Source organism: Leucopleurus acutus, assembly GCF_964270905.1.
Source record: "Leucopleurus acutus genome assembly, chromosome: 3".
In the NCBI taxonomy this organism is placed as follows: domain Eukaryota; kingdom Metazoa; phylum Chordata; class Mammalia; order Artiodactyla; family Delphinidae; genus Leucopleurus; species Leucopleurus acutus.
Window position 1 is genome coordinate 142972527 of NC_139145.1, and position 288358 is coordinate 143260884.

Here is a 288358-nt window from a genome sequence, read left to right on the forward strand (position 1 = left end):
GAAACCCTCTTGCACTGTTGGTGGGAATGTAAATTGATACAACCACTATGGAGAACACTATGGAGATTCCTTAAAAAAGTAAAAATAGAATTACCATAAGACCCAGCAATCCCACTACTGGGCATATACACTGAGAAAACCGTAATTCAAAAAGAGTCATGTACCACAATGTTCGTTGCAGCAGTATTTACAATAACCAGGACATGGAAGCAACCTAAGTGTCCATCGGCAGATGAATGGATAAAGAAGATGTGGCACATATATACAGAGGGCTATTACTCAGCCATAAAAAGAAACGAAATTGAGTTATTTGTAGTGTGGTGGATGGACCTAGAGTCTGTCATTCAGAGTGAAGTAAGTCAGAAAGAGAAAAACAAATACTGTATGCTAACACATATATATGGAATCTACCAAAAAAAGAAAAATGGTTCTGAATAACCTAGGGGCAGGACAGGAATAAAGACACAGACGTAGAGAATGGACTTGAGGACATGGGGAGGGTGAAGGGTAAGCTGGGACGAAGTGAAAGAGTGGTATGGACATATATACACTACCAAATGTAAAAAAGATAGCTAGTGGGAAGCAGGCACATAGCACAGGGAGATCAGCTCGGTGCTTTGTGACCACTTAGAGGGGTGGGATAGGGAGGGTGGGAGGGAGACACAAGAGGGAGGAGATATGGGGATATATGTATATGTATAGCTGATTCACTTTGTTATAAAGCAGAAACTAACACACCATTGTTAAGCAATTATACTCCAATAAAGATGTTAAAAAAAAAAGATTTGGCTATTTTTGGTTATTGCATTTCCATACAAATTTTAGGATATTCTTTGTCAAGCTTTGCAGAAAAATACTGTCGGGAATTTGATTAACATGACAATGAACCTATAAATCCAATTAAAATAATTGATATTTCTGAATTTTGTGTAAGTCTATCCATAAGAATAACAGATCTGTTTATTTGATGTTTGTCATTGTTTTCTAGTTTTCTGATTAGAGATCTAGGAAGGAAGGATTTAAAGCAGACTTCCCTCTGATTACTAGTTGCTCTATTCTTATAAACATAATAACTAGACCTCCAGACAAATAGAATAATGGCAATTGCTAGGAGAAGAGTCCTTATCTATGGAATGATTAGAGCAGGATATCGCTGGTTTAGGATTGCTTCTTATAAACAAACCTACAGTTTATGGATTTATGATGCATGGCTCCGGCTCCTTGGAGAATGTCACCTAACCTACAAATCTCCCCTGGTTATAAAATGAGATGTTTCATGACTTAAAATGTCCCCATGTATGAAGTGACCTATAAATCTCATTAGAGATACCTATTATTTAAGAGTAGAGAACTCCTGTCTGATGCGGGAAGTAAGAACTTAGGGAACCACATAGAATATTTCAGACCTTTTCCAGCTTTGCTGGCGCCTCTTATTTATTTATTTGTTTATTTATTTATTTGGTTGAGTTGGGTCTCTGTCGCTGCACAGTGGCCTTCTCTAGTTGCAGCGAGCGGGGGCAGCTCTTCATTGAGGTGCGCAGGCTTCTCACTGCGGTGGTTTCTCTTGTTGTGGGGCACAGGCTTTATGCTCGTGGGCTTCAGTAGTTGTGGCTTGTGGGCTGTAGAGCGCAGGCTCAGTAGTTGTGGCACACGGGCTTAATTGCTCCGTGGCATGTGGGATCTTCCTGGTCCAGGGCTTGAACCCATGTCCCCTTCATTGGCAGGTGCATTCTTAACCGCTGCACCACCAGGGAAGCCCATGCTAGTGCCTCTTGATTGCTTGTGTGCTTGATATTACTAGTAAAGCCTAATAAGGGCAAAAGTTATGATCTGTATGAGTTTGGTTTGACAAGCACATATTAAGTCAAGGTTTTATACATATTTTGTTAGATATATTACTTGGGACATGGTAATTTTATGTAATTTTAATACAAATTTTAAATTATTTTCTAACTGTTGCTGGCATATAGAATTATAGTTGGTTTATTTTGTATCTATCAGCCTTCAAAGTTTTGATTATTAATTCTGATGATCTACTGTAATATTTTTTGGATTTTCTACATATACAACCATGTTATCTTCAGATTTTGATAGTTTTATTTATTTTCCCTTATTTATGCTTTTTATTAATATATGTATTTTTTCCACTAATTATGAACTCCAGTACATTATTATGAACTCCCCAATTTTAGAAGGAAAGCATTTAAGTATTTCATCACTAATTATGATGTTAGCTATAGGTTATTTTGCAATACTCTGTACCAGATTAGTAAAGTTCTCTATTTCTTGTTTGCTAATAGTTTAATTTTTTTTAATCATGAATGCATGTGAAATTTTATCAAATTTTTTTTCTGCAACTAGTGGGATGGTTTTCCTTCTTTAATCCATTACTGATAGTTGGATATTGATATAAAAATTAGATTGATTATTTAAAAAATCTTTTTCATTGCAGTATAACTCCATCCAGAAAAGAATAACATTAGAAGAAGTAGAAGACCAGTAAAGTTCCAGAAATGTGTTCTATTATTATTATTACTATTATTAGTGCCACTATAACTTAGTAAAACAGATCTTACAAATTTTGAAGGGAAGCTGGGAAAGAAATAGAGGTAGCAGAATAGAACCTTCTTATGTTCTGCTGTTTCTTTCTCCACTCTCAGCAGCCTCTAGTTGACTGTAAAGAACATTTCTTGTTTTTAGTCTGAAAATTCTAAGGTACAAGTAACCCTTTAGTCATGGTAATAACCTTAGTTAACCTCTCATAAGGTGAGGGGAGCAAGTTTTAAAATAGATACTGTACCAAATGGTCCCTAAGGGTCAAAGATTTCCACAGAGAAGTTAAATAATTATGAGAGAGTGTGTGGGTGTGGCAACTGCTGAGTTCTGTACTATATGACTTCATTTTGGAAGATTTTTACTGCTTGCATTAAAGGCATGGCAGCTCCAGGACTGAGGTTATTAACTGCCCACAATTATGGATGTGGAAATGAAAGATTGGAAAGGTTAAGGGACTGGTAGCAGTTGCACATATGATCTGTGTGGTGGGGTCATCGCTGGAGCTCATGACTCTGATCCACTGCATACTGTGACAGAGTGCAACCCAAAATAGGAAGCCCTGAAGTCCACAAGATAGGGGATTTCCTACTAGATGTCTTCATTTAGATAAGCATAATGGAAACACATCCTGTAAGAACTCTAGGAGAAGGGCAGAATTTTTTAAGGGTCTCGTATTTCCATTCCCTTTAGAATGGCATCAGTCAAGCTCTAACTAGCAGTGTGGGATGCTTTGTTTGTTTCCGAGTGTGTCTAGACAATCACATGATCATCGTCCTGACAAGTTTCCTCAGTCTACCCTTGAATGGTGATTAAATTTCTCTCGTTTTGGCTTCTTCTCTGGTTGGGGAATAAAGACCCTCCCAGAGATACTGAGATTCTCAGCCATCAGTAAACCATTTGACCCTTTCACCTATGCCCTCTTATGTTAGAAAAAAGTCTTAGGCAACTTCTGAGGTTGGTCCTCTGTTCTTTGTCTCTGTATTTGCCCATAGCCATTCCTGGTAGTTGTGACTGTCTGTTGAGTCAGTAGGGTATCCTACAAGGAGAACTGGAGAGCGTTCATGCCATCAGTGCTTGTGTCACCTGAAGGCCCAGGTTCTCTGTGCCTCATCTCTGGGAATCTTTTCTCCCAGTCAAGATTTTGGGTGTAAGGGGGAGAAGAGGTGGGGCTAAAGTGCAGAAAAACTGATGCTCTCCTCTGTTATGGACTGAATTATGTCTCTCCCCAAATCTTGTGTTGAAGCTCTAACCCCCAGTACCTCAGCATGTGACTGTATTTGGAGATGGGGCTTCTAAAGAGATGAATGAGGCCATTCGTGTGAGACCTAATCCAATCTGACTGGTACCCTTATAAGAAGAGGAAATTTGGACACAGGGAGACACCGGTCGGGGGTGCATGCACAGAGAAAAGGCCATGTGAGGTCATAGCAAGAAGGCAAGCCAAGGAGAGAGAACCCAGAAGAATCTAAACCTGCTAACACCTTAATCTTGGACTTCCAGCCTCCAGAATTGTGAGGAAATACATTTCTATTGTTTAAACCACCCAGATTGTGGCATTTTGTTATGACAGTGTTAGTGAATAAACACACCCTCTGATCTCATTCCCTGTGTATCTCCATTAGTTCATAAATTTCTCCCTTCTTCCACCCCTCCCTTTCTTCCTGACTTTGTCCTTCTATCCCTTCCTTCCAGCTGTGTTTGGAAAGCACCTACTTTGTGCACACCCTATCCTAGGAATTAGCGCGGTGCCTGTTCATTCTTGATGCCTGCCACATTGCTAGAGGTTACATTGCCACCGTGTCCCACTATGTGCTGTGGCCAGATTCACTGTGGGAAATATTGATGTTGGCTGTTGCTTCTTCTTTTTGTGAAATCTCTGGTCTTGTCTCTTATCTGCTGGAGAGGTGATGTGTTCTTTTATTTCTTCCTGCCTGTGGCAGAGGGCAAAATCTACCCTGAGTATATTAATGGAAGATATACTTAAAATGAAGACTCCAGTGTCACAGAACTTCTCTTTCCCACTATTGGGATTTTACTCCTGCCTCCTTTCTCAGATGTGCAACTGGAAAAAGCTAGTCCCACATCTTTCCAGGTCCAAAGAAACCACCTATTTCTTAGCAAGAAGGCAAGCCAACTGTAAACCACCTATTTCTTTCTTTTTTAAAAATATTTATTGAAGTAAAGTTGATTTATAATGTTGGGTTAATTTCTGCTGTACAGTAAAGTGATTCAGTTTTACATGTATATATTCTTTTTCATATTATTTTCCATTATGGTTTATCATAGGATATTGAATATAGTTCCCTGTGCTAAATCGTAGGACCTTGTTGTTTATCCATCCTATATATAATAGTTTGCTTCTAAGCCACCTATTTCTTCTTTTTTTTTTTAAGAGCAGCATCTAAACTTTATTGAACTTTGTAACCCATTATCATGCACAGTACTATTACAAAGTGGAAACTCAATTTCCTATCAATGAATTGGCATGGCATAGAAGCTAGTGTGTCCTGTGAAGATTTCAGTGTAAGCCACCTATTTCTAAGAGACCTGGGGGAGGTTGAGAGGTGGAGGGAAAATAACCATCACCCTGTCGTCACTGCTCAATGGACAACTTCCAGCACCTGCCCACAACCTCCAAGTCAGCCAGTTTTCTGGGCATCTGAAAAATATCCCATTCCTTTGATCATCACCAGCAACCCAGGCCACCCTCTCAGTCTTGCAAGGGCCATTCATTCATGACCTCCTGCAGCTCTCTTGGAATCCTAGTGCAGTTAGAGAAGCCACCAAGCCCTCAGTTGGTTCTGGGCTGATGGATGAATGGTTGTTACAAAATACTATCTAAATGCTTACTTAACCTCTCTTTCTTTCCACTAGGAGTTTAAGTTAGCATCAGGTGTACTTAGCATGAATTTTATAAATTAACTTCAGGAATTCATAGCCCTCAGAACTGTGTGCAACAGTGCATGTGAAGGCCCATTTTTTCCCCAGAAGATTCAGATTCTCAAATGGGTTCAGAGATTACCACAACACCATGAATTGTTGATTTTTAATACTTACATAGATTTGACTGAAGCAGGTAACTCTGTTCTTCTGCTAAAGTCATGTGTGATCCAGCGTCTACCTCACAAAGCTGACCTTGATAGAACACATGTGGAGCTGCCACATTTGAGTTTGGTATTTTGGTATTACCACATATGTTTCAAATCATCAATAGAACAAAGACTCTAAATATTGCTTTTGGTATGTGTTATTTTTAAATGGTTCCCATGGATCATCAAATGATCCTTTGATGAATCTCAGTTTTATCAAAAAAAAAAAAAAAAAAAAAAAAAGACAGTGTTTTCTTACCAGTGTCCTTTGATATGACTCCAGGCCTGTTATACCAAGATGAAGAGTTTGTCTGAAAGACTCATTCTGGGTGAGGCTGACTCATTTTTTATAAGGATTTTTAGGGTATTTTCCAATTTTCAAGTTTCTGTTTGGTTTTTCTATCATTCTCTGCTTATATAGCAACTGACTGATTAGATTTTATAGGAATTAAAAAAAAAGATGCATATTTGTTAATTTCTTATTTTTTCATATGTATTATCAACAACAGAATTCAAATTATTTTAGAACCAAACCAAACTTTGACTGCACAGCCCTGTAAGTTACTTTATTTTCCCATAATGGTTCTGAGCACTTTCAGCTTGTTTAAGTAAAGCTAACCATAGTAAATTAGGTGTAATAAGTGGCATTGAGAAAATCCCAGATGGTAGTTAGGACTTTGGGTAGCATTCATCAAAAAAGATTCTTTAAACTTCGTTGGGAATAGCTTCAGATGGAACACCAGGTTATTTAACCAAACTTTGGATCAGAGCTATTAGCATCATTTCTGGATCTATGATAACTTTTTTTTTTGGTTTGATTCCAAGGGTAAATGATTACATTAACATGGCTATAATAAATTATGTGATGAATGTAAAAGAGATCAGAATATAATTTCAACTTCAGTCATCCCTCAAATTCAGTCTTTTTCAAGAAATATGTCTTGCTCTCCTTTACTTTTATAAAAGAGGAGGAAATTGGGATGGATAAGGCAAATAGAGTAGGGAATTTAGTGTGTTGGTGTTCAGTGGGTTTTCTTAGTAAGTCCTTATTCTTTCCCAATCTACAAGTATCCATTAGTTGAGGCATTGAGCAGTCTCTTAAGGGAGGGGACACAGATGGAATTGTTAAAGGGATGACCTTTCCTCTTGCCCTAATCTAGAACTAATCTCCTCTCCAGAGAGTGTGTTAAAATAAGCGACCCCAGAGAGTGTGCCTAGTCAACTACTCTCTGTTTAGTCCTGTAAGAAGGGAAAAAGTTATCCGAATGGAGCCTCTTCTTTCTCTGTGATTATGAATGGGAAGTGGATAAGGAAGAGAGGTGGGGAGAAGGGCTGTGGAGGAAACACGCTGCTTCATTCCTCTGGTCTGACCAAGAACAGCAGAGCTGCAGGTTTGAGGCATGTCACCCAGTCCCTTTAGCTCTGCCAACCACCCCTTCCATAAAAGTATCATTAGGCTTTCCTGTTTCTTCACTTAAATAGTTGAATCCAGCTATGCTCACACCATCTCTGGTTTTCTCTATGCCCGCCTAGCCCTCATCTCTATCTATTTCTAGGGTTTTCTTTTCCAGCCCTTAATTCTGACTCCAAATTCTTACCAGTTTCCCCTCTTCAGTGTCCTGGGTTTTCCCTTGCAGCATTGATCACTTACTGGGAAAGTCTTGTATAAGACTTTGGGGGACATTTGGGAGTTGGTCAGCAAGAATGCCAACAGAGTGAGGTTATGTCAGTGTTCTCCTTGCTTTCTGATGACAGGTGAAAGCCACCCCACGAAGTGTGAGGCATTAATACAGACCAAATACAGACCACATAGCACAACAGCAGCCATACAGCTGGCCTGGCTCTATGAACAGAGCCTGAATTGGGCCCATTATTTGGCTTTTAAAATGACTTGATCTGTGTTCAGAAAGCCTTCTATCTTAACAAAAGAAAAAAGAGATTATAAGTTTCCATCTTGTGCCTATATGGATTTTATTTTTTAATGTTGAAATAAGACTCCCTGAAAGTTTCCATGGAAAGACTGTCTTGTTTGAATGCTTGTTTGATTCTTAGTACTGTGAAAAAACTGAGAAGACATCAATTTTAGATATTTGAATACTTATCAAAGGTGGCAGATCTAAGGTAGGAATAAATAGTTGCTAACTTGGCACAATTTAGGAGGAATTGACAAAATTGTGTATGTTCATCAAAAGCCACTGAACATAATAACTTGGGCCTCAGGGTTTTAGATGCTGAGGAAGGTGTAGAGGCTGAAAGATGGGGCAGCTCCAGGCCAAACTCACTTTATGTTTTTTTTTAAAAGCTGTCTGATGCTGGAAGAAAATGGCTCTTTCTCTGAAGGGTCCAAAATGATGGTAGGGCTTAGATGACTCACTTCAAAGTTGCAACAATCAGTTTCCACATGGTTTATCTTACTTCCTGGAAGGGTTATATTATTATAGAAGAAAGTAGGTGAGGACTTAGAGGTGTATGCTACAAACCCAATCAAGGAAGGAAACAAAGATGCTTACTCTTCGTTTCACAGTTTTGAAATCTGAATCCACATCAAAAGGGCTGAAAAGAAAAAAATTAATCAAGACAGATAAGCATATCGTACAGCAGAGGTGCCAGCAGAACCAGAAAATGAGGAGCAATTTTAAGTGTTATTTTGGCAGGAGAAGAAATCGCTTCAGTGAGAGTCAAACAGAAGAGCCTAGTTCTGGTATTAGGTAGACTGGAAGTGAAACTTGACTCTCTCTCTCCTAACTGTGTGCATTTGGGCAGGTTGCTTAACCTCTGTGTCTGTTTCATTCTCTGTAAAACTGGGGTCACCATCAACCTTTTAGAGATGGGTATGAAGGGAAACAATGTGTGAAAAGGAGACATCCCTCTTTCTCAGTAAAGACTTGTTAGTAGTATCATTAGCAGTAAAACTCTGTCCTTAGGTGGACTCATCAAATTGGTGAAATAATTAAAAATTCTTCCCAAATATTCTAGGTTAGCAAGACACTAACTCTCAGGATTGGCTTTGCTAATTGCAGTTTGTTCTCCTTGCCTCTTGCCACTGGAAGAGGTGAGCCAGCAGCAATTTTTGCCAGTGTCCAGTGTTCAGGCACAGAGAATTCCTGGTAAGGGCCCAGGGCCTAAAAATTTCTAGGAAGGTCTGGAAGACATTTTGCCGTCTTGCCAGGATCCCTTGGGCATAGGATTCTCTCCCCCTTTACATGCATTCATGAAGTCCAAAATATGACCTAATTTCCGACACATAGGAAATTCTGTCTTGTGACTTGTTTAATTTGAAGCAGCAGAATTCTGAAGAACTGTGTTTTGGTCCATGCACTATTCAGTATGGGTGAGTCACATGTGCCAATGCAATGACAATACATGACTTTCCATTTGTATCTGTAGTGACTTCCTGTGCATTGGAAGGTTTTAGGAACCAGAATATTTAAGTGGCACTTTCTGAAGTTCCTTGTATCTTAGGCATAAATTAGATTGTGGCTTCCTATACCCCTAAAGCAATTTACCGTACTCAAAAATAATTTGTGCCAAGTGTTACTGACTCATTGCAAATAGGACATATGATTTGCACAATGAGATTTTACTGCCTGGCTCATGTGATTTTAACATGTGGAGTAAGTTTTCCAAGACTAGGGGATTTGGCAAATATGAGGGGGTGAAGTTTTCATTTTAGGTACCCCTTCTCCAAGGATGAGGGAAATGGTTGGTACTGACAGATGCTTTGTCACTATGTGGACATCACACTTCCAGAGCGCTTCTTACTCAGCCTAAAGCATTGCATTTGATTAGTTGTACTTTTAGCTTTTTCAGCTTGTAATTTCCCTTTGACCAAATCATTACTGACCTCAAGAGGAGTTGAATTTCCTCAGTTTCATGTGGAACAAAGAAGCATGCCAATGAAGAGGCAGGACATAGAGATCTTTTTTACTAATTTAAATTTCAATCTGTTGGCACCAGGGTCTCATCTACAATCCAAGACACCCCTGCCTTCCTGGATGAATGTGCATAGGACAGGGAAGCTTCTCCCCTTACTCCTTTCTCGCTTCGTTCCCTTCTTTGTTCTATGGTGGGCTGAAATTGTAGCTGCCACAAAAGATATGTTCATGTCCTAATCCCCAGAACTTTTGTATATGACCTTATTTTGGAAAAGGGTCCTTGCAGATGTAATTAACTTAAGCGTCTTGAGAGGAGGAACTTGGATTATCTTGGGTTATTCAGGTGAACCCAAAATACAATCACAAGTATCCTTAGAAGAGAAGAGGCAGTGAGGGGAAGACACACAGAGAAAAGAAGGAGGCAATGTGGCCACAAGGCAGAGACTGGAGTGATGTAGCCATAAACCAATGATTGCCAAGAGCCACCAGAAGCTCGAAGAGGCAAGGAGGAGTTCTTCCCGAGAGCCTTTGGAGGGAGCGTGGCCCTGCTGATGCCTTGATTTCAGTCTTCTGGCTTCCAGAACTGTGCGAGAATAAATATGTCATTTTGAGCCACGTACTTTGTGGTAATTTGTTTTACTGGCCACAAGATACTGCTGCATATAGCTTCCTTTTTACTTTCTCTTTTGCCCTATTTTAATTCCTCTATCCTTTCGTGCACTTGCCCACTTATGCCTTCCATCAAAATAACCTGTCTCTCTGTGTGACTCTCTGTCTCTCTCCCTCTCATTGTCACATTACTGCCAAGACAAATCATGTACTGATAATTCTTCTTCTTATTATTATTTTTACTATCTCTCCAAATGGCTTTCTTCTTCTTTTTAACATCTTTATTGGGGTTTAATTGCTTTACAATGGTGTGTTAATTTCTGCTTTATAACAAAGTGAATCAACTATACATATACATATATCCCCATATCTCCTCCCTCTTGCCTCTCCCTCCCACCCTCCCTATCCCACCCCTCTAAGTGGTCACAAAGCACCAAGATGATCTCCCTGTGCTATGCAGCTGCTTCCCACTAGCTATCTCTTTTACATTTGGTAGTGTATATATGTCCATGCCACTCTCTCACTTCATCCCAGCTTACCCTTCCCCCTCCCCGTGTCCTCAAGTCCATTCTCTACGTCTGTGTCTTTATTCCTGTCCTGCCCCTAGGTTCTTCAGAACCATTTTTTTTTTTTTAGATTCCATATATATGTGTTAGCATATGGTATTTGTTTTTCTCTTTCTGACTTGCTTCACTCTGTATGACAGACTCTAGGTCCATCCACCTCACTACAAATAACTCAATTTCATTTCTTTTAATGGCTGAGTAATATTCCATTGTATATATGTGCCACATCTTCTTTATGCATTCATCTGTCGATGGACACTTAGGTTGCTTCCACGTCCTGGCTATTGTAAATAGAGCTGCAATGAGTATTTTGGTACATGACACTTATTGAATTATGGTTTTCTCAGGGTATATGCCCAGTAGTGGGATTGCTGGGTCGTATGGTAGTTCTATTTGTAGTTTTTTAAGGAACCTCCATAGTGTTCTCCATAGTGGCTGTATCAATTTACATTCCCACCAACAGTGCAAGAAGATACCTTTTTCTCCACACCCTCTCGAGCATTTATTGTTTGTAGATTTTTTGATGATGGCCATTCTGACTGGTATCAGATGATATCTCATTGTAGTTTTGATTTGCATTTCTCTAATGATTAATGATGCTGAGCATCCTTTCATGTGTTAGTTGGCAATCTGTATATCTTCTGTGGAGAAATGTCTATTTAGGTCTTCTGCCCATTTTTGGATTGGGTTGTTTGTTTTTTTGATACTGAGCTGCATGAGCTCCTTTTAAATTTTGGAGATTAACCCTTTGTCAGTTGCTTCATTTGCAAATATTTTCTCCTATTCTGAGCATTGTCTTTTCATATTGTTTATGGTTTCCATTGCTGTGCAAAAGCTATGAAGTTTCATTGGGTCCCATTTGTTTATTTTTATTTCCCCTTTCTCTAGAAGGTGGGTCAAAAAGGATCTTGCTATGATTTATGTCATAGAGTGTTCTGCCTGTTTTCCTCTTAAGAGTTTTATAGTGTCTGGCCTTACATTAAGGTCTTTAATCCATTTTGAGTTTATTTTTGTGTATGGTGTTAGGGAGTGTTCTAATTTCATTCTTTTACATGTAGCTGTCCAGTTTTCCCAGCATCAATTATTGAAGAGGCTGTCTTCTCTCCATTGTTTCTTTTTGCCTCCTTTATCAAAGATAACGTGATCATATGGGCATGGGTTTATCTCTGGGCTTTCTATCCTGTTCCATTGATCTATATTTCTGTTTTTGTGCCCTTACCATACTGTCTTGATTACTGTAGCTTTGTAGTGTAGGCTGAAGTCAGGGAGCCTGATTCTTCCAGCTCCGTTTTTCGTTCTCAAGATTGCTTTGGCTATTCGGGGTCATTTGTGTTTCCATACAAATTGTGAAATTTTTTGTTGTAGTTCTCTGAAAAATGCCAGTGGTAGTTTGATAAGGATTGCATTTAATCTGTAGACTGCTTTGGGTAGTATAGTCATTTTCACAGTGTTGTTTCTTCCAGTCCAAGAACATGGTATATCTCTCCATCTATTTGTATCATCTTTAATTTCTTTCATCAGTGTCTTATAGTTTTCTGCCTACAGGTCTTTTGTCTCCTTAGGTAGGTCTTTTGTCTCCTTAGGTAGGTTTATTCCTAGGTATTTTATTCTTTTTGGTAAATGGGAGGGTTTCCTTAATTTCTCTTTCAGATTCTTCATCATTAGTGTTAAGGAATTCAAGAGATTTCTGTGCATTAATTTTGTATCCTGCTACTTTACCAAATTCATTGATTAGCTCTAGTAGTTTTCTGGTTGCATCTTTAGGATTCTCTATGTATAGTTTCATGTCATCTGCAAACAGTGACAGGTTTACTTCTTCTTTTCTGATTTGGATTCCTTGTATTTCTTTTTCTTCTCTGATTGCTGTGGCTAAAACTTCCAAAACTGTGTTGAATAATAGTGGTGAGAGTGGGCAACCTTTTCTTGTTCCTGATCTTAGATGAAATGGTTTCAGTTTTTCACAATTGAGAGCAATGTTGGCTGTGGATTTGTCACGTATGGCCTTTATTATGTTGAGGTAAGTTCCTTCTATGCCTACTTTCTGGAGGGTTTTTATCGTAAATCGGTGTAGAATTTTGTTGAAACTTTTTCTGTATCTATTGAGATGATCATATGGTTTACTCCTTCAGTTTGTTAATATGATTTATCACATTGATGGATTTGCATGTGTTGAAGAATTCTTGCATTTCTGGTATAAACCCCACTTGATCATGGTGTATGATCCTTTTAATGTGCTGTTGGATTCTGTTTGCTAATATTTTGTTGAGAATTTTGACATCTATGTTCATCAGTGATAGTGGCCTGTAGTTTTCTTTCTTTGTGACATCTTTGTCTGGTTTTGGTATAAGGGTGATGGTGGCCTCGTAGAATGAGTTTGGGAGTGTTCTTCCCTCTGCTGTATTTTGGAAGAGTTTGAGAAGGATAGGTGTTACCTCTTCTCTAAATGCTTGATAGAATTCGCCTGTGAAGCCATCTGGTCCTGTATGTTTGTTTGTTGGAAGATTTTTAATCACAGTCTCAATTTCAGTGCTTGTGATTGGTCCATTTATATTTTCTGTTTCTTCCTGGTTCAGTCTTAGAACTTTGTGCTTTTCTAAGAATTGGTCCATTTCTTCCAGGTTGTCCATTTAAGTGACTTATAGTTGCTTTTAGTAATCTCTCATGATCGTTTGTAATTCTGCAGTGTCAGTTGTTACTTCTCCTTTTTCATTTCTAATTCTATTGATTTGAGTCTTCTCTCTGTTTTTCTTGATGAGTCTGGCTAATGGTTTATCAATTTTGTTTATCTTCTCAAATAACCAGCTTTTAGTTTTATTGATCTTCGCTATTGTTTCCTTCATTTCTTTCTCAATTATTTCTGATCTGATCTTTATGATTTCTTTTCTTCTGCTAACTTTGGGGTTTTTTTGTTCTTATTTCTCTAATTGCTTTAGGTGTAAGGTTAGGTTTTTTATTTGAGTTGTTTCTTATTTCTTGAGGTAGGATTGTATTACTATTAACTTCCCTCTGAGAACTGCTTTTTCTGCATCCCAAAGGTTTTGGGTCATTGTGTTTTCTTGTCATTTGTTTCTAGGTATTTTTTGATGTCCTCTTTGATTTCTTCAGTGATCTCTTAGTTAGTAGTGTATTGTTTAGCCTCCATGTATTTGTATTTTTTATAGATTTTTTGCTGTAACTGTTATCTAGTCTTAAAGCATTGTGGTTGAAAAAGATACTTGATATGATTTCCATTTTCTTAAATTTACCAAGGCTTGATTGGTCACCCAAGATATGATCTATTCTGGAGAATGTTCCATGAGCACTTGAGAAGAAAGTGTATTCTTTTGTTTTTGGATGGAATTTCCTATAACTATCAATTAAGTCCATCTTGTTTAATGTATCATTTAAAACTAGTGTTTCCTTATTTATTTTCATTTTGGATGATCTGTCCATTGGTGAAAGTGGGGTGTTAAAGTCCCGTACTATGACTGTGTTACTGTTGATTTCCCCTTTCATGGCTGTTAGCATTTGCCTTATGTATTGAGGTGCTTCTGTGTTGGGTGCATAAATATTTACAATTTTATATCTTCTTCTTGGATTGGTCCCTTGATCATTATGTAGTGTCCTTCTTTGTCTTTTGTAATAGTGTTAATTTTAAAGACTATTTTGTCTGATATGAGAATTGCTCCTTCAGCTATCTTTTGATTTCCATTTGCATGGAATATCTTTTTCCATCCCCTCACTCTCAGTCTGTATGTGTCCCTAGGTCTGAAGTGGGTCTCTTGTAGACAGCATATATATGGGTCTTGTTTTTGTATCCATTCAGCTAGTCTACATCTTTTGTTTGGAGCATTTAATCCATTTACATTTAAGGTAGTTATCGATATGCATGTCCCTATTACCATTTTCTTAATTGTTTTGGGTTTGTTATTGTACATCTTTTCCTTCTCTTGTGTTTCCTGACTAGAGAAGTTTCTTTAGCATTTCTTGTAAAGCTGGTTTGGTGGTGCTGCATTCTCTTGGCTTTTGCTTGTCTGTAAAGGTTTTAATTTCTCTGTAGAATCTGAATGAGATCCTTGCTGGGTAGAGTAATATTGGTTGTAGGTTTTTCCCTTTCATCACTTTAAATATGTCCTGCCAGTCCCTTCTGGCTTGCAGAGTTTCTGCTGAAAGATGAGCTGTTAACCTTATGGGGATTCCCTTGTATGTTATTTGTTTTTTTTCCCTCGCTGCTTTTAATATTTTTTCTTTGTATTTAATTTTTGTTAGTTTGATTAATATGTGTCTTGGCATGGTTTTCCTTGGATTTATCCTGTATGGGACTCTCTGTGTTTCCTGGACCTATTTCGTACCCCATATTAGTGAAGTTTTAAGCTATAATCTCTTCAAATATTTTCTCAGTCCCTTTCTTTTTCTCTTCTTCTGGGACCCCCATAATTCGAATGTTGGTGCCTTTACTGTTGTCCCAGAAATCTCTGAGACTGTCCTCAATTCTTTTCATTCTTTTTTCTTTATTCTGCTCTGCAGTAGTTATTTCCACTATTTTATCTTTCAGGTCACTTCTCCGTTCTTCTGCCTCAGTTTTTCTGCTATTGATTCCTTCTAGAGAATTTTTATGTCATTTATTTTTTGTTTGCTCTTTAGTTCTTGTACGTCCTTGTTAAACATTTCTTGTATTTTCTCCGTTGTATTTCCAAGATTTTGGATCATCTTTACTCTCATTACTCTTAATTTTTTTTCAGGCACAGTGCCTATTTCCTCTTCATTTGTTTGGTCTGGTGTGTTTTTACCTTGCTCCTTCATCTGCTGTGTATTTCTCTATCTTCTTATTTTGCTTAACTTACTGTGTTTGGGATCTCCTTGTCACAGCCTGCAGGGTCATAGTTCCCATTGTTTTTTGTGTCTGCCCCCAGTGGTGAAGGTTGGTTCAGTGGGTTGTGTAGGCTTCGTGGTGGAGGGGACTCGTGCTTGTGTTCTGGTGGATAAGGCTGGATATTGTCTTTCTGGTGGGCAGGACTGCGTCCGGTGGTTTGTCTGTGACCTTATTATGATTTTAGGCAGCCTCTCTGCTAATGGGTGGGGTTGTGTTTCTCTCTTGCTAGTTGTTTGGCATAGGGTGTCCAGTAGTGTAGCTTGCTGGTCCTTTAGTGGAGCTAGGTCTTAGTGCTGAGAAACAGATCTCTGGGATAGCTTTTGCCATTTGATATTACATGGAGCCAGGAGGTCTCTGGTGGACCAGTGTCCTAAACTCGGGTCTCCCACCTCAGAGGCACAGGGCTGATACCCGGCCAGAGCATGAAGACCCTGTCATCCACACAGGTCAGAAGAAAAGGGAGAAAAGAAGAAAGAAAGAAAAACATAAAATATAGTTATTAAAATAAAAAAAATTTTTAATAAAAAATTAAAAAGTAATAAAAAAAGGGAAGGAAAGAAAGAAGAGACAATCGAACCAAAAAAGAAATGTACCAGTGATTATAAGCGCTAAACACTATACTAAAAAAAAACAAAACAAAAAAACGGGACAGACAGAACCCTAGGACAAATGGAAATAGCAAAGCTATACAGACGAAATCACACAAAGAAGCATACACATACACACTCACAGAAAGAGAAAAATGAAAGAAATATATATATATATATGTGTATATATATATATAAAGGAAGAGAGCAACCAAATCAATAAACAAATCTACCAATGATAATAAGCTCTAAATACTAAACTAAGACAAACATAACAGAAAGAAATTTCATGCAGAAAGAAAACCCCAAGTGTACAGTTGCTTCCATCCAAAGTCCACCGCCTCAATTTTGGGATGATTTGTTGTCTATTCAGGTATTCCACAGATGCAGGTACATCAAGTTGATTGTGGAGATTTAATCCGCTGCTCCTGAGTCTGCTGGGAGAGATTTCCCTTTCTCTTCTTTGTTTGCACAGCTTCCGGGGTTCAGCTTTGGATTTGGACCTGCCTCTGCTTGTAGGTCGCCTGAGGGTGTCTGTTCCCACTCAGACAGGACGGGGTTAAAGGAGAAGCTGCTTCAGGGGTTCTGGCTCACTCAGGCCGGGGGGAGGGAGGGGTACGGATGCGGGGCGAGCCTGCAGCAGCAGAGGCCGGCATGAGGTTGCACCAGCCTGAGGCACGCCGTGTGTTCCCCTGGGAGGGGAGGTGGGGATAGTGACCTGTGCTTGCACACAGGCTTCTTGGTGGCGGCAGCAACAGCCTTAGCGTCTCTGGTGTCCGCGCTGATAGCCGTGGTTCGCACCCATCTCTGGAGCTTGTTTAGGCGCTGCTCTGAATCCTCTCTCCTCGCGTACCCCAAAACAGTGGTCTCTTGCCTCTTAGGCAGTTCCAGGCTTTTTCCCGGACTCCCTCCCGGCTAGCTGTGGTGCACTAGCCCCGTTCAGGCTGTGTTCGCGCAGCCACAACCCCAGTCTTCTCGGTGGGATCCGACCGAAGCCCGAGCCTCAGCTCCCAGCCCCGCCCACCCCGGCGGGTGAGCAGACAAGCGTCTCGGGCTAGTGAGTGCTGGTCGGCACCGATCCTCTGTGTGGGAATCTCTTCACTTTGCCCTCCGCACCCCTGTTGCTGTGCGTTCCTCCGCGGCTCTGAACCTCCCCCCTCGGCCACCCGCAGTCTCCGCCCGCGAAAGGGCTTCTAGTGTGTGGAAACCTTTCCTCCTTCACAGCTCCCTCTCAGAGGTACAGGTCCTACTCTTTTTTCTCTGTTTCTTATTTTTTATTTTGCCCTACCCAGGTACGTGGGGAATTTCTTGTCTTTTGGGAGGTCTGAGGTCTTCTGCCAGTGTTCAGTAGGTGTTCTGTAGGAGTTGTTCCACGTGTAGATGTATTTCTGATGTATTTGTGGGGAGGAAGGTGATCTCCACATCTTACTCCTTTGCCATCTTGAAGGTCTCTCCTGGTAATTATTACATAAGTTTATGATTAGACTTTTGCAAGTCATTTTGACTGTTAAGCCAAACTAGCCATGTTTTAAAGTTTGATGGACATACAAATCATTGGGGAATTTTGTTAAAAATGTGGATTCTTGAACTCTACCCTAATCTATGCATATTTTTTTGGTCTGGAATGGGACCTAGGAACCTACTTTTTAAACAAGCCACTGAGAGATTCTTACACAGATTGGCATTGATCCACACTTTGGAAAACATTGAAGTACGGCAGGATTCCCTTATTCTGCTATCACAAACTGATGTCGATTTGTGTTATGGAGTTGTGAGTCCAGAAGCCCGTTAAAATCCAGTAAGTAATGTCTATGCCCAGGCCACTGTGAAAATGTAGGTAACATCAAAAGGATTTAGTTAGATTTACATTTAACAATGCACGATGGGCAACACAAGGATACTTGTTTCCTTAACACTGAATTAAAAGCTGAGAGGGGCCCACATACCATTTTCCAGCATGTCCCTTGTTGCCAGTGCCTGGGAGAGAATACTGAACAGAACTGATTGGGCCAGGTTTTGGTTCTGCCTCAGGGTCGTGCCACTCAGGGGAGAAATGTCTTTGTCAGGTTTGCTTCATGTCAGGGCACTTCTCACCAACCATTTTTTTTGTGAACTCTAAACACAGTCCAAAGAAAAGATTGCCTGTGGAATTCTGAATGAATGAATGAATCTGGCTAGAAGCAAACACAGCACAACCTTTTCAACCTTCCTACTCAGACATGGCAGTTTTCTTGAGGCCACTTGGTTTGCAAGTTGTTGTCTTAGGCCACCCAGCCAGGAGGGTGTCCAGCTTTCACTCCGTGACTGGCTGTAAACTCTACTACATCCGAGGCAAAGTGGATGGTGAAGGTGGTTGTAAGTTTGTGTATAGAGCAGGGCATCATCTGCCCCTTACAGCTGTGATGAGGAGGGTAGAGTCTTTTTTTTTTTAATCTTTTTTTTGATAATTGGAATAAGTATTCTGTCATGAATAGGAAATGCTGATTAAGTAAACCTCCTATAAGGACCCCATCCTTGTGAGCCTCCAGCACATACTCCCATTATCTCCTTCCTGCCTCTTCACAGCACTCCTCAGACCTTTGACCTGTCCTTTCATCATTCTGTATGCACTGCTGAAGCTGCTACTTTGGGCCAGGGTTTATGCCTTTCACAGCAACAGAGTAAGTACACAGCACCTTTTTATAAATTGATTTAGAATCTTGATTGCTTTTTGTTTGTTTTTATTTTGTTTTGTTTTGTTTTTTGCTGTACGCGGGCCTCTCACTGTTGTGGCCTCTCCCGTTGCGGAGCACAGGCTCCGGACGTGCAGGCTCAGCGGCCATGGCTCACGGGCCCAGCAGCTCTGCGGCATGTGGGATCTTCCCGGACCGGGGCACGAACCTGTGTCCCCTGCATCGGCAGGCGGACTCTCAACCACTGTGCCACCAGGGAAGCCCTAAAAGTTGTACTTTTAAGTGTGGTGTTTTCTACCTGCTGCTGAGAAGTGGTTCTCAAACCTTGGCTGAAGGGTTTATTATTCAGAGATTGCTGGGTCCCATTCCCAGAGTTTCTGCTTCTGATTCTGTTAGAATTTTCAATTTTAACAAGTTCACCTGCTATTGCTGACCCAGGGACCACCCTTGGTGAACCACTGCTCTAGAGAATGTGACCCTTTTTCTTTGTTCCCTATTATATGATAAAAAGTCGACATTTTATATTTTTTGAGAGATTAAATGGTGTCTTTGTTTGCAAGCCAAGTACCAAACTTCACAAGTGGTTAGTAAGCCAAGCAAATGCGATAACCACTTCTATAAGTGTTATGATGCCTGAAAAGCAGTCATCCACGATGGAGTGCTCAGCTGTAAACTATGATTCATTTGAAAGTCGGTAGGTGGCCTATGTGTCCCACTTAGCTTTGGAACTCATGCTTTTTGACCTACAACCTATTTCCTACGGGCAATCTTTTAATCCCTTGTTATTTGTCCTGATCGTGTTTTTCCTTGTTTGACTCCCATCCTCAGAGAGTTGTCTTCAGTATCCCATGCCAAAGAAATCTCATGGCTTTGGGAAAAATTAAAGATGCCCCCCCCCCCCCACTGCCCACTACCTGTTTTAAAGCACGTTAGTATAATGGGTGCTGTGTACCTTTGTTTTAGTTCCATGGCCTTTGAGGCTCTTCAGGTTAACATTACCTGCTTTTTCCTAGTCTTAAGAGATTAAGAGAACTTTTGACATTTGAAAGCCCTCACTCTTTGAAAGAGAAAAAGTATTTTAAGCTGGGAAAACGTAATTTCACTTAGATAAGTGGAGTATAATCGGATGAAATTATATGTTCTGGTTAATCTATTGTGGGAGCTTCACACAGCTCTCATAACTTCGGGACTAATATTTTGAAGTCCTTGTTCCTTACTTAACTTCACTGGGCAAACTTAATCCCCTGGATGAGCCTGTATCCTTGACTTTAACAGTGTCTGCATAATAGATCAGATATTGTGAGGTTTCTTCTTTTCCCTGAGCTCCTCTTGACCTTAATGCCCTTGCCACTTATTGTTCAATGTCTGACTCTAGTTTCTTTGCATATGGGAGGCTTGCTGGCCCAGCTGTCTGCACACAGTAGGCTTCATAAAGATAAGTTTGTGAATTTTCAGTTGTTCTTTTTTCCCCTATCGTGAGACTAAAACAATCAAATCGTGAGACTAAAACAAATCAAAGAAAATGAAACAAATGGCAGAGAAAGACTAATATAGTAATTAACAAGTGGAAAAGAAGCAAGACTCTTTAAAAAAGACAATTTGTTTGGAATGATGTGAAAACAGCCACTCAAGAAACTACTACCCATATACTCAGAAGTAATAAAACCATTCCTGGCCTGTTTTTCATTGAAAAGATGAAAGAGATTGCGAAAGAAAATTTAAAAAACCAAAACAAAAAACCGTGTACAAGTAACTGCTACAGGACAAAGTTCTTGGCATTCTAAGTTCAGAAGAAATACACCAGAGAAATGTTTTAAACAATTGGAGTCTCCTCTCCTTGCTGTCTCTCAAATCCTTTATACCCCAAGATAATGCTAATAGAGATTTCAGAGTGGTAGTGCAGGCTTTTTGTTTTCTTTCTTTCTTTCTTTCTTTCTTTCTTTCTTTCTTTCTTTCTTTCTTTCTTTCTTTCTTTCTTTCTTTCTTTCTTTCTTTCTTTCTTCCTTCCTTCCTTCCTTTTCTTTCTCTTTCTTTCTTTCTTTCTTTTTTTAATAATTTGTAATTAGGGAGATTTCTTCGTTTAGTACAATCTGTCCAGCCAATAACTTACATGTGCCAAAAGTAGCATGGCATCCTTGGGCCTTGTAATAAGGAGTAGTAATTAGAACTGGATGAATCCCATTTAACGCAGTGGCCTGATGTCAGGCCCACATCTTTGTTCAAATTCAGAGAAAAGTTAAATGAGTACAAAAAGAACTTCTCTTGAAACATTTGCTCCCTGGACTTGACATTTTGGTATTTTGGTTCTTTTGATGTTTAACAACAAAGTAAGTAACAATGGGAGCCTTTCTGAGAACACCACATGTACATGGTAAGTTATAAAACAGGAGCTGCCAAATGTCCAGCAGTCTCCAAGTTAGGCTCTTGGACTACATTCCAACATCTATGACCTTGGTCTGTTAACTGGGATCTGAACTGGTGAAGGTTCATTTCATCAAATGTGAAGGCTGTTTTCACATTTAGCAGTGGTTGGACAGTTGGCTAACAGAAAGATTTAAACTTTGTGTACATTTGTGTGTGTATCTGTTAAAAGTTGAAAGTTAAAAATAACAATTACAAATGACAATGTGTTTGAGAAAGTCTTTAGTGTAAAATACCGGTAGAATAAAAAAAAAAAGAAGATAAAATGCCAGACCTAAAAGTGACCTTAGAGTTCTGCCCACTCCCCCGTCTCCCCCTGCCACCGGCCACTCATTATAAGGTAAAAAAAAAATGATGTCAAGAAAGGGGAAATGATTTGTTTAAGATCCTACAGCTTTCCGCCACTTCCTGTTTAGATCCACAATGGGATTTCAATGACTTTCGCTCACTGCTGTACCATTGCCAGCACTTTTTAAAAATGAGGGAGTAAAGAGGGCTGAGAATCAGACTGAAGAGTACAAATGAAGACCATTAGCTGCTGCAGAAAGAGCTCCATTTATCAGGAGGAGCCCAAATGACAGTGGCAAGAATGTTCTTCAGCTGGTTGCTGTCCAGCCCCATCCCACCCTTCCCATCTGGACTACAGAGATAATTCGTGCTCTGTCCAGGAAGGCAGTGCTCTTTGACCTCATCCTCATGCTTGTTGCTTGTTCTCATTTACCAAGATATCTGACGCTTTTCTTTTTTCCTCCCAAGAGTCAGAAATGTTCACTCCCATTTAGATTTTTTTTTGTGGTTGACCATTGCACATCGGAGACTAGATAGCAAAATGCTTTCATAAGGGTCAAAATGTAAAGTTGAACCTACCTCACGATACAGGGAGAGATTCTGTCTGCTTTTCCAGTGACAGTGAACCAAGAGTCAGATGGAGGGAGGAGTCATGAAAACCAATGCACATAAAAAAAATTGTAAAAGACATCAGAAAAGCTGTCTGAACCTATGGCTTCTTTCAGTATTTTTCTCTGCCTCTGAGGCCTTTGACAATTTTTTTCCTCATCAAATGTAAGAAAATAAGGATACTTCCAGAACAGAGAACAAAATATCTTTTCTACAACATTAGATTAAGCAGGCTGACTGAGGATCAAAGCAATTCTTAATGGGACATGGATTGATGATAAAGCTTCCTAGTGATGTTTGGGATTCTTGAGTGAAGAAGTTCTTTTTGGCTCCAAAAAACTGAACTGAATTTCCACTTGAATTTGAACTAAGGTCAAGATAACCCAGTATCATCCTGGAATAAATGAGTTTACTTCTTCAAGCAGCTTTTGTCTGAAAAGCTTTGAATAGATTAATAATAGATAGTATATAATTAGTAAATAGATATTTTAGGAATCCTAAAAGATTTAGGGGACAAGAAGTTTCCTGAAAGAGGAAATTTAGGAAATTAATGGAATCAAGTATCTTCACTTATAAAGAACTATACTACTATTCAGTGGTAGAAAGAAAAGAACAATGCAGAAGAAACACTCAAATTTGGAAAATTTTAGTATGATGGCAAAAGATGGATTAAATTAATCTTATTAAAGGAAATGGGAGAAACTGCAGTAAATGAGAATAAATTATTTTTCTAGGATTGCAGTGCAGAGACTACAACAAGCATCTGGAAATATCTTCCAGTAAGAGTTCATGGAAAATCTGTATGCAAAGCAATTGAAGTTATAATAGAAACTCTCATTTACTTGGCACTTGCTGTGGACCGAGTTCCAGGTTAGGATTTTACAAATGATATCTAATAATGTAATCCTTATGACAATCTAGTGAATCAGATGTTTTTACTCTTATTTTCCAGATAAAGGAAAGGGAGGCTTAGAAATGTTAAGTAACATGTCTGAAGCCTTAGAGCTAAAAGGTGAACTAGAATTTTTTTTTTAACATTTTTATTGGAGTATAATTGCTTTACAATGGTGTGTTAGTTGCTGTTGTATAACAAAGTGAAGCGGCTATACAACATATACATATATCCCCATGTCCCCTCCCTCCTGCGTCTCCCTCCCACCCTCCCTATCCCACCCCTCCAGTTGGTCACAAAGCACCGAGCTGATCTCCCTGTGCTATGCAGCCGCCTCCCACTAGCTATCTATTTTACTAGAATTTTAACCTATATCTATCTAACTCCACATCTTTTATTTTAGTCACTGGATTGCTTTTTCTGCATCCATTGTTTCCTTTAACTGTCTCTTAGGAAAGTTCAATCCAAACATCTTTCAGGAATCTCTGTACATCTTGGAAATTAAGCCAGTTCTCCTGACTTAGTTTGTATTCAGTTCAGTCTGATGGTTATAAAGCGAAACACTGTAATTCTGAAATTAGACTGATTTAAAATAAATTTAAATTAGATGACATTTTACATATTGTATGTGAAAATATACATAGCTTACCATTTAAAAAATACTATCCATCTGAATTTTAGCATTTTATAGTATAAGCATATTTATATATTACTCTTTTTAAAGACATGTTGTGCTTTTCATCTCGATTTAGTGTTTACTACCATAAGCACATTTATATTAGATTAGCATTCCACTGGGTTCAAATATTTGCTTTTTTTTTGCTTTCAGTGAATACCTGTTAGTCAGATAAAAATCTGTTTTTGACATTTGCTATTTAACAAGCCCATTATTTGGCACTTAATAGCTTAAAAGTGACCAGTTCAAGAACTGACTGTGACTTGGGTAGTTCTTCTGAACAAATGAGGTTATTTTATGCCCTGTAACTGGCTCAAATCGAAGCTTATGTTTTATTTACAAGATAGCAGTTGACACCAGTCATTTGATAAATGTCAGTCTGATGAGAAAACTGTTGCTACCTGAAAAATATAAGCCAAAAATCAAAGAGAAGCACTGCCTTTTATATGTCCCATGAGGATACAGCTTGAGCAAAAGGGCTCTCATTTGGCTCTGATGCTGTGGTTCATGGTTCACTTCTAAAACTGAGACGGTCCTAACCAACTGCCCATTCTTTACAAAATCTTTTACAAGTTTGCAAACTCACTGACTACTTAAGCACATTGGTAAGTGGAGAATCACACAAGTATATCACAGCGGAGTAAATTTTAGAAAGATGGGTGATGATTTTGGGGGTACAGAGTAAAGGGTGACTGAGTCTCCTGGTGGTACTGGGGAAAGGATTACAAACAAGGTGGTATTTCTCTGGGTTTTAAGGCTTTCATGAAACACACCAGAAGAGCAAGGCGACCATGCTATTGAGAAATGTGAATTGACAGCTACTTATTTTAGTTTTCTAGTGAGAATTAACCTTTATTTGTTCTTTAAACACAGAGAACATTTTCATCCGTTTTTTTCCCAGTTATCCCCACTGAATGTAGGTTGGGCATCCCCAGGCCTTGGCCCTTAGGCCTCTGTCATTATATAGACATCCCAAGGCCCTGGGAATCAAGTGAAGCCCAGGTAGTGTGGACAGTCTGCCAGGGGCAACATTTCCTCTTTGCATGTCCTCATTTCAGGAGAAAAAAAGGGGTATGCTGGTGGACTGGCCTCAGAACTCAGCATCATTCAAGTGAAAATGATATTAAATCCACTGACAACAGTTTAGTTCTCTGCTAGGTCGCTGACCATTCCTTGGGTCATTTCTTATTCCAAAACAGGCCACCTGCCTAGAAAAAAAATCAAGTTGTGCTAAACTGTAATTCACCTCCTTAGTCTTCTGAGTCTCAATGAGTTTTCAGAGATCAGAGCAAAGAAGCTAGAATGTGGGCACTAGATTACCACATTTGCTTGGCTTGGCGTTGAAGCCAGGTGATGACTATATGCCTGTACTCACCACCTCTTGCCAGGAAGATCTTGTTGACACGCACTATACTCATCTCGTACATTCACAGGGCACACTAAATTCTGGACTGTCATTAGAAAGAGAGATCACGCTTATCTCACTAGCCATGAACTTCAATTTTTGAGGAATTGAAAGAAGGATTAAATAACTCGGGGGCATCAGGCAGTTGTTGGTAGCCTATGTGATAAACTTGCAATTCAACATTTTCTAAGAGGGAGAAACATTTTACTGTTGGGCCAACTTTTCCCAGTGGAACCACTGGAAGAAATTTTGGAAGCAATTGAGATTAACCTAATAATTGTAGTTCTTCACCTTGTTTCTACTGTGATATAGGTTCTTTTTTTTTTTTTTTTTACGTCTTATTTGGAGTATAATTGCTTTATAATGGTATGTTAGTTTCTGCTTTATAACAAAGTGAATCAGTTATACGTATACATATATTCCCATATCTCCTCCCTCTTGCATCTCCCTCCCTCCCACCCTCCCTATCCCACTCATCCAGGTGGTCACAAAGCACCGAGCTGATCTCCCTGTGCTACGCGGCTGCTTCCCACTAGCTATCCATTTTACGTTTGAGAGTGTATATATGTACATGCCCCTCTCTCACTTTGTCACAGCTTACCCTTCCCCCTCCCCATATCCTCAAGTCCATTCTCTAGTAGGTCTGTGTCTTTATTCCCATCTTACCCCTAGGTTCTTCGTGACATTTTTTTTCTTAAATTCCATATATATGTGTTAGCATACGGTATTTGTCTTTCTCTTTCTGACTTACTTCACTCTGTATGACAGACTCTAGGTCCACCTCACTACAAATAGCTCAATTTCGTTTCTTTTTATATGAGTAATATATATGAGTAAATGAGTAATATTCCATTGTATATATGTGCCGCATCATGAGTAAATGAGTAATATTCCATTGTATATATGTGCCACATCTTCTTTACCCATTCGTCCGATGATGGACACTTAGGTTGTTTCCATGTCCTGGCTATTGTAAATAGAACTGCAGTGAACATTTTGGTACATGACTCTTTTTGAATTATTATGGTTTTCTCAGGGTATATGCGCAGTAGTGGGATTGCTGGGTCATATCGTAGTTCTATTTGTAGTTTTTTAAGTAACCTCCATACTGTTCCCCATAGTGGCTGTACCAATTCACATTCCCAGCAGCAGTGCAAGAGTGTTCCCTTTTCTCCACACCCTCTCCAGCATTTACTGTTTCTAGATTTTTTGATGATGGCCATTCTGACCGGTGTGAAATGATATCTCATTGTAGTTTTGATTTGTATTTCTCTAATGATTAATGATGTTGAGCATTCTTTCATGTGTTTGTTGACGGTCTGTATATCTTCTTTGGAGAAATGTCTATTTAGGTCTTCTGCCCATTTTTGGATTGGGTTGTTTTTTTTTTTCGCTGTGTTATTGAGCTGCATGAGCTGCTTATAAATTTTGCAGATTAATCCTTTGTCAGTCGCTTCATTAGCAAATATTTTCTCCCATTCTGAGGATTCTCTTTTGGTCTGGTTTATGGTTTCCTTTGCTGTGCAAAAGCTTTGAAGTTTCATTAGGTTCCATTTGTTTATTTTTGTTTTTATTTCCATTTCTCTAGGAGGTGGGTCAAAAAGGATCTTGCTGTGATTTATGTCATAGAGTGTTCTGCCTATGTTTTCCTTAAGAGTTTGATAGTTTCTGGCCTTATATTTAGGTCTTTAATCCATTTTGAGCTTATTTTTGTGTATGGTGTTAGGGAGTGTTCTAATCTCATACTTTTACATGTACCTGTCCAGTTTTCCCAGCACCACTTATTGAAGAGGCTGTCCTTTCTCCACTGTACATTCCTGCCTCCTTTATCAAAGATAAGGTGACCATATGTGCGTGGGTTTATCTCTGGGCTTTCTATCCTGTTCCATTGATCTATCTTTCTGTTTTTGTGCCAGTACCATACTGTCTTGATTACTGTAGCTTTGTAGTGTAGGCTGAAGTCAGGGAGCCTGATTCCTCCAGCTCCGTTTTTTGTTCTCAAGATTGCTTTGGCTATTCAGGGTCTTTTGTGTTTCCATACAAATTGTGAAATTTTTTGTTGTACTTCTGTGAAAAATGCCAGTGGTAGTTTGATAGGGATTGCATTGAATCGGTAGATTGCTTTGGGTAGTATAGTCATTTTCACAATGTTGATTCTTCCAATCCAAGAACATGGTATATCTCTCCATCTGTTGGTATCATCTTTAATTTCTTTCATCAGTGTCTTACAATTTTCTGCATACAGGTCTTTTGTCTCCCTACATAGGTTTATTCCTAGATATTTTATTCTTTTTGTTGCAGTGGTAACTGGGAGTGTTTTCTTGATTTCACTTTCAGATTTTTCATCATTAATGTATAGGAATGCCAGAGATTTCTGTGCATTAATTTTGTATCCTGCTACTTTACCAAATTCATTGATTAACTCTAGTAGTTTTCTGGTAGCATCTTTAGGATTTTCTATGTTTAGTATCATGTCATCTGCAATCAGTGACAGGTTTACTTCTTCTTTTGCAATTTGGATTCCTTTTATTTCCTTTTCTTCTCTGATTGCTGTGGCTAAAACTTCCAAAGCTATGTTGAGTAAGAGAGGTGAGAGTTGGCAACCTTGTCTTGTTCCTGATTTTAGTGGAAATACTTTCAGTTTCTCACCATTGAGGACAATGTTGGCTGTGGGTTTGTCATATATGGCCTTTATTATGTTGAGGAAAGTTCCCTCTATGCCTACTTTCTGCAGGGTTTTTATCGTAAATGGGTGTTGAATTTTGTCGAAAGCTTTCTCTGCATCTCTTGAGATGATCATGTGGTTTTTCTCCTTCAGTTTGTTAATATGGTATATCACGTTGATTGGCTTGCATATATTGAAGAATCCTTGCATTCCTGGAATAAACCCCACTTGATCATGGTATATGATCCATTTAATGTGCTGTTGGATTCTGTTTGCTAGTATTTTGTTGACAATTTTTGCATCTATGTTCATGAGTGATATTGGCCTGTAGTTTTCTTTCTTTGTGACATTCTTGTCTGGTTTTGGTATGAGGGTGATGGTGGCTTCGTAGAATGAGTTTGGGAGTGTTCCTCTCTCTGCTATATTTTGGAAGAGTCTGAGAAGGATAGGTGATAGCTCTTCTCTAAATGTTTGATAGAATTCGCCTGTGAAGCCATCTGGTCCTGGGCTTTTGCTTGTTGGAAGATTTTTAATCACATTTTCAATTTCAGTGCTTGTGATTAGTCTGTTCATATTTTCTATTTCTACCTGATTCAGTCTTGGCAGGTTGTGCATTTCTAAGAATTTGTCCATTTCTTCCAGGTTGTCCATTTTATTGGCATAGAGTTGCTTGTAGTAATGTCTCATGATCTTTTGTATTTCTGCACTGCCAGTTGTTACTTCTCCTTTTTCATTTCTAATTCTATTGATTTGAGTCTTCTCCCTTTTTTCCTTGATGAGTCTGGCTAATGGTTTATCAATTTTGTTTATCTTCTCAAAGAACCAGCTTTTATTTTTATTGATCTTTGCTATCGTATCCTTCATTTCTTTTTCATTTATTTCTGATCTGATCTTTATGATTTCTTTCCTTCTGCTAACCTTGCTTTTTTTTTTGTTCTTCTTTCTCTAATTGCTTTAGATGCAAGGTTAGGTTGTTTATTCGAGATGTTTCCTGTTTCTTAAGGTAGGATTGTATTGCTATAAACTTCCCTCTTAGAACTGCTTTTGCTGCATCCCATAGGTTTTGGGTCATTGTGTCTCCATTGTCATTTGTTTCTAGGTATTTTTTGATTTCCTCTTTGATTTCTTCAGTGATCACTTTGTTATTAAGTAGTGTATTGTTTAGCCTCCATATGTTTGTGTTTTTTACAGATCTTTTCCTGTAATTGATATCTAGTCTCATAGCGTTGTGGTCAGAAAAGATACTTGATACAATTTCAGTTTTCTTAAATTTACCAAGGCTTGATTTGTGACCCACGATATGATCTATCCTGGAGAATGTTCCATGAGCACTTGAGAAAAATGTGTATTCTGTTGTTTTTGGATGGAATGTTGTATATATATCAATTAAGTCCATCATGTTTAATGTATCATTTAAAGCTTGTGCTTCCTTATTTATTTTCATTTTGTATGATCTGTCCATTGGTGAAAGTGGGGTATTAAAGTCCCCTACTATGAATGTGTTATTGTCGATTTCCCCTTTTATGGCTGTTAGTATTTGCCTTATGTATTGAGGTGCTCCTATGTTGGGTGCATAAATATTTACAATTGTTGTATCTTCTTCTTGGATCAATCCCTTGATCATTATGTAGTGTCCTTCTTTGTCTCTTCTAATAGTGTTTATTTTAAAGTCTATTTTTTCTAATATGAGAATTGCTACTCCAGCTTTCTTTTGGTTTCCATTTTCATGGAGTATCTTTTTCCATCCCCTTACTTTCAGTCTGTATGTGTCTCTAGGTCTGAAGTAGGTCTCTTGTAGACAGCGTATATATGGGTCTTGTTTTTGTATCCATTCAGCCAGTCTGTGTCTTTTGATGGGAGCGTTTAATCCATTTACATTTAAGGTAATTATCAATATGTATGTTCCTATGACCATTTTCTTAATTGTTTTGGGTTTTTTTATTGTAGGTCTTTTCCTTCTCTTGTGTTTCTTGCCTAGAGAAGATCCTTTAGCATTTGTTGTAAAGCTGGTTTGGTGGTGCTGAACTCTCTCAGCTTTTGCTTGTCTGTAAAGGTTTTAATTTCTCCATCAAATCTGAATGAGATCCTTGCTGGGTAGAGTAGTCTTGGCTGCAGGTTTTTCTCCTTCATCACTTTCAGTATGTCCTGCCACTCCCTTCTGGCTTGTAGGGTTTCTGCTGAAAGATCAGCTGTTAACCTTATGGGGATTCCCTTGTGTGTTATTTGTTGTTTTTCCCTTGCTGCTTTTAATATGCTTTCTTTGTATTTAATTTTTGACAGTTTGATTAATATGTGTCTTGGCGTATTTCTCCTTGTATTTATCCTGTATGGGACTCTCTGTGCCTCCTGGACTTGATTAACTATTTCCTTTCCCATATTAGGGAAGTTTTTAACTATAATCTCTTCAAATATTTTCTCAGTCCCTTTCTTTTTCTCTTCTTCTTCTGGAGCCCATATAATTTGAATACTGGTACGTTTAATGTTCCCAGAGGTTCTGAGCCTGTCCTCAGTTCTTTTCATTCTTTTTTCTTTATTTTGCTCTGCAGTATTTATTTTGTTTTGCAGTAGTTATTTCCTCTATTTTATCCTCCAGGTCACTTATCCGTTCTGCCTCAGTTCTTCTGCTATGGATCCCTTCTATAGTATTTTTAATTTCATTTATTGTGTTGTTCATCATTGCTTGTTTCATCTGTAGTTCTTCTAGGTCCTTGTTAAATGTTTCTTGCATTTTTTCTATTCTATTTCCAAGATTCTGGATCATATTTACTATCATTATTCTGAATTCTTTTCAGGTAGACTGCCTACTTCCTCTTCATTTGTTTGGTCTGATGGGTTTTTACCTTGCTCATTCAGCTGCTGTGTGTTTTTCTGTCTTCTCATTTTGCTTAACTTACTGTGTTTGGGGTCTCCTTTTTTTAGGCTGCAGGTTCGTAGTTCCCATTGTTTTTGGTGTCCGTCCCCAGTGGCTAAAGTTGGTTAAGTGGGTTGTGTGGGCTTCCTGGTGGAGGGGACTAGTGTCTGTGTTCTGGTGGATAAGGCTGGATCTTGTCTTTCTGGTGGGCAGGTCCACGTCTTTTAGTGTGTTTTGGGGTGTCTGTGGACTTATTATGATTTTAGGCAGCCTCTCTCCTAATGGGTGGGGTTGTGTTTGTGATATAGGTTCTTACATGTGAAGTACTCTCATGTGTAAATGTAGATTTGGAAGTTGAAATGCTGCTTAGATAAAAGATTTTGGATCATGCACAAATCTACTCCTTTTTCAAAGCTCATTTTCCGTACAGCTCTGTATCTCAGTATCCCAGGCGAGGAGAACTGAATGTAAAAGAGTAAAGATTTTGTTCTTTGTCCCTCTAGGGTTTCTGGCAAATCTAAAGGTCTAGGACACATATCCAATGATATGAGTAGAGGGGACAGGGTGGGGAGTGAGTCAGTGTCAGTGTGTGTTTTCTGCTTGCCGTGAAAATTCTTGAGAAACTAAAATGTGAGATGGAGAGTATATTGTGGTGTACTTAATGGGTGTAGCAATGTATGAGGTATAGCAGGATAAAAAAGTGGAAAACCGCTGCTAAATGGGTTAGCTTGAAAAGCTCAATTAAGAATGTATTAATGTATTAAAGAGAGTCTTTTCTCACTGGGTCTGTGACAGTCTGGTCTTGTCTATGTAAACTGTTAATGGGTCATATGTAGTCTCTGGTGCTAGCATGTGGAGAAAAACTTTAATTTTAGGACTTTATGAAGAAAAGAAGGGATATTGGAATTATACATAAAAACAGCCTAGAATTTCAGTATTTTTGTTTTTTTGTTTCTACCAAATATAAATGCAGTTTTCTGAGGATCAGAATCTCAAAATGTATGGTCTTTTGAGGAGTTCTGCTGTATCATCTATAATTTTTAAGATATTTTAAATGATACAATTAGCAACGTTTTTCATAGTCCTTTTTAATCAGAGTATAGTTGACTTACAATGTTTTGTTAGTTTCAGGTGTACAGCAAAGGGATTCAGTTATACACACATATATATGTATGTATCTATTCTTTTTCAGATTCTTTTCCTTTATAGGTTATTAAAAAATATTGAGTACATCATTTTTTAATTTGTTTTGTTTTCAGCCACTCTGAAGACAAGCTAATTTTTCTCTTTCAGCATATATGCATGTTTACAAAAGGCCTTAACTAGTATAATATAAATACTAAGAGAATTGGAGTTGAGAGTCATGGAACTTGGGTTTTAGTCATGAATAAATTTATCCAATAATTATTGAGCACCTACTGCATTCTACATTGTTGAAACAAGCATGGATCAGACCAGTCTCTGTCTTCTAAGGAAGTATAACTTTGTATGAGGTGGGTCAGTGTGTCAGGAGAAGAAGCTGTAATCCACAAGGGAAGCGTCGTGAGAGAGGCAGGCACATCATCTTATAAAGCTGCAGATGAGGAGGGTTCAGCTGGCTTGGCTTAGTGTTTTTATGTCACTTTTACATCTATATATTGTTCTCGAACATTTTAAGGCATTTTCATACACAATCACATTTCTTATACTTTTACCAGTAATTAGCCTCATGATATTGATAAAGCTTCTCTGAGCTTTAATCTTCTGTAAGTAAAAGTGAAGGAATTTCTCAACCTTTATAATCTCCTCTAATTCTAATACTTTAAGTAGAAGTAGATAAAATGAAATTAGTTACTCTGCGCCATATCTTGCAAGAGTGCTCATACCCAACCCCAGAAATCTAAAGTTAATAAGCTCCAAAATAAAAAGTAATGTTGAGAAGGCCCAGAATGTGTGTTGCTTCATGGGCCACTGTGTTTTTCTTTATGCATGTCTGCACTTTCAAGCGTGGGCACTGAGATGAGTTCTTAGTTATACATTAGCTATTTTTGAATGAGATCAGTGAGGATGTTCCCTTAGTAATTAGGGATTAAAGCTTTTTGGTGCCTGTGTCGGGAATGAAGCCAGATTTTCTGGTCTTTTGGGCATCATTATCCATCTGTTTCCCATCATTCTTCCATGAGAGGGATAGTCCTTCTTTTCACAGTTCACAATTCCAAATTACCAATTCCAAATTATTTATTTACACCAGAAAACAGTTATATTATATACTTTGTTGGGAGAGTTTTTCTGGTGCCAGAAACTCTACCAAACTTACATTAATATGACATTTCAATAGCTGTTTTACTCAGACCATCATTTTCTTTGCTTCCGTCTTTCCCTTGTAAGTGTATGGCAAAATCCTAACCTGGATGAACCAAACTATGACTTTCTGTCTATGCCTGAGAGAACCTTTACTCTCCTCAAGACTGAACCCCATCACTTCCCATTCACTCTCCACTTTCAGCAGATGTCCTTTCTTCTTCACAGTGAAACAGAAAATAGTAGATGAGAAAGCTCTTGCTTCTTGTTACCAAACCAACAAACACACTTCCATCCATCTCCAACTCTTTCTTCTCTTTGGTTATATTCGAGTGCTTTCTCCACTTCTACCTCCTATCTAAGGTTTCTCCTTTCAATTTTGTTTGTTTCCCTTTGTCTTCCTAAGAAACTTATCCTTTTGATTTTACTGCACTTTCTTGAGTATTAACACTTTGTCCCTCAACGGTGTACTTACTGGCAGCAATTAATTATTTGCAGGTCCATTCACCTCTTAAAAAAACACATTTCGTCCATCTCATTCAACGTACTCTCCTAACTGTCATCCTTACTTCCCCTTCATTTCCCAGCCTCTCTCTCAGTGGAGTTGGATCTACCTGCAGTTTTCTATTTCCTCAACTCACTCACTCCTTAACCTATTCCAATCTGACTCTTGCTAAGTTCAGTAGTCACCTTCATGCTGCCAATTGCAATGGATAGTTTGTTATTTTTTTTTGAATTTTATTTTATTTTATTTTTATACAGCAGGTCTTTATTAGTTATCAGTTTTACACATATTAGTGTATATATGTCAATCCCAACGCCCAATTCATACCCCCCCACCCCCCCTGCCGCTTCCCCCCTTGGTGTCCATATGTTTGTTCTCTACGTCTGTGTCTCAATTTCTGCCTTGCAAACCAGTTCATCTGTACCATTTTTCTAGGTTCCACATATAAGCATTAATGTACGACATTTGTTTTTCTCTTTCTGACTTACTTCACTCTGTATGACAGTCTCAACAAATGACACAATTTTGTTCCTTTCTATAGCTGAGTAATATTCCATTGTATATATGTACCACATCTTCTTTATCCATTCGTCTGTCGATGGGCATTTAGGTTGTTTCCATGACCTGGCTATTGTAAATAGTGCTGCAGTGAACATTGGGGTGCATGTGTCTTTTAGAATTATGGTTTTCTATGGGTATATGCTCCGTAGTGGGATTGCTGGATCACGTGGTAATTCTATTTTTAGTTTTTTTTTTTTGCGGTACGCGGGCCTCTCACTGTTGTGGCCCCTCCCACTGCGGAGCACAGGCTCTGGACGCGCAGGGTCAGTGGCCGTGGCTCACGGGCCCAGCCACTCCGCAGCATGTGGGATCTTCCCGGACCGGGGCACGAACTCGTGTCTCCTGCATCGGCAGGCAGACTCTCAACCACTACACCACCAGGGAAGCCCTCTATTTTTAGTTTTTTAAGGAACCTCCATACTGTTCTCCATAGTGGCTGTATCAATTTACATTCCCACCAACAGTGCAAGAGGGTTCCCTTTTCTCCACACCCTCTCCAGCATTTGTTGTTTGTAGATTTTCTGCTGACGCCCATTATAATTGGTGTGAGGTGGTACCTCATTGTAGTTTTGATTTGCATTTCTCTAATTAGTGATGTTGAGCAGCTTTCCATGTGCTTCATGGCCATCTGTATGTCTTCTTTGGAGAAATGTCTATTCAGGTCTTCTGCCCATTTTTGGATTGGGTTGTTTGTTTCTTTAATATTGAGCTGCATGAGCTGCTTGTATATTTTGGAGATTAATCCTTAGTCCGTTGATTCATTTGCAAATATTTTCTCCCATTCTGAGGGTTGTGTTTTCGTCTTGTGTATGGTTTCCTTTGCTGTGCAAAAGCTTTAAGTTTCATTAGGTCCTATTTATTTATTTTTGTTTTTATTTCCATTACTCTAGGAGGAGGATCAAAAAAGATCTTGCTGTGATTTATGTCAAAGAGTGTTCTTCCTATGTTTCCCTCTAAGAGTTTTATAGTGTCTGGTCTTACATTTAGGTCTCTAATCCATTTTGAATTTATTTTTATGTATGGTGTTAGGGAGTGTTCTAAATTCATTCTTTTACGTGTAGCTGTCCAGTTTTCCCAGCACCGCTTATTGAAGAGGCTGTCTTTTCTCCATTGTATATTCTTTCCTCCTTTATCAAAGATAAGGTCACCATATGTGTGTTGGTTTATCTCTAAGCTTTCTATCCTGTTCCATTGATCTATATTTCTGTTTTTGTGCCATTACCATACTGTCTTGATTACTGTAGCTTTGTAGTATAGTCTGAAGTCAGGGAGTCTGATTCCTCCAGCTCCGTTATTTTTCCTCAAGACTGCTTTGGCTATTCAGGGTCTTTTGTGTCTCCATACAAATTTTAAGATTTTTTTGTTCTAATTCTATACAAAATACCATTGGTAATTTGATTGGGATTGCATTGAATCTGTAGATTGCTTTCGGTAGTATAGTACTTTTCACAATATTGATTCTTCCAATCCAAAACATGGTATATCTCTCCATCTGTTTGTATCATCTTTAATTTCTTTCATCAGTGTCTTATACTTTTCTGCATACAGGTCTTTTGTCTCCCTAGGTAGGTTTATTCCTAGGTATTTATTCTTTTTGTTGCAATGGTAAATGGGAAGGTTTCCTTAATTTCTCTTTCAGATTTTTCATCATTAGTGTCTAGGAATGCAAGATATTTCTATGCATTAATTTTGTATCCTGCAACATTACCAAATTCATTGATTAGCTCTAGTAGTTTTCTGGTGGCATCTTTAGGATTCTCTGTGTATAGTATCACGTCATCTGCAAACAGTGACAGTTTTACTTCATCTTTTCTAATTTGTATTCCTTTTATTTCTTTTTCTTTGATTGCTATGGGCAGGGCTTCCAAAACTATGTTGAATAATAGTGGTGAGAGTGGATATCCTTGTCTTGTTCCTGATCTTAGGGGAAATGGTTTCAGTTTTTCACCATTGCGAATGATGTTTGCTGTGGGTTTGTCGTATATTGCCTTTATTATGTTGAGGAAGGTTCCCTCTATGCCCACTTTGTGGAGAGTTTTTATCATAAATGGGTGTTGAATTTTGTCAAAAGCTTTTTCTGCATCTATTGTGATGGTCATATGGTTTTTATTTTTCAGTTTGTTAATATGGTGTATGACATTGATTTGCGTATATTGAAGAATCCTTGCATCCCTGGGCTAAATCCCACTTGATCATGGTATATGATCCTTTTAATGTGTTGTTGGATTGTGTTTGCTATTATTTTGTTGAGGATTTTTGCATCTGTATTCATCAGTGATATTGGTCTGTAATTTCCTTTTTTTGTAGTATCTTTGTCTGGTTTTGGTATCAGGGTGATGGTGGCCTCATAGAATGAGTTTCGGAGTGTTCCTTCCTCCTCAATTTTTTGGAAGAGTTTGAGAAGGATGGGTGTTAGCTCTTCTCTAAATTTTTGATAGAATTCACCTGTGAAGCCATCTGATCCTGGACTTTTTTTTGTTGGAAGATTTTTAATCACAGTTTCAATTTCATTTCTTGTGATTGGTGTGTTCATATTTTCTATTTCTTCCTGGTTCAGTCTCGGAAGGTTATACCTTTCTAAGAATTTGTCCATTTCTTCCAGGTTATCCATTTTATTGACTTAGAGTTGCTTGTAGTAGTCTCTTGGGATACTTTGTATTTCTGTGGTGTCTGTTGTAACTTCTCCGTCTTCATTTCTAATTTTATTGATTTGAGTCCTCTCCCTCTTTTTCTTGATGGGTGGCTAATGGTTTATCAATTTTGTTTATCTTCTCAAAGAACCAGCTTTTAATTTTATTGATCTTTGCTATTGTTTTCTTTGTTTCTGTTTCATTTATTTCTGTGCTGCTCTTTATGATTTCTTTCCTTCTACTAACTTTGGGTTTTGTTTGTTCTTTTTCTTCTTCCTTTAGGTGTAAGGTTATATTTTTTATTTGAGATTTTTCTTGTTTCTTGAGGTAGGCTTGTATAGCTATAAATTTCCCTCTTAAAACTGCTGTTGCTGCATCCCATAGGTTTTGGGTCGTCATGTTTTCATTGTCATTTGTCTCTAGGTATTTTTTGATTTCGTCTTTGATTTCTTCAGTGATCTCTTGGTAACGTATTGTTACGTATTTAGTAACGTATTGTTTAGCCTCCAAGTGTTTGTGCTTTTTACGTTTTTTTCCCTGTAATTCATTTCTATCTCATAGCTTTGTGGTCAGAGAAGATGGTTGATATGATTTCAATTTTCTTACATTTACTGAGGCTTGATTTGTGACCCAAGATGTGATCTATCCTGGAGAATGTTCTGTGTGCACTAGAGAAAAAAGTGTAATCTGCTGTTTTTGGGTGGAATGTCCTATAAATATCAATTAAATCTATCTGGTATATTGTGTCATTTAAAGCTTCTGTTTCCTTATTTATTTTCATTTTGGATGATCTGTCCATTGGTGTAAGTGAGGTGTTAAAGTCCCCCACTATTATTGTGTTACTGTTGATTTCCTCTTTTATAGCTGTTAGCAGTTTCCTTATGTATTGAGGTGCTCCTATGTCCTATGTATTGAGGTGCTCCCCCACTATTATTGTGTTACTGTTGATTTCCTCTTTTATAGCTGTTAGCAGTTTCCTTATGTATTGAGGTGCTCCTATGTTGGGTGCATATATATTTAGAATTCTTATATCTTCTTCATGGATTGATCTCTTGATCATTATGTAGTGTCCTTCCTTGTCTCTTGTAACATTCTTTATTTTAAAGTCTATTTTATCTGATACAAGTATTGCTACTCCAGCAGCTTTGTTTTGATTTACAGTTGCATAGAATATCTTTTTCCATCCCTTCACTTTCAGTCTGTATGTGTCCCTAGGTGTGAAGTGGGTCTCTTGTGGACAGCATATATTTAGGTCTTGTTTTTGTATCCATTCAGCAAGCCTGTGTCTTTTGGTTGGAGCAATTAGTCCATTCACTTTTAAGGTAATTATCGCTAAGTATGATCCTATGACCATTTTCTTAACTGTTTTGGGTTTGTTTTTGTGGGTCCTTTTCTTCTCTCGTGTTTCCCACTTAGAGAAGTTCCTTTAGCATTTGTTGCAGAGCTGGTTTGGTGGTGCTGAATTCTCTTAGCTTTTGCTTCTCTGTAAAGCTTTTGATTTCTCTGTCGAATCTGAATGAGATCCTTACCTGGTAGAATAATCTTGGTTGTAGGTTCTTCCGTTTCATCACTTTAAATATATCATGCCACTCCCTTCTGGCTTGTAGAGTTTCTGCTGAGAAATCAGCTGTTAACCTTATGGGCGTTCCCTTGTGTGTTATTTGTCATCTTTCCCTTGCTGCTTTCCATAATTTTTCTTTGTCTTTAATTTTTGCCTTTTTGATTACTGTGTGTCTCGGTATGTTTCTCCTTGGGTTTTTCCTGTATGGGAGTCTCTGCGCTTCCTGGACTTGGGTGTTTTTTTTCTTTCCCATGTTAGGGAAGTTTTTGAGTGTAATCTCTTCACGTATTTTCTGTGGTCCTTTCTCTCTCTCTTCTCTTTCTCGAACCCCTGAAATGAGAATGTTGTTGCATTTAATGTTGTCCCAGAGGTCTCTTAGGATGTCATCATTTCTTTTCATTCTTTTTTCTTTATTCTGTTCCGCAGCAGTGAATTCCACCTTTCTGTCTTCCAGGTCACTTATGCGTTCTTCGGCCTCAGTTATTCTGCTATTGATTCCTTCTAGTGTATTTTTCATTTCAGTTATTGTATTGTTCATCTCTGTTTGTTTGTTCTTTAATTCTTCTAGGTCTTTTTTAAACATTTCTTGCATCTTCTCGATCTTTGCCTCCATTCTTTTTCCGAGGTCTTGGATCATCTTCACTATCCTTATTCTGAAGTCTTTTTCTGGAAGGTTTCCTATCTCCACTTCATTTAGTTGTTTTTCTGCAGTTTTATCTTGTTCCTTCATCTGGTACATAGCTCTCTGCCTTTTCATCTTGTCTGTCTTTCTGTTAATGCAGTTTTTGTTTCACAGGCTGCAGGATTGTAGTTCTTCTTGCTTCTGCTCAGTTTTAATTAGTTTTAAACGCTTAAGCATCATCCAACATTATTGACTACTCCTCATTTATTGAAATTAACTTTTCCTTGGTAATGGAAGTAATATATCCTGGTTTTCCCACCTCCCTCTTCGGCATTTCATCTCACATCTCATTAGGGACTTTTTCACCTCATGTTAACCATTAATTTTGGAATTCCTCAAATCTCATTTGTAGGCCTTTTTCCTTCTTATTCTACACACTTTTCTTAAGAAATCTTACCCTCATCGATGGCTTCGTTGACCATGCATCTATATACTGATGACTCCCAGATTTGTTTTTCTAGGCCAGACCCATTTTCTAACCATCCATACATTTAGGCATCTCTCAAATCTAAGGGTTAACTTGTCACTCTCCCCTATCCCCCAGCATAAATCCAATGTATTTACCTAGTTTATTTACAAATAGATATTAATTCTATAATAGCTCTGTCAAAGTCTATTTATCTCATCGGAACCTTGGTTCAAGTTGCCATTTCCCTGCCTGGACAACTCTAATTATTGTCTCACTGTTGTCACTAAATATATATTTAACAGGATGTGCAATGGGACTTCTCTAATTGTTTTGGAAGTTTTGCCAAAACTCCAAAGTGGAGAAAATTAGATGAAAGGTACTCCTTAATTCTGATGTGCTCCTGGTTATCTCTGTAATTTGTTAGACAATCCACTTCATGATATCATCCAGCTTACATAAGAGAATTCTGGAATTTACGAAGGAGATTCAGAGATGAAGAAAGTATTTCTAGAACCCAGATACTCTCAGCATAAGGATATTATTCTTAGTTTTTGGAGTTTGTAATTTCTCAGTTTATTCAATCTGGCAGTGATATAACAGATTATTAAAAAACATTATGGCTATTTTAGAGCTAATTTTATTTGCTTACCTCTCTCCTAAGACTCTTGCCATTCCCTCTGACTGTAGGCTTTATCTTCCACTTGGAGTAAAGGTTTTACTGCTTTTCTAGCTTCTGAATTTTTAGATATAGTTTTATAGAGATTGGCATACCTTTAGAGGCAAAATTCTGTAGCCTCTCTTTACCTTGCAGTTCTCACACCTTACAAAAATGATGTGAAGTATTCACCATTAACCATAATATGTATGTGAGGTCATGAAGGCAGCCAGTGAGGAGAAATTCCTCTTGAGATTTCAGTTCCTCTATTCATGATCTATCTTTCGTACTTTGACCATAAGAAGTGCCTACTCAGTTTGTTTTCCAGTAAACTATAATTTCCCAGAATTATCCAACAATTATACAGTTTTAAAAGTCATGTGGAAATGCATCTCTTGTCTGCTTAATTGTATTCTTGTTGTGGTTACTGATTGTTTGACAACATCAGAACATTCTTCTATCATCCGTCTTCCCAGCACAGCCTCTGCAGAGAAGCTACATTCTTAGTTCCATAAAACTCACCTAGATAAAAGGGGAAAATTAGATACACTGGGCAAGGACAAGAATATTGGAAATTAATGCTGATTCTTTCAAATATACTGATCTTTTTGATCTTCTCTACTAAGCCAAATGGCATTTGTTATATAAGTTTTTCAAAAAGTACAAGTATCAAAGACATCTGCAGATGTGGGAGGTTGTAAATGACTGTACGTGTAATTTTTTCCAACCATAGATGGTTCATAAATTGTAATAAAATACAGCATACAGTGTATCTTCATGAAATACATCACATTTATGAGGGTCTCTTTGATGAATTGGACCATACAGAGTGCATTGCAAGAGACAATGGAGAGTACATGGCGAGTGTCCTTGTGGCTACATAAAAGTTTTGTTTGAAGCCACGAAAATTAAAACAATAATTATTTTTGTTTTCCATGATACAGGATGGCTTTAAGTCTCAGAACATGGTTGGGGAAGACAGGAGAATGTACTAGCACATTTCACAGCAACAAGTGTTGCCTGAATAAGATGCATCAAATCACACTTATTTAATTTTAAAGTAACTCAGAGATGTCAGTATAAAAGATAGCATATTTATAATTTCAACAACTGATTTGTTTTGAGCTGTCTCATTATTTAAAAGTTCCAACAAATCAGAATACTGGATTTTTAAGACAATGAAAATCACTCTATCAGTTAGGTTTTGTTCCTCTTGAAGAAAGACCTATATAGATAATGTATTTTAATACTTAAAATAGCATTTATGTCCTTGTTTTTTGTAACTCCAAAGAGTTTATACTTCAAACACAATCTTTATAAACTATGTAGCTCATGACAGGTGCACAGTTAGCTATTAACCAGAGATTTCAGGCAACATAATCAATCAGAATAATAATTCCTATCTAAAAGGGGAGAAGGGCTTCCCTGGTGGCGCAGTGGTTGAGAGTCCGCCTGCCGATGCAGGGGACACGGGTTCGTGCCTCAGTCCGGGAACATCCCACATGCCGCGGAACGGCTAGGCCCGTGAGCCATGGCCTCTGAGCCTGCGCGTCCGGAGCTTGTGCTCCGCAATGGGAGAGGCCACAACAGTGAGAGGCCCGCATACCACACACACACACACACAAAATAAAATGAAATAAAATAAAAGGGGAGGAAAAATCCTTTTATCAGTTGTCAAATAAATTTAGAGTGGGCAATATGCTTATTAACCTGAATTATTTGGATAATTGGGGACTTTAAAATTGATTTGTAGTACTTTAGTGAAAATGGCAGTTTAAAGACTTTTGAAAATTCTTTCCTCCAAAAGGCAATGAGAAAACTGGCAAAAATTGTCAGAATCAAAATTTTCGGAACTCTGGAAATTAATAAAAGGCAATCCGAGTACATTTATTCAAGAAGCGTGGCTGAATCTCAGTAAGAACAGAGCACTCTGTGATTTTTAACTTATCATAATCCCACCTTCTAATCTCCAGCTCTGTGGTAGACTTGAAAACCATCACTGTGTAATCACAGTGAAATCAGCAGCCTGACAGCAACTGGAAGGGGTATAAATGGGTAGTAGCTCCTTCAAGAACTAGTTTCCAGAGCATTGCCATTTTTTTTCCTATTTGGTTGTTCACCAGGAGATCCTGCCTGCAAAACTGTCATTATTTGAGCTCAGTCAGAGATCACCAGTGCAAAAAAGCCTCTTCTCTGAGGGTACTTGTCAAAAACACAGGAAATTTCTTAATTGCACAGCTGCCTGATGTAGTGGGTAACTATTGGGGCAAACAGTATATCAGCCATAAAGCTGTAAAGGAAAATTGAGGAAATAAGATTTCCACAGGGGCTTTGAAAAGTGTTAACATATTCCTGGGAGTCTATAATGCCATGTACATGCATAGAGATGCGAGTATGCTCAGAAAAGACCCAAGAAGGCCCTAGGTTTTCACTTCTGGTTCTTTTTGAGTCTCTGTGCAAGCAGGAAGTGAAGGCCAAGACAGAGTTTTCAAGTGCTGGGCTAATTGTGGTAAAGTATTACTGGAGCTTAGTGAGAATTGGAGCCATAAAGAAGGGGTCACCCAGGAGGAACTTTAACATCCCATTAGCCAAACCTAGCTGGAAGCCAGGTGGTTTGGGAACCCAGGATGTGTCCAAATCTAAGACAACAGTACCCATAGAGGTAGGTCTAGCTCTTGCCATAATGCATTTGTCAATTAAGAGGAAATGCTGACAAAACTTCTTTTGGAAGATTGTCAGACTCCGGGGGAAAATAATCAAAGCCCTCAGAGAAACAAAATGATCCCAGGTTGTCATAGACTGGACGGCAGCAAGGGGATTGGCTGCAAATGGACACAAAGTTTTTGGGATAACGGAAATATTTTATATCTTGATTGTAGTGTTGGTTAAATAATTGTATATTTGTCAAAACTCTTTCAACTGTACACTTAAAGCTGGTAAACTTTTTGTATGGAAATATGCTTCAATAACCTAGACTTAAAAAAAAGAAAAACAAATGCCTGCTAAATAATAAGACAAACAACACAACTAATAATGGGCAAGAAAATAAAAAAGACAATTTATAGGAGAGAGAACTTTAATGGCTCTCCCTTACCCACAAAAATAAGAAAGTATTCAAACCCTAGAATAGTCAGTAATATTTAACTTTATACAATATTGGGTAACACTTCATATCCTATTGACAAAAATTTTGAATATGTGTTGTATAAAATGTGGAAAAGTTAAGACTTCAGGGTAGGAATGTAATTTGGAAAAATACTCTTAGAAAACAATATAAGAGGATCTTGAAAATGATATATGTCCATTCCATATGACCCAGCAATTCCATTTCTAGGCATATACTATGAAAAATTTTGTATCTCTATAATAGGAAATCTGAATAAGGAGCTTATACCAGCCTTGCAGTTTTTCTACTTGCACTTTTCTGAATCTGTAAAAGATCTTCATATGGTTGGCTCTCCTTTTCATCAGTGTTAGTAGAAACATTGCTTCTACTGTGAGGCCTTCCCTAACTATCCAATGTAAATTAGAACTTTTTCCTACCTAGCAGGAGAGCAATGACCTTTTGTACCTCCTTTTGTAAATAGGACCTCTAACAGAGCCTGGCATATTAGACACTCAAATATTTAATGAGTGATAATATTGCTTGTTAAAGCAAAATACTGGAGACAAATTAAATGTACATCAATATTAGATGCCATTATATCAGATATAAAAATAACTAGAAATTAAAGAGTATGCACTAGGTAAAAAACATAGTGCTAAGTGAAATAAATCAAATTGTCAATGTCAAATTGTATGGTTAGTATTAAACCATTTAATGTAAATTTAAAAGCAGCATCCTCTAGACATTGCTACTCAAAATATGTTCTGAGAATCATTGTGGGTGTGTGGACTGTTCCTTATGGCCCATTATGAGAAATCAGGAATGAGTTCATAAATTTTATGGCTATTTGATATTGCCACAACATCCAAGTATGCATTCAGTGGATTTGTCTCATTTAACAATTAAGATATAGACTAGTTTAGTGTAGTTGAACTCACTAGTGGATTGCTTGTGGCTCAAGCTACGTATCACAAACCTATGGTAGCATCAGACATGGTCTGCAACAGATTGTGGAAAACACAAAAGTATAAACTGGAACACTTTACTCTTCATTATTTTATATATATTCATTATATTCAATATTCATTTTATATATTCAATAGATATACATGGCTTTCAGACAATATATTGTTATGCCTATGTATGAGAAGTATGAACACTGGAAAAATACAGACACTAAGTTCATGCAGTGATTGTAGGTATGTGCAGGATTGGTAGAAGGAGACTAGGAAATGAAAATAAATGAGGTTTTATGTTTATCTAGTATGCTTTAATCTACTTATTAAAAGAAAGATAAGGCAAATGTGACAAGCAGTTATTAATTCTGGGTGTAGGGTATTTGTTTTTTTATATTATGATTTACACTTTTATGCATTTTTCTCAAAATAAAACTAATAAATAAGAAAGGAATTCTTCCAAATTAGAACAGGAAGTCAACTGGCTCCAAGAAGAATGTCCTTAACAAGAGGAATGGAGTGGATTCTAGTAATGGAAAAATCAACTAAAGAGCTGGGAGGCATTAATGAAACGGTGAAATAACATCTGCTTCTTATCTCACAAAAGGGAGAACAAGCCAGTTGGTTTCCAAGGGGAAATAAAAAGCTCCATGAGAAGTACATGGTTCAGATTTCAAGAAAATGATCATATGGTTTTACAGATCAAAAGCAGTGTAAGGAAAGAGCCATAGTTTTCCTAGTATATTAGGAAGATCTTTACATGGCACAAAGATTGTGACATTTAAAACAAAGAGAAGAAAAGGTATCCCAAAGCTTGCTGGGTTCTGTAGTAAATATTTACACAGTCATGATAATGGAAATACTATTTATTGTTTTTCAATGTTTAGAGTTCTATAAAACAAATATGGATGATTTAAATATGGTGACAAAATAGGTAATTTGGAGCAATCTTTCTATTGAGGACAATGGGAAAATCTGGTCAAAATACATTTAAAAGTGTACGTAAAGTAACTGAAATGCTAACAAGGTATGAGAATTACCAGGCCAGTATTTGGGAGCGAATAAAGGATCTGCACATAAGGATATTTTTCTCCTGGGTATAGTCGCTGATTCTGTGGTGGACAAACATGAGGCCCAGCAGCATTTTTGACAGTGAGGTTAATAAGGGATACACTGGCGTCCAGATTTCCCAGGTGGGATTTGTAAACCCTGATGAGTTCAATTACACTGGGTTGAGATCCCAAATGTTGTTGCATTAAAGGGGTAAGGGGGAACAAGTGAGTCTTGCAAACATAGACAAGTAAACCATTGGGATAGAATAGAAAGCTTAGAAACAGACCAGTGTACATAAGGACATTCGATTTATGGCAAAGTCACAAAGGATCAGTCTTAACAAGTGATAATGAGAAAATTGGATATCCATAAGGGAAAAAAAGCAGATCAGTCTGATTCTTACCTCATACCATACATAAAAATAAATTCTAGATGGATGAATTTTAAATCTGAACATGAAAGGTAAAGCAATAAAATTCTATAATATAGTATAAGATACCATTTTCATGAATTTGTAGTAGGAAAATAAGTAAAATACAAAGCACTGTCCTTAATGGACAAGACTGTTAAACTTGTCTACATTAGAAACAAGAACTGCTGTCAATCAAGAGACATCAAATTGAAACATCAAGATAAAGAATTAGAGAAAATATTTACAACACATATAACTGACAAAACATCATATCTAATACATATACATGTTTTCATTTGGATTTACCCTGAAGTGGACCCTGACAAGAGGATTTGAGTATACATAGTTTACATGTGAGCTAATCCTAAGAAGCACTTGTAGGACCTGAGGAAATGAGACAGGGAAGGGGAGAGGGGCACTACAGCACATTAATGAGCAGATTTTTGCAATTTTGCTCTATTACCATCCCCATTCTTTTGTCTGAGTCCTTGAGCTTGCAAAGTAGGAAGACTGAGTGGGGTTGCAGTGTCAGCAACTCTTATACTTCAGAATTCTCCCAGTCCATCTATGTATAAAGCAAGTGCAAATAAAACATGAGATAAAGATCAAGAAGAAATAAAAGACAAAAACAGCGAAAAACAAATAGTTCAATTTTGGAAATCAATTTTAGTGGGTAAAGGTATCTTGGTTGCTTGGTAGAGGCAAAAGCTCTGAAAGGTGATGTGTAATCCATTTCCTTAAATTCACTTTTAATTATTAACCACAAAAATACCTTAGAACTACTAAGAATAACATTACTGTTGGGCATCAAGCAATTTTAATGCCTGCCTCCAGATTTCAGGGAAAAGTTTCTTCTGGACATTACCCTTATTATAAACTATTTTGCTGTGAATGTTATAACTTGCTACAATATTGATGGTCCAAGACCATCAGCTGGGAATTCTTGTTTATTGTCACCCTAGACATATTTTCTGCCATCTCGAAAGTTCCTAACAGGAGTTTTCATTACATGAAGTCAAGTAGAGTATCATGAAAAATGGTAGATATTAAACACTGATAGTTAAAACACAGTGCATTAGAGAGCCATAAATCAGCAGGAATAGTAGTAGACATAAATAGGGAGATTTTCTTTCTAATGCACTATTATAAACATGCAGTCAAATGGCATGGGAGGCTACTGAGTGTATTCATTTCCTTTTGTAGCAGTTACAATCTTCCATCCTTGTGTGAAGCTATAAGGACACAGGGCTGATGCAGAGAATGCTGCTCTGAGTATCTCATGATCTGTGGTGTGACTCAAGCCCAGAGGCTAATGTAAGTTTAGCTCATAGGCACAACCAGACCCCCATTAACATTTGCAAAAAGGACTGTCTTGTGAATTATGCAGTGATTTCCAGCCTGTTAAAAGAACTTCATAAAAGAAATTCTTGGAAAAGTATCAGTTTGATGTGCCATTGTTTAAATGCCCTAGGGAACTGAATGCTCTACAGACATCACTGCTGGAAAAAGTGTTGTGAATGACTTTGAAGTGAGTCGTGTGTGTATCATTAGCCAATTAGCAGAAACTACTTCTTATGTTGCTGGGCACAGTGAATCTTAGTTAAAGAACAGTGAGTGTACTGCAAAGATTAGCTGTTCCAAAATAAATTTCCCAAGGGGCCTGTGAGCCCCAGCTGGAGTGACATGACAGTCTCACTTTATTGTGAAATAATATCCTATTAATTAAGAACTGAAGCAAAAATTGGTGTACTGTCATCCAACCGTCTCCAAGCTAAACATATTGAATAAATCAGTAGCCTAGCTTGTCCAAAATGCAACGCTTGTTTTTTTAAAATATTTTACTTTTAAAACATTGTGAGGAATTCAAGGCACATTTCATGAGCAGAATGCAGTGGGACAAACGTCAGAAGGTCTGGTTCTCAGAGCCATGTCTAGCCACAAGCTGACTGGGTGACTCTGGCAAACTGTTTTTCTCTGATAAGTTTATCTTCCAGTAGGAGTTCTGTGGCACCATATAAGTTTTAAGATCCCATCCAGTTCTCAAATTCTATTAAAATGTATGGTATGAAATTGCAATATTTGACTGATTTTGCCTTCAGAAATCCTATATCATGTGGTTCAACCTGAATTATTATAATATTGAGAGGATTTATGGATGCCTGTAAAAATCTCCTTTGAGACTTTTTGACATGGAAGATTGAATATCCTAATTTATGACTACAAGTAATGTAACCAAGCAAGAAGCATTGTGTGCCCCTGGCATGTAAAGCAAAGTAAGGGTTTACTGCAGGGTACCAAGCAAGTGAGTGGGAGACAAGCCTGGTCTTTGAGTTAGGGGTTTTCAAAAGGGGATGAACAAAGAGGCTGGGATTAATCATCGTCATGTGACATTTCTTAATCATAGTTTCAGGAGTCAGAATGTCTATGGTTCATGGTGGTCTATGACTTGGAGGTCTGTGAGATCATCTTGCCCTGGAGAAACAACCTGAGTTTGTCCTTTAACAATGTTATCGACAACAGCAATTTTAGTCATCTGACTCTGGTTGACTGGCGTTCAGTTAGCATAGGATTGGGGTCAGAGGGGACAAGAAAGGTAATAAAGTTTTTCATAGAGAGGTTAATCATAAACTCAGCAGGGGAACTCAATCTTAGGGGCACTCGGCTTCAATCCCCCCTTATGTTTTAATTTTCCCCAAATCTTAGAAAGAAAGGGGCGACGACTGCTCTGGTTACTTCCTGCTGAAACACAGTATAGTTCTGCCTCAATTTGTTGAATGGAAATTCTGTACACCAAGCCACAACTATTCCCACGTTCCATGTTTTGGATCCGAATCTTACATGATTAAGATCTTAGTCCCTTGGTACACCATTTTGATGCAACAGCTTAAAGCACATTTTATAATCAGGTACCCAATTAGAAGTAGGAGGAAGAGTGACAGCCTGCACTTTAATAAACCTTGGAAAATAAATCTTATTCTCTGGGGAATCCAGAAGAGTATTCCTGAAAACTAGCCTGGACCTGGCACTTCTGTGTAGACTTACAGCCAGGTAGCCAGCTGCCTAATTCTATGTAAGTAGGTTTTAACTTCTGATGTGTTTTTTTTTTAAGATTTTTTTTTTGATATGGACCATTTTTAAAGTCTTTATTGAATTTGGTACAATATTGCTTCCGTTTTATGTTTGTTTTTTTTTTTTTTTTGCCACGAGGCACCTGGGACCCCAGCTCCCTGCACCCCTGCACTAGAAGGCAAAGTCTAAACAACTGGTCCACCAGAGAACTCCTCTGATTTGTTATTAATATATACATTACAGGAGCTATTGGCCACAACATATATGTCTCCTTTCTCTGCTGGAATCTAGTAAAAAGCAATTTTAGTGTCTAGTACTAGTCTTGCTGAAAAATATAATGCCTTCTGCTGGGAGGGTGTGGCTTAAACTATCTTGCTTATTACTACTCCTAAAGTAGGAAAAAAATTTGATAGTTACAAGAGGAGACCTTGAGACCAAAATGTTGCAGTTGGAAGCTACTAGCAGCTATTGTTTTGAAAATGGCTGGGGGTGTCCTTGATTCTGATACAATTCAGAAAATTCAGGTACTCAGTAATACAGGAACACATCTGAAGCCACATCTACAATGGCCACCCAGCTCTATTTTGGATGCCTGAATCACAGTTTCTCTATTTTGATTTTTAAAATGCATTCTTTTTCCTAATGGTTAAAGCAGACGTACCATGCATGTTTGATAGGCCACAAAACAGGTTGTTCTGGTTAGCATAAAGTTTAAGTCAGGTCATGTATAAGCCAGAATGACTTTCCCATAGCTCAAAATGTGAGAATTTCTTCTATCATTTCCCCTTTGTTTGCAAATCTTTCAAAAGAAAGCATTGATGATCAAAATACTTATCCTTTAATGTCAGAGTGCTTGCCATGGATTCATGTCCCTTGGTGCTAGGCCTCCTTTTTGTTTGTTTGTTTATTTGTTTATTTGCCTAGTTATCCATGTTGGAGGAAAACTAATCAGACATAGTGAACAAGCTCAGAGGTATGCTAATGGGGAAACATTTTATAGGCTATACAATCATTTTATAGGCTATACAATTTATCAGTTATACTGAATTGTCACACAAACATTGTGCATGTGCTTTTAGCAGTAGACTTAAAGCAAGCAGTGATACATGAGTAGTTATTCTCTGACAACTACACTAGAGAATTTTCTTCTCATCTTGAACATTGGGGGCAACAGTATGTTTAGGAGCAAAACAATAACTTTCAATTTTGATCGGGAGGTAAACATTTGGTAAACAATCTGTTGAATTAGTAGGATGATTCTTTCAGGCCTGGTCTGGATTCTTGGATCAGTTGTCTACCACCACTGCTGTCATCTTTTTCTCATCCTGGTGTGGGTGTTGTTTGAGGTCAGTAGTCCTTTCTGTAGACCAGTCCAGTGCAGAGGCCCTTCTTAAGTGGGAAGTATGAATTCAAGAGTCAATTTCCTTCAGTTTTATTGAACACAAGCTAGTTAAGAGTACCTGATTAGGGTCCTTACATCTAGGTTAAAGACAGAGTCCTTTAAATGATGTCATTTGCAGTACACATGATCACCTAGTTGTGGGTCATGGGGGCATCTGATCTTCATCCAAAGATAGATGAGTTTCAGAAGCAAATTTAGTATGTCCTTTTATGAATTTTTAAAAAATATTTTAGTTATTTGGTTTTTAAAAACTTATTTAATTTATTTTTATTTTTGGCTGCACGTGTGTTTCTCTAGTTGCAGCTAGTGGGTGCTACTCTTTGGTGCGGTGCATGGGCTTCTCATTGCTGTGGCTTCTCTTGTTGTGGAGCACGGGCTCTAGGCGCATGGGCTTCAGTAGTTGTGGCACATGGGTTCAGCAGTTGCATCTTGCGGGCCCTGGCACGGGCCCAGCTGCACCATGGCATGTGGGTTCTTCCCAGACCAGGGCTCGAACCTGCGTCCCCTGCACTGGCAGGCAGACTCTTAACCACTGCACCACCAGGGAAGCCCAAGAATGTCCTTTTATTAATTTAATTAAACGTTAAAATAATGCAACATAGCAATAAGGAGCATTCTAGGATGTAGGTAATAAGGACAAGACCTCAGTAGATACAAAACCTCAAAACAATTGGCACTAAAACATCCACTGAAACAATCTTTTTTTCTCTCTAAAATTATCCTCATTCCTACCAAATATAGCCAAATTAAGACTAATTTGTTTGCAAAATAAGTCTGGTTTCATTAAGCTTGGCATGATATTATATACATAAGTAAAATTGATCATATAGGCTCTTTTACTTATTTTATTTTATTTTATATTTTTAAGATTTTTTTTTGATGTGGACCATCTTAAACGTCTTTACTGAATTTATTACAATATTGCTTCTGTTTTATGTTTTGGTTTTTTGGCCACGAGGCATGTGGGATCTTAGCTCCCTGACCAGGGATTGAACCCCTACCCCCTGCATTGGAAGGTGAAGTCTTAACCACTGGACTGCCAGGGAAGTCCCCCAGGCTCTTTTAAGTTACCTGTGCTGAAACTTTTTATAGGGAATCTCCGATTGAAAGTCTTCTCCAGGCTAGGAAACACATGTCAAGGACTGGCCATCAGATTCTGCTTGCAATATTCATAGATTTGGGTGAATTCCTCTCTTCTCAAGATCCCCAAAATATCTTGAGATTCCTACACCAGTCAGGAGGTGGCCTTGCTTATTTACCTGATAATGTTGTTGGCAGCCTAAGAGTTTCCAATTTCTGGAGGGATCAGGTAGAGAGAAAATAAAAATGTTTCAATTCTGCTTACAAAGGTATAATTTACTAAATTGTAGTATTATAAATGGCCTAAGGGAAAAGGTTTCCTTATATCTGGAAAACACAGATTAAAAGCCAGCAATATTTCAGAAAAGAAAATATAAAAATTATAACTGTATTTATCTGTTCACTCAGTCTTATATAATTAATCCTTGATCTTAATCTTTTGTTAGCAGTTTATGAAGCCATCAGGCTTTAATTTCTTACCCAGTTCAGTGGTATGATCTGAAAGTTATCAGAAACCTGTACTCATCAAAAAGTTCTTCCTATGAATCTTCTGGAAGATGAAGCATTTTTGCAAAAGCATCACAGTGAAACAATAATTGTCTATGAATGAAAAATGACTTAAAGGCACAGTTAAAAACCTGATTACAATGCACTTGACAAAAAAACATGGTTACTGCTGTGGCATACAATATTTTAAGATAATAACTAGAATCATGACTGATAAATTTTACTGGTACATACCAGATTTTTAAAAACTTCATATAATTTCTAGAACATTTATATTAATAACATTTACTCATATAGTATAACCTAAGAAAGTTTATCACCAGTCATTTGACAATGCTTCCCATGTAATTTATCATACCAAACCATCTTAATTAGTTTAATATTTCTTTGAGATGCTTCAGAGGTCATTTGAAGCATCCCAAAGTTAGCCAGAGGTCAAAAGAACTTCACCTAGAATTTGGTCCTTGGGAAGCTTGTCAAAAATATCAAAAAGGCTTTAAAACACTTGGTCAGATAGGATTATAGGTCCCTGTGAAACAGTACTTATTCACTTAACCAAAGTGACAATAAAAGATTTCAAGGGCAAATACAACAAGAAAATTACAACAGATCACTTAAAAGGCAAGGTAACTCATAATTTCTTATCAAAGGCAGCTCAACATTCCAAGAAAACTTTGTTCTCTTAACCAAGAGAAAACAAAATTCAGGTTTTGCATCTCTTTACCTTTAATATTAAAATTCATTCACTCAATTAAATTTATTTTAATTTTAGTCATTCTTGCCCAGACATAAAATTTCTTTCTGAAGATAATTTTTCCTCACAAACCTACAACTTTCTATATCCATATTAATTTATTCTTTTTTTTTCATTTAGAAATAAATAGCTTTAGAAAAAATTACTGACTTTTGCCTTAAGAAAATGCATTTCCATTCATTATACCTTCTTTTCTTGCACACAAAGATGATTTTTCATTAATTTTCAGTTTTAATTACATACATTAATTAAATTCTCAACTTTTAAAAACTTTAATTTCTAGTTAAAACTGAGTAAGCAATTATGAACTTTTACATTAGTATTCTGTAGATTGGCAAACTTATAAATACTATTTGTAGTTCCTAATAACACTTTTTTTAATAGAAAATTTCTGTGTGACACCAAACATATTTATTAATAGTTCTAAATATCTTTAGTTTCTCTGTAAAAGGAAGCTTATGTTCGGTAATTAATGTTCCAGTGTCTTATTTCATTGGAAATGACCTAGGTATTCCATCATTTAATTTAATGTAGCAAAACTCTAAAGTTTCAAGTTACCAAAATCTGGAAAGACTATTTTAAAGTAGACATTTCTAAAACATAATTATTCCTAAAAGGTTTACCTAAAAGCTCTTATCTGCTTTACATTTAATTTACTTACAAAAATTTCATTATATCAAATTATTTTTATACTTACTTTTATTGCACCTGAGTTTAGAAGTCAAATAAGATCTTATATCTGTTGAAAATTTGTCAGCAAGAAAAATAACTTTGGAGAGCTGGCATTCAACAGCCTACCTCCCAGAGTTACCATCATGATTAGGATTATGCGCTAAACTTTCCTGAACTCAATTTGAAAAGCCATAAGAAACAACAAGAGGTTCAAAATCTTATAATTAAAAACTATGATTTCATTCATTTATCTTTATTTTGTAGGATTATTAAGAAAAATAAGTGACGTAGGTAGACTTTATGTTTATTTATTCAACAAACAGTGAGTGTCTGATGTGAAGCAAACACTTTTTCAGATTTTGGGGATCACAGTGGTGAATGAGGGATTACGTTTCTAATCTTCTTGGTGCTTATATGCCAGGGCCTGGAGCTAGATGATGATCATGTGAACACGTAGATAAGCAAGACCACTATAGCCTGTATAAGCCTGTATAAGAAGGAAATGAAGAGAGAGGACCTAGCAAAGGCCATTTAGGATTGGATGGACAAGATAAGAGAGGCCTCATTGAGGAGGAGAAATTTAAGCTGGGGCCTGAGGGAGGGTGATCAGTCATCCATTGAGGAGCTAAAAGATATTCTTTTGAAGCAGAGAGAATGATGAGAAGGAGAGAACTTGGATCATTCAAGGAATAAAGAAATTCAGTGTGGCTGGAGTACCAAGAGTAGGGAGAAGAGAGAAATGTGTGCATTGAGATATGTTTTCAAGGTAAGACTGGTAGGGCTAGGTGAGAAGGACGAGGGAATAATTGAGACTCACTCCGGATGGTACCTGTCTATCACCAAGTAGAAGTCTGTAGCTAATGGACAATTATCAGTACCTGAATCCAGTACCTTGCCTCCCCATTCTCTCTACTCATCTCTGCCAGAACTCAGCTGTACTTTCTCCTTGTGGGTTGCAATATTTTCTCCCCTGGTAAAGCAGGAAATGATTTTATTTTTCTCTATGGACGTTCTCTAAGAAAAAGTTTAACTTATAAAACGGGAGATGTGGGTGCCACTTGGAAACAAGCCCTCTTTCTTAAAACATTACTACAAAAATACTTATTTACCATATGCTAATAAAAAAAATCCAGGCTACCATAGCCACGCAGGTACTTGGGTAACTTTACCCAAAGCATATTCCTTTACATTAATTTACCCAATAATTAATTCTTCATTGCTCTTAGGGCCTAGCTCCTTTGGCTTGATACTAGTAAATAGTCAAATCGTATAACTAGCATTCTTTAGTTCCATCCTTACCAAGCCACCTTCAGAGTATTATTTGGTCTCCCATTTGGAATGGCTTAGAAAAAGAATATGCTGGCTGGAGGAGTATAATGCCTTGTCCCCTGAGTAGTTTCCTTCATAAAAGAATGTACTGAATTTAGTCATCTGTCGTGAGCTGGTTAATGAGAGTCTGTCCCTGAGAGATGGACCTGTTTCTATCTGCTCACAAAACATTTCTGTGTCTAGGAGGCTGATGGCTAAAATGACAATGTCACAATGCTAATGAAGGTCTTTAGAAGACAATCAAATAACATAATCATTTACAATACACAAATATTTCTATTTAGTAATTCTGTTAAGTTGCAAGTAGGGTATATATGTAAAAAAAATATGTATATACACACATACACATACATACAGACATATACACAGTCAATCCTCATTACTCATGTATTTCACATTTGCAAATTCACCTACTCACTAAAATTTATCTGTAGTCCCAAACCAATACTTGGGGCAATTTTTCAGTCATTCACCAAGATGTGCAAAGTGACAAAAAATTTGAATTGCACACATTTCCAATTGGGGTTAAACAAAGCAATGCTTTGCCTTCTTGTTTCAGCTCTCATATTGCAAACAAGTATCCTTCCATGATCTAGTTAGTGCATGATTTGCATTTCTGTGCAAAGAAGAATGTATATATATATATATATATATTTTTTTTTTTAAGGGGTGAGATGTTCCCCATTAGTGGAAGCGAAGCACATATTCCCACAAAATCAAAAGCCACTGGGAGAGCCAAGCCCTGCGGTAGACTTAGCATAAGTCATAGCCAGGATCCTATTTTCAGGTGTACGTGTTATTTTATTTTTTAGATTCTTACATTGTTTGGCTTTCTGCTTTATTCCTCTCATCCTTTGCTTCCCTCACTGATCTAGCCAAATGTGTCTGCATGCTCTACCTCACATACCATACGTTTTTTTTTTTGGCTGCTGTGTTTGGCTCATGTTATGCTCTGTACTTAAAATGCTTTGCTCCCTTAACATGCACAAACCTGAATTATTTTCTCTAATTCCCACTCTCCTGCCTCCAGAGATGTAATCTCTCACTTCCTTAAATACTTAACTACAGTCTGTTCTTCTCTGTGGCACTAATGTGCTGTACATTTGATTTTGATGATTTGGTTACTTGTCCCACTCATTTTTGTATTTTCTACCTTGCCTGACCCAATGCCTCGAGCGTATTCAACTTATGTCTATAGAATAAAAGTGTTTAGTCCAGTGGCTTTCAATTTTAAGTCACAAGCCTCTAAAAATCTGATTAAACTTGTCAGCAAAAAGAGCAACTTAAAAGTTCTCCTGGGCTTTCCTGGTGGCGCAGTGGTTGAGAGTCTGCCTGCCGATGCAGGGGACGCGGGTTCGTGCCCCGGTCCGGGAAGATTCCCCATGCCGCGGAGCGGCTAGGCCCGTGAGCCAGGGCCGCTGAGCCTGCGCGTCCGGAGCCTGTGCCCCACAACGGGAGAAGCCACAACAGTGAGAGGCCCGCGTACCACAAAAAAAAAAAAATTAAAAAAAGTTCTACTACATTTCCAGATGTTTGCAGTTTTCTCTCCTATCACTGCAACCTTCCTAAGTCCATACTCTTTGTTAAAAAAATGATTTACTCCAAAGTCCTCAGAATGACTATGAAATGTTCATGCCCACAGAAGTCAAGTAACTTGTCCTAGGCTAATGGAAAAGACAGGACTGGAGCTGAAGTTTAATGATTTCCAGGCTAGAGGTCTCTTTCAATGCAGATGCCTTGATTTGGACCATACGAATGTACTCCTGTTGTCTCCAAATGGGGAGACAGGCACCTCAAGGAAACGGCATTCATTCTCAGCACAGACTAATGTGTGGATAAATATTTCTGATATCAACAGGGAAGTAAATACTCATAGAGCCAGATGGAAAACAATGGACAGAGAAGCAGAAAATTGGTTAAAAGCCCAAACTCACCATTTACCATTTATGGGTCTCTAGCTCAGCCAAGTGTTCTGGGAAATCAAGAGGCTAATGACCGCAGGGGATCTACATGTGTTTCTGGTTCTACATGTTTTACATTAGGAGGCCCAGAATCAAACACTAGTATAACTGGTTTTATCCTATAGAAGGAACTCGGGTAAAGTCTCAACATCTTGGAGTACAGACTCTTGAATGCTTTTTGTATCTCAATTACTGACTCATTTTTACTTTCTTTGTAGGAGCCTCTCAAACTTTTAAACCTGATTTTTCTGTAGAAGTATGATAAAGATCAGTTCTCTGGAAACATTCATATTGCAAGATGCCCTGAGACTTTATTTCTAATCCTTATTTTAAGGATTATAGAAAGCTAGACTTTGCTTTGCTGTTCTTAAGTCAGTAGCAAGATTGAATTCAGTATTCTGCCTTAACTAGTATATCAGGTGACCCTTGATTCCCATCATCACCAATTCTAAGACAGACCACACTTGCTTCCCTTTCCAGGCTTTTATCTGAAGATGTGGCATCTTTTCTGTATGTACTCTAAGTAGCATTCCAAAAAGGCACTAACCTCAGCTTTTATGGAAATAGGATGTTTTCTGTAATAGCCTTTGTCTTAGCTTTAACTGTGTGTGTATTTTATACATCTTTATTGGAGTAGAATTGCTTCACAATGCTGTATTAGTTTCTGTTGTACAACAAAATGAATCAGCCATATGCATACATATATCCCCATATCCCCTCCCCCTTGAGCCTCCCTCCCACGCTCCCTATCCCAGCCCTGTAGGTCGTCGCAAAGCATGGAGCTGATCTCCCTGTGCTATGCTGCTGTTTCCCACTAGCTAGCTATTTTACATTTAGTAGTGTATCTATATAGATGCTACTCTCACCTTACCCCAGCTTTCCCCTCTGCCTCCATGTCGTCAAGTCCATTCTCTATGTCTGCGTCTTTATTCCTTAGCTTTAACTGTATGTATTTTTATAAAAATATTGACTTAAATTCATATATTCATTTATGTTAGTTGTAGCTGAGGGCTTTGATCAGATTAGGCAGATTTTCTCTAATTGGTTAGAGAGACTGGAATTTAAGGACGTCTTCAACTTCTATATTCCTTTCTTTTTTTATTAGAAGATCTTTTTGGTAAAAAAAAAATTGCATTGACTAGTGCTCTGTGATATAGAAATTCAGATATTTGAGTGTTCTATGTGACCCAATTTTAATTGTAAAAAATAAAACATTGGATATATTTTATTGCCTTTTTTCTTATCCACTGACTTATTTTAACTTCTTCATACAAAAATCTCCCCCTCTGATTGAAAATGTGCAAAATTTTAATTTTCATAAGATTGAGAAAAAGTAGATTTATTTCTTATATTCTTTAGATTTATATGTAGCTATAGGTAAATGAACTAGTTTCACTATATCATGTTAAAGTTGGTCCATCTTAAGGAAAAGATTGATTTGATGCTTAATAATAAAAAAATTTGGGGGGGAAGTAATAGGGGAGGAGAAATAGACATCATATCTAGAAGGGAGAAGTTTCAAAAAATTTGTGGCCATCTTTAATCTGCCACATATGGTAAAATAGATGTTAAAATGTGGTAAGAATGCAGAAGAAAACTAAAAGCAGACACACAAACTATTAAAACCTTCCATCAATGCAGAATACTGAGTAATTAGAAAAATAGGATATCCACATTTTCAATAATGATAAGAAGCTAAAACTGATCAAACAAACAAAATGCTGGCTGAAAGTAGCCAAGTGGTATGAATTCTTAGCAGAGTTCACTGAGGTGAAAGATCTTGGCAAGGCCAACAACCCAGCATCTCTTGTTTAAGTATATGTGTGGGGATATATTATTGTATTAGTCATGTATTGTTGCATAATAAATTGCCCCTGATGAAAATTATCATCTTGCCATTTTTGTGAGTCAGGAATCTGGGAGCTGCTTAGCTGGGTGATACTGGCTTAAGCTCTCTCAAGAAGTTGCAGTTATACTGTCAGCAGGACTGTGGTTTCATATGAAAGAATGCCTGGGGGAGAATCCAACAATATTATTCATGCCGTTGTTGGCAGGAGGCTTCAGTTTCTTGGTACATGAGGCTCACCATAGGACTACTTAAGACATAGCTCTTCCCCCAGAGTAAGCGATTCAAGAGTGGAGAGTGCACACGCAAATGAAAAGCTGAAGTGTTTTATAACCTGACATCAGAGGTGACATGCCATCACTTCTCTCAAATGCTGCTGCTCACAGAGACTGTCCCTGGTACAATAAAGACAGGGACTAAAAACAGTGCAAATACCAGGAGGCAGGAATCACTGGGGCCATCTTGCAGGCTGGCTACAAGCCAGGAGCCAAAGATAATGCCTTTGCTTTTGGTCTTACTGTTGCATCTAAAGGCCTGTGCTCTCTGCAAGAAATAAGCTTTACTGGTTTATCTTAAACTAAAAGAGGTAGTCCTTTTTGAGAAGACACATGGACTCTTAAGATAAACAGTCTGCTCACTGGCTATACAAGTTCTTTGTCACGTGCCCAATTCATGGCCATGGGTTAACTGAAATTCACATATGCCCAGTGCAGTATTTTTTTTTTTTCACTTTTGTAAAAGGTGTGAGGTAGGAGACAAGGCCTAACTTTACTTTACAAATGAGTAAACTAAGGATGGGCTTCAGAAAAAATGTATTGATTTGCTGAAATTACAAGATTTATAGTGGGAGTCCTGGTCTTCTGACCCCCACTGCATCTCACTGTCATTTAAGTAGTTTTTTTTTTTTTTTTTGCGATACGTGGGCCCCTCACTGCTGTAGCCTCTCCTGCTGTGGGGCACAGGCTCCGGACGCGCAGGCTCAGCGGCCATGGCTCACGGGCCCAGCCGCTCCGCGGCATGTGGGATCTTCCCGGACCGGGGCACGAACCCGTGTCCCCTGCATCGGCAGGTGGAGCCTCAACCACTGCGCCACCAGGGAAGCCCTAAGTAGTTTTTAGTTTGACTTTTTCCCCTAATTTTGTTCCTGGTATCTTTCTGGGTTAAAACATCTTGGTTCTGTCCAGGGCTTTGGGAAACTTACGTTCTTAGCAGTTGTTCTAAAGGCAGAGATGAATAATTGCTTGCCAAATATTAGAGGCACATATATTGTGTTCAAACCACACTTTGTTGATCAGGTATTGCCGTAATAATGCTGGATAATAAACCAATTAAAAAAACAGTGCCTGATAGCAATAGTGTTCTTTCTTATGCTCAATAATCTGTGGGTCAGCTGGAGTTCTGCTCATCTAGACTTGATTCAGCTAGGTAGCTCTGCTTTAGGCTGCAGGTTGGATGGATTTACTTCAGGCTGTAGGTTGGGTTCAGTTCTGTTCTTCATGTGTTTTTTTCTAGAGCCCAGATTGGTTGAAAACAGTGGCTGTCTAGGTTATACTCTACGCATGGCTGGTCACTGCCAAGTCGTGCAAATATGGGTGAGGGCTCTGCTGACATCAGAACCAACATTCCACTGACCAGAGCAGGTCCTATGGCTAAGCCTAACACCACTGGGGCAGGGAAGTGTACTCTAACTAGAGTGAAAGGAGAGGCAGAGTGAATTTTTTTGTTGTTGTTGTTGGGAACATTCCCTTTATTGCTTGGTTGTGTATTTTGAGAAAGCAAATCCACTGGCACTTGCGAAGGCTTAGAACATAAACCAACGTTAGAAGTAACAGAAACACATAGCTAAAAGTTTTACTTTAATCACAAATTCACAACTAGAGATTTCATTTGCGTATCTTAGAAAGCTAAAAAGACATGTTAAATTTTTTAACCAATCAGCAAAAACATGTGCCACACAGATTTTTAATGTTCATAATTTAGAATTTATCACATAAATATATTATTTATAAATATATTCTTTATTTGTAAAATTATTATTATTAAAACATTTCTTTCCAACACAGTTGAAATTCTCATGTGTGTTTTAAGGAAAAAAACCCTACCCTATTTTAAAATGTATTACTAAACTTCAATGTGTGAATAAACCAGTGCCACCAAACTGAAAACGAAAAAAAAAAAGAAAAGAAACATACTGCTGTGTTGGATATGCAGTTGTTACTACAAATAACACCACATGTCCTACACGGTGATCATATACATGCTCTTATTTCTTCTCAGTCATTATCAGAACCATTTGGAGGTAGGAAAACCAATGCATCATTGAAAATATGCCCAAATGCCCTAAGACGGTATACCCCGTACATCATTACATGCATCTGATTAGGCGTCAGTCCATTAAAAGTAACAGCCATATCTGAACAACATCCTTCTACTACCTGGTTGGGGTGATTAGTCATTGCCTCTTTAATAAAAAGCCCAACAGACTTGGTGTTAAATACATCTTTTCCTTCAGCATCTTCTGCATTTTCTGCAAATACTCCAGCGTATTTCAGGCAGACTGCTAGCTGCTTATCTTCAGATATCTTCCAAATCATCCCTTCCTGTTCAGGACACTTTTCAGGAATACTGAGAAGGCTGTTAAGTCTTTTCATTGATTCTACACTTAAGACAATTCCTCCTTCCATACTCACATACTCGAGGTCTCCAGATTTTATAGTGTGGCCTAGATAGAAAGGTTGTGATGGATCCTTTTTTAACAAAAAGTACTTTAAGTTTTCAATAATAGCAAACGTAGTGGGGCGTGCAAGGAAGAACCAGTTGTATTGGTCTCTATATTTATCAAAGGCGTATTTGTAAGCTTTTCTCATCATTAACCACATGTCATTTGTTTCCATGTTAATTGACTCAAACACTTTAACATTTTCAGAACTGAAGAACTCTGCTTTGTCACAGTGTTTGGTCCAAGTCTCCTTCACTGCAGCCCAGAGACTCACATCTTTGGGTTTGACAAGGATGATACAGTATACTCGAAAGCTCTTACTGAGCTCCATGCGTTCATCCTCTGAAATTTTCAAGATATCTTCTTTATTAGGAGCTTGTAGGTGATGATGCTCATGGTGGTGCATTCTATTTCCATGACCAATCCTAATGTGTCCTAGCATAGTGATCAAGGCACAGAAAATGCTTCCAAGCATTACACCCTTCAAAAATGAACTGCTTTCAGAAAGCATTTTTCCCGCGTCTAGAGCGGCTCAGGGGCGGTAAAGCGCAGCCGCGCTCGGCTATCCTCTCACGTTCGCGCGCCACTCGGATACGTTCCTGGTCGGGCTGCTCTACATGCAGGCGGTTTCTTCTCGTTGGTTTCGCTAAAGGTGGTGAGGGCCCGGAAGTAGACGCCACAACGGCGCGGGCAGCGGGGCGGGGCAAAGGAGCCCTAGGCCAGGCGGAGCCGCCCGCCCGCGCCGACGTCGGAAGGGCCCGCGCGCACGCAGCCGGCAGAGTGAATTTTTATTGAATGATAATTTAATAATTCAATATTTGCTTAGTAGTTTACCCAACTGAATGGACAGAAGACCAAAATTAGAATTTTATATTCCTCCTTGAGAAAATTGTTCTCTTTCTACATGTAATATTTTTTCTTTGTTTAAAAAAATTGTATTTATTTTTGAAATTAAAAATGAAAAGCTTTCAAATTAATGTATCTTTTATAATTATTAATACAGTTTGTTGTGAAATTTGTTGCCATATAGAAATTGAAGAAAGGTGTGACTGACTGAAGTTATCTGTCAATACATACTTTGACTTTTGAGTCTGTGGACCCTCAAGTCTCCCTCCTCTCCAAATGGGGGCTCTTTGATTTGAGTCAAAGACCAAATAGATGGCAAGGAATGTCAGTGGGCTACTAGACAGGTGGGGTTAAATGAAGAAAATTTATAAACAGAAATGGCTCAAGAAAGAACTCTGGCTTTCCAAAGAAAATATATATCTAATAAAAGGGGTAAAACATAAAAGTCATCCCAAGTCACAACTCTAGAGGCAACTACTCAAACTTTTCTTGATGTGGTTTTTGTCATTCCTCTGCATACAGAGACATATAAATGTGTGATTATGTATGTTGTTTTATCTCTCAGTTATAGGATTAGGTAGCATGTTATGGAAATACTTTCTTTTTTAAACATCTTTATTGGAGTATAATTGCTTTACAATGGTGTGTTAGTTTCTGCTTTATAACAAAGTGAATCAGCTATACATATACATATATGTATCTTTATCAAAGATAAGGTGACCATATCTACATGTAATATTGATTTGATAAGTCACAAGGCAAGTTCCTGACTGAAGACTAAAACATTGCACAATTATTCCAACAGTTTTTGTTTGATCCTTTTCCTACCACCTCACTTCAAAACAGGGACTCTGAGCAGACATGATGAGGCAGTTTAAGTAGGAGCTCAATCCTGAAACCAGTGGTCTCTGAGAACCATCATTATGCATACATGGAACTTCCACAGGCTGCCTAACACTGGTTTAGGTGCTGCAACGTTTATATAATTTAGGCTGGGAGTCATTACTTCTTTTGGGGAGTTTACAGCCTTCTCAGAGCAGATAAAGATGCTATTTAATAATACAGATTAAATATAAGTAGAAAATAATAGAATGTAGAACTGGAAGGAATTTAAACTGCTACCCTCACTTCAAAGATCAGAAATCTGAGGTCCAGAAAGATTAAATAATTTTTTGAAAGATAGAAGAAGTTGGTGACATATTTAAGTCTAGAATCCAGAATTTTTTGTACTCACGGTCAAAAGTTGAAAAGAGTACTCACAAGAATCAGGATTTATTGAAGGGGAGGCAGTTCCACAGTTATTTTTCCAAGTGGAATTAACTTTAGAGCAGCTGAGGCAAGCTGTTAGAAGATTTCAGGTAGTGTGAAGGTGGAAGGAATACCGTCTGAACGTTGAGACATATTAGAAGAACTCACAGAGCCAGTAGCTAAATGAGGATATTATTAGTTTGTAGTCATACTTTTGTCTGAAGGCTGAACTTGGTCCCTGGGATACAGCTTAAAGAAAGAACATCATTTATCACAACGACAGAAAGAAATTGAGATTTTTCAGTATTTTGTTATAGAAAGCAGACATGTTGCCCTGGCCATATGACATTTTTGGTTTATAGGATGTTTGTGATTAGCCTGGGGTGCTATTACTTTCTTTATGATATTGCCAACACATAGGTCCTTCTTTCTTCCCTGTTTCCACTAACTGTAGGCCCCATGCGAGGGACTAGAGAAAAAAATTCAGCGTAACTTCGCTCTAAGAAAGATACTGAGCTACCCTAATTCAGCTGGGTAGGACTTCATTCTGGGTAACTCCAATCCAAGCAGAAGCTTACAAATAAAATAAGCACTGATGTCCACAAGATGGAAAATCAAAAGCAATAAACATGCTCCACACACTTCTGGGGCCTCTGTAGTATCAGCCATATATCATGGTAAGTAATTGATTCAATCTTGTAATTGACCAGTCATAATCTGCTTTTTAAAAAGCACCAGTTCTTCAGATCACATTTATATTGCTCCATTTTTCTAAAGAGAGAAACTGTGGGATTCATGAATGTGTGTGTAAGTTCATCATAAATTTAAAAATTTTTCTTAACATTTTCCCTGATGATCTGTTTAAATTAGAAGTCACAGATTTAGTTTTCTCCTTCATTCATCTGAGGTAAGAATTCTTACACTTATGTATTGGAGTCAGAGAGGTTGTGCATTAGATTAAAATGATCTTAAGAAGCATTTACCCTATCATATATGTCTGGTTGCTTTTGTTGTTTATATCCTGAATTGGTGACTTGCTTATAATTAGAATTGTTAGATATTTTATATATGATTTTAAAATATATTTTGTGAACATTATCTGATTACGAGCTGATAAGTCTTGTGATATATTTGTATGGCATACAGAAACTGATGTGTATATATATCAGACTCAGTGAATGGCCCCTCACTTAATTGCTTCAGCAAAACTGAGAGTTTAATCAAAGTTTAACTTGGTAAATCAACAAAGACTTCCAAAAAGATCTAGATTTTAAATAATTTCCCAGAATACGAGAGGGATGTGGAATTGTGAGAATAGAAAGAATTAGGATGAGAGCCTCAAGTAAAATACACACATACACACATACACACATACACACACACACACACACACGAAACAAAACAAAACAAAACAAAACAAAACAAAACAAAACGCAAGGAAATAGAGTTACTAGGATTTTCAACAAAAGAATTATTTGACTGACAACAACAGTAAAGTTCCCATTCTCCAATTTTATGCTGTCTTTAACTATCTTAATAATAGCATCTAAATGTAGTGTTAGTTAAACTGAAATAAACACAAAGTTGTTTGGGAACACGTGAGTATAAACTGCAGGATGATTCATTTATATTTACAGATGGGACTTCATTCACCACAGCAGGACTCCAGGCTTTACCATAAATGTCTGGATGTTTTATAGTTCTTGGCTCTTCTAATTAAAAAAAGGAGTTTTGCTTGCAGCAAGGGATGGGCACTGTCTACATGCCACTTTGAAAAAATGCTAACTCAATCATCATTGATAATTTACTCCACTAAAGGAGACATGTCTTGGCCTGTAGTAAGATAAGCACCAGGTGAGTTTGCAGAATTAAAACACTGAGAGGGAAGTTAACCTGGCATTTCTTATCCTGAAACGGTTGATTTAGGACTCTAAAGGTTAAGTTAAAGGTCACTTGAATTTAAATATCTTAACACAAAAGTCAACCTAAAAGGCAATACATACCCAAAGAAATCTAGGAAAATTATTGCACTGTCCCATTTAAGACCTAATGTTAGTAAATGAAATTCCAAAAGTCACATAGTTCAGACAACAGCATGGTGTTTACCACTGGAATGAACATAACCAGAGAACCTCAGAGCCACAAAATGCATCGGGGAGTCTGTTGAGAGCTAATAACATTTACTGTAAGTTCTTTAAAGCTAGTACCAATTGATCAGCTTCTCCTTATCTGTCACGGAATATAAATAAGAAGGATTGTCCTAGGGACTTCACTCTCATTTTCTGAAAGCACAAAAGGGAACTAATCAGAAGTGATACTGTTCTTCAAACAGAGGTGAAGAGGAGAATTTGGCTTCCATGCCATCCCAGTGCTGCAGACCTTGCCTTAGCCCCATTCTCTGCTTCCTGGGTCAGATTTCTGGAAAGGGTAGGGGGCCATGAGCTGCTCAAGCTCACTGGCCACCCTGTGGACAAAAGAGATCTGTTCGGTGGGAAGGACGGGGAGAACCAATGCCCAGACCTGCCTCAGAATTGAATGGTCCACTCTGTAGGAACTGGGATTTTTTTCCCCCAAACTCTATGATAGTACTATATGATACAACTTTTTGCCATGCTGGAAGAAATGTTCTATAATCTGCGCTGTTCAGTAGGGTAGTCACTAATCACATGTGGCTATTGAACACTTGAAATGTGTGACTGAGGAACTGAATTTTTAATTATATTTAATTTTAATTAACTAAAATCTTAAATGTGCATATTTGACTAATGGTTACCATATTGAAACACAGAGAATTTTCATAACATCTTGACATCCATATAACCCTGACCAAAACTTATTGAACACTATGTAGGCTGAAACATCATGCTTTATATTAAAAACACTAGTGATATAACAAGATTTGTAAAATGATTTGGACCTGATATAAAAAGAGTATTTCTCTGGGGAGCAAAGCCTTAGCAAATAAAGTCATCTCCAAGAACAGATCTCAAACATTAGTTCATTAATTTAATATTTACTGAGAGATCATTAAGCAGGACGCAGTGGGTTATGTGTTAGGAGTACAAAGATGAGATACTTTGTGCTCTTAATAAGCTCACAGACTAGTGGGAGAAAGAGACAAATGAGATATTTAAAGTATAATATGATAAGTACTAAGATGGAGGAATGAACTGTAGCTAGGGCATCATCACTGACTTTCATGAGCTAGGCTATTCAAATCATCCTTTGTTTAATTGTTAACATTTCCAGCATATGGTACTATTATAATGTGGGGTGTTAGGTACTGTGAGAGATGAATTAGGAAATCTCTGCCTTAAGACTTTTACCTATTTGGCTTCCCCAAAATATAGATTGATTCTGAAAACAGCAGTATACGGTTCTTTTGTTTCCTAGTTCTAAGTAAAACTAGTGTTGGTTATTGGGTTCTTTGTGATTGAGATACATTCTTTCTTTATTTTTTTAAATAAATTAATTTTATTTATTTATCTTTGTCTGCATTGGGTCTTCATTGCTGCTCGCGGGCTTTCTCTAGTTGCAGTGAGCGGGGTCTACTCTTCGTTGTGGTGTGTGGACTTCTCGTTGCGGTGGCTTCTCTTGTTGCTAAGCACAGGCTCTAGGCTTGCAGGCTTCAGCAGTTGTGGCAGGTGGGCTCAGTAGTTGTGCTCACGGGCTCTAGATTGCAGGCTCAGTAGTTGTGGCACACAGGCTTAGTTGCTCTGCCGCATGTGGGATCTTCCCAGACCAGGGATTGAACCCGTGTCCCCTGCATTGGCAGGCGGATTCTTAACCACTGTGCCACCAGGGAAGTCCTGGGATACATTCTTAAAAAACAGTTTGCTGCTGCTCCAGATCAAAGTTTGGTTGGCTTGTCACCTACTGAGTGAGCCCTGTTATTAGGTCTTATGTACTATTCCCTCACCTATTTACGAAGTGTCCAGCAGGAGGACGGGAGTGACAATGTGTAAGACAGGATGAGCACTGTGTAGCTGGTGCTTTGGTGGCCCAAGACCTATCTCCTCGCTTACCTCTGCAAGGATGGGCCACCTGTGCAGGATGACAGTCTAACCTCAGGGACCAGTCTACTCTTCTACCCACAGCCCTCTCTGAAGCTGTGGAGCACATGAGAGCGTGTTTGTGTCCTTAGGAGCTACTCTTCAAAAACAGCAGACAGAAATCAGTGTCTAAATGCCTTAGTGCCAATCCTCAGATGGACATTTCTGAGAAATATTGTGTTCACTTCTCCAAGGTCCTGGAACATTTTCTGAAACAAAATCAAAACCTAAAACAAGAATAGAAACAAAAAACCCCTGGACTACCTAAAACACAAACAAACAAAAAGCCAAACAAAAACAGAGAGGACTCCCATTGCTTATAGCAGTAGCCTTGACAACACATCCTTACCTTGGTTTTTCTTCCTTCCATCTCTCTCTCTTCATGATTCCTCAGCCCTACTTTTTTCCTTTTTGAGATCACCTCACAAATAAACTATCTGTACTCAAGTGTTTTTCTGTGAGTTGAGTAGGTTGGTAGTTTTAAGTCCTGGTTAGCAATTAAGTTTCTGTGTGTGTGTGTGTGTGTGTGTGTGTGTGTGTATATGTAAGCTATGCTTAGAATGACTTGTTAAAAATATATGAGTTGTGAATCTCAAAATATATCCTGAATTTTTTCATTTCTCAGTGTTCTAGAATGTTTATTGTTTTTCTCCAAGTCCATCACATTTTGTGAAGAGCAAAATCCCCCTCATTGTATATGCCTTCTATCTGCATTGATAGCATTGGCAGCCTTATTAGGCTCTTGTCTTTGGAAATCAAAGAAAAAGTCAGTTAAATGTGATTCATCATGACTTTATCCATTCGTAAGAAGACCAGACCAGAGAGGAAAACAGCAAAAACTCACCTCTGTGGCCCCCTTTATCCTTGCATAAAACATTTTCATGCTTTCATTTTGAAAGACATAATGTTTCTCTCTCTCATGCTCTCTGTCTCTCTCACCCTCTTTTTCTTTCTTTCTTTTGAGACTATTGTTTTGGCATTTTGGTATTGCTGCTGCTTTTTAGCAATTATACACTTGATCTTAGCCAAAAGGCCGAGAAGCGATTCAGCAATTATAATAGTCTCTTTTCATTTAAAATTTTTAGTGACCCTCACATCAATAGATGACCATGTTTCCACTTACTGATAGCAACCTGCATGCCATGTTTCAGAAACTCTGGCATGGCCTCACTTTGTTTTCCCTCCATTAGTGTTCCATTTGCTTTTCAACAGGTAAGCGTATTAAGTCAGACTGATGTGAGTCTATCCTTCTGGGGATGATGACAAGTCTGCTTCTTTTTTCTGCCTCTTATGTTCAGTAGCTCAAGAGTTTATTTACTTCTACTAAACTTGTAATTTGAATTTCAAAATAATAAATTTTTCTTGGTCAATTATCAAGAGTTATTACTGAGATAAAAATGATGAGGGTAGCAATAAAGTCAGAACGAGCTTTATTCCAGCAATCCACAAATGCATAAAATATGTGTACATGTCAAACAGCAAATAATCCACACACCTGTATTTCCTTTTCAAAAGCCATAGTTGACTGAAATGCTTCATATATGGCCATTTGTAAATTGCCTTTTAACCAGTTCTTTTAATCATGGCTAATGTTTTTCCCAGTGAAAACTGAAGAATCCATTTTATGTCTTACTTTCCCCATTCTTTTATGCATTTTAATTTGCAAAAATCCTGTAGCTTAAAAAAAATAAGCATAGTGAAAAACTGCATTTAAGGAAGTGGCATACCAGTTTTATAACGATGCAGATACGATCTAAGTATTAAGTCCTGATCTTGATATTAATTTCAGAGAATAAAATGATGTGTAGGACAAACTAAATGACAGCTTAATGAAATTCAGCAAGTGCTCTTTTTTAGTAAAACTTTCTGAGATGGAATCAGTGAAAAGAAAGAAGAAATAAGTGTCTATATTCATTTATTGGAAACCTTGTTTTTCAGGTTATACAGATAACACGGTATAAAAATTTTTTCAAGTTCCTGAAATCCCATCAGCAGGGATAATAACTTTTAAGTCTTTTATTTACACAAAATTAGGATATTTAATATTTTTATGTGCTATAATTTTTGCTTAACGTTAAATAGAGCATAAACTTTTTCATGCTATTATTTCTATCATATAGTACTTAAAATATTATATTCTTTAAAAATAATAATCTTTTAAAGTATGCTACTATTATTTCTATTACATGGTCTTTAAAAACATCACTTTTAATATCTGCATAGTGCTCCATGGTATGCTTCTGTCATATTTCCTTCTGTAATTCCCTAAATAAATATTCAGATGACTTCTGCCTTCTTTCCTGCCTTCCATTTTTTTCTTTATTATTAATTCCATTCCACTACATACATAATATTAATTGTGATACCTTTTTACATAAATGCTTGACTACATCTCAAATTACATCATTAGGAAAGATTTCTAGTAGCGGCCTTCAGGAAACAAAGTGCTGAACTTCTTATGGTAGTTTATACACAGTGTGAAATAACTCTCCAGAAATTCCTTGCCGCCAGAAACCTATTAGAGTGCTCACACCACTGTACCTTCACCAGTATTTCATTATAATCTTTATCATTGCCAACTTGGTAGGGTACTCCCTTAATCATTGGGTAATTTGCATCTCTTTGATTCCTAATGAGGTTTTTAATACTTTTCATGTTTCTTGTGTATTCAAATTTCTGTTTCTGTGATTTTTTATTTATCCTTTCATTATCTGTGAGATTCTTACTGTACCTCCTATTATTTCAAGGCTCTACTACAGTTCTAAGGGAATTGGTAAAACATTTTAACCATGTGTCATAATTTCTCATTGTGACTTTAGTTTTTTATTCCTTATTGCTATAAGTGATATTTTATGATATAGCCCTTTTAACACCTAGCATGTTTTGATACTCCTTAATTGAGAAGTCAGCAATTTTTTAATTCTTGTAAAAGAATTACAACGGACTAGACTTACTAACTGTAGAAGCGTTAAATAGTATAGGCAACTATACAGAGTGGAGGTAAGGCTAATTCCAAGTCTTCTAAATCACCTTTGCTCATTTATTGTAGTAGATTCTAAGAAATTTTTAAAGCAGATCCTGCAGTTCCTGAAAGAAAAGTATGATGTCATGGATGAGTAGGTCAAGCAAATACTACTTTAGTATAGAGACTGACTCATCAATGCCAAATGTGTGAAAAGATAATCATTAATTTTTTTCTTTTAGTCAAGCTGTTTGGAGTGCTTTGGATAAAAAGACTATTAGGAACTACTCTCCATGGTTTTGAGGATCGATTTGCATTGTATCTGTTATATTAGTTATCAGATGCTGTGTAAAACATTACCCCAAACTTAGCAGCTTGAAATAAAAACATTATCTCAGAGCTTCATGGGGCAGGAATCTTAACGTGGTGTATGTAGCTGGTTGCTCCAAGGCCTCTCACGTGCTTGCAGTCAGCAGCTGGCCAAGCCTAGGGTCATTTCAAAGTTTACTTGAGGGAGATTCTTCTTCCAAAATCACTCACATAGACTTCTTCATAGACAGGCTTCATGAAATGGCTGCTGCTTCCTCCAGGAGAGACAAAGAGCACCGATATAGAAGCTGTGGTCTTTTATAACCTAATTATGGAAATTCCCATCAGATGAGCTGTATTCTGCTTCTTAGTAGCTAATCAGTCATTCCAGCTAAACTCAAAAGTATGAAGAGGAGGCGGTGGGAATTATTGTGGGAGGTGATCTGAGTGTTTGCTTGCCTTATCTTATTGCACTCCATCTACAGACGGATTCACACACACACACAAATAATTAAGAATCACATGGTTTATACTTGATAAGTATCTCATAAAATTTGATAAGTTGTTTTGATGTTGTTTGTGTAGATTTGGGCCATTTAGATCTAATCACGTTATATCAGATTACATTTGGCCTTGCTAAATAGACAACATTTCTTGAGATACTTGGTAACTTTTCTGACCAAACACGGCCTAGAAACAATTCCAGATCTCTTAGACTTCAAATTTATTGTCTCCTTTCCTGTTAGGGAGTGCTTGAATAACCTGGTTTGGTGTTTGTAATAAAATGTTCCATAGAAAGTCATGAGCTATAACGTGTTTATTTTTGTGAAAATAATAGCTACTTAGGCAAATTCAAGATGTATGTTCTTTTCCTAGCCTCTTTATTAAAAACAAGTGTCAAAAGAGCTGGCTTGGGGGTTGGTGAAGGAGGAGGGTGGGGGAGACTTGTTAATATACCTCGTGCAGCAGGGAGGCAGATGTTTTTCTGGGAGGTGGTGGGGCTGCTCCCAGGAACACAGGGAAACAAGGTAAATCCACATCACTTTGAGAAATGGCTAATGGCTTTATTACCTAGTTTGATTGGAGCTTACAGGCAGACTGGCAGGAATGCACAGAAGTCTTTTGAGAGTTTAGGCAGTTTGAGAAACTCTAAATGGGAATTGTTTGCAGACTTCTAACAGGATTAGAGATGGTGTGTGATAGGCTGAATAATGGTCCACAGAAGATATTCATGCCCTAATCATGTGGAACCTGTGAATATGTTACTTTACATGGCAAAAGGGACTTTGCAGATTTAACGAGTTACAGACATAAAAATAGAGGATTATTTTGGAATTTTTGAGGTGAGTCCAATCTTAAACAAATCATTAAATACCTAGAACTTTCTATTGTGGAGTCAGAAAAGAGATGTGACAGAAAGGGAAATCAGAGAGCTTCCAAGCATGAGAAGGATTTGGTGTGCTCTTGCTGGTTTTGAGATGTAGGGCCCACATGGAAGGACTGGAGAGAGGCCTCCAAGAGCTGAGGGTAGCCCCCAGCTGACAGCCAGCAAGGAAATAGGGCCTCAGTCCTACAACTGAAAAGATCTGGATTCTACCAACAACCTTTGTGGGTTTGGAAGCAGATTCTTCGGATTCTTCCCCAGAACCCCCCGTAAAGGACATTGCCCTGTTGACATATTGCTTTTAGCCTGGTGAGGCCTGTGCTATACTTCCACACAGATCTGTGAGACAATAAATGGATGCTGTTATAAGCTACTCAATTTGTGGTAGTTTGTTATGGCAACAATAGAAAATTAATACAGAGTGAGAGAGGCAAATCTCCTGAGGTTTTAAAGAGTAGTGAGGAGTAAAGCAAGGCACCTGGTTAAAAGTGGTAGAGGTGGAATTCCCCTTAGGGTAGCAGTGTTTGAGGGAACTAGGGAATCTAAGGTGTCCGCAAGGTAGACCTCCCTAAGGATTTCAGCACACACAGCAAAGAACATAAGACATACCCAGAGAAGGAACTAACTCATCCACCAGGTAGTGCAAGGCCAATTTTCTGAAATGAGAAGACTGCTCAATGGAGCCTAGTTTATAGTAGCCTCTGGCCTTCTCATTGATCTGGGACAGTTTCAGCCCACCCCAGCCCTCAGGCCCCTATAAGGGTACTGAGAACAGCTGGGAAGGGATGAGATGAAGAAAGGGTTGACATTTAGACAATAAAAGAGGGTAGGAATAGAAGACAATAAACTGAACAAGAATAAACTTCATCAGTTAACACCCACAAAAGCAGGGTCATAGCATGAAAATAGACTCATCACAGGGGTATAAATCATGAGACAAGCAAAAGACATTCAATGAAATAAAGTAAAATCAAAAACCTCCACCCTCTATTAAAGCAGCAGGTGCTTCAACTTAGTGATGTAATGAACATATTCCTTAGCAAGTTAAGAATTATTCTCTGTCAATGTCCCTTGTGTTTAGTGGTACATCAGCAAAGAGATTTTGTCCATAAGATTCAGATTAGGCTGTCATTTGTTTCTAATATGTGGCAGGGAAGCCTGGAATTTCTACTGCAGTGGTCTACAGTGTGTAGAGTGATGAAGACAAATGTCTCAACACTGCTTCTACCTGACACGTTTCTCCTGAAAACTTGGCTGGTTGTCTTATAGACATTGTGGCTCTTGGAACAATCATATTGCCTCAGTGGGCTGCTAAGATGCTCAGAGCCAAAATATCACTATCAATGAGGCTTGAGTTGTGTTGATTTCTTCATGTATTTATTTCTATTTTGTTGTATTTTGAGCATTTGGCCACCAATTTCAGATTCCTTTTTAGAATGAAACAAAGAAAAAAAGAGTAAAGGAGAAACAGAAAAGAATGAAAACAAATACAAGCATTTGTGTCCCTGAACAAGTGGCTGGGCACAGCCTTAATCTGTATACATGTCTGCTTCTTTAGATGCAACAGGAAAAATTCTGAGTGAATTAATTCCCGGTTGCACAGCCATTTGTAAATGTTCAGCATCAATGGCTGGTTTGGAAATTTCAGCTGTGGTATTTCTGCTCTTTTGGATGACTGGATTCTTGTTTGCTCATCTGGTGAAAGTCTTGCTTGACAAACCAACTGCCCATATGGGCTTCTTTCCCACGTTCTCCTGTGTTTGGAAAATGCTCTAAGTTCTGTAGCAGATCAGCCACACTAGGCACTCCACAAATACTCATGTGTCGAGATGGAGCTCTTTCTTTTTTGAAATCAACACAATTAACATATGGTAACACTAGTGAAAATAGCAACAAGTATCCTTTTATGGCTTTTTATAGCCTATGACATACTTTCAAATACATTATTTTGTTGTATTCAAACAGACTTAGAGCAATATTTGTTTAACAATTTATAAATCTTGATCAAAGCCAATGGAATTTCCAAGCAAATGTGTTTGTATGTCTTAGAAACCCCAAATTCCAGTTTTTTCTCATTTTCCTTTCCTTTTACATTTTCCTACCTTTTATACTTTTTTATTCCCTCACTGATTTATTTATTCATTGAGTCACTTATTCATTTACTTCTTCTTTCAACTTTTTGATGAAAAAAGGTTATTGAAATTCGAGGGGCAATGCTTTTCTACCTCTTTCCCTTTCTGCTTCATGGATTCTTCAGAAGATTGGTGCAGAAATCTATTCTCTGTTTTCTCCTCTTTGTCGTGGAAGCATGGCCTGGGCTTCTGGCCTGTCACAGGCCAAGGACTGAGTCTAAAAAGGGCCTTGGTAGACACAAGAGGCTTCATGAACAAATTCATTCTTTCTTGCTATTTATCTTAGTCATCTCCCTCTAATTCTGTGGATTTGCATCAGAACACCTTTCCCCAAAATAAGCGGGTGAAATTGAACTCTTCTTTAATTTGGGAGGGAAGAGCAAGGAGAAAGCAGGACGTTTCCATGACGTCGCCTACTGAACTCTACCAACACTTACTAGAAAACTCTGCTTTTAGAAGTTTAGGCGTTTATCTAGTGATTTATGAGGTAGAATAATATCTCCAGATACTAACTGATATCCCCTTCCCGTAGCTCCTTGTGTCTTGTGACTCTTCTTCATACCCAGAAAACTATGACATTCTATACCTATGCCTCAGGGAATAAATTACATAGCAGAAAGCAGAGAACATAGATGGGTTTAAATATGGCTTTTAAGAAAACCCCCTGAGTTCAAGATGTAAGACAAGTGTTAGAGAAGAATATGTGATTGGCACCCAGAGCGGAGAAATTTTTTCTGACTAGGAAAGAGAAGAAAATTGAAGTTAGAGAGTAAGCTAGACAATGATGGGTCACTGAAAGGAGACCCTATGAACTTTCTGCCTTGTGTTGAATACAGGGTTGGACAAAACATCTAGGAAACACACAAAACAAAAATCTCACTAGATTCAGGATGGCCTGCAAGAAAGCTATTTGTATCTTGCTTACTAAGTAAAGTCAGAGGGCTGGTAAGACTCGTTGAGGTTTTTATACCCAGAATGGCATAGAAACATTTGAGTTCGATAGTTTACAGAATGTTTAGGCATACAAACCTGAGGAAACTTCACAGAATTTACCCGTGCTCTGCTGGTTCAGGGAACAACGAGGTGTTTTCAGTATGCCTGAGAGAGTTTCAACATACCTGAGATAGAATCAGATCCGGAGAGGCCTTGGGATGGAATAAGGAGGATGCTACTGACTGTATAGACCAGCAGTCCCCAACCTTTTTGGCACCAGGGACCGGTTTTGTGGAAGACAATTTTTCCATGGACGGCGGGGGGGGGGGCGACGGTGAGGGGTGGTTCAGGCAGTAATGCCAGCGATGGGGGAGCAGCAGATGAAGCTTCGCTCGCTCGCCGCTCACCTTCTGCTGTGCGGCCCGGTTCCTAACAGGCCGTGTCCCACTACTGGGCCATGGCCCGGGAGGTTGGGGACCCCTGGTATAGACCAATGACCAAAGGAGCCGCTGCATGTTTGGGTATCTGGTGATGAGTAGGGATCAGATTTCCACCCCCATTCCCATCTTCTAAGTGCAAATCAGCCCTTTCAGCTTGGTGCAACTCCAGGGAAAAGATGGAACTGACTTGAATGAGATGACCCAGAATTGACAAGATTAAGTTTCTACCACAGAGTGGAATATGAACATGAAAAAAAAAAAAGATGTTACATTTCTTGTATCCTGAGTTTGTGGGTTTACTGTCAAAGTCATCTCTTGTGTTGAGAAAAAGCCATTTAAAGCTGTGACATCAGAACTTCTCACTAAAGATGGTTGAATGAGTACAGGAGTTTATCTCTCGACTCCTTTAAAGGGAGAAGGAAAATATAGCTGTTGCAGCTTTAGAGTCTGAACATGTGGTCTCAACACTCATCTGGCTGTTATAGTCCCTTCCCTTATGGACTTCAGAGTTTAGTGAGTTGTTTGGAACTCACAGAGTGAAAAGCTGCATTGTGCGTCAGTACCTGTTGCTATCTTGGTATGTGGACTTTGGAGGGCCACCTAACTCAGTTTTCAGATGTAAGGGAAGTGACGTCTAAGAAGTATCATCTAATCTGGAAAATGAATAAGATTTGTCTACGTAATGGTGGAGGCGTTAGGAGTGAGGTGCTATCCCCGGTAGAAAGCATAGATTATGCAAAGATCTTGGAAGTAGAAGTGTGTGTGTATAATTCAGTCAGACTGGAGATTAGATGGCAAGGCAGTAGGAGGTGGTCAATGCGTAAGGCTAGGAAAGTAAGGCAGGAGCAAAGGAAGAAAGCTCTTGTCTTCCATACTAAGGAGATCGGCTTTATCGTGAGGGCAGTGAGGAGCCACTTAAGCATTATAATGAGGAGAATGTCTCAGGCTATAAAGTGGATAGTGGATAAGAGGGGATCAGACCTGGGAGTTAGGGAGACCACGTAGAGGACATTGCAGTAATCTGGGAAGGCCATGTGGATAGCTTGAATTAGGAAACTAACAATAGGAATGAAGAGAAATTGACAGATCTATGAGATACTCAGATCCCTAGATATAGTAAATCATCCCGGTGAAATTAATAATCAAAATCTCTTCTATATCATTTCTTGGTTCTATAGGACTCTTCCTCTTGATGTTGCTCTTGTAGTCTTACTCTCTTCATGGGGTTCTTTGGGGTTTGTATTCACAAACTCTTCCCACTGCCTTTGGTCCCAGAGACCAGGTGATGCAGTAGCAGAAGATCTCTTTTTCCCAAACTCAAGGTCACGTAGATTCTCAACTTTAAACCCAGATCTCCTAACCTGAGTACTAGTTTTTTTCTATCAGAATGAAATATATAAATATATGTAATATAAAATATATGTATATATTAAATATATATATATGAACACCTAAAGACTCTTACAGTTTTTACTAGATTATATCTATTAGAGTGGATCCTAGAATCTAAGTATTGTCATAAATGTTCCTGGAAACAGATAACACTAAAACCCCACATAGTTGGAAACACAGTGAGTGCAGTTTACTCATTCTCTTCTGGTGTCCTTAGAGAAGAGGAACTGGAGAGGAGTGAGCCTCTTGGGATGGGAGGGACATTTTAGTTGCTCAGCAACATGACTCAGAAGTAAAGTTAAGCTTTCCAAGCGTACCTGTGACTGAACTGTGAGCATGATACAGAGACTCAGGGGAGAGAAAAGGAAATGGACAATTAAATCTCTGGTCAAATATTTAATAAAATGTAATTTTCAAAAGGAAGATATAAAATGCATGCAAGATCTCAAAGTATAAAACCAGAGAAATCAATACTGCCCAAATGACATGTTTTGGGTATAAATGGAAGTGTAAGGGTGATATTACCCCTATTTAGTGAATAGGATGTGTATTGAGTGAATAATGGGTGTTTATGCCTGATTGAGGGGCACTCCTCATAAAGATTTCAGGGCAGTGACTATGCTGTGAACTCCTGGGCATGTGCTGGCACTGTGTTCTCTCGGCAGCGTGAAACCACATTGAGCTGGTGAGATGTGAGTCACCCTACTAGATAATTGATAATCAGAAGACCTCGTGCAACAGAAGCAAGGGCAGACTGAGGTTGTTTCTAAGTCAGCGGTCCATAAATGGGTTGGGATGCTCCAGATACAACATGGAAAATGCTTCATTAGCCGTGTACATTAAAACTTCAACCAGAATGGCTGGGAAGTGGGGCAAATAGCTAATTTGTATTTTGTGGTCAGCTGTGGCTAATGTGGAAAGCCCCTTTTTGCTTTAAAACTGTTATTCAAAATGTTTCTGAAATGCATTAATCACTCTCCTGACTTTGAAGCCTGCATATTTAGCACAGAGCGCTATAGTACAGAAGCTTGGGAGGATAGACTGAATGTGTTCTTGTCCACAGGATTTATGCTGAAAACTGCTATGTTTATGAATCTCTTAATATAGCTTGTTTTTCTCACTCTCATGCCCCACCCCTTGTAAAAAGTTAAATACTAAAACTACTGCTAATAGTTGAAGGATTTAGCAGTTTAGGTTCAGTTAATTGAGGTTTTAGTATCTCAGTGTGTGTGTATATATATATATATATATATATATATATATATATATATATATATATATATTTTTTTTTTTTTTTTTGCGGTACTCGGGCCTCTCACTGCTGTGGCCTCTCCCGTTGTGGAGCACAGGCTCCGGAGACGCAGGCCCAGCGGCCATGGCTCACGGGCCCAGCCGCTGCACGGCATGTGGGATCTTCCTGGACCGGGGCACGAACCCATGTCCCCTGCATCGGCAGGCGGACTCTCAACCACTGCGCCACCAGGGAAGCCCTGTTTTATTATTTTTTAACTCTCTGGTTTGCAGTTACTGTAAAACCTTCATCAGCTTTAGGCTAATAACTTGGCTATACTCTCCTAGACTCACCAGCCAGGTTTCCCACAGACGATTAAATGAGAGTTAAAAGCAATATGTTTGTTCATGTGATTACACTATAAAAAATAACATTATGATGCTTTATTAAAATATCTAAGCATAAACATAAAGAGGCTACACTTAAATAGGGTAGATTGAGTCCAAGAGTCAGAGAACTGCTACAACCGATAACTTATTCAAGGTCATCTTTTAAAAATGTCACTTGGTCTCACTTCCCTTTTCTTCTCAGGCTTAAGCTGAAATAGCATATACTAATGTATTTCCTGGCAGTGAAAATAGAGGGGTAGGAGATATTTAGTTCAAATATGAAACATATTTATGTGTCTTTTTGGCTTCTAAACACCTAATAATTCAATTATTATATATTTATAATTTCAATTTGTTTCCCCATTGCATATTTAATATTTAACAGAGAGTATAACTGGAGTGCCCATCCAGAAATGTCCTGCTCAGATGGTGTTTTTCTGTTCAAATACTTTTAAACACTTCCTACTTGACAATTTCTGTCCAGGGTTCTATTTTCACAAGACCACTTCTCGGCCAGTTGTAGCTAATGAAAAAACAAAAATAAAACTGGGCGACATCTAAGCTAGAATATTAATAGAAGTTGATGTTACTAAGGTTGTACTAGATCTGGTATGATTCATTTTAGCAACATTCATTTGGGCAACTCAAAAGTAGCGGTATTGAATTAAGGAATCAAAAGCTAGGCTGACACAGAGAAAAAGAAGTTTGAGGGCAGTGGATCCTTGCAGTGTCCATTATTCCATATGTTTGTATGTTGTTGACTCTTCTAAACTCTCCTTATGGCCATTTCCATAGGGAAACTATTAGAGAAAAACATACCCTCAAAGCACATCTCTTCCCATATGGTTACTAAATCAATATGTACACTAATGAGGATATGATAAGATTTTCTGATTTAAAGTCTCAAAATCTCTTTGCTTTGGAGTCACCAATAAAAGCAGACTTTGGTGGGTAGAGGTGTCTCATATTAGACCAAAGTGAAGGAGTTCAGAAAAGTTTACTGAGGCAGAAGAACTTGGCTTTAAGAATGCCTCCGCCAAAGGAGAAAATGGAGGGCAGAGTTCTACAAAAAGAAAGAAGAGTAAAGAGGCATTTTGGAGGTTTTCCCAAGTAAGAACCACAGCGAGTTCATGTCATCTCTTTGCAATTTCAGCACCGTCATCAAAGAGAAGTGATTCACCATGAGATAATAACATTTCTGGCATCCATGCTTCCATGAAATACCTGAGGCACAGGAGTCCTTGGGAGAAAGAGTTTCCCAGGGAAGTGGTTAAATAGAGCAGTGGGGTAAATGCTTAAGGATACCTGGATGGCTCTGCCCCTTCTCTTTGCTTGATTTACTCCCATTTATTCTTCCGGTCTCTGTGTCCTCTAAGAGGACATTCCTGACCCTCAGCACAATGATGGATGCTTGGTCCAGGTGCTCCTAGGGCATCCTGGGCTTACATCTACTCTAGTACCTTTCACTCTGTGTGTAACTTTGTTTGTCTCCACCAATAAGCTGAGTGCTCCTTGACGATACGGGATATGCTCTTCTTTACTGTTTATCTCCAGCAAAGATCACAGTGCCTGCCACATGGTAAATGCTTAATAAGTACTTGTTAACTGAACAAACCATTCAAGCAAACTGAGACCATTCTACCCACGATAGCACGCAAACTTTATATCACCTGCCCACACTGATTGGTAGTGGCTACCCAAAAGGGTGGGTTGAGAAGGACTTTGAGGTTGCAGTAGAGCTCAGTGGTAAATAGAACCTGAATCAAATAGTGATGTCTGAAGTGTTGTGCCTGCTCTAAAACTTGTCTTTGATTTTGTTTACACTGAACAGAGAGATGTCTTGAAGAAATGCTAGCCTTAGATTCCATGATATATTGTTTACAGTGAACATAAGTCCTAAAGTGTAAGTGACATTCAGAAAACTGAACAACAGAACAAAACAAAACAAAAACAGTAATGACAACAACGACTCAAACTCAGAGGACAGGAAGACTTTTAGTGGTAGCAGTTCATGATCATTCTCTCAACTTCCAACTAAGGATGTATGAACACACACACACACACACACACACACACACACACGACACTCACACCAAAGTGGATAGCAATACTGAAAACTACAGAGAAGACCACAGGCCCAACTCATAGGTATTTGGGAGACTACAGCTTTGATGGATTTGACAGGGTAAACAAGTCAGAAAAAAATATAGACCTGAGGGATAGCATGAAATGGCTTTGGCTCAAGTCCAGTCTTTGACCCCTGATGGAAACTCAGGCAGCTGACTTCTGAACTGGCCAGAGTCCTGCTCTGTTCTCCCCTCACATTCTGACCACGTGAGCTGTTCTCTTTGAATGCCATTTGAGTAGGTAGCATGTTAGAGAGAAAAAAATATAATGAACATCACTCCTGGGATTTGTAGTCAGGGAGACAGGAAGTTCCTGGAAAGCAGGCATGTGGGGATGTAGTATTTTCTGTACATACACAAAAAAAGTACCCTATTGTGCATCTGGCTTGCTTGCATAGAGGCAAACTTGACAGTCAGATCAGGAGAAGATGCCGTTCCATGCTAATGTGGACATATGTGGAGAGAATGTTATATGTTTATTAACCCTATTTCCTTTTCATCCTAAGCAGAGAGTAGACTGCTTTTTTTTTTTTTTAACGTCATACAGTTAGGTGCAGCATATGACTACATTCTAGGCAGTGGACGTTGGATAAAAGTAATATAAGCCACCCGAAGGCCTAACCACAAAACTTGCTGCACTGTCTCCTGTCCTTAGTCTCTGTTCCCTTCTATTGGGGGCCAAATACAGAAGATCCATTGAAGGATTCAAAGACCCTGGGAAATAGATGGACCACTAGATGGAAATAGCCTGCAGTAACTTTAGACTGTGAAACAGAGAGCTTCTCAGGGCTTCACAGGACTGTGATATGAGGGGGAAAATAAACCTTTATTCTGTTAAGTCAGTGAGATTCGGGGATTCATTATAGCACTTCACTGCTGTGATTAGTACACCATTAGATAATTTCTGTTAGCCATTAGAGATTAACAGAGATTAAGAAGTGTTAAGGATCTCCTTATAGATCCTGTATGTTGAGAAGTGTTAAACCTGGTGTCTGGTTGTCTGTTGTTTGATCTAGTTCATCTGTTATGTATTATTCCAAATATTAGTGGTTTACGACAGCAACCATATTTATTATATCATGATGTTGTGTGTCAGGAATTCAGTCAGTTATTAGTTAAGTGCGTCTTCTTCATGATGCATAGATAGGAGTCACTCATTGCTGTTTGGCTGGTATTGATTTGGTCTGGAGTCAAAGACAGCTTAATTCTTATGCCTGCCACGTAGGAAAGGATGGCTGGAAGGCTGGGCTCAGGTAACATAACTTGAATGTCTGGGGCCTAGAGCATCTGGAAACTGACAGGCCTCTCCACATGGCTAGCTTGGGCTTCCTCACAGCATGTCCACCTCAGTAGAGTTTGATTTCTTACATGGTGGCTCAGGACTCCAGGAGACAAAGAAGGATGCTACTGGGCCTCTTAAAGCCTAGGCCCAGAACTGGCATAGCATCCCTTGGTCAATGCAGTTACAGTCCAGCCTAGATTCAAAGGAAGGAAAGCATATCCAACCTCTTGGTGGGAAAAGATTTCAAAGAATTGATGGCCATTTTCAATATACCACATCTGGATGGATGTTTTGTGTTTAAGGATGAGTAAACAGGAAAAAAAATATATATGTGTGTGTGTGTGTGTATATATATATATATATATATATATATATATATATATATATAGTATAGGAAAAGGGAATTGTTTCATGAAGACTCAAAGGAAGAATATAATAGAGAAAATTATAAAACTTGAAGACAATTTTGTTTCTCAATAAAAATTCAAGAAAACATACTCTATAAAGTTTAGGTAGAGAGTAGTAAAAGGTAGCTGACTGAAATAATTAAAGAAGACCCCTCCAAAAGAAGAAAGAATAGAAATGATTCTGAAATGCAGTAGCATGTTAAATACCCACGTCATTCACCCTGAATATTAAAAGTGTTAATAAGGAATATACAATTACTTCAAAGTATATAGATGAATAGGTTTTATCACCTGCTTGGAAGCCAAACTTAACATAATTCATTTCTGAGACTTTCAGGGCAAGTTATCCCTAGTTTCCAAGAATTTCAGCTCTTGTACAATCAGTTGCATTACCATAATCTGGCTTAATACACCATCTACTTCTTTTTTAGTTAGTTTAGTTGTTTTCTGTTTTTTTTTTTTTTTTTTGGTTATCTATTCCTTTATTACTTACTTGTAGACTATAAAATTCATGTGTTGCTAATAACTTGATATCTGCTTTTTAACGTGGTAACACAATATTCTTTTCCCTAGGAACCTTTCCTGGTGAATGATGATAAAATGATTCTATAATTCTGTTATGGAAAGGAGTGTGTCTGAAAATAATAAGGTCTGGAAGCAGTCAAAACAATCAAGGTGTAGTTGAAAACACTCTCATTACACACCAATGGGGGGAAAATGACTAAGTTGTCTAAACTGAGGCATTTCTATCATGTAACCATTATAAATGAGGTTAATTTGACTATGAAATAACTTCCATTATAACAAAAGTTAAGAATGAATCAACATTACAACTACCTAGGTGTGGATATTGCCCAGTCCCTGGCTGATTCTCAGATTTTGTTTTCCTTTGGAGCACTTCAGCCCAAACACTGATGGTGCTTTTTGTGTCTTGAATTCTACCAAAAAATACTTGAAGGAATATATCATTCCATCTAGCATTTGAGTACTTTTGCAGTGTTTTCTAATGGTTCCTGAATGTTTTCATTTTGTTTTTCCAAGTAAATTTTTGAAAGGGCGGAATTTTGTGAATTCTCAACATTTATCACAATTCTGGGCATTTAATAACGTAGCTGAATAACTGAGAGTTAAAACAGCAAGTTTCTAGTTGCAGGTCTTGTAAAAGATGTGCATGGAATATTTGACATTTTTGATTAAAGTGGGGTTTGAGAAGATCCATGTATTTAATTTTCCATGCTATTTTTATTCTCAAAGAGGTAGTGTGGTTTAAAGGTTAAAGATCAGGTCCCCTTGTGACCACCTAGAGGCGTGGGATAAGGAGGGTGGGAGAGAGGGAGATGCAAGAGGGAAGAGATATGGGGATATATGTATATGTATAGCTGATTGACTTTGTTATAAAGCAGAAACTAACACACCATTCTAAAGCAATTATACTCCAATAAAGATGTTTAAAAAAAAAAAGATCGGGTCCTTGAGCCTAGGTAATTTTGTATATCAGCTCTACCATTTCCTAGAAATGCAACCTTTGTACCTCCATTTTCTCATTGGTAAAATGGAAATAATAATAGTAATTACCTTACTACCCAGTCTGTTGTGCAGATTAACTAAATTAATACATGTGAAGAGTTTATAAGAGTGTCCGGAATATACAAAGTACTTGTGATAGGCAGAATAACCACTCCCTACCAAAGATGTCTGTGTACTGATCCTGGGAACCTGTAAATATAGATGTGATTAGATTAAGCATCTTCAGATGGGAAGATTATCCTGAATTATCCATTTGAGCGCAGTGTAACCACAGCGTCTTTATAAGTGAAAGATGGAGGCTGGAGAGTTGAACCAGGGAAGGAGGCGTGACCAGGGGGGCAGAGGTTACAGTGATAGAGGGCTGTGAGCCAGTAAACGTAGGCAGCATCTAGAAGCTGTGAAAGGCAAGGAAATGGATTCTCTCCTAGAGCCTTCGAGAGTGCAGCCCTCCTGACACCTGGATGTTAGCCTCATGAGATCCATTGTGCACCTCTGGCCTCCAGAGCTGTACAAGAATAAATCTGTGTTGTTTTAAGCCACTAAGTTTGTGGTAATCTGTTATAGCAGCAAGAGGAAACTAACACAGTACTCGATAAATGCTACTATTATTATTCTTCACAACCGCAGATAATTGAGAAAGGTTTACCTGAGTAAGGCAAATATATAAAACTGAATCAGAACAGATTACAATGTGCATAGTTTTAATTACACTTCTCTGAACACTGCAGCCTCTTATACCAAGGCAAAAACGATGACAAGAATTATAATAACTATTCCAGTCTTCCTGCTTTGCTTTTGAAAAAAATATGTATTTTCAAATGTTTGAAAAAATAAATGAAACATGCAACATACCCTCAATTTCCACATTTAAACAGAAAATGGCCATTAGTGAGCTTGTGGTTATACTGTTTGAATATTTTCCCCCTTTCGCTAAGAAACTGCTCGTTCCCACGAGAACCCAGAGGCACCCAAGTCACATGGTGTTTTTTCCTGTAATATTTTGTCCTGTACAAACAATAGGATGCCAATTATCCAGCCTTAACATGACAAACAATAAGAAACTATGACAATTTTATTTTTGGTGAACTGATCCTATGAAATTAGAAGTTTGGAAAGAACCACATGCTTAAAAATCATCCTGTTTATCTTCTTTTTTTCCAGAGGGTTTGTCTCCACACCATCATAGGCATGCAAGAAACATTTTTCTTCTTTAAAAGGCAATGCTATAATCTTCTTCAGAAATTGTGTTTTTCCTCCACTTTCCCTACCTTCCTATACTCACATAAATATTTTGCATAGACCAAACCCAGCCTGCTTGATGCAAGAGCTGAAAAATAGTTATTTCACTGTGTCTTAAGACAGTTTCCTCTTTCTCAGTACTCAAAGGAGAAATAACATTGGCATCTCTTCTCTTGTTCTATTGTAGAACATATACTGGGCTGCAAAATATATGGTAATTAGGGGAAATAGCAGGTAGTTTATGGAAATTTTTGTTTCACTGCCTTATGCATAAGGGATTTAATCTATCCTTTAATGTTAGATTTTCTTCATTTGTTTTCAGTCGGTAACTGTGACTCACCTGGATAATTTTCCACTATATATATATATACACACATATATATATATATACACACATATGTATATATACATACACACAAACATATGTGTGTATGCACATGTGTATGTTCTAATAATGCTTCTATCTATTTCCTTGAAAATGGTTTGGACTAAAAGTCTGTGGCCTGGGAAGTTATCAGTGAAAACTGAGATTATAGCAAAAAGGCTCAGGAGTCAACTTGAATAGGCTTCCATTAATTGGAGCACCAAAATAGGTTATAAATAAAATGGGTTAGACATATCAAATGTTTTAAATCCATTAATTCATAATGATACTTCAAATATAAATGGCCACTGTTGAAGGATGCTAGTGAACCAAACTACTATTTTGAAATTTGTAAATAAAGAAAAACATCATTTGTTTAGCCTATCTTTTCGTCTGAACTATATACCTCAGGGTAGCCAAACAGTAGTGATAAGAATCCTCTCTTTATTGAAGTATTCTAGTTAATAATAAGGAAGAAATGACAAAATTAGAATATCACCATTTTGCAACTCTTAATGAAATAATGGATCTAGGCAATACCAACTGACGGCTGATAACATTGTCAATCGGAAGATAATTTTTCATCATATACCTCCTGATGGAAGCACATATCACCCCATACGAAATAGCCTCACCAAAGAAATTGGACCCACATCTCATGAAACATCCAGATCTAACTACCAATACACAGCAATACAGAGGACAGAGGAACACACTACATACACCTTGGGAAGATAAATGGCAAAATGCAAACTGAAGAAACTGTAGAACAAAAAACCTGGCTTTATAAATAAAACTTATAAAGAAAAGAGATAAAAAGGAAACCTATAGATTAAAGCCTATAGTTTTAAACCTATAGCTTAAAAGACATTTAAGAGATATATCAAGCAAGCGAAGACTATACACTTTATTTAAATCCCATTTAAAACACGTTACTTTAGGGCTTCCCTGGTGGCGCAGTGGTTGAGAGTCCGCCAGCCGATGCAGGGGGCACGGGTTCGTGCCCCAGTCCGGGAGGATCCCACGTGCCGCGGAGCGGCTGGGCCCGTGGGCCATGGCCACTGGGGCTGCACCTCCGGAGCCTGTGCTCCGTGGTGGGAGAGGCCACAACAGTGAGAGGCCCGCGTACTGAAGAAAAAAAAAAAACACGTTACTTTAAAAGACCCACAAAACAGTTATAAGACAAAGGAATCTGAATACAACTGGATATTAATTTTACCTATCGCATGTTTCAGTTCTAGAATATATAATTCTTTTTCTAATTATATATTTCTAGAATATATAGTTCATGTTTCTAAGGAAACATGTTTTCCAGTTCTCGAATTTTCCACGTGTATATTTTTGTGAATGTATTAATCACAGCTATTTTTAAAAACTGTTTCTGGTAATTCCAATATCTAAAACACCTGTGAGCATTTTTCTTTTCTTTTTAGTTTGGTCATGTTTCTTGGCATATCATCCAACATTGTTTATAAAAAGTTGCTGCCACTCTTCCTTTCAAAAGGAGACAACCTATTATCTGGCTAAATATGAACAGATCACCCCATATCATTCAGTTTACCTCTGTTTTACCCCTGCTAGGGTGTAGCCCTCTGGGGTTCAGATTGAGAATCTCAGAAGTCTGGTAAGACTCCAAACTCCATTTTTTTTTGTTCTCCCTAGCATTGTAAGAATGCTGAAAGTACTACTCAGCTTTCCAGCTGCATTTTACATGGATTCTTAGCTTCTTGCCCTGCACATCTAAAGATGTGGCACCTGCCTCAAGGAGAAAACCAACAGAGAGGGCTGGGCTGGCTTCTTTTCTTGTTCTCTCTTTGTTTGAGGATCTTAGCTTCTCAAGTCCTGGTTGTTTCGGCAGATCTGAACTCCAGCTTTTCTCTTTCCAGTCCAGGGAGATGCCAGTCTCTGTTGGCTTGTTTGCTTCTTAGCAGGGGCCTCTATCTACTCTACCTAACTTCTCAGTCTCTCACTTTTGAAGCTGAAGAACTGGTGTATGCTGCAAAAGAAGTAGCAGCATGAAGAATGTTGACTTCCTTCAAAAAACATTCTTCCCAGGGTCTTGACCTTTCAAGTCCTGTCTGCCCCAAAGGCTCCTGGACGACTTCAAGCATCCGAGATGTATCTCATCCGTCTTTTCTAGTCCTTGGTGAGCTGCACTGTTCTGTTACAAGCTACTCTGTTGTAGCCACAAGCAGAGGTTCTCACTGACTGGATATTGGCTGGTACTGGGGAATTATTCTTGATTATTTTAAGACTATAATGGTATTATGATTATGTATGTTTTGATAAGTATCCCTATCTTTTAATATTTGAAATATTTGAAATACTTTCATAATTGTGTTTTCTTCAGAATCACGATGGGGAGGGTGAGTAGGTAATGGATGAAGATGAAACAAGATTTGCTTTGAGTTCATAATTGTTGAGGCTGGGTGATGGGCATATGGGAATGAGTCATAGTGTTCTTTCCACTTTTGTATATATGCTTAAAATTTCCTATAATACAAAGTGTAATAAATAACATGTGGGCTTTGTACTCTTGGTTTCCATTCAACAGGCATGAGCTTATCCTTTGAGAAATAGACTAAGTAAAGCAACTTCTGTCAGAAACCAACCACATACTGAAAATAAAGAAAAAGACCTTCTTAATACAGAGGCACAACCACTATTAACTGACTCCATTACCTTAGCTGAACTCAAAGGGAATTTATGACAAAAAGAGTAATACATTGAAAACATGGAGGACAGTGTGCACTGGGGCTTAGGAGAGAGCGCACACTGCTGCATCCGGGAGATGGTCCAGGTGGAACAGAAGCAGCACAGGGATGAGCTCCAGTTCCAGTTTACTGCGGGCTCTCATAGGTCCCACAGTGAGTCAGGAAAGAAGATAGCAAGGAGTATCAGTCCTGCTCTAGATTATCTTACAATTTAGTCACAGTTCAAGATTATAATTAATTTATGAAATTACAGTTAGAAAAATCATGGCCTTGCTTTCATTGCTTATCAGTGAACTGTCTACTTTTCTGTACTTTCTTATGGGATTTCAAAGATTAAAAAATACAGAGAGGGAGATATGGAACTCAGTGCAAATCCTCTTGAATTTTCCTCCTTCAGGTCTCCACCCTGTGGTATCCAAATAAAACCGTGTTGAAACAAACACCAGGGAGCTCCCATGAAAGCAGGATGAGCTTGTTGAGATATGGCTTTCCTCACTGGTTGCTTGCTTCAGTTTCTGCTTGTTCACCTAGCAGCAGTTGCTGGTATTAAGTCCCCAGAGGACTGTGCTGGGCCAATTGTCATGGTTAACTCTATTCTAGGATGGATATACCTGTCATCCTCCTATCTCACAGGGAAACTCAGGATTTGGGCAGAAATGTTTTGAGGTTGTATGGGTTCTTTAGACCAGATAGAAGTTATTAAAGTCTGGAAAACCGTTGAGGCTACTTACAGGTTACTGTTTTTCAATTGCCTCTCTTTTGTTTATTATTCTATTTAATTTTATTATTTTTGTATATGGGTGCTACTAAACAGACCACCTTGAAGTATACAACAGATTGTAGGGTAAGTGCAAAGCTAGCTATTATTTTTTTTTGCAGAGCCAGCTGTTTTTGTAGTCACATTTCAAATGGGGATTATCATAATTCAAACCAGAGATGAGTGTAAGTGGATTTAGCTGGTATTCTAAAGCTTGAAAATGAAAAGTTGCATGAGCTAACTGAAAATACATTGAGTTGTTTACTTTCTCAAGGCAACTCTACTTCCAGTAAGTGGTAACGGGGAACTGTAGCAAAATGTCAGTTTCTATCTTCCCATATATGCATATATCTCAATAATACATGTACACATGCACATATAATACATAGTAGTTTGAATATTCTTTTACATTCTATCTATCCTTTTACATTTTGTGAACAAGTGCACAAAAGGACAGTGTGCAGAAAAGGCCCGCTGACTGCTAAAACAGGATATATAACTAGTAATTCTTACGGCTTAGAAGATTATGCTTTTGGTACAATTTTGGAAATAACTAAAGGTATACAGAAGGCAGCAGTCTTTGGTACTCAGATGTCAGAGGCCCTAGATTCTACTGTAACCTCTGCCACTAACAAGTGGTGTGATTTTAATCAAGTGGTTGCACTCACTGTGCCTCCATTTTTTCTTATCTGCAAAATGTTAGATTAAATCTCCTCTAAAGTTTTATTTTAACTTAAAATTCTATGATTTTATTGTATAATGTCATCAATGATTTTAATGAAATAACTGTATGTTTCCCTATAACTATAAAATAGTCCTACAGAACCGTGTACATTTTGGCAGGAGAATTAAGGTAAATTGAACTCTAATACCAGTTATAGTTAGTGTTCAGCAGCCATAATAACAAATGAAAAATATCTAATCTACACTGTATAATTACCATATGCTAGACACTGGGTTACATGCTTTATATATTTCTTTTACTTACATTCTTATGGGGTAGATGCTATTATTATTATTCTATTATTATTCGTATTTTACAGATAAAAATACCGAGAAAAGAAAGGATATATAAGTTATCTATAGTCACTCAGATAGTATGTGGTAAAGCTGGGATTTGAACCAGAGTTGATTTTCTCTAGATCCCATGCTCATTAACCATGATCCTTCACTGCTACCCTACACTGTATTTTACTATCTGTGGTCTTTTATTATTTTCTTATGTATGTTGTGAATCTTTTTAAAAAAATTTTATTTATTTATTTATTTATTTATTTATTTATGTCTCTGTTGGGTCTTCTTTGCTTTGTGCGGGCTTTCTCTAGTTGTGGTGAGCAGGGTCTACTCTTTGTTGCGGGTGCGCAGGCTTCATGTTCTGGTGGCTTCTCTTGTTGTGGAGCACGGGCTCTAGGCACATGGGCTTCAGTAGTTGTGGCTCGCGGGCTCTAGAGCGCAGGCTCAGTAGTTGTGATGCATGGGCTTATTTGCTCTGCGGCATGTGGGATCTTCCCAGACCAGGACTCGAACCTGTGTCCCCTGCATTGGCAGGCGGATTCTTAACCACTGCTCCACCAGGGAAGCCCTATGTTGTGACTCTTTAACAAATGGTTTTGTCTAAATATCTAATAAAAGTATTTTCAGTGGGCCTTATTCTACCCTTTGTTTTGCCATATAGTCAAAGCAATCCTGGAAAGTGAGAGTGGATATTCTTATCATTATTTTTTATGTGATCAAATAGAGCCAGAGAAATTAGGTGTTTGCCAAGTTTTCATGAATGGATTTTAGAGCTTTAAAATTTGATCTGCTCATTGCTTTTTCTGTTGAACTACTTACAAACACAATAGTTTCTACATCAAGGAAGAAAAACATAGACATGAAATTCATAGAAGAATTATATAATTGCATTTCTCAGCCATTAGTACATTTGAGTTGTGGGACAGTTTCCGTCAAGTTGAAAGAAATGAGATTCTCTCTCTTGATTTCAGAGATCAAATTATCTGCATTGATTATCTTCAGGGACATTGAAATATGCTCGGCAGACCACAATAGTGCGATGGTACTTACGTGTTTTGTTTTTCATTATCTATTTCTATAAAATGGAAGACTCGGAGACCAAGAAGGATACTGAATGATCTAGTTGTCAATTCAAATAAATATGTTATAGGCAGTAGCTATATGATACCCAAACAACAGGTCAGTTAAACAAATGGTCTTGTCAGTTGTTAGACTGAACTGATCAGTGAGGCAAAGTTCCAGATCTGGTAACCCCTGTCACTACAGAATGGAGCTAAAAGCTCTGTCTGGTCAGTTGACTGAATATTCCAGAGTAAGTAGTTCAGTCACACAGACTCTTCCCATTTACTTTCTTTTTGTAGTAGGGTCATTATTTATTTAGTAATTTACTGAAGGCTCACAATATGCAAGTCACTATGCTGGCGGCAAAGGCTTCAAAGACATAAAAAAATACAATCCTTGATCTAGAGGATTGTTTAGTCACCATAGGAGACAATCAAGATAGGAGAAGTCATAAAAGTTCAAGAGAGGTTTCTTCCAAATGACAAAATTGATAGAGTAATGTACTTAAACGTTTTGAGAGGGTATTGAAATGCTTTGGGGAGACCTTGGGTCTGAATTATAAAAACATACAAAACCTTTTTAAGAAGTGAAAAGTTAGGACAATTATTCTACTCAATTTTGCTGGGAATGTAAAACTGCTCTAAAAAATAAAGTCTCTTTAAAAAATTAAGACAAATATAATCTATAGAGAAAAATAAAATATGCAAAAAAAAGGAAGGTAATCACCTTGTACCGCATGACACAGCTGTGAACTGTGAACAGCATTTCATGTGCATAATAATGTAGAAAGTGAATACTGACCTATCCCCAAATTGCAAAATAAATATATTGGGAAGATGAAGAGACAGGAAATATGTGTCTGTATAATAGGGAAAATTACAATTCCATTAAACACATATTGAACTCTATATAGTAAGATTTTTTTCAGTATCTTTAGCTGCACTCTCCTTCTAGATGTTCTCTACTGTTTATTTGCATTTTCTATTGATGTACTGCTATTAACTAGAATTGTAATATGTTTTAAATGTGGACATTTATTGAGAAATATAATAAAACATGGGGCTCCTGCCAATTAAATCTTTTAAGGTTTTGACTAGGTGAATATTGTGAAAAAATATGAGAAGAAATAACAATATTTTGATACGACTGACTATCCAAAAGCAAATAACAGTGTGTTAACATAGTCATTTCTTGGTATCTGCAGGAGACTGGTTCCAGGATTTCCTTCAGATACCAAAATCCTTGAATGCTCAAGTCCCTTATGTTAAGTGGGTTGTATTTGCATATAAGCTATGCACACCCTCCTGTATACTTTCAATTATTTCTAGTTTATTTTATAATACCTAGTACAATGTAAATGCTATATAAATAGTTGTAAATACAATGCAATGATATACAAATAGTTATAAATACAACATAAATTCTATGTAAACAGTTGCTCAAGCACACAGCAAATTCAAGTTTTGCTTTTTGGAACTTTCTGGATTCTTTTTTCAAATATTTTTGATCTGCAGTTGGTTGAATATTGAGGGCCAACTGTATTACTATTATTTTCCAAGATGCTTTTGAATTAAAGAAGGTAATTTCCCTTACTAAATAAAAAGTTTGCGCCTGTCCACAAATAATGATGATACTAAGAAGTATGAGATACATACTATATAAGTGGTTCTCAAAGAGTGTCCTGAAAACTCAGAAGAGAATAAAACTTTCCCAACGTTAGGTAATGAGGGAAGATAAAATGGAGCAGGTGATTTGCATGAAGTTTGTACCCATACAGTGAATATAGAAAGCTTTATATTATCTGCCATACCTTTGTGACATTACCTCCTTTTAGGAACCTTCTCTTTCTAGCTGCTTTAATGTTTTTTGTTTTTGATGTTTTGCTTTTTCACTTTGACATGTTAAATATGGACTCCATTTATTCTACTTTTTAGGATTTATTGTCCTTCCTGGATTTATAATCCAAGTCCTTTACCAATATTTAGTCATCATCATTTCAACTATAGTCTCCCTACTGCTGTCATGTTGAACTCCAATAGATGTATTTTAAACTCTTCCTTCTTATCTTCCATGCTTTTAGTTCTATAATTTCGCTTTGTGTCTCTTGGCTTCATTCTAGGAATTTTATTTCAGTTCACTAATTGTATCAGTTTGTTACTGCTGCGTAACAAACCACCCCAAATCTCAGTGCCTTAAAACAACAAGCATGTATCATTGCTCATGAACCAGGTCAGTAGACTGATCCTTCTGGTCTTGATTGGGTTCACTTACACATTGTAGGCAGCTGTGGGTTGTCTGTGTGGCTTTGCTGATTTTGCTGGTTTCAGCCAAAATGTATGGGGCCTCATCTGGAATGAGTCAGCTCTGCTCCGGGTGCCTCTCCTCCTCCAGCAGGTTAGTCCGTGAATATTTTTTGTGGTGGTTACAGGTTTACAATAGAACAAACAGAAGCACACAAGGCCTATTGAGGCCTAGGCTAAAACGAGCACATTATCAGGTTTCATTATTACTTTTGAAAGCCCTAGGTACTTTTGCCTTTGTGGATCTCATGCCATACACAAGTATTAAAAATTATATTTCACAACTGCCTTGGCATAAAGATGAATATAATCCAGACTGGACTCATTACTATATGTTTGTTATTCTATTTATCTTTATTCTGCTTTTAAAAGAAATTAAGATTAAAACATTTTTGTGAACCTCTAAAAGTATTGTGGACTCTCAGCATTGTGACCACCATACCTAATGGATAAGTCAGCCCTGTACACCATCACTTCTGCACAAGCCCAGACTGTAAGGCTGGGGAAATAGACTCCACCATTTGATGGGAGGATCTGCAAGTTACATCAAAAAGGGTGTAATTATAGGGAAGCATGAAGTGTTAAGTCCATTTTGTAATCAGTCTACCACATCAATTCTATCTTCCTGTAAATTTAATCCATTTAGTTCACCTGCTTTTTTTTGTTTCTTACTTGACGTTTTGCTTGTTTTTATTTTCTTCTTTTGTTTCCCCAAACATTTAAAACATATTTACTTTGTATTTTGATTCTGATAATTATAACACCTAAAGTCCTTTCAAATCTAGTTTTTGTTTCTGCTAGCTCTCCCTCTTTGAGACTTTTTTTGCTATAGTTTGGCAACTTTGGTTTGATCGTAGATTCTACTTACCGTTGCTTTTGCAAGATGCTCAGGATATTAAACTCAGAATCATGTGAAGCTTATTTCTTGCTTTGGAGTTCTTTTGGTTACACGTTTTTTTCTTTGTTTATTGAAGTATAGTTGATTTACAGTGTTGTGTTAGTTTCAGGTATACAGCAAAGTGATTCAGTTATACATACAAACATATATACAAATTTATATTCTTTTTCAGATTCTTTTCCCTTATAGGTTATTACAAAATATTGAGTATCGTTCTCTGTGCTATACAATAGGTCCTTGTTGGTTACCTGTTTTATATAGAGTAGGGTATATATGTTAATCCCAAACTCCTAATTTATCCCTCTCCCCTGTTTTGGTTATACATTGACCAAGTAGGTAATGTAATCCATGAGGATGCAGCTAATACTTAGGGAAGATGTTTTTCTTTACCTGGAGCCGAGGCAGAGATGATTAAGTTTCTTTGCCATCTCTCTTTTTTTCAGAAACAGGTAATTTTTCCTTTGGCTTACCCAAAGGGCCCAAGACCGTTTTCCCTTTTTCCCTGAATAATTTTACAAAACAAAGCACTAAGTTTTTGTTATTGACAAATACTCCCTAGGTAAACCCATCTTTTCTGAGCTTGTCCACCACTATAGTTTCAGCATTTTTTTGTTCACAGGACAGTCTTTTAGTTTCCTGTGAGCTTGGCTTTAAAAAAAAAAAAAAAAAAAAGCAAAACAAAAGAAAAAACTTTGCTGTATTGTTTCTATCATTTTTTTGGTGTTCTATAGTTGGATGCTTTAAAAATATATAAATCTACCACAATGCTTTAAATAAAACTCAGTGTTAAATGCTTTAAAACACACAAGCAAATAAAAATCAGTGAACAAATAAATTCTACAGCTGCAAGGTAGAATTGAATAATAGGAAGTAGACTGGAGCCCAAAGAAGCTATTGCTAGGAACTCAGGCTAAAATTCTCCTTGACTTCTTTGCAGACCGTGGTATCTCTTCTCTCCTGCTCTGTTTTAATCTTTACACACATACTGGGGTAGTTAGAGTTCCCATTTCTTCCATGTACCTGCTTCTGTTCTAGCTCAGTCTGCTTCCCCTGTGCATGATAGCTTGGGGATACATTATGCCCCATCAAATCTTATTTGGCTTTCATCTTCTCCCAGAACTTTATTTCACTCTATCTTGATAAAAAATTAAAAATAAAAATTGGTAAGAAAAGTTCTGTTTCTTTGCTTGTGATTGAAAATGGATTAATGTATATCTAGAGGAAAACAATGTGAATTTAAATCCTTTTTTTCTGACATTTAATTACATGCGATTCCAAGGTTATAATTTATGTTCCGAATGTTTTTGCTTTCTAATTTATGTCATAAAAAACCTTTCCTGTTACAAAGGTCATATTATATAATTTATATAAAAGTACTTTGTGAATTCTGATATACCAAGTAATAAGGACAATATTACTATTTACCACCACCTATTTCAATTCAACAGAGATATAGATATAAAAACAATAACAAAAACAATACAACCAAAATGACCCTTACTTTCAAGATACTCACTTTGCAGTGCAGAATACAAGATGTAAACTCACGAATGGCCAATTGTGGGCTAGGTGTGCACCTCAGGCAGAGAATGAGGTCCAGTGCTGGCACAGAGAGGAGAATAGTCAGTCACATTGCCCCAATCGGGAGGTGATGGAAGCTTTCACTAAGTGATAACACCAGAGCAAAATCCTTTTGTGAAAAGAGGGGTTCCTTAGGCAGATGATTTTAGAAAGGCATAATGGACTTAACAAAGATTTTATGGAAAAACAGTGTCTTAAAACTAGCGTCAAAGAATAAAACGAAGAACTCCAGAGCAAAACCAACAACAATAGACCAAGTCTAACCCATTAACTTGCCAGGCAAGAGAACACAGAACAGTGAAGAAATTCAATTCACTGTGTCATTTGCTGAAGGAGAAAATCAAGGGTCTTTATATGCTAGAGAGGAAGAGTTCATACCCCCACTAAGCATAGAAAACAAGCACTCTGACAGGGTAAGTCCATAGGTCTGTGTACACTTGGTTAAAATAGTCTCATTTTTCTCTTTTCCAGAAAGTGTCTTCAATTAGGTTCAGTAAAGATCTGGCATCCAGGTCACCCAGAGTTCAGGGAAACTTCACTTGTTTAGAGCCCGCTGTGATAAAACACAATAGTCAGTTTTGATATCTCCTAGGCAAGTGCTGCTGGAAGTGGAAAATTTTTATTCACATTGGCTTGAGGCTGATGTCATATGTAAAGTGGTTGAAACAGTGCCCCTAGACTCTGCCTTATAGCTCAAAATGTGGTCTGTGGACAGAGCGTAGGCATTACCTGGGTATTTGCTGGAGGTACAGATTCTTAGACCCCGCCCCCTCCAGTTCTACTGAATCAGAACCTGCATTTTAATAGGGTCCTCAGGTTTTTCATACACACATTAAAGAAGAAATAACAGTTTTAAAACCAGGTTCTAGAATAGTGGTTCTCCAATTTTGATGTGTAACAGATACTCTAACTGGTGAGTTAGAGTTCCAGACTCATTGGGGTAGAATAAGGCTTGGACTTTTGTATTTTTACCAGGTTCCCCAGGAGATTCTGATACTGACCAAAGCTAAAGAACCACTATTTCAGAACGTGCTTCTCCTACTCAGGATCCATAAGCTCAAAACTTGTACACATTAAAGAGATGTATTCTCTTGAAAGCTCTGGTTGTATTATAGAATCAAACTGTGTGTGCTGTTTTAACTGGAATTCACCCATTACAATTACAAAGTCACGAGGATTTTATGACCCCTAGAATTTCAGTCAACTGAAAACATATCTAGCACATGGTAAGATCATTTTTTTCCTACAAGAAAACTATAAGAAAAAATACTACATCTGTGAGAATATTCCAGTGAGGATAATCTACTTAGAAACAAAGAAATTCCTCCTAGGTCTTTGTAAATGGTGGGAATAGCTCTGGTAACTATTTACTGGAGCATGGAAAGGATTAAAGTTCAGCTTATATTTAGGAAACTTCTCCATGAAGTTGTATATAAAGTCATTACATTTCTTTGTTTAACAAATTAGAAACTTCCTCTTTCAGTTCAGAAAAACTGGCTTTTGTTCTTAAGGTTTCTTTTACAAAAAGGTAAGTTTTGGGGTGTCATACTTAAAATCCTAACCAAAAAATGACAAGCTTTCTTCCCACCACTTCTCTGGGGGGCACCCTGATGTCGGCATCAGGAAGAATGAGATCATGTGCTTTTAATAAACCCAAATGCCATCAAATATAGGAAATTATTTGGTATTTCCTTTACCGGGTACAAACCTTACCTTTATTAGTCATTTAATTATGAGTTCAGAAATGAATCTGTGATCTGGGAGAACAATGTTCATTAATAATTAGGGAAATGAGCAATGCACAAAATTTTCTGCTAGGTCCAACCTTTCTTTTTCCTGCATGGTAAACATTTGTGAAGGAAATCTGCTTTAATAAGATACGAGGTTTCAGCAGAGGCATATTTGTTACTTCTCCCTGAGTAGATTCAACATGAGACTGGCAACTGTTATAAGAAATACATTTAATCCCAACTGATTATTTTCACATACTGCTTAGACCATAAAATCCTCAGCTTGCTTTTGAAAGCATTACCACTAAGACCCTCATTTTGCGCTTGAGGAAAAGATGAAGCCAGAAAATTAGAGAAACGTAACTATTTACAGACCTGAGAGTCAAAAATAGTTCTCTTGGGTTTTAATGCAAAGATTGCTTCAATAAATCTTTTAGCATTTGATTTCATCTAAAGACATCTGTAAAAAGAAGCTGGGATATTCTGAAGAAGAATAAAGGTTTAAACATGCATAATTTGGGATTCAGTAATTCCACATCAAGGCCTTCAAACTAAAAATCTACTCAATAATATGTATAAAGATATATGTATAAGAATATTTATCGCAATGCTGTGAAACATGGAAAAAATTTAATCTGTAACTCTGACTTTAGTTTAAGAAAGGAGGATCATGTTAACTGGTGAACAATTTGGAAGGAAATTGAGCTTATTATCTATATAAGTTCACATATAAAATTTTTAATAAAGTCTAAATTAGCCATTAATGATTTAAGGTCAGAACACTCATTCTGGAGAATTTGAAAAGGTAACTGTCATATCTGAGGAAAAAAGCCGCATAGCCTAGAGATAGCACGGAAAAGTAGATGCCACCTTAAAACTACAAGTTCCTGGTTGTTTCTTGGAATCTTCGCTCTTTCAGGCTATGGAAATAGTGTTTTCAAGAAAACGAGTCTGAATCTCAGGGGATAAGATGGTCCATTAAATATCGAATTTATGTGAATATTAGTAAAATATTCAGAGCAATTTAAATATTCAAGCGTAGGGTATTAAACTGTGGCATAACTATTCAGTGGCATAGTATTAGCCATTAATATTCTTTTAGAAGAATGTTTTAAAAACATGAGAAGATAGTCACAATGAAATTCTAGGTTTGAAAGATAGTATGTTCAGCATAATCTAAAATTTATGCCAATATATCTGGATACCTACAAAGAAGGATAAAAAGGTATACACTCAAATGCTTACAGTGATTATCTCTGGGTGGTAGGATTAGAGATTTTTTTATTTGTTAATTGAGAGGCAGAATATCATATTCATTGTTTATTGCTGGTATAACAAATTACCACACATTTAGCAGCTTAAAACTACATGAACTTATCATCTCACAGTTTCATAGGTCAGAAGTCTAGTCAGCCCAGCTGATTTCTCTGCCCTGGGTCCCATAAGGCCAAAATCAAGGTATCTGCCAGCCAGGGCTCTTACCTGAAGGCTCTGGAGGAAAATACTTTTCTAGGCTCTTTCACTTTGTTGAAAGAATTCAGCTGCATGTGCTTATAAGACTAAGGCCCCCGTTTCCTTGCTAGCTGTCACCACAGGTGGTTATTCCCAGCTTCTAGGGACTGTCAGCATTTTCTGGCTCACAGCCCCCTTCATCTTCTAAGGTGAAGAGTGGGTGAAATCTCTCGTGCTTTGTATCTCTTTTGCCTTTTTTTTTTTTTTTCTCCCCATGGCTTCTCTCTGAATCCAACTAGAAAAATTTCTCTGCTTCTAAGGCCTTGGAAGGATTAGTTTGGGACCACTTGGGTAATCCAAGATTTTCTAAAATTCTACTGATTAACAACCTTAATTTCATCTTCAAAGTCCTTTTTCTAGTTTAGCGTAACATATTCAGAGGACCCATGGATTACGATAGAAACACCTTTGTGGGGGAGGAAATTGTCTGGACTGCAACAAATAGTGTAATGGCTAATGGCATGAGCTTTGAAGACAGATGACAGACAGACCCTGTTTGTATTCCCAAAGCTGCAACCCAATATATGTTGACTTTGGGGAAGTTAATTCATTCATATTCCAATTATCTCATGTATAAAATGGGGATCAGAATTATATCTATTTCATTGGACATTTATGAAGATTATATGAGATACTACATTAAAAGCATATGGTGCAATTCTCAATAAAGGTTAACCATGATATTATTGTTATTCTCAATACATTTCGTTGTATTTTCTACAATGAACATAATTAGTAATAATATGAACATAGTAATAATAAGAAAAATGATACAAATTACTTTAGAAGCAAGAAAGTTTAATCCCATTCATATGGTTATGTCTGTTGGTGAATATATATCTTCTCTTTTTTTTTTTTTTTTTTTTTGGCGATACGCTTGCCTCTCACTGTTGTGGCCTCTCCCTTTGTGGAGCACAGGCTCCGACGCGCAGGCTCAGCAGCCATGGCTCACAGGCCCGGCCGCTCCGCGGCATGTGGGATCTTCCCGGACCGGGGCACGAACCCGTGTCCCCTGCATGAGCAGGCGGACTCTCAACCACTGCGCCACCAGGAAAGCGCCCTATCTTCTCATGTTTTAAAACAGTATTTTTCTTTTGCACTTACTAACTGAATATTTAATTTTAAATATATATGTTGAAATGCATATATATTTATTTACTGTGTTCTCCAAGTACAGTAGCACTCTCAGTCTTGTTCCTTGATGTTTCTCCAGTGTTTAAAAAAATTCCTGGCATTCAGTAGGCTCTTTATAAATATATATTAAATAAATGAATTTTTAATACAGCCATAAAGAGTCTAATTAAAAGAACTTTGGATCACTTAGCAATTTTCCTTTTACATTCATTCCTGAGAAAGAAAAAGGCAAAACAATGAAAGTCTCTTCATTTTTAAGCTGAAGTTTTTGAAAATTTAAATTTTCACTTGTCTAAAATATTCTTCCATATTAGTATATTTAAAAATGTGATTGTTCTCATAGAACCTCTCGTTGAAGGCAAGAGAGGTAAATGTACACAATAATAATGTAATCATGTTGCTATCTTTTAACCCACAAAGCTTGGCTCTGATTTCAGTTATGAAAACTATTATATATCCAAGTCTGTGAGATTTATTTACTTTCATTGATAAGAAACCTTGGCTCTCAGTATGTATGATGGGACCAGAGAGTCATGTTTTTGTTGTGTGATACAAATTTGTCCAAAAACTCAAGAATTCACCTTTTGCCTAAAACTTCCCTATCTGCTTACTTATACCTGAAATTCCACAGTTGTATTTCTCTTAGTAAGAGTATTTGCATTTTAATACTTTACATTTATGTGAAAGAATCTCAGAAAGACATGCTAAAGGAGAGAAAGGAGCAGTGGTGAAGAAGGATGCTCTATGAAGCAGGAGGGGGGCCACCATTAAGCAGAGGAGGAAGAGATGAGAATAGGATCAAAAGACTATGGGCACTGCAAGAGTCAGTTCACCTTCATGTCTCTGGAGCAGCTCTTTTCTTAAAATACCTATGAGTTAAAAGTTGGAAATCTTAGTACATACATAATCCCACTGTGATAAGCGACGCTAGAGCCCAATGAGGGACAGATAATAAGCCTTTGGTTTTTGGTGGGATTAAGGGATCACAGGGGGAATGCAAATTCCCTCTGTTAAGACTACATATATGTGTTCTCTCAGGTTGGTTAACAGTAGGGAGCAAGCCTGGAATAGCTGGAGATTCTATTCCATGTGGTAGGTGATTATGGAAAATGTGTGACTAATGCACATTTAATAAGCCAAATCACACTTAAGCAGCTGACAACGTGGCTAATGTGTCTACTCTGCATGTGTCTGATAACACGAGATGAGGATATTGTATTATATAGGCTTTGTAACAGGTCTGTACCTCGTCATTAGGTCCAAAGGGTCATAAAAATAAAACAGTTAAAAAATAAAACAGTTAATGAATACATCGTTATGGTTCAGTGCAACAGACATGAAGACCCATAATTACAATACAAAGAAAAAAATTCTAAAAGAGTTTGTTAAAAATAACCCTGGTATATAGAAGAAACTCTTTTGTTTTTTTAAAGAATAACATGAGGCTGAACTCTATCATCTCCACTAGACTACTGTTTTCAAACTTCATATATTTTATTAGTAAATAGTGAAATAATTTAGTAGTTTCTATCCAAATATTTAAAAAAATGAACGGAAATAGAACGGACAACAGACTGCATTACATATACGAAGAATAAGTCTTGAAGTTTTTTATTATTTTTTTCTCTCTCTTTGCGATGTCAAATGTATATCTAACTGCAGGCCATGATCACGAATGTTTCAAATTGCTCCAGAAAACCAGAGGTCCTTAACCTGAGGCTATAGAAAACTGAGTCACACACTTGAATGGAAAAAAATGGCATCTCTATTTTTACTAAAATTGAATTAAAATTTAGCACTGCCTTCAATTAAGACTGCAGGCAACACACTCCTGTAGTATTAGCAGTACTTGTGACTTTGTCACCAATAAATAGGGTATTTTATATCATATTATTATTGTGGCAAATATCTCAAAATATTGTTTAGGCTCAACATTACAGAATTACAGTAGTTACTCTAATTGCCCCTAGATCTTGTTATTTAATGTGATCATTAAGAAGCACATATATTACTGTATCATACTTTTTAACATTTTGCTAACTATTCCAGTACATTAGGTTCCTTTGTTATATTGTTTGCTTTATTTTTATATTAATAAAAATAATATTTTAAGAATGTAATCATATAGTCACCAGACTGCCCAAGGGCCCAGGACACCAAGAAAGAAAGAAAGAGAGAGGGAGAGGGAGGGAGGGAGGAAGGAAGGAAGAGAAAAAAAGAGAGAGGGAGAGGAAGGAAGGAAGGAAGGAAGGAAGAAAGAAAGGAAGAAGGAAGGAAGGAAGGAAGAAAAAGAAAGAAAAGAAAGAAAGAAAGAGAGAGAAAGAAACTGTGAGTGGGCTATGACATGCTAAATGTAGTAGCTGTTAACTTATCCTTTGTGTCTCCAGAATTTAGTGCCTAGAACATCGTTTGTTCTAAAAAAAATCATTGTTGGATAACTTCTGCCTATGAAAATAACAAGCCTGAAGCAATAATCTATGACTTAGTGGAAAGATTCACCATGAGGTAACGTTTGAATGAACTCCTGTAAGATGAGTAGGAAGAGGACATAACAAATAGTATGTGCTTACTGATCAGTAGAGAACATGACTACTGTGAAAAAAAATTAATTCTATGTGGATGAAGGATTTATGTGAAAGAACATAATGTGTGTATAGGATAATATTATCATGGATTTGGTTAGGTAAGGATTTCTTAAACAAGACATAGGATGTACTAACAGTAAAGTAAAAGTTTGGGAAATTTGATTATATTAAATCTAGTAATTTATTTCCATCAGAGTAATAATAAAAAGCAAAAACAAACAAATAAGCCATAATGGGGGGGCATTATTTTCAACACATGTAACTGAAGGTTTAATAACCAGAATATATAAAGAATTTCTAAACTATATAAGAAAAAGAAAGTCAACCAGTACCAAAGAAGAGGCAATCCATTTGTCCAAAGGTAAAATGAAAATGAGACTTGAATGGGATCTTCACATAAAGACAAACTCAGATTACCAATAAACAAACAGAAAGATGCTGAACCTCATCAGTGATGAGAGAAATGGAAATCAGAATCAAAATGACATACAGATTTATACAAGGTTGGCAAAAATTAGAAGTCTGACAATAATAAGTATTAGTAGGGATTACGAGCATTGAGAACTCTTATCCATTGCTGCTGAAACTGTAAACTAGTACGACCACTTTGGAAAATAGTTTGGCATTTTCTATTCAAGTTTCTGGGAGATAGGAGACTTGCAATGTTCCATTCTTTAATCTAATAGGGCAGGCAAAAATAGGGAATGTTGGTAGAAATTACTAAAGTAGAATTCACTGACAATGTAGAAAGCTGCAAAGAGTATAACTCCTCATTTTATGACATGAAAAAGCCAGATAATCTACAGAATAATAACCTTTTTTGAATCCAATTAGGAGCTAACATCAAAGGGCAATCAACTAGCCTGCAATCTAAGGAAAGACAGACGTCTTCAAGGAGAAAGGACATAGGAACAAATGCTTACGTGAAGCATAGCATAGAAGGAAGAGACACTAGACACCATACAAACACATTAAAATAATTCGGGTGAATTTTTTATGAATTATTGAAAGTTGCATGTGAGCTAGTGTGAGAGAATAGAACTCCTGGGGCTGCAGACTCAAGGGTATTCTCCATGATGCTCACTGGACGATCACAGGAAAGATCTGAGAGGGAGCAAAGGGGAGTGCAGTACAGAAAAAGCCTGTCTGTGGTACAGGCCTAGCGGTGTGGGAACAGCAGCCACTACGGGAAAAGCATGAAGCTCCACACATGTCCTTCTTCCCTTAACTCCTCTATGAAACAAACACCTTAAACCACTAAGGGGAGAAGAGCAAACTGTCTGTCTAGCACAGAGTTAAAGACTATTGCTGCCGGCAGAGGAGAACAGGAAAACAAAAAACCCCCAGAAATTCCTTTTCCTGGGGGTGGGGTAGAAATACCTTATAGGCCTAAATCATTAGAAATCACCTTCTACTGGAAGAAGGGCAGAATCACTAAGGCCCACAACCAAGACTTAGACACAGCATCTGTCTTAAGACTAGGGTGAACCAGGACAACAGAGAACACTCCCCGCCCCCTCACTCCAGACTGCCAGCAGAGCAAACAGTGAGTAGCAAACAGCAGGAGTCTCCTGCTAGCAGAGAGTCTAGAACATGGAGAAAAAAACTTCTCTGAGGTATATACTCATGGGAAGAACCTAAAGTTGACAGTGGAAGAGTAATATTGAGGAGACCTCTCTGGAAACCAGCCCTCACCTACAGGTAATGCTAAAGCAATCTGAATGCTAAAGCAAACTGGTAGTGGTCTGAGAAACAACAAAACTAAGATCCAGCTCATCATCTGTCTAGATTGAATCAACTCCCCAAACTAAGGGCCAAGGAAAAGGAAGTATGTCCCTTTCTAGCCGTAAACACTATCTTCTTCAGGCTCTACTGTCCTACACAAAATATGTAGCTTTCAACCAAAAGCTGCAAGTCACAGAGAAGCAAGAAATATACACCACCCAGTGAAGAGGCAAAGCAATCAACCTATCCACATGTAGAGAACTATAGATGGGGAATTTGAAATACTTGTAATTAACATATGGAAAAGGCTCTACTGTAAAAGATGGGCAATGTATTAGATGGGGAATTTCAGCAAAGATATGGAAACTCTTAAGAAAGGACCAAACAGGAACATGGTAACAAAGATGAGGAATGCCTTCAATGAACTCATCAGTAGGATGAACCCTGCTGAGGAAGGAATCAATAAACTTGAGGAAAGGTCATTAGAAATTACTCAAACTGAGCTTCCCTGGTGGCGCAGTGGTTAAGAATCTGCCTGCCAATGCAGGGGACAAGGGTTCGAGCCCAGGTCCGGGAAGATCCCACATGCTGTGGAGCAGCTAAGCCCGTGCGCCACAACTACTGAGCCTGTGCTCTAGAGCTCGTGAGCCACAACTACTGAGCCCACGTGCCACAACTACTGAAGCCCGCACACCTAGAGCCTGTGGTCCACAACAAGAGAAGCTACTGCAGTGAGAGGCCTGCGCACCACAACGAAGAGTAGCCCCCGCTCGCCGCAACTAGAGAAAGCCTGCGCGCAGCAATGAAGACCCAAAAATAAATAAGTAAATTTATTTAAAAAAAGAAAAAGAAAGGAAATTACTCAAACTGACACAAAGAGAAAAAAAGTGAAGAAAATAGAACATAGTATTCAAGAGCTGTGGGATAATACGAACTAGTCTATCATATATTTAACTGACATCCTAGGAGGAGAAGAAGGTAAAAGTTGGGCAGAAGAAATATTTGCAAGCACAATGGCAAAAAAATTTATAAAAATAATTAAAGCATCAAACACTAAATATAAGAAGATAAGACAGCACCAAACAGGCTTAATGCCTAATTAATTAAAAACCACAACTAGACAAATTGTATTCAAACTGCTCAAACCAAAGATAGAAAAGAAAATGTTGAAGTCAGCCAGAGAAATAGGACACATTACATACAGAGGAACAAAGTTAAGAATTATATCAGACTTCTTGTTAGAAATGATGCAAGCCAGAAAATAAGGTACTGACATTTTTTCAAGTGATGAAAGGAAAAAAAGTGTCAACCCAGAATTTTATTCATAGAAAAATTATCTTTCAAAAATTGAGTAGAAAGAAATATATTTCCAAACAAATAGAAACATAGAACATTCATTATCAGCAGGTCTGAACTATAAGAGATATAAAATAAGGTTATTCAGGGAGAAGACATATGATACCAGACAGCAACTTGAATTCATACAAAGAAATGAAGAATATTATAAATGGCATTTAAAAAGGAAGTAAAAATTATTTTATTATTTTGAATTGTCCTAAAAGGTAACTGACCCTCTAAAGCAAAAATAGTGGGAATATATTGTATGTTTATGACATATGTGAGTGTAGGAATGTATGACAACAGTAGCAAAAGGAACGGAGAGAGGAATTGGGAGTCTACTGGTACAATGTGTTTATATTACATGTGAAACAGTATAAAATTATTTGAAAGTGGATTGTGATTAATGAAAGGTGTATATTGTAAACCCTGGACAACTTCAAAAACTTTCTTTAGACAGATATGAATTACTAGAGTAGTCATCCAGAAGAGAAAGTGAGACAGGGGTAGGTACCTCATGGTAGTGACGGAGTCTTTCGTGTAAAAGCAGTGAGACCAGCTCTGTCTTTCAGAAACTTAATTCTGTTAATGGTGTGGCCAGAGAGACCAATGCTAAGTCAAACCTCTACTGGATTTGTGGCAGGCCTTCAGCTGCCATTTTAAAAAGTCATGTTTGCTTCTCCTGATGAGGTTGCATTTATGGCATGATTTAATAGGCTTTGGAGTTAGGCAGGACTACATTAGAATTTCAGTTATGCCACTTTCTAAGAACGTCGCTTTGGGGCAATCGCTGTAAGCAGTACTCTTTTCATCTTTAAAATAGCAATATTGGATCTTAACTCACAGGTTCCTTCAAAGATTAAATGAGATAATGGATGTAAAACTATGGCTATATTACATAAAAGACATGCATCAAATCTTAACTCCCTTCTTTATTCTTTTGTAAAGAAACAAAGAACCATTCAAGGTCTAGTGTACTGGAATAACCTCTCCATTTGATAGACTCTGAAGGCTTTCCTGGAGTAATCAAACAAGAGCAGAACTTAATTTTTTCCTCTGCCTCTTTCTTATTAATGAATTTGACTTTATCTTCTTTTGTCAGTTAGTTTTTGCTGCTTAACAAACATTTTCGTTGCTCCAAAACTTGATGGCTTGACACAGCCACCATTTATTTAGCTCACAGTTCTATTGTAGCTGCAGTTTGTGCTGGGTTTAGTGGGGCCATTCTTTATCTGTGATCACTCATGCTGCTGCACTCAGGTGGTAGTTCATGGCCTTATAGTCTAGCAGCTGTCTCTGTTGGCTGGGATGACAGCTAGCAGAATGAGGGGAACTGGGCCACATGACTCTCATCACCCATTAGGACATCCAGGCTTGTCCACATGGTGGCAGTTTCAGTGTTTCCAAGATGAGCAAGAGAGAAGGAAGACCAGTGTACAGCATTTTGGATGCCTCTATTTGCAAAAGGCTTCCTCATGTCTTGTCGGACAAAGGAGATTGCTTGGTCAACTCAGACTCAAGGGGTAAGATAGAGATTCCACCTTTTGATGAGAGCTGCTGCAATGTTACATAACAAGGGTGGATGTAGGAAGGGAAAGATTTATGGTCATTTTTACAATCTACCACACTGCTGAAAACAAACTGAAAAAGCAATTCTTTTCTGTCTACTACTTCACAGGTAGATCCATTTTAATCCTTTGATAGAATCTAGCAATACTGTTATAATAGGATTTTCCCTGGATGATTAAAAAAAGATGCTTCATAAGGAGAGACTATTGACTGTTATATGTCTTGGGGGGTAATATTATTCATTGTCAGTAGAGTATTGGAGAATCTTTCTGCATTTATTCTTTGGTGCTTGGAAACTGAGTTTCTACAATAACATTATTTTAACTAAAAATTTTTTTTTCCTGAAGCTCTACTTGTTCAATCCCTTAAAGTATTAATTAACTTATTTTAAAACCAACTATGTTCCAGATCTTGTGCTCATCATGAATAAAATTAGTACTTTACAAAGCCTAATATATATTCTTTAAGAGAGAATGGGTTTAACCTTGGAGAAATGGTAGATGCTAAAAGCTGTCTAAGAAGAAAAGCAATGAAAGTGCTCTAATGACCTGGAAATATATATATATATATATATTTCTTTCTTGACCTATTAGATAATGGGAAGAATAGGATATTTAACAAATTACTGTTTTAAATGAGTAAAACTAACATATATTTCACATTCTGAGCCATGAGTACATTGGATTCTATCCCTCTTTCAGTAATTTATGAAACCTAATTGAGTTGTTCCAGTATTGGGGAAGAGGAATTGAGTCACCAAAAACTAGAAATTATTTGCCTGGGTAAATTTTTTTTTATGGCCAAAAGGACCAGAAAGAGAAATGGGGCATTTTGAGAAAATTTGTCTCCAAAGTACCATTTCTTAAGTGAAATTATGTAACTCAATTTACTTTATGGCAGTCACTGTGGCTAATAGTGGACTTGATTTTAATTTTATATGGATTAAATAATTTAACTTTTCCCTGATGTATTTTTGAATGACTTTATTCACAGATCGTATCCCTTTTCACATTGTCTGAAAGTTTTATTTTCTCTGACATCCAAAGTTGTACATGACTTTCCATGGATCTTGATATTTCCTTTTTAGCTACTTTTTATTTCACTGGAAAAAAACAGCAGATAAGTTTAAGTAGCTGCAGAAATTCAGTTGTTTAGATAACAACAGTGGAAGATGTACTTGCCTCAGTGGTGTCACTCATTTCCCCTTTCTTTTCTTACATTACTCTGAGTTTCGTTCTTAAATAATGTTTGGATCAAACATTAGAATTCAGTCTTTGTACTTTGAATGCTGCATTAAGTAAGTACCATGTACTACACATTGTGCAATGTGATGGACCTATGTGGCTGAAAAAACTATCCTTCACAGCTAGTTAAGGTGAAGAGATTGTAATACCTAGAATTAGGGAATCAAAGCCATAACTATATGCCCATCATCAAATCTGGTACTCAAAAATGCTACCGCAAATTGGCTTGATATCAGAATAACCTGAGAAACTTCAGACGCTACTTAGTTTCCTGAGTTCCTTATCCAGAGATCATGATTCAGTACATCATCATCAAGGCTGAGGACTTTAGTCATTTTCTCCAAAGCTCCCAATATAATTTTGATGCAACTGGCCTAGTACTGGTTCCAGGAAAGGCAACAGGGGACCACTCGTCTTACTGAGGTATCTTAGATTAAATATAATAGATGTAGCTTTGATGTGTATATTATCATTATGATTATCCTCCTTTACTCAAAAAAAAAAGTGCATTGTTTATGTCTTTGTTTCTAAAGCCCAAATTTGTTCTAATTAATCTCTGTGAATGCTGCTGACTTGTAGACCACTAACATTCAATGGTTGCACAATTCTTGAGGAAAAAAAATCTAGATTGCTAATTGTTGAATTTTATTTCTTCACAACTTAAAGGAATTCGCCTCCCCCTTGTTCTATAATTATTTGTGACAAAGCTCGGGAAAAAATTCCAAGAAAACAAAACTATCAGGAGGTTCAAAGACAAGGATCATGTTCCAGTAATTCAATGAATGGGTTATGAAAACTGAAAGAGCTAAGATCAGGTCTTGAAATCTAGAAGAAGAACAGCTGGTTGAGAATACCAAGGAACAAATAAAATTTATTGTAATATTTTCTCTGGTAGCTACTTATGGGCCAGCTGTAGTATGTCATTTGCATACGGTAAGCAAAGGCAAAAGGCCAAGGACAGTAGAAAAGAAACCCAGCATAAGTTTTCATACAGTTGGAGTTCTACTTTGAGAACTTGCAATCCAGTGATAACAAGATAACAGATCCTATATTTGCTTGATATTGACAGTTGACAAATCCTTTACAATATGTTAACTCAGCTAATACCTCCAAAAAGATCTACGAGGCAGAAACCAATCTCTTCCTTTCATAAACTTGAGGTGGAGGGTCATAGAAGTTAAGTGCTTTTTCTGAGCTCACACAACTAATGAGTTGGGATTTGAATAAGAAAAATGACTTCTGAATAAGATATCTTTTTCATCCTTACTTTTTTTTCTTGGACTTCATCTGCCATATAACACTTAGAAGGTCACCTTAAGGAATAGTTTCTGTCCAGTCTGACCAATACATCATCTTGAACCCTGGGCAAAGCTATAAACGTCCCTTGTCTTTGTCGTGGTTTTCTATCACCTGCCAGCCACCCAAACCCACTTGCTCAGCCTCTGGTCTCTGCCCTTGAGCCCCTAACCCTCTTTCTATGGAATGCCATTGCATGTGGACTGTTTCTTTAGTTCTCAACTGTTGACCTCCTCCTCTACAACTTTTACAGCTCCCTGATTTTCATGCTCTGTAGTCTGAAGACCTGGCTGGCTCCCACCTCCATGCCTGGTCTTAGCTCAGGGGCCCAATCTCTTGCACAAATACAGGAGACACTTTCAACTTATACACCAAATGCATCTTTCCCTGAAGCACATTATAAATCGTCTGAAAACGCCATATCAGAGATACTTTTTTCCTTATTTCATGTGAATGCTCTTGAGTAACATCCTTTTAAGTAGAGGAAGGAGAAGGCCAATGCATGTACACTGCACCGTCTGCTCGGCCAGATCAGTAAAAGTTAGAACTGATGGCTTGTGTGTATTTCTTGTTTTGATATTTAGGATGGCAGAGATGGTTAGGAGATTCAGATTCATAGGCTCAGCAGAAATCTGCAAACTGGAAAACTGATGTCTGAATCAGGAAACTTAGAGACTTACCACTGAATTTTCATACTGAAAGAAATCTCAAAGTAATTTAGGTAAATCCCATCATTATATGGATGAGGAAATGGAGTTCCAAGGTCACGAACCCACATATTAGGCTCAGGTCAATGATTCTGTGACAGAGATATTATTTAGTGTCCTAAATATTCATGGTTTTCCCCGCAACTGACACTGTTCACAGTTCTTCATGTTGATGACTATGATAAAATTTATCTTTTGTTTCCAAGTGAAGGCTATGGATGGGCTTAAATCACGTAAGTGAGGTTGGAATTCTGGAGAAGGAGAGCAAGGCCTGGGCTGAGAATAAAGAATAGGGATACAATCAAAAGAATGGTTTGCCCATCTAAGCTTAATATCAAGGAGGAGAATTTAACCTGACAATGGACTGGTAATTAAGGGTCTAAGCACACTCAGAACAAAGCAGAGGAACATTTTAAAATTTTGGATCTTCACCAAAATCAAAGGCACCTACAGGCAGTGTGGCACAGTGGTTAAGGATTTTGGTTTTTGGAGACAGACAACCTAAGTCTGAATTCTGACTCTATCACTCAATAGCGATGTGCGAAAATTGCTTTTTCTGTGATTCCTTTTTTTCTAGTTCCAAACACAAGATAATAATAGTACTGAATCCAAACACTTGTTATGAGGATTGAGTAAGTGAGACACTTGTGCTGGGAAGATAATAAACACTATATAAATGATTGCTAATAAATATTCTGCTGACATATGTACAAAGAGGTTCACTGCAACATATTTATAGAATTAAAGAATTGGAAACAATTTAAAAAATCCTTTACGAGGGGCCAGTTAAATAGATTACATTATAGCCATACAAAGGAGCATATTACTGTTAAAGAATATGAGGTGTGTCCATAAGTGCCACGTATGATATATGGTGAATATTTTAAGTAAATATTTAAACAATACAACAGGATGATATAATTTTTAATGAAATATTTAAAAATCTATGTTATGTGTGTGTGTCCCAAATCTCTTGGTGTTTTAACACAAGTCTGTTGAGTGGTTTCTCCTGAGGACTGACATTGTTGCACGGGTGGCAGTGGCAGGGAGGAGCCATGGGAAAAACTTATTTTCCTTTTTTTACTTCTGTAATATTTGGATTATTTTTCAGCTAGCAAACCTATTTTTAAAAATAGCATAAATCTAGTAAGATCTGGGATGAAGAGAATACAGTAGTAATTAAGGTAAAGTTATGAGGAGTTAGAGGCAAGTTGCTGATGACTGCAGGAGCTGCTCGGTAATGAAGAAGAACTTTGACATTAACTGTTACCCATAATATCTCCAAGTTGATCTTGGAAGCTCACTCACTCCCATCCTTAAGGAAGAAATGGACTTGTGTTTCTTTCAGGTCAGGAGAGTATTTAAGTGACATTAAATAACCTATAGGAGTAATGCTCCTCTTTACATACCAGTGAATACATTATGTAAAGGGAAAGAAATCTGCCTCTTACCTGTGTAACGTACTGTGCGTATGTTAAGTGGCTTCTTTCACACACGCTGAAATAATGACACGGCTAGACCCATTTACTAAGCTAAGCCCTGGATATATTTCTCCAAGGCACTACTACCCAACTGGAGTCTGATATTACAGTGATTTACTAATAAGTTCATTACTGCTGTGTGCTCTTGCAAATAAATAGAGCATAACATATGTAGGACTGAAATCTTTAGTTGTGACTTATGAGTGTGATACAGTAAGAACCTGTGATTTGCATAGGGAAAAGAATCTGGAGGTAAACTGGTTGGGGGGTTGCAGGGCTTTGAAAATTGGAGCATAATTGAGTCCCCAGGCATTACAGACTAAGTAAACAATTCATTTGTTTATAAGTATTTATGAACAGTCTAACTTCAGCTGACCTCTTTGGTAATGCTTTCTGCGTCACTTTGAAGCACATCTTGTGACAGATTAAAGAAGTATGTCTTATAATATAAACAAGAAGCATGGTTTTATAGAATCATTCCCGCCCTGAATTTACCTTGTCTCCTAAATATTAGTGATGTTAAAAAAAAAGATTAAGGAAAAAATGTGAAAAGGCAGAGAAAGGAAAGGAAAGCTTTAGTTCTCCTCTTTCATGTTGATTCATTTGTTGATTATATTTATTTAACTTTATTTTACAGGTACATATAATGCCCACTTATCTTTGCATTTATCAATGTTGGGAAGCTATGGTTTTCAAAATGTAGATACTTATACAAATCATGAGCCAATGACCCACTAATTCACTCATGGCTAAGTTAATCACCCTGCTGATTATAGATGTTTCCATAATCTTGCCTCTAAGGACATGGATGACAGTTCAGAATCCCTCACAGCTTGTCTGCTCAGTGGCCTTGATCATCTCTTTCCTGCCCAGCCTATGTATGACAGTGTTGACTCCCTTATTTACCCTTATCATATTACTCTTCCACTATTAATTTCATGAAAAAATGATATATAGGGTTTATAAGAAATGATAAAGCCAAGGAATCTCATCAGAATCTGAATGTAGGAGAGAGGCACATGTGCAGTACTTTGTTTAGGCATAGTGTGGTTTGATATAGATAGATAGATAGGTAGATAAACTTTATTTTATAGTAAAATGATTTTTATGAGCCTGTAGTTACTTTACATGAGTTAGAGCCTCCACAGTACAGTAAGTCAATTTATCCAAATATGGCATATTCAAGCTCAGTATTTATTACATATAGTTCATCTAAAAAGTAAGCACAGTCCCAAATATTTTATTACTATTATCATAGTATAAATGTCTTCTTGGTGTACAGCCCATCCTGTATGTTACCTTTGACATTCCTGTTCCATTCTGTAGAGCTGAGTGAGAGTTTTATTTGGAATAAACTTGGGTCCAGAGTGAGAGCACCGTCTTCCCTATGCCATCCCACATATTTAGATTTTTAACAGAGTCGTTGATGAATATTTCGAGGAAGAATTGCTTAGGGTACAGAGTATTAGTCTCCTTCTCCTACTCTTCTTCCTTCTTAAACATATTCTACCATATCAAATTGACCAAAAATGTGAGGGAGCTTTACAGAGGAGTTTGGGAACTATTAATGTGCTGTATCAGCTTCCTTTAAATAGATAAAAATCAACAGGAGAGAATACCTTGTGATTAGGAGAACATGGGAATTTTGGTTTTTTTTCCTTTTATCTCTTTTATTTATTTATTTTTAATTTTTGAATTTTATTTTATTTTTTTATACAGCAGATTCTTATTAGTCATCCATTTTATACACATCAGTGTATACATGTCAATCCCAATCGCCCAATTCATCACACCCCCCACCCCACCCCACCTGCTGCTTTCCCCCCTTGGTGTCCATACATTTGTTCTCCACATCTGTGTCTCAATTTCTGCCCTGCAAACTGGTTCATCTGTACCATTTTTCTGGGTTCCATATATATGCGTTAATATACAATATTTGTTTTTCTCTTTCTGACTTACTTCACTCTGTATGACAGTCTCTAGATCCATCCACATCTCAACAAGTGACCCAATTTCGTTCCTTTTTATGGCTGAGTAATATTCCACTGTATATACGTACCACATCTTCTTTATCCATTTGTGTGTCGATGGGCATTTAGGTTGCTTCCATGACCTGGCTGTTTTTTAAAATTAATTAATCAATTAATTTTTAACATCCTTATTGGAGTATAATTGCTTTACAATGGTGTGTTAGCTTCTGCTTTATAACAAAGTGAATCAGTTATACATATACATATGTTCCCATATCTCTTCCCTCTTGTGTCTCCCTCCCTCCCACCCTCCCTATCCCACCCCTCTAGGTGGTCACAAACCACCTAGCTGATCTCCCTTTTGCTATGTGGCTGCTTCCCACTAGCTATCTATTTTAAGTTTGGTAGTGTATATATGTCCATGCCACTCTCTCACTTTGTCACAGCTTACCCTTCCCCCGCCTTGTATCCTCAAGTCCATGCTCTAGTGGGTCTGTGTCTTTATTCCCATCTTAACCCTAAGTTCTTCATGACCTTTTTTTTCTTAGATTCTATATATATGTGATAGCATACGGTATTTGTTAAACAGTGCTGCAATGAACATTGGGTTGCATGTGTCTTCTTGAATTATGGTTTCCTCGGGGTATATGCCCAGTAGTGGAATTGCTGGATCATATGGTAATTCTATTTTTAGTTTTTTAAGGAACCTACATACTGTTCTCCATAGTGGCTGTATCAATTTACATTCCCAACAACAGTGCAAGAGGGGTCCCTTTTCTCCACACCCTCTCCAGCATTTGTTGTTTGTAGGTTTTCTGATGATGCCCATTCTAACTGGTGTGAGGTGATACCTCATTGTAGTTTTGATTTGCATTTCTCTAATAATTAGTGATGTTGAACAGCTTTTCATGTGCCTCTTGGCCATCTGTATGTCTTTTTTGGAGAAATGTCTATTTAGGTCTTCTGCCCACTTTTAGAGTGGGTTGTTTCTTTTTTTAATATTGAGCTGCATGAGCTGTTTATATATTTTGGAGATTAATGCTTTGTCCGTTGATTCGTTTGCAAATATTTTCTCCTATTCTGAGGGTTGTCTTTTCCTCTTGTTTACGGTTACCTTTGCAGTGCAAAAGCTTTGAAGTTTCATTAGGTCCCATTTGTTTATTTTTATTTCCATTTCTCTAAGAGGTGGTCCAAAAAGGATCTTTCTGTGATTTATGTCAAAGAGTGTTCTGCCGGGGCTTCCCTGGTGGCACAGTGGTTGAGAGTCTGCCTGCCGATGCAGGGAACACGGGTTCATGCCCCGGTCCGGGAAGGTCCCACATGCCGCGGAGCGGCTAGGCCTGTGAGCCATGGCCGCTGATCCTGTGCATCCGGAGCCTGTGCTCCACAATGGGAGAGGCCACAACACTGAGAGGCCCACATACCGCAAAAAAAAAAAAAAAAAAAAAGAGTGTTCTGCCTACATTTTCCTCTATGTATTTTATAGTGTCTGGCCTTATATTTAGGTCTTTTATCCATTTTGAGTTTATTTTTGTGTATGGTATCAGGATATGTTTTAATTTCATTCCTTTATATGTAGCTGTACAGTTTTCCCAGCACCACTTATTGAAGAGACTCTCTTTTCTCCATTGTATATCCTTGCCTCCTTTGTCATAGATTAGTTGACCATAGGTGCATGGGTTTATCTCTGGGCTTTCTATCCTATTGCATTGATCTATGTTTCTGTTTTTGTACCAGTACCCTATTGTCTTGAATACTGTAGCTTTGTAGTATAGTCTGAAGTCAGGGAGTCTGATTCCTCCAGCTCCGTTTTTTCCCCTCAAGACTGCTTTGGCTATTTGGGGTCTTTTGTGTCTCCATACAAATTTTAAGATTTTTTCTTCTAGTTCCGTAAAATATGCCATAGGTAATTTGATAGGGATTGCACTGAATCTGTAGGTTGCTTTGGGTAGTCATTTTCACAATATTGATTCTTCCAATCCAAGCACATGGTATATCTCTCCATCTGTTGGTATCATGTTTAATTTCTTTCATCAGTGTCTTAGAGTTTTCTGCATACAGGTCTTTTGTCTCCCTAGGTAGGTTTATTCCTTGGTATTTTATTCTTTTTGTTGCAATGGTAAATGGGAGTGTTTCTTTAATTTCTCTTTCAGATTTTTCATCATTAGTGTATAGGAATACAAGAGATTTCTGTGCATTAATTTCGTATCCTGCCACTTTACCAAATTCATTGATTAGCTCCCATAGTTTTCTGGTAGCATCTTTAGGATTCTCTATGTATAGTGTCATGTCATCTGCAAACAGTGACACTTTTACTTCTTCTTTTCCAATTTGTATTCCTTTTATATCTTTTTCTTCTCTGATTGCCATGGCTAGGACTTCCAAAACTATGTTGAATAGTAGTGGCGAGAGTGGACATCCTTGTCTTGTTCCTGATCTTAGAGGAAATGCTTTCAGTTTTTAACCCTTGTGAATGATGTTTGCTGTGGGTTTTTCGTATATGGCCTTTTTTATGTTGTGGTAGGTTCCCTCTATGCCCACTTTCTGCAGAGTTTTTATCATAAATGGGTGTCGAATTTTGCCAAAAGCTTTTTCTGCATCTATTGAGATGCTTATATGGTTTTTCTTCTTCACCTTGTTAATATGGTGTATCACATTGATTGATTTGTGTATATTGAAGAATCCTTGCATCTCTGGGATAAATCCCATTTGATCATGGGTATGATCCTTTTAATGTTCTGTTGGATTCTGTTTGCTAGTATTTTGTTGAGAATATTTGCATCTATATTCATTAGTGATATTGGTCTGTAATTTTCTATTTTTGTAGTATCTTAGTCTGGTTTTGGTATCAGGGTGATGGTGGCCTCATAGAATGAGTTTTGGAGTGTTCCTTCCTCTGCAGTTTTTTCAAAGAGTTTGAGAAGGATGGGTGTTAGCTCTTCTCTAAATGATAGAATTCACCTGTGAAGCCGTCTGATCCTGGACTTTTGTTTGTTGGAAGATTTTTAATCACAGTTTCAACTGCATTACTTGTGATTGGTCTGTTCATATTTTCTCTTTCTTCCTGGTTCAGTCTTGGAAGGTTGTGCATTTCTAAGAATTTGTCCATTTCTTCCAGGTTGTCCATTTTATTGGCATAGAGTTGCTTGTAGTAGTCTCTTAGGATGCTTTGTATTTCTGTGGTGTCTGTTGTAACATCTCCTTTTTCATTTCTAATTTTATTGATTTGAGTCCTCTCCCTCTTTTTCTTGATGAGTCTGGCTAATGGTTTATCAATTTTGTTTTATGTTCTCAAAGAATCAGCTTTTAGTTTTATTGATCTTTGCTATTGTTTTCTTTGTTTCTATTTCATTTATTTCTGCTCTGACCTTTATGATTACTTTCCTTCTGCTAACTTTGGGTTTTGTTTTTTCTTCTTTCTCTAATTCCTGTACGTGTAAGGTTATATTATTTATTTGAGTTTTTTCTTGTTTCTTGAGGTAGGCTTGTATAGCTATAAACTTCCCTCTTAGCACTGCTTTTGCTGCATCCCATAGGTTTTGGATCGTCATGTTTTCATTGTCATTTCTCTTTAGGTATTTTTTGATTTCCCCTTTGATTTCTTCAGTGATTACTTGGTTATTTAGTAACGTTTTGTTTAGCCTCCATGTGTTCGTGTTTTTTATGTTTCTTTCCCTGTAATTGATTTCTAATCTCATAGTGTTGTGGTCTGAAAAGATACTTGATGTGATTTCGATTTTCTTAAATTTACTGTGGCTTGATTTGTCACCCAAGATGTGATCTATCCTTGAGAAAGTTCCATGCGCACTTGAGAAGAAAGTGTAATCTGCTGTTTTGGGGTGGAATGTCCTATAAATATCAATTAAATCTATCTGGTTTATTGTGTCATTTAAAGCTTGTGTTTCCTTATTAATTTTCTGTTTGGATGATCCGTCCTTTGGTGTAATTGAGGTGTTAAAGTTCCCCAGTATTATTGTGTTACTGTTGATTTCCTCTTTTAGAGCTGTTAGCAGTTGCCTTATGTATTGAGGTGCTCTTATGTTGGGTGCATATATATTTATAATTGTTATATCATCTTCTTGGATTGATCCCTTGATCATTATGTAATGTCCTTCCTTGTCTCTTGTAGCATTCTTTATTTTAACGTCTGTTTTATCTGATATGAGTATTGCTACTGCAGCTTTCTTTTGATTTCCATTTGCATGGAATATCTTTTTCCATCCCCTCACTTTCAGTCTGTATGTGTACCTAGGTCTGAAGTGGGTCTCTTGTAGACAGCATATATATGGGTCTTGTTTTTGTATCCATTCAGCAAGCCTGTGTCTTTTGGTTGGAGCATTTAATCCATTCACGTTTAGGGTAATTATTGATATGTATGTTCCTATGACCGTTTTCTTAATTGTTCTGGGTTTGTTTTTGTAGGTCCTTTTCTTCTCTTGTGTTTCCCACTTAGAGAAATTCCTTTAGCATTTGTTGTAGAGCTGGGTTGGTGGTGCTAAATTCTCTTAGTTTTTACTTTTCTGTAAAGCTTTTGATTTCTCCCTCAACTCTGAATGAGATCCTTGCTAGGTAGAGTAATCTTGGTTGTAGGTTCTTCCCTTTCATCACTTTCAGTATATCATGCCACTCCCTTCTGGCTTGTAGTTTCTGCTGAGAGATCAGCTGTTAACCTTATGGGTGTTCCCTTGTATGTTATTTGTCATTTTTCCCTTGCTGCTTTCAATAATTTTTCTTTGTCTTTAAGTTTTGCCAGTTTGATCACTATGTGTCTCGGCGTGTTTCTCCTTGAGTTCATCCTGTATGGGACTCGCTGTGCTTCCTTGACTTGGGTGGCTGTTTCCTTTCCCATGTTAGAGAAATTTTCGATTATAATATCTTCAAATATTTTCTCTGGTCCTTTCTCTCTCTCTTCTTCTGGGACCCTATAATGCGAATGTTGTTGCATTTAATGTTGTCCCAGAGGTCTCTTAGGCTGTCTTCATTTCTTTTCATTCTTTCCTTTTTCTGTGCCGCAGCAGTGAATTCCACCATTCTGTCTTCCAGGTAACTTATCCATTCTTCTGCCTCAGTTATTCTGCTATTGATTCCTTGTAGTGTAGTTTTCTATTCAGTTATTGTATTATTCATCTCTGTTTGTTCTTTAATTCTTCTAAGTCTTTGTTAAGCATTTCTTGCATCTTCTCTATCTCGGCCTCCATTCTTTTTCTGAGGTCCTGGATCATCTTCACTATCATTATTCTGAATTCTTTTTCTGGAAGGGTGCCTATCTCCGCTTCATTTAGTTGTTTTTCTGGGGTTTTATCTTGTTCCTTCATCTGGTCCATAGCCCTCTGCCTTTTCATCTTGTCTATGTTTCTGTGAATGTGGTTTTTGTTCCACAGGGTGCAGGGTTGTAGTTCTTCTTGCTTCTGCTGTCTGTCCTCTGGTGGATGAGGCTATCTAAGAGGCTTGTGCAAGTTTCCTGATGGGAGGGACTGGTGGTGGGTAGAGCTGACTGTTGCTCTGGTGGGCAGAGCTCAGTAAAACTTTAATCCATTTGACTGCTGATGGGTGGGGCTGGGTACCCTCTGTGTTGGTTGACCTGAGGCAACCCAACACTGGAGCCTACCCAGGCTCTTTGGTGGGGCTAATTGCAGACTCTGGGAGGGCTCATGCCAGGGAGTACTTCCCAGAACTTCTGCTGCCAGTGTCCTTGTCTCCACGAAGCCACAGCCACCCTGGCCTCTGAAGGAGACCATCCAACACTGGCAGGTAGGTCTGGTTCAGTCTCCCCTGGGGTCACTGCTGCTTCCCCTGGGTCCCGATGCACACACTACTTTGTGTGTGCCCTCCAAGAGTGGAGTCTCTGTTTCCCCCAGTCCTGTTTAAGTCCTTCTGTCAAATCCCACTAGCCTTCAAAGTCTGATTCTCTAGGAATTCCTCCTCCTGTTGCCGGACCCCCAGGTTGGGAAGTCTAACGTGGGCCTCAGAACCTTCACTCCAGTGGGTGGACTTCTGTGGTATAAGTGTTCTCCAGTCTGTGAGTCACCCACCCAGCAGTTATGGGATTTGATTTTACTGTGGTTGCGCCCCTCCTGCCATCTCATTGTGGCTTCTCCTTTGTCTTTCGATGCGGGTTATCTTTTTTTGTGAGTTCCAATGTCTTCCTGTCGATGATTGTGCAACAGCTAGTTGTGATTCTGGTGTTCTCGCAAGAGGGAGTGAGAGCACGTCCTTCTGCTCTGCCATCTTCGTTTCGATTCTCAGAACATGGGAATTTTGAATGTCTGTGTGTGTTGAAATGGTTTCTCCACTTCATATTCAGTATTGGCTATGCTATTGTTTTATATTCTCTGAAAGTGCAATGGATTTTAAGCCCCAATACACAGAATCAATATTTTGCTTTTTAATTATAGTTTTAAGTTTAAGAATACAAAAATTAAAAAAAATAAAAATAAAAGAAAAAGAATACAAAAATAATTCTATTATTTAAGAAGTAGCCTTTTCAAACTTCTGTAAATCTTCATGGTGTATAATCAAATTGAAAAAGTTTATCTCTGACAATCATGAAGCCAGATTATGATCTGAAAATTAAGATTTAATAGATGAAATTATAACATGTAATCGATTACTGTAGGATTTAAAATAATACTATAATAGAAACAATATGAAAAATGTACACAATATATCAGGGTTGGCAAACGTTTTTGGAAAGAGTCAGATAGTAAATATTTTAGGCTTTGCAGGCTTTGTGATCTCTGTTGCAACTAGTCAGCTCTACTATTACAGCAATGAAATAGCTGTAGACAATGCATGAGAGAGCGTGGCTTTGTTCCGATTAAATTTTATCTACAAACATAGACAGCAGGCCAGATTTGCCCATGTTCCGAAGGTTCTCTGTATTGAAATATTTTATTATATGAAAAACTCATTATATATTGGTGTGTGTAATATCATTTGATTACACGAAAACTATACGACTGAAAGATACATAGAAAAGTGTTAAAATGTGAACACTGGTCATTGCTGGTGAAATTATCTTTTGTGATATTGTACATATATGTATATCAAGGTACAAATATAAAATGATTTAAAAATAAAAAATAGTATTAGGAAACAATTTAAAAACTAAAAATTTTAATAAGTGCATTTAGATGAATAAAACAATGTTGAAGTAATCTTTTTCTACATAATAGTCACATAAGATATACGTAATTTCTTTTATGTAGTTATTATAAGTATCATCATGTCCGTTTTGGTTGTTGTTTTAATGATGGCTGTGTTCTTCATGTTACCATTTGTAACTGAGTCCCCCTAACAGCGAGTTCCCCTGCTGAGTTTGGGATTAACCTCTCTATCCAAAACTTTATTCCTTTTCTTGTCCCACCCTTGTTCTCCTCAGGATTGAGGAGTATCAAAGAAAAGCAGGGATTGCAACCGAGCAAGATGCTGTGGGGCCCTCCTAGGTACAAGTCCGTCTGTGTCCCCCACTTCTTGTTTGACCTTCCCCAGATTTCAGAGAGCAGACTCAAATGAGTCTAATGATTAGAATGATTAGAACAACGCAGTGACAGGACTCCTAGTTCCTCTGAAGGGATACAGATAACAATCTGAGGCATATCTCTGAGTTGTTCTGTAGAAACTACGACCCCTACCTGTTGGAGGATGGAGGCTACCTGCTGTCCACAAGCAAGTAGACCTAGACTGGTTGGAATCAGAATGTTGATGATTAAGATTCCAGAAACATTACCATGTTACATCACCATCAACCAACCGTGAGTTGATCACTACCCTGTGACCCTCACCCCTAATGTTGCCTTTGTAAAACCTTGCCTGAAAGCCATCGGAGAGTGTGAGTCTTTTGGGCAGTAGCTGCCTGTTCTCTTTGCTTGGTGCCCTACAGTAAATGCTGTACTTTCCTTCACCACAACCCCATGTCAGTCGATTGGCTTTGCTGCATGTCAGGTGAGCTGATCCAAGTTTGGTTCAATAACACGATCACATGGGCATCTGTTCACTTTGGGTTTTCTTAATTATTTTGGGTTCTAGTTTCTGACTGGTTGTTTTAAAATGTAGATTTTATTATTATTTAGGTAGGTAAGGCCAACATTTCAGGAGATCACAACCATTAAAATGACAGTTTGTTAAACTCACAGATCCAAAGAGAAGGTGGTATGCCATGCCATTGAGAACTACACAGGGAAGCAACAGGATCTGCTAAGAGGTTCATATGTGTAGGGGGGAAGCATTTGACAAGAGCCTTTATTGTGGTTTCCAAAGGAAGGAACAGGTGAAGCAGGGAAGCAGGTTTAGGTTGGATGGTTTGAATAATTTCACTAGGCTCTGAGGCATAAGGGCTGTCCCTAGTGGTCTGCTACCTGGCCCTGGGGTAATTGGGAAGGTGGATAGTGGCTGAATGTGAGAAACTGATTAAGGAAGTGGTTGGGGTAAGGGGTCTGGCTTGATTTGCATCTGAAAGGCATGCTCCAGGAAAGTAGTTTGCTATCTCCAGGAACTAGATAGCTCGGGGAAGGGGAAGCCCTCCAGAATCAGCAAGACCCCAATATATGAAAGCATCAGAAAATAAAAGGCGTCATTAATATAGTGGTATACTAAGGGTTTGGACAAACACATTGGTTACAGATGATTTAATAATGTAGAACCATTTGTAGAGAAAATGGTCAGCATTTTACTTTGCATTTAAATAATCTATATGAAATGTACTGAGCACTAAGTTACTGGTTTTCTGTTTTGAATGGTCTATTCTCCTTATCTGAATAATATCTCAACTGATGGTATACTCAGGCTCTGGGACATGGTAGCATGTGTCATAGATGTAGTGAATGTACCAAGAGTATTTAGGTTGCCAGTTCTGCCATGTACAGTGTAAAATTTCTTATCACAATGTCTCAATTTTGAAATGTATAAATTGAGAGTAAATATAGCTTTCCTGATTGCCTAATGGGGTTATTTGTGAGAGTCAAATCAAATAAGCACTTGGAAGACTCTAATGCATTATAAAAAAACCCAGCACCACAATTATTGGCTTTGACCCTTTCATCACTTTTTGTGTGCATACCTACTGGATATCCCCATAAGCATATCTAACTAGTGCCTGAAAGTTAACAAGTCCAAATTTTTTCTCCTCAAAAAAAGGGAATTTACTTCTGTTTAAGGCATTATCAGCTCTTCTAAACGCTCAGGCCAGACACTTGGGTGCAATCTTTATATTTTCACCTCTCTGACCCTCCACATGCCAATCAGTTGACTGTATATTACTGGTATCTTTGGATCTTATACTTTCCTCTCCATCTCCACCACCTCTATCCAAGGTCACATCATTACACTTCTTCCTTAGCCGGTGGTAGCCATCTCCTTACTTAGTCACTTACCTCTAATTTCTTACCCTCTATTTCTAACCGAAATTATTCTCAACCAGGGGAACTTTCCTGACCTACTGGATCAAAATGTGCTATCTCCTTGTCTCTGGGCCCTATATGCTTAGCTTTCATTTTCCCTATTTAAAAAAAAAATTTTTTTTTTCCCATACAGTATGATATTATAAGAAATTCTTGGGAAAACTCAGGAAAAACCCTGAATACATGTATTAAATTGTGGCCATCATTCTGTGTAGAGTAAGGCAGCCACAAAGAGGGATGATGAATAATGTATGCAAATATTCTCCTTGAATGCATGCTTCTTTAATTTATTTAGGGAGAAGTTATTCCCTTTGTTCAAAGCCTGATGGGATTTCTCTGGGCAAGGACTGGGAATTTCCCTGGGCAATTTCTTCTGAGATTAGAGTTAGGGGAGTCTGTGCTCAAATTTCATTTTTAGTTACTCTTAGCCCAGGCAAGCTTCTATAACTAGGAAAGTACCTTCTTCTCCCTTGCTGGGAAGGAAGATAATCAAGCCCTTTGTCTCTTCTATAAGTGCCCAGGGACCAGCATCATCATCATCATCATGTTCCCAGTCTCCGTTATCAAAGATATTTGATCCACAGTCACAGAAATGAGCAAGGCCACACTGAGACTCTGGACCCTTCTGAAAAGTGAGGTTATCACCTTCAGGCTGAGGGATGAAAGCAGTGTGAATAATAGGGTAGTTCTGAGGAGTAAATGGGATGTGAAACCCTTTGACTAGAGTTAACCTAAAACAGCCAGTTATTTTACCAGCAAAAACGGTTTATTCGGGAACAGCAAAGAATTGAAATTCAGGACATGCAACTATGCATGAACCACATGCAAGTCCTGTAAAGGAAAGGAGAAATAAATTCCTATAAAAGAAAATGCTCTTCTGTAGAGGAGAAGGGGAAGTTGGGAAGGACTAATAGAAACAAAAAGTTCATTGGAGGAAACTAGGAGCTCAAAGTGGCTTTTCATTGGCTGAGTTGTGACAGTCTCTCATTGGATGAGCTGTTGCCAAGCAGGGAGAAAGTCTTTCTTCTTCCTTCTGGTGGTAGTAGTGTCACTTTCTGCCAGAGTTGCAAAGTCTGTCTCTTCCTGTTGAGATCTGTGTTGGCATAGACTGGTACATTGGTGAGAGCTCCAAATATATTTACTCATATATTTATATATAAATATAATACACACACTTATGTAATGATTAGAAGCTCAAGCTCTGAAGACCTATTTCTTGGATTCAATTTCTGTCTATAGGCTGTTAATCCTTGGTAAGTTCTTTAACTAACCTCTGGATGACTCAGTTTTTTCGTCTGTAAAGTGGAGAATAGTGAGGATTCAATGAGTTCATAGACATAAAATATTTGAACAGTGCAGTTGAATTATAGGCAGTCATTAAATCTTTAATATTAAGCATGAGAAGGAGGAAGAGGAAAGCAAGAAGGAGAAATTATCTTCTTTATGGAGATACTGAAAAGCAGAGGTCATGTCTTATACATATTTATATCCTTGCAAGATTTAGCTGACAGTGGATACTCAGTGTTGTTTAAGAACATGGGTGAATAAGTAACTGAATACAGAGAACTACCAAATTATAGTCAGCCATCACAGACTGATGCTTTGCTTATATTTCAGTGGATTCATTAGTTACTTTCAATGTCATGAAAACTTGACAGATGTGAAAATGTGACCTCCCAGACTTTGGGGTACATAAAGAATTTGGCAATCGTGATGGAGGATCTGGAGTGAGAAGCAGCATTCCTGTCATGATGATATATTTCCTCTAGTTTCCTGCACACTGTGCATGTCTGACTTAAATAAATTCAGTATCAAATTCCATAGTCTGATAAGACCCAGCCCTCTCTCCTGCTCCCTGGATCTTGAGGAATGTGCATCAAGATTGTGGAGCAGATGCCAGGTTTGAATCTGGAGTGACCATAGGGAACATTTTCATGGTCTCTTAACACAGAGGAAGTTAATCTGATAAACTGTTTATTGTTAGGTATTAGAGAATGCTGTGTTATCCCTTGGAAAAGCACTTGCAGTTAGAGGATCAGTGAGTGCTAGGGGTTTCCTAGTATTTCATTTATCCATTTATTCACCAAAATATGTGCCAGGGTTGAACATTCAAAGGTGGATAAAAATGGTCCTTGGCTTCAAGGAACCTATAGAAACAAATGATTGTTAACATTTTAGACATGAATACAGTAAATATTTTGGTTGAGTTTTTTCTTTGCAGCCCTCAAATGGCACCTTGTAACTACTGACCACACATACTGGAACACTATACTAGAATCTAAGACAGCTCTGGAAGATGGAATGTAAAGAAATAATGTTCTACCCAGGGATTCATCCCACCACGTCACAAACAAAGCTCACTAAATCTATTTATTTCTATTGTCTTAGCTAGAGCTATTCATACTGATTTTGCTCAGCTCTTATCTAGATCTAAAAGCTACCAATTTCATATGCTTATGATTACTTGGAGTCAGAAGGAAGCAGACCAGCTCGTGTGTGGCCTAAAATAATATCTGAAAACAGTATTTTTATTTTTATTTTATTTTTATTTTTTATTTTTTTGCAGTACGCGGGCCTCTCACTGTTGTGGCCTCTCCCGTTGCGGAGCACAGGCTCCGGACACACAGACTCAGCAGCCATGGCTCACGGGCCCAGCCGCTCCGCGGCATGTGGGATCTTCCCGGACCGGGGCACGAACCCGTGTCCCCTGCATCGGCAGGCGGACTCTCAACCACTACGCCACCAGGGAAGCCCATGAAAACAGTATTTTTAAAATGAAATAACAGTCATATAAAATACTATTATTTTGCTCATTACAAAATTAATATATTCTCATTGTAGAAAAGGTAGGTAACTGTAAAAGATAAAGAAAACAGTAGACTGTCATCATCCATAAAACAAATTGCTAATATTTTGACCGATTTCTTTCTAGCATTTTGTGTAATTATGAGCATGACTTCATATATGAATATTAATGTATGAATACATAGCTATTTTATTATTATATATTCTGCTTTTGATTTAATATTTGTGTTGCCATGAAACTATCACTGGTTTTTCTACAAGACTTTTAAAACTTTTAAATAATTGCCTAATATTTCACCAAAACCTTACCATAGGGACTTCCCTGGTGGTCCCGTGGTTGGGACCCCATGCTTCCACTGAAGGGGGCGTGGGTTCAATCCCTGGTTGGGCAACTAAGATCCAACATGCCGCGCAGCACAGCCAAAACAAAAACAAACAAACAATAAAGAGAGTACATGGATGGCTTCATCTCCATTTATTTTACTGGCTATATCCTTTTCTTGCATTCACAATTGATTATAAAACTGCAATTTTATTTTTCTATTTTGTCATAAGTATTTAATGGGAGGTTAGGAGAGACTATAACGTGGGATGCTAGCTAAATGTCATATTAAATCTAAATTCTGACCTTTTTAAAGTAAAGTAGTTATTCTTAAAATAATCTTGGTGAATACATTTTTTTCAACATATGTAATTTTAAGATAAACTTTGCCTAGTGTCATTTACTTGACTAATTGATAGAAGCAAGTCTTTGTAATTCAGGAACTGGTAGAGCTGGCTAAGGGATTGCTCTCTGAGTGCTGGGGTTGGGACAATAAAGGAAGAATATTAAAATAACTCTTAAAGACACAGTTACTTTGAATTGCTTACAATTTATAATTATATAGAATTAGTAATTTGTTCTCTGTACAGATAATGTTGGGATTAGTGGCTATATTAAGCAAATGGAGGATTACCAAATTGCTCCAGAGGAAAAAAGAAAAGGACAATCTATTTCTCCCTTTAAATATATATTCCCCAAAGTAATTATTTTCAGATTAAGTCTCCTAGGCGTTTCGTCACAGTTGCCACCAGATAATGATCTTGGTCTAGTTTGCCTTCTTAGGGGAACAAGGAGACTTGTATAACATAAACACACATATACTAACCAAACAAGGTTTAGATGTAGAAGTGAATTCCATATGTGAATGTGGAACCATGACTAAAACTGTAACTGCACTGAAGACACAGCCTACTACAAAAACAGCACGCTCATCTGCTTGAACTCAGGCATTAATGTCTTTTGTCCTTTGACTTGAAAGAGATATACAGATATCTTCCAGGAATATTAAGATTGTAAAATATTGCACTTGAGTAGAAAATTTCCTTTTCTATAGAATACAGTTATTGAAATAAACATTCTTTATTGTGCAGCTTCTAATTTATTAGAAAAATAATGAATTACACTATGGAAATGATTTTTCTAACATTTCTTTAAGAGCTTGATGCAAACTAGAATTAATTATAGAGTTGACAAACAGCAGGAAGTCAAAGATCTTGAAGGCTGTGATAAAAAAACAAACCAAAACAATCCAAGCAAAACAAAAAAATCTCTGTAAATCATCTCCATGACCAGTGCTTGACGTTATTCCCCATTTACGAGGTGAAAAATCATGGCAGCTCATATTGACTTTTGCTGTATGCGCACACATAAAAATTGTTGGATTGCCAGGGTGCGTCAGTTCTTGCGGAATGACACAAGGCTACGAGCAGAAAGTGAGTTCTATTCTCAGAATGAGGGAATGAATAGATCTCTGGGGTTAACCAGAAAGCATGCCTAGAAGAACTCAGTGCTAACTAAGCTGAGAGAGACATTGCATGAAATTGGAAGAAAAAGCAGGAAAAACAATCTTGGTGGCAAGAGACTATAAGGGAGTGGATGCAGTGATGATGAGGTAAAAATGAAAAGTAACCAGGTACAAAGCCAAAGGATGAGGGGCATATGGGTGATTTTAGAAAGAAGATCAGATGGCAGGCAAGGGTTGAATCTTCACTGGCAGCATTGTTAGGCTTGGATGTAGGGTATCCTGTGCTGAAAAATCTTTTGTTCTATGTGTGGTAACTATTTTGAGTCTGATTTTTCTCTTTCCTGCCATGATCAGACGTGGTAGAATATCAGCATCTCTCTACAGATAGAATCTTTAATGTCTTGGGTGAATATTTTAATATCAGGGTCACTTTAGAGTCCCAGACTCTGCTAGCAAATGAATAGCCTCAGGTCTAGGATGCTAGAGCGGATGTTGATTGGTTACAAAGGCTGTCTTTATACACACATGTGCATATGCTAACACACGTGTGCATATCACAATTTAGGGTATGTACAGATGAATGGTGATTGAGGAGATGAGTTAGAAAGAAGTGGACACATATGGAGTTTGGGTGTCAATAATAGGCAAGAGATGGGTGAACAAAAGACGAAAGAGAGGGTGAGATAATGTCAGATTAAGGTTCTACCAGGAAGGAAAAATTAAGATAGGACATAATCATAAATCAGAGCATTTAAAGATATGCTTGGGGCTTCCCTGGTGGCGCAGTGGTTGAGAGTCCGCCTGCCCATGCAGGGGACACGGGTTCGTGCCCCGGTCTGGGAAGATCCCACGTGCCGCGGAGCAGCTGGGCCCGTGAGCCATGGCCACTGAGCATCTGGAGCCTGTGCTCCGCGACAGGAGAGGCCACGGAAGTGGGAGGCCCATGTACCGGAAAAAAAAAAAAAAGATATGCTTGTTTATCTAGAATACAGAAGTGAGTAGTTAAAAAAATGAGAGGAAAAAAAAATCCTATATTGTCAAAGCTGATTAATATTTTAAATGTTGAGGAGTTCTGACAAAGCATTTATAATTCTGAGTCTACTACCTGATGTGAACAGTGTATCTAATAAAATATTTACTTGGGTCACACATAGCTGAAGATAAATCTGTTATTTAACATAATTTGTATGTTTAGATTAATTGTGACTCATGAAGGTTTGAGAGAGAAGTATCACTTGCACTCAGGGCTTACTCATGCTCTGGGAACACTACCAAGCAAGCAGCAAAAAGAGTCATTTTAGGAAGTCTTTAAGCGTTCGTAAATCGTAAGAGCTGCTTCACTTTTGGAAACCAGGACAGAAATACAGGATACCTATGTGCAGCAGGATTTTAATTCGACATCATTAATATTTTTCACATCCAGCACTTTTTTCCCCTATCATGAGTAGGCCTTTGCTATATCTCCAAGATGTTTTTCTTTTATGGTTCCCTCCACTCTAATGTAGAATGAACTTTCTAAAAATATTTCCTGCTTGACATCTTTCACTTGCTCCTCAAAGCCTTCCTCTGAACTAATGTGGCTTACAAGGGCTCTCACAATATAGCTCTTCACTACACAATCCAGTCATCATGAACTAAGCAAAGTCTCCCCAGTGCTAGGCTTTCTTTACACACTTTGAGCATCTTCTTCATTCATCTGGAGTACTTTTCTCATATGTAACTTTTTTTTCTATCTCAATTTTTTCAAATTTGGTCCCTATGTTGCCTTTCAATGAAGGCTTCCTTGACCTCTCACTTTGCCCTCAGCTTAAGTGAATCATGGCACTCACTTCACTGTGTTGTCATTGTCTTTTTTAATCTGGTTCCCTGACTTGAATAAAGGTTCCTTAAGGCTAAGAACTCTGTTTTATTCATCTTTGTATTTCCATTACTTGGCACAGTAACTGGCACTACAGGCCACCCAATGAAAGTTTATTGAATAAACAAATAGTTGGTGACCTGCAAGAACCATATTTTGACCAACAAGCAGTGCCTTCTGGAACCTACATGCGTTTTGAGTTAGCGTAGTCCTTAACAACCATCCTCCCTATCCCTTCATTTGAATTAAACCTCAGCTGAGGCGGGGAGAGGGGAGGGTTAGTATTTGAAGATCACACTATCTGCTTCTGCCTTTAAAAAGTCCTCATCCAAATAGCTTCTATAAGCTTTTTTTTTTTTTTTTTTTTTGCGGTACGTGGGCCTCTCACTGTTGTGGCCTCTCCCGTTGCGGAGCACAGCCTCCGGACACGCAGGCTCAGCGGCCATGGCTCATGGGCCCAGCCGCTCTGTGGCATGTGAGATCCTCCCGGACCGGGGCACGAACCCGTGTCCCCTGCATCAGCAGGCGGACTCTCAACCACTGCGCCACCAGGGAAGCCCTATAAGCTATTTTTAAAAGACATTTGTGTGTTCTTTTCCTTACAGTGGTAATAGGTTATAATGAGTCATCCCAGTTCTTTTCCGCCAGTCACACTTGTGACCAGTAGTAATTTACCTCCATGACATGGAAGTACCTGGGTGAAGACTACATCTGCAACATGCCTGGTCAGATTAGGTGTTGATCTTAGGAGTTTTGAATTGAAATTTTTTCAGGAGCTATTGAAACTCTATAAATCTCATACCTATACTTATGGTTTTATTAGTTTTATTAATTTATATTATTTAGTTTAGACCAATAGATATTAAATAAAAACCACAGAAGTATGAAGAAAAGTCACAGTGATAGAAAATTTTGTTGTAAGAAATCTTAATTATTCTCCCTCATTTCACATTTTGAGGATGCTGAAATTGGGGACCAATCTGTCTGTACCATTATTGTGATCCTTTTGCTATCTCTTTTCTGGATTTGTTTGCTATGTCGTTTTTTTGAAATCCATTTTACATAATACCCGTGGATTATTACAGTACATTTTTCAGTATACGTTGACAGCAGATGGAAAAAAATGACAAAATAAAATAGTATACTTATTTTTATCAGATTGATCATTTATATGATCAGTCAAATGACTCATTGAAAAGGGGAGTATTTCTTGGAAGAAAAAATGGATCATAAGTATAGCCAACTAATGCTTATCTTTTTTATTTAGTCCATTTAAGGGGAAACCACTATCTTCTTATAGTCCAGCAGTCTTTATTAGTAAGTCAAAGGGTTTAGTCATGAAGTGATGAGACTCAGCTCTATTACATCCTGTTAAAATAGTTAGTCACCATTTCCTGAGTCAAGTGCACACTCTGTTTGGCCTTCCACAGATCACCTCCAAGTGATGGCAGAAAGGAATTGGAACTTTTAATCAGTTTTTTATTGTTGTTTTTCCAGGGACATCCAGTGACCAAGTTTTTATTTTATAGCAGATCATAAAAAGGATAAGCAAAAGACAAAGTTGTTATTCTACAAAGATAATTTTCTGAGAGAATTGTAACTTCTGAGGTCCCTTAAGTCTTACTCTGAGGCCAAGTTATGAGGGTAGGACTTGGGAAAGACAAGTTTTGATGATTTTACAGTAACCTGTAGAAAGAAAGTCTGGAAATAAGATTTGATGATTAAAGTTAGAATTTATTATTAAATATGTGTTAGATGGAACTAGTAATTATATTGCAAAATACTAGGATGACCACAGCACTACAATTTTGAATTTCAAACTGAGTTCAGTTGTCCATTAATTGTACTCAAGGTACCAAAAATAACCAGCACATTGTCTGGCCCTTTTTGCATCCAATAAATATTAATTCCATTCATTTTTGTCTGAAGTTGTATGTTTCATCTTTACCCACAAACTCCCCACCTCAGATCTGTTTTTCCTCTATTCTAACACAATAAAAGAAGAACTGATATAAAATTTCCATTTTCCCTAAAGATCTATGTTTATAGCTTGTGTCAAGTGATTTTTTTTCCTGGCTCAAGGTGTGTCTTGTCAAGTCAAATCTGAATATGTGGATTTCAGCCTGAGTTGTGCAAAACAAATATTTTTTTTTTAATCAGTCCCATTAGACTCCTAGAAGTCTAACCTAAAATGGGAAAATAATTTTTTTTTTAAATTTCTTTTGTCTTATATACTTGGAATATTAAGTGAATTGATACTTACCAATTTTACTTTCTAACTAATAAACATATATTAGAGTTAGGAGATGGAATATTTTAATAAAGATTTTAGATATGCAAAGAATTTATGTATTATTAATTTAAGGGATTAAAAAATTTATTTAAGAACACTCAAAACACTACAAATCTATTGACCATGAGTTAATCAATTTTAATTATTCCGACAATGCTTTGGTATCTTACCAGTCTTCTTGGTATTGCCAAGGATGTTATTTGCCATTGTATTGTAAATAGGGGAAAACACTGATTACAGTAGATTTCCAGCTGAAAGAATTCCAAATAAACTTTGATTGTACTTGTACACACACACACACAAAATACATACACATATGCATACATATATTTATGTAAGCAGACTAGAAAAAAAGCAAATGAAGTTTCTATCTGGTCTCATCACCTCTAAAGACATCTTATTAGTAGGTACTAAGTAATTTACCTCATAGTAAATCTATCAACCAATAAGTCTAATTACCTTGAACAAGTACAGGCATACCTCAGAAATACTGTGGGTTCATTTCCAGGCCACTGCAATAAGTGAATGTTGCAGTAAAGTGAGTCACATGAATTTTTTTGCTTTCCGGTGCATATAAAAGTTATGTTCACACCATACTGTAGTCTATTAAGTGTGCAATAGCATTATGTCTTAAAAAACAATGTAGATACATTAATTAAAAAATACTTTATTGCTAAAAAAATGCTAAGCATCTTCTGAGCCTTCAGTGAGTTGTAATCTTTTCTCCACTGAAGGGTCTTACCTCAGTGTTGATGGCAGCTGACTGATCAGGGTGGTAGTTACTGAAGGTTGAGGTGACTGACAGCAGTCAGTTGACTTTGATTGACTTTTAATGAACAATTTCTCTGTAGCATGCAGTACTGTTTGATAGCATTTTACCCACAGTAGAACATCTTTTAAAATTTGAGTCAGTCCTCTCAAACCCTGTCACTGCTTTATCAACTACCTTTCTAAAATATTCTAAATCCTTTGTTGTCATTTCAACTACCTTCACGGTATCTTCACTAGGAGTAGATTCCATCTCAAGAAAGTACTTTCTTTGCTCATTCATAAGAAGTAACTCCTCATCCGTTGACGTTTTCTCATCCATTAAAGTTTTAATTGCAGCAATTAAGTTCCATCTTCAGGCTCCACTTCTATTTCTCTTGCTATTTGTACATCTGCAGTTACTTTTTCCACTGAGGTCTTGAACCCCTCAGAGTCATCCATGAGGGTTGGAATGAACTTCTTCTAAACTCCTGTTAATGTTGTTATTTTGACCTCTTCCCACGAGTCACAAATATTCTTAATGGCACATAGAATGGTGAACCGATTAGTTCTCAGCTGACTTTGCCCAGATCCATCAGAGGAAACAGTATCTATGATAGCTATGACCTTACAAAATGTATTTCTTAAATAATAAGACTTGAAAGTTGAAATTATTCCTTAATCCAGGGGCTGCAGAATGGATGTTGTGTTGGGAGGCATGAAGACAACATTATTTTGTTGTCCATCTCCATCAGAGCTCTTGGGTGAGCAGGTGCATTGTCAATGAGCAGTAATATTTTGAAAGGAATCTTTTTCTGAGCAGTACGTCTCAACAGTGGGCTTAAAATATTCAGTAAACCCTATTGTCAACAGATATGCTGTCATTCGGGCTTTGTGGTTCCATTAATAGAGCACAGGCAGGGTAGATTTAGCATAATTCTCAAGGCTGTAGGGTTTTTTTAAAAAATTATTTTTGTCTGCGTTGGGTCTTCGTTGCGGTGTGCGGGCTTTCTCTAGTTGCGGCGAGCGGGGGTTACTCTTTGTTGCGGTGCGCGGGCTTCTCACTGTGGTGGCTTCTCTTTTTGCGGAGCATGGGCTCTAGGTGCACGGGCTTCACTAATTGTGGCTCGTGGGCTCTAGAGCTCAGGCTCAGTAGTTGTGGCACATGGGCTTAGTTGCTCCACGTCATGTGGTATCTTCCCGGACCAGGGCTCGAACCCGTGTGTCCTGCATTGGCAGGTGGATTCTTAACCACTGCACCACCAGGGAAGCCCCGTAGAGTTTTTGGAATGGTGAGCATTGGCTTAAACTTCAAGTCACCAGCTGCGTTAGCCCCTAACAACAGAGTTAGCCCGTCCTTTGAAGCTTTGAAGCCAGGCATTGACTTCTCCTCCCTAGCCATGAAAGTCCTGGATGGTATCTTCTTCCAATATAAGGCTGTTTCATCTACACTGAATATCTGTTGTTTAGTGTAGCCACCTTCATTCATTATCTTAGCTAGACCTTCTGGGTAACTTCCTGCAGCTTCTGCATCAGCACTTGCTGCTTCACCCTGTACTTTTACGTTTTGGAGATGGCTTCTTTCCTTCAGCCTCATGAACCAACCTCTGCAAGCTTCAGACTTTTGTTCTGCAGCTTCCTCACCTCTCTCAGCCTTCACAGAATTGAAGAGAGTTATGGCCTTTCTCTGAATTAGGCATTGACTTAAGGGAATGTTGTGGCTGGTTTGACCTTCTATACAGGCCACTAAAACTTTCTCCACATCAGCAATAATGCTGTTTTGCTTTCTTATCATTTGTGTGTCACTGGAGTAGCACTTTTAATTTCCTTCAAGAACTTTTCCTTTGCATTCACAACTTGGCTAACTGGTGCAACAGGGCTAGCTTTTGGCCTGTTTCAGCTTTTGACATGACTTCCTCACTAAGCTTAATCGTTTCTAGCTTTTGATTTAAATTGAGAGACATGCAATTCTTAACCACTGGACCATCAGGGAAGTTGCAAAATCAAGATTTCTTAAGCCATTTAATCCCTAAAATATTGATGTCTTTATTTTTTAACCATCTGGTGATGTTTACTCCTGGTTTTTGCTTTAGTAGCTTTTTATAATAACACTCTTGTGCATGAGATTTTATTTGACAAAAAGAAAAGGTATTTGCTTCATATTTTGAAAGAGCCTACTCTAGCATCTTTTCCTTAAAAGATGAATGCATAAGTAGTTTGGTGGACAACATAGAAAATCAAATGATTTTTTTTTCTGTGAAAAATCAGCAGCTGTTTGCTTATCCCTTGAGAGCTATGATCTCTTCAGTATTCTAGGCAGAGAAAAATCCTATCTTCCCCCTCACGTGGTCATAAAATGCATGTTACCAGTAGCAGTAATCTTCTTGTTAATCTTTTTGTTCATGCATGAACAGATTTATCTTTAAAAGATTGCTTTAGCTTTCAGTGTTTTGTATCAGTTCCGTTTTCTCTAAAATTGAAAATAAAGTGTTGTCTTTTTTTTCCCCCAGCAATATGAGGGTGGAAATAAGCATTTTAATCAAAATTTCAGGATGTTGTTTTCCCTCTATATGACTGGCCAAGCCAACTGAACTGACTAAGCATGCCTGGTTGTATTTCCTAAAGCAGAGCCAATTTTGCTATTTTGAAAATTAAGTCAGGGTTCTTAGAATTAAGTTAAAGCAACAGGACCTGCACCTATTCTCCAAAGTATTAATTTTGATGCTTTGAAAGACTGCAATCTTCTTGTGCCATTAAAACCTTCACAAAATGTGAAAATATTTATGAATCACAAGTACTCATTGAGAGATAGTGTGTCTGTTTATTGAGAGATTGTTGGAAAAAACCAGAATCTTGGATAAATACTTGATAAATCTTATTTTAGTAATGACTTTATATCCTTTTAATATTGAAGTAATAGAATATACTACTCAATTGGATGCTCCTTGAGTAGTATTAGGAAGAATTACTAATACTACTAGTATTAGGAAGAATTACTTGCCCTACTTTAGCATTGTTGCTTATAGTAATGGTGTGGTTCTCTAGACCTCTGTCCTTCATTAACTCCTGTGCAGTCATTTCCAGTACTGGGTCTTCTTCTCTACTCACTGCCTTGCTCTCCTGCCTGTGCTGTTGGTTTGCTCTACTTGACTGAGCCTTGCATTGGTCTCTGCTCTTAAGTTCTAGTCTCCCTTGTTCTCTAACCTTTGTCTAGAACAAGAGCCATACCCTAAAAGCCAGCCACACAACCAGGCACTCTACTACTCTGCCTTCGTTTTGTTAGTTTTCCTTCTCAAAAATATCAATCCTAGTAGCTGGGATCCTGAACTCCAAGGACAGTCTTCTATAATATTTATCTGACCCTCAAGACCCGAATCCTCTATCATGCTACCTTGTCCATACAGTTAGCAACCTATGTGCCAAAAAGTGAATTGTGGCTAGAACTCTGATAAGCAAGGAGATGCCCCTCCCCAATTCCCCTCTAAGAAAGGACCTGCTACCCAGCTGCAGGGAGTGTGGTCAGCAGCTTCCTCCAGTTGCCATCTCCTTCAAGGTCAGCCTCAGCGGTGCAGAGCTGCTTCATCCAAGACCATTTCCTTCCTGGAACAGCCTGTATGCAGTGAGGTAGGGAATTAACCATCTGACCATTTTGGCCTGATAACAGGATAACTCTGATGAGCAGCATTTGCTCCAGAGCTCCCTGTATGGTTGGCTGAAGATTGTAGGGTCTGCATGACAGTTCACCTTCTCCCTGTGCCCAATCTTACATCCTTTTCCTTCTTCTCAGAGGCCTTGATCCCTGGTAAATATCTTGCATCTCAAACATCTCAGCATCTTCTATCATAGTACTTGACTTCCTATGCCCTTCAAAATGTCCATTCTCTTCAGTGTCCCTCTCTTTCCCATCTGTGAGTTGCCTCAGGCTCACTGTTAAGCCTCAGTTTAGTCTTAATACCTGGTAGCTGCTGACCCTGAGGAGTGTACTAGTGAGTGAGGAAGGCAGTGTAAACATACTGTTGCCTGGAAGTGTCAAGCCCAGTGTGTCATTCTCACTGGAAGAATGAAGCCTGTGGAGTGAGAACACTGTGCCATAAGTTGCTAGGTGATTATAACAGTGGACCTGGATCAGAAGACCCAGAAATGGGCTCCTGCAATGTGCTGGGAGACCTCAGGAAGCCACGTGGTAGTGGAGGCAGCCAGGGCCTTGGGGAAGGACTCACCTTGAGAAAGATGAAGCATAGCCTGGAAGGAGAAACCACCATGACATACGTGTGACAGGACTGCATGCGAAGTAGTAATGGGTATATATTCTGCCCCCAGGATTCTCTCCACGTGTACATACCATACACTTTTGCCTGGAGATGTGGTACTAGAAATATTACAGGGGAAGAATCATAGAGGAATACAGGAGAGAAACTTCAAGTGTCTTGAGTTTTAACCACAGAAGGCATTGTTCCAGGTGTAAGGAAGAAACGATTAGAGGAATATTTGATCAAGCAGCGTTGTCCACATATTCTGCCTCTCTGCTTCTCTCCATCCCCCTACATGAAAATCTGAGCTTGGAATGGGGAGGAAAAGAAACTGAGTGAAGGTAGGTGCCCCTTTCTTCTTGTACCTGAGTTTCCTAGTGGAGGCTAGAGGCCAAATATCAACCTTTAAATGTAGGGGCTTAAGAGTAGAGGAGATAGGTGTAGTACCTGAGTGTAGTTCTGGAAGAGACATTGCATTTGCTCTTTGCCACAACGATATAGAGGCTGTAGGCAGAACAGAGGTAGAGAAGGCCCAGTGATAGCCTCAGGGCCCCCACAGAAACTGGCAGAGGGAGTTACCTAGCATCTGCTATTGATTTACTTTTGCTTAGAATTGTAGCCCTGACAGTTGGAGTCCTGAAAACCACATACGATGTCCTACAATGACTATCTTAAAATCTTAATCCTGATACTGGTATGATGCCTCCCTAATTAGAGATGTGAGTGTCCCATGCCACTTGGACTATGATGGGATCTCCCAAGCCCTTCAATCACTGGGACTGGCCCATTCTCCCCAGTCTTGGATGGCAGGCTCAGCGAACATTGTAAATGAACGTGCCAGCAGATGCCGCCTGGAGGAGTGGCTTCACTCTAGAACAGTTGTCCAGTATTTTAGCCACTAGCATATTTGAAATGTGGCTAGTTTGAATTGAGATAGACTGCATGTGTAAAATATACACCAGATTTCAAAGACTTACTACCTTTTCTAAAGTGCCTCCTAGAAAATTAAAGATTACAACTGTGGCTTATATTATATTCCTATTGGATAGCACTGGGCTAGACGTGCCATGAAGCAAAGTCCATGACGGAGTTACTTAACATCTCAGTAACAGTAGCATATAATATGCAGAGACTATGAAGTGGACAGATCTCCTATCAGTGCTTCAGTTTGGTAAAAGACCCAGAGTTTTGGGCTCTAATTTAGAGATAAGTGATGTCAGAGAGGAAATTATAATTTTTGACTGCGTTTAAACTTGAAATGACTGAAAAATCTCTTCAGTTACTGAGTATACCTGGAAAGTTCTAGGGAAACCCTTTTGTTTTCAGGTACAGTTGGAGTTATAAGATAGAAAAGAAAAATAAGGAAGATCACATTTTTTGCTGATCCAAGTTTATGGCTCATGACAAACATACCCTGTAACTAGTAGTTGTATGAACATTATGAAAAAGCTGGGCCTTCAGACAGAGCAGAGCCAGAGTCTAATGGATTAAATATGAGAACACACAATGTCACAGACACAAGGATTCATGAAACAGGTAATATCATATGAAGGAAATGAGGCTAGACTTACCAGGGTCAAGTGCAAGTACATATCCGGGATCCAGGGCCCAGCAAGCAGAGCGGTCCTAGTACATTTCATCTGAGGTATCGGCTGACACCGTTATATTTTGAGAGTAGCTGGCCATAGACAGCTATCCCACTAACATTTAAAAGACCTATTTGGGGCCTGCCAAAAAGCAAATTAAAATTCATTGTAGTATAAACTCTACAGGTCTGTGGGGCTCTGAGAAGACCCAGGGGAGGAGTGATTAGTGGAGACTGAGGTTGGTGGTGATGAGAGGGCACCTGATTTACATTGGCAACACTTCAGACCTAAAGAACAACAATACCACCCCAAAGCTGTTAGGCTACAGACTCACAAAAGTTGGCTTAATCTCTGCAGCCTTGATTAAATACCTGATCAAATTAAATCAGTGAGAACAAAGCCAGGAGTCTTGTTGTGTCTCATTTAAGTCAATCAGTCAAGGCTACTGATACCTGGAGGGCATAATTTGAATGTCATGTGTACAGGCAGAGTGCTATTAGAGTGAATGTGCAGGTGTCCCATGAGAATAGACAGGACCACCTGGTTAGTGACTGGTTTCAGAGAACCTAAGTGGGTTTACCAGTAGAATCCACATGTCTTGGCAGAGTAAAGTTAGCAGTGTCTCAAGTCCTAGTCTTATGTCTTAAATAAGATATAAGGGAGCTTTCAAACATTTTAAAGGATGGGGAGGTGGGAACTAAATTAAATTGAGCCATCAGGTGAAAGCCAGCATTATTTTAGTTTCAGAATATTTCAAATCGTGGGATTTACTTACTGGTAGAGTTTAAAATGGTTAAGGTATCAGGATTCCATAGAATGGTAACTTCACATGGTTTTAGGTTTCTCTGCATTTTATTCCCCATCCAGGCATAGGTCTGCATTTGGATCAGTAGTATTGGCATTAGTTCAGGCCAGAGCCATATACTGAACCCTGGAATAAGCAGTGTCTCATTAACACACCTTAAAAACATTCTGCTCTGAAGATTTGAAATGGATGTTTTCCTGGAAACAAATGCATGTGCTTATAGTAAATCCATTAGAGAGATGGATAATTTGACCACAGGTAGTACATGCTATAAATATTAATACTCTGTTTTGGTTGATAGATGAAAACAAGGGTAAAATATTGAGATGAGAAAATCACACGTTAATCATTGGGGAATTTGGTCAAAAATTGATTCTTTGGGACTTCAAGCTGGAAAATCAGAGAAGAGGCAGAAATGGTATCTGTGTCAGAATAGAATTAAGCCTAGTTACAGTTAATGGCCAAGAAGCAAATATATTTCTGTATTTGAAATTAGTCATATTCAAAGGATTTTACACCTGGAAGAGTCCTTTGTGATGATTTTATCCAACTTTTGTCTTGCAGGCCTAAAGAGCAAGGGCTTAGCTCAATGTCCTAATGGTCAAATTAGAACCAGATTCCCCTGTTCAGCCTGATACTCTTTCTACTGTACTACAGAATTTGCTTGATTTCCTTATTCTTCTTTTCTTCTGAGAGATTAATTTTTCAAATAGTAACTATAGGTGCTAGAAAGCTTAGAGCATCTCAGAAACTGAAAACGTTAAGCTATTCTTATCTCCGTTGTGCTGACAAGATTACGGGCACTGAGATGTTCAATTACCTGCCCAAGGTCATACAGATAGGAAGGTGTGCACAGCAAGGGTTTCAATGCATTGGCGTCCACCTGGCTCTAGAGAGCAAATGTTCAGCACTATGTAAATGTGCAAAGTGTAATTGAATCCAACAAGAAGAGGGGAGTAAACATGATGAATAGCTTTAGGTGCATAATTTTTTAAATGAAAAATGCTACATTCTAGTATTTCACAGGAGAAATAGCATCATGCAATAAAATAAGAAAATGCAAATAACGGATTCTGTTATGACTTACAGCCCTGGAGTTGTTAGCCTTTTATTAGGAGTATGTTACCACATTGTTTAAAGTCCCTCTCTTTGTTTGAACCTAGTTGGGATCATAAAAGAATCCCCCATCTTTTGGGCAGGAAAGTACTGATGAAGTTTTTTAAAATACAAACTGTACCGAATCTAAGAGCTGTGACTTTTATACTTCAGAACTAAATAGATTTACAGAGTAGCCAAGCAAATCTTTAAAATATGTTTTGAGGTAGAATGAAGAACAGCTTATACAGAAGGAAAAAATATCACAAAGGAATAAATGTACATTATTTTTAGTCTAATGATATAATGTGGTATACAGTAAAGTATACTTCATTTTTGATCTTCTTAAAGTCATAGTAATTTTTAATGTTAATGGTAATTTTCTTCTCCTCCAAATCCTTTTTGGGAACAAGATAGATAGGAACATTTTGTAGGTAAATGGAGAATGTGAGAAATGATTTTCCAAAGATCAAACTTGTGTCATTAGAGACAGGAAATGTGCTCAGAATATCCAAATAGTGCAGGAAACCTAGGGGGCCGAAGCATCTAAGTCCCTTAATTCTTTATGATGACTTAAAAGTAAAAAGACAGGAGTGTCATGTTGAGCATGGGGACCATTAACAATACTGCAGACAGAATTTTCAGCTATTATTAAATTAGAATGACAAGATGCCTAGTTTTGTGGTTACAGTTACAATGCTAGTGCTGTTTGTTTACTTGCTTTATTATTATTGTTATGTTCAATTTTTCCTTTGCAATTCTAATTTATACATTTCCAGAGTATTTTCTTCTAAATTTAGTATCAAGCAAGATTCCAGTATAGCTAAAAGGAAAAGCCAAAGGAATATATTCTTACAATTTCATAAATCACTGAAGCATGATCACTGAAGTCAGTACCTCTTACTGACTCTGAGTGCCTATTTTTTCTTTATACGTTATACCACATTGAAGCTTGAGTGGCAATGAATTACTCAGAATTCATGATATGAATGTAAGAATAGCAATAAAGATTTTGAGGGCCTAAGGTAAATAATGGATGTGTGGGGGGGCAGATAAATTGTGGTCATCAAAAGAGCGGAAGAAAACAAAGTATTTTGGGCACCATATCAGTGGGGGCACAGTAAAGGAAGTAGAAAGGGAGCTACGTATTTCAAAATGGGAAAACTTTGTATAGGAACTTTCCAACAAAGTTCTGGAAGGGCTAGAGGAATAAAAGAGAGAATAGGAGGAGAAAAAGGGAAGAAGGGATGATACCCTGCATTAGAAACAACTAACACCCTTAGGCTGGAGCTCCTGGGGCTATTCCTGCTGCTGCACTGCTGGAAATGCTGGACCAACAGGAAATGTTGCCAGTGCTGGGGCACCAAGAGTCTACATAACCTAGCACCACTGCCGCTAAGCAACCTCTAACTACTGCCATTGTTATCAGTATCAGAAACTGGAAGCTTCTCTCTTCCTCGCACCTTCTGTTCTCCTACCAGTGCTTCCCATTAGCAGGACCCTCCCATTACCAGGAAGCCAGATGAAAAAGGATCTGGGAAATGTAGCTTGAGTCTTTCAGCTCCAGTTATAAGGTCAGAGTATGAAAGGATAGGTGAGCAGCTGTACTTCTACTGGAAATAAACTGCAAAATCTCCATCAACTTGACTGCAAAATCTTTAGCATGCAAAGGATTCTGAGAAACAATAATAATGGTTTCATGTCTTACATTTGTGTCTTTGTTATTTTTGTGCATTTTGTGAGAAAATGGTCCTGTCTGATTCTTTTGCATGTAACTGTTCAGTTTTCCTAACACCATTTATTGAAAAGACTGGCTTTTCCTTATTGTGTATTCTTGCCTCCTTTGTCATTAATTGGCCATATAAGTGTGGGTCTATTTCTGAGCTCTCTATTCTGTTCCACTGATCTATGTGTCTGTTTTTGTGCTAATACAATACTGTTTTAATTACTTTGGTTTTGTAGTATAACTTGAAATCAGGTAGAGTGATACTTCCACCTTTTTTCTTTCTCAAGATTGCTTTGGCTATTCTGGTTCCATATAAATTTTACAATTATTTCCATTCCTGTGAAAAATGTCATTGATATTTTGATAAGGATTACATTGAATCAGTAGATTGTCTTGGGTAGTATGGACATTTTAATAATATTAATTATTCCAATCTATGAACAAGGTATATATCTTTCTATTTATTTGTGTAGTTTTTAATTTCTTCATCAGTGTCTTGTACTATTCAAAGTCAGGTCTTTTACCTCCTTGTTAGATTTACTCCTATTTTATTCTTTATGATGCAACTGTAAATGGGGTTGTTATCTTACTTTCTCTTTCTGGTAGTTCCTTATTCATGTATAGAAACACAGCAGATTTCTGTATATTGATTTTGTAACCTTCAACTTCACTGAATTCATTTATTAGTTCTAATAGTTTTTTCATAATTTTTTTAGGGTTTTTAATATATAGTATCATGTTATCTGCAAATAGTTAACAGTTTTACTTCTTTTCAACTTAGCTGACTTTTATTTCTTTTTCTTGTCTAATTGCTGTGGCTAGAATTTCCAGTACTATGTTGGGCACCCTTGTCTTATTCCTGATCTTAGAGGAAAAGCTTTTAGCTTTTCACTGTTGAGTATTAGGTTAGCTATGGATTTGTCATATATGGCCTTTATTATGTTGAATTATGTACCCTCTACACCCACTTTGTTGAGAATTTTTGTTATAAATGGATGTTGAATTTTGTCGAAAGCTTTTTTTTGCATTTATTGAGATGATCATATGATTTTTATCCTTTGTTTTGTTAACGAGATATATCATATTGATTGATTTGCAGGTATTGAACTATCCTTACATCCCTGCAATAAATCCCAGTTGATCATGGTGTATGGCCCTTTTAATGTATTGTTGAATTCAGTTTGTTAATAATCTGTTGAGGATTTTTGCATCTATGTTGATCAGGGGTATTGGCCTGTAATTTTTTTTTTTTCAGGTGTCTTTATCTGGTTTTTGTGTCAAGGTAATGCTAGATTCATAGAATGAATTTGGAAGTGTTTCTTCTTTTTTTATTTTTTGGAATAGTTTGAGAAGGATTAACTCTTTTTTAAATGTTTTGTGGTATTTGCTTGTGAAGCCATCTGGTTCTGGACTTTTGTTTGTTAGGAGGTTTTTAAAATTACTGATTCAGATTAATTGCTAGTGATTTATCTGTTCAGATTTTCTATTTCTTCCTTATTCAATATTAGAAAACTTTACATTTCTGGGAATTTAGCCATTTCTTCTAGGTTGTCCAATTTTTTGGTGTATAATTGTTTGTAGTGATCTCTTACTATTCTATTTCTGTGCTGTCTGTTGTATTTCTCCTGTTTCATTTATGATTTTATTTATGTGAGCCTTTTCTATTTTTCTTGCTGAGTCTGGCTAAAGGTATATCAATTTTGTTTATCTATTTAAAGAACCAATTCTTAGTTTCATTGATGAAAAAAATTTTTTTTAGTCTGTTTTATTTCTTTCTGTTCTGTTCTTTATCATTTCCCTCCTTCTACTAACTTTGAGCTTTGTTTGCTCTTCTTTTTCTAGAGCCTTTAGGTATAAGGTTAGATTGTTTATTTAAGAATTTTTTGTTTCCTGAGGTAGGCGTGGAATGTTGCAAATTTCCTTCTTAGAACTGCTTTTGTTGCATCCCATAGATTTTGGAACATTGTGTTTCCATTTTCATTTCTCTCAAGGTATTTTTTTCTCTTCTTTATTTCTTCATTCACCCTTGTTTGTTTAGTAGTATGTTGTTTCACCTTCATATGTTTAGTTTAGTTTTTTAAAAAATTTTTCTCGGTTTTTTTCTTGTAGTTGATTTCTAGTTTTATATCATTATGGTTGGAAAAGATGCTTGATACAATTTCAATCTTCTTAAATTTATTGATCACATGTTAAGCCATGTTGTTATCCCTAACATGTGATCCCTCCTGGAGAATATTCCATGTCTGCTTGTTTTATTCTCTTGTTAAATTGATTTGTTTATCATTATGTAATGACCTTCTTTGTTTCTTGTTATACTCTGTTTTAAAGTTTATTTTGTCTTATATAACTATTGCTACCCCAGCTTTCTTTTTGTTTCAAATGCATGGAATATCTTTTTTCATCTTTTCACACAGTCTCTGTGTGTCTTTAGATCTGAAGTGAGTCTCTTGTATGCAGTATTACTTGAATCTTTTTTTTTTAATCCATTCAATGTCTTTTGATTGGAACATTTAGTCCATTCAAATTTAAAGTAATTATTGATAATGATGTACTTACTGCCATTTTGTTAATTCTTTCCTCTTTCTATGTGTGGTTAGTTGTTCTCTGTTCCTTTCTTCTCTTGTTCTCTTCCCCTGTGATTTGACGACCTTTTTCTTAGTGTAATGTTTGTTTTACTTTCTCTTTATTTTTTGTATTTTTTTAGGTTTTTGGTTTGTAGTTTATCATGAGGTTCTCATATAACAACCTATTTATATACTAGTCTGTTTTAAATTGATGGTCACTTAAGTTCAAGCACATTCTAAATACTGCACTTTTACTGCCCAACCACTACCACATTTTATGATTTGACATCATATTTTACATCTTTTTATTTTGTGTATCACAACTACTTATTTTAGATATAAAGATAGTATGAAGGATAAAGACAAAACTAGTAAAATCATCTAGTGGATCCACTACCTTTACTATATGTTTGCCTTCAGCAGTGAGATTTTTTTTCATTTATAATTTTCTTGTTTCTAGTTTAGGCCTGTTGTTTTCCTTTTAAACAACTCCCTTTAACATTTTTGGAAAGGTTAGTTTAGTGATGATGAGCTCCTTTAGCTTTTGCTTGTCTGTAAAACTATCTCTCCTTCAGTTATGAATGTTAACCTTTCCATTGTAAGGTTCTTGGTTGTAAGTTATTAACTTTCAGTAGTTTGAATGTATCGTGCCAGTCCCTTCTGGCCTGTGAAGTTTCTGCTAAAAAATACACTGATAGTCCTTTTTTTTTAATTAAATAATTTATTTTTACCATCTTTATTGGAGTATAATTGCTTTACAATGTTGTGTTAGTTTCTGCAGTATAACAAAGTGAATCAGCTATACATACACATATATCCCCATATCTCCTACCTCTTGTGTCTCCCTCCCACCCTCCCTATCCCACCCCTCTAGGTCATCACAAAGCACTGAGTTGATCTTCCCATGCAATTCAGCTGCTTCCCAGTAGCTATCTATTTTATGTTTGGTAGAATACACTTATAGTCTTAATGGGGGTTACCTTGTATATAACTAGTTGTCCTCTTGTTGCTTTATGAGTCTTTCTTATCTTTAGCTTTTGTCATTTTAAGTATAATGTATCTTGGTGTGGGCCTCTTTGGGTTCATATTTTTTGGACTCTCTCTGCTTCCTGGACTTGTTGTCTGTTTCCTTTCCCAGGTTAGGGAAGTTTTCAGCCATTATGTCTTCAAATAGGTTTTCTGTCTCTTTCTTTCTCTCTTCTCCTTCTGGGACCCCTGTAATGTGAATGCTGGTATGATTGATGTTGTCACAGAGGTCCCTTAAACTTTCTTAACTTTTAAATTCTTCTTTCTTTTTGCTGCTCTGATTGGGTGATTTTCACTACCCTGTGTTCCAGATTGCTAATCTGGTATGCATCCTCCAATCTGCTGTTGATTCCATGTAGTGTATTTTTCATTTCTGTTATGTATTCTTCTGTTCTGATTCGTTCTTTTTTTTTTAACATCTTCATTGGAGTATAATTGCTTTACAATGGTGTGTTAATTTCTGCTTTATCACAAAGTGAATCAGTTATACATATATCCCCATATCTCTTCCCTCTTGTGTTTCCCTCTCTCCCACCCACCGTATCCCACCCCTATAGGTGATCACAAAGCACCAAGCTGATCTCCCTGTGCTATGTGGCTGCTTCCAACTAGCTCTCTATTTTACATTTGGTAGTGTATATATGTCCATGCCACTCTCTCACTTTGTCACAGCTTACCCTTCTTCCTCCCCATATCCTCAAGTCCATTCTCTAGTAGGTCTGCGTCTTTATTCCCATCTTACTCCTAGGTTCTTCATGACCATTTTCCTTTCTGTTTTTTAGATTCCATATATATGTGTTAGTGTATGGTATTTGTTTTTCTCTTTCTGACTTACTTCACTCTGTATGACAGACTCTAAGTCCATCCACCTCACTACAAATAACTCAGTTTCATTTCTTTTCATGGCCAAGTGATATTCCATTGTATATATGTGCCACATTTTCTTTATCCATTCATGTGTTGATGGACACTTAGGTTGCTTCCATGTCCTGGCTATTGTAAATAGAGCTGCAATGAACATTGTGCTACATGACTCTTTTTGAATTACGGTTTTCTCAGAGTATATGGCCAGTGGTGGGATTGCTGTGTTGTATGGTAGTTCTATTTTCAGTTTTTTAAGGAAGCTCCATACTGTTCTCCATAGTGGCTGTATCAATTTACATTCCCACCAACAGTGCAAGGGGGTTCCCTTTTCTCCACACCCTCTCCCACATTTATTGTTGGTAGATTTTTTGATGATGGCCATTCTGACCGGTGTGAGGTGATATCTCATTGTACTCTTGATTTGTGTTTCTCTAACGATTAATGATGTTGAGTATTCTTTCATGTGTTTGTTGGTAATCTGTATATCTTCTTCGGAGAAATGTCTATTTATGTCTTCTGCCCATTTTTGGATTGGGTTGTTTGTTTTTTTGATATTGAGCTGCATGAGCTGGTTGTAAATTTTGGAGATTAATCCTTTGTCAGTTGCTTCATTTGCAAATATTTTCTCCCATTCTGAGGGTTGTCTTTTTGTCTTATTTATGGTTTGCTTTGCTCTGCAAAAGCTTTTAAGTTTCATTAGGTCCCATTTGTTTATTTTTGTTTTTATTTCCACTTGTGTAGGATGTGGGTCAAAAAGGATCTTCCTGTGATTTATGTCATAGAGTGTTCTACCTATGTTTTCCTCTAAGAGTTTGATACTGTCTGGACTTACATTTAGGTCTTTAATCCATTTTGAGTTTATTTTTGTGTATGGTGTTAAGGAGTGTTCTAATTTCATTCTTTTACATGTATCTGTCCAGTTTTCCCAGCACCACTATTGAAGAGGCTGTCTTTTCTCCACTGTATATTCTTGCCTCCTTTATCAAAGGTAAGGTGATCATATATGTGTGTGGGTTTATCTCTGGGCTTTCTATCCTGTTCCATTGATTTGTGTTTCTCTTTTGGTGCCAGTACCATACTGTCTTGATTACTATAGCTTTGTAGTATAGTCTGAAGTCAAGGATCCTGATTCCTCCAGCTCTATTTTTCTTTCTCCAGATTGCTTTCAGTATTTGGGGTCTTTTGTCTTTCCATTAAAAAGTGTGAAATTTTTTGTTCTAGTTCTGTGAAAAATGCCAGTGGTAGTTTGATAGGAATTGCATTGAATCTGTAGGTTGCTTTGGGTCGTATAGTCATTTTCACAATGTTGATTGTTCCAATCCAAGAACATGGTATATCTCTCCATCTGTTTGTATCATCTTTAATTTCTTTCATCAGTGTCTTATAATTTTCTGCATACAGGTCTTTTGTCTCCTTAGGTAGGTTTATTCCTAGGTATTTTATTCCTTTTGTTGCAGTGGTAAATGGGAGTGTTTTCTTAAATTCACCTACAGATTTTTCATCATTAGTGTATAGAAATGCAAGAGATTTCTGTTCATTAATTTTGTATCCTGCCTCTTTACCTAATTCATTGATCAGCTCTAATAGTTTTCTGGTTGCATCTTTAGGATTCTCTATGTATAGAATCATGTCATCTGCAAACAGTGACAGCTTTACTTCTTCCTTTCTGATTTAGTCCGTTTATTTCTTTTTCTTCTCTGATTGCTGTGGCTAAAACTTCCAAAACTATGTTGAGTAATAAGGGTGAGAGTGGGCAACCTTGTCTTGTTCCTGATCGTAGTGGAAATGGTTTCAGTTTTTCACCATTGAGGACGATGTTGGCTGTGGGTTTGTTATATATGGCCTTTATTATGTTGAGGAAAGTTCCCTCTATGCCTACTTTCTGGAGGGTTTTTATCATAAATTGGTGTTGAATTTTTTTTTTTTTTTTTTTTTGCGGTACACGGGCCTCTCACTGTTGTGGCCTCTCCTGTTGCGGAGCACAGGCTCCGGACACACAGGCTCAGCGGCCATGGCTCACGGGCCCAGCCACTCCGCAGCATGTGGGATCTTCCTGGACCCAGGTGCGAACCTGCGTTCCCTGCATTGGCAGGCGGACTCCCAACAACTGCGCCACCAGGGAAGCCCCTGGTGTTGAATTTTGTTGAAAGCTTTCTCTGCATCTATTGAGATGATCATATGGTTTTTCTCCTTCAGTTTGTTAATGTGGTGTATCACATTGATTGACTTGCATATATTGAAGAATCCTTGCATTCCTGGGGTAAACTCCACTTGATCATGGTGTATGATCCTTTTAATGTGCTGTTGGATTCTGCTTGGTAGTATTTTGTTGAGGATTTTTGCATCTATGTTCATCAGTGATATTGGCCTGTAGTTTTCTTTCTTTGTCACATCTCTCTCTGTTTTTGGTATCAAATGATGGTGGCCTTGTAGAATAAGTTTGGCAGTGTTCCTCCCTCTGCTGTATTTTTGAAGAGTTTGAGAAGGATAGGTGTTAGCTTTTCTCTAAATGTTTGATAGCATTCTCCTGTGAAGCTGTCTGGTGCTGGGATTTTGTTTGTTGGAAGATTTTTAATCACAGTTTCAATTTCAGTGCTTGTGATTGGTCTGTTCATATTTTCTATTTCTTCCTGGTTCAGTGTTGGAAGGTTGTGCTTTTCTAATAATTTGTCCATTTCTTCCAGGTTGTCCATTTTATTGGCATAGAGTTGCTTGTAGTAATCTCTCATGATCCTTTATAATTCTGCAGTGTCAGTTGTTACTTCTTTTTCATTTCTAATTCTATTGATTTGCGTATTCTCCCTTTTTTTCTTGATGAGTCTGGCTAATGGTTTATCAATTTTGTTTATCTTCTCAAAGAACCAACTTCTAGTTTTATTGATCTTTGCTATCGTTTCCTTCATTTCTTTTTCATTTATTTCTGATCTGAACTTTATGATTTCTATCCTTCTGCTAACTTTGGGGTTTCTTTGTTCTTCTTTCTCTAATTGCTTTAGGTGTAAGGTTAACTTGTTTATTTGAGATGTTTCTTGTTTCTTAAGGTAGGATTGTATTGCTATAAAATTCCCTCTTAGAACTGCCTTTGCTGCATCCCATAGGTTTTGGGTCATTGTGTTTTCATTGTCATTTTTTTCTAGGTAGTTTTTGATTTCTTCTTCGATTTTTTCAGTGATCTCTTGGTTATTAAGTAGTGTATTGTTTAGCCTCCATGTGTTTGTATTTTTTACAGTTTTTTTTCCTGTAATTGATATCTAGTCTTATAGCGTTGTGGTCGGAAAAGATACTTGATACAATTTCAATTTTCTTAAATTTACCAAATTTACTTGCTTTGTGACCCAAGATATAATCTATCCTGGAGAATGTTCCCTGAGCACTTGAGAAGAAAGTGTAATCTGTTGTTTTTGGATGGAATGTCCTATAAATATCAATTAAATCCATCTTGTTTAATGTATCATTTAAAGCTTGTGTTTCCTTATTTACTTTCATTTTGGATGATCTGTCCATTGGTGAAAGTGGGATGTTAAAGTGTCCTACTGTGATTGTGTTACTGTCAGTTTCCTCTCTTATGGCTGTTAGTATTTGCCTTATGTATTGAGGTGCTCCTATGTTGGGTGCATAAATATTTACAATTGTTATATCTTCTTCTTGTATTGTTCCCTTGATCATTATGTAGTGTCCTTCTTTATCTCCTGTAATAGTCTTTGTTTTACAGTCCATTTTGTCTGATATGAGAATTGCTACTCCAGCTTTTTTTTTGATTTCCATTTGCATGGAATATCTTTTTCCATCCCCTTGCTTTCATTCTGTATGTGTCCCTGTGTATGATGTGTGTCTCTTGTAGACAGCATATATATGGGTCTTGTTTTTGTATCCATTCAGCCAGTCTATGTCTTTTGGTGGGAGCATTTCATCCATTTACATTTAAGGTAATATCGATATATATGTTCCTATTACCATTTTCTTAATTGTTTTGGGTTTGTTATTGTACATCTTTTCCTTCTCTTGTGTTTCCTGCCTAGAGAAGTTCCTTTAGCATTTGTTGTAAAGCTGGTGTGGTGGTGCTCAGTTCTCTTAACTCTTGCTTGTTTATAGAGGTTTTTATTTTTCTGTCAAATCTGAATGAGATCCTTGCTGGGTAGAGTAAACTTGGTTGTAGGATTTTCTCTTTCATCACTTTAAATACGTCCTGCCACTCCCTTCTGCCTTGCAGAGTTTCTGCTGAAAGATCAGCTGTTAACCTTATGGGGATTCCCTTGTATATTATCTGTTGTTTTTCCCTTGCTACTTTTTTCTTTCTTTCTTAAGATTGCCAATTCTGCCAAAAATATCAATAAAAATAAGTAAGTGGAGTATGCAAACTTTGCCATCCATTACACTAAGGAGTATATGACACAATCATGGGCAATTGATTAACCTAGATATCTCTGAAGTTTACTTAGTTAATTCAGAAAATATAGCTAATAACACCCAACTTGTACAAGTATTATGAAGGAACAAAATAATACACATAATATGCCTAGCTCACAATTACTAAGTATTTACTAAATGACAGCTCTTATACAAGGTTCATGTTTGCCCTCTATAAATTTTGTTCTACTTCAAATATCAAAGAAATGACTCATCAAATTAATTTGCTTAATATTGACTATGACAAGAAGCTTTCATCTAGCTTTCATGTGAATCCAACTAACTTTTTGTGTTATCTCAGCATTCAATAGACAAGTTGTTCATAGACCTGAATAGGTTTGCATCTGCTTAAAAAAAGCTATTTTTCTTTAGGTGATGTAGGCATCCTACCCTTAAAAAGATAGGTGGGGGTGGGAGTGGGGCAAGTCTCTAAAGGATGAGACTTAATGTCTTGGTGAAAAATGTGCCCTTGTTTTATGTCCATGGTTAATTTCATTATCTATATTTTAGGTCCCATCTTCTGCCTTTCAAGGAAGTTGGTTGAATTACTCTTGTCCTTTCTTATATATTTTGTATTTTCCGCAATACTGTTTCTTTCTCATTAGCTCGCATCTTTTCTGTCTTAAAAACAGACCACAAATAAGCCTTGATATCTGCTCATGTCCCTTCTACCTTAAAATCAAACCTTCAGTAATACACCTTGACATGTGCTGTTCCCTCTCCAGGCGCGCACACACACACAAATACACACACACACCACTAGATTAAAGGAATTCTCCAGATGCAATGTACAAGGTTGAGGTTCTCAAACTTTAGCAAGCTTCAGAATCCCCTGGAGGGTTTTGCTGTTGCTTTCCAATCCAGAGTTTCTGATTCATGAATTTGTAGGTGATGTTAATCCTTCTAATCAAGGATTCACCAGGAAATAAGGCACACGTAGACATTGCTGGAAATCAGAAAAATAATACTCATCAGACTTCCTTTCAGGAAGAGCTCTGTATGTGTATTAGATAGGAATTCTTTTGCATTTCCTTTTCTCTATAATGAATTATACTTTGCAGTGTGCTGGTAATTTGGCTGTCCAAAAATAAAACAGCCTGATTTGAAACATTTGCCGATTTCCATGGTATAAATACTCCCACCATGCCTTATTTCAAACTGCAAATGTGACATTAGGGAACTGGAAACTGGGAATAGGTGCACACTTTCATGTCTCTTGGAAGCAGGTTTGAGCCAGATCCTGCATACCACTGATCCAGCGTACCACTACATGTAAATGTAGACATCTTCTATTGACAGAGAAACTATGACGGATGGAGGTGAAACTCAGCTAGTCTCACTTCGCCTGTGAAATTTCCCTTCTTTATCTATTGTCTATCTTTTTTCTCCTCCTCCCTCCATTGATCTTTGTTCTGGAAACCCCAATAGGACTTTCCGTTCAATGCCAAAAATTATGTATGTATGTATAGATTGTCACTTGGAGGAGGCTAATAGCCCATAACTTATAAAAATTTCTCAATCTAGGGTCCAAAATAGAAGGGTTCGGTTGAAAGACTGGAGATGGGGTTGGGGGGCAGACACCAGTACACTGTGGAGGTTCCAGGACCTTCTATTTCAATCCCACCTTTGTCTAAGCCCAGAAATTACATGGATAATGACACTCTCATTACCAAAACTTCTGATTTATAAACTTTCCAGATGTATTTTTGTATTTTTTTCACCTAAAAGTTCTCCTCAAGTCCCCAAGAAATAGGGAAATAAGGAAAGCTACAGACATTGAGGATTGACAGTGGTGACCATTCTCTTTCTCTACTATGTGTCCACGGTTCAGGCTGGTCTCTGCAGAGGAGCTGATTAGGGAGTAGAAAGCCGGCCTATGCCGAATGATGGGGGGCTTGTTAAATGCTTGATAAATCCTTCAGACCTGCTTGCTTGAAACAGCAGGGGTGCTTTTTAATTGTTTTATAAGATCATCGTGAACTAAGCCCAAAGAGCACGGGAATCATATCCCACTCCAAAATTCCAGGTCCCCAGTACTAGTCAAGGTGTGCTAATTTTTACTTGAAAAACAGACCAAAAAAACTTACATTATTCTAAAATGCAGTTTATAAGGTAGAAAAAAGAATGAGAACAATTCTGTGTAGAAAGTTTGCAATCATTTTAATTCTAAGAATGTAGATTCTGTTTCTCATTTATTTTATACAAAGTAGAAGGTGGCAGGAAGTGGCTAAATGTGAAATTCTGTTTGGAAAAGCAGAGGCCTGGTACTGGTCTGGAATTTCCCCTTGATTCTACAGTTGACAATGAGTTATCTTTTTGGAAAGTATTGAAGGTGGTGGGTTACTGGTACGAAGTTGAGAAATAGTTGCTTGTGGTTTATCTAGATTAGTTGAAGGTCTGGGCAGGACTGAGTCTCAATCTTAAAATACTCTGTGGCTCAGCCCGTCATATTCCAGTGAAGATAAGGCTCCTGATTAAATAATAGAGCTCTTATGTTCTGTAACTTCCTCACGGTATATTGTCTGAACCTGTCTTTTCCCCAGTAGGTATTTGAGGTAAAAAAAAAACCCTAGCAAACGCAGACAGGATTTATAGGTTCATTGTAGGACATGAGGATCTAGGGAAAATTTATGCTTTGGAACCTCGTTTCTGAAGGACATGGAATCCCGGGGAAGAAAGTTTTGTGGAAAAGAAGAAGAATAGGCAAACAAATCCCAGAAGACTCCAGAAAAAACAAAACAAACAAAAAAAAGTGAGGATTAACTTTAAAGACATGATCATGAAATCATGTGTTCTGGTCAGAGTCTGCAGGATTTTCCTCGTCTTGTTGAACCCACAACTCTTCCCCTTTTCCGTTTATACTGTCCCCAAGCAGTATACTGTCCCTTTGCTAAGCTTCATTCCCTTCGTGTAGCTGTTCCTTAGGATCTTTTTCTCTCTGTAATGTGAATGACTGATAAAAAGGTAATAATGTGAGTCACTTTCAGGAAAATTCCCATTTCAAAAAGAAATCTTTTAGAGATTCTGTGAAGATAAATGATGACATCTGTAATTACGGAATTCCTGTATCAGTGGCAAGCAGATAGAGGATTTTCTTTTGAGGACGATTTTTACAAAGCTCCTTAATTTGTACCACATATTTCTAAGGCTGGCCTTGATTTGGACTTATAGACATTAGTATATGCTCCAGTTAATTTCTATTTAATGAAAAGAAAGAAAAACCCCCAAAATCCAACTGAAAATTCACTTTTTTCCATTTGTAAATTATAATTTAGTGTTTAACCTCTTGAGTGATTTTTTTTTTACTACATGGACTTCAAACTTACATCCTCCAAACAACATAAATATAGTTTAAAATGCATCTCAGCTCTCAAATAAGCTTTCCTTTCTTTTCCATATACAGTGCAGATAATGACATAAACATGTCATTTTAATTCCTCCCCCCAGGCATGATCTGATGGGTCTTTTCTTCTCTTTAGTCTCTCCTGACCTGCCGTTGTCCATTATCATGGAATTTCATTGCCAACAGTATTCCCCTATTTCCAGAAACAGAAATAATTACAAATAAGCATCTCCATTTAAAAAAAAAAAACTATTTATAGTGCTGGCAACAGGCTTAAGGAATAGCTGAGTCACGGGGTTATTGGGAGAAATTTTCTTTGGACATTTCGGTGATATCCCTCGGTTGGTTTTCCTCACTGTCCACACTGATTGTGCCCTTGTTTCCCAAATAACAATTTAGGTAAATTTAGTTCTCCTTCTGTTGATATTTAGGTGTCTTAGCCATTTCCTTCCTTACTCTTTTTCCATCTTCAAAAGTTAAAGTCGTGGACATTATCTCTGAGAGGTATCTACTTATCAAGACAGTTTCTTCAGGAGAAATACCTAATTACAATCTCCAACATCAGTGGAACCAGAAAGGCTGATGGCAATTTCCCAGTGATCTTCTGGTTCTGTTTTTTTTAACCTGAATAAAACGACTTGCTCATAAATTACTTAGGTACTTGCAGTATATGCCTCTGTAGGTATTTTTGACTATAAAATAATTTCAGCTTTTAAGAGGCCTAGAGATTTCCCTGGAGCAGTAATTAAGAATCTGCCTGCCAATGCAGGGGACACAGTTTCCAGCCCTGGTCCAGGAAGATCCCACATGCTGCAGAGCAACTAGGCCTGTGCACCACAACTGCTGAGCCTGTGCTCTAGAGCCCATGAGCCACAACTACTGAGCCCACATGCCACAACTACTGAGCCCACATGCCACAACTACTGAAGCCCGTGCACCTAGAGCCCGTGCTCCACAACAAGAGAAGCCACCACAATGAGAAGCCCGCCCACTGCAACAAAGAGTAGCTCCCATTTACCGCAACTAGAGAAAGCCTGCGTGCAGCAATAAGACCCAACACAGCCAAAAATAAATAAATTAATTAATTAAAAAAAAGAGGCCTAGGTTATTTTAGCTACCTGAGATTATTCTATTGATCCTAATAAAATACTTATGTCTATACCAGCCTAGTGTTGTTTCAGTAACAGGATGATATTACAAAACCTGACAGATCATTTCTAACCCTGTCACCCCATTATATGCCTTGCATTAAAAACAATAGTAACAACTTCTTAGGCTGATAAAGTACAGTTTAGCCAGAGCTTAATTTTCTGATCTCTTCTCTTACTCTTGAGCTACTCAACAAGTGAAATGAACTCATGGCTTTTCCCATTAAAATCAAGATTTTAATCATGGTTTGAGATAAGAGTGATTCAGAACTTGCCTTGCTGATGGTACTCTTGCAGTTATCCTTTTTCATGACGTCTTGACACTTTCCTCAAGGCCTCTATCAGATCACATTTCAATTATGATGTCTCTGTGGTCATCTCCTCTGCCATCTGTACCCCCATCACCCTCTAAATTATCCTTTGGAGAGGCTGTACATTATTGGTTCAGACAGACCTAAGTTCAAACCCTAACTCTGCCTGTTACTAATTTCATGACTTTGAACAGATTGCATGTCTTTTTTTGAGCCTTATTTTTAAAAAATCTGTAAAATGTAGGTAACATTTTCTTTTAATGTGAATTTTAAATATAATTGAAACTGCACACCTGGTCTCGGATTGGCACCTCAGATGGGATTTGAACCCAGCCAAAACTCAGATTAGGACTTGAGCCCATGAGCTGGGACTCGAACCCCCTGACTTGTAATTAAAATCATTCACCTGGTGTCAGGACCTACTATTTTCCAGTGGCATCTTCTGCCACCCCAGTAGAGACTAACAAAAATATCTTCAGATATAATGCCAAAGGGCTCCTGGAGGGCAAAATCTCCCAGGCTGAGAACCTCTTACTTTAGGATAACTTTGCTGCAATGAAAACTACACATACCTTTTGCTTTCCAGCTGGGTTTGTGATTGAAAAACAGAATACAGACAACTAAAGTTGATTGCTGCTCATTAATCGTTAAAGATAATAGATGCCATGCATTTTGGGGAAGACCACAGTATCCCAATATAGCGTTTTTACTAATGTTTACTGTATACAGATGAGCCTTTGTAAAAACAAACCTACAGTTTAAGAATTTTCATTCCCAAACCGATTCCTGCTCTGACTTCACGTGAGTGGTCGTGAACTCAAACATGAGCAAAAGTAAAGGGCTTTGATAGTCAGATCTCTAGCCAGAATTTTTAATACCTTTAGTGTTCTCATCAAACTATGTTCTGCCTTCTTTTTGAAGCATTTGCTTGACTCTTCTGGATTTCATTGTACTTTCTCTTACCATCATTACCATCTAAACCTTGGGCATCAATTACATATTGCCTTATATTATTTTCTGATAGTACAAGAATATTAGCGTTGGCTACCCAGTGAGATTACAAGCTCTCTGCAGGCAACATACTTCTCTTTTATCTCTCATGACATCAAATATAGTGTCACATTCATTAAAAAAGAGCGTAGTCTTTGGAGTTAAACAGATGTGGACTCTACTTAAGGTTCTATCACCCAAAGGCTGGATAAACTTATACAACTACTCAATGTCTCCATGTAGAGTAACCTCTGCATGTTGTGTGTTTGAAATGTACAACTGATTTCCATGCATTCAAAGCAACCCTTTGATTAGAATTTAACTTTCTATCTAATATTCCAGTTTGCCTGGAAGGAAAGAATATACCGGTCATGCTAACCTGGTTGTCTGGATCCATGATTGCTATAGTACTTACTGTGGATTAATACTGAAGTAACCTAATTTTGTTCATTCATCTCTTGTGAGCCTAGTTCATCTAAGACAGTGTTTAAGCAATGAACCTCTCCCATTATACTGACAAAGTCAGAGTTCCGAACTATGAAGCCAAGGACTTAGCATATGGGAAATGACAGAACAAATACCACATTACGAGGCTACTTAGAGGCCCTTCCTGGAAACCACCAGTCGGAGTCTCTTCGAATTTCAAGTCAGTTGGAAAACTGGATCTTGAGGGATTACAAAGGTGAATGTGATAGAGAATCTACCCTATAGGCATCGACCTTCAAGTAGTTTTTTAGGTTGTATACCTGACAAATTTATTCTGTGTTTTAATACTCAGAAGTGATTTAAAGTGATGCAATAAACGCTTATAGGTTTATTTATTAAAATAACTTGAGAGAATTGAAGTAGCATTATGTGTGCAGAATGATTTCAAAGCTTCGGATTTAGATAAACAAGTCAAAAATTTCTCTGTATGACATTCTTAGCTTTATGGTGTGTGTTACCTAGAGAGCAAATATGGGAGGATTTTGTGAGCTGCCATATGAAAACATATGGCTCTGTATTTCAAAAGTATCTAATATATATTAATAAATCTGAAAATAACCAACTGTCTATCTGTAGTATATTAATAAAAATATATTTTAGGAAGGGACATTAGCAGAATTACATATTGATAGTGGAAATCCTTGTTTAACTCTTGGTCTTCTTTGCTATCTTAGTAAAAGTTTTACCTTATCTTGGAGCCACAATTTAACCAAACTTTTAGTTCAGTAAGTAACTTTTTCTATCCTCTTCAGTGCCGTGTTGGAGTAATGGCTATTGTGGTGTTTCCAACAATAGCACAGCATATTTTTAGAAGGAATAACACCAATAAGAACAATTTATTGAGCACTGACTGTGTGTCAGGTCCTATTCTAAACTCTCTTAAATCATCTCATTGGATTTTCAAAACAACTGTATAAGGTAGACATTGTCTGGCTGTGCAAATGAAGAATATTAAGAAACTTGCATGACACATAGTAAGCGGTAGCACCCTAAAAGAGAATTTTGATATTCAAGTTCATCATGCCATCTTTCACCAACCCTAGCTCATTCGACTTCTAGGTCATAAGGAAATGTACTGATGCAGTAACTTACTAGCTATACCATGTAGGAGGTAATGCAGCTTAAAAAGGACATTTCTGACCTTTGCCTAAGCCTGCTTTTGTAATAAATTCTTTGTCTTCTTTTCCCATCCAGCTAATACTATCTTTACTTTAGAAGAAGACAATTGAAATGATGTGGTCTGAGGTGACTTCCAAGCCAGGGTTTCCAGACTCCATTCCCGTGTTCTCCAGGGGTTGCATGGAAGTGGCTCAGTGTTGTGGTGATAAAGGGAGGTGAGGGGGGAACGTCAGCTCATCAGTTCACTGCTCCCCACAATCCCCTTAGACAGCTTCATTTCTCTTTGCTTTCAGTCTTCTGTATATTTCATTGGGGGGGCGCAGGGAAGAGGAGTACCGGTTACCTATCTTTTAAAAAAAGTTTTAAAATCACTCATCTGGTTGACTTCTGTGTTTAACAGAGGAAACTGAGGCCTGGGGAGTTTAAGAAATTGGCCCTTAATCTCACATCTTAGAAGAAGCCCAGGTCTCCAAACTCCCAGTCCACCCTGCTCTCCGCCACCCCATAATTGCTGCCCTACAGAAATCCAGTGCAAATGTGTTATATTTGGCTCATCAGAGCCTGGGCTGACGCTCTGCAGGCCATTCTGGGCTTGCTGCGGGTGCTCCTAACGCCCATCTTTACTGCAACAGCAGAGGCTCATGGAATTTGTTCTTGGTCCCAACCTCTGCTTGCAAGTACCTGACACATGCTCTGTCCTGCATTCTTTGAAGGCCTCCTTGAGTTTCAGCACTGTACCTACATGTTGTTTAGGGTAAGAGTAGCTCAAATATTTTATGCAGATAATTGAACTTGGAAGCACAACTAGGCAACCTGTTTCATTCAACAGATTTTTTTTTTTTTTTGGCATTACGCGGGCCTCTCACTGTCGTGGCCTCTCCCGTTGCAAAGCACAGGCTCCGGATGCGCAGACTCAGCGGCTATGGCTCACGGGCCCAGCCGCTCCGCGGCACGTGGGATCTTCCCAGACCCGGGCACGAACCTGTGTCCCCTGCATCGGCAGGCGGACTCTCAACCGCTGTGCCACCAGGGAAGCCCCAACAGATATTTTTGATGACTTCCATGTGCCAGAATCTTTTTGAACACTGAGGATACACTAGTAAACAAAACAGATTAAAATCCCTGATGTCATGGAACTTACAGACAATAAGGATCAGAGGGATAAATTGAGCCGAGAAGAAGGAACGGGAACTATTGGGAAGGTGCATTGCTGTTTTACGTAGGGTGATCAGGACATCAAGAATACAGTGTTTGGGTCAGGACCTCAGGGAGGTAAGGAAGCAAGGCATACAGATATTTGGGAGGAAAGTGGCCCAGGGGAAAACAACGGCAAGTGCGGTAGCACTGGGAAGTAGTAGAGTGTTCCAAATGTCTGAGCAGCAACCGAGAAACCAATGTGCCTGGAGTAAAGTGAGCGGAGTGAGTGAGGAGGACGGTAGGAGATGATGGCAGAGAGGTGAGGAGGTAAGGGTGGGAGCCATGGTGTCAGATCCCAATCTGTAAAGACTTTGACTTTTGTCTGCTTGCTTATTATGAAAAGTTCTCATGCTTAATCATGACAGATTTATTTGTCTCTGGCGAGGGTAATGGAATAACATAGCTTAGCTTTTATTGGAGACGTATCCACAGATGAATTACTGATCTTATGATAAAAATCTAGGAGATGCTGTGATTTCTTAACTTCTATGTATATACAGCAAATTGTGTTTTTTAAAGTCTAAAGATGTAGAGATATAAAATTAATGCCAAACCTACCAGCTAGTTTTGTCAAACAATCCTTATTATGTTACCTATATTAATAAAAAGATATAATATTTCCTATTTCATGTTATAAAATGCCTTCTCTTGTTATGAGTTTTGTTTGTCTCTAAATCATTGGGCTCTTTCTCGAAATCCTACATCCGTGTTCACTTTCCTTCTTGGCCTTCTTCATTGATCTTTGCAATTTCCAACAAATTATAAAAGAATGGACATCTACCCATAGAACTAAATTCTTCATGGCACAGATAGTACATAATTCAGCACCAACATATTTCCTTCTTTTTATAGTTTGGAGAAGAGCATGCATCTGGGGTTTGAACTGTGTACTTTCTAACTTCATTGCATTAGCTAACACAGTTTTAGTTTTTGGTTAAAGGGGAGATCATGCTGAGAAAACATTTACAGGGAAAGGGAAGTTACAGGGAACAGGATGTTGCAGGGAAAGATTTACAGGGAAAGGGAAAGATATATTCATGTTACTACCTGATGGATAACGATATTTTTCTCTCCAATAAGGAAATGGATATTTTCAAGTTAGGAATGGTGGTTTTCAGGATTGCTATTATTTAGAGAGAAGACTTGTATATATGTATGAGAGAACTTCTTGAGTTTTAATTTTGTCTTGATTTCACTATTGTTACAAATGACTTTATGATTCATGCTTACAGATTAAAAGATCAACTAGTTCCAGAGGGTGATTCATTCTATAAACAAAATTGGTTTATATGTCTCAAGTAGCCAGCTAGGGTCAAAAACCACTGTCTCATTTTGTGACAGTCTTGTTGGGTGTCCAAGAAGACAACAGAACTGAATATTAATTCTGTGTCCTATGGAGTCTGATTCTTAATTTAACTTGCATTCTAAGTACTTTTATGACTTCAGTTCTTCCAACAGGCTGGCAGTGGACACTAAGAATAATAATATCCTTAGCCTGAATAGGTTCTCTCTGAGCTTATCTAATTATCTTCCAGTGACTGTCAGTTTTCACCACTATCATCTTGGGAGAGTGACTAGATTTCTGTTCATTTAGCTCATAACAAGAACAAGAACTTAGACTGACTCAGTGCGTATTATGCACTAGGTGCTTTATACCCATAATTTCTTTAATAAAGGAGATTTAATAATCTCACTTTATGGAAAAGAAATAAAAGTTTAGATATCTTAGCAACTTGCTCAAAGTCACAAATCTATCAAATGGATGGGCCAGGATTTGAACCCAGTTCTGTTTGATTTCAAAGCCCAAGCTTTGATACAAGATTACTGTGTACAAGGCAGATGCTTAGTAAATGAAAATTTTCTCAAGATACTGATTAAATTGTTCAATTCATTGTTAGAGCTGAACAGTGAAGATACATTTTGTCAGTTTTTCTAATACCAACAAAAACTAAAAGTGTCTCAATGGTGTATCTGTTGATTTGAAATAGAACATGGCAGATGAACAAAAGAATTTTTCCCCTGCATTTGTAATCATGAATAAAAGGAAAGTGAAGTTTTTATCCAGTCTGGTCAAAGATAAGAGGCTCTTGTTATGAGTTAAGGGTACTTCTATTTTTCTTTTCTCAATTAACCGTAACTTCTCATATTCTCTGGTTAGAAAGAAAGTTATACTATATTTTGAAGGACTAAAATGGGAAATTAATGAGACTCACAGCTTTGTTTGAGATGACTAATGGAATATTCTGTACTTGAACCTGTACTTGGTTTCCAAGTAAAGGTAGATGACATGGCACTGAAATTTCATGATACAATTTGTTCTTTTCCATCCTATTTCTCTAGGGCACTCACTTTTAGAGTTGACTTTCTATAGCTAAGGATATATAAAGATAATTATTTCCAACAATCAAAGGAATAGCTACTGTTCTTTTACCCAGCTCCTACCTCTGGAAACACAAAGGGCTAGGCCCCGTTTCCCAGAGATTCTAATTCATTAAGTGTGTAATTTAGAAAATCTCTACTCGTGACTTGGTTAAGTGTCAAGAACCACTGTCTAAGAAAATCAGTTCCAGATTTTTTATACATGCCTCTGTAAAATCCTAAGTACATTTTAAAAATTCCATGTAAGTTTGTGTTTTTTTCTTCCCATTATTCTCAAACCCTGTGTGTTCACCATGGACAAGTCTCCATACTACCTTCCCAGGGTTGAACAGGATGGAGATAAATTATAAACAGTCTTTATATCCAGAATTTCTCAGCTCTTAGCAGCATTTCAGGAACACATGAGTCCTAGAGAATCCCTCTTTATCCATATATCAGATATAAAGGAAGTATTTTCAAACATGAGCCCCCGGACTTTGTGTGTGCGTGTGTGCGTGCGTGTGTGTGTGTGTGGGGGGGTTTACTAGGGCTGGGGTATTCTCTCTTAGTTCTGGAAGCCAGAAGTCTGAAATCAGGGTGTTATCAGAGCTGTACCCTCTACAGAGTCTCTGGGAAAGAACCCAGTCCTGCTTCTTCTAGCTTCTAGTAGATGCTCAGCATTTCCTGGTTTGTGGTTGTATCACTCCAACCCCTCCTTCATCTCATGTTGCCTCTCCTTTGTTTGTATTTAACTTTACTCTGTGCCTCTCTTATAAGGATAATTGCGCTGGCATTTAGAACCCACCTGGGTAATCCAGGATAAATTCCTTATCTCAAGATCTTTAATTTAATCACATTGTCTACCATATAAGGTAATATTCACTCTCTTGTCACATACTATTCATAGGTTTCAGGGATCAGGAAGTGGATATATCTTTAAGAAGCCTTTTTTTTTTTTTTTTCAGCCTACCACAGTCACTCTTATGATCAGGTGTCCTACCCAGAGAGTTTGACTGACTATATTTCTCTTCAAATTTCTGTGTATGTCAAATTAACCATACTTCATAAAAAGTAAAAACCTGGATTGGTCCTAGGACGTTAATTAATAATGGAAAAAATAAAGTAAGTTGGGTTTCTTTACATTTTCACTGAATTCACTGTATTTTGTCACCTATATTGCATATAATTGTATAAATACATCATTCATTCATTTAAAAAACATCTATAGAGCACCAGCTGTGCTCTATAGATGTGATGCTTGGCCCTGGAACGCAAAAATTAAAAAAGGTATAGTTCCTTCAATTAAGCAGCTCGTAATCTAGACAAGAAGATATTTGTATCATCATTTCATTCAATTTCTAAGTGCTATTATACTCCTATAACCAGGCTATGGGTTCACTCTTTTAATCCGCCAATCTTCTAGTTTGATATTGTTTATTCTGATTTTAGAGAGAAGAGAACCAAAAGAAAATATTAATTTAAGACTATACACATGGTAGGAGATAAAGCTTAGATTTAAACTATTGCAGTCTGATTCCAGAGCTCAACTATCAAGCACTGCATATACTACATTGATTATTTGATAGAACATTCTATAATGGAGTTTCTAAGAATGAGTATACTCCTTTTCTAACTGCTGTTCAATTATTTTCTTCTAGGTATACTCAAACTTTTCTATGTGGCTTTGTCTCTTCTGATGCTTGCCTCTTGGGTGTTAGGGTTTGTGAAAGTTCTCTTGTGACTTGAGTTATATGGGTTTGTCCTCCTCTAGGAACTAAGACAAACAAGAGTTTGGAGGCATGACATCCTATTAGAAACACCTCTCTGCATCTCCTTTTAACTTAGATGTGAAAATTGATGATTAGAGATGGTGAGAAATTGTTCTTTTGTAAAGTAGCTTACAGATCCACCAATGATAGGGAAACTCCTGCACATTTGGTAATGGATTTCCATATAGCTTGTTCTGCAGCTTTTGTGAGAACATATAAGAGTGGTCTTATTTGGCATCTAAGGAGCTGACTAATCAATTCTCATTTTTACAATCTTGATCCATCTGCCTAAATAATAGCTAAATTTTCTTTAAATAACTGATACCATGAGAGGTCTTTTCTTCTGCAGGAATAATCCTTATATCACTTTCTAATCACCAAAAAACCTGACACAGTAATAGGTATTCAGTAACATTCAATAAATTCATGTCAAATTGTATCGATCCTTTATCTAGTAGTTTTAGCAAGTATCAGATGATGAAAGAAAAGGTGGTGGATTTGGTACAAATAAATTTCCCAATATAGCTCCAAATGGACCTATAATGTCGCTAAGGGGTACATTGTAAGTAACCAAAAAAATGGTTCAATAGCGTTAGCAGCGACTTTTAACTGTCACTATGGTTTTTCTCAAGCCTGGGCAAAGTATGCATTTTAGGAGGGACACGATTAGTGGTGGCCCCCCATTCCTAACTCATTCCAGCCTCTAGTGACAGCTTGCACATTGGAAGCATCAACCTGAATGAGGCTGTGGTGGTGACTTTTTGATTTCTCAGCTGGTTCTGCCCAGTGTTGTTATGTTCAGGGTAACAATAGTTTGTGGATCTCCTAATAAAGATGTCAAAGAACTAACAGGTGTGCAAGGTGGTTAATCATCAAGGAACATGGAGTGTCACTTTCACTTCACAAACTTTAATTGTAATTGGAAGAAGTAAATAATTCAGTTACTATTCCCTTATTCAAATTATGTTGTCAGATTTTCAGTCTCTGCTTCTCCCAAAGAGCTTTCAACATGCTGTTTAATGTGGTCTGAAAGAGAGGGCTGGCTGGAATACTAATTTCCTACATTTGTGGAAACAGCTCTCTTTGGACCTAGATATGGAAATGAAATTGTGATCTGGTGCCATTAGTATATATTACTGTGACACAAGTGACTCTTCCACAAGTGACACTACTAAGTTCTCACTGAATATTTTTCTAGAACAACGTCTTCCCTCTTTCAAGAATAAAGTGATTCTGGATATTGAAACTTCTACTATGGAAAATCCTGTTCCCCTATGTTAACAAGGAAACTTCCTCTCCAACCTCATAAGAACCGTGCTGGGTAAAATTCTTATCTTCCTCTTCACCCTCATCACTCAATCAGGAATAGAAAACTTTTCCTCCCTTTGTTATTATCTCCAGCTTCCTTTCTGTCTTCGCTGTTGTGTCTTCCTCTCCTTATCCTTTCCTGTCTCTCTCTCTCTCTCTCACACACACACACATACCAGCTTGCTCTCAAGCAGAATCCACTGTTTTTCTCTATTTCCAATTATCAAATACAAAACTACAGTGGCATATTTAGATGTCTGACCCATCTAAATCCTTCTGTTTGGAAGATCTATGGCTGTCTCAGGCTTCTATGACTGCAACTGGGGAGTTAGTTGTATTTAGGGGGGGAAATAGAACTCCTACTGTATTTTCCACTCTAGCAATACAAGAAAACATGGTTCCTGCTACAGCTTTAGACAGTTGATACCTAGACAATCCTCACTTAGACCCTTGCATGTGTCCTTTAGTTGTGGGAACTCAAAGGGGATAAGGAGTGAAAAATTAGGCTTCTCTGACCTCTGACCTGTAGGAAGCAATATACTTGGAAGTGGCTGCCTAGAGAATGATTTGGGAGCTGTGTATTAATCTGCTCTCAGAGGGTTTAGATATGGTTTATAAGCAAAAACCAATCAGTCAATCAAAAGGATGTCCTTGAGTATGTCATCCACACACCTGTTCTTGGTTAAGCACCTCTTTCTCAACATAACGCTTCACAGACTTGAAGAGAGCTTTCCTGTTGGTTACTTTAATGTGAAAATACGTCGTCTCCTATTAATCAAAATTTATGCTGCCTTCTATTACAGCGACAACTGTGTCCATATTGGATTAACAGCCAAGTTGTTAACATAAGTCTAAAACCCCCGCATCTCTCTTTTTCACTATTTCTTTCTCTGTGCATCTCTGTGTTAGCCTTTGAAATGTAAATAGGAAAATTTCTTTCTCCAGAGTGGTTAGCTTGTTAAACCGTAGCCAATTTAATTATCCTCTACTGATCAGATGTCTCTACCTACATTTAGGTGTGGCTATCAACTGTCAGTTATTTTAACAATCTTACCTAGTTTACTCTGACGTTACCGCCATATCTTTTCAAGAGTAAAAACGTAACTTGAAGCTATAAATCCAAACATATCAGTAGGTTGTTAGTTTGGTTTATTTGATACAAAGCCTCTCATTTCATGGTTAAATTCTATTGCACACAAATCTCTTCTGAACAAATTTGGATGAGAAGCCAGTGACTATGGCTTGTGGTCATCCAATGGTGGGGATGGAAATATGTGGTGGTCATATTTTGGAGAGAGTTTGTTTGCCAAGTGGAAATGGACATGATTATCCTGTGTTATTTGTATCTACAGGGTCTTTCATCCATATTACTTCTCCATAATGTGGCTTTAAATTATCTGCTAGGAATTGATTGGGACGTTTGATATTCGTTCTCTTTCAGAATCTTTGTTTTCTATTTATCCATGCTCACCCTCCTTTTTTTTTTACAATAATAGTAGCAGTCATAGCAGTATGTATTGTTATAGGCACTTCTGGTATATTGTTGTTCAAAATGCTTGCTTCTCTTCCCCGGGGATTATACTTAAGAGCTCATTTCTGCAGGAGGATTTTGCTTTTCTGTCCTTTTCAATTTATTCTGGCACAGGCTCTGGATAGTGAATTGTGAGTTGTAATAATGTGGGATATTTCTGACCAGAAGTTTTCCAAATCAGCTTGTAGTTATCAATCTCTTTTCTCCCTACAAATCCCAGATAGAGGCTACCCTCAGTCTGCGAAAACAAGAGAGAAAACTGTTGTAAGTCACTGATACCTTTCAGGTTGTTTGTTATTATGGAAAAATGTAGACTAAATTGACTAATAAAAACTGTTGACTTAACAGTTACAACTCTGGGAATTTATTCTCAGCAATAACTTAACAAGTGAGAAAACATACAGGATTAAAGACACTCATCACATTGTTCCAAAAATTTCGGAAAATTAGAACCAAAACTTAACAGTGATTTCATTAAATGACAACACATCTATACAATGGAAAACTATGCAGTCATCAAAATTGTTATCGTATATATTTACATATATATGCTTTTATATAATTATATATACATATCTATATCTTTATCTGTTTAAAAGTATCATGCAAGGATATCCAAAATATATTGGTAAGTAAAATGTGGTATAGTACGAATGACTCTATTTTAGCAAAATGATATATTCATCAAAAGAATATACACTGAGTACCAAAAAATATTTATAGGAGTAGAATCATTATAATAAACATTGAAGACAGACCAAAACGAGAAGTCATAAAATTGTGAGGAGAAGGCTTACGGGCGAGAGTAGAATAAGAGAAATGCTGTGCTAACAGCTTTACCTTTTGAATAACGTAGAGAAGGCACAGAAGGACCATGCTGTTAGCTGTCAATGCTCTCTCTTCCTCTCCTACTCACTGCCTTTGTAAATGCAAGCCACGGATGTAATTTGGTTGGAATGCATCTGTGAACATGAGCCTAACGATCAATAAATTGAATGTTGAAGCTGAAATCAGCTCCAGGGTAATGTATGATTTAAATCAGAGTGTATCAAAATAAATACCCATAAAGGCTTTACTATCTGCAAAACAGCAAAATTCTCTGTCTTGTTTCCTCTTTATTGTTTACTGTTTACTATTTATTCTTTACTTATTTGTTGTATTTACAGGTTCTAAAATTAGAATCACTAAAGTTACTCAAAACACTTGTTGGATGAAGTACTGATCTGACTTTTTCTAAAGCTTATATCTCTTGCTTTATACTTGCCAAAATCTTCTCAAGCATGTACTTCTGAATTCTATGACTTAATTTTTGATCACATATACCATGACACGGAACAATATGGTTGGTTGAATATAGCGCTTGCTCCCATGACTTTTGCCTATCCTTGGCCTGTTAGCCTTCAGATGCTTCCTTCTTTGGCTCTCTGTATCACAGGAAAGCTGACCCCTATAGGCTGCAATTCCCTGGCTCCCATAACAGCTAGTTTCTCGCTGGGATTGGCCAAGAGGAGGCACCCACAGATATTTGAGGGTGAACAAATGAAAAAGCCAGATGTTCCTTTCCTCCTGTTTTGCCTGTGCAGTATTTTGCTATATAGCTCTGTGACTCCAGCATCTTTTGATCAAGGTCACTGGGTTCCAGATTCCATGGAGTGACTCTGGCTCTAGGATTCAAATAACATTATTTTCTCGAGTTGAACCTCCAGCCTAGGAATCTTTGGTGGCTTTGGACTTCCATTACCTGTGTAACCAATCTCCTGCATTAAATACCCTTGGTTATGAGTAAAGTCAGCTTCTGTTTCTCTGTTTGCAATCTGACATAAAAAGTTAGTTATTGATTGTTTAGTTTGAAATATGATTTGCTGTAATCATGTGTAATAAGGGAAAATGAGATTTCATTTATAGTAATTTTAAAAAAATTTCAAAGATGTTATCTGCAATAAATATCAAATAAATAAATATCAAATAAATATCAAAATTCTGTATAACAGAATCTAATGAGAAGACTGATTAATATATTTATATTAGGTATGGCCTGGTATATTTTAAATTCTTTGCAGAACTAGCATATAATTATGAGCATATTTCTATATATGAGTTTTTATATATGTGTCTTGTTTATAGAATAAAGTCCAAAGAATACTTAGGACCTTCCAGAAAAGAAAAAGAGTTACAGCCAAATAAGGTCCTGTTTTCTCTTGTTTTTCTTAAGTCAAGTAGGAATCTATTGAAGGACCTGGAAAACAATAAAGAGTCAGTGCAGTGCTACTTAAAATGTTCAAACTAACCTTGAGATGCAGCACAGACATTCCCCTGTCTAGTTGCAGCATTCTTCTGGGTGTTATACAATGCAGGACAACCACGTTGAGTCACGAAGAGCCTCTTTTCTAACTGCCTTATAGTAAAATAGAAGAGAATGGGCAATCCCTTTCCAACTGAGGATATATTTCCCACCTTCTCCTTAATCCTCCTCAAATTCTACCTGATTTGAAGAGTAGTGCAACCATCCTAAGACCTTACATTTGCTGAGTTCAATCTGACTTAAATTCATATATTCTGATATCTTATCCTACTGACCTCTCTTTTCCTCATTTCTTTTGTAATTTCATCCTTCTTTTCTTTACTTTTTGAACTCAAAACAATGTAGTTTCCTGAAGTTCTATCCTAGGTCTTCTTCACTTGTCACTCCACACTTTCTTTTCTTAGGCAATCTAGGATAGCCACACCCTTAGTCATCTCTCCACTGACAACTCAAGCTTATGTATTTTAACCCTGACTTCCGAGCACTGGCCCATACATTCAACCAATAACATTTACATTACTATACTTTCTAGGTATTTCAAAATGAACATGTCTCAAATAGTATTCGTTATATTCACCTACTCTAAGTGGGTTTTCATTCATTATTTCTTGTCTCAGCGAGTGGTAGCAAATTCTACAAGCTTTACAGGTCAGAAACCTCAGTGTTTCCTTCTCCATCACCTTCATACCTAAATCATTATTATGCCTTATTGATATTATACAGACACTTCTTAAATATTTTATCAATTCACTTACTTCCTTCTCTACTGCCTTCACACATCATCTTTCCCTAACAACCTGCTACAGGTCTTCCTCTACTTATTCTTGCCCTTTTTGTTCCAATTTTCCCATAAAAGCCAAACGTCTTTTTTTTTCAACTTTTTATTTTGAAGTGGTTATAGATTCATAGGCGCTTATAGAGAAATGGACAGAGAGAAGTCCTGTGCATCCTTCCTTCAGCCTCCCTCAATGCTAACTCCTTACACAACTAGAGTATAATATCAAAAACAAGAAGTTGACATTGATGTAGTCCATAGAATTAATTCAGACTTCACCAGTTATTCACGCAGTTGTGTGTGTGTGTGTGTGTGTAGTTCTACGCAATTTTATCACATGTGTAAGCTTTGTGTAACCACCACCACGGTCAAAATACTAGACTGTACCATCACAAGACTCCCTCATGTTACCCCTTTATAACCATACCCGTCCCCTCCCCTGTATTGAATCCCTAGCAACCACTCATGTGTTCTTCACAGAATACTGCTGGTGCTTCGATCTTGGATTTTTAGCATCCAACACTGTAAGAAAAAATATCTGTTGTTTAAGCCACCCCAACTTAGTCCCTGCTGGTGCCTTCTTCAGGTATAGAAGGCCCTCCCCTTGTCCACCTGGTGTCACTGGACCAGCTTTTGCATTGGGATAGGAGAGTGGAAGCCACTGGGTCTGGCCCTCCTATGATCCTGAGTGAATGGCAGGGAGACACAGGCAGCTGCTGATGCTGCCCCTGCCATGGACAGCACTGCCACTGGAAGCCGGGTGGGGCAGTGAGGACTGGGGTGGTTGGGCCTTCTTGCTATTGATGCTGCCAGTGGATTGGACCACTGCCAGGTCCAGATTGTAGAATGAGGATTACGACTTTCCACTGTGTCTGTCATGCTTTCCTTCTCCAGTCCTCGGCCAGAAAGGACAAGCTTTTCTTTTGGGTCGTTTTTGTTTTGCCTATGCCTGTGGGTGGTTCTGGGCTGTAGACCTCTCCTGTGCCCAGTCTAGGAGCGTACAGGAGATAAAAGGAAAATCTAGGAAATTTCACCACGTAGTCAGTCCCCATGTCCTCAAGTTCTGTTCTCAGCAGTCTGCCTTCTTTCTTCCTTCCTAGCCAGTGCTGTTGACACTCTTTTCAGCTTACTTTCAGAGTTCTTTCTTCATTGTCTAATGGACAATTTCCTGGGTATTTTGTTGTATTTATAGAGGAGCACAGAATAAAGGATTCTATACCATCTTGCTGTAGAACAGGAGCCAAAATAATCTTTTAAGAAAGTAAATGTGTTTGGATTGCTTTACCCTTTATCAGCATCATTAAAAATCATCAGTAGGCTTTCTGAATTCCAGTCACATGGTCTTCTTTCAAATTTATACATACACCGTATTCCATTTCTACTCAGATACTTTTCTACTGCTCTTCTTTCAGCCCAGGACCATTTTTTTTTCTCCCTTCACAATCTCCCATCTTCTCTTCTCTAGAACCCCTTGCCTATCCATGAATTCCTATTTATCTTTTAGAACTCAGCTCAAATATTTAGTCAAGGAAGTCCTCTCTGACTCCCCATACCAGATCAGACCCTATACACTGTTGTACTCCCTCTGTTCTCCTTGATGTTCAGCCATAGCATTTATAATTAAGCTAATGGTTGTGTAGTTAATTGTTTAATACTAAACAATCTCTATCCATTGCTAGAATGCAAGCTTCTTAAGGTCTGGGTCGATCTTGTTCATCACTGATCTCCCCACCTCCCTCCCAGTACTCACCAAGTATCTGACTACATAGAAAGTTTTCATTACCTAAATTTAAAAAATTCAGTATGTGTCTGGGATTCTCCATTTTCAGAAAGCTTTGCAGTCATTAGGTAGATGAATGTCTAAACAGTCCTGAAAGTTTAAGGAATTAAAAGTCACACAGTAGTTAGGAAACAGTTGTCCTCTTCTCAAAGCTCAGTTTGAGAAAATTCCTCCCACCTACAAGGGGGAGTTTATAGTAAAGACACCTTTTTTTCTTTTCATGGCAGGTCAGTAATTTAGTTCTAAAGTGTAGCTTTCCCTGATTTCTTCCACAATTATTTACTCCAGTCAGCCAGGCATGGGGCAGGATCCTGGTGAGACAATGGTGGACAAGACAGGCCAGCTTTTCTTTGATGAAACTTGCAGTTGGAAAACACAGAGATGATCTTCAGGGAGAAACTGTGAAGACCCACAGCTATTGTGTTTCTTACTTGAGAATTGGTGTCAGTTTCTAATATTTCTAATTTTTACTCAACTAAAAGAAACAGAGAAAAAGTATTTCGCGAACAATGAACCACAGAATTAAGAAAGAAATCAGCATTTTGGAAGAAAAATGTTGAGCAGCCCATAGGCCGGTAATTTTCCCTAAATTCTGGTTTGGATTACTTACTAATACAGGAAGAGGATCTCAAGTAACAATGCGTTGCACAATGTTATTCTGGAAATCTCGTGTTAAAAGTAATGCCACCACCAATGTAAAGTTGCTTTTATTTCCCCAGCAGAGTTTATAAACTGAATTTTTGTTCCAGTAAATACACAGCAACAGTAGTAAGTAGAGAGGAAGCGACAGTTCCCTAGCATTTCCTAACATTAAATAAAACAAAACTCCAAATCCTCAAAGATTGTTGCCATCTTTCCTTCAGTAACAAATACATTAAACTCGGTTCACTTGTTTGCTAGCATTCCAGTAAGAAGAATAAATTCTAACATTACAGTTTTTGGTCTTGACATCTGAAAATGTGGTTGAAAAAGATGCTGATGATCACTATGTTTTCTGAGGTTAATATTTTAGATGTAGCCTTTCTATCTTTGTTGGAATTGCTATGTTAACTATGGTGGATATTTTGTATTGGTTGGTTAAAAGAGAAAATGACCCCACTTTAGACCATTATAACAAACTTCTGCATCTGCCACAATCTTAATCAGTCAACTGATACATGAATAATTTGATCATCTTTTTACCATTGAACTGATAGATTGTGTAAACTTACAGATGAAATGAAATCAGTTAATAGTGTAAAAAACTGTATTTAAAACCTGACTTATTGGGCTTAAGGTTGATATTTAAGTAAATCTTCTTCCCTATCCTAAGTTTGGAACTGGAGTTGAAAAAATGGAGGTCAAAGTAGCAGCTAAGCTGTGTGACTTAAATGTATGACCATGAGCAGAATTTCTCTTATCTTGTTTAAATCTAAACCTTACGGTGATCTACTCAAGCATTGTTGTTTAAAAATAGGTGCACAGATTCTTTGACATTTCTCCCTTCAAAAAGTGGAATCTACTTCCTCTCCCCTTGAGTGTAGATAGATTCAGTGACTTGCTTCTAAAAAGGAAAATATGGCAGACGTGATGACTGTGACTTTTGACAGTCAATAAAAGGCACCCTTATTCCCTCCTTGTTCTTTCTTTTAGACCATTCACTTTGAGGAAAGACAGCTGCTGCCATGTCATGAGGACAGTCAGCCAGTCCATGGCAAGATCCACATGGTAAGGAACTGGACTTCCTGCCCACAGCTATGTGAGGGAGCCTCTTGGAAGCAAACACTGAGAAATCTGGCTCCTGTCTAAAAGCCCGTGAGTAATTTTCAGACCTGATCACAGGTAATTTCCAAGGCTTTGCCTGGCAGACCTGATGAGAGAAAGCTGTCCTCTCCAGGCCAGATCTGTGTACAGCCAGTGCATTATGGTCTCTGAAGGGAGTTGCAGCCAAGGACTCAGGCCCCCTGGCCAGTCACGTCCTTCATATATTTGCATTCTTGGTTTCGGGGGGCACCTGCATTCAAGCTCCCTTTATCTGAGGCCTTAGGCAGAGGTCAACTCCAGGTGCCTCTCCTGAGGTCTCCTTATTACGGGGAGGAGGAGGAAATCTTGAATTCACTTAGGAGGGTGTTAGGAAGGCTACTGTAAGGAACTAATAATTGAGCTCAGATCTAAATGATACTTAGGACTAACTAGATGAAATAGGAAACTTGTGAATAGGTAAGAGGTGTCTCACCCTAAGGAGTAACATGCATTTACCCAGAATTCCAGCCTTACAACTATGAAGCTTCGTAAGGTAAGTAGAGAGAAAAAGCAAGATAAGCCAAAAATATGTCCAGAATGCTGACCCTATAGGCAGTGACCCTGGTGTGCCTACTTTTTGGAAGCAGGGGGTGCACAATGCAGAGAGGGGAAAAGGCTGAATTGTCTATGTTCAAGTTCTTTTCTCAATTTCACCCTTAGGAGAGTCATACCTCTTCCCCAGAGAGGGCAGTTAAGGGAAAACCACTCCACAAATGGACCAAAATAGGGTCTTAGTGAAGTTGTATTTTCCACATTTTGTTACAGTGATCAACATTCTGGGAAATTTTACAGGTTATAAAATCAGTAACTGTTACTATGATATTTTGGACACCCAAAATATCATAAAATAGGTGCACAGATTCTTTGACTGTGGTTTATGATTCTTAGCAGGGCAAAAAAAAGTGAAGCTTTTGATGAGTAAGGTTATAGACATGGTCTTTTGTCAGGAATAAAATCTTAAATTTGTTGCTGTAAGTAGTCAACTTCTCTTCTACTTAATGCCAATTTATCTGTGGGCAATTCACTATTTTCTCCATTGAGATACTAAAAGACCAGTAATTAACCTGAAGGAAAAGAGAAAAGTGTGAACTCCATAAAAATACCTTTATCAAGTTCTTTGCATTCTTTGGTCTTCATCTGTCACAATACCACACTGAGCTAATTATTCATTATATCCAGTTAACAAATGTCTATTTGGGGACTTCTCTGTTTTGGGATCTGTGTTAGATATGGTGGACACAATACTGAGCAAAACAAAAAGACATTATTTCTGAAGTTAAAAAGTTTATAGTCGAGTAAGGAAAGCAGACATCAATAAAATAATTCCAAAAAGTCAATGTAAAATTGCATTGTTAATAAGTGCTAAGAACAGATGCATGGTACTGTGGAGGCCATGAAGAAGGGATGTGACTTAGGTGGGAAGCAGAAAAGACTCCTCTCGTTGGAAGTAATATTCAAACAGAAATCTGAAAGACAAGTAGTAATAGCTAAAATCAGAAGGGTAGAGATAGGTAAGAGGTTTTCCAGCCTGAGAAAATAGCTCAGGTGAATGGCACCTTGCAGCAGGCAGTGTGGTTAAACATCAGGGGTAGATAAGGCCTATTATGTCTACACCCAGTTAAGAACTGGCTTTTTCAAGCATCATATTTTCCTGGACAGAACAACAAGTGGATGCTAGTGGTGGGAATTTATTTGCCTAGAGTATTCAATTAGGATATTGAAAAAAAATGAACCTTAAAATTCCAGTGGCTTAACATGATAGAATTTTCTTTCTCATTCCTGGAACAGTCTATTGAGGATGTTACTGCTTGGTGGTGGCCTTCCACGTAGTGTTTCAGAGACTCAGTATCCTTCCATCTTGCGGCTCCACCATCCGCTAGCCTCCAAAAGGTGGAGGGAGACAGAGTGAAGAGGGCACAACCACTTCTTTTAAAAATCCAGGCTCTGAAGTAACACACATCATTTTGCTCATATTTTATTATTGTGAACTAGTCATGTGACTGTACCTTTATGCAAGGGGGCACCGGGGAATATACTCACTGCCCGGGAAGATGTCTCTGAGAAACTCCTACCATATTCTAGAAGGTGGAACATAAATTTTCTCATGAACAGCTAGCATCTTTGCCATACTTACTTAATGACTGCAAACTACTGATTGGTTATGTCTTTATACCCCCGACCTTGAATTGCATAACTCTCTGGGCAATTCTGTGAAACGTTCAAAACAACATATTGATTTTTCAGTGTGAAAAATAAACACATGCTATTTGGCGTTTTGGAATGAGGTATACAGATCTTTATGATCATAGATATTTTTATGATCTATTTATAAGAGGAAAAATCACTCCCTAGCAGAAGGAGAGAAATTAGTTAGAATTGTTTATCTTGTTTAGAAACATGGTCTTTAATAATTTTTCTCAAGCCTTGAGCAACTAATTATATGGATGGATCCTAAATCGAATGCAAGTGGGTACAGAGGACATTTTTGAATAAGCAGTTGCAATTTCCTTTCTAACTGTAAACCTCTTCAGTTATAACAGGAAACTAAACAGAATTTGCATGTGTGAAAGGTTCAGTTTGAGGTATTTTATTTTTATCATTCTTAAAAACTCATTGGTTCATCTGACCTTTTTTTACGGTAAAATTTATAATGTGAAAGTTTTTTATGGTCAAAATTTATAATGGGAAATACCACAAAAGTGTGTGTGTGTGTTTGGTCCGCCCAAAAGGAGCTTTAGAGATCAGATAAGTAGATGAGAAGACTACTAAAGCAGAGAAATTACTGCACATAGTGCCACCCTAGCTCTGGAATAAGTGGCTTTAGCCCCAGAAACATTGAGAGCAGGAACAATATCTGACTCATCTATTCAAGGGTGAAAAACTAACCGGAATTATTACTTTAGCCTAAGAGCGATAAAGCGCCAGGTGCTGAGATCCTGACCTGAGGTACATAAATTAAAAAACAATGGTAAAATATTATATCTGTGTAGTGCTTTGTGATTTCCAAAGAACCATCTGGGGTTGATATTTATCACCGTTGCAACACAGCAATAAAGATAGACAGTTATAAAGTCGAGCACTTCAGAGAAGTTACGTATGCACAAATCTTTTGGTTAAATTGCCGCAGGAGTTGAGTGTTCCTAGTATTTATAAACTTCCACTTGACTTTGAGTTTATGTCACTCCTTGTTCTCCTGTTGATGGATTGCACTTTAAGTGCAACCCTAATATACTAATACTCATGAATAACATTTTTGACTGGGTGAGCTAAGCTATTATATAATTGGACTTTTTACCGCCAGGCATTGAAGTAATCTAGGATCCTTACGTAGTCTTGGCTTCTAGGTTTTTTCCTGACCCTTAGAGTTTTATGCCCTTGGCCAAATTTCTTATCTCTTTGAGTCTGTTTCTTTATCTGTAAAATGGAGATAAGGATACTTGTTCTTATCAGTGTCATGAAACGCACATGGGTAATTTATAAAGATTGTGACAATTTTTATAAACTTAAATGTTCTACAAATATAAATTATTTGACTTCCTCTTCCTTGTTGGTTTTTATAAGCCAGCCTAATCCAAAAATAAATGGATCTCAACCATGGGCTTGAGCCTAAATGAATTTGGTTCTTGGGATAACAGACTTGTTTAATGATTTCTTAACCTTGACTTAAGTTGACCAACTACCCTAATTTGTCCAGGATTTTCTGAATTTGAGCAATGAAAGTCCAAGGTCCTGGTAAACCCCTCAGTTCTGGGAAAACCAGGATGGCTGGTGACTCTACCTTGACTTTCTGATTCTAAGAATCCTTCTCAGAAATAGTTTTTAATCCTCTCTTATTAATATGAGATCGTTCTTTGGAAAGAATATCCCTTCCATATGAGTCCGTTTGTTTTTCAGAATATGGATTATATCAGACTTTCAACCAAATCACATGGCTAAATAGTACGTAATACAGTTCACATGCCTACATAATGACATAGAACTTTTATACAGAGATACGTGATCAGTTAATTGTGATAACCTCCACGCCAGCACTTACTATATTTAATTGAACTGTTTAACCATCTATTTCCCTCATCAGATCTTATCAGGAATCCAGTCGTGCTCATCTTTGATTCTGTAGCATCTAGCATGCTGACTGGCATACTGGAGACACCTAGGAAGTATATAATAAACTGAAATATGGAGCTTAAACTTGCACAGTTCAACCCTTATGAGAGTCGGATTTTTGATGATCTATAAAGTGTACATAATAAAAGCTTCATTTAAGCCTCATAGAGTTTAGTAATACTTAAATTAAAAAAACATGAAAAATGTTGCTTTTGTAAACTATAAAGTATAGTAAAATTAAAATTTGAGAAAGAATTGATATTAATATTTAATAACTTTAACCTTACAATTTGTCTTTCGGTCTGTCATGACTCCTGGATTCTTGATTTGATCTTTGAATATTAAATTTGTGCTTCTATCCAAGAGTTTATGTCATTTATCCTATCCTATCCTAAATGACCACAGGACAATGTGAAACAGACTCTCCTTGACATGGATATAGCCACTTATAAATTAATATCATCATATCCAAATATAATAAGAAAAGTAGTTGCGTTTAAGTTCAGTCTAGTTTATTTCCTGAAAGACTTTGCTCAAAGGTCATCTGTGTGTGTTTTGTTTTGCTTTTGGCTGCACCGCGAAGCTTGTGGGATCTTAGTTCCCCGACCAGGGAATTAAACTTGGGCCCTCGGCAGTGAGAGCACGGAGTCCTAAACACTGGACCACCAGGGAGTTCCCTAAGGTCATCTATATTAATGCTGTGCAATAGTTGGTAAACCAATGAAACCTCAATAAATTATGTATTTATTGCAAAAGGAATTAGGTCTTTATTGCAACATGATTCACAGTTGTCTCTTCAACTTATTCCTGATTAGAAAGTGTTCTTCAAATGCTGTCACATCCAGGGCTTGATTTTGGTGGCCCATCACAGGTACTCTGTTCCTATGGAAATTCCCACTGAATTAATCCTTGGTTCTGAAAATCCATCAAGAATTCAGAGCAGGGCTTCCCTGGTGGCGCAGTGGTTGAGAGTCTGCCTGCGGATGCAGGGGACACAGGTTCGTGCCCCAGTCCGGGAAGATCCCACATGCTGCGGAGTGGCTGGGCCTGTGAGCCATGGCCGCTGAGCCTGCGCGTCCGGAGCCTGTGCTCCGCAACGGGAGAGGCCACAACAGTGAGAGGCCCGCGTACCACCAAAAAAAAAAAAAAAAAAAAAAAAAAAAAAAAAAAGAATTCAGAGCAGCTTGATCAATATGGAAGATAGTCTTTGCCTCTGGATTTGGATTAATTAATTAATTAATTTGCAGATTGCATTTTATTTATTTTCACATCTTCATTGGAGTATAATTGCTTTATAATCGTGTGTTAGTTTCTGCTGTATAACAAAGTGAATCAGCTATACGTATACATATATTCCCATATCCCCTCTCTCTTGCGTCTCCCTCCCACCCTCCCTATCCCACCCCTCTGGGTGGACACAGAGCACCGAGCTGATCTCCCTGTGCTATGCGGCTGCTTCCCACTAGCTATCTATTTTACATTTGGTAGTGTATATATGTCAATGCTACTCTATCATTTCGTAGCAGCTTACCCTTCCCACTCCCGGTGTCCTCAAATCCATTCTCTATGTCTGTGTCTTTATTCCTGTCCTGCCCCTAGGTTAATCAGAACCTTTTTCTTTTATTATTTAGATTTCATATATATATATATATATATATATATATGTGTGTGTGTGTGTGTGTGTGTGTGTGTGTGTTAGTGTATGGTATTTGTTTTTCTCTGACTTACTTCACTTTGTATGCCAGACTCTAGGTCCATCCGCCTCACTACAAATAACTCAATTTCGTTTCTTTCTATGGCCGAGTAATATTCCATTGTATATATGTGCTATGTCTTCCTTATCCATTCATCTGTTGATGTACAGTTAGGTTGCCTACATGTTATTGCTATTGTAAATAGTGTCTCCTTTTGAATTATGGTTTTCTCAGGGTATATGCACAGTAGTGAGATTGCTGGGTCGTATGGTAGTTCTATTTTTAGTTTTTTAAGGAAACTTCATACTCTTCTCCATAGTGGCTGCATCAATTTACATTCCCACCAACAGTGCAAGAGGGCTCCCTTTTCTCCACACCCTCTCCAGCATTTATTGTTTGTAGGTTTTTTGATGATGGCCATTCTGACCGGTGTGAGGTGATACCACATTGTAGTTTTAATTTGCATATCTCTAATGATTAGTGACGTTGAGCATCTTTTCATGTGCCTCTTGGCCATCTGTGTGTCTTCCTTGGTGAAATGTCTATTTAGGACTTCTGCCCATTTTTTAACTGGATTGTTTGCTTTTTTTGATATTAAGCTCTATGAGCTATTTGTATATTTTGGAGATTAAGCATTTGTCTGTTGTTTCATTTGCAAATATTTTCTCCTATTCTGAAGGTTGCCTTTTTGTCTTGTTTATGGTTTCCTTTGCTGTGCAAAAGCTTTTACGTTTCATTAGATCCCATTTGTTTATTTTTGTTTTTATTTCCATTTCTCTAGGAGGTGGGTCAACAAGGATCTTGCTGTGATTTATGTCATAGAGTGTTCTGCCTATATTTTCCTCTAAGAGATTTACAGTGTCTGGCCTTACATTTAGGTCTTTAATCCCTTTTGAGTTTATTTTTGTGTATGGTGTTAGAGACTGTTCTAATTTCATTCTTTTACATATAGCTGTCCAGTTTTCCCACCACCATTTATTGAAGAGGCTGTCTTTACTCCATTGTAAATTCTTGCCTCCTCAAAGATAAGGTGACCATATGTGCATGGGTTTATCTCTGGGCTTTCTATCCTGTTCCATTGATCTATATTTCTGTTTTTCTGCCAGTACCATACTGTCTTGACTACTGTAGCTTTGTAGTATAGTCAGAAGTTGGGGAGCCTCATTCCTCCAGCTCCGTTTTTCTTTCGCAAGATTGCTCTGGCTGTTTGGGGTCTTTTGTGTTTCTAAATAAATTGTAAAATTTTTTGTTCTAGTTCTGTGAAAAATGTCAGTGGTAGTTTGATAGGGATTGCATTGAATCTGTAGATTGCTTTGGGTAGTATAGTCATTTTCACAATGTTGTTTCTTACAATCCAAGAACATGGTATATCTCTCCATCTGTTTGTATCATCTTTAATTTTTTCATCAGTGTCTTATAGTTTTCTGCATACAGGTCTTTTGTCTCCTTAAGTACGTTTATTCCTAGGTATTTTATTCTTTTTGTTGTAATGGTAAATGGGAATGTTTCCTTAATTTCTCTTTCAGATTCTTCATCATTAGTGTTAAGGAATGCAAGAGATTTCTGTGCATTAATTTTGTATCCTGCTACTTTGCCAGATTCATTGATTAGCTCTAGTAGTTTTCTTGTAGCATCTTTAAGATTCTCCATGTGTACTATCATGTCATCTGCAAACAGTGACAGTTTCACTTCTTTTCCAAATTGGATTCCTTTAATTTCTTTTTCTTCTCTGATTGCTGTGGCTATAATTCCAAAACCATGTTAAATAATAGTGGTGAGAGTGAGCAACCTTGTCTTGTTCCTGATCTTAGAGGAAATGGTTTCAGTTTTTCACCATTGAGAATGATGTTGGCTGTGGCTTTCTCATATATGGCCTTTATTATGTTGAGGTAGGTTCCCTCTATGCCCACTTTCTGGAGAGTGTTTATCATAGATGTGTATTGAATTTTGTTAAAAGCTTTTCCTGCATCTATTGAAATTATCATATGGTTTTTTATCCTTCAATTTGTTAATATGGTCTATCACATTATTTGATTTGTGTGTATTAAAGAATCCTTGCATTCCTGCGTTAAACCCCACTTGAACCTGGTGTATGATCCTTTTAATATGCTGTTGGATTCTGCTTGCTAGTATTTTGTTGAGGATTTTTGCGTCTGTGTTCATCAGTGATATTGGCCTGTAGTTTTCTTTCATTGTGACATCTTTCTCTGGTTTTGGAATCAGGGTGATGGTGGCCTTGTAGAATGAGTTTGGGAGTGTTCTTCCCTCTGCTATATTTTGGAAGAATTTGAGAAGGATAGGTGTTAGCTCTTCTCTAAATGTTTGGTGGCACTATCATGTGAAGACGTATGTAGTTGGGCTTTTGTTTGTTGGAAGATTTTAAAACACAGTTTCAATTTCAGTGCTTGTCATTGGTCTGTTTATATTTTCTATTTCTTCCTGGTTCAGTCTTGGAAGTTTGTACTTTTCTAAGAATTTGTCCATTTCTTCCACGTTGTCCATTTTATTGGCATAGAGTTGCTTGTAGTAATCTTTCATGATCCTTTGTATTTCTGCAGTGTCAGTTGTTACTTCTCCTTTTTCATTTCTAATTCTGTTGATTTGAGTCTTCTCCCTCTTTTTCTTGGGGAGTCTGGCTAATGGTTTATCAATTTTGTTTCTCTTCTCAAAGAAGCAGCTTTTAAATTTCTTGGCCTTTGCTATTGTTTCTTTCATTTTTTTTTTTCATTTATTTCCGATCTGATCTTTATGATTTCCTTCCTTCTGCTAACTTTGGGTTATTTTGTTCTTCTTTCTCTAATTGCTTTAGGTGTAAAGTTAGGTCGTTTATTCGAGATTTTCTTGTTTCTTGAGGTAGGATTGTATTGCTATAAACTTTCATCTTAGAACTGCTTTTGCTGCATTCATAGGCATTCATCCCCATGGCATGTGGGATCTTCCTGGACCAGGGCTCGAACTTTTGTCCCCTGCATTGGCAGGTGGATTCCTAACCACTGTGCCACCAGGGAAGTCCCCTTTCCTCACTTTAAATATGTCTTGCCACTCCCTTCTGACTTGCAGAGTTTCTGCTGTAACATCAGCTGTTAACCTTATGGAGTTTCCCTTGTATGTTATTTGTTGCTTTTCCCTTGCTGCTTTTAATATTTTTTCTTTGAATTTAATTTTTGATAGTTTGATTAATATGCATCTTGGCGTTTTTCTCCTTGTGGTTATCCTGTATGGGACTCTCTGTGCTTCCTGGACTTCATTGACTATTTCCTTTCCCTTGTTAGTAAGTTTTCAATGATAATCTTTTCAAATATTTTCTCAGACCCTTTCTTTTTCTCTTCTTCTTCTGGGACCCCTTTAATTTGAATGTTGGTGCGTTTAATGCTGTCCCAGAGGTCTCTGAGACTGTTCTCAATTCTTTTCATTCTTTTTCCTTTATTCTGCTCTGCAGTAGTTATTTCCACTATTTTATCTTCCAGTTCCCTTATCCGTTCCTCTGCCTCAGTTATTCTGCTATTGATTCCATCTAGAGTATTTTTAATTTCATTTATTTTGTTGTTCATCACTGTTCGTTTGCTCTTTAGTTCTTCTAACTCCTTGTTAAATGTTTCTTGTATTTTCTCCATTCTATTTCTGAGATTTTGGATCACCCCTGCTGTCATTACTCTGAATTGTTTTTCAGGTAGACTGCCCATTTCCGCTTCATTTGTTTGGTGTGGTGTGTTTTTACCTTGCTCCTTTTTCTGCTGCATTATTTCTGTGTCTTCTCATTTTGTTTAACTTACTGTGTTTGGAATCTCCTTTTCACAGGTTGCAGGTTTGTAGTTCCTGTTATTTTTGGTGTTTGCCCTCAGTGGGTGAGGTTGGTTCAGTGGGTTGTGTAGGCTTCCTGGTGGAGGGAACTGGTGCCTCTGTTCTGGTGGTTGGGGCTTGATCTTGTCCTTTTGGAGGGCAGGACCACATCCAGTGGTGTGTTTTGGAGTGTCTGTGAACTTCGTATGATTTTAGGCAGCCTCTCTGCTAATGGATGGGGTTGTGTTCCTGCCTTGCTTGTTGTTCGGCATGGAGTGTCTAGCACTGGAGCTTGCTGGCCATTGGGTGGAGCTGGGTCTTAGTGTTGAGATGAAGATCTCTGGGAGAGCTCTCACCAATTGATATTATGTGTGGCCGGTAGGTTTCTGGTGGTCTAATGTTGGTCTTGGCCCTCCCACCTTGAAGGCTTAGGCCCAACACCTGGCAGGAACACTGTGACCCTGCCAGCCACATGGCTCAGAAGAAAAGGATGAGAGAAAAAAAATAAAAAAACAAAAACGAACAGCCAGAACCATCGGACAAATGGTAAAAGCAAACCTATACAGAGAAAATCACACAAAGAAGCATACACATACACACTCACAAAAAGAGAAGAAGAAGAAAAAAAATATATATATATAAAAGGAAGAGAACAACCAAACCAATAAACAAAGCCACTGATGATAATATCATCAGCACTAAATACTATATTAAGATAACATAAAAGTAGAAAGTAGAAAAGATAAACATAAGATAAACATAAAAGTAAAAGTAGAAAAAAATTAGACGCAGAAGGCAAACCCCAAGTCTACAGTTGCTCCCAAAGTCCACCGCCTCAGTTTTGGGAACAGTCAGTGTCTATTCAGGTATTCTTCAGATGCAGGATTTATCAAGTTGATTGTGGGGTTTTAATCCACTGCTCCTGAGGCTGCACAGTGAAATTTCTCTTTCTCTTCTTTGTTCGCACCGCTCCTGGGGTTCAGCTTTGGTTTTGTCCCTGCCTCTGCGTGTAGGTCACCCTCCGACATCTGTTCCCTGCCCAGACAGGAGGGGGTTAAAGCAGCAACTTATTAGGGTGTTCTTGCTCTCTCAGGCTGGGGGGAGGGAGGGGTAACGTAGTCATAGTTGGAATTGGGGCGAGCCTGAGGCTACAGAGGCTGGCATGACATTGCAACAGCCTGAGGTGTGCCGTGTGTTCTCCCGGGGAAGTTGTCCCTGGAGCTTGGGACCCTGGCAGTGGCGGGCTGCACAGGCTCGCAGGGGGGTGTGGATAGTGACTTGCGCTTGCACACAGGATTCTTGGTGGCAGTGGAAGCAGCCTTAGCATTTCATGCCCATCTCTGGGGTCTGAGCTGATAGCCAGAGCTCATGCCCATCTCTGGAGCTCACTTAGGCAGTGCTCAGCTTTCTGTGGGCACAGTGGGGAGGAATCCCCTTTCCTCGTGCACCCTGAAACAAAGGTCTCTTGCCTCTCCAGCAGGTCGAGACTTTTTCCCGGAGTCTCTCCTGGCTAGCTGTGGCACACTAGCCCCCTTCAGGCTGTGTTCACGCAGCCAACCCCAGTCCTCTCCCTGGGATCCGACTGAAGCCCGAGCCTCAGCTCCCAGCCCCCACCCATCCCAGCGGACGAGCAGACAAGCCTCTCGGGCTGGTGAGTGCTGGTCGGCACCAATCCTTTGTGCAGGAATCTCTCTGCTTTGCCCTCCGCACCCCTGTTGCTGCGCTCTCCTCTGCGGCTCCAAAGCTTCCCCCCCCCTGCCGTCCCCCTCCCCACCGCCGTCCCCCTCCCCCCGTCTCCACCAGTGAAGGGGCTTCCTAGTGTGTGGAAACTTTTCCTCCTTCACAGCTCCCTCCTAGAGGTGCAGGTCCGGTCCCTATTCTTTTGTCTCTTTTTTTTTTCTTTTTTCTTTTGCCCTACCCAGGTATGTGGGGATTTTCTTGCCTTTTGGGAAGTCTGAGGTCTTCTGCCAGCATTCAGTAGGTGTTCTGTAGGAGTTGTTCCACATGTAGATGTATTTTTGGTATATTAATGGGGAGGAAGGTGATCTCCACATCTTACTCCTCCGCCATCTTGAAGGCCCAACCAGTTTTGCAGATTTTAAAATGTTAAGACAAGGTTCTCATGTGAGACTCCTGGCTAATGTGTATTCAGGTCTCAAATCTTGCCTTCAGTGTCACTTCCTGGGGACAACCTTCTCAACTCCCCCAGATTAACTAAGGTCTCTTGATCATGTGCTCCCATAGTACCCTGTGACTCTCTTTCTTAGCTATTGCCATGAACTATGATAAAGGGAAGAAAGAGCCTGAAATTTCATTTAAAAGAGATTCACTTTATTCAGTTGAAACTATACTTCATCTTATTCTATAATGGCATCATTGTTACTGAACCCTAAATCCTCCTGGGTGGTTGCTCAGCCTCTTGAGAAGCAGTGGGAGGCTGGTATGTGATCTGGGAAGAATGTAGGACATCAGTAGAACTGGTGATGTTCTAAGCCAGGCCAGGGCTCGGAAGACTTTTTTAGATTGCTGGTTTGTTGTGAAAGGATATAACTCGAAAACAGCCGGATGGAAGAGATGAATAGGGCACGATGTGGAAAAGGGCATGGAACATCCACGCGCTCTCTGAGCGTACCACATGTTCGCCAACACAGAAGCTCCTGGATTTCGATTAATTTAGATTAAGCTCTTGGATTATTTTGATGATGGAATAGGTGGCTCTTCAGTTTCTTATCCTGCAGGATGCAATGTGTGGGGTCCCCAATAACCGAATCCTCTCTTTTTACAGTGATCTAAAGTAAGGCCTCAGACAGAGGGGAGTATTCCAGAGCAAAACCTACCATTTCCTCTCTGGACTTCAAGCTACCTCTTTTCAGAGATATTTAGAGTGAGAACATGGTGTTTGGAGTCTTTATCATTGGAGCTGAATTGAATTATTTTTCTATATCATGCATGGACTCTTTGGAGAAAAGAAGGACACAAGAGACCTGGAGTAGACTGGTAGGACTCCCAAGATCAACTTGAACTTGAAGTTGTAAAAGCCATAGTGGAGGGTAGTGGGAATGGTGAAGTAAAGACCAACATGGATATGGTGAGTAGAAGATAAGGTGTGCTGACTTCTTAGGTCGTGTTGTCAGGAGGGATGGGCTAGAATATTTATTCTTTTATGTAGTCATTCCTTTATTCAACAAACAACTATTTATTACCTGCTAAGTAAGAAATGGGCTTATACTAGTGACCATGATAGGTCTTTGCTTTCACAGAATTTGCATTATTTTTTTTGTGGGGGGAATCACTGACAGGTAGATAATAATAATAACTAAATTTCTAAACCATAATTCAAAAAGAGTTATGTACCACAATGTTCATTGAAGCTCTATTTACAATATCCAGAACATGGAGGCAACCTAAGTGCCCATCAACAGATAAATGGATAAAGAAGATGTGGCACATATATACAATGGAATATCACTCAGCCATAAAAAGAAACAAAATTGAGTTACTTGTAGTGAGGTGGATGGACCTAGAGACTGTCATACAGAGTGAAGTAAGTCAGAAAGAGAAAAATAAATACTGTAATGCTAACACATATATGTGGAATAAAAAAAAAGAAAAGAAAAGAAGGTTCTGAAGAACCTAGGGGCAGGACAGGAATAAAAATGCAGACGTAGAGAATGGACTTGAGGACACAGGGAGGGGGAAGGGTAAGCTGGGATGAAGTGAGAGAATGGCGTGGACATAAATACACCAAATGTAAAATAAACAGCTGGTGGGAAGCAGCCACATAGCACAGGGAGATCAGCTCGGTGCTTTGTGTCCACCTGAAGGGGCAGGATAGGGAGGGTGGGAGGGAGATACAAGAGCGAGGAGATATGGGGATATATGTATACATATAGCTGATTCACTTTGTTATACAGCAGCAACTAACACAACACTGTAAAGCGATTATACTCCAATAAATATGTTTAAAAAATAAGTAAATTTCTAAAAAATAACCAAGCAACATAAACATCAGGTAGTGATGTGTACATTGCAAATATTTAAACTAGGCAATGTGATAATGAGTGTCAGCATATCTACGCTGTTTGGCTGGTTGGGGGAATCATGCAGTAAAGGTGGTGGTTACTTGCGACCCAGCAAGCCGAAGCCAGGCAAAAACTGGGGACATGGCATTGCCATCAGAGAGTGTGGTTAGAGCAACGGCTCTTAGGAAGGAACAAAGTTTGTGGTTTGGAGGAAACAAAGAAGGCCAATGTGGCTGGAACAGAGAGGGTGACGTGGAGAGTGTGAGAGAGGAGGCTAACATAAAAAAAAAAGGGAGGGGCAGATTATGTACTACTCTGTAAACTAGGATAAGGAACTTGCAGAGCAGTATATAATGGGGAACCATAAGAAAAGCAATTAAAAAAATTTTTTTTACATCTTTATTGGAGTATAATTGCTTTACAATGGTGTGTTCGTTTCTGCTTTATAACAAAGTGAATCAGCTATACATATACATATGTTCCCATATGTCTTCCCTCTTGCGTCTCCCTCCCTCCCACCTTCCCTATCCCATCGCCCCAGGTGGTCACAAAGCACCGAGATGATCTCCCTGCTATGCGGCCGCTTCCCACCAGCTATCCATTTTACGTTTCGTAGTGTATATACGTCCATGCCACTCTTTCACTTTATCACAACTTACCCTTCCCCCTCCCCATATCCACAAGTCCATTCTCTAGTAAGTCTACGTCCTCACTCCTGTCTTACCCCTAGGATCTTCATGACATCCTTTTTTTCTTAGATTCCATATATATGTGTTAGCATACGGTATTTGATATCTCTTTCTAACTTACTTCACTCTGTATGACAGACTCTAGGTCCATCCACCTCACTACAAATAACTCAATTTAGTTTCTTTTTATGGCTGAGTAATATTCCATTGTATATATGTGCCACATCTTCTTTATCCATTCATGCAATGATGGACACTTAGGTTGTTTCCATCTCCTGACTATTGTAAATAGAGCTGCAATGAACATTTTGGTACATGACTCTTTTTGAATTATGGTTTTCTCACGGTATATGCCCAGTAATGGGATTGCTGGGTCAAATGGTAGTTCTATTTGTAGTTTTTTAAGAAACCTCCATACTGTTCTCCATAGTGGCTGTACCAATTCACATTCAAACCGCCATTGCAAGAGTGTTCCCTTTTCTCCACACCCTCTCCCACATTTATTGTTTCTAGATATTTTGATGATGGCCATTCTGACTGGTGTGAGATGATATCTCATTGTACTCTTGATTTGCATTTCTCTATTGATTGATGATGTTGAGCATTCTTTCATGTGTTTGTTGGCAGTCTGTATATCTTCCTTGGAGAAATGTCTATTTAGATCTTCTGCCCATTTTTGGATTGGGTTGTTTTTTTGTTATTGAGCTGCATGAGCTGCTTGTAAATTTTGGAGATTAATCCTTTGTCAGTTGCTTCATTTGCAACTATTTTCTCCCATTCTGAGGGTTGTCTTTTGGTCTTGTTTATGGTTTCCTTTGCTGTGCAAAAGCTTTTAAGTTTCATTAGGTCCCATTTGTTTATTTTTGTTTTTATTTCCACTTGTGTAGGAGGTGGGTCAAAAAGGATATTGCTGTGATTTATGTCATAGAGTGTTCTGCCTATGTTTTCTTCTAAGAGTTTTATAGTGTCTGGCCTTACTTTTAGGTCTTTAATCCATTTTGAGCTTATTTTTCTGTATGGTGTTAGGGAGTGTTCTAATCTCATACTTTTACATGTACCTGTCCAGTTTTCCCAGCACCACTTACTGAAGAGACTGTCCTTTCTCCACTGTACATTCCTGCCTCGTTTATCAAAGATAAGGTGACCATATGTGCGTGGGTTAACCTCTGGGCTTTCTATCCTGTTGCATTGATCTGTATTTGTGTTTTTGTGCCAGTACCATACTGTCTTGATTACTGTAGGTTTGTAGTATAGTGTGAAGTCAGGGATCCTGTTTCCTCCAGCTCCATTTTTCGTTCTCAAGATTGCTTTGGCTATTCAGGGTCTTTTGTGATTCCATACAGTTGTGAAATTTTTGTTCTAGTTCTGTGAAATATGCCAGCGGTAGTCTGATAGGGATTACATTGAATCTGTAGATTGCTTTGGATAGTACAGTCATTTTCACAATGTTGATTCTTCCAATCCAGGAACATGGTATATCTCTCCATCTGTTGGTATCATCTTTAATTTCTTTCATCAGTGTCTTATAGTTTTCTGCATATAGGTCTTTTGTCTCCTTAGGTAGGTTTATTCCTAGATATTTTATTCTTTTTGTTGCAGTGGTAAATGGGAGTGTTTTCTTGATTTCACTTTCAGATTTTTATCATTAGTTTATAGGAATGCCAGAGATTTCTGTGCATTAATTTTGTATCCTGCTACTTTACCAAATTCATTGATTAGCTCTAGTAGTTTTCCGGTAGCATCTTTAGGATTCTCTGTATATAGTAGCATGTCATCTGCAAACAGTGACAGCTTCACTTCTTCTTTTCCAATTTGGATTCCTTTTATTTCCTTTTCTTCTCTGCTTGCTGTGGCTAAAACTTCCAAAACTATGTTGAATAAGAGTGGTGAGAGTGGCAACCTTGTCTTGCTCCTGATCTTAGTGGAAATGCTTTCAGTTTTTCACCATTGAGGATGATGTTGGCTGTGTGTTTGTCATATATGCTCTTTATTATGTTGAGGAAAGTTCTCTCTATGCCTAATTTCTGGAGGTTTTTAATCATAAATGGGTGTTGAATTTTGTTGAAAGCTTTTTCTGCATCTATTGAGATGACCGTATGGTTTTTCTCCTTCAATTTGTTAATATGGTGTATCACACTGATTGATTTGCATATATTGAAGAATGCTTGCATTCGTGGAATAAACCCCACTTGATCATGGTGTATGATCCTTTTGATGTGCTGTTGTTTGCTAGTATTTTGTTGAGGATTTTTGCATCTATGTTCATCAGTGATACTGGCCTGCAGTTTTCTTTCTTTGTGACATCCTTGTCTGGTTTTGGAATCAGGGTGATGGTGGCCTCGTAGAATGAATTTGGGAGTGTTCCTCCCTCAGCTATATTTTGAAGAGTTTCAGAAGGATAGGTGTTAGCTCCTCTCTAAATGTTTTATAAAATTCTCCTGTGAAGCCATCTGGTCCTGGGCTTTTGTTTGTTGGAAGATTTTTAATCACAGTTTCAATTACAGTGCTTGTGATTGGTCTGTTCATATTTTCTATTTCTTCCAGATTCAGTCTTGGCAGGATGTGCATTTCTAAGAATTTGTCCATTTCTTCCAGGTTGTCCATTTTATTGGCATAGAGTTGCTTGTAGTAATCTCTCATGATCTTTTGTATTTCTGCAGTGTCAGTTGTTACTTCTCCTTTTTCATTTCTAATTCTGTTGATTTGAGTCTTCTCCCTTTTTATCTTGATGAGTATGGCTAATGGTTTATCAATTTTGTTTATCTTCTCAAAGAACCAGCTTTTAGTTTTATTGATCTTTGCTATCGTTTCCTTCATTTCTTTTTCATTTATTTCTGATCTGAGTTTTATGGTTTCTTTCCTTCTGCTAACTTTGGGGTTTTTTTTGTTCTTCTTTCTCTAATTGCTTTAGGTGCAAAGTTAGGTTGTTTATTCGAGATGTTTCCTGTTTCTTAAGGTAGGATTGTATTGCTATAAAGTTCCCTCTTAGAACTGCTTTTGCTGCATCCCGTAGGCTATGGGTCGTCGTGTCTCCATTGTCATTTGTTTCTAGATATTTTTTTATTTCCTCTTTGATTTTTTCAGTGATCACTTCGTTATTAAGTAGTGTATTGTTTGGCCTCCATGTGTTTGTATTCTTTACAGATCTTTTCCTGTAATTGATGTCTAGTCTCATAGCGTTGTGGTCGGAAAAGATTTTCTTAAATTTACCAAGGCTTGATTTGTGACCCAAGATATGATCTATCCTGGAGAATGTTCCATGAGCACTTGAGAAAAATGTGTATTCTGTTGTTTTTGGATGGAATGTCCTATAAATATCAATTAAGCCCATCTTGCTTAATGTTTCATTTAAAGCTTGTGTTTCCTTATTTATTTTCATTTTGGATGATCTGTCCATTGGTGAAAGTGAGGTGTTAAATTCCCCTACTATGAATGTGTTATTGTCAATTTCCCCTGTTAGTATTTGCCTTATGTATTGAGGTGCTCCTATGTTGGGTGCATAAATATTTACAATTGTTATATCTTCTTCTTGGATCGATCCCTTGATCAGTATGTAGTGTCCTTCTTTGATTCTTCTAATAGTCTTTATTTTAAAGTCTATTTTGTCTGATATGAGAATTGCTACTCCAGCTTTCTTTTGGTTTCCATTTGCATGGAATATCTTTTTCCATCCCCTCACTTTCATTCTGTATGTGTCTCTAGGTCTGAAGTGGGTCCCTTGTAGACAGCATACATATGGGTCTTGTTTTCATATCCATTCAGCCAGTCTGTGTCTTTTGGTGGGAGCATTTAATCCATTCACATTTAAGGTAATTATCGATATGTATGTTCCTATTACCATTTTCTTAATTGTTTTGGGTTTGTTATTGTACATCTTCTCCTTCTCTTGTGTTTCTTGCCTAGAGAAGATCCTTTAGCATTTGTTGTAAAGCTGGTTTGGTGGTGCTGAACTCTCTCAGCTTTTGCTTGTCTGTAAAGGTTTTAATTTCTCCATCAAATCTGAATGAGATCCTTGCTGGGTATAGAGTAATCTTGGTTGTAGGTTTTTCTCCTACATCACTTTAAATATGTCCTGCTACTCCCTTCTGGCTTGCAGCGTTTCTGCTGAAAGATCAGCTATTAACTTTATGGGGATTCTCTTGTGTGTTACTTGTTGTTTTTCCCTTGCTGCTTTTAATATGTTTTCTTTGTATTTAATTTTTTGACAATTTGATTAATATGTGTCTTGGCGTGTTTCTCCTTGGATTTATCGTGTATGGGACTCTCTGTGCTTCCTGGACTTGATTAACTATTTCCTTCCCCATATTAGCGAAGTTTTCAACTATAATCTTCGAATATTTTCTTAGTCCCTTTCTTTTTCTCTTCTGCTTCTGGAACCCCTATAATTCGAATGTTGGTGTATTTAATGTTGTCCCAGAGGTCTCTGAGACTGTCCTCAGTTCTTTTCATTCTTTTTTTTTTATTCTGCTTTGCAGTAGTTATTTCCACTATTTTATCTTCCGTGTCACTGATCTGTTCTTCTGCCTCAGTTATTCTGCTATTGATCCCTTCTAGAGTATTTTTTATTTCATTTATTGTGTTGTTCATCATTGCTTGTTTCATCTTTAGTTCTTCTAAGTCCTTGTTAAATGTTTCTTGCATTTTCTCTATTCTATTTCCAAGATTTTGGATCATCTTTACTATCATTATTCTGAATTCTTTTTCAGGTAGACTGCCTATTTCCTCTTCATTTGTTAGGTCTGGTGGGTTTTTATCTTGCTCCTTCATCTGCTGTGTGTTTTTCTGTCTTCTCATTTTGCTTATCTTAACTGTGTTTGGGGTCTCCTTTTTTCAGGCTGCAGGTTCATAGTTCCTGTTGTTTTTGGTGTCTGTCCCCAGTGGCTAAGGTTGGTTCAGTGAGTTGTGTAGGCTTCCTGGTGGAGGGGACTAGTGCCTTAGTTCTGGTGGATGAGGCTGGATCTTGTCTTTCTGTTGGGCAGGTCTACGTCTGGTGGTGTGTTTTGGGGTGTCTGTGGACCTATTATGATTTTAGGCAGCCTCTCTGCTAATGGGTGGGTTTGTGTTCCTGTCTTGCTAGTTGTTTGGCATAGGGTGTCCAGCACTGTAGCTTGCTGGTCATTGAGTGAAGCTGGGTGTTGGTGTTGAGATGGAGATCTCTGGGAGATTTTTGCTGTTTGATGTTACGTGGAGCTGGAAGGTCTCTTGTGGACCAGTGTCCTGAAGTTGGCTCTCCCACCTCAGAGGCACAGCACTGAGTCCTGGCTGCAGCACCAAGAGCCTTTCATCCACATGGCTCAAAATAAAAGGGAGAAAAAGTAGAAAGGAAGAAAGAAAGATGATAAAAGAAAATAAAATAAAGTAAGATAAAATAAAGTTATTAGAATAAAAAATAATTATTAAGAAAAAAAAATTTAAGTAAAAAAACCAAAAAAAAAAAAAAAAAAAGAAACAGACAGCTAGAACCCTAAGAGAAATGGTGAAAGCAAAGCTATACAGACAAAATCTCACACAGAAGCATACACATAGACAAAAGAGGAAAAAATAATAAATCTTGCTCTCAAAGTCCACCTTCTCAATTTGGGATGATTGGTTGTCTGTTCATGTATTCCACAGATGCAGGTACATCAAGTTGATTGTGGAGCTTTAATCCGCTGCTTCTGAGGCTGCTGGGAGAGATTTCCCTTTCTCTTCTTTGTTCTCACAGCTGCCGGGGTTTAGCTTTGGATTTGGCCCCGCCTCTGCGTGTAGGTCGCCGGAGGGCGTCTGTTCTTCGCTCAGACAGGACGGGGTTAAAGGAGCCACTGTTTTGGGGTCTCTGGCTCACTGAAGCCTGGGGGAGGGAGGGGCACGATGCGTGGCGAGTCTGCAGCGGCAGAGGCCAGTGGGACCTTGCACCAGCCTGAGGCACGTCGTGCGTTCTCCCGGGGAAGTTGTCCCTGGATCCTGAGACCCTGACAGTGGCGGGCTGCACAGGCTCCCCGGAAGGGAGGTGTGGATAGTGACCTGTGCTCGCACACAGGCTTCTTGGTGGCGGCAGCAGTGTCCTTAGCGTATCATGCCCGTCTCTGGGGTTCGTGCTGTTAGCCGCGGCTCGCTCCCGTCTCTGGAGCTCCTTTAAGCAGCGCTCTTAATCCCCTCTCTTCGCGCACCAGGAAACAAAAAGCCGTAAGAAAAATTTAAGCAGATGATACACAAGTAAGTACTATGCTGTGTTTACAATATGAACTTGTGCTATTTTATTAGTAGTAACTGTAAATTGGGTAAAAAGTGTGGTACTTGAGGTCTGGCTTGAGATTATGGTGTCTATTTACATGAGGTCAAGATGAGCAGAGGATTTGAATTTAAAGCCAAATTTCTTTTTTTCCTGATTGCAGACCAGCTTTCTTTGTCCCACCATCAGTAGTACATCTATGTATAGCTCGATTTCACTGATACAGTGAATATCTGTGGAAATCTTTATACATGTGTGCAAATATGATGAATTCCCTGAACTGAAATTTTTAATACTTACAACAACTCCACAATTCCCTTTTGAAAAAAAAGGGGAATTATTTCTTTACATTTCAGCCAATATCATTTGAGTATTCCCACCCAATTTCCCAAACCCTGGACCAAACTGAGTATTATAAGTAATTTTGATATTTGACCAATCTGCTTGATGAGAAATGATACTTTATTGTTTTCATATTTATTAGAAATTCTTAAAGGAGGCTGAATCATTTTCATGAATTTATCGGCCATAATGGATGATTTACTTGCTTTTATGCTTTTGATGTTTTTCTGTTGACTATTAGAATTACTTGAGGTACGGTACTTCAGTACAATGAAATAGTATTCCAACATACTATTAAGGAGAATGGGGTAATAACATGAATAAAATAGAAATATTATTATACTATATTTTTTAGTAAAAATGATGCAAATTGGTATGTAAAGTATGATTTCATTTTTTCATTTGCATAATAGAAATAGGTAGTATGAACATCCACTATTGAAATGGCATTTTCTCTCCTAACTCCTATCTGTTACAACTTGAACTTTCTTCTGTATCAATTCTTTCTCTAGTATTTCTTCAATTTCATCTGCATCTAATTATATATTTTTTAACTTTTAAAAAAATTGAAGTATAATTGATGTATAATATTGCATTAATTCAGGTGTACAACATAATGATTCAACATTTATATACATGAGATAATCACCATGATAATCTAGTTACCATCTGTACCACACAAAGTTATTAAATATTATTGAGTATATCACCTATTCTGTATATTACATCTCTGTGACTTATGTATTTTATAACTGGAAGTTTGTGTCTCTTAGTGCTCCTCACCTATTTTGCCCATCCCCCCACCCCCTGCATTCTGGCAACACCAGTATCTATGAATCTGATTCTGTTTTGTTTATTTTGTTTTTTTAGATTCCATATATAAGTGAAATCATACAGCATTTGTCCTTCTCTGCCTGAGTTATTTCACTCAGTGTGATACCCTCTAGGCCCATTCATCATGTTACAAATGGCAGGATTTTATTCTTTTTTTAATGACTGAGTAATATTCCGTATGTGTATAAACACACATATCACATCTTCTTTATCCATTCACCTATCTATGGACACTTTGTTTGCTTTCATATCTTGGCTATTGTAAATAATGCTGTGATAAACACAGGGCTGCCTATATCTTTTCATATTAGTGTTTTAGTTTTCTTCAGGTAAATAACCAGAAGTGGAATTGCTGAATCATATGGCAGTTCTGTTTTAATTTTTTTGAGGAACCTCTATATTTTTTTCCATAGTGGTTGGAATCAGATTATTTTTTTGTTGTTGAGTTGTATAAGTTCTTTATATATTCTGTGTGTTAACCCATAATCAGATATTAATTATATCTTTAATAGCAACTGTTATATCCAAAGTTCCAGTTCGGGCAAATCTTTATTTTAATTTACATAGTCCTTATATTGCTTTATAGCTAAATCATCTTTTGTCATTCACTACATCTTTACTAAGAAATAGATCTTATAAAACAATCTCTTCTTGACACATATTTTCCACTAACAGGTAGCATTATTTAGATTGGAGCTTCCACACCTGGCTGTGCACCAGACTCATTTAAAGAGTTTGTAAAACATATAAATTCCCAGTTCTACCTAGGAAGATTCAGATACAAGAAGTCTGGGGTGTGCTTAAAAATCTGTATTTTTAAAAGCTTCCCGATTGGTTTAGATGCATAAGTTTGGAAACAACTAATTTAGAACTTACCAGAAACAATTTTTTAAACATTTTCAGTATATTTGAAGGTTTATCTCAAAATATTCTTCCTCTACCTCTTCAACATGGACTTAACTATCATTTTTGTTTGGGAAGTTGATGAACCCTCAAGATATTTGATATTTTCATACTGGCATTACTGAGATGCAGAAAATAATCCAAAAACCTAAAATGTACCAGTGTATATCTATATCAATTTGCCCATAAAAATAAGCATTGACTTCCTAAGATAAAATAAAATCAGCTGGTACTTATTGAAATTTAAGTTTTGGGCCTAATGAAAGTCAGGTCTAAAAGGAATTAGTTCCATTCTACATGTCTTTCTAAATGCCCATTTCAAGAATGTTGGGTTTATTCATATTAGTTCAGATTTGTCATCTGGAGAATGAGGGGTATAGATCTGCTCTCCCATCTGTTGGATTCCCAAACTCTCCAACACTCATACCTTCAGTCATGAGACACACTTTCCCCAGGGTTTCCATGGTTTCTTGTGTACACATCTGTTATCAAACTCCTTCCTGTGTTCCTCCTGGTGACAAAAATCTATGTCTTCTCCATGTTGGTATCCCCAGCTTGGTGTCTAGAACGCAGAGGGGCTCAACAATACTGCCTCATCTTGATTACTCTGATCTCTGGAATGCTTCTGATTTTCTTAGGCCTGCCTCTAGCCAGTATTGATACCCTCCTGAGATGTGTGGTCTTGTGGTTCCACATGTGGAAGTTCCTGGAAGACAGAACATTTTCTACCGTGACTTTATTTCACCATTACCTATCATGCCTAGTTCATATGAGAACAAATGCTTGCTGTACTGAACTGAATCTCTCTACACTGGAGAACATGTTCTTAAACTTTTTAAGTTAAAAAAATAGATGTAGTTAATGTGGTGCAATAGTTACAAAATTGATTTGAACTCAGTAGACTCAGATGGAAGATTTTTAAAGTTTAAATATCTTTGAATAAAGCAGGCTTTAGTTTGGATCTCCCCAGTTGCATTTTCCTTAAGAAAGCATAAGAAAACTTCAATTTTCTGATTACCCTTTTTTATATTGATTTACACTTTCTCCTTTCAGATGGAAACAAAGGACTAACCTATAGTATATTTCTTAGGAGTAAATGCCTATTGAGTACCTACAAATGATTAAATATTATTTAGAGGACACGAAAAAGCTAGAATGGAAATATATATATTCCAACTTTAGAGATACATATTTAAAACAATATATTCTTTTTTCAAAATTATTTCTTCACATTCATGGCTATAGTTTAAATTATGGAATAGCAATAAAAATTAATACAATACTAGGTATTTAAAAACAAAGTCAGCATGTTGAAACGATAAGCCTTTCTCTGTGTTATGAGAACCAGGACCCACTAATGAAAAGCTGCTGAAAGAATTTGTAGAACACATGGAAGCCCTGAGCTTCTGGCTCCTTTAAGTTCCAGTTTGAAAAATCTTTATTTAAGGAACATAATTACTCACAACTGTCATGAGGCATTTGAAAGTCAATACCAATCTACAGCAATAAATAAAGGGGGAGAATTTCTGTTGAGTTAAAAACTGATCATAGACTACTGAAATCTGGAACCACCCAAGTGAGAATATATGATTATTATCATCCAATGTTCGGTTAACTGTTTCAATAGTGTGGTCTAGTGGACAGTTTGACAATACATTTTGGCAAAAAAATTAACTTATTTTAAAATGCTTAGATAATCTTACAATAGCAAGTGTTTATTTTTGAATGAAGATCATGCAATTGTCAGCTTTAGTTCTAGGCATCTCTAATTAAATAAAAGCAAGTCAGTCAAGAACACATTTCAAGTACAATTTTCCAATATGAAAATCTTCAGGTGGCTTCAAGTGTAAGCAGTGTTAGCTTAGAGTTATATCCTATAAAAGAGTAATTGGACATTTGATTAAAATCTTTTTTCCTCAGTATAATATTCTGGCTGGGTATCTCTACTTGGGGAAGTTTGCAGATTAAGGGATATTTTTCATTTACTTTGAGGAGAGAGCATCTTATTTAGAAACAACAGCATCATGTTTTAAATATTTACCAGCTAAAAAAATATTTTGAAGTAGGAACTCTCATCCAGATAGGAAATTCAATTCCCCCAAATAAGAACAAATGCTCTTTTAACACTTGTGTGAATTACTGAAGACTTAGATGTCAAATTCATTTTTGCAAGGATGTTATTGAGTTATTTCAATAACTAGAATCCTTTGAAAGGGTGAGGTAACGATTTCAGAATAGATCTGCTTGATCCTAAAATCATGTAAAAGTTAATGGAAATGAGATTTAATGAGTTTTAGTTATTATACTTGTCAACCAAATTGCATTTGCACTGTTTCAATGTTTAGTTGCCTCCTTTGTGGAACTGTTTATGTGTTAACATATAATCGAGTTTTCCCCAGCATTTCTAAATTTGAAGTTGATTATAATGTCTGTCATAGCCAATTCTACGCAACATTATCTCTTTGCCTTGGTCCTGCTGTAACATCTTCAGAAAATGATGGTGATAGTGAGCAAAGCCTCTTGGTTTTGCCATGATGATTAGTTATAATGACATAACAGCCAGAATGGCAATATGGTACCAACGTCTAGTGTGATCAAGTTGTAATGGGCCTGGCAGCTGGAAAATAATAATCCAAAGGCATATTTGCCTACATTTTTGGCATGTCATGGCAATTACATGGTATTACATAGGCTGACAACTTGAGATGATTACCATATTTTCATTATAAAAGGGAGAAGGATCTTTGGCTTTAGGGATGGGGAAGAGATGAATTATGGAGCAATCATTCCTCTCCCACTGGACTTTAGCCTGGAAAATTTCATTTCTAATAAACCAAGCACTGGAAATATTTTAATGCTTTTATAACTTGGATGTTTATTTGAAATATTTAAATTAAAACTGCAGACTTATTACAGATTTGGCATCACTCTTTAGAGGTTATTACTTTCTCTTAGTGAACTAATGTCTGAAGAAGTTAATAGGCAGATAGAAAACTGTTTGTAAGATAATTCTTGGAATGTTCCAGTTATGTCATTTGAATTAATTCAGAAGTTGTTTAAACCCTGGTAGCTCATGGGAACTGTCCTATGTTTACCTCAAGATAAGCCCTTTTATGAAAATGTTTTGCAGCACCTACTTTCAGCTAGAACTGAATAAATATGCCCTTCATGTTCTTAGAGTGATATAAATATAGTTTGAATCATTTTGGATCCCAAATTGCTAGATTTGGATATGGTGTATCCATGATTCATATTAAATTCCTAGGGACAGATGCTAGGTCTGTTCTCCCTACAGAATGCCTGCAAGGCCTTGCAAAATTAGGTCCTAATAACTTTTTTAATGACAATGATTTAGAATTGCAGTCTCATTTTTTCTTTCAAATTATGAGATGTTCTTGCTACACTTTGAGTAGACTTTCGTAAGTGTATTGGAAAAGTGCATAAACTCTCCTAGAAATAATGGGTATTTTAAATTCGACTAGGCCTAACTCAACTGGGTTTTCTTGAAACTAATAAATGTGTGAATTACATTTATTAATTTAAATATTTTTTTTCTTTTAGTTTGCCTTGTTCTAGGATGGTTTAAGGCATTTACCAAAACGCATATAAATAAGACCAAGAAAATGGGGGAGGGAGGGATTAAAAAGTAGACTAACAAATCTGGCAGAATGAAGGTGAGAAAAATAAGATGAAATTAAGGGTGTGATTAGAAACAAAGCATATGCTGAGAGGACATTTTCCAGTGATAAGAAACAGACACATCTTAAACTTTCTGGCAGATCATGAAAACACAGGATCCTGGTTGGTTAACTATCTCAAAGTGTCCATACAATAAGAACAAAGCAGTTACTCAGAAGAATAAAACAATTCTCTAAATTGAATCTAAAGAAATATTTTTGCAGTACATTCTCAGAAAAAAAACTATGGTTTTTTAACAATGTGTTAAACAGTGCTATCCACAGCATTCTTTTAATAAATGCAAAAATATGTTTCAGAACCTATTTTTTAATAATGTCCCTCAAAGTGGATTAAAGACATTGGGTCATGGAAGAATTCAGGGGAAAAAAGAAAAAGCAAAAAGGTTGTACAGGGGGGTAAAACAGTATGAAGTTTTTCTCATAGTCTGCCTTAACTCATGGAAAAAATAGTGTAGATAGAGAAATTTATCTGTATAGTTACCACCTGACCTCACAGTGTCTTATGGCACATCATACAATGCTCTACACATATAAAAAATTTGATATCAGATTAAAGAAGTAGTGAGTACAATTTTGAATTATCTGTTTACTCTAAAGTATACTCATTTTGAACAATTAAAAACAATACAGGACTGTATAAAGTAAAAAGTTGAAATCTCTCCACCTCTTAACATTACTTCCCAGAGTTAACTTTCTTAGCTATTTTAGTTCTATCTTTTCAGAGCATTTTTTAAAAGTGTAATCTATTTATCACTAAGGGTACAGATGAACCAGTTTGCAAGGCAGAAATAGAGACACAGATGTAGAGAACAAATGTATGGACACCAAGGGGGGAAAGCCGGGGGGCGGGTGGTGGTGGTGGGATGAATTGGGAGATTGGGGTTGGCATATATACACTATTATGTATAAAATAGATAACTAATAAGAACCTGCTGTATACAAAAATAAATTACGTATATGCAAAAAAATGTTTACTCATTTAGACCAAAAAAAAGTATAATCTATTTATTACTATTTAATTTTTAATAAGATGGAATACTAATATACATTTTTTTGTTTTGTAATTTATTTTTTAAAGCTAGCACTACATTCTGGACTTCTTTGCCTTCCTGGATTCACCATACCTTTCCTAAAGCTGTACAATTTGATAGCTGTGTGACTTGGGCAAGTTACTTAATCACTCTGCATTTTATTTCCTCATTTGAAAAATGGAAATAGTAATAATATTTAGCTCATAGGAGTGTTATAATGATTAAATGAGGTAATACTTATAAGACATTTATAACAATGGCTGGCACTATACACCATCCAAAACGTTGTTATTATTGCTATACAGCTTATTCTTTTTACTGACTGCTTTGGGAATATACTATAATTTTTATCTAATCAGTTTTATATTGGACAGTTTTTATTTATCAGTTTTATATTTAACTGGACACTGAAATAGTAGAAGCTAGATTTTTTGGTAAGAATACTTCATATGAGTTCTACCACTTTAACAAATTTGTAAGTGCACAATATAGTTTTGTTAACTATAGACACAGTGTTGTACAGCAGATCTTTAGAGCTTATTCAACTTGCATAACTAAAACTTTATAACTTTATACCCATTGAGCAATGACTCTCCATTTCCTCTCCCCTCAGCCTCTGGCAACCAACACTCTATTCTCTGCCTCTATGAGATTGACTCTTTTAGATACTGCATGTAAGTGGAATCAAGCAGTATTTATCTTTCTCCATCTGGCTTATTCACTTAGCAAAATGTCCTCCAAGTTCAATCCATATTGTTGTGTATGGCAGGATTTCCTTCCTTTTTAAGGCTAAATAATATTCGTTGGACACTGAAATAGTAGAGGTTAGATTTTGGACTGTAATGTACAGTAAGAAGATTTTGAAAGTTTGAAGAAGAGATAACAGCTGATTTAAAAGAAGTGGAGAACAAATTAAGAATTGTCTTGGAAAAGAGAATGGCAGCAAGTCTAAGAGAGGAGACACAGAAAAACCTTGAAAGAAGGATTCTCCAGGTTCCTGGAGTGCAGTTTCCTATTTCTCAGTGTACTCACAGTTAACTTTCTGGGGAAAAAATTGTATTTTTTCCTTAAAATCCCTATATCTAAGAATGCCACAATTTTAATTTCAGCACTCAGAAAAAAATGTATGAAAGGAACATAGAAGTAGCGGCCATTGGCTCCACAAAAACTGAGCAAAGAAAAGCATACAATTAAAGCAAACAAATAAAAAACCCACAGCTTAATGTGAAGCACTTATGGACCCTCCCTTTATTAATGAACAATGGACAATCCATTGTTAGTGCTCAGAGCTGTTTGGCACAAAATTTAATTCAAGGCATTAGAGGTCTTTGCTAATTCCCTGCTTATATTTCAGGGGCACTAATGTGGCTTTCAAGAAAGCAGAGCAAACTGATTGATTTCAGGGTTGAATTTACTTGCCTTGAGCACTGAGCTTAAATTATCTGGGTTTGGAAGAAAGAGCACTGGAAAAGATCTGCTGACATGGTTGTGGCAATTTGCTATGGACCTCTGCTACATGCTCAGCACTCTCAAACATCACTCAAGGCTAACTAGCTTATTTAGTGTACTACAAATGCCAATAATTACTCTTTATTGAGCCCTAATTATGTGCCAGGCATTATGCTAGGTGCTTTACAATCCTTACCACTAATATTCCTGCATTGGGTTGAATAGGCACCCCCCCCACCCGCCGCAAAGTCATGTCCACGCCAGAACCTCAGAATGTGACCTTATTTGGAAATAAGGTCTTTGCAGATGTAATTGGTTAAGATGAGGTCATACTGGATTAGGATGGGCCCTAATCCAATGACTGATGTCTTTATATGAAGAGAAAACAGAGGCACATAGAAGAATGGCAGGTGGCCACAGAGGCAGAGATTGGAGTGATGACATCTAAAAGCCAAGGTACACCAAGATTGCCAACAACCTCCAACAACCTCATAGCCTTTAGAAGAACCAACCCTGCTAGTACCTTGATTTCAGACTTCTGGTCTCCATGACTGTGAGAAAATAAATTTTAGGTTTTTTTAAGCCACCAGTTTGTGGTAATTTCTTCTGTTTTAGGAAACTAATACAATTCATATAAACACTTAAAGGAAAGTGTCACTGTCTTTTTTGAACAAATTGTAAAACATTACCTGATTCTAAGACCTGTGCTCACTCCATTCTTTTAGTCAAGCTCATTAAACAGTATAGCATAATAATTAGGTGATCTAAAGAAAATAAATTATCCGAAGAGTTTATGATAAATTGACCACACACACATTTTTATTCCATTTCGAAGAGGAGCCTTTCGTGTTATTACTACCTTGCCAAAACCTGTGACCTAGTGGATAGTCAAACAGAGATGGTTTTGGTGATTTCCAGACCAAAAGAAGGCTTTTATGTTTGGCGGAGGGAAAGTTAAGGATATTGGAAAACCATGCAATGCAAAGAATGTGTATATTCTGCGTTAGATGCCCAGAATAATGTTATAGGCTACAGGGGATGGCAGGGAATCCAGCACTGAGAGCTCCTCTACCAAAGTCAAGGAATCTTGCATTACCATGAATAGGGTTGGGAAGAAAGTCAGGAATCCTAAGTGTCACAGCAAAAGTCGTGTTATCAACGTGGACACTGAGTCATGTGCAGGTCATGTGCAGGGTAGAACAGGAGGATCCAGGACTGGAGGTTTGACTTGGCTAAAGGAACAAAATGGACCACGTGACACTCAGACAAGAAGTCACAAGAAGGAAGTGGTCTGGAAAGGAGTGTGTGAACACCATGTATCATGAGATGACGCAACCTAGATTTGTGCTGAATTGGAGGGTGAAGATAGCAAGTGAGTAGGGCAGATCAGGGTTAAGAGATTCAGGACAGATAGAAACCAAAACAGATTAAATCTATAGCAGAGGGTAAAATATCAGAAATTCAAGGTAAATTCGTAGGAACAAATAAGGATTGCCCATTTTTCTTTCCCTTACCAAGGTGTGGGGTTTTAATAGGAATAAGATGGTGTTTCACATGTTTAAGGGGTCTCTGCAGGTGAAAGAAACCTTATTCCCAGTCCTTCCTCATAGAAACGTTGTGCTTTATGTACATGATGATGTCGTTTCTTTTTAATCCACACAATCCTGAAGATATAGAGAGCTAAGTAACTTTTTTTTTTTTTTTTTTGGCTGCGTCAGGTCTTTAGTTGCAGCACATGGGATCTTTGTTGAGGCATGCAGCATCTTTTCGTTTCAGTGTGCTGTCTGTTCGGGTTTCTCTAGTTGTGGTGTGCTGGCTTCTCTCTAGTTGTGGCACATGGGTTTTCACTCTCTAGTTGTGGCACACAGGCTCCGGGACATGTGGGCTCTGTAGTTTGCGGCACGTGGGCCCCCTAGTTGAGGCGGGCGAGCCCAATAGTTGTGGCACGCGGGCTTAGTTGCCCCACGGTGTGTGGGATCTTAGTTTCACTACCAGGGATCGAACCTGCGTCCCCTGCATTGGAAGGCGGATTCTTTACCACCAGACCACCAGGGAAGTTCCGAGAGATAAGTAACTTTTTTGTGGTCACATAGCTACCAAGGGCCAGAGCTGGAATTTAAATGCAGGTTGTCAAATTTCACAACCAGTTTTTGAGGTTGTTATTGTTTCCCTCCCATTCCCCATGCCTTATTTATTGCCATGAAGACATGGTCCTTGTAGCAACTGAATTAGATAAGATGGGGCACCTATACACACAGCAGCAGAGGTGAGTGCTATTTACAGAGCAAGGTCTTTGTGGTTAGTGCAATGGTGGAAGAATACATCTGGGGGAGCTAATAGTAAGATGAGGCAGAATAATCAGGAGTCCAAAGAGTTATTCTGTGTGATAAGGTGCTTGGAATTGCAGCTGTGAGGGAGAATTGTTTGCATTGGGAATCATCACATTTCCACAAGGGCGGGGATTGGTGTCTGGGTGTGAATTACCTAAAGTAAAAAATCAAAAGCTATTTAGAGAGAGAGTGCCTTAGGGAGGATGGAAGGATATTTACAGGAATACTTTGGCTCTTTTTCTTTCATGAAACCTTACCAAGCTAACTCCCACGTAGAATAAAATATCTTAGGTAGTTTCCTCTAGCTCTTCAAGATACATCTGTACTACATCAGCAGTGTAGAGTAGTTAGAGAGTCAAACTTGAGTTTAGCCACTTTCCAGCCAAATAAAGTTTGAACAAATGACTTCTTTTTGAACCTCAGTTTCTTCATCTATAAAATTAATGCCTTCTTTGCAGGGGGTGAGAGGGTTATGTTTCTAGGCTGGCAATGAAAAGCATTTAGCAAATTGTAGTTCTCTTATCTTGACTGCATATTATCCTGAACTATGTACATCTCTTACCAACTAAAAACTGAGTTGAGATGGTCTACCTTTTTTTTTTTTTCTTGATACCCTTCTTAGCAAATGCCTTAGGAACATTTCTCAAATGAATTAAAAATTTATGAAAACCAGTAACTTTTGGTATACAAAGAATTATGCTAGATTATAGAGATAAAAGATGATAAAATCAAGTCTCTCTTTTTGAGTAACACATCTAACGTTTGTGTGGGGACACATTAAAAAAGACCACCATACATTGTGACAGATACCAAGTGGTGGTAGGTGCAGAACACCATGGAGGAAATGAATGCCTTGATTCCCCTAAATGCACTTTTTTTCCTTCCTCTGTTAGTTTATTGATACTGTTTCCTACCGGACCACAATCCCCACCTCTAATCTGTTCTTCTAAACCCTATCCTTCTATTAAACAATTTTTTATTAAATGCCAGTTTCTCCAAGAAGCCTTCTTGATTTCTCACAACCTGATATTGTAGAAACCTTACCATAGCAATTTGGACATTTTATGTGTATTATTTTGTGTCTGATGGTTATTTTTCATGATTTTGGCTTCCCTCCATCCCAAACCTTAAAGTCTTTAGAACAGGCTTTCGATCTATATTTGATCATATTTTAACCTCTAACAGCTCTAACCATGGTTCTTTATACTCAAAGTATTTTTCTTTCAAAATCCTTGAAATAAATTTTTGGTGTGGTTGTTCAAGATAAGAAATGGATTTCATTACTTTATCATCAGATAAGATGAATAAAACTACTGGAGAAACTGAATACAACTAGTGGAGAAAATTCATGCCTAAGCTTCTGGAACAAAGGAAAACAAAAACTATTTGAAGCAGAATTTCTTAGTAGTGAAGTCAGACTGAATTAATCTACTGGGAAATGAAATAAAAAAACCTCATTGTTTGATATTTGCATTATTAAAACTCTTAATATAACCTATTACATTAATTCTGAGAAATTGTTAGAATTAATTTAAGTAAAAGTATTGTAGGTACCTTTAGAATTTTTAAAGATATTTTAGAATTTCTTTTGGGATATTTGGTAAGACTTCCAAATGCTTCAAACATTTAGGAAATTTTTCTATGTTGAGACTAGATTTTTTTAAAAAAAGAAAACATACATTGTAATACAGATTTTAAAAATTTAAATATTTTTTAATTGTTTACATGTTATGTATGTTTCTTATTATGTGGTTCAATTGTTAAATGCCAGGAATGTATATTTTTACTCCTGGATTCCTAGGAGAAATATGATAAGAAGGAAAAAATTAATATAGGGAGACAAATATGAAAGGTGACAGGTAGAGAATTGAAATCCACACATAGGCACACATAAAATCCATTGTTCCCATATAACTCAATACTTACATTTCAACTCTTATAGCCATCTTCTCTCTGTTCCTCATCAAGTAGGGTGGTAAATATTTGAATTCCAAATCTCATCCTCAAAATCATCTCCCTCAATTTATGACATTCACCCAAATCCAGTTGAGGAAGTGATAGTTCTAGATGATATTTTATTTTGACTGTGTTCTGATAATGCCATATAATCTTACTCTCATGCTATATTAAAACGTGTTCATCTGTTCAATTCATTGAACTCGTAATTCCTTTTAAAGTAGACCCTGCCAAAAGATTAGAAAGATCATAATAGCTCTAACCTTAACATTGGTTAACAAGATTTGCTAGTATCACATGAAATACGTTACCTTCTAGAGGAAGGATTAGTTTGAATATGGGATAATTTCAGTCTAGTCTTTTAATCTACAATCTTATTTTCTTGAACCACCACAAAATGCTTTATAAACAGCAGCTTGCAAAACATATGGGCACAGGTTCTGCTGAGAGAAAACAAAATGGCTCCCTGGGAACGGAACGTGAGTTGTGGCTTGACTCATATCAGGGGCCAAAGCAAATATGAGCCCACAGAAGGAAGAAGGCTGTGTCTGACTTTGAATTGTTGTTATAGTCATTGTAACATAACTCATTGTTCACCAAGCAAGACGTAAACTGTTCAGATTGACTGGATGTGTTACTTATTGGAACTAGGCAAACGGCTTAAAATCCTAGCTATTTCCTTGTGTGAAGGATTGACTGTACTATTCATTTTCTGAGATAAACATCCTTAAAATTGTTGGCATTTTGCAAAATGTGAAGAGTGTACTTTTGGATTTGGGGATACATAGCTGTGGTTTTAAATTCTCTTTCTGATGCTTAGGTGTATATCCTTGGACAATTTTTTAAATCCCTCTGAGTCCCAATTTCCTTATCTTTGAAATCACTAATGTCTGTCTTCGTAGGGTTGTTGTGAAGATTAAATGAAATGACGCAAATAAAGCCTCCAGTAGACTGCGTGAGAAGGAAGAGCCAGAGAAAGTGAGATTGTAATGAGCCAGGAGATTGTAATGCCCTTATTATGTGCTCTCACTGAACCCCATGCAAGTATCGATTCTGAAACTAACCTACCGCACCGTGCTTTTCGGCTTATCTCTCTCTGTCAGTAAACGATGAACTTCTTAAAGGAAGGCACTGTCTTTTTTTTCTTTTTCATTTTTATTTCAGAATTTGGCACAGTGGCTGACTCATAGTTAGTCTTGATTAAATGTTCGTTTGTTAAGCGAATAATAGAATGGCCTCAGAGACACTGACCTGAGAGAGATTTTGTCACCAGAGTTAGTTAAGTCTTGGGGCAACTGATCCATGGATAAGCCACAAGCTACTGATCTCAAATGCCCTTTTAGCAACCCTAGATGAATATGAGAATTATTTTTTAAACTACAGCTTTCAAAAAATGGGGAACTGTGAATCTAGTTTTAACAAGCTCCCTAGGTTATTCTAACGTGGAGTCAGATTTTTCTTTGGCAGTTCTAAAGCTCTTGGCAGTTTACTAGTGACTCAACACAAGTTTAGTATTAGAGTGCCCAAGATGAGCTAGCCAGGTCCCGACAAGTCAGTTGAGAACAGCGGAAAGGGGATTCTGAGAAATCTAGGCAAGCTTGTGTGCGATAATCATCTTGGATGGTACTTGCCTAACTTATCTGATTATTTGAACGAGGACAGGATATCAGAATAGAAATTTGAAAACAGGCTGGCAGGGTTGGAATTCTACCCCCACTTGGCAAGTAACTTAATCTTTATACCTCAGTTTCCTCATCTGTAACATAAAGACAATCATATTTCAACTTCATAAGGTACTATTAAGACTAAATGAAATAATTATGTAAAGCACAGTGAGTGGCATAAGTATATGCTCAATTCATACCAATATCACCATCAGCAGCAGCATAAACAACAACATTATCATCTTTTCAGGACCACATAAATCCTATCTTCTTCATGAAGTCTTACCTGACTTTTCCAGTTCATAAATATTTACCTCTCTTTGAAACATCTTAACCTGTAAATTATGAAACAATTTTAGCATGTAGCTCTATACTCTCTTGTATAATGATGTTTTTCAGTAATAATTTTCTTATCTTATTCTTAGATCTTATCTTCTGAAGCAAAACATATGGTTACTGATAGTCTGTAGCAAAAACGTCTATGTTGGCCTGAAAGAAACTCCTCAATTTCAAAAGCATGTGTCAGATGAACAATTTTATTCTACAAAACAAGGCCAATTATAGCCAACTCCCACTGAAACATTATAGAACGTCATCAACAACAACCAATATGGAGATAGTTCTTGTCACTTTGCAGCTTGTGCTTCCAAAATTAATTTCAACCACTGAAACATATCAAGAGAATATGCTTTGGTTTTAAAATTAGGCCAGCCACATGTTTTGAGGTCAGAAGTCTGAACACTGGTTACATTTCTGCATTTTTGAAGAGAATTCTGTATGGGGATTTTGGATTGTGCAAGTATGAGACAACTACAAATGAATTTACTTGGCCTTATTTAACTCCAAACTTGCTGGCCCCTAAACACAGCTGAAGGAAGTTTGATTATTATTTTCCTTTCTGAGTCATTTTATCAAAAGTGGGTCTAAAATAGATAGACAATATTATTCATTGGCTTTGAAACAAGTTGAAGTTTCCCTAATTTATGTACACAGTTGCCTGCACACATGCACAAGTATAGATAGTTTAACAAAATGTGACTTTAATTCCATGAATGAATTCTGCTTGCTTTACTTTGTTTAGTATAGAATAGAGGAATTAGGGAATTACTTAGTTGTGTTTTCTTAATTTGCTTTGTACTTGAGCAGAAAATTTTGAAAATATGTGCAGTAATTAAAATCCTGATCATAAAAATATGTTAGTTACTTAGTAAAGAAAAAAAAAGGAAAAATGGAAAAATTCTACCCATAATCACAGTTGTAAATATTTGACTGTTTCTATTAGTATTTTCCCATACCTCCATCCTTTCTCTATTTCTCTGTACACACATACCCATGTGCAAAAATTTCACCAATTACGTTCATATAATATGTCATTCCTGCTTTTCCATTTAACATTACTCTCTTTCTATGCTAGGATAGATTAAGAGCAATAATATATATTGCTAAAATTCTGTGAAATGTTTAAACATGCTTTCTGGAATGAAATTAGATTGAAAAAGGCATGTGGGCTGTAGGGAGTTTCCTCACATACATATACATTCCATATCTATATGTAACCTATAGTTATATGATATCTGGATCCTATTCATATACAATTTTTAGATTAAATAATTTTCAGACTCAATTTTTTGGGCTTAATCCAAGTTTTAATTTTAAAACTCATCCACGAAGTTCAGCAAAAACTGAATTGGTCATATGCCATTCCTCTGATTCCGTACATTTTTTTCACAGTTTTTTCTGTAAGTATCATAATTCAGTAAGTATTTGCTAAACATTGCCCTAAAATAGTATGTGGGATAAAACCCCGAATCACTTTAGTTTCCAGAATGTATCTGCCTATGACCATTTAAAAAACTATCACTCCTAGTGGAAATTATGTATTCTATTTCACTCTTTCCTAGAAATAGTATATATGTATTTATATTTTGACTTCTCTGCCTTTGTCTGACAAGTATTTGTTGTTACTAATTAAAATAATATGTCTATTACGCTGTCTTGAAGTGAGAGTATGGCTATACTGATTGCTAATATTGAAATACTCCTCTCCAGCTGGTAAAAGAGCTGCGCTGAACAGACCTTTGTCCTATTCCTGCTGGAGAGGCTTGACACCTGGTGGAGCAAAGGCCTCTGGGACCTGCTCTGCTTCTATGGTTGACACCTAGTGCTGTGCTGAATGGCTTCTTCAATATTTATAATTTCCCCCTCTCTCAACATACTAAGAATTGGGAACCATGACACTCACATGAGGTTAGTTCTACCCTAAAAATTTCTGTATATGGCTTAGCAAACTTTTAGCAATTTTAATGATTTAAAATAATGAATGGTATGGTTTATAAATATAGCCATAGAAGTGAAATCAAAGGACCCATATGATATATTAATTAGTGGCTCTAGCTGTGTACACTAAACTAAGGAGACATAAAGTTCCAGCAATCAAATTGTCACGTTGAAGGGCAAGTCTAGCAGAGGGCCAGATCAGAAAGATCTCAGGAGTAAAAACTCATGTTGGAAAAAGATAAGGAAGGGATCTGGTCTTTAGAAATCAGAGTACCAAATAGGTAATAATTCTTGAAGGATATATAATTGGGTCCTGAACTCAGGAATGAATTGTGTAGCCAGCTTTTGGAAAATAGGAAAAGAACCTAGGCAACAGAGGAGAGGGGTAGAACGGGGGGAATTGACAAGAATTGTTACTAGCTGTGCATTATGATTTGTAGACTTCTGAGATTTTCAGAAACTTGGAAGACGATCATCCAAGGCTGGATGCCATGGTCAAAGGTCCCCTAGTACAGCTGGAGGAAACCTAGAGAGACCCCCAGTGTTCTGGCAGAGCCCTGCTCTGCTCAGACCCTGAGGGGAGTGGGAGACCTCCACCGGAGGGGTTAACCGAGTGCCACCCCTCCACCCCAAGTTGTTCAGGTGAGACATTCTTCCAGGCATTCACTGAAGTTCATATTTCATATTTTTAGTTAGAATTCAGATATATTCAACAGAAGTCAAATCCAAATATTTGGATTTGGAGTTCTGAAAGACTCCTCAAATTCAATTGTATATATCTCTGTCTCCTGTGAAGCCTTAATCTACTTAAACTTTCTCAGAGGGGGACAATTTTGCCTCTTTAATTTACCAGGATGAGGATTCTACAAATACTTTTTTGATATGAGCATCTTTTCATGTGTTTGTTGGCCATCTGTATGTCTTCTTTGGAGAAATGTCTATTTAGGTCTTCCACCTATTTTTTGATCGGGTTTTTTTTTTTTTTTTTTTTTTTTTTGCGGTACGCGGGCCTCTCACTGTCGTGGCCTCTGCCGTTGCGGAGCACAGGCTCCGGACGCGCAGGCTCAGCGGCCATGGCTCACGGGCCCAGCCGCTCCGCGGCATGTGGGATCTTCCCGGACCGGGGCACGAACCCATGTCCCCTGCATCGGCAGGCGGACTCCCAACCACTGCGCCACCAGGGCAGCCCCCTTGTTTGTTTTTCTGATATTGAGCCGCATGAGCTGCTGGGTTTTTCTATTAACATATTCCTTTTTAGCGGTGGCACCACATTGCCCAAGATAAACATGTCTGGGGTGGTTTTAAAGCCGAAAGCTGTTTGAGTCAATATCCTTATCAATAGATCTCAACCTATAAAATGAAATGAAAGGAGGTCCCTTTGTAAAAGCTGCTCTCTACTTCTCTGCCTTGAGTGACTCATCCCAGAAATCAGTTTTTTTTTTTTCCTTTCCTGCTATGACAGAAATCTTTTGTTAGATTGTCCTTAGAATTTAACAGCTGCTAAGTGCTAATGGTGCTGACAAGAAACAAGAATTAGGATTAGCCTCTGTTGGAAGAGTATCATATCCAAATAGCTTTTTAAGGCTGAAGTGGGGAATGTATTTGTTATATCTGGAGGGTATAATCACTCACAAATAATTGACATTCCCTTGTCAAATTTTAGCAAAACTATATACTTTTACTGACTTATTTTATTAAGTGGTAATGTCCTTTGAAAATCTAAGCACATTCTATAGACCATTTTCTTTTGGTAGCAAAATATCATACTTTAATCTTATTTAGAAGAAAATAACCAAGTAGGTGATATTCACAGGCAAACAAGTTACTTGGATTTTTGATAAAGCAGCTACTGCTGTTAGAATATATACATTTATTTGTTGTCAGTCAAGGATGCCAGTAGCTAAACAAATTATAACAAGTAAATAAATTAAATAAATAAATAAATTACAAAAAAATGACTGAATGAAGAAAGAAGGAAAAAAAGAAAGAAGGAAAGGAAGCTTAAAATATTGAGTTATACATAAAATAATCAGTTTTTCTTATCTGATTATTGTGATGGCAATAGAAATTTATGAGCACTCAAAGGCAGTTACTTTATTAAAAGTGGGAACCATTGACTAGATTTGTGTGACTCTAACAATGGAGAGGACCTAGCAGAGTAGCTGGTACAGAGTAGGTTCTCTATAAGTTGTTTTTAATGAGAGGGAAACATACTATAGGAATTCTTTTAAAACAAAATTTAAAAAATAAGGGAAAATTAATTTGGGAGAAACAAAATATGTTATGTCAACTGGTGGCATCCATTTCATTAGTAGGACACATAAAATGAGATTTGAAGTGCTTACATTCACAAAGCACACATAGGAACTTCTCACCTTGTATTCCATTTGGAAATGATTAAAAATGGTTCAGCTCAGTCTTATGCTTGTCAAAAGAATACGTTTATTGATTTCTAATATTTTTTCCTTAATTCAAATGAGTCTTAATCTGCCTTCTTTATCTGTCTTATCCAAAATGTCTCATCTGTCCAACATTTTTATTAATACCAAAGTCTCTCCTCTTTTCTCTATTCACCAGGATTATGATAGCTATTTGCAGAGAATATTCAGTTTTATTTATCATTGCATGAATTGCATAAATTCAGCTAAGATTTCTTTAAAATATATACAACAGAAGATTGTGGCTGTTTTTTTTTTAATCACAATTATGACCAAATAGAGTATGCTAGATCAAATCTAGAATTCAGAATCACCAAAAGAGGGAAAATGTGTCTTAAAGGGCAATCTAACTAGTACGTATTTGTAACAAGGATACCTTTCTGACATTATATGTATGTATCCTTATGGGCAAAAATAAATGAATACTTGATTCTTGGAGAAAGAATAGGTCTTGAAGTGGCCATGCAAGCAAAGCCAAAACAAATACCAGTGACTAAAAGGAGGTGGGCTGTGTGTGACTGGGAATTACTATAATGCTGTAAAATAGCTCATTGTTTATCAAGCAAGACACAAGTGATTTGGATTGACTGAGGATGTTGTTTACTTGACCTGGACACGGAGCTCAAGTTAAAGGTTATGTATTCACTGATTTGTTTATCCTGAGGTCTTGTTGTGGTGCTAGTGCTGTGTGTGGTGCCCCTCACACAGTAAGTGCTAGATAAAGGCTTTCTGAGTTGTCCATGCAATGAATGGGGACACATGCTGTAAAATCATTCAATTCCTTTACATTTTAAAAGAGCACTCATTCAAAGAGACTGATTTGAACTTCAGTTCTGCTGTTGCTTAACTGTTTGTTACTGGCTGAATTATTCAACCTTAGTGAGCTCTTCGTCTCTAAAATGGAATCATGGTACTTACTTCATAAAAATATTGTTAAGATTAAGTGAGGACATATAGTGAAAAAACAAAATAATATTTCAGGAAAACAAGACTCAGGGAAAAGTGCATGAGTCTTAGAACTAGACAGACACAAATTTACACTTGACCAGTGAGAAACTGGGTTATGATTGGTTACCATGTGACTTGGAAGTATTTCCTGCTATGGCTGGAATAAATTTCCTTTCCCCTTGATGTTGTATTTGACCATGGGAATCGCTTTGACCAATGGAGTGTTAGTGGAAGTGTCAAGCCTTTGGGAAGTAGCATGTGTTCCCACTCTCTCTCTTATGCTTTTGCGTTGGCATGAGGAGAGCATGTCCAAGTTAATCTGCTGCTTCAAAAAGGATGAGGAGGCATGTAGAGTAAACTTAACCCAAACTGCAAATCAGAGCCAAGTGTATGAGCCACAGTTTCTCTTTAGGCCAGTAAACAATAAATGACTGCTAGTTGTCATTGGCTAGTGCGAACTTTAGAGTTGTTACCTAGCATTATCTTAGCACTAGTTGACTACTATATAGTCCCACTCAATTATCGTGAATGCAGAATTCATTTTTCCCAAAGCTGTTCAGATGGTTTTAAATCTAATTTCTTCACATGTCTGGAAGGTCATGGCTATAATATTCTCTCTGTACATTTATGGAAATCCGTGGACTAGGAAACAAAATAACTTTTTTTTTTTTTTCTTTTTGCGGTACGCGGGCCTCTCAACTGTTGTGGCCTCTCCTGTTGCGGAGCACAGGCTCCGGACATGCAGGCTCAGCGGCCATGGCTCACGGGCCTAGCCGCTCCGCGGCATGTGGGATCTTCCCGGACCGGGGCACGAACCCGTGTCCCCTGCATCGGCAGGCAGACTCTCTACCACTGCGCCACCAGGGAAGCCCAGAAACAAAATATCTTTTAACATTAGATCATGTGCCTTAACATAATTTTGTATATTTTTTCATGAAGCTTGGTATGTTTCATTATATTTATTTAAAAATATAGAATACAAATAGACTAATTTTACATATACTTTATCTCTGTGATGCCATTTATGAAATTTGCTTATGACAGGCATAGTCCTCCTCTTAAGCCACACCTACTGACATCAGGCAATAGAAGATTTTCAGAAAATTCTGGGTACTCAAAGTCCTTGAGGTCTCTCTTCATTGGAAGAGATCTAGAGTACTGGTTTAGTTATGTTGCTGAAATATGGGGATAGGGGTTGTGCGTAGAGCTCTGCATCTTCCGCAGTGCTAATATGCATAACCTTAACTTGACAGTTTCAGCTTATTCTGTGTATGTAGGGTTGAGATAAGCTGAAGTAAAAAAAAAAAAAACCCCACAAAATAGAAGATGAAAGAACATAGTTGCTTATTTCTCTGTCATAGTTTAATAGTAGTAATAGTTTTGAATGAGGCATTCTGGAAGGGACCACAACTCTGATCCTCATGGCCACTGGTGTAATCAAGTTTCTTCTGGGACATAACTCTGCCATCAGTTAGAACTCTGCTATCATGTCCTATGGTTAAAACTAAATGCGTGACGTACTCAGGTCTCAGCCAGTGGAAGAGAGATGAGAAAGCAGCGTCATCCCTACAGTTTTAAGGATCCAGCCAGAAAGTGACTCCTATCACTTCTGTTCACATATCATTATTGAGAACTTAGTCACAGGGCCATAGCTAACTGCAAGGGGACCTGGGAAATGTAGTCTCTAGCTGGGCAGCCAAGTCCTCAGCTTCAACTGTGAAAATCTACAGCACCTACAATGTATTGGAAAGAAAAGGTCTCTCTCAACCTCTTCTCTACCTAAAGAGCAACCCCTTTCACTCTTATGCTATTGCAACTTCTATATTGCTTCTAATCACTAACGTCAACTTGGAGAAATCACGTGTAGTGTTGCTACTTCAGTTTATCACTTTTTAGTAGTGTGACATCAGACGAGTAACTCTGGAGTCTCAGTTGCCTTATCTTTAAAGTGAAAACTAAAATACTCACCTTGGAGGGTTATAAGATACAATGAAATGTTTGTGTAAGCACTTGAAACACTGCCTGGCGCCTGCTAAGCATCTGGTCAGCGTATCCAATTGCAATTGTAGTCCTTGCCTAGGTTTTGTATCATAATGGCAGGGGACAAGCATTGAATGGCAGGTAATAGTCAGGCTGTTGTTATTGTTGGAGTGAACCTGAGATCTAGATTCCCACTTGAATAAGATCCTAAGAAGGGACTCTCACTTTCCCACACCTCTTCCTTGTCGCTCCTCACACCATGCCCCGGCGCCCCAAGCACGCTTGCTGTGTCACATACTGGATTTGGTCCCCTCGAGCCTCCTTGGACCTCACTTGTTCTTGCAGCCTGACTTCTACCAGTGTTGCTCCTCCCTGCTCCCCAGCACACCCCCCGCAGTGGTACTGAAGCTGCCTAGTGCAAGCCCTGTAATTGTCTGTCAGGTGTGCAGTTGAGAGTGCTCGTGACAGAAGAAGATCTCTTCTTGCAGAGCTCTAGCAGGTTGGCTTGTTCAGCCCCTGAGCACCCCGTAGAGTTCTGTGGTCTCAGGCATCCCAAAGCAGGCCTGTGTGGACAACTTTACGATGAGCCTAGACAGGGACTCACAAACGCTTTTCGGCTCCAAACTCGCCCTCTACCTTGCCTGCTCTCAAAGGAGGTAGAATGGATTTCATCTAGCTTGTTCAGGGAACTGCCATCCTCAGTGAAGAAGAACCTGAACTTTTCACTGAAAGTTTCCTGGCCTGTATGATTTCGCAATCTCTGGCAGGTGGAGATTATCTTGTGCTTTCGCTGCCTGAGTCTAGTAAGCATATTCAAGCTTATCTCTCCCTTCACCCAAGAAGCTCGCTAGAACTGCATGGCCCAGTATAGTATTCGACTACATGTGGCTACTGAGCTCTTTAAATGTGGCTAATCTTAATGGAGATGTACTGAAATTTTGAATACCTGCGAAGTCTCAAAGATACGCTTAATATGAAAAAAATTTAAATATCACTAAACAGTTTTTTGTATTGATGATGTCAAAGGATTTTGGAAATACTGAATTAAATAAAATACATGGTTAAAATTAATTTTGTTTTTCATTTTTACTTTTTTTTAAAATGCAGCTACTAGGAAATTAAAAATTACATATGTGGCATGTATTTCCATTGGACAGAACTGCAATAGATTCTAGGGACCCAAGCCATGTAGGGATTCAAATTTCAACTCTTTCCGGGTCCCAGTGAAGTTGAAGACCAATTCAAGAAATAGGCAGATGCTTTCTTCATAGAAGCATGTAGTGGAAATATAATTTGCCAAAGCAAGATGAATTACATAGACTCTCGACTACCGCTAGCTGACTCTAGGAGCTTTATTATTGTTGATCAAAATCATAAAGAAGAAACATTTATGGTCGATAGTACCTGGGACTGTGTAAGTTGTAGTTAAATTATGTGCATTTCAAATAGCATCAGTATTTACGTAAGAATAATTCAAATAAGAAGATGATTTGTGACTCAGTAACCCTTCGAGGCAGCAATGATGAGATAATTTCAGTATTAACTGTCAGAACATGTATCTTTGAAATACTCTTGTCCTATACTTACTCTTAATGTTTAATCAGAAGTGATGTCAATAGTGACAGTGTCTAAGTAGATCTTAGGAAGATTCTGATTCCCTGTGGATATATCTTTCTGGTTATTCTCTTTATATTCTGATTGATAAAACAGCTACTCTGTCAGATTAGGGGTAGGGGAATTCACATGCACAGGAATCTGGTTCTGAACTGAACTCCATTAGATAAAGAGAGGTTTACACTAGCAGGCCTACAGTTCTTAAAGGTTAAACAGTAGGGGTGTTATTCCATCAACTTTTGGAAACCAAATTTTTGGTTTATATGTCCATATCAGTCAGGATACAGTCAGAAAAGCAGAACCACTGGGAGCTATATTCATTCATTCATTCATTCATTCATTCATATATTTATATTAAGGGTTTTATTACAGGGGTTTGACCTTACACAGTTGTGGGAGCTGATGAACAGGCACAGTGAGGCTGTTGGGTCTGATCCTACAGCTGGAAGTCCACAATGATAAGGGAGGTGCGTGTAAAGTGGAGGTGAGCCGGAAGAAGCTGGAAGCCACAAGCATACATTCTTATTGCCTTTCACGTCCATGGCCTGGGTTTCCTGCAGAAGCTGGGGCCCTTCTTCATCCTGGAGCTACACACACACACACACGCACACACACACGTTGGAAAAGCAGAAAGAGAAATCAGTGGAAGGGGTGGCTGTTTCAGGCCCAGCCCCTGTCTCACACCAAAAAGGTGAGCCAGGGGATAAGTGATGACTTGTGTGACCTAGGATAGTGGCTGCTGCTTTACTTTTCATCCTCCAAACCTGAGTCTCTCTGTGGTCGCCGCCAGTGGAAACATACAGGGATAGGAAATCTGGGAATGTAGTTCATCCTAGCCAAATGGACACAATACAAAGCTGCTGCAGTGTCTTTTCATGTGTGTCTTCTTAAAAATGCTTTTCAATCCATCCTCTGTGCATAGTGTCATTGAGTACATAGGTATAGCCTTTCTTGTCTTTCTCTTCTCCTCTTTGTGCAGGTTTTGAACACGTTTGCATTTGTCTGCTTAGTGTATCTCTTTGTTGCTGTTTCTTTGGGGCCCATTTTTTTCTCTGCCTTTCTGTCTTTCACTTCCTATGTCCTCATCTCTTGGTCTCTTGCTTGTCTGCCCTACTGTCTTCCTATTTTACGACCAAGAGACTAAATTACTTTTTATAATTTTTTAGTCCATTCAGGGAATATATTTTTATGATCTCTATTCTTAATGTTCAAATAGACTACAAGGCAATTTAGATTTCTTTCTAGAAAAAATAAACTTTAAAAGAAAAGTTGAATGGCCCTACATTAATGTTTTCTAGAAGTAAATAGCCTGGTTAGAAATAGTCTAATCAATATTAAAATAATTGATGCCCAGTTTTAATGGATGCCTTCAAGCAGCTCTGACAGCTGCCATGCATCACCTCTGCCACCATGCAGCATTTGACCAGTACTCCAGCTGGTTTTTAAAGGGTATTTATCACTTTATTTTGCTGTTTTGCATTTTCCAGGTTAAAGATTGCCTCATGCATGTCAGAGCAGATAGCCACCTCCAAAATTAAGGGATCTCTTCAAAGTATTCTTTTCCAAAATGTTTTCTAGAGACCTTTTAAAACCACTGTCTATTTCTATGACTAACAAATTATTAAACATAACATTTCCCATGTGGATTTTCTTATTCTTCTGTCACACTCCCATGTGGACCAGATTAACAGGATATTTTTCTTCTGTAGCCTAAATGCATGGCAATTTGGGTTTGGAAGGAGGGTACACCTCCTTGGTTAATGCTGGAGGCATTAACCAATAGGGAAGATTTGGACTTGCTGGAGAACAGCAGAGAGCAGTGGCATACTTGAGTGGAGAAAAAGAAATGTCAGGAGACAGGCAAGATGGGAGAATTCCAACACATTTTCTTTGCTTCTTAGCTTAACTAGGACAGACCTGCTGCTGCTGTGTACCTTCCAAAAAATCTCTGAGTTTGTCATTGGTTAGAGATATCTTGCTATCTATGTGAGTTCAGGCTCTCTCTGGGCAGGAAGGGGTAATGGAGACCTAAGTTCGGGTTGGAGAACCGTTCATGACAGCTAAGCTTTTCTCTCATGGTCACATAAACTCATCCACACTGCACACACATACCTACCCACAACTGGAAAAGGATGAACTGTAATGATAACACTGATGTCTGGCATTGTTACAGAGTTTTAGAATTTACAGAGTGCTTTTGCGTACATTGTCTCAGAATGAAGAGAGTAAGAGTCAGTGACCACAATTAGGAAGAAATGTGGAGAGAGTGAATAGGAAAGAATAGAGAATATAGAGAGGCTTATATAGGGAAAATAGTGCCTGTGGGTAGGGACTAGTGAAAAAGTAAGAAGCATAGAGAATGGCAGTTAACTGAGGGAACCTGGTACCTTATCTCTAATCTAATCAACCAGTGACTGTTGTTTTCTGTAAATGCTTTTAGGCATCTTGAAAAGAGATGCAGCAGACTGGAGACCACTGATATTTCACAGTCTAGACTCCAAACTTAGTTAAGAATGTTTGGGAAAAGCTAGTACAAAGATTTCAGAAAAGGACAGCTCTGCAGCCTGCTTTTACTTACTAGTCCGTGTGATCTGTGGCCTGAAAGCAAGCTTCAAGCCTTTCAGGGTTTGGAACCCCGATGAAGGCCCACCTGTGTTTCATTCAGCTCTTTGGCCCTGGGGAAGCACAGCTGGACAGCTCATGTGCTGTCACCTCATTCAGCACTCAGGATCTGACGGCCAGCTATGCAAAACCCAGAGGAGTCCAAACTGACCTCAGTGACACAGCCATCACAGGACTCAGGCCCGACTGACTTGTCAAGTCTGAGCAAACACTACTGTAAGTCTCGCTACCCCATCCCAGAAAGCTGACATCAAACGGGAGGAAAAAAAAAAAAAAACCAACCACCTGTCCTCTAGAAGGATTGACACCACTTAGTTCCTCAGACATTTCTCTCATGTTGATTCAGTACCTTTTTTTCACCTTGTTTGTGGTGGTTATATCCAAACTAGGATGATTTTGATCTTAGCAATGAAGTTGTTCTCTCTTCTCTAGGGTTTCCATGTTCATTGCTGTTCTCTTTAGCATCTCTCTCTTTTTCTTTTTTTACATTTTTATTGGATTATAATTGCTTTACAATGTTGTGTTAGTTTCTGCTGTACAACAAAGTGAATCAGCTATATGTATACATATATCCCCTCCCTCTTGAGCCTCCCTCTTTCCAGGCATCCTTGATAAGTAGAACTGGAGCATTCAGAACAATGGGCTTCATGAGACTTTTCAGATTTTCTGTGATCTTCTCTGTAGTGTGGGTCTCCCTGTGGCAAGAGAGAAGAAAATAAATAAAGACCACATGATTTCAGTTTTGACCGCCCCTTAATAGGTATATCAACTGGGCTTGTGTTTCTTCATCTTCAACATGAAGTGATTATGTTGGGTTGTCTCCAAGTCTACTTGAGTTTTGATAATGTGTGACAGAAACAATTTTAATGCCTTCTGTAAGAACCCACAGATTTTCTTTTTGTAATAAACACATGTTTCTTGCCTCTAAATTACTAGCAGATTGGTCCAACATTTGGGGGGCTTTCAAAACACAAAGATGAAGTTTTATTCAAATATGGAGAATTTGGGGCATGTCTTTTACAACAGGTCAGTAATTCCATTAGAAAAAAAGGTACCCGTGCACAGCTTGCCAATAAGAATAAGTGAATGGAATTGGGATGGTGTGGAAAAGGTAGGGGTGTGCAGAAGCTGTGATGCAGAGATGAGCTGGCAAATGAGGGCTTCTCTGTCATGACTGGAAAGTGTCTGGGGCCAGGGTGTGTGGTATCAAATCAGGAGGCCGCCTATTGACTGTCCTTGCCAGAATATGTAAAAGTCAGCTCATGTGAAGTCTGGGAATCAGAAGCCCCAGTCCAGAGACAGACTGCCTTTCATGCTGGTGGGGTAGGGCCAGGAGGCTGGTAGGGCCAACAGGGTGAAGATGCTATCATAATTATATCTTCTTCAGTTAGAGACTGCAAGAAAGGAGCTCTCAATGGAAGCCAATCTTATATACTAAATTGCTTAGGACAGACACCTGGGAGGTTTATACTGAGTTTCACTATAGTAAGATCTCATGAGTTCCTCTGGTGTGACACATTACGTGGTATCTTCATAATGCTGGATTAGGTCATATCTACAGACAAAACTCTTAAATAATTGAAAACTACGGAGGAGAGTAAAAATAGGCAATAATATTACATTTCCTTCATCTCTTTATCTTCATGATGCTAAGGAACAATATGTAATTAATCTGGTATGATTGCTTAGGGACTAATCATTATTTCAAGGATAGGCCTTGTTTGGATTTGGTTTATGTGTTCAGTCTTGTATCATGCAGTTTAGAGAGGAGATGCAAAAGTAAACTGAGTAGGTGTATTCTTGAATTATTTTGCCATGTTATCCACAATCATATTTTGTCATTATTCTTCTTGTAACCATGCTCATTATAGAGATCTTAAAAAGTACAAATATGATGTAAAAATTATATTACCAATAGTTTCACCACCAGATGCCACTTCTGTTAACATTTGGAAACACTTTTTTGTGGTTTTTGTTGGCTCTGTAAATCACAGAACACATTGTTAGCAAAATTTTTTTAATTTAAAAGTCGGACATGATTCTTATTTCTCCTTATTAAAGAGGGCTGTAATAAGCCAGTACTGATTCTCAGCGATGTTTTAAGTAGACCAAACTTGTCTCTGCTGTCTCTTATATTTTCAGCTTTGCCCTCCTGACTTTCCCACTCCGAGGGCTTCACTTGGTGTTGCTTCAGTCCACCCTCCCCATTTCATCTTGTAAGCTACTGCGCCCCCCTGTCTTCCTTGGTAGATATTCCCTCACCCCCATTCCACACTCCTACCCCAAATTCAGTAACATATACATATTCAAATAGGGATTTTTCAAATACCGAGAACCCACTGATGACAAAACTTGCACGTATGACCTACCGATGACTGATGGATTGAGAGGTCCCCAAATCCCACCATATTGTATTTAGAGTCCTTAGTTGAAACTACATAAGAACTGATTAGAAAATATTCACAGTATTGGTGCTTCAGAGAAGGGACCCCCTTTCTCTTTCTCTTTTAGCTTTAAATGTATAACTTGCTTATGAAGATATCTTATTTCTATCATCTTATTTCTATCTAAGAATCTGCCAGTTTTCTCTTGTTTCTCTTCTATAAACATCATCTTATCTTCTACCTGGGTCTCTATATGCCCCATTCCAGTGAAGGAATTTAGCTGGGATCAAGCATCAAGTGAGACTGTTCCGCAAGAACAAGGTTTAATGAACAAATTCGGGGTCATCCTTGATTCCTTTCTCTCACCTACCCACCTCACATGAATGCACACGCATGCTCTCACACACACACACACACACACACACACACCCCTGCTAACCCATCAGCAAGTCCAATCAGTTAAGATTTGAAAACATCTCTATAATTCAGCACAGTTTTCTGTGCTTACTGTCACTGTCCTTGTCCAAGCTCCTGATGGGAAACATTGTGAAAGACTTTGAAATGAGCAAAAAAAAAAAAAAAACAAAAAAACCCCCAAAAAGCAAATGTGTTGTCTAGCATAATTTTCCTGGTTATCTGTGACATTTATAGTCTTTGAGCAATTTTACAACTCTTTTAAATTGTAGAAAACTGATAGTAATGCAAATCATTCTTATTCATACAACTGCAGTTGATTATTGCCATGTGGATATTGGCAAGTTTTGCATATACAGCATTTGAAATTCATTTCTCCATTTCTGAGTGCTAATACGTGTGAGCTTTTTGACTTCTCCTGTGAACTAGTTGTAACATCTTACTGGCTTCCTCATTAATTAATTAAGCACCATCTTTGACACATGTTCATTTTATGTTTCTACAACAGTCATGATTTGGCTTAAAAATTATTCTTTAAGATGGAAAAAAAGAAAAAAATAACAGCTGCCCTCAGAAAATATCCTGTAAAAAAAATTATTCTTTAACACTATTTGCAGTTCTTTCCAGTACTATATCAGCCTCTTCTGCCCTCCTCCAAAACTTTCTCCATAGAGCAACTTGGGTGAAAAGCAAACCATCTTGCCTCTTGACTGAAAAATTTCCAAAGCCTTCTAATTGTTCTTATAATGAAATCTGAACTCTATATTATGGTTTCCAAGCCCCTAAAGGATCTGGTACCTATAATCTCTCCAACTTAATCTTATGCATTTCTCCTGATTTTTTTTTTACCATACTTGGGCTCTTCCGGCCCAGTTTCTGTTCCTGAAATTTATCAAACCTTTTCCCACCTTGGGACCTTTTCACTTGCCTATCTCTACCTTGAACACTTAAAAAAAACCCTAGACATTTGCCTGTCTGACACAGTCTCATTCTTTAGGTCTTATTTCCCTCCTCAGATACACTTTCCCTGACTATTTTTGTAAAATTGGCTCCTGCATTTACAGTATATTCTGTCCTATTTATTGTAATCCATATTGAGCTTGCTTATTCCTGTATCTCATCCCTATTTGACACCTCCACTAGAAAGAAAAGTCAATGAAAGGATAAAATATGTGGTCATATTATCTGCCTTCTTACCAGATTGATTTCATGTAATGGAGAGTATTTGTTGAATAAATGAAAAATATGGGCCAGGAAGTACCAGGGGAGGAAAAAGTTCTTGAATTTCAAAGGGAGCGTTCTGGGGACAGATGGTTGAGAAAATAGAGGCTCTATCAAATGGCACATTCTAGACAGATGTTAACAAGAAAGGTGGTGTGTTCCATCATGACCAGTGTGCCAGGTGTAGGTGTGGATATATTCAGGAGTAAGAGCAAGTAAGGATATAGTGCCCAGATATGGTTGTGACAATCTTTGGAAGAGTAGCCAATCCATCTTTTTTCTACTTGTCAGTTAGATATATTTAATGTAGTTTCCAGATTCTTGTTGTCTTGGGACTTAGGTAGAAATTCAATAATTACTCCTTCCTAATCTCATTAATGTAGTAACTTTATGGATTTTTAGAATATCATTTGTACCCAATTAATGCTGGATCAGTATAGAATGAGTTAAGTACCTTGTATGTGAATATAGTTACTAGAAAGATAGAGGGATAGATAAAGAAAATGACTGGATATATTGATGATAGTTGAAATAACATGGGGAAAAGAAATGTTTTGAGAGTAGTTTGGATAGCAAGAGCACCACTCTTTCTCCCATTCCAAGTTTTCTTCGTCTTTTTCTCTTCCTCAGTCTCCTTTCATCTATTAATCAGTTCATTTTTCGCTGTGGTCTCCCATTGTTTCTGGGCTCTTCTTACTTTTCATTGACATTTCTCTACTATCTTCACCTTCTCCAGAGAATGAGAATGGAAGGATGTCAGAGCAACAAATACATTGCACTCACTGAGTCTGCTGAGACTTTTGAGAAGAACAAATACATGAAGGGCATAGGTAGATGATGTTGTGATGCTGATGTTTTAATGATGATGGTGATGAGACCATTAAAGCCTCTGGAGTATGAAAATTGGGTATTGACCATGAAATTAAGATTATAGATAACAGAAGAAAGGTGATATCTTCACTTGGATTCTTTAGAAAGTAGAACTTGAAACAAAGGCTTAAGACCTAGTGCTTTATTATTATTAAGGAGTGGGATTCAAGGAGATGAAGAGAGGGCTGGGTCAGCAGGGAAGGAGGGAGAGCAGAGCAAAGATTCATTATGAGGTTGGCCACTGTGACAGGTGACTAGTTGTTGGAACTCCTACATTTGCCTAAAGAGGCATATGAAATGCATCTCAAGATTACCAGTAGAAGGGAATAAAAAAGGAAAGCAAATCCATCAATTTGCATTCCCCATTAGTCATAGGTTCACCCCATGGAATGATAACTCTTCAGCATTTTAAAATTGAACATTTTTGAACACCAAGAGCTTTTCCATGGGATCTACTACTACAGTGTCATTAAAATGCTCCTAGGCAGAAAGTCAGTGGTATGTGGTCCAAATCTGAGGTGAGTTACCATCAGGTTGCACTGGTATGAAACCAGGTGGCCAGACTAAGAGACAGGTGAGGCCAAGAGAACCTGAAGTGGTGTAAATAAATGTTTAAAATACAGGGAAAGCAGCATTAAAAAAAAAAAAAAAAAAAAAAGGAAGACAGAGGACAGAGAACGAGACAGCGAACAAATAAACAGTGTGACCTCACATAATCCAATTCACTTCTTGCAACCTTAGACCCTTCAGCTGTGAATGAAGGGATTAATGTTAACTGAACAGTGGAATCATCTGGTGATCTTTAAAAGCACAAATGCCTAGGTCCCACCCCCCAGATATTCTGATTTAATTTGTCTCTAATGCAACTTGAGCACTGGGTTTTTTTAAATAACTGCCTAGGTGATTCTAATATGTAGGCAAGATTGAAAATCTTAGTCTAGAACTTCCCTAAGGGCTCATTCAGTTTTAAAATGTTATTATTCTATCTGCTATTTTAAAAATTTCTGGGGAAAAATATTCTCCAATCATCTTCTGCCAGATGGGATTTTATAAGAACCTTCAAACTCAGTGAACTTCTGCTTATATTCCTCCATTTGAGAACCATATCTCAGTGAAGCAGATGATTGTGGATTCCTCCACTTTGGGCAAATTATGAGTTAAATTAATTATTTCAATTCACTTTTGATTAACATGTTTTTGTTTTTCCAGAATAACTGTGTTGCAATTTCTATTGGCTGTATAGTAGAGTTCTTCAGAATGTCTGCCTGGTAATATTTCTTCTTGCCAAATCCTTTCGGATGAATTGCTAACTGGAAACTCTTTTTCTTCTATTTTGCAATAATTGGACCGATTTTCAATTACACTTCTCTAAAAATATGAAAAACTAAGTAGATATAAAAATTTTTTAAATAAAATACATATAAGCTATAAAGATGGGAGATACAAAAAAATGCCCATACATCCACTACCCATTTTTAAAAAAACATTATTATTAAATCAAAATTCCCTGTGGGTATGCCTTGGCATCCTAACTTATTCCATTACTACCACTGAAAGGTAGCTGCCATCATAAATGTTGTGCCCGCATGAGATTGAGAGAGAGTTAGAGAAAACAATAGAAAGACAAAGATAGAGAAGAGAGAGAGAGGAAGAAAAGATTACTGCAAGAACAGAAAAGAGGCATTTATGACCATTACTAAAACTGGTGTACATAGTTTTTCCCACATTTTAGATGGAACTTAATTACGTGGTCCCGCCTAGATGGCAGAAAGGCTGGAAAATATAGTGTTTTTATGTGCCCAGTATGAAAATAAAGTAGTTTGGAAAACACATGACATACTCTCTGCTATACCATAATACTATGATTAACATTTAAATTGTTTTCCTTTGTTACAATTGAGCTGCTCTAGATATTCTTTTATTTTTCTCAATGTCCATGTTCATGAATTTCTCTTATACACAAGTTTTGCACTTTATTTTTTCTGTAATTGCCTTTTTTTTTTAAACATCTTTATTGGAGTATAATGGCTTTACAATGGTGTGTTAGTTTCTGCTTTATAACAAAGTGAATCAGCTATACATACACATATATCCCCATATCTCCTCCCTTTTGCTTCTCCCTCCCACCCTCCCAATCCACCCTTCTAGGTGGTCACAAAGCACCGAGCTGATCTCCCTGTGCTATGTGGCTGCTTCCCACCAGCTGTTTATTTTACATTTGGTAGTGTATATATGTCCACGCCATTCTCTCACTTCATCCCAGCTTACCCTTCTCCCTCCCCGTGTCCTCAAGTCCATTCTCTACATCTGCGTCTTTATCCCTGTCATGCCGCTAGATTCTTCATAACGTTTTATATTATTTATTTATTGAAGAGTCCATATATTTGTGTTAGCATACTGTATTTGTTTCTCTTTCTAACTTACTTCACTCGGTATGACAGACTCTAGGTCCATCCACCTCACTACAAATAACTCAATTTCGTTTCTTTTTATGGCTTAGTAATATTCCATTGTATATATGTGCCACATCTTCTTTATCCATTCATCTGTTGATGGACACTAAGGTTGCTTTTCCATGTCCTGACTATTGTAAATAGAGCTGCAATGAACATTGTGGTACATGACTCTTTTTGAATTATGGTTTTCTCAGGGTGTATGCCAGGTAGTGGATTTGCTGGGTCATGTGGTAGTTCACTTTTGGTTTTTTAAGGAACCTCCATACTGTTCTCCATAGGGGCTGTATCAATTTGCATTGCCAACAACAGTGCAAGAACACACCCTCTTTTTAAAACACACCCTCTCCAGCATTTATTGTTTGTAGATTTTCTGATGATGTCCATTCTGACCAGTGTGAGGTGATACCTCACTGTAGTTTTGATTTGCTTTTCTCTAATAATTAACAATGTTGAGCATTCTTTCATGTGTTTGTTGGCAATCTGTATATCTTCTTTGGAGAAATGTCTATTTAAGTCTTCTGCCCATTTTTGGATTGGATTGTTTGTTTTTTGGATATTGAGCTGCATGAGCTGGTTGTATATTTTGGAGATTAATCCTTCGTCAGTTGCTTCATTTGCAAATATTTTCTCCATTCTAAGGGTTGTCCTTTCATCTTCTTTATGGTTTCCTCTCCTGTGCAAAAGCTTTTAAGTTTCATTAAGTCCCATTTGTTTATTTTTGTTTTTATTTCCATTTCTCTAGGAGGTGGGTCAAAAAGGATCTTGTTGGGATTTATGTCATAGAGAGTTCTGCCTATGTTTTCCTCTAAGACTTTTATAGTGTCTGGCCTTACATTTAGATCTTTAATCCATTTTGAGTTTATTTTTGTGTATGGTGTTAGGGAATGTTCTAATTTCATTCTTTTACATGGAGCTGTCCAGTTTTCCCAGAACCACCTATTGAAGAAGCTGCCTTTTCTCCATTGTATATTCTTGCCTCCTTTATCGAAAATAAGGTGACCATATGTGTGTGCGTTTATCTCTGGGCTTTCTATCCAGTTCCATTGATCTATATTTCTGTTTTTCTGCCAGTACCATATTGTATTGATTAGTGTAGCTTTGTAGTATGGTCTGAGTCAGGGAGCCTGATTCTTCCAGCTCCGTTTTTCTTTCTCAAGATTGTTTTGGCTATTTGGGGTCCTTTGTGTTTCCATACAAATTGTGAAATTTTTTGTTCCTATTCTGTGAAAAATGCCATTGGTAGTTTGATAGGGATTGCATTGAATCTGTAGATTGCTTTGGGTAATATAGTCATTTTCACAATGTTGATTCTTCCAATCCAAGAACATGGTATATATCTCTCCATCTGTTTGTATCATCTTTCTTTCATCAGTGTCTTATAGTTTTCTGCATACAGGTCTTTTGTCTCCTTAGGTAGGTTTATTCCGAGGTATTCTATTCGTTTTGCTGCAGTGGTAAATGGGAGTGCTTCCTTAATTTCTCTTTCAGATTTTTCATCCTTAATGTATAGGAATGCAAGAGATTTCTGTGCATTAATTTTGTATTCTGCAACTTTATGAAATTCATTGATTAGCTCTAATGGTTTTCTGGTAGTGTCTTTAGGATTCTGTATGTACAGTATCATGTCATTTGCAAACAGTGACAACTTTACTTCTTCTTTTACCATTTGGATTCCTTGTATTTCTTTTTCATCTCTGATTGCTGTGGCTAAAACTTCCAAAACTCTGTTGAATAATAGTGGTGGGAGTGGGCAACCTTGCCTTGTTCCTGATCTTAGTGGAAATGGTTTCAGTTTTTCACCGTTGAGAACGATGTTGGCTGTGGGTTGTCATATGGCCTTTATTATGTTGAGGAAAGTTCCCTCTATGCCTACTTTCTGCAGGGTTTTCATCATCAATGGGTGTTGAATTTTGTTGAAAGCTTTTTCTGCATCTATTGAGATGATCATATGATTTTTCTCCTTCAATTTGTTAATATGTTTTATCACATTGATTTATTTCCATATATTGAAGAATCCTGGCATTCCTAGAATAAACCCCACTTGATCATGGTGTATGATCCTTTTAATGTGCTGTTGGATTCTGTTTGCTAGCATTTTGTTGAGGATTTTTGCATCTATGTTCATCAGTGATATTGGCCTGCAGTTTTCTTTCTCTGAGACATCTTTGTCTGGTTTTGGTATCAGGTTGAAGGTGGCCTTATAGAATGACTTTGGGAGTGTTCCTTCCTCTGCTATATTTGGGAAGAGTTTCAGAAGCATAGGTGTTAGCTCTTCTCTAAATGTTTTATAGAATTATTATGTGAAGCCGTCTGGTGCTGGGCTTTTGTTTGTTGGAAATTTTTAATCGAAGTCTCAATATCAGTGCTTGTGATTGGTCTGTTTATATTTTCTATTTCTTCCTGGTTCAGTCTCAGAAGGTTGTGCTTTTCTAAGAGTTTGTCCATTTCTTCTAGGTTGTCCATTTTATTGGCATACAGTTGCTTGTAGTAGTATCTCAGGATCCTTTGTATTTCTGCAGTGTCAGTTGTTACTTCTCCTTTTTCATTTCTAATTCTATTGATTTGAGTCTTCTCCCTTTTTTTCTGGATGAGTTTGGCTAATGTTTTATCAATTTTGTTTATCGTCTCAAAGAACCAGCTTTAGTTTTATTGATCTTTGCTCTTGTTTCCTTCATTTCTTTTTCATTTATTTCTGATCTGATCTTTATGGTTTCTGTCCTTCTCCTAACTTTGGGTTTTTTTTGTTCTTCTTTCTCTAATTGCTTTAGGTGTAAGTTTAGGTTGTTTATTTAAGATGTTTCTTGTTTCTTGAGGTAGGATTGTATTTGTATCAACTTTCCTCCTAGCACTGTTTTTGCTACATCCCACAGGTTTTGGGTCATCGTGTTTTCATTGTCATTTGTTTTTAGGTATTTCTTGATTTTCTCTTTGATTTCTTCAGTCATCTCTTGGTTATTAAGTAGTGTATTGTTTAGACTCCAGGTGTTTGTATTTTTGACAGATTTTTCCTGTAATTGATATCTAGTCTCATAGCGTTGTGGTCGGAAAAGATACTTGATATGATTTCAATTTTCTTAAATTTATCAAGGCTTCATTTGTGATGCAAGATATGATCTATCCTGGAGAATGTTCCATGAGCACTTGAGAGGAAAGTGTATTTTGTTGTTTTTGGATGGAATGTCCTCTAATTATCAATTAAGTCCATCTTGTTTAATGTATCATTTAAAGCTTGTGTTTCCTTATTTGTTTTCATTTTGGATGATCTGTCCATTTGTGAAAGTGGGGTGTTAAAGTCCCCTACTATTATTGTGTTACTGTCAATTTCCCCTTTTATGGCTGTTAGCATTTGCATTATGTATTGAGTTGCCCCTATGTTGGATGCCTAAATATTTACAATTGTTATATCTTCTTCTTGGATTGTTCCCTTGATCATTATTTAGTGTCCTTCTTTGTCCCTTGTAATAGTCATTGTTGTAAAGTCTATTTTTTCTGATATGAGTATTGCTACTCCAGCTTTCTTTTGATTTCCGTTTGCATGGAATATCTTTTTCCATCCCCTCACTTTCAGTCTGTATTTGTCCCTAGGTCTGAAGTGGGTCTCTTGTAGACAGCATATATTTGGGTCTTGTTTTTGTATCCATTCAGCCAGTCTGTGTCTTTTGGTGGGAGCATTTAATCCATTTACATTTAAGGTAATTATCGATATGTATGTTCCTATTACCATTTTCTTAATTGTTTTGGGTTTTTTATTGTAGGTCTTTTCCTTCTCTTGTGTTTCCTGCCTAGAGAAGTTCCTTTAGCATTTGTTGTAAAGCTGGCTTGGTGGTGCTGAATTCTGTTAGCTTTTTCTTGTCTGTAAAGGTTTTAATTTCTCCGTTGAATCTGAATGAGATCCTTGCTGGGTAGAGTAATCTTGGTTGTAGATTTTTCCCTTTTATCACTTAAAATATGTCCTGCCACCTGCTTCTGGCTTGCAGGGTTCCTGCTGAAAGAGCAACTTTTACCCTTATGGGGATTCCCTTTTATCTTATTTGTTGTTTTTCCCTTGCTGCTTTTAATATTTTTTCTTTGTATTTAATTTTTGATAGTTTGATTAATATGTGTCTTGGCGTGTTTCTCCTTGGATTTATCCTGTATGGAACTCTCTGTGCTTCCTGGACTTGACTGACTATTTCCTTTCCCATATTAGGGCAGTTTTCAACTATAATCTCTTCAAATATTTTCTCAGTCCCTTTCTTTTCTCTTCTTCTTCTTTGTCCCCGATAATTCGAATGTTGGTGGGTCTAATGTTGTCCCAGAGGTGTCTGAGCCTGTCCTCAATTCTTTTTATTCTTTTTTCTTTATTCTGCTCTGTAGTAGTTATTTCCACTATTTTATCTTCCAGGTTGCTTATCCGTTCTTCTGCCTCAGTTATTGTGCTATTGATTCCTTCTAGAGAATTTTTCATTTCTTTTATTGTGTTGTTCATATTGTTTGTTTGCTCTTTAGTTCTTCTAGCTCCTTGTTAAACATTTCTTGTATTTTCTCCATTTTATTTCCTAGATTTTAGATCATCTTTACCATCATTACTTTGAAATCTTTTTCAGGTAGACTGCCTATTTCCTCTTCATTTGGTTGGTCTGGTGAGTTTTTACCTTGCTCCTTCACCTGCTGTGTGTTTCTCTGGTTCATTGGGTTGTGTAGGCTTCCTGGTGGAGCAGACTGATGCCTGTGTTCTCTTGGGTGAGTCTGGATCTTGTCTTTCTGGTTGGTAGGACCGTGTTTGGTGGTATGTTTTGGGCTGTCTGTGACCTTATTATGATTTTAGGCAGCCTCTCTGCTGATTGGTGGCATTGTGTTCCTGTCTTGCTAGTTGTTTGGCATAATGTTTCCAGCACTGTAGCTTGCTGGTCTTTGAGTGGATCTGGGTCTTAGCGTCGAAATGGAGAAATCTGGGAGAGCTTTCGCCGTTTGATATTACGTGGAGCTGGGAGGTCTCTGGTAGATCAATGTCCTGAACTCGGCTCTCCTACCTCCTAGGCACAGTCCTGACACCTGGCTGGAGCACCAAGACCCTGTCAGCCACTCGGCTCAGAAGAAAAGGGAGAAAAAAATAAATAAAGAGAAAAATAAAATAAAGTTATTAAAATAAAAAAATATTGAAAATAAAAAAATTAAAAAGTAATAAGAAGTAGAAAAGAAAGAAAGAAGAGAGCAACCAAACCAAAAAACAAATCCGCCAATGATAAGCACTAAAAACTAAACTAACAAACAAACAAGAAAACAGACATACAGAACCACAGGACAAATGGTAAAAGCAAAGCTATACAGACAAAATCACACAAAGAAGCATACACATACATACTCACAAAAAGAGAAAAAGGAAAAATATATGTATATCGCTTTCCCGAAAGTCCACTGCCTCAATCTTAGGATGAGTTTTTGTCTATTCAGGTATTCCACAGATGCATGGTACATCAAGTTGATTGTGGAGATTTAATCCGCTGCTCCTGAGGTTGCTGGGAGAGATTTCCCTTTGTCTTCTTTGTTCGCACAGCTCCTGGGGTTCAGCTTTGGATCTGGCCCCGCCTCTGCGTGTAGGTCGCCTGAGGGCATCTGTTCTTCGCTCAGAGAGGACAGAGTTAAAAGAGCAGCTGATTATGGGACTCTGGCTCACTCAGGCCGTGGGGAGGGAGGGGTTCATAATGTGGGGCGAACCTGCAGCGGCAGAGGCTGGCATGACGTTGCACCAGCTTGAGGCGTGCCTTGTGTTTTCCTGGTGAAGTTGTCACTGTATCATGGGACCCTGGTAGTGGCGGGCTACACAGGCTCTGGGGAGGGGCGGTGTGGATAGTGACCTGTGCTTGCACACAGGCTTCTTGGTGCCAGCAGCAGCAGCCTTAGCATTTCATGCCTACCTCTGGTATCCGTGCTGATAGCTGCTGCTCACACCCGTCTCTGCAGCTCGTTTAGGCGGTGCCCTGAATACCCTCTCCTTGTGCACCCCGAAACAGTGGTCTCTTGTCTCTTGTGCAGGTCCAGACTTTTCCCCAGACTCCCTCCAGGCTAGCCATGGCACACTAGCCCCCTTCAGGCTGTGTTCACGCAGCCAACCCCTGTCCTCTCCCTGGGATCCAACCTCCGAGGCCCGAGCCTCAGCTCCCAGCCCCCACCCGCCCTGGTGGGTGAGCAGAGAGGCCTCTCAGGCTGGTGAGTGCTGGTCAGCACCGATCCTCTGTGCAGGAATCCTCCGCTTTGCCCTCCGCACCCCTGTTGCTGTGCTCTCCTCCGCAGCTCCGAAGCTCCCCACTCTGCTACCCGCAGTCTCCGCCCGCGAAGGGGCTTCCTAGTGTGTGGAAACCTTTTCTCCTTCACAGCTCCCTCCCACTGGTGTAGGTCCCATCCCTATTCTTTTGTCTCTGTTTTTTTCTTTTGCCCTACCCAGGTACTTGGGGAGTTTCTTGCGTTTTGGGAAGTCTGAAGTCGTCTCCAGCATTCAGTAGGTGTTCTGTAGGATTTTTTCCTCATGTAGATGTATTTCTGATGTATTTGTTGGGAGGAAGGTGATCTCCACGTCTTACTCTTCCACCATCTTGAAGGTCTCTCCTGCACTTTTTAAAACTCAGTATAAAAAGTGTACTTTACCTCATTTCCCAGTATAAACATATACCCATATAAATACTTAAAACTGGGAGAAAATTTTCTCCTAGAAAAACTTATCCAATATTCTTTAAATAAAGCCACCCACTTAGAGTTTTAAATTTCTATTGTTTCTAACCTGTATAACCTTTATTACTAATTCTCCTCAAGTAGAAAGAACTAAAAATTAATACTGAGATGTTATATATTTTTGTTTTAGTTTCACCAAACTTTTGAATTATAATTTTCCCATGAAAAACAACTCATTTCAAAAAATTGGATTTTTTTCTACATTTTCTTTTTTACCAAGATCCTCTGATCTCTCCCTGAATCCAGGTGAGGCCCTGGATGAACTAATCTAAATAGTGGTCCTATGGGAAAACACTGACTCCATGATCACCGCCTATTTTATTATTAGAGATTTTTTTTTTCAGTTTTGTCAGTGAGTGAGAAAAATACTATCTTGCTTTAATCTGAACTTTTTGTGGAACCTATAAGGACAAACTTTTTACTTTATAAATGTTTGTGAACCTTGGAATGGGTGTATGGATATACCTGTATATATGTGTCTATGTTTAATTATAAATTTCCCATCAAGTCCGTTGCATCTCTCCTTATATCTCTGTTTATATTCTTTTATATTTTATGAGCTCTTTTTATAAACTTAATTTTTAATATTTCATTGCAAAAATAGACTAGTATATTTTATTTTAGATGTAATTTCATATATAATATATATACACACACACACTATATATATATATATATATATAGTGTGTGTGTGTGTGTGTGTGTGTGTGTGTGTATTTAATCTTCACTTTATAATGACCATGATGGGATATTTAATTTAAGAATATTAATAAGGAAGCAGTTTTGAAGTCAGTTGGAAGAAAAAGTAAAATTGGGTGCTTAGACAATTTAGCAAGTTTTTGCATTAACCTATAAGAAGTAGTGAAATGTAAAAGAGAAGAGCAGAGATACTAGAAGCTCCAGCTAAGTGTTTTTCAAAAATGTAGGTTTGGCAGTTAATTTATTGCCCATAAGAGGAGATGTTACCAATGTTGATTGTAAATTACTGTGTCTATTGCCTAGGAGGAAGGTACTGCCAAATAGGAAAATGGGAGTTGGGACAAAGAACAGTTTTCTGGAGGATATGGTCCCATGGGAGATTTAAAAAGTATTAAGAAGCAGACAAAATTCCCATAACCCTAGAGGGCAACTGATACTAACAGTTTAAAGTATATTATTTTAGACTACTCAAGATCTTGAGGTATTATTTTAAGAGTTGAGATATTATTTTAAGTACAGTTTTAAAAACCATTTTATACTTAATATGAGTACCTCTTCATGTTAATAAACTTTTAAAATTAATAGTTACTTAAATATGTGCAGAATAGTCTTACATAAATATACCATTTCCTCACTTTTGGACAATGTGATTCATTTTCATTTGCCATTATTATTATTTTTAAATAAGCATAATCTGAAATATCTTTGTGTATAATCTTTCATTAAATTTCTGATTATTACCTAGAATATAGTCTCAAAAATGTTATTATTGCAACAATTATGTTTGTTTTAAGCCAACTGTTATGTGGCTTCTATTTCTCAGAAGAATTATGCCAATGTGTACATTCTCAAGCAGTGTGTCAATATCCCTGTTTACCATACCTTCTACATTGAATACTCCCGTGAAAACAGATAAGCAAGAAAATAAAACTTGCTAATTTAATAGGGTGAAAAACAAAACACCAGCATCACATTGTTGCTTTACTTTCTAGTTATTTTTATATCTATTCAAATACTCTGGGTTTTATGCGTGTGTGTGTGTGTGTACGTGTATGTGTAAAATTATTTATTTATTTTGGCTATTGAGACTCTATTTTTTAATCAATTATAAGTTTTTTACATATATCAAGGATTTCTGCTTTCACTTCATTATTTTTTTTTTGGCAAATACATTTCCCTCAGTTTGTTGTTTAAGAGATTCATGTTTCAATATGCTGATTTTATGGAATTCTTTATTATGATTAAAATATTCATTAAAGAAGTGAAATAATAGGAGGCTTAGGGGATCCGTGGGTCAGCAAGGGACCATCAGGCATTTCAAGTATGTTATGGAGGATGGGAACATTTTTTAAAAATTGGAGGATGCCAAGGATGAATGGTGCCTGTGGATTACCTAGAATATGGTAGGCACTTAATAAATATTTGTTGTCTGATTGCTTCTAAATCCTGCCTAGGATATGTCTTTCATCTGTCTCTTCTCCAGTCAAGATGTAGCAATGAATTTCTATTCTTCAATGAGGATAAAGCATTTCTGTAATTCACAGTTAAGTAAAAATTAGATATCCTTCTGATTCTATGCTTTGAGCCCAAATGGTTGCCAGACTGAGATAAACTTTAGTAGATCATGTCCTTAGCCATAACAAAAGCCTATGCCTTTGGCCCTTTTCTATGTACTGTTAAAACTTCCTGGCATAGTCTTGTTTCTTCATATAACACAGAAGCAGGAAGAGGAGTCAGTGGCTTTTGAGGCTGAGCAATACTTTAATAATTGTACCTCCTCAGTAGATTAGGCAAAGTGATGGTGTAACCAATAGACTTCTTGGTGAAGTGAATAGGTTTGCAGTCTCTCCTACCTTGTACTATATCTGAAAGAGATGAAAGGTTTGTCTCCAATGGTTATATCTCCTTATAAACAGGCTACTCTTCTGAACTTGATGGAAAGCTTTTTTTATTTTATTTTATATTGGAGTTTAGTTGATTAACAGTGTTGTGTTAGTTTCAGATGTACAGCAAAGTGATTCAGTTATACATTTATTTACTCTTTTTCAAATTCTTTTCCCATTTAGGTTATTACCGAATATTGAGCAGAGTTCCCTGTGCTATAGAGTAGGTCCATGTTGGTTATCTGTTTTAAATATAACAGGTGTACATGTCAATCCCAAACTCCCAATCTATCCCTCTTCCCTACCCTTACCCCCTGGTAACCATATGAACTTGATGGAAAGCTTTGATTAGCATGATGGACCCATCCTTTCTGCTACTGAGTATTTAGTTTCATTGTTAGATACAGGCCAGATTCATCTCTGAATTCATTCCCTTGTTATGGTGGGTGATTGCAAAAACACCTAGTTGTGTGAGATAAAATTGATTTTTCTGGTATTTTTGCTATCTTCACAATTGATTATGTACTGAGAAATGGCTGTAAATATACACTAAGGGGTGTACATTAAGGGTTGTGGGCTTGGGGATAATTCACCTCAGAGTCTTGATTCCACCGTCTACTAACTGTGACTTCAGGCAAGTAATTTTATCTCTTTAACCCAGAGTTTCCTCATTCTTACAATAGGGACTGTAACTTTATGATGTTGTTTCCTCTAGTGTTAAAGTTCTTGCATCCCGCATCCTTGTTGTCTCAGCCCTGGGCCTCTGCAGATCCTTTATTCTTCTCTGAGTCTCTGGGTCCCCCAAACCAGGGCACTTGACATCTTTTAGATCTCCTGTATTTCTTGTACAGGTCTTGGGGAAATGAAAGTGTTGCTAGATCCTTAATTATCTAATCATTTCCCTCTTCAAATTCTGTTCTTATGGCACTGTACCACATTATACAAAGCACGTTTTACAAAGCTATATGGGAACTACTCCCTCACAGTGTGGGCCCAGTGTTTTCAGGTGCCTCTATGCCACTTGAGAACTCTCCACAATGTGCCCCAAGACCCCTACAGATTCCAAAAGGGGAAAAGTAAGGATGTGAGTATTTGTCCTCCTTGCCCTAACTCTTCATAATGTTCCAGAGTCTCTAACTGCCTTTCTTGCTTTCTCCTCCACTCCATCTTTTCCATTTCTTCCCTAGGCTAGTGTAGTATATCTCCCCTATATTGTAGCCTGGATCTGTCTACCTGCATATTCAAGTCAATCAGACCTGCACCCTGATAGTTGACTGTACTACATGAAATCTAGATAACCCCATTTACTTTTTCAGTAATACCAAGACTTCAAGCCTCTTTTAAATTCCCACAAATAATATACAAGAGTCCCAGTTACTCTCTATCCATGCTAACACTTGATATTTTCAGTCATTTTAATTTAAGCCATTGTAGAGGGTATCTCATTGTGATTGATGACTGATCATTTTAACCATCTTTTCATATACAGTACTTGTTATTTGTAATATATTCTTTATAAGAAGATCTGTTCAAATCTTTTGTCTATCTTTTATTGAGTCCTTTGTCTTCTTTAAATTGCACTGTAAGTGTTCTACACATATTTTGAGTACAGGTCATTTACTGGATATGTGTCTTGAAAAATGTCTTCTCCAAATCTGTCTTTCTTTTTCATTTTTCTTAATATTGCCTTATAAGGCAATTGTTTTTTTTTCTTTTACTTTGATGAAGTCTAATTTGTCATTTTTTTATTATACAAGTTTTGGTGTGTGTACTAAGAAATCTTTGTCAAACCCAGAATCAAAAGAATATTCTTCAACTTTTCATCTAGTGGTTATATGTAAGTTTGGCTCATAGAATTAGGTATATAACCTATTATGAGTTAACTTTTTTATATATAGAGTTAAGGTTGAATTTTTGTTTGTTTGCTCTGTTTTGCTTTTTTCACATGCGTATCTAAATGTTTTTGCATTTATTGAAAAGACAATTCTTTCACCACAAAATTACCTTGGTGTCTTTCTTGAAAATCAAATGTCTATATATATGTAGATCTATTTCTGGATTTCCTGTTCTGATCCATCATTTATCTATCTATTATATATGGTTATCATTATACCAGTATTATACTTGTCTGGACTACTATAGATTCTTTTTTCCTTTTTATTTTTTTCTTGAAGTATAGTTGGAATACAATATTGTATTACTTTCAGAGTACAACATAGTGATTCAACATTTATATACATTCCAAATCGATCACCAAAATATGTCTAATAACCATCTGTGGTTATTAGAATATATTCCCTATGCTATATATTACATACGTTACGTCCCTGTGAATTACACTGCATCCCTGTGAATTATTTATTTAATAGCTGGAAGTGTGCACCTCGTGATCTTCTTCACCTATTTCACCACACCCCCAACCACTCTCCTCTCTGAGGACCACCCGTTACTTCTCTATATCTATGAGTCTGTATCTGTTTTGTTTTGTTTGTTCTTTTGTTTTTTTTAGATTCCACATATAAGTGAAATCATCTGGTGTTTGTCTTTCTCTGTCTGACTTATTTCACTTAGCATAATACTGTCTAGATTCATTCAGGTTGTCACAAATGCAAGAATTCATTCCTTTTTATGGCAGAACAATATTCTACTGTATGTATATTTGCATATATATATGCACACCACACCTTCTTTATCCATTCATTTATCAATAGACATTTAAGTTGCTTCCATATCTTGGCTATTGTAGATATGCTTCAGTGAACATAGGGTGCATATATATTTTCAAATTAGTGTTTTCATTTTCTTTGGTTAAATACCCAGAAGTGAAATTGTTATTTGTTGTCTTTTTGATGGTAGCCATTCTGACAGGTGTTGAGGTGCTATCTCGTTATTCTGATTTGCATTTCTCTGATGATTAGTGGTGTTGAGCATATTTTCATGTGCCATCTGTATGTCTTACTTGGAAAAATGTCTATTCAGGTCCACTGCCCATTTTTAAATAGGATTGTTTGTTTTTCTTAAAATACTGAGTTATGTGAGTTCTTTATATATTTCGGATATTAACCCCTCATTGGATATACCATTTGCAGATATCTTCTTGCATACAGTAGGCTGCCTTTTTGTTTTGTTGGTTGTTTCCTACACTGCATAGAAGCTTTTTAGTTTGATGTAGTCCTATTTGTTTATGTTTTTTGTTCCCCTTGCCTGAGGGGACATACCAAAAAAAATAATGCTAAGGCTGATGTCCAATAGTATACTGCCTGTGTTTTCTTCTAGGAGTTTTATAGTTTCAGGTCTTACATTTAAGTCTTTAAACCATGTTGAGTTTATTTTTGTATATGGTGTAAGAAAATGGCCCAGTCTCATTCTTTTGGATGTAGCTGTCCAGTTTTTCTAATACTATTTGTTGAAGTGACTGTCTTTTCCCTACTGTATATTCTTGCCTTCTTTGTTACAAATTTCTTGACTGTTTAAGCATGGGTTAAAATCTGGGCTCTCTGTTCTGTTCCGTTGATCTATGTGTGCCAGTACCATACAGTTTTTGATTACTATAGCTTTGTAATATAGCTTGAAATCAGGGAGTGTGATACCTTTAGCTTGGTTCTTCCTTTTTAAGATTGTTTTGTCTATTCAGGGTCTTTTGTGGTTCCATACAAATTTTAGCATTATTTGTTCCAGTTCTGTGAAAAATGGCATTGATATTTTAATAGGGATTGCATTGAACCTGTATATTGCTTTGGGTATTAGGGACATTTTAATAATATTAATTCTTCCAATCCATGGGGATGGTATATCTTTCCATTTATGTGTGTCATCTTCAAATTCTTCCATCAATGTCTTATAGTTTTCAGAGTACAGGTCTTTCACTTCCTTGGTTAAATTTATTGCTAGGTATTTTATTCTTTTTGATGCAACTGCAAATGGGATTATTTTTTTTTTTAATTTCTCTTTCTAGTGATTCATTATTAGTGTGTAGAAATGCAATTTTCTGTTTATTGATTTTGTATCCTGCAAACTTACTGAATTTATTTATTACTACGAATAGTTATTTTGGTGAACTCTTTAGGGTTTTCAGTATATGGTATCATGTCATCTTCAAATAATGACAGTTTTACTTCTTCCTTTCCAATTTGGATGCGTTTTATCTCTTTTTTTTTTTTTTTTTGGCACATGTCTTATTTTTATCTGATTGTTGTGGCTAGGACTTTCAATACTACATTGAATAAATGGTGGTAGTGGGCATCCTTGTCTTCTTCCTGATTTTAGAGGAAAAGTTTTCAGCTTTTCACCATTGAGTATGATGTTAGCTGTGGGTTTGTCATATACAGCCTTTATTATGTTGAGGTATGTTTCCTCTATACCCACTTCGTTGAGAGTTTTTAACATAAATGGATTTGAATTTTGACAAATACTTTTTCTGCATCTGTTACGATACTCATATTATTTTTATCCTTTGTTTTGTTAATTCTGTGTATCATGTTGATTGATTGCAGATATTGAACAATCCTTGCATTCCTGGAATAAATCCCACTTACTCATGGTGTGTGAATCCTTTAATGTATTGTTGAATTCAGCTTGCTAATATTTTGTTGAGGATTTCTGAATGTATGTTCATCAGGGATATTGGCCTGTAATTTCCTTTATTTGTAGTGTTCTTATTTGGTTTTGGTGTCAGGGTAATGCTGGTCTAATAGAATTAGTTTGGAAGTGTTTCTTCCTTTTCGATTTTTGGAATAATTTGGGAAGGATATGTATTAGCTCTTCTTTAAAATTTTGGTCGAATCCACCTGTGAAGCTGTCAGGTCTGGGACTTTTGCTTGTTGAGAGTTTTTTATTATTCAATTTTGTTACTAGTGATTTGTGTGTTTGGGCTTTCTATTTCTTTCTGATTCAGTCTTGGAAGTTTGTATGTTTCTAGGAATTCATCCATTTCTTCTAGGTTGTCTAATTTGTTGGCATATAATTGTTCATATTAATCTCTAATGATCCATGGTGTTTATGTGGGCTTGGTTGTAAATTCTCCACTTTCATTTCTTATTTTATTGAATTGGGCCCTCTCTCTTTTTTTTCTTGATGAGTCTAGGTAAAGGTTTGTTAATTGTGTTTATCTTTTCAAAGATCAAGTTCTTAGTTTAATTGATCTTTTCTACTGTTTTCTTACTCTGTATTTTATTTATTCCCATTATGATCTTTATTGTTTCCTTCCTTCTACTGACTTTGGATTTTGTTTATTCTTCTTTTGCTAGTTCCTTCATATTAAGGTTAAATTTTTTTTTTGACATTTTTCTTGTTTCCTGAGGTAGGCATGTACAGCTACAAACTTTCCTCTTATAACTACTTTTGCTGTGTCCCATCAACTTTGGAATGTTTGTTTCTATTGTCATTTGTCTCAAGGTATTTTTGATTTCCTCTTTGATTTTGTCATCGATGCTTGGTTATTTAGTAGGACATTGTTTAACCTTCATGTGTTTGTGTTTTTTTTCCATTTGCTTCTTGTAATTTTTAGTTTCATACTATTGTGGTTGGAAAAGATACTTAATATGATTTCAATCTTCTTCAGTTTATTCAGACTTGTTTTGTGGTGTAACATAATCTATCCTGGAGAATATTCCATGTGCACTTGGAAAAAATGCATATTATGCCATTTTTGTAGGTGAAATGTTCTCTCTATATATATCTATTAATTCAGTCTGGTCTACAGTGTCATTTAAGGCTAATGATTCCTTATTGATTTTCTGTCTGATTAGCTATCTATTGATGTATAATTCCATGCAATTATTGTATTACTGTAAATATCTCCCTTTTTATCTCTTAATATTTGCTTTATGTATTTAGGTGTTCCTATGTTGAGTGTATAGATATTTAGAAGTGTTAAATCGTCTTGTTGGATTGATCCCTTTATCATTATGTAACACCCTTCTTTGCCTCTTGTTACAGGTTTTGTTTTAAAGTCTATTTTATCTGATATAAGTATTGCTGTCTCAGCTTCCTTTTTATTTTTATTTGTATGGAATATCTTTTCATCCCTATATTTTCAGTCTGTATGTCTCTTGAGAGCTGAAGTGAGTCTTTTGTTTTTCACGTTACACGGGCCTCTCACTGTTGTGGCCTCTCCCGTTGTGGAGCACAGGCTCTGGACGTGCAGGCTCAGCGGCCATGGCTCACGGGCCCAGCTGCTCCACGGCATGTGGGATCTTCCTGGACCGGGGCATGAACCCATGTCCCCTGCATCGGCAGGTGGACTCTCAACCACTGCGCCACCAGGGAAGCCCTGAAGTGAGTCTTTTGTAAGCAGCATTTTATGGGTCTTATTTTTTTAATCCATTCTGCACCCTATGTCTTTTGATTGGAGCATTTGGTCCATTTACATTTAAAGTAATTATTAATAGGTATGTTCTTATTGCTATTTTATTAATTGTTTTCTAGTTGTTTTGCAGTCCCTCTTTGTTTCTTTCTTCTCTTGTTCTCCCTTCTGATTTAATGTTATAGGTTATTGGTTTGTGGTTACCATGAGGTTTATACATAACAACCTATGTATATATCAGTTTATTTTAAGTTGATGGTCCCTTAAGTACAAGTACCTTCTAAAAGAACTACATTTTTACTCCCCCAACACACATTTTATGTATTTTACATTATATTTTTATCTTTTTATTTTGTATATTGCTTAACTAATTATATATATATGATTTTACCACTTTTGTCTTTTAACCTTCATATTAACTTTACAGGTGGTTAATCCACTACCCTTACTATATGTTTGCCTTTACCAGTGAGATTTTTTTTTCTTTCTTAATTTTCCTATTTCTAATTATGGCCTTTTCTTTTCCATTTAAAGAAGTCCCTTTAACATTTCTTGTAAGCCTGGTTTAGTGGTAATAATTCCTTTGGCTTTTGCTTGTCTGGAAAACTCTTTATCTTTCCTTCAATTCTGAATGATAACTTTGCTGGGTAGAGTATTCTGCTTGTAAATGTTTTCCTGTCAGTACTTTGAGTATATCGTGCCTATTCCTTCTGGCTTATAAAATTTCTGTTGAAAATCAGCTAGTAGTCTAATAGAGGTTCCTTTGTATGTTAGTAGCTATTCTTCTCTTGCTGCTTTTAAAATTTTCTTTTTATCTTTAACTTTTGATATTTTAATTATGAGGTGTCTTGGTGTAGATCTCTTTGGGTTCATCTTGTTTGGGACTTGCTGTGCTTCCTGACTTTGGATATCTATTTCCATCACCAGATTAGGGACGTTTTCAACCATTATTTCTTCAAATAGTTTTATGTCCCTTTTTCCTCTCTCTTTTCCTTCTGGGACTCCTATAAAACATATGTTAATATACTTGATGTTGCCTCAGAAATCCCTTAAACTATCCAATTTTATTTTGGATTCATTTTTCCTTTTTGCTGTTCCAATCGAGTGATTTTTCACTACCCTATCTTCCAGATTACTGGTCTGTACTTCTGCATCCTCTAGTTTGCTTTTGATTGCTTCTAGTGTGTTTTTCATTTTGGTTGTTGTATTCTTCAGTTCTGATTAGTTGTTTTTTTTACATTTTCTACCTCTTTGTTGAAGTTTTCATTGAGTTTATACATTCTTGTCCAAGTTTGGTAAGATCTGTATACTATTACTTTGAACTCTTTATCTCGTAAGTTGATTATCTCCATTTCATTTAGTTCTTTTTCTAAGGTTTTGTCTTGGTTCTTTCATTTGGAAGGCATTCTTTCGTCTCCTCAACTTGCCTAATTTTCTGTGTTTGTTTCTATGCATTAGGTATATCAGCTACATCTCCCAGTTTTAAAAGAGTGGCCTTATTTAGGTGTCCTGTGGAGCCTAGTGGCACACTCCCTCCTGGTTTCCAGAGCCAGGTGCTCCAGCGGTATGCCCCTTGTGAGCTGTGTGTGTCTCCATGTTGTGGTTAAGTTGCAATTGCTGTGGGAATGCTGGTGGGTAGGGCTGGCCTCTGGCCACGCTGTCTATAATCCCTGGCTGTGATTGCTGTGGGAGTGCTGGTATGTAGGGCTGGCCCCTGGGGTGGGAGCCACTTTGGAAAGGTGCAGGCAAGCCAGGGCAGCTCTCTGTGTGGGACAGAGCCAGAGCCGCTTTCAAGAACACCAGAGTTGACTGGGCTGGCATGAGTTGAGAGGATTGGATCCTCAAGGGAATGCCAGGGCAGGGTGCATGGTGGTAGGTTGATTGAGAGTGGAAGAAATGGTGCCTACCAGCCCTGAACCAGCCAGCTAGTTGGAAGGAGAGTAAAAAAGAAAGTGGTGATTGCCAGTGCTTTCATCCCTGAAGGAATTCCACCGATTCCTGCCCCTCTGGCACATGCCCTAATATTTCTCAATGAATTTCCTTTTTATATGACTCAGGTTCTTTTCAAGGTGTTGCCTCTACCTTGGGACTCAGAACAAGTGTGTTTGTACAAGAGCCCTTCAAGGGTGGAGTCTCATTTTCCAAAGCCCTCCAGCTCTCCTGAACATAGGCCCCACTGGTTTTCAAAGCCAGATGTTATAGGGGCTTATCTTCCCATTGTGGGTCCACTGGGCTGGGGAGCCATACATGGGGCCAGGAACCCTCGCTCCTCACGGGGGACCTGCAGAGTGGTGATATCCCTTTTGCTTGTGGGTTGCCACACTGGGGGTTTGGGTTCTGACTGGACCATGCCTTTCACACTCCCACCCATCTTGATTGGCCATTTTTAATATCCTTAGTGGTAGAAAATTTGTTCTAGTCTTCATGTCATTCTCAGAAATAGTTGTTCTATATGTATCTGTAGTTTTGGTATGTATGTGGGAGGAGGTGAGCTCAGGATCTTTCTACTTCACCATCTTGATCTAGACTTAACTAGTATAGATTAAGTCTTAAAATCCTGTCATCATTTTTTATATTTTAATGTTTTTAATATCTTTATTGGAGTATAATTGCTTTACAATTATAAAGCAATTATATATGTGTTAGCTTCTGCCTTATAACAAAGTGAATCAGTTATACATATACATATATCCCCATATCTCCTCCCTCTTGCATCTCCCTCCCACCATCCCTATCCCACCCCTCTAGGTGCTCACAAAGCACCAAGCTGATCTCCCTGTGCTATGCGGCTGCTTCCCACTAACTATCTGTTTTACATTTGGTAGTATATATAAGTCCATGCCACTCACCCACTTCATCCCAGCCTACCCTTCCCCATTCCCATGTCCTCAAGTCCATTCTCTATGTCTGCATCTTTATTCCTGTCCTGCCCCTAGGTTCTTCATACCTTTTTTTTTTTAAATTCCATATATATGTGTTAGCATACGGTATTTGTTTTTCTCTTTCTGACTTACTTTACTCTCTATGACAGACTCTAGGTCCATCCACCTCACTACAAATAACTCAATTTCATTTCGTTCTATGGCTAAGTAATATACCATTGTATAATTGTGCCACATCTTCTTTATCCATTCATCTGTCGTTGGACACTTAGGGTGCTTCCATGTCATGGCTATTGTAAATAGAGCTGCAGTGAACATTGTGGTACATGACTCCTTTTGAGTTATGGTTTTCTCAGGGTATATGCCCAGTAGTGGGATTCCTGGTTCATGTGGTAGTTCTATTTTTAGTTTTTTAATGAACCTCCATACTGTTCTCCATAGGGGCTGTACCAATTTACATTCCCTCCAACAGTGCAAGAGGGTTCCCTCTTGTCCACACCCTCTCCCGCACTTATTGTTTGTAGATTTTTTGATGATGGCCATTCTGACTGGTGCCGGGGGATACCTCATTGTAGTTTTGATTTGCATTTCTCTAATGATTAGTAATGTTGAGCATACTTTCATGTGTTTGTTGGCAATCTGTATGTCTTCTTTGGAGGAATGTCTATTTAGGTCTTCTGTCCGTTTTTGGATTGGGTTGTTTGTTATTTTGATATTCAGCTTCATGACCTGCTTTTAAATTTTGGAGATTAATCCTTTGTCAGTTGCTTCATTTGGGAATATTTTTTTCCCATTCTGAGGGTTGTCTTTTCGTCTTGTTTATGGTTTCCTTTGCTGTGCAAAAGCTTTGAAGTTTCATTAGGTTCCATTTGTTTATTTTTGTTTTTATTTCCATTTCTCTAGGAAGTGGGTCAAAAAGGATCTTGCTGTGATTTCTGTTGTACAGTGTCCTGCCTATGTTTTCCTCTAAGAGTTTAATAGTGTCTGGCCTTACATTTAGGTCTTTAATCCATTTTGAGTTTATTTTTGTATAGGGTGTTAGGGAGTGTTCTAATTTCATTCTTTTACATGGAGCTGTCCAGTTTTCCCACCACCATTTATAGAAGATGCTGTCTTTTATCCATTGTATATTCTTGCCTCGTTTATCAAAAATAAGGTGACCATATGTGCGTGGGTTTATCTCTGGGCTTTTTGTCCTGTTCCATTGATCTATATTTCTGTTTTTATGCCAGTACCATACTGTCTTGATTACTGTAGCTTTGTAGTATAGTCTGAAGTCCGGCAGCCTGATTCCTCCAATCCGTTTTTCTTTCTCAAGATTGCTTTGGCTATTCAGGGTCTTTTGTTTTTCCATACAGATTATGAAATTTTTTGTTCTAGTTCTGTGAAAAATGCCATTTGTAGTTTGATAGGGATTGCATTGAATCTGTAGATTGCTTTGGGTAGTAGAGTCATTTTTACAATTTTGATTCTTCCAATCCAAAAACATGGTATATCTCTCCATCTGTTTGTATCATCTTTAATTTCTTTCATCAGTGTCTTATAGTTTTCTGCATACAGATTTTTGTCTCCTTAGGTAGGTTTATTCCCAGGTATTTTATTCTTTTTGTTGAAATGGTAAATGGGAGTGTTTCCTTAATTTCTCTTTCAGATTTTTCATCATTAGTGTATAGGACTGCAAGACAGTTCTGTGAATTAATTTTGTATCCTGCTGCTTTACCAAGTTCATTGATTAGCTCTAGTAGTTTTCTGGTAGCATCTTTAAGATTCTTTATGTATAGTATCATGTCATCTGCAAACAGTGACAGCTTTACTTCTTCTTTTCCAATTTGGATTCCTTGTATTTCTTTTTCTTCTCTGATTGCTGTGACTAAAACTTCCAAAACTATGTTGAATAATAGTGGTGAGTGTGGACAACCTTGTCTTGTTCCTGATCTTAGAGGAAATGGTTTCAGTTTTTCACCATTGAGAATGATGTTGGCTGTGGGTTTGTCATATATGGCCTTTATTATGTTGAGGTAAATTCCCTCTATGCCTACTTTCTGGAGGGTTTTTTTTGTTTTTGTTTTTGTTTTTTGCGTTATGTGCACCTCTCCCATTGAGCAGCACCGGCTCCGGACGCGCAGCCTCAATGGCCATGGCTCATGGGCCCAGCCACTCCGCAGCATGTGGAATCTCCCCGGACCGAGGCACGAACCCATGTCCCCTGCATCGGCAGGTGGACTCTCAACCACTGCACCACCAGCGAAGCCCTCTGGAGTGTTTTTATCATACATAGGTGTTGAATTTTTTCGAAAGCTTTTCTGCATCTATTGAGATGATCATATGGTTTTTCTCCTTCAGTTTGTTAATATGGTTTAGCACATTGATTGATTTGCTTATATTGAAGAATCCTTGCATTCCTGGGATAAACCCCAATTGATCATGGTGTGTGATACTTTAATGTGCTGTTGGATTCTGTTTGCTAGTGTTTTGTTGAGGATTTCTGCGGCTATGTTCATCAGTGATATTGGCCTGTAGTTTTCTATTTTTGACACATCTTTGTCTGGTTTTGTTATCAGGGTGATGGTGGCCTCGTAGAATGAATTTGGGAGTGTTCCTCCCTCTTCTATATTTTGGAAGAGTTTTAGAAGGATACGTGTTAGCTCTTCTCTAAATTTTGATAGAATTATCCTGTGAAGCCGTCTGGTGCTGGGCTTTTATTTGTTGGGAGATTTTAAATCACTGTCTCAATTTCAGTGCTTGTGATTGGTCTGTTTATATTTTCTATTTCTTCCTGGTTGAGTCTCAGAAGGTTGTGCTTTTCTAAGAATTTGTCCATTTCTTCCAGGGTGTCCATTTTATTGGCATATTGTTGCTTGTAGTAATATCTCATGACTCTAATATTCTCATGACTCTAATTCTACTGACTTGAGTCTTCTCCCTTTATTCTTGATGAGTCTGGCTAATGGTTTATCAATTTTTTTTTATCTTCTCAAAGAACCAGCATTTAGTTTTACTGATCTTTGCTCTCGTTTCCTTCATTTCTTTTTCATTTTTTTTCTGATCTGATCTTTATGATTTCTTGCCTTCTGCTAACTTTGGGGTTTTTATTCTTCTTTAATTGCTTTAGGTTTAATGTTATATTGTTTATTTCAGATGTTTCTTGTTTTTTGAGGTAGGCTTGTATTGCTATAAACTTCCCTTGTAGAACTGCTTTTGCTGCATCCCATAGGTTTTGGGTCGTCATTGTCATTTGTTTCTAGGTATTTTTTGATTTCCTCTTTGATTTCTTCAGTGATCTCTTGGTTATTAAGTAGTGTATTGTTTAGACTCCATGTGTTTATATTTTTATTGATTTTTTCCTGTAATTGATATCTAGTCTCATAGCATTGTGGTCATAAAAGATACTTAATATGATTTCAGTATTCTTAAATTTATTAAGCTTGATTTGTGACCCAAGATATGATCTATCTGGAGAATGTGCCTTGAGCACTTGGGAAGAAAGTGTATTCTGTTCTTTTTGGATGGAATGTCCTATAAATATCAATTAAGTCCATCTTGTTTAATGTATCATTTAAAGCGTGTGTTTCCTTATTTGTTTTCATTTTGGATTATATGTCCATTGGTGAAAGTGGGGTGTTAAAGTCCCCTACTATGTTTGTGTTACTGTCATTTTCCACTTTATGGGTGTTAGCATTTGCGTATCTTCTTCTTGGATCCCTTGATCATTATGTAGTGTCCTTCTTTGTCTCTTGTAATAGTCTTTGTTTTAAAGTCTATTTTGTCTGATATGAGAATTGCTACTGCAGCTTTTTTTTGATTTCCATTTGCATGGAATATGTTTTTCCATCCCCTCACTTTCAGTCTGTATGTGTCCCTAGGTCTGAAGTGGGTCTCTTGTAGACAGCATATATTTGGGTCTTGTTTTTGTATCCATTCAGCCAGTCTGTGTCTTTTGGTGGGAGCATTTAATCCATTTACTTTAAGGTATTTATCGATATGTGTGGTCCTATTACCATTTTCTTAATTGTTTTCGGTTTGTTATTGTACGTCTTATCCTTCTCTCGTGTTTCCTGACTAGAGAAGATCCTTTAGCATTTGTTGTAAAGCTGGTTTGGTGGTGCTGAATTCTCTTAGCTTTTGCTTGTCTGTAAGGTTTTAATTTCTCCATCGAATCTTAATGAGATCCTTGCTGGGTGGAGTAATCTTGGTTGTAGGTTTTTCCGTTTCATCACTTTAGATATGTCTTGCCGCCTGCTTCTGGCTTGCAGAGTTTCTGCTGAAAGAACAGCTGTTAACCTTATGGGGATTCCCCTGTATGTTATTTGTTGTTTTTCCCTTGCTGCTTTCAATATTTTTTCTTTGTATTTCATTTTTGATAGTTTGATTAATATGTGTCTTGGTGTGTTTCTCCTTGGATTTATCCTGTATGGGACTCTCTGTGCTTCCTGGACTTGATTAACTATTTCCTTTCCCATGTTAGGGAAGTTTTCAACTATAATCTCTTCAAATATATCCTTAGTCCCTTTCTTTTTCTCTTCTTCTTCTGGGACCCCTGTAATTCGAATGTTGGTGCATTTAATGCTGTCCCAGAAATCTCTAAGACTGTCCTCAATTCTTTGCGTTCTTTTTTCTTTATTCTGTTCTGCAGTAGTTATTTCCACTATTTTATCTTCCAGTTCACTTATGTGTTCTTCTTCCTCAGTTATTCTGCTCTTGTTTCCTTCTAGAGAATTTTTCATTTCTTTTATAGTGTTGTTCATCGTTTGTTTGCTCTTTAGTTCTTCTAGGTCCTTGTGAAACGTTTCTTGTATTTTCTGCATTCTATTTCCAAGATTTTGCTTCATCTTTACTGTTATTACTCTGAATTCTTTTTCAGGTAGACTGCCTATTTCCTCTTCATTTGTTTGGTTTGGTGGGTTTTTATCTTCCTCCTTCATCTGCTGTGTGTTTCTCTGTCTTCTCATTTTGCTTAACTTCCCATGTTTGGGGTCTCCTTTTCGCAGGCTGAAGGTTCATAGTTCCCATTGTTTTTGGTGTCTGCCCCTAGTGGCTAAGGTGGTTCCGTGGTTTGTGTAGGTTTCCTGGTGGAGTTGAGTAGTGCCTGTGTTCTGGTGGATGAGTCTGTATCTTGTCTTACTGTTGGCAGGACTGCATCTGGTGGTGTGTTTTTGGATGTCTGTGACTTTTTAATGATTTTAGGCAGCCTCTCTGATATGGGTGTGGTTGTGTTCCTGTCTTTCTAGTTGTTTGGCACAGGGTGTCCAGTACTGCAGCTTGCTGGTTGTTGAGTGGAGCTGGGTCTTAGCACTGAGATGGAAATCTGTGGGAGAGCTTTCACTGTTTCATATTACGTGGAGCTGGGAGGTCTCTGGTGGACCAATGTCCTGAACTCGACTCTCCCACCTCAGAGGTGCAGGTCTGACACCTGGCTGGAGCACCAAAACCCTGTCAGCCACATGGCTCAGAAGAAAAGCAAGAAAAAAAGAAAGAGAGAAAGAAAAAATATAGTTAAAGAAATAGAGGTATTAAAATAAAAATAATTATTAAAAAGAAACAATATTTTTAAGTAATAAAAGAAAAGAACAAAGAATGAAAGAAAGATCAACTAAACCAAAAAACAAATCCACAAATGATAACAAGTGCAAAAAACTGTATTTAAAAAAGAAAAAATCAGCAGAACCATGGGAAAAGCAAAGCTATACAAACAAAATCACAGAAAGAAGCATACACATACACACTCACAAAAAGAGAAGGAAAAAAAATATATATATATATAAAAAAAGGAAGAGAACAACCATATCAATAAACAAATCTACCAATGCTAATAAACTCTAAATACTAAACTAAGATAAACATAAAACCAGAAACTAGTCAGTCAGATACAGCAATCCCCAAGTCTACAGTTTCTCCCACAGTCCACTGCCTCAATTTTGGGATGGTTCGTTGACTCTTCAGGTTTTCCACAGATGTAGGTACATCAAGTTGATTGTGGAGATTTAATCCACTGCTCCTGATGCTGCTGGGAGAGATTTCCCTTTCTCTTCTTTGTTCCCAGAACTCCTGGGGTTCAGCTTTGGATTTGGCCCCACCTCTGCATGTAGGTCACCTGAGGGCATCTTTTCCTTTTGGGAAGTCTGAGGTCTTCTCCAGCGTTCAGTAGGTGCTCTGTAGGAGTTGTTCCACACGTAGATGTATTTCTGATGTATTTGTGGAGAGGAAGGTGATCTCCACATCTTACTCCTCTGCCATCTCAGGGGTCTCCCCATGTCATCATTTAATGTGAGTCTTCTAGTTTTGCTCTTCTATTCAAATCACTTTGGCAATTCTAGATCTTTTGTATATAAATTTAGAATTAGCTAATCAATTTCTACAAAAAGACCTTTTGAGATGTTGATTGGGATTATGTTGAATCTTTAGATCAATTTGGGGAAAATTGACATCTTAACACTATTGAATCATTCTGTTCATAAACATGACTGAATTAGCTCAGGCTGCCAAACAGAACACCACAGACTGGTGGCTTAAACAACAGATACTTATTTTCACCCAGTTCTGGAGGTCCAAAGACCAATATCAAGGTGCCAGCAGATTTGGGTTTTGGTGATACCTCTCTTCATTTTTTTCAGTAAAACTTTGGTTTTTAAAAAATTTTAATTCTATATTGGAGTATAGTTGATTAACAATTTTGTGTTAGTTTCAGGTGTATATCAAAGTGATTCAGTTATACATATACATGTATATTCTTTTTCAAATTCTTTTCCCATTTAGGTTATTACAAAATATTGAGCAGCGTTCCCTGTGCTATACAGTAGGTCCTTGTTGGTTACCTGTTTTAAATATAGCAGTGTGTGGATGTCAGTCCCAAACTCCCAGTCTATCCCTCCCCCCCACCCTCCTCCCAGTAACCATAAGTTTGTTCTCTAAATCTGTGAATCTGTTTCTGTTTTGTAAATAAGTTATGTCTCCGCTTGGTTTACAGCCACTCACCTTCCTGGGCTCCACCCTGCCAGGCTGTCAAATTATTCAAACAAGCCAATCACATCTAAGCCAATCACATCTTTCCATGGTAAACAGAGGTTACTCCATTCTCTTGTTACTACAAAGTTTGCCTCCCACAGATCTTGCTTGTTCACTCAGTTCCTGAGTGCAACCCCCATGTAGTCCTGCATGGGTTGCTATGTCCTCCCCCTGTGCTTTGAGTATATGTGCTAATGAACTGCTGTATGTCTCATTGTCCTAATGTCAGATGTTGTGTGTTTAGTCCTCCCATAACCCTAGGGTAGGAACCCCTCCCTCACTAATGGGGTAAAAAGGAGGCAGTCAAAACAAAAAATATAGTTGGTGATTAATTTTATTGTCTTCTCTTTGCTTGTGTGATAGGATAACATATAAGGTTATACATTTGTATTTTTCCTGTCTGTAATCTCTCTCCTCTGGTTTTTATTTTCTGGAATAAATAATATAAATATTCTCAGGAATATTTCAGGGCTGAAAACAAAAGTTGTTAGAAGTCACACTACGTCCTTATTTTTTGTGAAAGCCTGAACCATGTAGTTGAAGATAGTGAGAAAGGGTCTTGGAGGATGGAATTGTTTGAAGGACAGCAGGGGTTGAAAGAGAGATACTGACTACAGGGCATATGGTTTTGAAGTTCATCTAGGGACTTTGAAAGTTAGTCTTTTTGCCAACCTTAGAAAATATTCTGTCCTATGCTGTCTTAGTGTGACATGGAAGCAGCGGCCATTGGCTCAGATGGACTGTGAATGCTTGGATCAATGTGAAAAGGATACCAGGCAGTCTTTTTTTCATAATTGCAACTTCCACTGGCCTAAAGTAATAACTATGCATCAGATTTAAATTGATTTAAGGAAAGTAAAAAGATATGAATTTCTTGAATATATGAGTTTACAGTTTATGTCTTCTAAATTGCCAGAATTGTTTCACGTACTTGGACTGACCAATGAGTAAGTGGTCAATGTCCATTTTGAGTGAAAGTCTTACAGTTCTACAGAAATGATAAAGCAATAAAAGAAACCCTTGATGCCAACGAAGTGAGGGATTATATATCCATTCTTCTCAATGAATAGAAGTCTGAGAATTAATGTGTGACCATCACAATGGTACAGATGAATAGATTAGGGTGTTGAAGGTGAGACAGTTTGCCCAGATCTAATTTTGGTGATGTGTAGAGTATCCCTGTTATAATAGGTATCATTTCCTTTATAAGTATGAAAACTCTGGTTCAAGTGACAGGCAGTTGGAAATACTGCTTTTGTTTTTGGCAAAGGAATGTAAGGTCTAGGCTGGAGAGAATGTTTCAGATACTCAGTCCAGAACCTAATCTCCACAGAAGCCAAGTCTGCTAATCAACAGAGATAGTTACTGTTTGTTACTATTTTGAGATGCTTCTTTCTTGGTTTTGAAAAACCTTGTCAAACAGCAAAAAGAGCTAAGTAAACACTTGTAAAATTCCCAAAGGGATGCCCTAGACAGCATTTTCCCTAAGGCTTCTACCTCCTATAGCTACCTTCCTACATGAGTAGAATTAGGGATTGCAAGTGAGCAATTAAATGCTCTATTATAAATAGGGAAAACTATACTAATAGTTTAGGTTTCAGAGCCACTATGAAATTCGTTACAGAAAGAGGTCCAAATTTTAACTTCTGTTTGATGTATTCCTTTTCTATCTTTCACTATAAATGTTATCTGCAAAGTTTGTGAGTAGGAAAGGTAGCTTTTGCTCTCCATCATTCCCTGTCCCTCTATCCCTTCACATAAATTACTCTCCAAAGTACTCCTCAAAGTCTTTCCAGATTGAGGTTCCTCAAATTATAATCTTTGATGATCTTCATACAAGTATGAATAAAATGTGACAATTAGGAGGATTATCTGAGTCTTATATTTGATAGATCTTTCATTGATTTTTAAGTTAAAAAAAAGAGTGTATTTATAGAACACGTTGAATGCATAAAACCTCCAAATTCTTATGTTTTGTAGCTCCAAGGTAATTTGGAGCTCATAATGGTAGTGAAATGAGCACTGGATGAAGAGTCAGAAAACCTGGATTTGGGTTCTGGTTTCACCAGTTCCTATCAATGTGACCATTAGTGTATGTTTTAGAGCTTCATTTTCTGCATGTATACAATGGAAATTCAGTCACTGTTTTTCTAACCTCACACATTATTGTGGGAATCCAAGAAGATAATGAATGTGAAGATGCTCTGTGATTAGTGAAGCACTCTATAGATTTGGGTTGTTACTGTCTGCTCCAAAGCTGTCCTTTTACAGATGAGGAAACCAAAGTCCTGGTTTATTTCTCATCCAAAGTCAAATAAACAATTTTCATAAATAGATATTTTTAATATACTATTTCAGAAGCACCCTACTGAGTCCTCTGAATATTCTCCACTCCAGACTGTATATTCTCTCACCTACACCAGGCTCCTCTGTTTATGTTAAAAGTAAGTAAAAGATCTATCGTTTTTACAGTGTTAAGTATGTCTTTCATTGCTCCTACTTTTCCACTTGCAGCTATAAGAGCAAGGAGTTTTAAGGGGCATATGTGATTTTTAGTTGTAGGCATGAACCTACTAATTCCCTAGGGTCCTTAAAAATAGCAAAGTCATGTCAGTTCTTGATAAAATATGGGAGATGCCATTGTTATGACTTTATGTAATCTTTAAGAGGTTTTGTTGTTGTTGTTCACTTCGTTTAAGAGAGGAAGATCTCTCTCAACTCCTTTACTGTTAAATCTACAGTACTTAGAACACTACCTAGCATATAATAGGGTTCAACAGATATTGTTGAATAAATGAAGTCTGGCTTTTATAAGGAGAACCCAAACAAGTTACTACAACTGAAAGTCATTTATGTATATTTGATGTGGTTGATAGATTAAAATACACTGTGTATCAAGAATTTTAGAAATGATACCAGGAGATACGTCGAAAAACCTTTCTTAGGGTTTCCTTTGTTGGTGTCCAGGCAGGTGGTAGATGGAGAGGGGAGAGAAATGGAACAATGAGAATTCAGGTTTTGTAGAGAAAAGGAGCAAAACTTTAGTCTGTCAAACTCAGGCATCGAAGGATTCTGGAGGAGGTAGAACATATGGGGACAGAAAATAAAATAGGTAATAGGAAAAATTATAGGAGATAATTTCTGAGACAAGGTGTTTAAACAAAGAAAACATAAGGACTAAAGATATAATGAAGGCCTAGAGAGGAACATGGGCAGAGTCTTAAAAAGAAGAGTTTCCCCCATTTTTTTTCAAATTAAAGAAAATTGAACTGTAGTTGATTTACATTATGTTAGTTTCCGGTGTACAGCAAAGTGATTCAGTTATACATACATATATCTATTCTTTATCAGATTCTTTTCTTTTATAGGTTATTAAAAAATACCGAGTATAGTTCTCTGTGCTATACAGTAGGTCCTTTTTGGTTATCTATTTTATATAGAGTAACGTGTATATGTTAATCTCGCACTGCTAATATATCCACCCCCCGCTTACCCCTTTGGTATCCATTAGTTTGTTTTCTGTGTCTTTGGGTCTATTTCTGTTTTGAATATAAGTTCAGAGGTATCACTTCACACCAGTCAAAATGGCCAGCATCAAAAAGTCTACAGATAATAAATGCTGGAGAGGGTGTGGAGAAAAAGGATCCCTCCTACACTGTTGGTGGGAATGTAAATTGGTGCAGCCACTATGGAGAACAGTATGGAGGTTCCTTAAAAAACTAAAAACAGAGCTACCATTATAATCCTGCAATCCCACTCTTGGGCATATACCTGGAGAAAACCATAATTTGAAAAGATACATGCACCCCAATGTTCATTGCATCACTATTTATAATAGCCAAAACATGGAAGCAACCTAAATGTCCATCAACAGATGAATGAATAAATAAGATGTAGTATATTTATACAATGGAATATTACTCAGCCATAAAAAATGAAATAATGCCATTTGCAGCAACATAGATGGACCTAGAAATTATCATACTAAGTGAAGTAAGCTAGACAAAGACAAATAAAATATGATATTGCTTATCTGTAGAATCTAAAAAAATATATATGTCCCCCATTTTTCATACCAAAATTTTTCTGTTCTTTGCATGAACTCTCCACCAATATGAAAAGGCAAAGAAATATTAAGTTACTTTTTGGTTTTATGTTTTTCAGGAAAGGCCAGAGCCCTGTGTTCTCACAAGAGAGTTTATGGCCTTTGAAATAAAATTCTGGCTCAACTGGTTATTTAACCTCTTGTAAACTCAGTTGCCTCATCTCTAAAACACAGATAATAATAATGAGATTTGTTGAGATAGCTAAATTAGTAAGTACCCAGCCTAGTGGCTTTACATATGATCTTTCCTTTTCTCTGTCACTTCTTCCTTTCCTGCTAATTACCTTCTTTGCCTTTCCCCGTCCCTCTTCTCTTTCCCTCCCTTCTTGAGGAAGAAGCAACCCTTCTATACATAAAAGAACCATATATACTCTTTAAGTACTAAGGGAAAATTTGATTTAACCATAATTTATTAAACGTCAGGATCTCTAATATTCCCTTGGGTCTCCCTTTTCGGGGAAGCAAAAGCAATATGTGATGTGGTCCTTTAACAATAGTTTGGGGGAGTCAAGATTTATGCATATGACACAGGAGCCACAGGTAAATGACAAAATGCTAAATTAAATATAGACAAGCATCATATAGTACAAAAATAATTCTGTGGCCAGGTGAGGAGGGATGAAAACAGATCCTACCTACCAGCTTCAGGTAAGAGAATTGGGACTACCAGACTAAGGCAGTCTTTTTGGAAAATCTGCTGCTTTTGCAGAATATTGAAGGAGGCAGTTTTCACACAACTCATTTATATTGTCTCTGTATTAGGCTAGGGTCTGGCCTCATCTGTGTACCACACTTATAAATAAAATAAAATAAATTGTTGTGTTAAGTAAATACTGGATACTTTGAAAGAGGATATATTCATTTCCAAAGAGTTAAAAATATAATTCTCTGAGAATGTAAATTTGCTCAATCTTAAATTTTCTTGAATCTTACCCAATTTTGGAATAGGGTATTTATAAAATATCACAAAATTAAGACGTCTCTATAGAGAAGAGAGCAAATCACATATAATCCTAGAGAGAGAATTTCCTCTGTTCTAACCATCATTTCTCTGTTTTCCCTCCAAACCCCATACTATTGGTCAAAACATGTCGGATTAGGATTAAACTTCCACCCCTTGGGAAGATTCTGCTCTGTCAAAAACATAATTGAAAATGAAAATGTGACTTCTGTGTTTTGTTAGCTTTTTATCTCTACTATAAAAATTCTTGACTATTTCATCATACCCACCACCACAAAGATGTATCATGCTTCTTCTGAGGAAAAATTACATCTGCCAGCTGCCAGAGAGTTCATATCTGGGGGGACAGTAAGAGATAAGAAAGTACTTACCAGTTTTGAAAACACCTTGGTAAGAGATTGAGATCTCAACATGTGCAGAGATCCCATTATTGGGAAAAATTGAAGTACACATACCTTCTCTGCCAACCTGAGTTAGTTTTTGGAATATTTGTTTAATTTCCATTTATATAACATTTATTTCATTTCTTATGCTTTAACATTCAAGCATGTAGAGGTTTGTTTCAGAGCCCATATAATGTGCCCTGTGAGTCAGCTCTCCATGGGGCATTGAAACAGGATCCTTTGCACCTCATAAAAGCATGAGTATGGGATATAGTACAATGCAAAAAAAAAAAAAAAGTTACTCGAAATGTCAGGGGTCCCACATAAACAGATGTTTCTGATTTAAGGGTCATCATTCAGCTTGCTGGTATCACAACTCTTATTTTGTAATCTGGATCCAAATGCAAATCATGGAAGTGTCAGCACTTTGTTAATATTCTGGCGGTAAATGAGTTGGTAGCACGTGGCATCTGGCTAGCTTGGAGAGAAGCTAACAGCTATATTTCTCATTAAGTGGGTGCAACTTGATTTGCCACGGGGCTGGCAGACATTTTTAAAACTGAGTTATTTTCCTAACAAATGCCAGATGCCAGCTGGATTTCTAAACATGAGCCAGGTTTCAAATACATCTGGTTGAACTTGAAAATATTAGTGTGCCACATTGGACACTCTGTGTTCTAGCCATTTAGCTTTCCGAAGCTTCACATATGCAGTTTAAGGAATGAACTCCTGAGACTCTGGGTTGGGGAGAAGGGAGTGAGAGCTGGGATCGGGGTTTGGAGGGGTGTGATGGGTCTATGTTTTGAGGTTAAAAAGACATAATGCAGGTACAATATTTGATACTGTTCCTGACCCCATAGAAAGCACACTATAGATGTTAGCTATTAATACTGGCTATTATTTAGAAGACTGTATTCCCTGAAGCTTTCAAAAACACGCTGATTGGGCCAACTGAATAAAGTGTATAATCAGCCTTATGGCTTTGGTTCAAAGGTAAAGAAAACTGATAAATATTTAAATTGAACATTTATCAATTTTATTCATTTATTTTGCTTAACACTGTGCTTCAGGGTTAGGAAGACGAGTAGGGTGTAATCATTGTATGAAGAAGTTTAGTGTTCTTGGGGTCACGGCATGAGAATCACGAACTGTTTTCATTTTATAGTTTGTTTTTCTTCTGGTTGTTCTGATTGGGTGATTTCCATTATTCTATCTTTCAGGCCGCTTATGTTTTCTTCTGTTTCACCTAGTCTGCTGTTAATTCCTTTTAGTGTGTTTTTCATTTCAGTTATTGTATTCTTTGGTTCTGACTGGTTCTTTTTTATATTTTCTAGTTCCTTGTTAAAATTCTCACTGTGTTCATCTATTCTTTTTCCTGGTTCAGCTAGCATTCTTATTACTAATGCTTTGAACTCTTTATCTGGCAAATTGTTTATCTGTCTTTCATTACTTGTTTTTTCCTTTATTCTTTGGTTTGAAACAAATTCCTCTGTCTTCTCATTTTGCTTAACTTTCTCTGTTTCTGTGAAATTAGGTGGGAGAGTTACCTATGTTGGTCTTGAAGGGGTGTCCTTGTATGGGAGTGTTCCTATACAGTCTGCATATGCCCAGTGGCTTTGGTGGGAGAGCTTGATCTTAAGTGAGCACAAGTCAAGTTTTCCCCCAGCGTGTGCTGGCAGCTGTCACCTTGCTAGGAGGTGGGGCTGGAGATGGAGGGGCTAAAGCCAGAGCCAGGTGTGAGCCAAGGCTCTCCTCTGCTCAGTGGCCAATACTACCCTATTGGGGGTGTGTCAGGTACCAAGTTGCTGGAGAAGAAGCCCTGAGGCTTGGATCCAACCTGGTTCTGTTCTGCCTAAGTGTGTGCTCTCCCCACTCCCAGCAATGGCACCTTCACCCCAGAGGGAAGAAGTGCTGGAGCAAGAGGGGCCTGAGTGGGCATGGGGCTTGGGCTGGGGCGTGTGCTGGCACTGTCACAGGAAATCGCCCAGGGTCCTAGGCAGTTTCAATCTGCTTCCTCCACTTTGTTTTGGGGGTAAGCAAGTGTGTGCACACTCTTCAAAAGCAGAGTCTAGGTTTCTTATAGCCCTGCTGTCAGTCAGTCTCACTGATGAACAAACCAGCTAAGGGGACTTATCCTCCCAGTTTCAGACCCCAGGGCTGGCGCACCCAATATGTTGTTTGAACTGCTCACTCGCCAGGGAGGATCTCCCAATCCAGGTAATCCCCTTTCTCCTCCGTGTCCCCTCCTAGGAACACGGGTCCCTACCTGGTTGCTTCTCTTCCTTTCTGACCTGACTGTGGATCTCTGTTACAGCCTTGGTTGTATAAGACTTTTTCTGCCAGTCTCCAGTTTGTTCTCAGTGAGAATTGCCCCACATGTAGATGTATTTTTGATGTGTTTGTGGCAGGAGGAGAGTTCTACATCCTCCTACTTTGCCATCTTTACTTCTTCCTTGTTACTGCCTTGATTTAATGCAATAAATTCTAATGCACAGAGTACTGTCAGGTTAACCTAAGTATTGGTGTCTCAGCCAATTGCTTAATTGCTTAATGTGCCTTATGTCTTAAGGTAAAATCTATTTCATGTGCCTAAATTAAAACCTAAGCAAACCAAACCAAACAATCCTTTCCTTTCCAAGACCAGAGAAGATTCCTTTTCTCTCCTTGAATCTGCGTGTTATCTTAACATCTCTAACAAAAGCATCCAGAAATACTTGTGGCAGGTTGTACTGGTGAAGATGTTCATTTAGGGTGGGCCAGAAGTGTATTTGTAAAGAAAGATATTGAAAGGTGCTTTTATATTTTGTTTTTTCACTTGGTTAATTTGTCCTTATGCATTATTATTTTAGTTACAAATAATAATTGTAACTGTCAGGTTGGAGAGATAGTCAGCTTTTGAGAATGTAATGCTGGAGAACTTTGAGACAGTTTTTTTGAGGAGAAGATGGAGAAGTTTAAAAATATGCCCTACATGTACGCTTGTGTTTTCATTATTGCTTAACAAAATAACGATGTGCATTCATTTTTTTCTTCAAAGCATGTAGCTATGAATCATTTTCCAACTTGGGAATTTTCAAAGTTGAACCACTTTTAAACAACCCGTATCAAGTTCTTATTTGGTTATTTCTTCGGTAGACTAAAGTTTTCATCCTCTCTATAAATCTAAAGTTAGTTGCAACTTTGATGTGATATTTCACTCTTGAATAAATGTTGTAAACAAATACAGTGACAGAATTATGTATGAATTTCAAAAGTTATATTTAGTACGAGGTTTCCACCGTTTTAGTAAGTCTAACATATTGTGGTTTTTAGTTTAAAATGGAAAATGTACTTGGTTTCTCAGGATTCCCAGGATTTACAAGTCAGTGAATCAACAAAACAAAGCAAGAAAAAATCACATTTATGAGGAATACACAATATATATAAGAATACAAAAAAATCACCAAGAAAAGGAAAAATATTTCTCAACAATTCTTTATGTTCAGTTACTCGAAGTTCAGTTCAAAAGTAAGCCATTTAAAACATTAACATTTCTTTATTCTGGACACGTATGTGTTTGGAGCTACAGAATAGTAAAGGTAAAATTTTGTACACACCTGAGTACAATCAGTACTGGAAGGAAAAACTTGGTGGTTAAGAGCTGTGGAGTCAAGTAGAGATAGATTCACATCTTGGCCCCATCTCTCTTTTTTTTTTTTTTTTTTTGGCCCCATCTCTTGCTGGTCGAGTGAAAGTGGGCAGGTTACTTAATCTGAACCTCAATTTTCTTAACTGTAAAATGGAGATAATATTGCCTCTTCTTTATGAGATTTTTTTTTTTTTTGCGGTACGCGAGCCTCTCACTGTTGTGGCCTGTCCCCACTGCGGAGCACAGGCTCCGGACGCGCAGGCCCAGCGGCCATGGCTCACAGGCCCAGCCGCTCCGCGGAATGTGGGATCTTCCCAGACTGGGGCACGAACCTGTGTCCCCTGCATCGGCAGGCGGACACTCAACCACTGCGCCACCAGGGAAGCCCCATATAAGGTTGTTTTAAGGAATAAATGAGATGATGTGCATCACCACATTTTAATGGTGTTATGTGACTTGAATGCTATTGAAATGGTCTCCTCTGCTCGTTCTGTTCGTTCCTCTTACAATGTAAACTCCATGCACATAGAGACTTTACCTATCTCATTCACCATGCATTTCTCAGAACATTACATACACATTGTAAATATTTTTATAGATTTTGAATCAATGGATTAGCCTTTAATACCAGGCTAAAAGGATTTTGTATCAATGAGAGCTAGTGAAAGTTTTTAAGTGTGAGGAGGGGTAGAGAGTGGTGATAGTGAAATAAGATATGAAGAAGTAGAAACCTAATGACATACTAAATACATGGTTGGGAGCTGAAGTAAGGCTCATTAGAGGGAGGAATAATTACTTATATCTGTTTTCATACAACTTTAGATAAATAAAAGTGAGTTTCAATAGTCTTCATGCTGAAATAAATAGCCCCAGATTAAAAGCCATGCCGTTTTGGTCTGATACTTTACAATGATCTCACCATTCCTAAAGTTTTACTCCAAAAGCTAAACCCCCAAACTTTTTATTTTTGTTAGAGAATAATAATGGTTGCATGGAAGGAACATAACCTCTGCTGAGTAGAATTACCACTGATTCATCAGGCTTCCTACTTTTGAGGAATGGGGGAAATGCTGAAGTAACATTGCTATATGCATGTTGTCTCTCTTTTGAAGTTTGCTCATCCGGCCTGTTGCATGCTGGCCCTTATTTGGTTTGGATTTCTGTGATCAAAGGACGAAGAGGCGGTTTCCCATTTTGCTCATGCATCTGAGCCAAGGCTGAAGTGCCCTTGAGAATTCAACAGGGGCTCTGAATTTTGCAAAGTTATGCCAAGTTCAGAACAAGATGAAAAATGAGCCATGCTGAGTAATTGGCATTCTTATTTCTGGAGTTGCTCAGTGAAAGAGAAATATACATAGTACTGCTTATATTCAAAGCTAAAGATTTCCAGCTGCCACAGCAGATGTACACTGATACGCAACAACGGATCTTTCTTGTTCCTCTGTTTGCCTGACTGGAGAATATGCGTTTTGTTTTGTTTTTTCCTAGTTAACCACAGGAGCAACACTCTTTTGGAAAACACCTTCCTTAACCAACTGTACCACTAAGTCATTTTCATCCTTTGCATCTTGGCAAAGAATTTTTTAAAAAGTCCACAGTTCACTGAGTGTTTACCATCTTTTGTCACTCCATAATTTGCTGTATATTCCTTGTTTCATTGGCATAAATAAGAGGTGGTTTCCATCTCTGAGCTCACTTATGAAACCACTTTGGAAGTGATTCTCCCACCCCACAGGAATCTCCTGTCCGTTGGTATTTCCAGTTTTTCTTCACTTATCATCCCTACCTTTTCTTCTCACACCCCTCCCCACCCAGATTCGATTTCATGGAACAGCCCCAAATCTCCTCCTCTCAAGTTACCTTTACTCCCTTGCCCTCCTGCCTCTATGATACTTACAGAAAAAAAAATGTCAACCTTAGTTCAACCCAATAGTCATCTGCTCCATGCCCAAGCTCTGCACCTGAGCAGCTGCCATTTCTGGAGATAATCTCACTACCATGCTGAGCAGTCCTGCTTTAATCAGATGACCTCAAATATCAAGTGCCCATTCAGCAATTTCTGGAAAACCTGCTGCATTTATATTTTCCCCACCTACCTAGATCATTGTTTTATCCTTCTCAATCTTTTGTCTATCTTCAGCATCTCCTCTCTTCTCATTCCTGGTTGATTATCTCAGCTGGTGACTCGGTCATTGTGACATACACATGGGGACCACTCATCTTCCTTCCGCGAAATCTATAACCCACTTGCATGCATACCGCTTCTGCACTCTACATGTATGTAATGGACAAAGGGTCCCTGCTTCCCACAGAGACCTTGCATCCACCCTGCATCTGATCCTAACCCCTCTCACCTGCTCATTGGTGGTGTTCCTGCAGTTGTCTTCCTGCCACCCCCAGTCTCTTCTGCACAGTCACTTTCTCCTTCTCTGCTGAATCAGTCCTATGGACAAATAACTTTCAACAATTTCTTCTTCCTTATTCTCACGGATTCTCTAACTAAGCCAATTTCTATGCAACTCTTAACAGAAAATGTCTTGGGAGAGCTGTGTTCAGAAGCTTTTGTATTTTGCACCTTCCACGGCTCCAATTTGAAAGTGAGAGGACTGAATCAAATTTATATAAATGTTAAACTTTTAATAAATTTTGCATATGATAGGCAGTCCCTCCTACCTGCCCAGCTCCCTACAGCCCAGTGAACCAAGGGTATGAGGTTCCCAGCCCCTGGGTCCAGTTCCCACTGCTGCTCTGTGACTGGGGAGGAGTGAACATCTCAGAGGGACTTGGCTGCTGTTCTGTCCTCCGTACTGTCTCCATCATGACATGAAATGACAGTGGAGGAGGAAGACTCTTCGTTCCTCATTTTCTGGAGAGGATGCTTTTGGAGGCTGGGTGATGGTCCATGGTTTCTTCTTTCCTGTGGCTGCATTATGAAGAAGACACTTTGCCAAATGAAGATTTGACTCAGAAAAAAAATGCCTTTATATCTTCCATAAAAATTATACTAGTGTATATTCTCACCAAAAAGGCTTGTTTCCATCATATTCTTTCTTTATTGAAAGGGTTAATGAAAACCGTTTATCTCATAGTGTGACAGAAGCTCTGTGATCTTAAATTGGACTTAAAAAGGTTTTAATAGGAATTAAACTAAAATTAGGAAGGATTCACAGTAAAATTCCTTGATTTACTTGAATTTTTATTCTATTTGTGATTATACTATGGTACTTGAAGGAAATAAGACCGCAAACTAAGAGTACAGAATTTGTCTTCATTTTCTTCTCTACATTTCTGAAAATAATAGCACAAACTCAAGAAAAAGTACCTGCATATGTTCAGACCCATATCTATCTGCATTGTTCAACATATTCCCTAACTAAATGGATTTAGAAATTTATAAATTATTTTTTGAACGAGAATAAATAATTCATCCTCCATCTAGTAGCACAAATGCTAATGTACCTATGAGTATTTTTGATATTATAATTCCTCAAGAAGCTAAGTACAAAAGTCACAATTAGCTTACGAAACTAATATTTTATTTCAATGTGCTTCAACACAAAATTCAGAACTCTATCAATCCACAGATAAAACGGGCTCTTTTAGTGTGTTTGATGAATTTTTCAATAATCTTGTAAGTCATTAACCCAGTAACAAATGAAGCTTCACTTAGCAAACTGAAAGCTGATGGTAGCATCTGTGGAGCTTTTGATCTGTTTTTTACACCTAAGACAACTGACAGTTTACTTCCTTGACCAGGTAACTTGGACACAACTGAGAACAACCTCTTTGCTACTATAAATAAAGGTAAATTAACATGCAGAAAACCCACTAAAAACAAATTAAACATCACCAGTTCATCATCTTTATAAGTAAAAAATCCTTGTACAAAAATCCAGCCTTGGAAGATTTTTAATAAATGATAATATTTATTTCAACAATTTATAATTTTTAAAAATTTCTTTTTGAGACACATTGTACATTTTCTATGCATTGACTGTATTCGACTGCCAAAGCACTCTCAGAAAGACATATGTTCAAGTTGTGAAGTAATGACAGTTAGTAACAGCATGCATTTTTCAATAGGTAATCTGGTCATAAACCTATACTGGCCAATATTCTGGTGAATGTTTTATAGTTCTGAAGACAACTGATACATGAACCACACTGGAAAAAAATTTCTAAAGTGTGAAAAATTTCAGTATTACTGAGAAGTTGAAACAACTGGAAGGATTTTAAAGGTGTTCATCCACTTTGAAAAACAGTTTTTAAACGAAATTAAACACATGCATTGCTACTTTTTTTTTTTTTTTTGCTGTACGCGGGCCTCTCACTGTTGTGGCCTCTCCCGTTGCGGAGCACAGGCTCCGGACGTGCAGGCTCAGCGGCCATGGCTCACGGGCCCAGCTGCTCCGTGGCATGTGGGATCCTCCCGGACCGGGGCACGAACCCGTGTCCCCTGCATCGGCAGGCGGACTCTCAATCACTGCGCCACCAGGGAAGCCCATGCATTACTTCTTCATATTCAGAAATTCTATCTCTAAGGGTACACCCACAATTGCCTATTTGCAGTAGGATATGATGACAAAGATTCTGTAGCAGTACTATCTGAATATTAAAAGAAATAGAAACGAAAAACGAAGTCCATAAGGAGTTGAAAGAATAAGTGAAGCATGAAATTTTGACCCCTTACATTTAAAACTGAAATAGAAATATTAGCAATGGATATGAATGAAACATAGCTACGTGCAAGATTAAACATTAATAACAGAACATATTTTAGAGTAAAAGTGCTAATTTTATGAGATTATATAGATTATGATCCATTTACATGAATATTAAAATATGCAAAATAAAGAAGTGTCTTGTTTGGGGATACAAACATACATGGTAATATTCTAACAATAAGCAAGAGGAAAATAAATACAGAATTGATAATAGTGGAAGAAGGGAGGGAGAATGGAACAAAAGCATTCAGGTGTTTATTGTATTTTTGCTTTATACCTTGTATATAATTTGTAAATATTACTTTGTGGCCGTTTTGTATTTAAGAAAAATGAATTAAACAAGTTTCTCCATTTAGGGGTTCCAATCTAAGCTAAATATTGTCAAGGATAAATAAACATTTCCCTACTGGATGATTTGGTCTTCTACCCTTTCTGTTCTTCTGTCCTCTAGGGTGATGTTCTGCTATTCCAGGAACATCAACCAGAGATCAGGAGAATGGGGATTGGATTGTCTTCCACTGAGATGTCTAGATTTCAAAGAGCTGTCCAATAGCACATGCTTGCTCCCTCATATTAATCTCTGCTTTATGTTTCTGTTACACAAGTGATAATAGGATGGAAGTGGTAAGCCCCCAAATGTCTTTCTCTTCCCTATGGGCCAACCAGATCAGGTCAGTTTGATGGGATAAATTGTTCACTTGACCCATCACTATGTGCTGCAGGAAACAAAAAGCACCAGTTGAAAAAGTATGATGGACGTGCAGGCAGCTACTTCTAATTCTAGGAAAACAACTCCTCATGGGCAGAATAGCAGACTGCCTCCTGTGCTGGACGAGCATCTGGATACTCTCAGGTCCCATCTCCCTCTGGACTCTGCTATGTATTTTTGGGGAACAGGAGTCTGCAGATTGCATTTACCAGACTCCTATGGAAATTCGATTCCTATTAGGTTCTGACAATAAGAGGTACTAGTGAGAAAAGGTAGAGGAAGAAGTGAAACTTCCTACTTCGGATGACATTATGGTGGATGCAGTTGGGAGCTGAGTGATTCTTGAGTACAGGAACCTGGTAGGGGTCGCACCTTTGGTAGGTCCCAGCTTTGATGGATACAGCACCTCTCCAGCAATCCAGGAGTGACTGTGACAAATGTCTCCAAGAGCACAGAAGCAGGTACAGGCTATCAGGCTCCAGCCCAGTGGTTTCAGCAGCTTCACATCACGGTGTCACCCCTTCTTTTCTTCTATAGCTCCCTCCACCCCCACATACTTCCTTTTGTTCTTGCTCTTCCAAAACCTACATAGCCAATTCCCTGTGTTAAATTCATGTTTTGGAACTACTTAGCGTGTTTTCATTTTCCTTACCCAGGCTCGTACACTGCCACTGGCATTTTCTGTTCCAGTTAGGCTGAGGCTCTTGCAACACCACTTTGCCCAGGTCTGAGAGGTGAGGCCATCTGTCTGCAAATGAGAATAGAGATTTGGGTGCAAAACTAGAGAGTGCTTTGTGGATGTGACCTTCTCAGTATCTCTTTACTCTTTAAATATGGTGAATTTTTAGGAAATAAGAAGCCATGTATACTGTGTATGTATATCCCAAACCAAATGTCAGTCAAATATTTGATGCAAGGTTGGTGTTAATTCTTACAGTATGAGGTTGAGTTTTAAAAAATTCAAATGAAATATCTTTCACAGAATGCTTATTTTCTATTTCATAAAAAATGGTTTTTGGATACAGTGATGATTAAAATGGTTAGAAGGCTTTTAAACTCTTACTAAGTTAGATCTCTAGGCTTAACAATGTTATTTTGTGAAACTGAAGTCTGGGCATTATAATGAATTGGGCATTAAAAAATAGGTTTCAAAACTTGACCACAAAAAATGCACCATTTCAAGACAAGAATCAAAGATTTGTGAATTACCTCCCTCCAGAGACACTGAAAATCAGGAATGAAATTAATAAATGATTGTCCCTATTTTTGAATAATCCAGGGCTCTACTTTAGACTATTTTAAAAATCTAATTCCAATTAAGTTTGTATGCACCAAATCCCTTCCTATCGCATTTAGTAGGGGTCTTGTACACAAAGGAGGGGCAAGTTCTAAAATTAATCCTTGAGTGTGATTTTCATTTCCTCTACTGTTTCCTAACCTTAAAAATTTGCATGTATCTTTCTATTTCTGCTGGACAAGTGAGAATAGGGGAAATCATAACAAAATGCTATTTGCAGGCAAGTTTTGGGAAAAGCATAAAAAACATAGGAGTTACTGAAGCTGGAACCTACTTGTCTACTCTTTTCACAGAACCATCTAAAAATAGCATGCATGACAACATATCTCCAAAGGGATGTATTTGAAAAGACGTTCTGGAATTCTATCCAAGTTCATGAGAATCTTTAAAGATGAGGGATTTCTAAACACAAATGCTTCTGAATTCCCAAACATTGTACTTGGAACAAAAACTTTTGAGCCCTAAAAGTCAGAACTGTAAAAATAGTGACATGAAGTGAGGACCAATTGATTAAAAAATAGCCTTACTTGTATAAGTAGCAAGAAAAAGTGTCAGGAGGTGCAAGTATAATTAAATAAGTATAACCTCATTGGATACTTTAAAATAAATCACTGAGGAACAGCCACTGAGATCATTAAAACCTTCCATAGTGGTTACATTGTTCCTACAAACTTGAGCAAACCCAAACTAAAAAGCCAATAGATAAGGGAGATCTATCACTTCGGTCTTTGAGCGCAGTAAACTGTGCTATCACAGTTAAGATTTTTGGACATGAGCTAAATAGTGTCAAAAGTAAAATACTGCACATCTGCCATCCTCCCCATCTCCTACCCCTAAGACACTTGGTTCTATGCTACCAGAGTGAATTGATTCTTGCTGGGGATGACCAGGGAAGGTTTCAGAGAGGTGATTATATTTGAACTTGGTCTTTAAAAACATACAGAACTTGGAAAGTATGAGAAGGAAAAAAAGGCAAATCAAGCAGCACACACTTGAAGGGAAGCATAAGCCGTATAGTTTTATGAGAAGATTAAGTGCCTGTTTAGGAAACACAGGAAGTACCTGAAACAGGAAGAGAAAGAGGATAGAAAATGGTTAGCTTCTTATCTTGAGGGCAGGACATGGAATTTGGGACAAATTGATAAAGAATCTGAGGGTCCCTCAAGAGTATGTCAGCTGTGGAGGAAAGAAGACATTCTGGTGGTCACTTTGAGTTTTAATATTTTAAGGTAAGGAACAAAAGTATCTGCTGTGTTAGATGCATTTCCTAAAGGGGAGTATTCTAGATAAGTTACTTCTTTTATGGTCATGGTGGTCATATGCATTCTTTCGAAAGCAATAAACTTAATGCAATGTAACCAAAGGAGCATGAAAGTATGAGGCCAAAGCCAGAGAACTGAAATATTTGACATCAAGTGACTTGCCCGTGTGTTCTGAATATTCTGGATTTATCAAAAGGTGGCATAAGTGTTTTTGAAAGTAGACATGTAAAACCATCAGAATATGTAGGTCGAATCATCAAAACTCAAGGAGAGAAATGTTCACTCAAATCAAACCCTCTTACCTTGATGATTATAGTACTCAAATGCATTTTCCCGTTGCATATGGTTTCTTGAAGATAGGAATGGTGTAGAGCCGCAGTTTACTTTCCAAGGCAACAGTGGTCTTTCTGAATTGAAATGCGATTTACCTTTTGTGCCCAATGGACTTGAAGGAGTTTAAAACAAGCCTCAGACACACACTTCTAAGTTCTTAACTATAACCCAGAAAAAGAAAGATCTCCACCGGTGAATTTTTTTAATCATTTTATTAGGTGAACTGAATGTTTCAGCATTTTCAAAAATCCTGGCATGTCTGGAAAACAAAACACTCATTCAACACCCTTTTCTGATTTAGATTTTTATTTAAATTCAGGACAAATCATCTTGGCAATCTGAAGGAATTGCACTCCCTCTCTCTTTGGATCGAAATAAACACAAATCACTTCTTTTCCTTGGAAAAAAACGAGAGGATTTTCCTTGGTCAGTGAATCTAAAGAACTCTTTTTAACTATTTGGCTTTGTTTTTCTAAATCAAATATGCTGTTTGTTACTAAAATTAACGATTACTTATTACTGTATTGACTATAGCAATAAACCTGGCAGAAATCTAAGTAGGTTAAAAACCAAGGGAGTAAAAGCTAACATAATTGTGCCTTTTTTTTTTTTTCTGAGGAAAAGAAAAAAACACATTTTGAAAAGCCATTCAATCTGAGTTATGGTTTTTTTTCTATTGGAAAAAAATCATTTTGTTTACTCATGAACCCTCTTTCTTTTTAGGCTATTCTCTCTACATTAGAGATACTATTGTTTTATTCAATTCACATATGCATAGTCTAATTTATCTATTATTTTCTTTTTAATGCTATACCCTGGTAGTGCTGAATCCCACTGTTATTTTTTTTTTCTCTACTCTATTTTCCACATGTATTTAAATGCTTTTTAAAACAGTAATGTTGGATTAGGCTTTTATTTTTGTGTATGGCTGAACATATGAAATTCTTCTACAGATTCTTTGTATCTTTCTCTTGTATCTTATTCAATACATAGCAACATAACACCCAGAAATCTGGGTTCCAGGCCAGAAGACTCAGGTCACACTCTCCTTTCATCAATCTAAACATTCTCTCCTGACCCCCCAGAATACAATCAGTGCCTTCCTTTCATTTTCTCTGGTCCTCCTTTCATGTAGGTCTTCATTTTTCTTAACTCTGGGCTGGACTGTAGGTTTCCAGTCTCAATTCCCTTCTGCTCTAGTAGTTTTCACACTTTACTATGTACAGATAACACGTGGTGTGTTTTTTACAAACATGGATTTCTAGACTCCGTGTACCAGTCATGTACCAGTTAGGCTGTGATTCAGTTCATTTTGGGTGTGGTTTGGGAATCTGTTGGCTTGTTCATCTTTTAAGAAGCTTCCTGGGTAATTTTGACCCATCTATAGGAAACTGCAGAATTCCTTGTCTGAAGAGTAGCTAGAACTATTTTTTTTTTTCAGGAACACCTATTTAATTCTTGTGGCTTAAAATAATTCGGTGCATTCAGAATAAAAATCTATCTTCTCAAAGTGGTGTTCAAGGCTCTCTGTGCTCCAGACCTTGCCTATATCTCACCCTAGTTTCCCAGTACAGACCATGCTTCTTATTCTGTTTCACATATTCTTAACTTGGTCAGCACCTTCTCTTCCTTCATGGTGCATATCAAGTGGTACTCCTACCTGGTGTCTTTACTGATTTTGTCTAGTCTGGGTTAGTTACCTTTCCTTCAGCAGCATCCAATGCGTACCTCTACTGATCTTAAAATATGTGGCCTAAGTCTCTGCCTTTTATACTAGTCTATGAACTCCTGGGCATTATGGATTGTTTATTGAATGTTTACATCTGTAGCATCTAGTATATAGCCTGACAACTACTAAGTGCTAAATAAATCAAGTGAAATTGAAAAAAAAATGTAAGAGTAGGTTAAAAAGGGGCCCTTTTGCCTTATATCCCTATATGCTTAGAGAATTTACCTCAAAGGAATACTGATCATGGTCTAAGGCTGGATTATGCTGAGGTAATTATTTAACTTCCAATCTCAATGGCTTATCACAATGAAAGATTTTTTTTGCTTATATTACATAGACAGCACAGGTTGGTTCAGGGCTTTGCCACATGCAGCTACTCAAAAGCCAGGCAGACACATGCTCTGACATCTCAACTTAAGGCATCAAGGTTAAATAGGGAGCTTCTCTTGAATGTTTTAGTATGGCATGACCCATGCCACTTTTTTCGTAATCTAGAAGACACAACTTGTCACACAAGCTCCGTAACCTTTCAAGGACAGGGATGTGGGGAGAACATGGACATTTGATGAAAAGTAAATAAATGTCTCTGCCACAGGACCTTATGTGAGGAATTTAGCATCTCTCAGATTGAGCCCACAAATATATCTGGAGCCTTCTTTCTTGAGATTGACTGCTTACATATGTTTACATACATGGCACAGTAAATAGAAAACTTGGCAACCAATGAATCAGAACAGTCTCAGTTTGAAACCCTTTTAAATTATTTCTTCTGTGAAGGATGGTCAGAGGAGTAAAAATAGTGTACTTAATAATCTCTCTGGTTATTTCTTTATTTAAAACTGATTGGATTATTAAAATCTGCCAGCCAGCTTTTAATCATTTCTATATCATTTAGTTTTTATTCAAGTGAAGTTTACTGGTTCTATTTTTTGTGTTTAATTTGTATATCATTACATGATGAAATATGAAGTATATGCCAAGCACTTCCAATCCATCAATAGGAGGATCTTAGTGTTCTTTCACGTGTAGGTGGCCTTGTTAATTCTTAGGTGTAGTATGCTGGGAAAGGCCAATACGAATAGAAACAACTTTCTACAAACTTGGGATCTATTTCCTCAAAATATACCATTGACTAATGGTCATCTCCCTTATAGCTTAACAATATATTCAGTAGTTTACTTTTATAGATATTTGAGGAGCTGGGGCTCTTTAGTTATCAAAACTAATTTTAAATAAAACAAATTTAACTCCTTGCCTGTTAAAATATAACCAATTCCTGGGAGCTTAGGAAGGTGCAGTCATTGTGTTTAAGTTTCACCCACATCTTACTGATTAATCTGTTGGTCAATAACAGCACAATGTACCAAGTTTAAAAGAATGATGCAAATTAGAAGTAGCAGTTGTCAAAGACATTGATAAATATTCTTTCTGTTTCTTAGCTCTCCACTGGTTATAATTCAAAGAAATTGTCTACTGGTAGCAGCAGTAATTTCAAAATAAAAGAGGGAGTTGGGACACCATTAACTTTATTGAGTCAACTTATGTCATCACTGTAACAGGTCAACTGACTATTTCGAGCAGAAAAGCAGACCAGTACTGTGGAGGTCAATGGTACTGATTGTTGTATGTATGCCATCCTTCCTGAATGAAGTGATTTTTCATAATCTACTCCAAATTATGAGGGAAACTGAGGAACAAGCCAGTAAGAGGGCTTGTAAGTGTATTACCAGCAATCTATAATTGGGAAAGACATACAGATTTAAAATGGTACTCTCCTAAAGAGAAGGACTGTCTTAAAAAGTCAAAATATAATTATATTGCCCATCTTAATGATTATATCTAGATTGTTTTACTCAGCTTTTTCTTTTTCCCGCTGAAAAAAGTTGGAAAATTTTAAGATCTGGAGTTAGTGTGAAGAGAAATCAGAGCCCAGCTTCTGACAGCTTGATAAATCGGTTTCAGAGGCAGGAAGAAAAACATGGGCCCTTATTCTTAATTCATGGCTCCATTTGTTTCAGTGTTTTCTAATTCCATTCCAGTGTTTTCTGAAATGTAAGTAGGTTTCTTTGCAAAAAGAAAGCTTTGGATCAAGTGTGAGTCACAGTGCATATTCTATTTATGCACATTTCCATATTCAAGAAATAGTAAAAAGCTCCTTTGGTAAAAGAATCACATTTAATTTTATGTAATCTAACAAACACACAGTTTTCTTTTTTGGTTTAGTTATATCTATTAACATTTCTCTGAACACAGCTTTCAGATGATGCTCTGCTGTGTGCCATGAAGTATGTGTGTACGTGGTGAATTGGAAATCACTGGCAGACTCATTCTCCATTGGCTTTCGGTCCTCATAGGTGAGAGGTATGCGGTAATGAACCAGCTGTTGCAGTGAGTGATTAGTGTGGAAATAGAATCAATATGTTCTTGGTTTCCATCAGCCTTCTATCACTTAGTATGACTCAATTTGTTTAAAACTCATTGTACTGCTGTATTTTCTGAACTGTCACATGGAAGTGATCCAGTCCAAGCCTAATGCTCAAATAGCAGGGTAGGAATGTCACACTGGAGAGTCGATATCTTGTTTCACTGGCATCACAGAGTAACTGTCTGAATTTTCACATTTATGGCACTTATCACTAAGGACACAGGTGGTGGTCCTCAGTATGAAAAAGAACTTGAGCTCATGCAAAACACATGAGAAGCCTACCTACCACTCATTTGTGCAAAATGAACTGTTCATAATGTTCTTTTGCAAAAATCCTTTTTTTTTAATCATAGGAAGTATCATTTGACTCAGCTATTGTGTTCAGGATAGTAGTTTCAAGAAAGATACATTAGGATTCAAATATTCATTAATATAGTAGGGGGCATGTATCTTTTGACATACTCTGAATATTTCACTGTAATTTTGATGTGGCTTTAAAGGAATAAAACTGAGTTACTCTTAATGTAGATGCCCACATCCTGGGTATGAATAAGGGGAAGCTGATTTGGTCATTAAGTCAATCCAACTCCAATATACAATATCGAAGGGGGGTGATGAGAATGTCTTTTTTTTACATATTTATTGGAGTATAATCGCTTTAATGGTGTGTTAGTTTCTGCTTTACAACAAAGTAAATCAGTTATACATATACATATGTTCCCATATCTCTTCCCTCTTGCCTCTCCCTCCCTCCCACCCTCCCTATCCCACCCGTCCAGGTGGTCACAAAGCACCGAGCTGATCTCCCTGTGCTATGCGGCTGCTTCCCACTAGCTATCTACCTTACGTTTGGTAGTATATATAGGTCCATGCCTCTCTCTTGCTTTGTCACAGCTTACCCTTCCCCCTCCCCATATCCTCAAGTCCTTTCTCTAGCAGGTTTGTGTCTTTATTCCTGTCTTACCCCCAGGTTCTTCATGACATTTTTTTTTCTTAAATTCCATATATATGTGTTAGAATACAGTATTTCCCTTTCTCTTTCTGACTTACTTCACTCTGTATGACAGAATCTAGGTCTATCCACCTCATTACAAATAGCTCAATTTCATATCTTTTTATGGCTGAGTAATATTCCATTGTATATATGTGCCACATCTTCTTTATCCATTCATCCGATGATGGACACTTAGGTTGTTTCCATCTCCGGCCTATTGTAAAGAGAGCTGCAATGAACATTTTGGTACATGACTCTTTTTGAATTATGGTTTTCTCAGGGTATATGCCCAGTAGTGGGATTGCTGGGTCATATGATAGTTCTATTTGTAGTTTTTTAAGGAATTTCCATACTGTTCTCCATGGTGGCTATACCAATTCACATTCCCACCAGCAGTGCAAGAGTGTTCCCTTTTCTCCACACCCTCTCCAGCATTTATTGTTTCTAGATTTTTTGATGATCGCCATTCTGACTGGTGTGAGATGATATCTCATTGTAGTTTTGATTTGCATTTCTCTAATGGTTAATGATGTTGAGCATTCTTTCATGTGTTTGTTGGCAGTCTGTATATCTTCTTTGTAGAAATGTCTATTTAGGTCTTCTGCCCATTTTTGGATTGGGTTGTTTGTTTGTTTTTTATTGAGCTGCATGAGATGCTTATAAATTTTGGACTTTAATCCTTTGTCATTTGCTTAATTTGCCTCTATTTTCTCCCATTCGGAGGGTTGTCTTTTGGTCTTGTTTATGGTTTCCTTTGCTGTGCAAACGCTTTGAAGTTTCATTAGGTCCCATTTGTTTATTTTTGTTTTTATTTCCATTTCCCTAGGAGGTGGGTCAAAAAGGATCTTGCTGTGATTTATGTCATAGAGTGTTCTGCCTATGTTTCCCTCTAAGAGTTTGATAGTTTCTGGCCTTACATTTCGGTCTTTAATCCATTTTGATCTTATTTTTGTGTATGGTGTTAGGGAGTGATCTAATCTCATACTTTTACATGTACCTGTCCAGTTTTCCCAGCACCACTTATTGAAGAGGCTGTCCTTTCTCCACTGTAATTTCCTGCCCCTTTTATCAAACATAAGGTGACCATATGTGCGTGGATTTATCTCTGGTCTTTCTATCCTGTTCCATTGATCTATCTTTCTGTTTTTGTGCCAGTACCATACTGTCTTGATTACTGTAGCTTTGTAGTATAGTCTGAAGTCAGGGAGCCTGATTCCTCCAGCTCCATTTTTCGTTTTCAAAATTGCTTTGACTATTTGGGGTCTTTTGTGTTTCCATACAGATTGTGAAAGTTTTTGTTCTAGTTCTGTGAAAAATGCCAGTGGTAGTTTGATAGGGATTGCATTGAATCTGTAGATTGCTTTGGGTAGTAGAGTCATTTTCACAATGTTGATTCTTCCACTCCAAGAACATGGTATATCTCTCCATCTATTTGTATCATCTTTAATTTTTTTCATCAGTGTCTTATAATTTTATGCATACAGGTCTTTGTCCCCTTAGGTAGGTTTATTCCTAGGTATTTTATTCTTTTTGTTGCAGTGGTAAATGGGAGTGTTTTCTTGATTTCACTTTCAGATTTTTCATCATTAGTATATAGGAATGCCAGAGATTTCTGTGCATTAATTTTGTATCCTGCTACTTTACCAAGTTCATTGATTAACTCTAGTAGTTTTCTGGTAGCATCTTTAGGATTCTCTATGTGTAGTATCATGTCATCTGCAAACAGTGACAGCTTTATTTCTTCTTTTCTGATCTGGATTCCTTTTATTTCCTTTTATTCTCTGATTGCTGTGGCTAAAACTTCCAAAACTATGTTGAATAAGAGTGGTTAGAGCGGGCAACCTTGTCTTGTTCCTGATCTTAGTGGAAATGCTTTCAGTTTTTCACCGTTGAGGATGATGTTGGCTGTGGATTTGTCATATATGACCTTTATTATGTTGAGGAAAGTTCCCTTTATGACTACTTTCTGCAGGGTTTTTATCATAAATGGGTGTTGAATTTTCTCAAAAGCTTTCTCTGCATCTATTGAGATGATCATGTGGTTTTTCTCCTTCAATTTGTTAATATGGTGTGTCACGTTGATTGATTTATGTATATTAAAGAATCCTTCAATTCCTGGAATAAACCCCACTTGATCATGGTGTATGATCCTTTTAATGTGCTTTGGAATCTGTTTGCTAGTAATTTGTTGAGGATTTTTGCATATATGTTCATCAGTGATATTGGCCTGTAGTTTTCTTTCTTTGTGACATCCTTGTCTGGTTTTGGAATCAAGGTGATGGTGGCCTCGTAGAATGAGTTTGGGAATGTTCCTCCTTCTGCTACATTTTGGAAGAGTTTAAGAGGATAGGTGTTAGCTCTTCTCTAAATGTTTGACAGAATTCACCTGTGAAGCCATCTGGTCCTGGGCTTTTGTTTGTGGGAAAATTTTTAATCACAGTTTCAATTTTAGTGCTTGTTCTGTTCATATTTTCTATTTCTTCCTGATTCAATCTTGGCATGTTGTACATTTCTAAGAATTTGTCCATTTCTTCCAGGTTGTCCATTTTATTGGCATAGAGTTGCTTGTAGTAATCTCTCATGATCTTTTGTTTTTTTGCAGTGTCCGTTGTTACTTCTCCTTTTTCATTTCTAATTCTATTGATTTGAGTCTTCTCCCTTTTTTTCTTGATGCGTATGGCTAATGGTTTATCAATTTTTTTTATCTTCTCAAAGAACCAGCTTTTAGTTTTATTGATCTTTGCTATCGTTTCCTTCATTTCTTTTTCATTTATTTCTGATCTGATTTTTATGATTTCTTTCCTTCTGCTAACTTTGGGGGTTTTTTTTGTTCTTCTTTCTCTAATTGCTTTAGGTGCAAGGTTAGGCTGTTTATTCAAGATGTTTCCTATTTCTTAAGGTAGGATTGTATTGCTATTAAGTTCCCTCTTAGAACTGCTTTTGCTGCATCCTGTAGGTTTTGGGTCTTCGTGTCTCTATTGTCATTTGTTTCTAGATATTTTTTTATTTCCTCTTTGATTTTTTCAGTGATCACTTCGTTATTAAGTAATGTATTTTTTGGCCTCCATGTGTTTGTATTTTTAACAGATCTTTTCCTGTAATTGATATCTAGTCTCACAGCGTTGTGGTCGGAAAAGGTACTAGATACAATTTCAATTTTCTTAAATTTACCAAGGCTTGATTTTTGACCCAACATATGATCTATCCTGGAGAATGTTCCATGAGCACTTGAGAAAAATGTGTATTCTGTTGTATTTGGATGGAATGTCCTATAAATATCAAGCTACATCTTGTTTAATATATCATTTAGAGCTTGTGTTTCCTTATTTATTTTCATTTTGGATGATTTGTCCATTGGTGAAAGTGGGGTGTGAAAGTCCCCTACTATGAATATGTTACTGTCGATTTCCCCTTTTATGGCTGTTAGTATTTGCCTTATGTATTGAGGTGCTCCTATGTTGGGTGCATAAATATTTAAATTGTTAAATCTTCTTCTTGGATCATTCCCTTGATCATTATGTAGTGTCCATCTTTGTCTCTTCTGATAGTCTTTATTTTAAAGTCTGTTTTGTCCGATACGAGAATTGCTACTCCAGCTTTCTTTTGGTTTCCATTTGCATAGAATATCTTTTTCCATCCCCTTACTTTCAGTTTGTATGTGTCTCTAGTTCTGAAGTGGGTCTTTTGTAGACAGCATATAGATGGGTCTTGTTTTTGTATCCATTCAGCCAATCTGTGTCTTTTGGTGGGAGCATTTATTCCCTTTACACTTAAGATAAAAGATAAAATATAATAAAACACATTTATAATACATCGATATGTATGTTCCTACTCCCATTTTCTTAATCGTTTTGGGTTCGTTTTTGTAGGTCTTTTCCTTCTCTTGTGTTTCTTGCCTAGAGAAGTTCCTTTAGGATTTGTTGTAAAGCTGGATTGGTGGTGCTGAACTCTCTCAGCTTTTGCTTGTCTGTAAAGGTTTTAATTTCTCCATCAAATCTGAATGAGATCCTTGCTGGGTAGAGTAATCTTGGTTGCAGGTTTTTCTCCATCACTTTAAATATGTCCTGCCAGTCCCTTCTGGCTTGCAGAGTTTCTGCTGAAAGATCAGCTGTTAACCTTATGGGGATTCCCTTGTGTGTTATTTGTTGTTTTTCCCTTACTGCTTTTAATATGTTTTCTTTGTATTTAATTTTTGACAGTTTGATTAATATGTGTCTTGGCATGTTTCTCCTTGGATGTATCCTGTATTGGACTCTCTGTGCTTCCTAGACTTGATTGACTATTTCCTTTCCCATATTAGGGAAGTTTTCAACTATAAACTCTTCAAATATTTTCTCAGTCCCTTTCTTTTTCTCTTCTTCTTCTGGAACCCCTATAATTTGAATGTTGGTGCGTTTATTGTTGTCCCAGAGGTGTCTGAGTCTGTCCTCAATTCTTTTCATTCTTTTTTCTTTATTCTGTTTTGCAGTAGTTATTTCCACTATTTTATCTTCCAGGTCACTTATCCGTTCTTCTGCCTCAGTTATTCTGCTATTTATCCCATCTAGAGTATTTTTAATTTCATTTATTGTGTTGTTCATCATTGCTTGTTTCATCTTTATTTCTTCTAGGTCCTTGTTAAATGTTTCTTGCATTTTCTCTCTTCTATTTCCAAGATTTTGGATCATCTTTACTATCATTATTCTGAATTCTTTTTCAGGTAGACTGCCTATTTCCTCTTCATTTGTTCTGTCTGGTGGGTTTTTATCTTGCTCCTTCACCTGCTCTATGTTTTTCTGTCTTCTCATTTTGCTTATCTTACTGTGTTTGGGGTCTCCTTTTTGCAGGCCTCAGGTTCGTAGTTCCCGTTGTTTCTGGTGTCTGTCCCCAGTGGATAAAGTTGGTTCAGTGTGTTGTGTAGGCTTCCTGGTGGAGGGGACTAGTGCCTGTGTTCTGGTGGATGAGGCTGGATCTTGTCTTTCTGGTGGGCAGGTCCATGTCTGGTGGTGTGTTTTGGGGTGTCTGTGGACCTATTATGATTTTAGGCAGCCTCTCTGCTAATGGGTGGGTTTGTGTTCCTGTCTTGCTAGTTGTTTGGCATAGGGTGTCCAGCACTGTAGCTTGCTGGTCGTTTAGTGAAGCTGTGTGCTGGTTTTAAGATGCAGATCTCTGGGAGATTTTTGCCGTTTGATGTATGTGGAGCTGGGAGGTCTCTTGTGGACCAGTGTCCTGAAGTTGGCTCTCCCACCTCAGAGGCACAGCACTGACTCCTGGCTGCAGCACCAAGAGCCTTTCATCCACACGGCTCAGAATGAAAGGGAGAAAAAGTAGAAAGAAAGAATTAGTAGAAGTAGAAAGAAAGAAAGAAAAAAGAAAGGAGGAATGGAGGGAGGAAGGAAGGAAGGAGGGGAGGAAGGAAAAAAAAGAAAGAAGATAAAGTACAATAAAATAAAGTTATTAAAATAAAAAACAATTATTAAGAAATAATTTAAAACAAAGAAACAAATAAAAACGGACGGATAGAACCCTAGGACAAATGGTGGAAGCAAAGCTATACAGACAAAATCTCACACAGAAGCATACACACTCACAAAAAGAGGAAAAGGGGAAAAAATCATAAATCTTGCTCTCAAAGTCCACCTCCTCAATTTGGGATGATTCGTTGTCTATTCATGTATTCCACAGATGCAGGGTACATCAAGTTGATTGTGGAGCTTTAATCCGCTGCTTCTGAGGCTGCTGGGAGACATTTCCCTTTCTCTTCTTTCTTATCACAGCTCCCGGGGCTCAGCTTTGGATTTGGCTCTGCCTCTGCGTGTAGGTCGCAGGAGGGTGTCTGTTCTTCGCTCAGACAGGACAGGGTTAAAGGAGCCGCTGATTCAGGGGCTCTGGCTCACTCAGGCCGGGGGGAGGGAGGGGCATGGAGTGCGGGGCGAGCCTGCGGCCGCAGAGGCCGGCATGACGTTGCACCAGTGTGAGGCATGCCGTGCGTTCTCCCAGGGGAGTTGTCCCTGGATCCCAGAACCCTGGCAGTGACGGGTTGCACAGGCTCCCCGGAAGGGGGTGTGGATAGTGACCTGTGCTTGCACACAGGCTTCTTGGTGGCGGCAGCAGCAGCCTTAGCGTCTCATGCCCGTCTCTTGGGTCCGCGCTGTTAGCCGCGGCTCGCGCCCGTCTCTGGAGCTCCTTTAAGCAGCGCTCTTAATCCCCTCTCCTTTTTCGAGGTCTGTGGTCTTCTGCCAACGTTCAGTAGGTGTTCTGTAGGAGTTGTTCCACGTGTAGATATATTTCTGATGTATCTGTGGGGGGGAAGGTGATCTCCGCGTCTGACTCTTCCGCCATCTTCCCCTCGTCGAGAATGTCTTAAATGGAACTGAACATTACACCTATCTCTAACCCATCAGAAAACAAAACAAAACAAAAACGAACAAACAAAAAACGTCGGAAAAGACCAAGACAGGAATCATTTTGTACACAAATCATATTATGTATAAACCCTTTTCCCTAAAGGATTCTATTATGGACTGAATGAATCACCCTAAAATTTGTATGTTGAAATCTTAACCCCCAATGTGATGGTATTAGGAGGTGGGGCTTTGGGGAGGTAATTAATTAGGTCATAAGGGCAAAACCCTTATGAATGGGATTAGCACTCTTATGAAATAAACCCCAGAGAGAGCAATTTTGCCCCTTTTGCCATGTGAGGACCCAGCTAGAAAATGGCATCTAGGAACCAGAAAGTGGTTCCCCACCAAATATGGGATCTGCTGGCATCCTGATTTTGGACTTCCCAGACTCCACAACTATGAGAAACAAATTTATGTAGTTTATAAGTCTCCCGGTCCATGGTATTCTGTTATTACAGCCTGAATGGACAAAGATATACTCTGAGTACTATTCAAGTGTAAATAAGGAAAATATCAAGGTGTGTTTCACATTTGCAATGATGATATCAATAACAGATGTTATCTTTTTTCATATGCAAGGTCATACACATAATTATGATGATATTAATTAGTATGGTCACCAACCTTGAGGGTAACAAACATCACTGCTATTTTATACCCTGTAAATATGCTTATGCGTTAAAGAGACCTTCTCACAGTGAAGCTGCAATCAAGCATTTGCAATTTAAGAAAAAGAGATTTTTTCCTTTTGTTTCCAAAGGAAAAGATGAAGAAAAATTTCACCTGACTGGTCACCATGGGAAAGTTTGATCAGCTTCCTGGGTAATCTATTTCAGGGTTATCAGATCAATCAAAATTTCATGGCTAAGGAAAAGAACAAACAGTGAAAACCTTGCTATTTTGGTGCAGAAAAGAAGGAAATTTATATGATTATTTTTTTCTATTCTAAGAAGTGATTTACAGTTTGATAATAGAGTATGGGAGCTTTATGGTTCCCATTTCCCAACTTCTGCACTCTTGAAATAAACTTCCACACAATGCTTATTGCAAAGTTTTTATATTGATTAATGCACTGTTGACAGCTGTTGTACAAAATAACTGGGATGAAGTGCTTAGCATGCTTCATAGTAGTATATTTACTGTTATCCAGCCATGAGGTGGAGCTGCATCTTAAGTTGTTGGGAAACTGGGCAAGCGGTAGGCAGAAATCAGATCAAAGTTCCTTGATTTGGAATTTTACTTGTATAACTAATTTCTTGTATTTCTATTTCTTTTGTTTGTTTGACTATTTATTAACTTATCAATAACTTATTTAGTCATATATTCGCCCAACAAATATTTATTTAGGCACTGTTCTGTACCAGTATTGTGCTAGACTTTAAAGATCCAAAGAAGATAGTATCCTTGACCTCTAATAGCTTCCAGTCTGGTAGGGAGCAGAGAAATGCACAGTTACTGTATGACATGAAAAGGGCTAGGACTGTGGAAAGCACAGGGTACCCAGGGGTTATACTCAGGAGTTAACACATAATTCAGACGGGGGGAATCAAGAAAGATGTTTCAGAGGACGTGAGCATAACCTCAAGCGAACTTGGAGGAATGGTGGTGGGAGGGAAGGAGTATGAGTGGGGAGAAAAGCAAATTGGGAGAGAGGGAGAATAGTTCGGAGGTTGTTGCAATAATCTAGGAGAGAAGTGAATAGGGACTGAACAGGAGAAGAGAATGGAAAGGACTTTTCTATTGAGAAGTCCTTGGTGACTGGGGCATGGGGTGGGGAAGTTGACAAGCAGACTAGAGAGAAGCAAGGTGACCTTAGTTTGCCATGCGCAATATGACTCCAAAATCCACCTGTTTTATTCATTATGGTTCCCAACAATGGCTCTGAGAATGTTGAGCTTGGTAATGGCTTCTGGTTCCTTATAGAGTCCTAATTAGGATGAATTAAACTAATACAGTATTTTAAACTGATCCAGTTTTGTATATGTGTTAATAAAAAATCCCAAGAAGATGAATCATATTCAGAGCATGATGGTAACAAAGCTAAGTAAAGGGTGAAACTAAGTTATTTTAAAAATAGTCTTTAGCTAATTATGAAAAGTCCAGTGGAAGGATGTCTTTCCTTGCTTTGAAGATCAGAATTTCTATTGCAAAAAAATATGGTTGAACAAATGATTTGCATAACAATAAAATCCTTATCAAGGCTTTTCTATCTGGTCTTACCTAGAATTCCAGGTATAAAGAATAAAATAACGTGAGGACCTTCACAAAGGAGACTTCAGTTTTCCCTGAGATAATAAAGGGTCAAAATTTGAATTAGCAACAACTGACAGAACATCTGTGATCAGTACATCTTGCCAGGGAATTTTTTGGTCTATTCTGGGCAGATTTTAATCCATGACTTGGTAAAACTCTTTCTCTTAATCCATTTATCAAAGCAGCAGGGTGAATGAAAGATCACCAAATTTATTTTTAAACGACAGAGGAAGCCTCCCATATTCTTTATCTTGTTTGAGTTTGCTTTTGCCTCCAAAATGGACATTAGTATCCTATTCTCACACACACACAAAAACTACAGGACACTATGCTTTAGTCAGAATTTAACAGAAGTGTAAGAGTTACACAAAAAAAACTAATGAGGAATTTAAGACAAAGTCATAGGATGTATGTGACAATAAGGTGAAGTTGGCAAAGATTACATAGCAGAAGAGAAAATTCAAATTTCCCTTTAAATGTGCATGTATATTATTTCATCTTTCTATCGGGCAGCTGATTAAAAGTTGACTCCCATCCAGTTGTACATGAGATGGGTGGTTTGCCTTTGGCAGCTTGCACAAGTCATAAAGCAAGATTGTGGTGCTGATGGGAACAGATTGTTCTAAGTCCCACAATAAGGTTCTACCCACTGAACCATCATTACCACTAAACTATCATTAATACTGCTTTGGAAATTGATTGGGAAGAGTTTGATGTTGTTAGTTATGCTTCATTAATTGTTATCTTGTTACATATTTTCTCATCTGCTAAATGTTTCCCAATCAAAAAGATGGCAATCTTTAGTGTATCTCTCTTGATTCAATGCCTTATATTTTGTCCTTAATATTTATTTATTGAAGAACCAAGAAGGAAAATATTTAAAATTATAGCCTCGAGGATTATAAATTCAATATCTTTATTTTCACAAATGGGAAAACCGATATCCAGAACGATGCTGCAAAATTGACACCTCAAAATCCTACTGCTAGTAAGAGGGCTATAGGACTACAGGACTCCTAAAGTCCAGACCTCTGCTTTTCCCATTCCTCTCCTGTTCTTCCTCTTTATCTGATGCAAGAAGCCTGTTTCTTTCAGCTCTGATGAAACATTACCAGCTATGTTGCTTTGAAACTAGAGTTTTTGCTTTTTTGGCCTTTCTCTTGTTTCTGATGACCCCAAAGGGCTCAGGGCCAGATTGGTTTCATGGCCATTCTTTCTTACTAAACTGTTAATGTACCTACATTCCATGAAGAGTGGTGCAAATGTCTATGTAACCCTATTCTCTAACAATGCTCCACATGTTTCCCTGGTCTTTATTTTCTCAATCAGTCTGCAATGTAGTGGTCAATCATCAATACATTGTAGTGTGGTGGACCTTCTTCATATGCTAAAGAGGAACCAAGATGAGCATCTCCAAGGGAGACCATCAAAGGTTATGTACAAACATCGAATCTTGGCATTCAAGGCACTTAATAACCTTTTTTCTCTGCTTGACCTATCCAGGTTTACCTTATATCAGATATAAGAAACTTTTTGCTTCTATTGAAACAAATATTTTCAATTTTTTTTTTTTTTTTTTTTTTGTGGCCGTACACGGGCCTCTCACCGTTGTGGCCTCTCCCGCTGCGGAACACAGGCCCCGGTCGCTCAGTGGCCATGGCTCACGGGCCCAGCTGCTCCGCGGCATGGGGGATCCTCCCAGACCGGGGCACGAACCCGTGTCCCCTGCATCGACAGGCGGACTCCCAACCACTGCGCCACCAGGGAAGCCCTTTCAATATTTTTTAAGGTTAATTCATACCCACTTTCCAGTAACCTGCTCCTCATCCCTGCTTCATGGTTACCACCGTGAATGTCCTCACTCCTTCCATTTCCCATTCTGAATCCAACAATTTATACATAGTCTCACCTTGTCTGTATACTTTCCTGACTCACTCATCCACATTTATCTCTTCTGTCTTTGAAATTCTTGAACACTTTTTTTTTTGGCACCGCGCTCTCTCTTACAGTGAGAATATCTGAGACTTGCACCTGATACCTAACTCTGTTTAGGTAATCTGTATTCTATAACTAGTTTCTCAGGTCTTTGAAAACAGGCTGGTGCCTTGGTATCATTTGGTTTTTCCTGAGATAGGGCTGTGGTGTTAGGACTATTCAGACATGGTTCTTCTTTTGCACACATGGTTGGATTGTAGTTTTTCAATCTCTTTAAAGTTAGGTACAGCCTTATGACTTGCTTTGGACAATGAAATGTGAGATAGGGGATATATGTCACATCTAGGCATACACTGTAAGAGCCAGTGTGTGGTTTACCTCATTCCCATCCCCTGCCATGATACCATGGAAACAAATATGAAGATAGAATCTCGTCAGCTTGGATCCTTGCATGGCAACAGTGTTAGAGCTTATTGTTGAACTGTGAGGGGTATGTACTCTTGAGGGAGAAAGAAATAGTCCCTTTGATATACCACTAAGATTTGGGTGTTCTTGGTTTCTGCAGCATAACCTGTGATATCCTATCTGATTAAACAACCTAGATAAGTGTCATACCTATAGTGGATATTCAGTAAATATTTGCAGAGTGAAGAGTTAAAAAAATTAACTAGAAATTACAACTTATAATTCACTTTGGAAAAGTCCCAGTGATAACTAGCAAGCATAATCAAGGATATCAGTGAGAAAGTGAAAACAGCAACAACAACAACAACAAAAGGATGATTTTGTACTGACATACAAAATAAAGCTTAATAATTTCCCTTAACTCCGATTGACCTTGGAAGTACTGAATGAGTCTGGGACAGCCTGAAGTTGCAAATACTTGACGTCTCAATTCCTGGAATATTCATTTCAAAGCCCAGTTAGGAAATGGGGAGGAGGTAAGAAAGGAAAAACTGGAAAGCCGGATGTTTTATAGAGTTGTCAAATTGTGTGACTGAACAAATTGAACAGTGATTTAAAAAAAATTATTGGTCTTACTTTGAGACAGTCTGAAATGTGCTTACACATTATATTTATATGTATTTATGCATTTAATACATGTACATATTATATACAGAAACATGACAAAAAGCAAAGGAGGCAGGCTGGCATGTATTTTATGAAAGTAACTACTTTCAGAAAGATAACTGGACACAAAAAAGTAATGACTTGTTTACTTAGATAGCATACAAAAACTATAAGTAGCACCATCATGACAAGTTTTGTCTTGCTTGCAGTCATCTACATTTTGCATGTCATTTTCAAATAAACCATGTCTGTTTATGTAGGGTAAGTCCTGGTGAAGTCCTTAAAAATAATATGAAACAATGAAATATATTTTCAGTTCTTTGGACTTTCATTATATAATTCATACAATATGACTCCACAAATATTAATTGCCACCGTCCTCTGTTTAAGTAGTGTTCTAAATCAGTTCTTCAATTTTTAATGTACACCATAATTATGAGGGGATCTTGTTAAAATGCATGTTGATATACAATGGGGTGGAGACCAAGATTCTGCATTTCTAACAAACTCCAAAGTGATGTCAATAAAGCTGGTATAGGCCATGCTTTGAGAAGCAAGTGTCTAAGTAAAGCTTCTCAGGTCACCATTGGTCTGCCTCAAAGTATTACTTCCCTTGGCCCTCTGAGAGGTCAGAGCTCACTGGAGTCAGTAGCCACTACCTGAGTGCCCTCATCAGAAGGTCCTCAGAGAGCACCCTGTGGTCCTCTCATTGCATAAGAAGCAACATCCAGTGCTTATGAATTTGCCCCAATTCACTGAGCCTGGCCAAAGAGAAAATCTACTATTAGGACAATTAGCTAAGAGCTCTTCTCTCCTATCATGAACATGGGACCCATTGAACTGATGAAGAATATGTGTTCCTGATACCCATGGAGAAAATATGCAGCTCAACCTGCAGCCCATCACAGAGGGGGAAGCAAAAAACCAGGTGAAGCCTCCAAATGAGTAGAGCACCAGATGGCATCGTTGAATATTGTCCTGACATATGGTAGACACTTATGCTCACTTGAGGCAGGTGTCCTTGCAATAGCAGCCTGGTTAGCTGAAGGCTGACTTTTCTGATGATGAATACACATTCTGCAAATTAGACCTTCTTTGTTATTCTGAAATACTGGGTATGAAATGTTTGAACATTTGCATTATAACAAGATATTCCAACATTATGTTTATTACTGAAAATGAGAAAGATCTGCTAGTTACTATAAATATATTTCTTCTGTTGCAAATTTTTTATCTGTTTTTGTGAAAATTTTTATTGATACTGTGAAGAATTTGAAGATACTATCATTAAAAAGTCATCAGTTTTGCTGTTATAAAGCCTACTGTAAGATAGTATATTCATGAAAGCCAGCTCATATTCCATATTAAAATTTTATAAAGGTTTTATTTGAAAATTTTATACATGTTTAATACTTAATGTGATCCCTAGTGTTTGTATCCTATGTGTCCTATCATAATTACATAACAAACATAATAATTTTTCATTAAGCCCCATGTAGATATACCAAATGCCCTCTAATTTACCTAAATGTGGCAAGGAAATTTTATTATTTCTGTCTCTCCTATGATGTCAAAGGCTGAAAAGCAATGTTATTGGGACTACAGAAATGAATGAGAAGGCAAAGTCCCTGTTCTCATGAAGCTCTCACTCTCATGGGAAGAAAAAAATAATAGCAGATAAATGTACAAACAAGAAAAA

General features: G+C 37.7%; 1 protein-coding gene across 1 annotated transcript; it reads right to left on the reverse strand.

Annotated features, from left to right (window-relative positions):
• Positions 1–59808: 59808 nt before the first annotated feature.
• LOC309959147 (C1GALT1-specific chaperone 1-like) lies at positions 59809–61336 on the reverse strand. The gene has a single exon (XM_082835302.1). It carries the CDS (start codon positions 61271–61273, stop codon positions 60317–60319), a length of 957 nt encoding a protein of 318 aa, XP_082691428.1. The 5' UTR covers positions 61274–61336; the 3' UTR covers positions 59809–60316.
• Between the last annotated feature and the right edge of the window lie 227022 nt (positions 61337–288358).

Bases quoted from the DNA above. Each gene is read 5' to 3' on its own strand.
- LOC309959147 (XM_082835302.1), bottom strand. From the start codon at position 61,273: ATGCTTTCTGAAAGCAGTTCATTTTTGAAGGGTGTAATGCTTGGAAGC.